The sequence below is a fragment of the Ranitomeya imitator genome, chromosome 1, assembly GCF_032444005.1.
Source record: "Ranitomeya imitator isolate aRanImi1 chromosome 1, aRanImi1.pri, whole genome shotgun sequence".
In the NCBI taxonomy this organism is placed as follows: domain Eukaryota; kingdom Metazoa; phylum Chordata; class Amphibia; order Anura; family Dendrobatidae; genus Ranitomeya; species Ranitomeya imitator.
The window spans coordinates 487,289,887-487,578,244 of NC_091282.1; the positions used below are offsets into that span (position 1 = coordinate 487,289,887).

Here is a 288,358-nt window from a genome sequence, read left to right on the forward strand (position 1 = left end):
ACTTCAAAGAAAAAATTGACCATATTCGACAGGAAATCATCTCCCAATCTCTTCATACCATGCACTGTCCTCCCTCCCCCACTGCATCTAGTTCACTCTCTGACTTTGAACCAGTTACAGAAGAAGAAGTAAGCAGGCTCCTTGCATCTTCTCGCCCGACCACTTGCACCAGTGACCCCATTCCGTCACATTTCCTCCAGTCCCTTTCCCCGGCTGTCACCTCTCACCTAACAAAAATATTCAACCTTTCCCTCACTTCCGGTATTTTTCCCTCCTCATTTAAGCATGCCATCATACATCCATTACTTAAAAAACCATCCCTCGACCAAAACTGTGCCGCTAATTATAGACCTGTCTCTAATCTTCCCTTCATCTCTAAACTCCTCGAACGCCTGGTCCACTCCCGTCTTACCCGCTATCTCTCAGATAACTCTCTTCTCGACCCTCTTCAATCTGGTTTCCGCTCTTTACACTCTACTGAAACTGCCCTCACTAAAGTCTCTAATGACCTACTAACAGCTAAATCTAATGGTCACTACTCCATGCTAATTCTCTTGGATCTCTCTGCAGCATTTGATACTGTGGATCATCAGCTCCTCCTCACTATGCTCCGCTCCATCGGCCTCAAGGACACCGTTCTCTCCTGGTTCTCCTCCTATCTCTCTGACCGATCCTTCACTGTATGTTTCGCTGGTTCCTCCTCCTCTCACCTTCCCCTTACTGTTGGGGTTCCTCAAGGATCAGTCCTAGGCCCCCTCCTCTTCTCTTTGTATACTGCCCCTATTGGACAAACAATCAGTAGATTTGGCTTCCAGTACCATCTCTATGCTGACGACACCCAACTATACACTTCTTCTCCTGATCTCACGCCTGCCTTATTAGAAAACACCAGTGATTGTCTTACCGCTGTCTCTAGCATCATGTCCTCCCTCTATCTGAAACTAAACCTGTCAAAAACTGAACTCCTCGTGTTTTCTCCCTCTACTAACCTACCTTTGCCTGACATTGCCATCTCCGTTTGCGGTTCCACCATTACTCCAAAGCAACATGCCCGCTGCCTTGGGGTCATCCTTGATTCTGACCTTTCATTCACCCCCCACATCCGATCACTGGCTCGCTCTTCTTACCTGCATCTCAAAAACATTTCTAGAATTCGCCCTTTTCTTACTTTCGACTCTGCAAAAACTCTTACTGTCTCACTTATTCATTCTCGTCTGGACTATTGTAACTCTCTACTAATCGGCCTCCCTCTTACCAAACTCTCCCCGCTCCAATCTGTCCTGAATGCTGCTGCCAGGATCATATTCCTCACCAACCGTTACACCGATGCCTCTACCTTGTGCCAGTCATTACACTGGTTACCCATCCACTCAAGAATCCAGTACAAAACTACTACCCTCATCCACAAAGCACTCCATGGCTCAGCACCACCCTACATCTCCTCTCTGGTCTCAGTCTACCACCCTACCCGTGCCCTCCGCTCCGCTGATGACCTCAGGTTAGCATCCTCAATAATCAGAACCTCCCACTCCCGTCTCCAAGACTTTACACGTGCTGCGCCGATTCTTTGGAATGCACTACCTAGGATAATACGATTAATCCCCAATCCCCACAGTTTTAAGCGTGCCCTAAAAACTCATTTGTTCAGACTGGCCTACCGCCTCAATGCATTAACCTAACGATCCCTGTGTGGCCTATATTAAAAAAAAAAAAAAAAAAAATTAATTAACTGGTTCATGCAGCTTTACATGAACACCCGAGCCTTACACTATGGCTGGTCCGAATAACTATAGCAATTGTTACCATCCACCTCTCGTGTCTCCCCTTTTCCTCATAGTTTGTAAGCTTACGAGCAGGGCCCTCACTCCTCTTGGTATCTGTTTTGAACTGTATTTCTGTTATGCTGTAATGTCTATTGTATGTACAAGTCCCCTCTATAATTTGTAAAGCGCTGCGGAATATGTTGGCGCTATATAAATAAAAATTATTATTATTATTATTATTATTAAGATTGGCATTTCTGCTAGAGTGCCATCCCTGTCTGTGTCATCTCTCACTCAGTGGGCCATAGAAAGCCTATTTATTTTTTTGCTTGATTTGGGTTCTAAAATCTACCTGAAAAAATCACTACATCAATCAGTGGGAGAAAAATATTGGCCTCAGGGCTTGTGTGCCACTCCTTACTCCTGTGTGTGCCATCTCTCACTCAGTGGGCCATAGAAAGCCTATTTATTTTTTTGCTTGATTTGGGTTCCAAAATCTACCTGAAAAAATCAATAAATCAATCAGTGGGAGATTAATATTGGCCTTTGGGCTTGTGTGCCAGTCCTAAGCGTGCCATCTCTCTCTCTCAGATAGTGGGCCATAGAAAGCCTATTTATTATTTTTTTTATTGGGTTTATAAATTTTCCCTGGAAAAAAAAAAAAAAAAGTGGGAGATTAATATTGGCCTCTGGGCTTGTGTGCCAGTCCTGAGCGTGCCATCTCTCTCACAAATAGTGGGCCATAGAAAGCCTATTTATTTTTTGGGTTGATTTGGGTTCTAAATTCTACCTGAAAAAATCACTAAATCAATCAGTGGGAGATAAATATTGGCCTCTGGGCTTGTGTGCCACTCCTGACTCCTGTGTGCGTCCTCTCTCACTCAGTGGGCCCTAGAAAGCCTATTTTTTGTTTTATTTGTTTTCTAAATTCTCCCTGAAAAAATCATTTTATTTTATTTGGTTTCTAAATTATTCCTGAAAAAAAACATTTTTTTTGTATTTTTTTTTTTTAAAGTCTCCCTGAAAAAAAAAAAAAAAAACAAATCAGTGGGAGATTAATATTGCCCTTTCTGCTTGTGTGCCAGTCTTGACTCCTGGGTGTGCCATCTCTCTGTCTCCAATTGTGGGCCATAGAAAGCCTATTAATTTTTTTGCTTGATTTGGGTTCCAAAATCTACCTGAAAAAATCACTAAATCAATCAGTGGGAGATAAATATTGGCCTCTGGGCTTGTGTGCCACTCCTGACTCCTGTGTGCGTCCTCTCTCACTCAGTGGGCCCTAGAAAGCCTATTTTTTGTTTTATTTGTTTTCTAAATTCTCCCTGAAAAAATTATTTTATTTTATTTGGTTTCTAAATTATTCCTGAAAAAAATCATTTTTTTTGTATTTTTTTTTTCTAAAGTCTCCCTGAAAAAAAAAAAAAAATCAAATCAGTGGGAGATTAATATTGCCCTTTCTGCTTGTGTGCCAGTCTTGACTCCTGGGTGTGCCATCTCTCTCTCTCCAATTGTGGGCCATAGAAAGCCTATTAATTTTTTTGCTTGATTTGGGTTCCAAAATCTACCTGAAAAAATCACTAAATCAATCAGTGGGAGATAAATATTGGCCTCTGGGCTTGTGTGCCACTCCTGACTCCTGTGTGCGTCCTCTCTCACTCAGTGGGCCCTAGAAAGCCTATTTTTTGTTTTATTTGTTTTCTAAATTCTCCCTGAAAAAATCATTTTATTTTATTTGGTTTCTAAATTATTCCTGAAAAAAAACATTTTTTTTGTATTTTTTTTTTTCTAAAGTCTCCCTGAAAAAAAAAAAAAAAATCAAATCAGTGGGAGATTAATATTGCCCTTTCTGCTTGTGTGCCAGTCTTGACTCCTGGGTGTGCCATCTCTCTCTCTCCAATTGTGGGCCATAGAAAGCCTATTAATTTTTTTGCTTGATTTGGGTTCCAAAATCTACCTGAAAAAATCACTAAATCAATCAGTGGGAGATAAATATTGGCCTCTGGGCTTGTGTGCCACTCCTGACTCCTGTGTGCGTCCTCTCTCACTCACTGGGCCCTAGAAAGGCTATTTTATGTTTTATTTGTTTTCTAAATTCTCCCTGAAAAAATCATTTCATTTTATTTGGTTTATAAATTCTTCCTTAAAAAATCATTTTTTTTTTTTTTTCTAAAGTCTCCTTTTTTAAAAAAAAAACACAAATCAGTGGGAGATTAATATTTACATTTGCGCTTCAGTGACAGTCCTGCGTGTGTGGCATCTCTCTCATTTGTTGCCACCAACAACAGAGTGTGTAACATTGTGCCTGATTTTCGTTGTGGTCTCACCCACCTGTAAAGGGGTAGCTAAATTATACTGAAGTTATAGCTCACCGTGTAAGTTGTGTGACTGCAACAAATACCGTTAGTTTGGTAACGTTTTTAAAACAATGAGGAAGTCTGGTGGAAGAGGTCGTGGCCGGGGGCGTTCATTGTCAGCTGGTAATGAGGGTAGTGGTAGTGGTGGAGCATCAGGTGGTCGTGGGAAAAAAAATATTGCACCTAAGTCTGGAGCTGTGGAGCCAGGTTCGTCGTCTGGCTACACAAGGCCTCGAACGCTCCCTTTTCTGGGAGTAGGAAAACCGCTTTTAAAGCCGGAGCAGCAAGAGCAAGTTTTGGCTTATCTTGCTGACTCAGCCTCTAGCTCTTTTGCCTCCTCTCGTGAAACTGGTAAAAGTAAAAGCAGCGCGTCGTTAGTGGATGTTCACGGTCAGGGACAAGTCGCTTCCTTGTCCTCTTCAGCAAAAACAACAACAGAGAAGAATGCAGCAGGCGACACAACCGGTTACTCCATGGAGCTCTTTACACATACCGTCCCTGGCTTAGAAAGTGAAGCAGTTAACAGTCCATGCCCATTACAAGTTGAATCTGACATGGAGTGCACTGATGCACAGCCACAGCCAGACTACTATGCTGGTCCTTTGACTCAGACCACAACATTGCCCTCGCAGGGTGCTGATCAAGAATCAGACCCTGATGAGACTATGTTGCCCCATCACGAACGCTATACCACCAACCGACAAGGTGACACAGACGAAGTTGCACACGAGCTACAAGAAGAGGTAATAGATGACCCAGTTCTTGACCCCGATTGGCAGCCATTGGGGGAACAGGGTGCAGGCGGCAGCAGTTCTGAAGCGGAGGAGGAGGGGCCGCAGCAGGCATCAACATCGCAACAGGTTCCATCTGCCGGGCCCGTATCTTGCCCAAAACGCGTGGCAAAGTCAAAACCTGTTGGAGGACAGCATGGCCATCCGGTTAAAGCTCAGTCTGCAATGCCTGAAAAGGTATCCGATGCTAGAAAGAGTGCAGTCTGGCATTTTTTTAAACAACATCCAATTGATCAGCGCAAAGTCATCTGTCAAAAATGTTCAACTACCTTAAGCAGAGGGCAGAATCTGAAAAGTCTCAATACAAGTTGCATGCATAGACATTTAACCACCATGCATTTGCAAGCTTGGACTAACTACCAAACGTCCCTTAAGGTTGTAGCACCCTCGGCCAATGAAGCTAGTCATCAACGCAACATCCCTTCCGGCAGTGTAGGGCCACCATTTTCTGCACCACCTGCAGTATCTGTGCAGGTTTCTTTGCCAGGCCAAAGAAGTCAGGGTCAGGGAATCACCAGTTTCGTAGTAGGAAACACTGCATCTAGGGCACCGGCGGCAACAATACCATCTCCCACCGTCTCTCAGTCTGCCATGTCCACCGGCACCCCCGCTAGTTCCACGATCTCCAGCTCTCCAGTCCAGCTCACCCTACATGAGACTATGGTTAGAAAAAGGAAGTACTTAGCCTCGCATCCGCGTACACAGGGTTTGAACGCCCACATAGCTAGACTAATCTCGTTAGAGATGATGCCCTACCGGTTAGTTGAAAGCGAAGCTTTCAAAGCCCTGATGGACTACGCTGTACCACGCTACGAGCTACCCAGTCGACACTTTTTTTCCAGAAAAGCCATCCCAGCCCTCCACCAGCATGTTAAAGAGCGCATCGTCCATGCACTCAGGCAATCTGTGAGCACAAAGGTGCACCTGACAACAGATGCATGGACCAGTAGGCATGGCCAGGGACGTTACGTGTCCATCACGGCACACTGGGTAAATGTGGTGGATGCAGGGTCCACAGGGGACAGCAAGTTTGGGACAGTTCTGCCTAGCCCACGGTCTAGGAAACAGTTGGCTGTAGCCATTCGCACCCCCTCCTCCTCGTCCTCCTGCAGAAGCGAGACCTCGTCCACAGACCGCAGTCGCACAACCACTCCATCCGCAGCTGCCACTGTTGCACACCAGGTCTCCCATTATGGGGCAGCTACTGGCAAACGTCAGCAGGCTGTATTGGCTATGAAGTGTTTGGGCGACAACAGACACACCGCTGAAGTTCTGTCCGAGTTCTTGCAGAAAGAAACGCAGTCGTGGCTGGGCACTGTAGATCTTGAGGCAGGCAAGGTAGTGAGTGATAACGGAAGGAATTTCATGGCTGCCATCTCCATTTCCCAACTGAAACACATTCCTTGCCTGGCTCACACCTTAAACCTGGTGGTGCAGTGCTTCCTGAAAAGTTATCCGGGGTTATCCGACCTGCTCCTCAAAGTGCGTGGACTTTGCTCACATATCCGCCGTTCGCCCGTACACTCCAGCCGTATGCAGACCTATCAGCGTTCTTTGAACCTTCCCCAGCATCGCCTAATCATAGACGTTGCAACAAGGTGGAACTCAACACTGCACATGCTTCAGAGACTGTGTGAACAGAGGCGGGCTGTTATGTTTTTGTGGGAGGATACACATACACGGGCAGGCAGTAGGATGGCAGACATGGAGTTGTCAGGTGTGCAGTGGTCGAAGATTCAAGACATGTGTCAAGTCCTTCAGTGTTTTGAGGAATGCACACGGCTGATTAGTGCAGACAACGCCATAATAAGCATGAGCATCCCCCTAATGCGTCTGCTGATGCAAAGTTTGACGCACATAAAGGATCAGGCGTCTGCAGCTGAGGAAGAGGAAAGCCTTGATGACAGTCAGCCATTGTCTGGCCAGGGCAGTGTACAGGACGAGGTAGCGGGCGAAGAGGAGGAGGAGGACGAGGAGGATGATGGGGATGATTATATTTTTAATGAGGAAGCTTTTCCGGGGCCAGTGGAAATTGTTGGCGCGGCAAGGCCGGGTTCTGGTTTTTGGAGGGACACAAGTGACGTGGATTTGCCTGAAACTGCCCCTCAACCAAGCACAACCGCAGATTTGAGAACTGGAACTTTGGCCCACATGGCGGATTATGCCTTACGTATCCTCAAAAGGGACACACGCATAACAAAAATGATGAACGATGACGATTACTGGTTGGCCTGCCTCCTTGATCCTCGCTATAAAGGCAAATTGCAAAATATAATGCCACATGAGAACTTGGAACTAATATTAGCAACCAAACAATCAACTCTTGTTGACCGTTTGCTTCTGGCATTCCCTGCACACAGCGCCCGTGATCGTTCTAACACGAGCTGCAGGGGCCAGCAGACCAGAGGTGTTAGAGGGGCAGAAATCAGAAGTGGCGTTGGCCAGAGGGGTTTTCTGACCAGGTTGTGGAGTGATTTTGCTATGACCGCAGACAGGACAGGTACTGCAGCATCAATTCAAAGTGACAGGAGACAACATTTGTCCAGTATGGTTACTAACTATTTTTCATCCCTTATCGACGTTCTCCCTCAACCGTCATTCCCATTTGATTACTGGACATCAAAATTAGACACCTGGCCAGAATTGGCAGAATATGCATTGCAGGAGCTTGCTTGCCCGGCAGCTAGTGTCCTATCAGAAAGAGTATTCAGTGCTGCAGGTTCAATACTAACAGAAAAAAGGACTCGTCTGGCTACCCAAAATGTAGATGATCTAACCTTCATTAAAATGAACCACAACTGGATTTCGAAATCTTTTGCCCCACCTTGCCCGGCTGACACCTAGCTTTCCTATGTAAAGGTCTTGCCTGTGGACTATTCTGAACGACTTTTCCAATCTCGTAATTTGCAGCACCTGATTGTCCAGCATCCGACATGTTAACACCTCCCTAAATGGCCAAAGTCCCCACACGGGGCCGTGGTATCGCCACTTGGCGCCAGCACCCGTGAGAGTACTGTTTGTCTGAAGAGGTGGGTGTGCCCGCTTTTGGTCGACGGCACTGCCACTAGGTCCCTCATGGTACAATAAAGTGTCTGGCGGTGGTGGTGCGCACCCAACGTCAGACACAACGTTGTAATATGAGGGGCCCTGGGCCTGTACCGCCGGCCACAAGACAGTCCCCCCCCCCCAGGTCAAACAGTGCTCTACCACTTGCAAAATTTTCTCTCACAGCTCCACCATGTTTAGTCTATGCGCTGACATCCTTCAATGCCTGGCACTGTCAATACCATTGTATTGACATTTTTCTTATGTTAGGCCTTCGAAGCCTGTCTGCGGTCACTCCTTCCACTAGACCTCCACTGACCTGTCTACTGCTGCCCGGGTTCCCCTGGAACCAATTTTAAATTGCCTACAGCCAGGCCAATTTATTATGTTAGGGCTTCGAAGCCTGTCTGCGGTCCCTCCTTCCACCAGGCCTCCACTGACCTGTCTACTGCCGCCCGTGTTCCCCTGGAACCAATTGTAAATTGCCTACAGCCAGGCCAATTTATTATGTTAGGGCTTCGAAGCCTGTCTGCGGTCCCTCCTTCCACTAGGCCTCCACTGACCTGTCTACTGCTGCCCTGGTTCCCCTGGAACCAATTTTAAATTGCCTACAGCCAGCCCAATTTATTATGCTAGGGCTTCGAAGCCTGTCTGCGGTCCCGCCTTCCACTAGGCCTCCACTGACCTGTCTACTGCCGCCCGTGTTCCCCTGGAACCAATTTTAAATTGCCTACAGCCAGGCCAATTTATTATGTTAGGGCTTCGAAGCCTGTCTGCGGTCCCTCCTTCCACTAGGCCTCCACTGACCTGTCTACTGCTGCCCGGGTTCCCCTGGAACCAATTTTAAATTGCCTACAGCCAGCCCAATTTATTATGTTAGGGCTTCGAAGCCTGTCTGCGGTCCCTCCTTCCACTAGGCCTCCACTGACCTGTCTACTGCTGCCCGTGTTCCCCTGGAACCAATTGTAAATTGCCTACAGCCAGGCCAATTTATTATGTTAGGGCTTCGAAGCCTGTCTGCGGTCCCTCCTTCCACTAGGCCTCCACTGACCTGTCTACTGCTGCCCGGGTTCCCCTGGAACCAATTTTAAATTGCCTACAGCCAGCCCAATTTATTATGTTAGGGCTTCGAAGCCTGTCTGCGGTCCCTCCTTCCACTAGGCCTCCACTGACCTGTCTACTGCTGCCCGGGTTCCCCTGGAACCAATTTTAAATTGCCTACAGCCAGCCCAATTTATTATGTTAGGGCTTCGAAGCCTGTCTGCGGTCCCTCCTTCCACTAGGCCTCCACTGACCTGTCTACTGCTGCCCGGGTTCCCCTGGAACCAATTTTAAATTGCCTACAGCCAGCCCAATTTATTATGTTAGGGCTTTGAAGCCTGTCTGCGGTCCCTCCTTCCACTAGGCCTCCACTGACCTGTCTACTGCTGCCCGTGTACCCCTTGAACCAACATCAGAAAATATAAAAATAAGTATTTTGCTTATAAAAAAGAAAATACTGGAGAGATATCAAATGCAGACATTTTAACATTAAAAACAAACACATACAACAAAAATCTGGTACAGTACTAAAAATGGCCACCAGCTACAATAACTTTCTCCTGCAAGTAGTTAACTGAAAGTTTTTTTCCATTTAAAACACAGATATGGCATCCACCGAGTGTTGTCCTGTCGCGTCTTCTTTATATTATTGCCAAGAAGATGCAAAACAATGAAAATAATTAAATCATTATTTACCAAAAAAATAGAGTAAGTCAAAACCACATTGCAAATAAACATTCATTACAAATAAAGAAGCAGGGCGCGTCCGAGGGTGAGTATATACCTAATAAGAATATAATCACCCTCGGACGCGCCCTGCTTCTTTCCGACAGCCTTCCTTCCTAAGAATCAGCCCTTCCGTGGTGTAGAGAGAGGGTGTGTTACACTCCAAGGTGTTCCCCAGGTTGCTTTTCCTGAGCTTCGATCTTCATGCTCTCGTTTAGCAGTTGTCGGAAAGTAGGCTGCATTAGGCCTGCAAAATGGGTATGGGGTGGAGAGAGATGGTGTGTTACACTCCAAGGTGTTCTCCAGGTTTCCTCGCCATTGCTTCGATCTTCCGACTCTCGTTTAGTAGTTGTAGAAAACTACACTGCATTAGGCCTACAAAATGGGTATCGGGTGGAGAGAGATGGTGTGTTACACTCCAAGGTGTTCCCCAGGTTGCCTTGCCATTGCTTCGGTCTTCCGACTCTCGTTTAGTAGTTGTAGAAAACTACACTGCATTAGGCCTACAAAATGGGTATCGGGTGGAGAGAGATGGTGTGTTACACTCCAAGGTGTTCCCCAGGTTGCCTTGCCATTGCTTCGGTCTTCCGACTCTCGTTTAGTAGTTGTAGAAAACTACACAGCATTAGGCCTACAAAATGGGTATGGGGTGGAGAGAGATGGTGTGTTACACTCCAAGGTGTTCTCCAGGTTTCCTCGCCATTGCTTCGATCTTCCGACTCTCGTTTAGTAGTTGTAGAAAACTACACTGCATTAGGCCTACAAAATGGGTATCGGGTGGAGAGAGATGGTGTGTTACACTCCAAGGTGTTCCCCAGGTTGCCTTGCCATTGCTTCAGTCTTCCGACTCTCGTTTAGTAGTTGTAGAAAACTACACTGCATTAGGCCTACAAAATGGGTATCGGGTGGAGAGAGATGGTGTGTTACACTCCAAGGTGTTCCCCAGGTTGCCTTGCCATTTCTTCGGTCTTCCGACTCTCGTTTAGTAGTTGTAGAAAACTACACTGCATTAGGCCTACAAAATGGGTATCGGGTGGAGAGATGGTGTGTTACACTCCAAGGTGTTCCCCAGGTTGCCTTGCCATTGCTTCGGTCTTCCGACTCTCGTTTAGTAGTTGTAGAAAACTACACAGCATTAGGCCTACAAAATGGGTATGGGGTGGAGAGAGATGGTGTGTTACACTCCAAGGTGTTCTCCAGGTTTCCTCGCCATTGCTTCGATCTTCCGACTCTCGTTTAGTAGTTGTAGAAAACTACACTGCATTAGGCCTACAAAATGGGTATCGGGTGGAGAGAGATGGTGTGTTACACTCCAAGGTGTTCCCCAGGTTGCCTTGCCATTGCTTCGGTCTTCCGACTCTCGTTTAGTAGTTGTAGAAAACTACACTGCATTAGGCCTACAAAATGGGTATCGGGTGGAGAGAGATGGTGTGTTACACTCCAAGGTGTTCTCCAGGTTTCCTCGCCATTGCTTCGATCTTCCGACTCTCGCTTAGTAGTTGTAGAAAACTACACTGCATTAGGCCTACAAAATGGGTATCGGGTGGAGAGAGATGGTGTGTTACACTCCAAGGTGTTCCCCAGGTTGCCTTGCCATTGCTTCGGTCTTCCGACTCTCGTTTAGTAGTTGTAGAAAACTACACTGCATTAGGCCTACAAAATGGGTATCGGGTGGAGAGAGATGGTGTGTTACACTCCAAGGTGTTCCCCAGGTTGCCTTGCCATTGCTTCGGTCTTCCGACTCTCGTTTAGTAGTTGTAGAAAACTACACAGCATTAGGCCTACAAAATGGGTATGGGGTGGAGAGAGATGGTGTGTTACACTCCAAGGTGTTCTCCAGGTTTCCTCGCCATTGCTTCGATCTTCCGACTCTCGTTTAGTAGTTGTAGAAAACTACACTGCATTAGGCCTACAAAATGGGTATCGGGTGGAGAGAGATGGTGTGTTACACTCCAAGGTGTTCCCCAGGTTGCCTTGCCATTGCTTCGGTCTTCCGACTCTCGTTTAGTAGTTGTAGAAAACTACACTGCATTAGGCCTAGAAAATGGGTATCGGGTGGAGAGAGATGGTGTGTTACACTCCAAGGTGTTCCCCAGGTTGCCTTGCCATTGCTTCGGTCTTCCGACTCTCGTTTAGTAGTTGTAGAAAACTACACAGCATTAGGCCTACAAAATGGGTATGGGGTGGAGAGAGATGGTGTGTTACACTCCAAGGTGTTCTCCAGGTTTCCTCGCCATTGCTTCGATCTTCCGACTCTCGTTTAGTAGTTGTAGAAAACTACACTGCATTAGGCCTACAAAATGGGTATCGGGTGGAGAGAGATGGTGTGTTACACTCCAAGGTGTTCCCCAGGTTGCCTTGCCATTGCTTCGGTCTTCCGACTCTCGTTTAGTAGTTGTAGAAAACTACACTGCATTAGGCCTACAAAATGGGTATCGGGTGGAGAGAGATGGTGTGTTACACTCCAAGGTGTTCCCCAGGTTGCCTTGCCATTGCTTCGGTCTTCCGACTCTCGTTTAGTAGTTGTAGAAAACTACACAGCATTAGGCCTACAAAATGGGTATGGGGTGGAGAGAGATGGTGTGTTACACTCTAAGGTGTTCTCCAGGTTTCCTCGCCATTGCTTCGATCTTCCGACTCTCGTTTAGTAGTTGTAGAAAACTACACTGCATTAGGCCTACAAAATGGGTATCGGGTGGAGAGAGATGGTGTGTTACACTCCAAGGTGTTCCCCAGGTTGCCTTGCCATTGCTTCGGTCTTCCGACTCTCGTTTAGTAGTTGTAGAAAACTACACTGCATTAGGCCTACAAAATGGGTATCGGGTGGAGAGAGATGGTGTGTTACACTCCAAGGTGTTCCCCAGGTTGCCTTGCCATTGCTTCGGTCTTCCGACTCTCGTTTAGTAGTTGTAGAAAACTACACAGCATTAGGCCTACAAAATGGGTATGGGGTGGAGAGAGATGGTGTGTTACACTCCAAGGTGTTCTCCAGGTTTCCTCGCCATTGCTTCGATCTTCCGACTCTCGTTTAGTAGTTGTAGAAAACTACACTGCATTAGGCCTACAAAATGGGTATCGGGTGGAGAGAGATGGTGTGTTACACTCCAAGGTGTTCCCCAGGTTGCCTTGCCATTGCTTCGGTCTTCCGACTCTCGTTTAGTAGTTGTAGAAAACTACACAGCATTAGGCCTACAAAATGGGTATGGGGTGGAGAGAGATGGTGTGTTCCACTCCAAGGTGTTCTCCAGGTTGCCTTTCCTGAGCTTCTATCTTCAGGCTCTCGTTAAATTGTGGTTAAATGGAACAACTGCATTTGGCGTACTAGTTGGTTTGGGGCCTACTAACAGTGTCTGCCGCTCCTTGCTGTTCTCCTGGTTTCCTGTCCTGAAATTCCGTTTTCAGGCGCTTGTTAAGTAGTTGTTAATGTTAGACTGCATTTGGCCTACTAGTTGGGTTGGGGCCTACCATCGGTGTCTGCCACTCCTTGCTGTTCTCCTCCACTGAACAAAGCTGTGCCGCCTGTTTACTACGGTTGCCAATTTTGAACTGCATTTCGACTACTTACTGATTTGGGCCTACTCTCTGTGTCAGCCTCTCATTCCAGTTGTCCTCCACTGCAATGCCCCCTGGTTATTCCTGTGTTACCAATTTTGAACTGCATTTAGCCCACTTTATTATTTGGGCCTATATCTGTGTTTCCTCCTCATCCTGCCCATTGCCCAGCCAGTGATAGATGAGTCTGCTGGTACATTGACCCATAATGCAACATTCCCCGTGCACGCTACACAACAACATTGTGACCCTGCTGAAAGTCAGGTTGCTCTTCCCGCATACCATACCACCTTACACGGGGACAAAGAGGAAGGTGCAGATGAAAGTGCAGGTTCCTTCATCAGGTGGGGGGAGGAATACTAGTTGGCGACGTCACTGGCACAGGGCCTCTCATAGTACGCAAAAGTGTTGCTGCCGGTGGGAGGCGCCCCCGCCGTGCAAACACACCGCTGTACTTTGAGGGGCCCTGTGCCAGTGCCAATGCCAACGAGTGGGCCCCCCCTGCTTGCTCAGGTTCACAGCACTTGCAAAGTTGAAATACTTACCTCTCCCTGCTCCACTGCCATGACGTGGTCCAGATTTCCTGGGCCCACTAATTACTTGAACCAGCCCTACCCACCACAACTTTAGCCAAATGACCCCCAATTTCAAATGCCTTCCAATTATTATAAGGTAAATTACGCTTGACAAGCTTCATTAAGAAGAATGGATGGTTTTGACATTAAAATGGGCACTCTAGGTGTTTTCCTGGCCCCCACTCACTGCCGACTATGCTGCCCCATTGACTTGCATTGGGTTTCGTGTTTCGGTCGATCCCGACTTTACGTCATAATCGGCCGATTTCACTCGACCCGACTTTTGAGATAGTCGGGTTTCGCGAAACCCGGCTCGACTCTAAAAAGGTCAAGGTCGCTCAACTCTACATATTACTATAGGGACATGTAAGGCTACGTTCACATTAGCGTTGCGCGCCGGTGCAACGGCAACGCAACGCGCGACGCACCAAAAACGCGCGCAAAAACGCTGCGTTTTGCGACGCGTGCGTCGTTTTTTGACGAAAATCGGACGCACGAAAAATGCAACTTGTTGCATTTTCGTGCGTCCGACGCTAGCGTCGAAAACGACACACATGTCGAAAAACGCTAACAAAAAAACGCACGCTAGGGGCGCGTCGCCGCTGCGTCGCCGACGCAACAGCGACGCACATTAGCGTAACGCTAATGTGAACGTAGCCTTAGTTATAAAATCCTTTTTCTCAGCGAGTACAGGGCAGTATTAGGTCAGACTATACAACATTGAAACACAACTATAGTGTGCGAAATGAATAGTAAAAAATGTGAATTTGGGTGGTAAATATTTTGGCACGGGGGGCCCCATTTGAAAGTTCGCATCGGGGCCCCTCACTTTGTAGTTACGCCACTGCATAGCTAGGTACAGGGGTGGGCTCCTCTGCTGAGTAGCAGACAGTGGTAGTTGGCGCAAAGTATTAACTGGTCTAAATGGAGGCCAGGGCCCCTGTATATTTTAACTATCATCTATCATTTCAACAAATTTGTATTGGCAGTGCCATTGAAGGATTTAACAGCACAGACTACACAGTGGTGGAGCAGGGAGAGGTAAGTTTTGCAAGTGGAAGAGCACAGTTCGAGCTGGGGGGGAACACTCTCTCGTGGGCGGCGGTACTGGCACAGGGCCCCTCATATTAAGATGGTGTGTCTGATGTTGGTTGTGCACCACCACCATCAGAGACACTTCATTGTACTATGAGGGACCCTGTGCCAGTGCCGTCGCCCAAAAGTGGGCACACCCACCTGTCCAGGCAAACGGCACTCGCACGGGTGCTTGCGCCAAGTGGTGACCATGGCCCTGTGGGGTGACTCAGCCCATTTAGGGAGGTGTAAAAATGGCCTATGGTGGACATTCAGCAGCTGCAAATGGAGGAATTGGAGCAGTCAGTAAGAGGAGGCCAAAAGCAAGACATTTTTAAGGCAAGCTACGTGTCTGCAGGGGAAGGTGGGGCAAAATAATTTGAAATCCATGATTGGTTCATTTTAATGAAGGTTAGATCATCAACATTTCGGGTAGCCAGACGTGTCCTTTTTTCGGTCAGTATTGAACCAGCAGCACTGAATACTCTTTCTGATAGCACACTAGCAGCTGGGCAAGCGAGCTCCTGTAATGCATATTCTGCCAATTCAGGCCAGGTATCTATTTTAGATGCCCAGTTATCAAAGGAGAATGACCTGTGAGGGAGAACATCAATAAGGGAGGAAAAATAGTTGGTAAACATACTGAACAAATGCTGTCTCCTGTCACTTTGAATTGATGCAGCAGTACCTGTCGTGTCTGCGGTCATTGCGAAATCACTCCACAACCTGGCCATAAAACCCCTCTGTCCAACGCCACTTCGGATTTGTGCACCTCTAACACCTCTGCCATGTTGCCCCCTACAGCTCGTGTGAGAACCATCTCCGCCGCTGTGTGCTGGGAATGCCTGAACCAAACGGTCTACAAGAGTTGCTTGTTTGGTAGCCAATATTTGCTCAAGGTCCTCAAGTGGCATGATATTTTGTAATTTTCCTTTGTATCGTGGATCCAGGAGGCAGGCCAACCAGTAATTGTCATCCGTCATCATTTTGATAATGCGGGGGTCCCTTTTTAGGATACGTAAGGCATACTCTGCCATGTGGGCCAATGTTCCAGGTGTCAATTCACTGCTTGTGCTGGGTTGAGGAGCACTTTCTTGCAAATCAACATCACTTGTGGCCCGCAAAAACCCTGTACCTGACCTTGCAACGCCACCAGTTTCTATTGCCCCCTGAGAAGCATCCTCCTCCAATAAATATTCATCCCCATCATTCTCCTCCTCCTCTTCATCTGCCACCTTCTCCAGGAGACTTCCATGACCAGACAATGGCTGACTGTCATCAAGGCTTCCCTCCTCCTTGGCTGCACATGCCTGCTCCTTTATGTGCGTCAAACTTTGCATCAGCAGACGCATTAGGGGGATGCTCATGCTTATGATGGCGTCGTCTGCACTTACCAGCCGTGTGCATTCCTCAAAACACTGAAGGACTTGACAGAGGTCTTGGAGTTTCGACCACTGCACACCAGACAACTCCATGTCTGCCATCCAACTGCCTGCCCGTGTATGTGTATCCTCCAAATAAATGACAGCACGCCTCTCTTCGCATAGCCTCTGAAGCATGTGCAGTGTGGAGTTCCACCTTGTTGCAACGTCGATTATTAGGCGGTGCTGGGGAAGATTCACCGATCGCTGATGGTTCTGCATATGGCTGGAGTGTACGGGCGACCGGCGGATGTGCGAGCAAAGTCTTCTCACCTTCAGGAGCAGGGCTGGTAACTCCGGATAATTTTTCAGGAAGCACTGCACCACCAGGTTCAAGGTGTGAGCCAAGCAAGGAATGTGTTTCAGTTCTGAAAGGGCTATGGTAGCCATAAAATTCCTTCCGTTATCACTGACTAACTTGCCTGCTTCAAGATGTACACTGCCCAGCCATGTGTTTTCTTGCTGCAAGTACTCGGCTAGTTCTTCCGCGGTGTGTCTGTTGTCGCCCAAACACTTCATTTGTAGCACAGCCTGCTGACACTTACCACTAGCTGTTCCATAATGGGACACCTTGTGTGCAACACTGGCAGCTGCGGATGGAGTGGTCGTGTGACTGCACTCTGTGGACGAGCTTTCACTTCTGGAGGAGGAGGAGGGGTGACGAACGCCTACAGCAAACTGTTACCTAGACCGTGGGCTAGGCAGAAATGTCCCACTATGGCTGTCCCCTGTGGACCCTGCATCCACCACATTAACCCAGTGCGCCGTGATGGACACGTAACGTCCCTGGCCTTGTCTACTGGTCCATGCATCTGTTGTGAGGTGCACCTTTCCACTGACTGATTGCCTCAGTGCATGGACAATCCAGTCTTTGACATGCTGGTGGAGGGCTGGGATGGCTTTTCTCACAAAGAAGGGTCGACTGGGTAGGTCATAGCGTGGTACTGGGTAGGCAATCAGGGCTTTGAAAGCTTCGCTTTCAACCAACCGGTAGGGCATCATTTCTAACAAGATTAGTCTGCAATGTGGGCGTTCAAACCCTGTGTACGCGGATGACAGGATGAGTACTTTCTTTTCCTAACGAGAGTCTCTTGTAGGGTGAGCTGGACTGGAGAGCTGCATATGGTGGAACTAGCGGGGGTGGTGGTGGACATGGCAGATTAAGAGAGGGTTGGTGATGGTATTCTTGATGTTGGCCTACCTACAGTGTTTCCTACCAAGAACCTTGTGATTCCCTGACTGCTTTGGCCTTGCGACGATACCTCCACATTTGCTGCTGGTGGTGTCCTAACCGGTGGGCTTACAGTGAGGGAAGCAATGTAGCTTTGCTGACTAATTCATTCTGAGCATGTGCACCAACGGTACTGGACGTTTGCAACAAAACACAGGCCCTGTGCATTACACTACACAATGTAAGTGGCAGAACATGGCTGGAAGATGTACGACAAACTAACAGAACTGTGACGTAGATCCACTTAGTGCCAATTTAAATCTCCTTTTTTTTGGGGGGGAGACTGCAACAAAACACAGGCCCAGTGTATTACACTACACAATGTAAGTGGCAGAACGTGGCTGGAAGAGATATAAAAAAATACAAGGGCTGTAGTACAATTTCAATCTCCCTACAATGATCTCAGGACAAGTATGGCAGCAATAAAAAGGACTGCTGCACACAAAAATGTGGACAAAGGAACAAGAGAACTGTGCAGAAAGGAGCAACAGGATTTTTGCTTTTAAAAAAGCAGTTGGTTTGCACAGCGGCGTGCAAACAGCAATGCAGCTATCAGGGAGCCTTATAAGGCAGCCTAATAAGCTACAGCGCTGATGCACAAAAATATAAACTCCACTGTCCCTGCAAAGAAAAGGTGGTGTTGGACAGTGGAAATCGCTACAGCACAAGCAGTTTCAGGGTTAATCTTCCCTCCCTAACTATATCCCTTTTTCTGATGAAGCTGCAGCAACCTCTCCCTATGCTAAGATCGGCAGAAGTAAGATGGCGGTCGGCGTGCACGCCCCTTTATAGCCCTGTGACGCCGCAGAAAGCAAGCTAATCACTGTCATGCCTTTCTCTAAGATGGTGGGGACCGAGACCTATGTCATCACGCTGCACACACTCTGCGTCCTCCTTCATTGGCTGAAAAATGGCGCTGAAAGCGTCATACAAAACGCAACTTTGGTGCGAAGATCGCCGACCTCATGGCCAATCCCACACTAGGATCGGGTCGGGTTTCACGAAACCCGACTTTGCCAAAAGTCGGCGATATTTGAATTTGTCCGATCCGTTTCGCTCAACCCTACTCCAAACCTCTTTAAGGAATGTGCTTTGCAGCAAGTTTTCAAAATGAAAATACGCTCCTTCAAACTATATCTGTACATTGTTAACAAATGAAGAAGGAATTCAGCAGGATTGAAATGCAAGCACCACACATAAACTACCGACGTACAGAAAGGTGGTGGGACACCAAGTCGGTGAGACCACTCAGCGCAAGAATGTTTTTCGTCGCTGTCTCTGAAGTTCATTGCACTCTAACTTCTCATGAGCCAAAGTATGTGTAATCCAGCTTTAAGTATGATCAACCATCTCTTTTAGAAATTACAGCAATTTTTCTGGGTAAAGTAGCGTGTGTATCACCCTGTACATTGGTTTGTAGAAAAGATTCAGTAACCAGTGATTGTCAGCTATGTGTGTATGCACAATTGTACAGTGAAGACTGCCAATCACTGATGAGGACCATAGAGTGTGTGACATTTCCAAGCAAGTTCTCTTTAATAATGAGCCTTATATCATTTTTTATAAAATGCTAAATACCGATTTCTCAATGTGAGCTGCATATTTCATTTGTTGTGTAAAAGAGACCTCTAGTGGCTGTAGATTTAATTTGCAATCTCTAGTTGTAATGTTAGAACAATCTTAACTCTGTTTCTGTCAGCATGAAGCAAACTATAAATGTTCAGCTAGAAGTTTCCAATTTGCAAGAAAATACATTTTATCCAGTTAACCACATGTGTATATTATTTCCCAGAAAAATATACTTTGTGTCCTCTCCAAAGGCAAAATACACTATATAGGAAAGGTCATGTGGGCACCTCTCAAGCTTGAATGATAAGAAAGAGGGACAAAAACTGGCCAGAAGCTTTGAGGCTGACACAAATTTTGGTTTTCATAAAGTTTCCTGCTTCAGTATTTTGGATGTTTTTATGGTTACTGAAGTACAATTATAAGTATTTCATATGTGTTTAATCTTTTACTAACAAATACATCAAGTTTATGCAAATATGGTTTCACAAGGCAAAAGTGATAACTAAGTAGCTCGCTGAATAAAGCATTAAAATTTGAGGTCAATGGACTGGAAATAAGAAAAAAGTCAGGTGTACAAAAAAAACCCACAGAAATTGTGATAAAGTCCAAGCATTAATTAGACAAGAATGGGCCAGGGTAAATTGAAGTCTGAATCTGCAAACTTTGTGAGAAACAGGAGCGTTGCTAGGGTCCTAAAAGATCAGAGGCCCAATCCCCAAAGTACAGGGTGGCCCAATTATTTGGATACTAGATTGTGGCCCGATTCTAACGCATCGGGTATTCTAGAATATGCATGTCCCCGTAGTATATGGACAATGATGATTCCAGAATTCGCGGCAGACTGTGCCCGTCGCTGATTGGTCAAGGCAACCTTTATGACATCATCGTCGCCATGGCAACCATTATGACATCTACGTCGATACTGTGCCCGTCGCTGAATCAGAAACGTGAGATGTCTACGTCCTTTATGACATCATCGTCGCTGTGCCCGTTGCTGATTGGTCGAGGCCTGGCGGCCTCGACCAATCAGAGGCGCGGGATTTCTACGTCGATGCTGTGCCGGTCTCTGATTGGTCGAGGCCTGGCGGCCTCGACCAATCAGAGACGCGGGATTTCCAGGACAGACAGACAGACAGAAAGACAGACAGACAGAAAGACAGACAGACGGAAAAACCCTTAGACAATTACATATATAGATACCTAAATAAAATGGGAATGGTTGGTGATATCAACGTCCTGTTTGTGGCACATTAGTATATGGGAGGGGGAAAACTTTTCAAGATGGGTGGTGACCGTGGCGGCCATTTTGAAGTCAGCCATTTTAGATCCAACTTTATTTTTTCCAATGGGAAGAGGGTCATGTGACACATCAAACTTATTGAGAATTTCACAAGAAAATCAACGGTGTGCTTGGTTTAATGTAATTTTATTCTTTCATGAGTTATTTACAAGTTTATGACCACTTATGAAATGTGTTCAAAGTGCTACCCATTGTGCTGGATTGTCAATGCATCCCTCTTCTCCCACTCTTGACACACTGATAGCAATGCTGCAGAAGAAATGCTAGCACAGGCTTCCAGTATCCGTTGTTTCAGATTCTGCACATCTCGTATCTTCACAGCGTAGACAATTGCCTTCAGGAAGTTGATATCACCAACCATTCCCATTTTATTTAGGCGTATCCATATACATGGCCCACCCTATACATGTTTCCCCATAGCTAGGGATAAGCAAACTTGTTCGGAAAACAATCTGAAATTTGGCAATTTGGCACGAACGTAGCTCATTTGGATTTGTGTTCGGATTCCTGAGCATTTATCCTAGAAATCAGCAAAAGTTGGCTAAAGTTCGCTAAATGACCGAGTTCACTAAGGGCTCTTTCAGAACTTATTGCTCGAAACGCGTAGCCTGCTGCTACTCATTCTCCTGTGAACCATGTTTTTGGACTTTGGATTTTATCTTTAATAAATTTTGATATTTTTGGAAGCTGGATTTCTTTTTCTGTTTGCCCTATCGTTCAACGTGATGACTGCACGGTATCCGGGCTTCCCCACAACATATGCCTTATACATGAGCTGGTTTTTCACTATTTTCTTTTTCAGACGTCAGTGTTTCCGGTAGCAGCATGGGCTGCAAAAAGTCCCGCACACTGATGATATACAGATGACATCCCAGTGACATCAGTGTGACATGTACCAGCACCTGGGAATCAGCGGTTCTGATTGCGATGTTCCCCAGTATTGAAGTGTAGACAGTTCATATCATGGTCTCCTAGCAGGGAACAATGTTGAGAGTTGTATTTAAATGTTAACAGCAAGAGCAGGCAGCGGCTGATGGGAGTATTCATCAGCCGCTGGTTGCGCTATAAATAATTCAGTGTTACAACTTTTCCCAAGGCGCTCACGCTCATGTCAGTTAGTTGAACTGAGTTCAGTGGCTGTGAACTCCCAGGACCTTTCTGACGGCAGACCTAGCGCGAGAATTTTCTCACGCTTGCGGTGACATCAGTCAGGTCATAGGAGTTCAACGTGAGTGGTAGCAGACGCTGCTCAGTGTCTCTGCTGGATGGCAGACTGTATGGTCGCATCATGCAGCCTGCCATCTAGATTCAGCAGAGCTAGACCCATTGCAGGACAAATGGATTATTATTTTCTCAGCTGACAGGTAAGGAGTATTGTGGTTTATTATTTTAATTCTATTACAGGAGACCACGGCTTCCGTGGACTAAGCAATTACATAAGTTTGGTTTAATTTAGATTCACTAAAGGAGTCTGTGTCATTTTTTTCAATTAAAGGACTTTATTCTGGGTGGGTTTATTTACAATATAACTATATGATTAGTAATGGATAGATGTCTTATAGATGCTTCTGCATTACTAAGCCGTGGGCTTGTTGTCACTGGACGATTCAACGGTTACATCATCCCCACAAATATGAACCCCACAGGACAAGTGGGAAGAGCCGGGCAAAGCACCAGAATTGGCGTATCAATAGATTTGCCTTTCCTGAGGTGGCTGCGGGCTGCTATTTTTAGGCTGGGGGGGGCAATATCTATGGCTCCATACCAGCCTGGGAATACTAGCCCCCATCTGTCAGCTTTAGCCCGCAGTTCTCAGTTGTGCCTGGCTGGCTAAAAAAAAAAAAACACATCAATTTAAAAAAAAAAAATATTTATATATAGCGCAATTGATGAATCAATTGATGCCAATTTTCCTGGTGTCTTCCCCTAATTTTAGCTGTTTTGGCAGCTTTTTTGCCCCCCCTGAAGGTATTGTCTACTTGGTTTTGCCTCCCACTCAAGTCAATGGGGTTTGGGTTTGTTCGTCAAACCGTTCCACGGACATGTTCGACAAACATTGGGACTTTCGCCAATCCGAACTGAACCTTTAAAGGCTCGCTCATCTCTAACCATAAGACCTCCCTTCCACTTAAAAGATGATCTATACATATATAATTATAATATATAATATAGTAATATAGTGTTACTAACACTAAAACACTCTATATAAAGACCAATAATACTGCCATACACCTACCACTCCATTATGACTGAAATACCTTAAACTGTTACTAAATTAAAAAAAGAAAAAAAAACGCTATTAAAAAGACTCATATTACCACCATACCGTGACCATATAGTAGTGGATAGATACCAGTCCTACCAACCATATTACAGAGATTACAGTACAGGTATATACAATATAGGGACTTGCAAATAATATTCTTTCTGATGGAGTCATTCACTTTTCACGTCTTTTCCATCTGTCTCAGACTTACATAACAACTTCTCCAGCCAAGATTACGCCAAAGACACATTCTACTTCTCACATTTCCTTCACCGTTCCCATCTACTACCTACCTGCAACCTGTACAACCTCCCATGCTGCCTGCTCTTCCAGCGTGAAACAGTAACCCCAATACTTCAAAAATTATGTAATTACTATGATTACCACTCCACAAATTAGTGCTACAAAGACAATGTGCCATATAGAGGTGGTCTATAAAAATAATAGCATCCCATAGTAAAGTCTCACTGTGTTACCTAGCAAGTAAAAATGGTAGATATATGCCTTTGAAGGTTATAATATCCCAAGTGCCCCCTTCAAACAACAAATACCAATGAGTGTCCCCTTTAAGTAAAAATGATCCCCCCCCAAAAAAAAAAAAAGTAATAATGCCCTTGAAAGCCCCAATCAAAACTAATAATGCCCTGGTTTAGAACAAATGATGTCCTGAGTGCCCCAACAAGCTCCCTATATACTGTTTGATATTCTCACAGCTCACTACATATACTATATACTGTATGATGGCACCTATTACTCCATATATAATGTATTATGGTGCCCACAGCCCTACATATACTATATCGTGACACCCATAGCCCCATATATACTGTATTGTGGCCCCCACAGCCCCTTATGTACTTTATTATGGCACCAACAGACCCATTTATACTGTATTATGGCCCCCGCAGCACAGTATATACTGTATTATGCTGTATTACACTGAGGTTCGCAGCTATGAAATTTTCAGGGCCTTCCATAACTCCCTCATGACTTTCAACATAAAAGATGTCAATATTTCCTTGGGTAGACCGGTTTAGGAAAACACATGGAACACATGGAACAACTCAAGACAAATAGTCTTGGGTGATGAGTTTTTAAATGATACTGCCTCCAGGTACCTTTTAGCACAATCCAAGATCACCAAGATGATACCCTCTCTGGGACTTAACCAGGAGTGTCACTAAATCCATTGCTATTCATTAGAATGTGAATTCAATAATAGGCAATGGAAACCAAGGGACTGCGGATGCAGAAAGGAGACCGACAATAGGTTATAAATTCCCTATAACAGTTGTGTCAGAAAAACCTCTTGAGTATCTCCTCTTGGGTCTTGTCTAACCCCAAGTGACCACCCAACACATGTAAAGAGACATATCTAACATCATGTGTCTGTAGGACACAGTAATTGCTCTATTTCTTCGCCCCTCACTTTGATCACACTATACAACAGATCACCATTCATGGAAAAACACAGGAACCGACTAATGGCCCCTGTTTCCTGGGGAACACCACTTAACTTGGTTACATTTTCAAGGGCACCTTTTAATGCTAAATCTCTGACAGGGGAGGTTCCAAAGATTTCCCTGGATACCTCCAAGTCAAAAATTGACTTCAGGGGATGCTTCCTCATTCTAATTACCAGCCATTACAGAAAAATGGAAATTCATCAGCCTCATCATGTGACATAGTTATTTTGGAAGAAGCCTGGTTGTCAACCAAGCTACTAGGCACTTCAACTATTCCTCACAAGTCCCAGAATAACGGAAAGTCACATCCGACAATTATTGCATGCAGCAAGTCATTGACCACTCCCACTCCGTTGGTCATGGTACCACAGTTTGTGAGTGTCAAAGATCACAGCGGGGAAGGGGGGTGGTGGTCACAATGAATCAACCACTATTACCTTTTTGTCACTAACAACCCTCTCATGCCCCCTGTTGTCAGGATAAGTATGCAGTTGAACGACAATTAACGGAGGAGGCCACACTATTTGCACTACTAGGTCGGTTATTGGGGAACTCACAGTGAGCATATTGTATATATACAACAAATTGCAAGTAATGGAATATATACAGTGGCTTGCAAAAGTATTCACCCACTTGACTTTTTACCTATTTTGTTACATTGCAACTGATGGTTTAATATTTTTGTTATCCGATTTGTGTATGATGCATCAGCATTAAATAGTCTAATAGCTGGTGAAATTAAGTAAAAAAAATATAGGCCCCCTAATATTTTAAATCTTTCTATAGGCCAAAGAGACGTTGTAGGCCCACCTAGGCTCCAGGGCCCGGGTGCAACTGCAACCCCTGCACCTGTTGTAGTTAAGCCCCTGGCAGAACCCTAACCCCAACACCCCCCTAACCGTTATCTCAACCCTATCCCTAATCACAACGCTGTTAGCAACCCTGGCCTAATAGCAATCCCAACCCTAACCCTAATCTCAATACCAACCCTAATCACACTCCTACCCCTAACCAAAATACTAATTAAAAAAGTTACATAAAGGTGATGGGCCAAAAATTTGCGTGGCCTCCCGTGCAATTTTAAGTGACAGAGTGGGAAAGCTGACAGGCGGGGGCCAATATTTGTTGCCTGGGAAGGGGCAAAATACCCAATGATATTCCCAGGCTATGAATATTAGGCTACGCAGACAGCTGCGGGCTTTCTGGCTATAAAATATAGAGGAACCCCCCAAAAAAAATGACGTAGGGTCCCCCTATACTTTATGGTCAGAAAGGCTAGGCAGACAGCCAATATTTGTTGCCTGGGAAAGGGTTAAAATACCCATGGATATTCCCATGCTATGAATATTAGCCCGCAGCTGTCTGTGTAGCCTTTCTGGCTATAAAATATAGGGGGACCCAAAAAAAATGATGTAGGGTCCCCCTATATTTTTTGGCCAGAAAGGCTAGGCAGACAGCTGCGGGCCAATATTTGTTGCCTGGGAAGGGGTTAAAATACCTATGGATATTCCCAGGCTATGAATATTAGCCCGCAGCTGTCTGCGTAGCCTTTCTGGCTATAAAATATAAGGGGACCCCCAAAAAAGAATGATGCAGGGTCCCCCTATATTTTTTGGCCAGAAAGGCTACGCAAACAGCTGCAGGCTAATATTCAGAGCCTAGGAAGGGGCCATAGATATTTGCCCCCCGGCTACAAATACCAGCTCACAGCTGCCCCAGAAAAAACGCATCTATAAGATTCACCAATTCTGGCACTTAGCCCCTCTTTTCCCACTCCCAAATAGCGGTGGAATATGGGTAATAAGGGGTTAATGTCACCTTGCTAATGTAAGGTGACATTAAGCCTTGTTAATAATGGAGAGGCGTTAATAAAACGCTCATCCATTATTAATCCTAGTAAGCTGAAAATAAAACACAGACAATTGAAAAAATTATTTTAATGAAAAAATGACAAACTTTTTGACAATTACTTTATTCTACGCTTAATTCACCTGAAGCCCCTCGACCTGCAAAAAAGCAAAAAAACAAAAAACAAATTCATACTCCCTGTCCGCAGATATCCCATAACGAGTGTCACACGACGATCTGCCATGGAGCACAGACACATCAGAAGATGTGTTTGATCTCCACGGCTGCAGCAACACACTGACAGGAGCTACGGCTCCTGCGGTGTGTAACTGCGCATGCGCAAGAGTTTACCGGAGTTCATTGACTCCGATACTCTCGCTTTATGGCACTGCTGAGCGCGAAATTTCTCACGCAACTCTAGTGCCGTAAAATTAGAGACCGGAGCTGCATAACTCTGGTAAACTATACGATACACTGCTAGGAGCTTCGCTCCTGGTAGTGTATCGCCGGAGAGCAACCCAACACTCGTTGGGATATCTGCGGACAGGGAGTTTGGATTTGTTTTATTTTTTTGGGACTTTTTCCTAGGGGACCGAGGGCTTCGCGTACCTGTATGTGCTGTATGGTGAGTATGTATTCTATGTTATATGGTGTATGAACTGTCTGTCATGTATGTTACATATATTGTATGTGTATTGTACAGTATGTGTTATGTGAAAATCAAACAATGCTCCCGTGATTGGAAAGGATCATTCAATAGCAGTTAGTTAGTATATAACCTCCAAACCAATCCCTAGTATGCCCCCGTTCTACGCAAACATAAACAAATTCATATAGAGGCTGAAGCGTATTATGAACATATCAAAAATCTTTATTAGTATAAAAACAAACAAACATATATATAAAAAGGTAATACCCAAGTGAATGAGCCAAACAGAAGATGTAAATGGCACCACTACTGAACTACAAGTAAGGCCTAGTGCGTCATAATAAGACAGACTTCTGCCAGACAAGACAGAGTACCTGCAAACATATTCACTACGACTCACCACAGAAATAGTTCGAGCCACAATGGCATAACAGCATTTGTAAATATAAGAGTCTAATTAGCCGCAGGGAAACGAGACCATATCTGTCTCTGGCATAATCTAAATCAAATCGTAAGGACTTACCCGAGCTCAGGAGATGGTGCCACTGCCCCTACGCGCGTTTCGGCGCTGTTCCTTCGTCAGGGAAAGTGCCTTTTGCACGTTATAAAATCCTTTACTAAGTGCTCTGTAGATCCCAGTTTTAGGGGATTGTCAGTTTTATGGGACAGAAAAAAGCTAGACTCGAATTATATATATTTTTTTGCATTTATTTTGTTATTTCTGGTATTTTTTGTAAATTATACTGTTCTCTGATGCCATAATATCATTGTCTAGATGTGTGCGTATTTTACTTTTTCATGGGTGATATATTCTGTCCTCCAGGGGTTCTTTTGTACCTTAGACCATGGGGTTATCGCTTGTTTAAATTGGTAGTCAAAGTCTGCATATACCTGTTTCGGAGGACTCTGGGGTTGCTGGATACATTTCCACCCCCCCCCCCCATCGATACACCAGTGCAGGGGAGGTCAGAGCGACAGGTGTCCCCTTTTCCCTGCACAAAAGAAAGCGCAAAGCGCTGGGACGCACCGGTAAGGGGGCGGCACGCATGTAATGCTAGCCCACCGGATATGACGTTACGGCATTGTGCGCCGACGTCTTGATATCCGGGAACATAGTTTGCGTTTCTTTGTTCCAGGGTGCACAGTCTTTGGTTACACCGGAAGTGAGGCTCTCGGCGTCCGGAAACATGAGACGGTGAGACGCCGGGTAGCTACATATAAAAAGAGGCGGGAGATGGACTGCCACAGCGTCATGCTCACGCAATACATGTAAAGGTGACACAATCCCCTGATGATTATGATTGATATGAAACGCGTTGGGAGGCACTTTACAAGACGATGGACCCAGAGGGAATGATGCGGTTGCAGGCAGAATAACCGATGTGATGGGCCATTTAAACTCAGCACTGCACCGGGTCTCTAGAGGGTGACCAGCAGAAGGCAGATGAGTATCATTTGTCAACCTACACATGTGACTCTCTATGTAACTTTGCCTGAAATGCTTCTAGATTAAGGGTATTTGGATGGCTACAGGGTCACTGCGGATCGCTGAGCATCAAAACAGAAATACACCGCCTGGTAGGGGTATGTTTATACTGCAATAGCAGTTACCTAGAGGCTTGAAATCTACTAAGGATATAGTCTGCTGGGGTGACATCCTGCCACACCATAACAGTTTTGGCCTAGAGCCGTGAGATCTAGAGGTATATGGATTCACAGTTTCTGGCCTGTTTCTGTTCAAGATACTAGTTTATCTACCCCTATACTAGATATTATCTTGTTGTGCGGTTACACGCTTATGCGTTTTTATATGTGTCTTCATGTTGTACGTATGCACTTTGCACTTTTGTTAGCACTAGATGTTTGCACTTTTTTAATTGGCAAGAAATAAAAGTTATATTTTAGCTATACATAGGAACCTGCTTTTTTCCATTTGAACTTTTGTTTGCCCGAATCATTCAATTTATGCGAGTTTAAAATTGATCTTTTTAGGGGTATTAGAAAATTACATTTACATAAGCATTTCTGTAAAAATAAAGAGAATAGTATATTGCCGGTTACGACTGACTCCCCAGTGACCATTGGAAATCTAAGGTTTATTGCTTACCCAATTACGGATGTAAAGGATCTGGAAATTGTAACACTCTTAGCGAATCTGGGTGAAAGCAGTGAAAATGCAATGACCATTGATACTAGTCCCGATAATATCCAATCAGTAGAACCATTCACTGGAGGGGTGAAGTCCAGTTGGATTCCCCCATTATCACCAGGCAATGTAGTAGATCTCTTTCACGACTTAATTATTAAGGATATTGAGGCGGTGTTATACAAACAACCCCCCAAAAACCTGTCGAGACAGGAAGAAAAAGCCCTGGGTGAAATACAGAAATGGAATGATGTGGTGATTAGAAAAGCTGATAAAGGGGGTAACCTGGTAATTTTGGATAGATCATATTATATAGATGAAGCGCTCTCTCAATTGAATGATTCGGACACATATCTGATGTTGGAAAAAAATCCAACAAATAAATTTAAAGAAAAACTAAGAAGTCTGCTAAGGAAGTATGTGGAAAAAGGGACAATAACTAGAAACAGAGCAGAAAAACTTTTACCGGAATTTCCAAATTTTCCGCACTGGTACAGTATTCCTAAAGTCCACAAAGATGCGGAAAAACCGCCTGGACGCCCGATAATCTAGGGGAAGGAATCGTTAACAGAACCGCTCTCCCAATTCCAAGACTGGTTATTAAAACCGTTGCTTTCAAAAATTCCTTCTTTTGTAAAAGATTCAGGGGACTTTCCATTGGCTCTGAAAGATTTTCAGTGGCAACCGACCTTTGCGCTAGCCTCTATTGATATAGTCAACCTCTACACAAGAATTCCACAGAAAAAGGGACTAGAGGCAATTCATCGGATCTTGGCAAACACGGAAAAAGATCATGATTTCATTTAGTTCGTAATGGACGGATTAGAGTTTGTACTTTCGCATAATGCGTTCAAATTTTTAGACAGATGGTATCTCAAAAAGACCGGTACCGCAATGGGTACTCCGGTGGCATGCGTTTTCGCGAACCTGTTTTTGGCAGCGTTCGAGGAAAAGCATGTCACCGGACCCCAAAACCCGTATCTTAAACATATACGGCTATACTTACGCTTTGCCGACGATATTTTTCTAATATGGGATTGAGGAGAGCAGAATTTCAATGAATTTGTATAGTTTTTAAACGAGAATAACGATGAAAACATGAAATTAATGGCGGTGTTCGGTAAAAATCAATTGGAATTTTTAGACGTGAAGGTTGAAATCAAAGAGGAATTAATTAAAACAAGTGTTCACAGAAAAACAACCGCTACGAATAATATTTTACATTTTCAGAGCGCCCACCCTAATCACACCAAACAAAGTATCCCGTACAGCCAGATGGTGAGGCTGAGAAAAATCAATAATGATGAGGTCAGTTATAAAAAACAAATTAAAGAATTAAAAACATGACTCACTAATAGAGGGTACCCTGATCATATCTTGCAGCAGGCAGAACGTCGCGCACGGAATTTATCCCAGACAAAGCTCTTGGAAAAAGGCAAAAAAGGTAAAAATAAAAATAAAATAATAAAAAATACCTCAGAAAATAGGGCGGATAATCCGAGTAACAATCGGCGTTTTACCTTTACATTTAAACACAGCCCAATGGATAGGGAAATCCATGCGGCCATACGAAGAAATTGGCATGTACTTCAAAGAGATGCAGATCTTAGCAATCTAACCGCATCAGCCCCTTTATTTGCCTATAAACGGTCGAGAAATATAGGTGACTTGGTAGTTAAAAATCGCCTCTCCCGGATTGAGAATAATTGGATTAAAAAAACATCGCCACACGGTAACTTTAAATGCGGTAGTTGCAGCTTCTGCCACTTGCATAAAACTGACAATCCCCTAAAACTGGGATCTACAGAGCACTTAGTAAGGGATTTTATAACGTGCAAAAGTAAGTTTATTGTATACGTCATTTTTTGCCCATGCAACCGATTTTATATCGGAAAAACCATAAGACCTCTAATGGTTCGGTTTCGTGAACACTTTAATTCAGTGTCCACTGGGAAGGGGCAGGTGCGTTTTGTGAAGCACATGCAGGAGGAACACTGCTGTGACCCCAATCTCCTACGGTTTGCTGGGCTTGAGATGGTTAATTTCCTTGAGCAGGGGGGTAATCATGGCAAGTTACTTCTGCAGCGTGAAGCTAAGTGGATTCTAAAAACTAATGCGCAAGGTCCCTTAGGACTAAATGATAAGCTAGACATGGTGATCTTTATCCAACTCGTGTGTAGGAAGCAGTCTGTAATCAGAGTTTGTTGTTTTTAACACTGTATAAAGAAAGAGAAGATAAAAAAGAAAAAAAAAAGAAAAAAAATGTTTTTTTTTTGTGTGATGAGTCTGTTTCTATAAAAGGAAATGACATCACTGTTGCAACACACATGGACACGTAAAAGCGCCTGTGCGCGAAACGCCCGTCGTCCTCCCCGTCACTCCCCCGCTCCCTCGTATACTCCTGCCGATGCCGCATCATGTTTGAGAAGGCTTAAGTGCTAAATAAAGGACATTTTTAGCTGAAGACAGATGGTGAGTGCCGCATTTTTTTCCATAGGTTTACATGGTACTGTAAATCGCATGAGAAACTGCTGAAACTGCTGCAGATCCCCAGTGTCAAAAACGCTGCGGATCCTCGGTAAAACCGCAACATGTGAACATGGCCTAAGGGTCCTTGAAATGCGTAAGGTTTTAAAATTTTCTTCACCAACACTTTTCTTCTAATTTTACTGGATTACTAATAAAATGCAGTCCACAGCCTCTCACCTAGCCAAATCAGTTCTCTTGCTTCCCACTGACGAGGGCCAACAGCCCGAAACACTGTGTCTGCGAACTGAGATACTGATTTGACTATTTATCCTAAGTCATATTGCAAGACTCGTTAAATGGTTGATTGTGACTTGGAGGATCGCTACTTCCAACAGGTGGCACTATAGAGTTTAAGTCCTCTTTTTTTCTCTGAAGAGGCAATTTGCATAATAAAAAGCAATAGTTTTTTACCGATAGATGTTTGTGCTGGTCTTACCTTCTTCTTACCAAGGAGTGAATACACTGACGAGTAAAAAGGTAACAATGTTTTGACATTTTGCATTTCAGACTCCATATCTCACCATCCACTATGGCTTTGAATTTTTACACAAATTTGACTTGCAAATATTTAGCATATGATCAGCTATGCAGATTCTTGTCATGTCATTGCATTGTTACTGTTTTGCTCCTAAAAATCTAAATTTAAATTTTTATTATTTTGTTAGCATTTTGTTAATCCACTCATGGTTTTCAACACTGACTGAATCCTTCTGGGTATGCTCTCGATTAGATTGAAGCATTTCTCGATTGAAATCTGACCCCAGGTCTCTCCTACGTGTTCCCAAAGATGATGCATACTGGTTGACTCACTTCGGTATGTATAAAACTTTTTCTTCAACTATCCCACAAGTGTTCAATTGGTTTGAGGCCTGGGGACTTTGGGAGCCAATCCAGCACCTCTATTTCATTGTCATTTAACCATTTTTCACCAATTTCAATGTATGCTTCGGGTCATTGTCCTACTGGAACACTATGTCGTTCTTTTCATACCCATAGTACTCGAGTATATGAAGTAACTCATACTGTAGGATACTGACATAGAGCTCAGCACCAGGACCACCATTGATCCAGGTCAAGTATTCATCTCTTTTGGCTGTCAAACAACCCCAAATCATGAAGCTTCCTCCACCAAACTTGACAGTTCCTTCAATTTCTTGATATGTGAGCCTCTTTTTCCCTTTTTTCATCCAGACCCACTTGCACCCAGGGCTGCCACTATAAATTTTGGGGCCCCATACTGGCAAAATTTTTGGGGCCCCCTTGAGACTCTGCCCAGGCTCCACCCCAGCCCCGCCTCCACGCTCCACCCCTCGAACTGTCCACAGTCCCACCGCTCTCTCTTGGAAAATTTCCACTTCTCACCTATCACACATTGACAGTTCCCATCACCAGATCACACATATAGCCTGCAGCTTTTGTTTTGGCCAAAAGATTTTTTAAGCCACCAAAATGACAAGGTAGACACTTTTGGCCAGGCCCTACTCTACTGTAACCTATTAAATATTTGTTAAAATATGCAATACAATTTAGGTATATTTTTATTTATTTTTCAATTTTTAAAATGACCTATAATACCACATACAAGGAACAAATACCACAGCACTATGACCAGATGACATATTACCACCACAGTGATCGAATAATATCAACTACAAGGAACAAATACCACAACATCATGACCAGACCACATATTACCACCACATAGTGACTGAATACTACAGTACTGATCAGTAATTAAAAAAACCCCACAATACTATCACCATCAGTGCCATTATACACAGGAGATCTGTACTTAGTATGCAGTGTCTGTGTACAGGTAATACAGTGATCACCAGTGACATTATACACAGGAGCTCTGTATATAGTGTATAGGTAATACAGTAATCACTGGTGACATTATACACAGGACCGCTGTATATAGTATACAGTGTATAGTGTCAGTGTATAGATAGCACTCTGACTCACCAGTGACGTCTCTAGGTGAAGTCCTTCATCTTTCATCCAGCACAGATCGCCATCACTGCAGGCAGCCAGGACTCGTCTCTGCAGGAAATAAAACAGTTATCTCGAGTTCTGCTTGCAGAACACATTACTTAATTTTCCCTACTTCTACATTACACCGCATGAAGAAGGCGACAGTATCACTCTACACAGTAACAGGACCACCCCTCATTTAAAACAGTATACTCAAAAAATAAAATAAATACATCACTGCAGTAATAATATCCTTTAATTAGCCCCTATGGTAATATTCGCCATCCTAGCCCCCGTGTGTCTCATTTCTGGCGTCAGCCATATGTTCTCCCATCCTGCCCTCATGAGTATCCATTCTGCCCCATATGATCTCCCCATCCTGCCCCATCTGTCTCCATCGTATCCATCCTGCCCCATGATCCTGCCCCATCTGTCTTCAATCCTGCCCACAGTGTTTCCAATCATGCCCGTATCTCCATTCTGCTCCATCTCCAATCTGCCCCTGTGTCCAGCTTTCTGCCCCTGTGTCCAGCTTTCTGCCCGTGTCCAGCGTTCTGCCCCTATGTCCAGCATTCTGCCCGTGTCCAGTGTTCTGCCCCTGTGTCCAGCATTCTGCCCCTGTGTCCAGCGTTCTGCCCCTGTGTCCAGCATTCTGCCCGTGTCCAACTTTCTGCCCCTGTGTCCAACTTTCTGCTCCTGTGTCCAGCGTTCTGCCTCTGTGTCCAGCGTTCTGCCTCTGTGTTCAGCGTTCTGCCTCTGTGTCCAGCTTTCTGCCTCTGTGTCCAGCATTCTGCCCTGGGCCCCCCGGATCGCCGCTCACAATAAAAAAAAAGTTCTTCTCACCTGACCGCGCTCCTGCGGCGGGCAAAGCTCTCTCCACGCAGCTGAAGCGCGCACTCGCCGGCGACTGACAATGACGTCAGACGCCGGAGACATGCACGCTGCGGCTGACGTCAGCTGCCAGCATCAGATTGGCTGGCGGCTGTTAACTATTGACATGCGGGCACGGGCCCGCACGTCAATAGCGTTAAACAGCTGCAGCGCCGCTAAGGGCCAAGTTTAGCCTGCGGCTGCCGGTAGTGGCCCGGTGAGCAGATGAAACGGGGCCCGATGCGGGCCCCCTCTGCCCACCGGGCCCCATACGACAGTCACGGCTGTAATGCCCTGATGGCGGCCCTGCTTGCACCCATCAAAGCCTAGTCTATTGACTTTCTTCTCATTGCTCCAAATCACCTGTCTCCAATCTTCTACTGTCCACTTTTCATACTTTTTTGCAAATTCAAGCACATGCCTCTTTTGAGAATATTGCAGTTGAGGCTTCTTCACCTATTTTCGGGCCACCATTCCAGACTTATGTAACATGCTTCACATGGTGCTCGTATGAACATCTGTTTTACTTCGATTGCAGCAGCAAAATGTTAACTGTTGGATTGAGTTGATAACTTGCTGAAAGATTGGTGTGGACAACAATTAAGTAAGCTGGACTGGAAATATCTCTGATTGTAGCTGGAAGCCAGGAGAAGCTGAGGCACTGACAGACACCTGACTGAAGAGGACCAAGTGAAATAGCGACAAAATCCTGACAAACTTAAGGCAACTGAAACAATGCTATGTAGCATCTAGAATCTGCCAGAGCCAATCTTAAGAGACATAATTTAATGATATCATAAGAATTTGCTGGGTTACCTGAGAAAACTGATGTGGACTACTGCAAAGTAAGGCGGCATTAGGCGATGGGAGCCAGACCCTATGATTCTACTGAGACAGGTAGTAGTATGGTAAACAATTGTTCTTCTGATGCTGACTTTTATCCAGATGATTATGGTCTGTGATCAATCAGCTAAAATTATCATGATGCAAGGAAATGGTTATTTGGGTGAAATTTTCCATTTAAAGAAATTTTAGACAAATGGTATGACCAACTATTTTACATGTGTGCTCATGCGATTAGAACATGACTTCCTGTTAACTAAAGAAAATGAAGAGTAAAGAGGGAATTCTTTGTTCACAAGAATGTGCTGACAGGCAGAAACAATAGATTAGTATGAAAGTTCTATGGGTTGAACTGGTTTAAATGCTTCACCCATTAATGTAATGGGAATTGATTTTTGTCATATTTTATGTCTATTTGTGCCAAATACATAACATTTTTTCAAATGCTACTGTTTTCTTCTTTTTTCTACTTACATTATGGTCAGCTTGAAAGAAACTTCCAATCTGTACTGAGATTTCAGATATGAATGAATTCTTACATACAAATCCACAAAATAATTATCATGCTGTGGAATTTTCAATATCCAATTTACATATATTGAATGTACTTTATTGTGTTGAATCCAAGGGGTAATATTTCTCCTTGCGGAGAGTGACATGTCAAGCCTGACATGCCAACTTGAGCCTTTTAACCCGCAATACTCCTCTGGGAAATATACAAATTGTCTCATCAGAGAGGAGGAGGACTAGAACTCTAGTGCCACCTATAGGAAGTAGCAATGCTAAAAGTCAATATCACATAAAAGCATTGTCACATGACTAAGGATAAAAGCCTAAACCAAAATCTCAATTTGCACACATTGTTTTTTGGGGTACTAACTCTCGTCAGGGCAAAGTGTGAGATCTGATTTGGCTGGCTGACATGCCAAGGTGAGAATTTTAAGCCACAGTGCTCCTCTGGGACATATGCAAATTGTCTCTTTAGAGATGTAGAGGACTAGAACTCTCTGGAGAGTCAAAGGCTTCGACAAAAAATCGCTGCGGCGATCGAATAACGTCACTTTTCCTTTGTCTATCAGAGTGCTGTCCCAGAGCATGTAATATTTTAAAGATGGACTAATTAAAGAATTTACAATTTTATTCTCAAGGAGCTGGAAGATCAAAAATTGCTTGCTATTGTTGCTATTCATGTCTCATCAGGACGGAGTTCCGTGCACCTGTTTTTCAAGTATCGGTTAGCTGGCTATTTTTCTTCTTTTGATTTAAATAAAATGAAACCAAGAAGAATAATTTCAGAACAAGAAACTGAAATTGTTTTGGATAGAAAACTAAAAATAAAGTGATTGCATAAATATCTACACCCTTAAACTAATACTTTGCTGAAGCACTCTGTAAGGGTGTGGACTGCCCTGTCTCTTAAGACAGTGAAATGATAAAAAGAGAGTTGTGCGGTTTTACTGCATTTAATTGTGCCAAATGAAATGTGTACTGTGTCATGCGGTTTTTAGTAATGTAACTAAAAGTATAGTGTTGTAAATACTGATGATGCTGTGGGAATACTGTAGAGACAATACCTAGTGTGAGTAATACACACTTCAACTCAGGTGTAAGGAAACTATAGGATATAGCTTAGGCTTCTTTCACACTTCCGTCGGTACGGGGCCGTCGCTACCCGTCGGCACAACGTACCGATGGACGTTGTGAAAATTCGGCACAACGTGGGCTGCGGATGCAGTTTTTCAATGCATCCGTTGCCTACTGTAAAGTCACGGGGAGGAGGGGGCGGAGTTCCTGTAGCGCATGCGCGGCTGTAAACGCAGGATCCGGCATACGAAAAAACGTTCCCTTGAACGTTTTTTCGATACGAAGTCCGCCAAAACACGACGCATCCAGTGCACGACGGACGCGACGTATGGCCATACGTCGCGATCCGTCGGCAATACAAGTCTATGGGGAAAAAAAGCATCCTGCGGGCACATTTGCAGGATGCGTTTTTTCCCAAAATGACGCATTGTGACGGTGGCCACACAACGCAAGTGTGAAAGAGGCCTTAGTGCTTAGGTTAGAGATGGAAAGTGACTATAGTTAAGCAGGTGAAAGGTTAAGTCTACCCAGCAACAGACTGTTGGGACAGACAGAGTAAAGAGACAGTTAATGATTGATCTAGACCACAGTGGAGGATAGAGCCAGTAAATGTTAACAACTTCCTGGCTTAGTAGTCAGTTACTGAATGATTTTGTTGGTGTCAATGACAAGGTCAAAGTCCAGTGGACTGAAGTACGGTGTGGACAAAACATTCTGGTGGTATGAGGTCATAGAAAAATCCCAGCAAATATTTTTGCAATATCCGAAGCTTAAGGCTCAAGTAAGGGGCTATTGGTTTTCCGTAGTGGAAGATGAACATAGAGCCGTGTGTCAGGAATACGTAGCGGATCTCAGGAATACTGTGGTGCTAGATGGGAACTCTCTGGGGATAACAGGACCTGTTAAAGTAGGGGTAGTCAAAGCTGATCATAAGAAATGTACTGTGTGAATGAAGCAAGTGGTGGAGGGTGCTGTGGTCGATGCAGCGTGTTAAAGACTGATGTACTTGAACAGTCCAGTGAAGCTGAATTTGTTCAAACAAACCAGGTGTCCCCTGATGTGTGTGCAGCTGGTCCTGGAATTGAAGATGCAAACAGTGGAGGCCTCTGGCCTACAAGTTAGTAAAATGCAATGTACACAGCACAACACTTATCTACTGGGAAACGATTTTTTTGTAAAGTGCAGCAGCAAGCCCATGGCTACCATCCTGGGCACCTTACAACCCTATGATTTTACCACAGCATTTAGTCTTTTTGAGTAGGAGCCTATCAACATGGCACATCCACAAATGACACTTTTTTTTTTAAACTCGTTTTATTGAAGGATTCCACAATATAAGATAACAAACATATGATATCATAACATAGCATCAAAGTAATCCACATCTCAAAATTAAATTGGCATAAATATGATAGAATGCCTTCAATAATAAAATATATAAGCAAACAAACAAATAAAACATAACATTCAGTATAATACATTTTACCAAGCACTACACTTCCTAATCAACGGGTCTTCAACAAGTTTTTTAAATTCTCATCAAGTCAGGTTATTCTAGACATTTGTTATTAATCCCACATAGATCATCACATTCCCAACCTAGTATAGGTATACACATCAGGGGGGACTATATCGCGAGATTGAAGAGGCCATAGCGCCAGGGGTCAGGTGCGTCAACAGCAAGTCACACCACCTTTCCCAAATCTTCTGAAATTTCTGAGGACTGTTTCTGTATAGTATGTTTTCATAAGGAATTATATAATTCACAAGCTTCTTGATTAATCGAGGGAGATTTCCCTCCCATCCACCTCAATACTATCGCTTTCCTAGCCAAAAATACAGCCTCCCTAAGAAATATTCTATCATGATGGGCCCACATCTCTTCATCCACGGCCCCAAGAATACACAATTCTGGCCCAGATTTGATCGGTATCCCCATTATCCACTCCAATGTATCTACAACCTCACACCAATATCTCCGTATAATCCTACAGTTCCAAATGAGGTGCCAGAAGTCAGCCCCGGATTCCCCACATCTGTGACAGTCATCGGTCGCTCCTCTACCAAATTTATGTAGTCACCTTGGGGTCATGTAGGATTGTTGAAGAATACACAACTGTATTAATTTATTATTCACAGCAGGTGATACCAACGTATGTGCTTCTAAGATATCACTCCATTGATCATCAGTAATAGATGGAATTAAATGTCTCCGTTTACTCTCCACAGCAAGCTGAGTGGATGCGATTTTAGAGTTTAACAAAAATGTATAAAGGGAGGATATTACTCCTGTGGGCCCCTGGGTCGATAGTATTCCTATCAGAGGGTGATATTCTCATTCTAGGATACGGGAACTGGTACATTATGGCAGGTCTTAGTTGCAAATATCTATAAAAATCTTTATGGGGAATTCCGAACCTGACATGGATTTGTTCAAACGATAATAGAATTTCATTGTCAAATAGCTGAGCGAGTGATGGAACTCCATTTTGCTTCCAGAAAACCGAATCCTGTAAATCCAGAAGATGCAGGAATTCGGGATTATCCCATATCTGAACTTCCCCAATTTGATCAGTAAATTTCAGAATAGGTTCAGAGTACTTTCTTGCCAAACCTGTATTGCTAGGTTATGTGCAAATAACAACCCCTGGGGTGGTCTATATGAACCCTCCAAGATTGCCCACGGAGGGTACCCACCCAAGAAATGTACGAGATGGGCTTCTGCATTATTACGTTTACCCTGAGTTACCCAGTACTTTAAATAGCGCAGCTAACCAGCCAGATAATACAAGTATAAGTCAGGGACCGCATATCCACCCTGATTTTTAGGCCTCTGCAGGGATCCAATGCTTAATTTAGGTCTTGACGGGCCCTATATAAACGCTGCCATCATGCTATGTATTTTCCTCGAAGAAACTTTTAGGAATCTTTAATGATGTGTGTTCCAACATATATAAGCATTTAGGAAGAATTATCATTTTAATTAATCCAATTCTGCCCGCAACAGACAAGGGAAGTCGGGACCATATCCCAAACTTAATCTTTATCAGATCCTCCAGAGGGTATATATTATCCCCAAGATCTCTAATTGGATTTTGATTGCTAACAATGCCCAAATATTTAATTTTTTGTACCACCTTCAAACCTCATAACACGGGTTCAGTTATGTTATCTATTAATGGCATAATCACAGACTTACCCCAATTAATTTTAAGGCAAGATAGTTCCCCAAAATAATTAATAAGTTTGATTGCCCTTGGAAGAGACCGCTCCACTTTCTCCAGAAATAATACTAGATCATCAGCATATAGTCCCACCTTATCCACTCTAGAATTTATATTTATTCCTTCCACCCTAGGGTCCTGTCTAATTGCAAGCGCAGCTGGCTCAATTGCAAGGGCAAATAACATTGGGGACAGTGGGCAGCCCTGTCTGGTTCCCCTACCCAAGTCAAAATAATCCGACAGCAATCCATTATCCAGAATATTAGCTCTAGGCTTATAATAGTCATTCAATCCACTTAGAAAATTTGTCTGAGAAACCAAATTTCAGAACACGTTACAGAAACTTCCACTCCATTGAATCAAAAGCCTTTGCGGTGTCGAGGGAGGCTATCGCCCATGGCTTCTCATATTTATGTCCTATCTGAGTTAATACCTGCACTCTTCTAATATTAGAGGTGGATCTCCTCGGCATGAAACCAGATTGATCGTCATGTATTATAGTTAGTATTACTGCTTTAAGTCTATTGGCTATCAGTTTAGTCAGTATTTTATAGTCTGTGTTGAGAAGAGATATGGGGCGGTAAGAGCCACACTCCTCAGCAGGTTTATCTGGCTTTGGTATTACCACTATGGTGGCATCATAAAAGGATTGGGGGGAGTGAATTTCTCACAAGCGCCTCAGACAGGGTTTGCATCAGAACTGGCCCTATCTAATCAAGATATCTTTTATATAGTTCTATGGGTATGCCATCAGCGCCCGGGGTTTTCCCATTACAGAGGGACATGGCTGCTTCCCGAATTTCCTCCAATGTAATATCTCTATCTAAAAAGGTCTGATCCTCATGAGAAAGTCTAGGGAATTCTATAAGATTCAAATATTCGTCTATCTCTTCCGTGGTATGATTTAGTTGGGAACTGTATAATTCTCTAAAGTATTCCTCAAATCTGTTTGCAATTTGGTCAGATTTAAGCATTAGAGATCCATTCACCGCACTGATGTCAAGAATGGATGGGGACATTTGATTTTGTTGGACCATATATGCTAAAAATTTACTCGATTGATTTCCTAATTCAAAATATGTCTGTTTAGAGTAAAAGAGTTTTCGCTGAGCCTTCTCTTGTAAAAGTGTCAGGTATTCCCTTCCCTTACTCAGCCATCGACACCGTGAATTATCAGATGGTTATTGATATATTCATCTTCCAACAGTCTACATTCATCTGCCAGTCTCTGTTCCCTAATACAGGACTCTCTTTTAATATATGAGATTGTGGATCTGACACATCCCCTCAAATATACTTTAAGAGTATCCCATACCATCAATTTATCAGGGAAGTCAGCATGATCTGTAATAAATATCTCTAATTGGTCAACTATTCTGTCTTGCTCACCTATAAGGGATAGCCAAAATGGGTGTATGCAGAATCTCTTGGGTTTATTGGGGCCGTCCAGATGAAGGCTCATCACCAATGGAGCATGATCCGATACTGCCCTAGGAAGGTACTCAATCTCACGCAGGTCAGACAATACTGCATTGTTACCAAATGCATGGTCAAATTTGGACAGACAACGAACAGCTGGTGTATAACAGGAGAATCCCTTCTCAAGAGGATGTTGCTGTCTCCACAAATCAATCCAGCCCATTTCCTTTATAAAAGCCTCAAGTATAGTAGTATCTTGGTTATTAGGCCTCAGGTTTTCCATACTCATTCTATCCAAATAGATGTTAAGTACCATATTGTACCCATGCATATCATTTTAGCATCAAGATATTGCGATACAAAGATTGCAGCCTGATGAAGGACCTCCAACCTAGCCGGCGGTGGATTATAAATATTGAGCAATACATAAGGTCTCATATCTATAAATGCATAAGTAAAAATAATTCTACCCCCTGGGTCCCTTTTGACCATTTGAACCGACCATCGCAAAGACTTATGTACCATAATGGCTACCCCCCTAGAATAGGATGTATGTGTAGCGTGCCTCTGCCATTGTATCCAGGGTTTATTCATTCTAGATTTAGTGTCTGGTGTTAGATGAGTCTCCTGAAGACATATTATCTGCTCCTGTGTTTTACGTATTGGAGAGAATACCATATTCCTTTTCCTAGCAGTCCCTAATCCCCCGATGTTCCAAGAAAGAAGTTCAAGTGATGCCATGTAGGATTTGCAGATATTTCCTTTCAAAATTAACATTCACTTTAAGAATAATCAGACCCAGTACATACAAATCATTTCCTGACAGTCGAATATAAGTGCAGTGCTGGTTATTAACAAAGTTTCCCAAAGAAATAAAAAAACATTGACCAGTAGCGATCCTAAGAACACAACAAGAGATGCCTATGAACTTCTCTAAACTGATGCCCAGGCATAAATGGAAGTTTCATACTGTTTCAAATCAATCCGAACCACCAATAACAAAATTATCGGCTATATTGCATATCTTAAAGCAGTTTCCTCAACTCAAGGTAAAAACACCCCCCCTCCCCAGACCCCCACTTCTCTTCCTCCATCTCCCTTTCCCACACCTGGAAGAATATTTGCAGAATCAATGGTCCAATCACCTAGTTTTAACTAAACCCATAGGGTAACCAGGCTTTCAGACCAGGAAAAATGGCACCAACGCCCCAGAAATGGGCATCCCAACACTCCCCCTTACCAGAGTCTTATTAATTTGCCGGGGACAGGAGCCCAGATGGTTATATATACAGGATACTACCACAATTCTCATGGAAATCCCGTCAGTGGGGGGTAATATGAAAACATCAATTAAAACAGTAAACATTTTTTAAAACAGGGAGAACATTACAATGACCGAGCCCGGGTATGAATACAAATATTGACATAAATCAAAAGGAACTGTATATCAGGCTTAAGTCAATATTCATTATAAGAAGCATCAAAATGGAAAACGCATGGAAAAGGAGAAAAGCAGACTTTTATAACTGTAACAGTAATTATTATTACTAATTTTGACGTCTTTCTCTCCTGGAGATCCATTCCTCTGTCTCCGTCGGGTTCTGAAAAAAAAACACCCTCTCACCATCTACCACTCTGAGCCTGGCAGGATATGCCATTGAATAAATCACATTGGAATTCTTCAGGCGTCTCTTGATTGAAGTAAACAAGGCTCTTCTTTTCTGTAAATCCGCTGAAAAATCTGGAAACAACATCACAGTAACACCTTCATGTATAACAACCTGGGCCTTACATGCCATTTGCAGGATATGGTCTCTGTCTTTCCAGTTTAGAAATCTGGCCAGCAGGGGTCTAGGAGGAGCTCCCGGAGGATTCGGTTTTCCAGGTACACGATGTGCCCTCTCCACCGCAAAAGCAGCAGAAAAGGTGGCATCCGGAAAAAGCTTGCAGATCAATCTTTCCACAAAATCACTAGGGCTACTCCCCTCTGCCCTTTCGGGCAGTCCAATTATACGGATATTGTTTCTCCTCAGTCTGTTCTCCAGTCTTTTGGACGCACAGCTCCAGTTTTTGTTCTATCACTCTGATACGCTCAGGTAAAGGTGCTGTTTGGTCCTCCAGACTCGAGATTCTCTCCTCTGCATGACAGACTTTCTCGCCCAAATTTGACATATCAATATGGAGAAGACCCAGGTCAGTCTTGACCTCTTCAATTTTACCCGTTAAAGAAGCTGTACTGTCCTGAATAGCAACTAGCAATTGTGCGGAAACCTGTTTCAGAGTTGGTTCTGGAGCCATACCATCTGGTTCTTTGTCCTGAGTTGATTTATTTAAAGATTTATGCACAGATGCAGAGTTACTTCCACCTGACATAAATCTTCAGCTTTTCTGCCTCAGACTGCTGTTTCGCTGGACTCATGGTGTCTTCCCAAAATATGTATGTAGCATAAAGATAAGTCTTGCAACTGGTTATTCAGTATGCATCCACTAGATATTGGTAGCGGTTTGGATACCACTAGTTCAAGGATTACAGTCATTTCTCTATGCAATTTGCTGCATATTTATTTGCAAATAGCACATTTCACAGAAGGGGCACTAGGTGGCAGCAGTGCGCTACAGTCTGCAGGTTCATAGGGATTAACCCCTTGATTTGCATTAGAATTCCACAATGTTTAGAGAGGGGGGAAAGGGAGGGAGAAAGTCACCCCTTTCAATCCACAACTTCAGTGTTCATGCTGCAGCAGTCAGGTCAACCCAGTTAATCCCAGTTACCTCAGGATTGCAAGTCCCCAGCGTTTCAGCCTCAATGCTGCCTCCACGTGTCAGGAGGAATTTCAAGATGGCTGCCGTCTCCTAGCTCCTCTCCCACCAGCAGTCCAGGGTCTTCAGGGAGGAGGAACCGAGCCCAAGCGCGACTCCCGACTGTCCCTCGACCCCCGCACCGCTCTCCACTCACCGGAGGGCACCCACAGGACAAAGTAATGCCTTCATGCGGGAGGGATCTTGCAGCCGCTCAGCGTGCCCAGCACCTTCGCTGCCGTGACTCTACAGCTGCCCCGCTCTCCGGAGCAGACGGAGTCTCCGCTCCTCCCCACGACTCCCGATGTATCCTCCGTCCCCACCGAGGCTGGAAACTGCCGTACAGTAAGGCAGTAGCTCAGTGAGATGGAAAACGTCCGGGAGAACTCAGCGATGCACGTCCACTCTCCTCAGCGTCCTGGCCATGCCCCCCCACAAATGGCACTTTGCCCACTATTGCTTGCAGTAGAACTTTAAATCTGTCAGGTTGCGAGGGCATCTCCTGTGTACAGCTCTTTTCAGGTCATCCCACAGTTTTTTTATGATCCATTCCAAAACTTTGAACTTCTTCTTGTGAAACCATTCTTTTGCTGATTTGGAGGTATGCTTATGGTCATTTTCATGCTGAAAGGTAAATTTCTCTTCATCTTCAGCTTTTTAGCAGAGGATTGAGGGTTTTGATGCAAAATTGACTGGTATTTGGAATAGTTCATAATTAAATTCCCCTTGTCAAAAACCTGGTTTCAGCTACAGAAAAACACCCCAAAAGCATAATACTGCCTCCACAATGCTTCACTGTGTGTATGGTGTTCTTTTGGTCATGCATAAGGTTGGCAGTATGCCAAACAGACCTTTTGGGATCATGGACAAAAAGTTACATTTTGGTCTCATTTGACCATTTTCCCACATGCTTTTGGCAGACTTGATGGAGGTTGTGGCAAAGCATAGCTGGGCTTGGCTATTTTTTCTTTGTAAGAAAAAGCTTCCATCTTGTCACCCTATCCCACAGGTTAGAGTTCTTTTAGGCTTCTTGGCAGCCTCCCAGAATAATTTTCTTCTTGTCTTATCATCAATTTTTGAAAAATGTCCAGTTCTAAGTAATATCAATGTTGTGCTAAATTTAAGCCATTTTTTCATGACTATCTACGTAGTATTCCACGGTATAGCTAATGCCTTTGAATTTTTTTTGTACTACTCTCCTGACTGATACATTTCAATAATGAGATCCCTTTGCTGTGCTGTAAGTAGTTTCTGGGCCATGGCCGAAAGTGTTGGCACCCTTGAAATTATTCCAGAAAATGAAGTATTTATCCAACAAAATTATTGCAATAACATGTTTTGTTATACAGATGTTTATTTCATTTGTGTGTATTGGAACATGACAAGAAAACAGAGAAAAGGGGCAAATTAGACATCATTTCACAATAAAACAAAAAAGGAGGGACAAAATTGTTGGTTAAAATTTAGTTCCACAACATTTGAAATAAATAACTGGAATCAACAAGTTTCTTACACCTCTCAACTGGAATTGTGGACCACTCTTCTGTATTGATTAGCTACAGTGGTGATGCATGCTGTCAAAGTGACATCAGTTCTACAGCTAAAACAGCGAGACCCGAGTAGGGGGGAGTCAGTGCTGGACTAAAGGTGGGTGACCACTTGCACTGTTTGCTATTTTAAAGCCTTGGGGTCCACTTTCCTGAATGTGGAAAACCCCTTTATATGATCTGCTGTTAATGTCTTGCTTTAAGATAGAATATAAAATCTTCAGGGGTATTGTGGAGTCCATGGTTTGATGGGAAATAGCTGTTTTAGTGGCACAAAAAAGATGTATGCAATATTAGGCAAGTGGTTTTAATGTTCTGACTGATCTGCGTATACAAAGTATATGCTATAAATATTGTAGAAACAAAGACAAGAAAGAAAATGACAAATTGTTGAAAAGGATAATGGTCCCATTGTTTAATTAAGAGGTTAGCAAAGCAAACTGCAATGGATTACAATATTTACAGGTTACTTAAAAAATAAAGTAGTGATTAACATACATCACAACTCATTTTTGGTAACTTCTCCATTTGTACAACAGGTACAAGGAGCGTGAAAAAAGGCCAATTAGCATTTACAAGTTTCAGTGTTGAAAGAAAATTTCTCATACAATAACAAGTTGTTTGGAAATTGCTGCTTGAAATCAGAAACCCCTTATGGCACAGTAACATTTCTGAAAGTGCAGCCGGGAACTGGATGAGAAGAAGGAAATAAATGGTGAAACAGTTTTCCCATGAAACTAAGGAAACTTCAAGTCACTTTGCAAAATGTCCAGTTGCGAGATAACCTTTGTTAGATACAAACAGCTTTAATAAGGCCCTGGCTTCCTCAATATAAAGTCATTCAGCCAAGGATCTCCCTTAAAGAAGCACTCCTAAGAAATTATTTATTAGCTTTACCTGCCTAAATTCTTGTATTGTGTGTCGTATAAGTGCAATAAAATAATTGTCAATCTCCGTTTTCACCAGTTTCCAGCGCTGCTCCGTTCCTCTTCTCACTCATGTGACTCAAATTTCGACTCGCCATATACAGTAACACTGGGGTATATGTGTAAGCCGGAAGCTGCTTTTACAATGTGAGCCAATGGAAGGTTACGAGTATAAGCAACTTCTAGCTCACACATAAACCCTAGCGTGATCCGGCAAGATGGAATTTCAGTCATGTGAGTAAGAAGGGGACTGGAGCGGCAATGGAAGCCGAGGAAGACAGCAAGAATTTTCTTGCACTTGCGCCACACAACACATATATTTACACAGGTTTACCTAATAAAAACATTTTCGGGAATGCTTCTTTAGTGAGGTTGTCATGCATTCTGAAAACATGGCTGCTTTCTTCCAAACACAGTGCACATCTATCCACAGGTCATGTTTGGCATTGCCGCTATTCCAACTCATTGTAGAGGAGCAGTGCTGCAATACCAAATGTAACCCATGAACAAATTTGGAACTGTTTAAGGAAGGAACCTTTTTTTTCTCTTTATGCACAACCCCTTTAAGCCACAGTTAAATGAATAGTTTAGAAAGCAAGTGCAAAACAAAACTTTGTGGTCTTTTAAGATTTTCAAAACTGTGCAAGAAAAATTGTAGAATCGGATTGATTGCTGCGAGTAACACCACTTTTCATTCCCGTCGTCAGACATATCTACAACGTTTTCAATTTTCCTACTAAGTACAATGTTGTTGTGGTTCTCAAGTATAAATTGTTTATTTTGAAAGCTAGACAAAAATGATGCACTATATATTCTATATATAATGATTTTATGCTAACTTTCCAAAACATTACATTTGTTTTACAAAGATCCAGCGTGGCAAACATGAAATGCTTACCGTTCACAGAGAAAGGAATGAGGTAGGGGATTATATTACAGCAACTCAAAAATGAGTTCCATGCTAACAGTTGGATGAACATTACTTAAATTGGAAGTATAACAATAATAATAATACATATATATATAAAAAAAACAAAACTTCAAAAATTTCTAAGAAAAAGTGCAACATACTGTATATTACAAGGGAAAGAAATCTACATTTGACATAAAATAGATCTAAAAGAAATTGAACGTATTGATGGGTCGTGTCAGGTAAGTTCAGAAATGTAATTGAACATGTATGTGCTGTATATATCCAGGGTTAGAAGACTTGTGTCACAGCAAATTATTTTTTGGTATCTTATCAGCAAGAACAAAACATTTATTCTTCAATATTTCTGGCTTTATCCCTAGAACATTAAAGGCCTAAAACAAAGGCTTGAAATGTACTAGACCATTTGAAAGAAATGTGTAGTAGCTTAAGTATCTGGGAAGCTTGTGTAAATGGCTAAAAGTTCATAAAAACGCCATGTTACAGCACAAATTTCCATTGGTCATCTCAGAATTGTGCTGTTTTATTTATTAAAGTACTAAAAGGAAATGGCTCAGCAGGTCTGCGAAACAGTCAGCATGAAAACACACTGGAATAACCTACCATTTCCTACAAAAAAGGAGAATTGACAAACAGATTCCTAGTCATTTACTTTTTTTGTTATTTTTTTTCATTTTATAATTTACATATATATATATTAAAAAAGTCACAGTATTTTAAGACAAAGCTCATGAAAAGATTATCAAGAAACACATCTTGACTATTTGCAAGCATTCAGTTATTTTTGTTCTCCATTCCCATTAGCCTCCTGGACATTCATCTGCCTGGAAAAGCAACCTGGGTAAATGCTGAGAATTCCCTTGAAACATTTTTTTCTCTTGAGGTACTAGGAATTTTGGTGACTACTGCAGTAAACTAGGAAAACTGTAACCCCATTGTCTTTAGAACTGTTGCAACAGCATAGAAAACTCGTATTAAAAAGATGTCCCAAAACGGTAAGATTTTCTTTGTCATTTCATATTAGTCATTCCTACAAGAAAGTCCTGTGCCAGAGTCTTGCATCACTTAGTCCTGTGTTAGTAACGTAAAAAAAAAAGTATGAAAAAAACAAGATGGGTAGTGATTTCTCCGAAATGGGTTCCTTCTTTAAATTAAAGAATGTTAACTATTTACAAACACCTGCAATAGTACCAGTGCTTGGCATAAAAACAAAAACAAAAACAGAATTTTCAAGTCCTAAAAGCAGCTTTCTGGGTTCGGTAACAAATTGTTCAGTATGTTTCAGCAAGTCCTAGTGACGTCTCCAGATGTAGTTATTCTTTTTTGGTCACCATAACATTTTGAAAACATGAGGTTCTAGTTTGTTGGGAAGCATCTATTGTTCTTTCATCCACATGTTTCATGTTGCTATAGGTGTCCTCCATATTTTGGGGGGTTGATCTGATGTCCAGGCTTTCCTGGTTTCCACCAGCAGTCCTGTAAGTAAAATCAAATGGCATAATAAGGCAAAAATAACAGATAAAATATGTTCACTGTAAGTCATAAAACAAGATATGGAGCTTTAAACATTCAGATATCATTTGCTGCCAGACAATATGATGTTCCTGAGAATTATTTGTAAATGAGTGAGACGACTAATGTCTTCTAGAAATAAAAGAATTCCTGGAAACATATGCCAGATTACAAATACTGACAATCGCCACCCTCACAGGTACGGTGACCCTTTCTATGAAGCGCTAGTACTTTCTTTGCTCTGATTTTGTCCTTAGCAATCCGTGCGTCTGATGAAGGACCGAGGTTACTGCTCAAAACTTTACTTGTTTCACTCTGGATTGCTTGGAATAAATAAACATCACTATTTTGTGAAAATTGTAGTGCGCAGTTCATTTTTTTTCTGATCTTACTGATTGGGACCCAATTTGAGCACTCAACTACCAGGAGTGCTGTATATAAATATGTATATGTGTATATTACAACATGAATATGTCAGAGAATGGGTACACTGTACACTAGAGGATTTCAGGCAATTACTTCCTAAAGAGATGTGAGGCTTGTTCAGTTTACATTCTGATTGTTTGATTTTGATCATATTTTATGCAATCTTCAGTGTCTGACTGATAGCTCTTAGGCTTTGTTCACATCTTGTTTTTTTGTAACTGTTTTACATATACGCCAGAGAGTGGTATGCTACCAATAAACCACAATGACATCTATTTATTGGACACGTAATGACGTTTAAATAGCTTTCCATGACATTATTGTCTATGCATGATGGATGCCAGCATTTAGGCACTAATTAGAGGCTTCGATCACCATAGGCTATGATAGCAACTGTTTGACGGGTAAGTAATGAAAACCTATTAAAAGTCTCATGACTTCTACATGCAATGCACGCCTGTGACAGAAGCTATATAGAGCCACCCTTTACCAGTAGAATTCCATGTTAAAAAATGTTTACTATGAAGTATACGTTTTTTACAGGATGGAATAGAGTACTACATTTTACTGATGTATACCAACCGGGCACAATCAGGTGAAAACTTTGGCTTTCATCAGACTAATGTACAAAAAATTGATGTGAACAGGACCTCAACGGATAAAGTATAAAACCAGTCAGATGATGACTATGTCAGGACCAGTTTTAAGCTTCGAAATGTAAATAAATAAATGGATTCACAAAAAGCAGAAAAATAACTTGCAAATGGTGAAACACAAAGTGGCTGATTCATTAAAGTATTTAAACCAGAATGCTGGCGGAAACAAACCTTATTAAATCAAAATATTGGGAACACTCAAAATGGTCAAAAATATTGTGACATTTGGTGTTTAAATGCCAGTTTCAACCAGGTTCGCCAATATGGACGTAGTGTGGGTTGCATTGAGCATGGCTACTCCTGCCCATCAAAGTCAAGAAACATTACACCAGTTGTGTCATTTACCTTACTCCAGAAATGTCCTCCAGTCCCTCACTGGTGAACATTTCTGGAGGCAGGGCACACCAATTAACAGAAGTGCCTAATTAATTAGCCAGAATGTATCTTTTAATGAATTAGGCACGAGCCCCTTCATTAAGTATAGCGTGCGCAACTCCAGTCTTAATGAATCGGCCTTAAAGTATATTACAAATATGTAAAACCTTTCGTTATTCAATTATTTTTTAAATAAAGGAAATGGATCAAATTATTGAATGAATATTTGGACATTTTAGAAATGTAGGCAATAGAGTAATTGCAAGCTTACGTTTGAAGAGTTCAATTAATGTGAGTTACAAAGTTGGATCCCGTAGCCAAATTGTATGAACTTATCATTGATCTTTTCTTAAATTAAATATTATTGTAATTGAATTATTGCATCTATTAATAAAAATAATTCGCCATCTGCTCCAAGGCATAATGATAGTGAATTTAGATTGTAAGTCATAATGGGGACAGTGATGACAATGTAAGCGCTATAGCAAGTAGAGGCTCAGTCTCAGCTTCTTCGGTGGTCCTTTGAACCAGAAGAGGGTTCCACCTCCACATGACATAGTGCAATGGCTGCACTATATATGAAGTTGCTCATAGGCATTTGTGAGTGTCAATAGCTGTATAAGAAGTTAGGTGGTGCCACCCACCAGCTTCCATCTTCTAAAGAGCAGGGTGGCTCTCAGCTTTCTCTGCTTTTGTCATTATTAAGTTGCTGTTGTCCCCTTCACTCCTATTTTGCAATTACAACTGAGCTACCAAGCTGTTGTAACTCCATACAAAAGCTTAGAAGTCAGGCCAGGGATTTAGGGGAGGCTACACTGCATAGAAACATAGAGAAGAAGCTGGAGGTTAGGGTTTTACTGCTATCCTGGGTACCTTACACCATGTAAAATCATGTGGACACCATGTATTTTGTATATTTATTCACCTTCATGTTCATAAGTGACATTTCAGCCCCATTATAATGTTGTATGTGTTTGAGATAGGCCAGGTAAAAGGCGATTGAAATACCACATGTGAACATAAAGGTGAATAAATGTTCGTAGTTTGTAGTCAGGGGAATCACAGCATTGCCAGACGCCTCGGACAAGTTTTCTTAATGATCAATCAGAAGGGGTTATGAAGAGCAGTCCCTGATCATTGTGAATAGTAATGACCTGACCGTTCTCACTCTGCCTACCTGGCATTGATCTGCATGATCACTACAGGGGAGCAGGAGAAGCTGAATGTCATGTGAACATAACTTTCAGCTTCACATCACAGAGAGAACTCATAGCCGCAGATTCCTCTCCTAATTCCTGCCTGGCACTGATTTGTATGATTAGTGTAGGGCAGGAATAAAAGCTAAAAGCAATGTGCACTTTGGGTCCTGCTTCCTCTGAGGATAAATGACTAGGCCATGGGGAGGTGAGTAAAACTACTGGATGATATTACAAAAAAAAAAAATCATTGATGCAACATAATAGAAAAGGGGTACACGGCACTCCTGGTTGAGCGACTCTAGTGGCTAAATAGGGTTCCAACCCGCAATCCAATAGTAATAGCAATAAACCTGACTCTCAGGATAGTTTGAACGTATAACAGATTTATTTGGCAATCCACAAATTAACCTTTTCGATCTGTTTAGATATTCATCAGAACTAAAAGGCGCCTTTCTACAGCAATTCGGATCACATTTGTCAGCGCTGCTCTGACAGTTCCCACACGGCAGTCAGTTCTGATGAATGTCTAAACAGACCAAAACGGTTATTTGTGGTTTGCCAAATAAATCGGTTATTGCTATTGATGCAACATGGTAGTCACCACCTACTATGTTATTTTGTTTGTCTAGGATAACATCATAATTTCCACTTTTCTGTCTTGTTATAGTGACAGAAGGAAAGTAAATCACGGCACTGCCTCATCCGACAATGTCATTTTGCTGAATGTAAAAAACTTAGATGTTGCTGGCGCAATGTAGCCTAAAAAGCACCTAAAAGTAATAACCATAGCATATTTTCAGCCAGTCACATTCTGCTCCCATTTAGAATGAGATTTATGGATTTATTAAATATCTGCATAACATAGAAAACAAGCTTAATTTAAGGATATTGGGAGCTGCTTGATGTAGATCAATGATAAATCAAAGCTAAATCTAAATGGGCATACTGAATAGATAGAACGTAGGCCCTCAGAATCACTGTCACTGGTGGGCCCTATGCATCCCAGTCTGACACTGAGTAAGCATAATAAATAAACCTTGAGTAACAGCCTACATTTATGTTGACATGCATAAATAAAATCTGGGGTGATCAGACAATTAAAGCTACAACGCATCATAAATGTGACCTGCAGTAATTCATTGTCCATCATGTGTATGTGTTTATTGTGTAGATGTGTGACAAGTCCTAATATCTGACTTACATGCCGTGTCTTAAAACATGCCGTTCCCATTCAGTGTTAAGCGTAAATGTCCTCCCACAGAATTCACATGGAAAGCGCTTTTCCTGAACAGTAGTCTTGATGTCAGACAATTCTGCAGGAGTGACAGAATAAAAAACATTCATCACATTTTTTAGCTGGTATTTTTGAGCTATAGCCTCAAGCATTATTATATTACTATTATTTATTGATATTGTTATGATAACTAAATGTGATGCTGTGACCCGGTTCTTCTGGCCTGTAATTATAGTTGATCAGTCACATGGGACTCATGGTAATAGACAGGAGGAGTCTATAGTTTTAAATATGGTGAACTGGGACATTACTTTGCCATTATACTTCTTATTACCTCGTATAACGGCCTGTTCAATGTAGTGACCGTTCTGTTTATTTCTCATATAATGCCCTGTCCAATGTCGTCACCCTTCTGTTTATTTCTCATATAATTACATGTCCAATGTAGTCACCTTTCTGTTATTTCTCATATGACGACTAGTCCACTGTAGTCACCATTCTGTTATTTCTCATATGGCGACTAGTCCAATGTAGTCACCATTCTGTTATTTCTCATATAATGCCCTGTCCAATGTCGTCACCCTTCTGTTTATTTCTCATATAATTACATGTCCAATGTAGTCACCTTTCTGTTATTTCTCATATGACGACTAGTCCAATGTAGTCACCATTCTGTTATTTCTCATATAATGACCTGTCCAATGTAGTCACCATTCTGTTATTTCTCATATGGCGACTAGTCCAATGTAGTCACCATTCTGTTATTTCTCATATAATGACCTGTCCAATGTAGTCACCATTCTGTTATTTCTCATATAATGACCTGTCCAATGTAGTCACAATTCTGTTATTTCTCATATAATGACCTGTCCAATGTAGTCACCATTCTGTTTATTTCTCATATAATGACCTGTCCAATGTCGTCACCATTCTGTTTATTTCTCATATAATGACCTGTCCAATGTAGTCACCCTTCTGTTTATTTCTCATATAATTACATGTCCAATGTAGTCACCTTTCTGTTTATTTCTCATATAATGACCTGTCCAATGTAGTCACCATTCTGTTATTTCTCATATAATGACCTGTCCAATGTAGTCACCATTCTGTTATTTCTCATATAATGACCTGTCCAATGTAGTCACCATTCTGTTATTTCTCATATAATGACCTGTCCAATGTAGTCACAATTCTGTTATTTCTCATATAATGACCTGTCCAATGTAGTCACCATTCTGTTATTTCTCATATAATGACCTGTCCAATGTAGTCACCATTCTGTTTATTTCTCATATAATGCCCTGTCCAATGTAGTCACCATTCTGTTTATTTCTCATATAATGCCCTGTCCAATGTAGTCACCATTCTTTTTATTTCTCATATAATGCCCTGTCCAATGTAGTCACCATTCTGTTTATTTCTCATATAATGCCCTGTCCAATGTAGTCACCATTCTTTTTATTTCTCATATAATGCCCTGTCCAATGTAGTCACCATTCTGTTTATTTCTCATATAATGCCCTGTCCAATGTAGTCACCATTCTGTTTATTTCTCATATAATGCCCTGTCCAATGTAGTCACCATTCTGTTTATTTCTCATATAATGCCCTGTCCAATGTAGTCACCATTCTGTTTATTTCTCATATAATGCCCTGTCCAATGTCGTCACCCTTCTGTTTATTTCTCATATAATGCCCTGTCCAATGCAGTCACCGTTCTGTTATTTCTCATATAATGACCTGTCCAATGTCGTCACCCTTCTGTTTATTTCTCATATAATTACATGTCCAATGTAGTCACCGTTCTGTTATTTCTCATATGACGACCGGTCCACTATAGTCACTATTCTGTTTATTTCTCATATAATGACCTGTCCAATGTAGTCACCATTCTGTCTATTTCTCATATAATAACCTGTCCAATGTAATCACCATTCTGTTTATTTCTCATATAATTACCTGTCCAATGTAGTCACCATTGTGTTTATTTCTCATATAATGACCTGTCCACTGTAGTCACCGTTCTGTTTATTTCTCATGACGACCTGTCCAATGTAGTCACCATTCTATTTCTCATATAATGACCTGTCCAATGTAAGAATCCATTCTGTTTATTTCTCATATGACGACCTGTCCAATGTAGTCACTATTCTATTTCTCATATAATGACCTGTCCACTCTAGTCACCGTTCTGTTTATTTCTCATGACGACCTGTCCAATGTAGTCACCATTCTATTTCTCATATAATGACCTGTCCAATGTAAGAAACCATTCTGTTTATTTCTCATATAATGACCTGTCCAAAGTAGTCACCATTCTATTTCTCATATAATGACCTGTCCAATGTAGTCACCATTCTGTTTATACATCTGAGAAACCTATGTTTCTTTTTTCACCATTGATGCCAACATGTCAGAAACATGTCTAGCATACAAGACGAAGGTTAAAATGGGTTCCCTAGTACAGTTACAAAGAATAGAGCTGGTCAAAGAGAGTGCACAATAAAGGTCAGTTGTTCTGACAATTTCACAGCACAGACTAACTCGCTTGTTTTGTACAAGTTTCATGTATGGATAAAGCACACACCGAGCTTCACATGAAGGAATACCGTCCATGTCATATTGTTGAGTGCATTTATTATATTGCCCTACTAAATCTCTGATTCTTCATACTATTTTGCTTGATAATTGTGCCTAAATAGTGAGCTACAGTATGGCTAATATGTACTATTTTATTATATATAATTTTACTAAACTTTAATAGAACCTGTTTTCAAATTATTGCGTTACTGTGGTCGTAGGTAGAGTATATTGAAAGCTCTTATGGGCAGGGATCCATCTTTGTTTTGAATATATGTCATTTTACTTGTTTTCTAACTTTTATTTAGCTACAATAATAGTCCTTAATAAAGAATATTATTATAGTGCTCAAAACCAAATCTGCCCTTGTACAAACATGTAAGGACAGCTGTCAAGCAGCTCGTTTACTTACGAGAAGTAGAACTTGCAGGCTGACTTCTGGCAAGATTTACACTCCAAAATACTGCACCCAATAATGCAAACATACAGTATATCACTGGGCTCTGGCTTTATTCTATGCTGCTCTCAGATGGAGCAGCAGAGATGACCTGACGGATCTACTTTAACCCTTTTCAGTACATGCCATTTTGTTTTTGTGCTTTTGTTTTTTCCACCCTTTCTTCAAAGGGACATAACTGTATTATTTTTCAGTCGTTATTGTTTTTTATGGGTTGAGATGTAGTTAGGAATTACACTATTTGCTGTGCCATATAATGTATGGAGAAATGGGAAATAATTCAAGTTGGAGGAAATGTCGAAAACATGGAATTCTGACATTATTTATTACGTTTCATTTTTATAGCATTTTTACATTCTGCAGGTCAGTACAATTATGACAACACCTAACTTATACAGTTTTGTTATATTTCACTGTTCCCTAAAAAAATTCTGAAATTTGTAAAAATAATTTGGTTTGTGTCACCTTGTGTAATTTCTTGAAACAGATAACTTTTTAATTTTTTATCAATGAAGTTGTATGGGGGCTAGTTTTTGGTGTGACAAACTACACTCTTCATTGGTACTATTTTTGGGAAAATATGTCAATATGTTTTGATTGCTTTTTATTGCTATTTTTTTGGGAGTTGCTGAGTCCAACAAACAGCAATTCTATTTTTGTTTCTTTACGTTCTTTACATTACAGGTTGAACAACTTTGTATTTTGATAGATTGACCTTTGTGGACATTATACCAAATATGCTTTTTAATTTATGTTTGGATTTTTAGATTTTTAAAAGGGATGGTTTTTTCTTTTATTTGTTTTTTTTTTTAAATTTCATTAATATATATTTGTTTAACTACTCTTTATATGTTTCTTTACCCCTACCGCGAGACATGAACTTGAGATCATCTATAGCTTGTACTACATACTGTAATACTTTTTTATTTCATTATGTATGTCAAAACTAATTTCCTTGAAGTGATTAAATAGCAGTGTTCAGAGCTACAGTAGCTCCAATTGCTACTGCTAGAAGAAGGTTATAACACAGTCAACACCTGCCCTGTATGGAGCAGCCTCAGCTCCTGAGATGCACTCCATACACCAGCTCCATGTACTTCAAGAGGAGGATAAATAATAACGTCTGTAGCCAAAATAATTTCAATAACTAGATGAAAACAGGTAGCTACATTTTTAGATCAAACAGCAACCAGGACAAACTACAACGAGCACAAAAGGTAAAAGACCTAATTCATTAAGACTGGCATTGCACATGACAGTCTTAAAGAAAAGGAACGAGGAATAAGAGGAGACTTATCCATTAAGTGGCATTAGTGGTCGAGTAAGATTTCTGGCATAATGTACACCACGTCTCATAATGAATTAGGGAGTAGGGCATTGCAACTCTCCTATCCTTCATAACTGGCATGAAAACGCCAAAACTGTAAACTTTTTGTGCACCTTTGTAATGTGCAAAAATGTTGCAAATTTTCATGGTGTTTTACATTGTAAGCACTTAGATGTATCAACCTGAAGCCCTTATTTAATGCAAGTAGTGTTTCTGCCGAACCAATTATTGCTGATAGGAGGTTAAAGGAGTTGTCTCGTCAGCTGATTTCTTTGGCAGCACTCCACCATGACAACAGCTCTAGCAAGGCTGTCATTTCATTGTGGCTCGTTAGTTGAAGAAATTAAAATACAAGATCAGCTCAAGTTAGAATCAGCCTCTGTATAGACCAGCCCTATATTTGTGGCTCTTAAAGGAAGGTCCAAGCAGGCTTATGAGCAGGAAATGTCATGATGAGACAACCCATTTAACTTGATCTGAAAGCTTCCTAAGAATACAGTTAACACTGCTGCGTGTAGGTAAACAGCCACCAACCTCCATTCTTGTTTGTGCTTTCTTCTTCATCACTGCTTGAAGTCTCAGTTTTATCTTTCATCTGCTCCAGTTGATCCAAATTTACTAATCCAACAAGCTCAAAGTTACGGCACACCTGTAATCCAATGGCCAACATGAGAATATCAAATCATGCGCTACCCAGTCAGGACAGTCATTGTACAATGAAAGGTTTTGCAGATTGCTAACATATTTGGTGATTCAACTTCTTGCCATTCGTAACATCTTTCTATAGGTAAATATATTTTTGCTGAAAGCAATTAGGGCAGGTTTCTAGCCTTTGAGCATAGGTAGGAATGTTTCCATTCACTTAAAGCAAAATGAAATCTTCAAAATCGTGAGACACAAAGTAGAAAGATTGGAATTTTGTGATACTTTTTAATATAACGGATTTACTTTATTTACCCAAAACTAGAAAACTTCTTTCAAGAGATTTTATCATTTTGGCAACATCTATGGAAACTGTCACTAGGAAAGTGTGGACCTGTGGATGTTCAGGTTTGACCGAACTTTAGTCCAATTTCGGGAACCAGAACTCTACCCAAACTTGAACCTGATCCCAATAAAAGTCAAGGGGGTGCTGTAAAATGGTCATAGTAAGGACTAGGGGGCTGCAAAAGGAAGAAGAGTACCTCCACAGAATCCCTCACTCTCTCAGAATCCGAAGTCTGACCTCTAAAACGGACTTCCAGGAGAAGTTTGGAAATCAGCATCGGACAATAGGTGTCCGGTATGAACCCCGAACTTTGCAGTTCGGGTTCACTCATTTATTAGTTATCTATTCTGGTTCACTTTAGCATTGCTGCAAGAGAAATAAAGTATTACATGCCACATATAATAGCAATGTGTCTCTTGGGTTGGGCCCTCCAGAGAGAGAAATAAAGAATAAGAAGAGTTTTCTGAAGTTGGGATTAAGATTGTTACTTTTTACTGATGGTAAACTACAAGTTATTTCAAAAGAGCCCCAACTTTAATCACTCTTCACATTAAATTTTGTGACTCAAATATTATATCTAGAAACGACATTACAAATTCTTTACACAGAACACCAGACAGCTATATACCACCATTTTTTCAGTTTGATATACTATGTTCTATTAATGATCATTTTAGCACTGTGAATAAACATCTTTACACTGACGTTATATAAATTCATAACATCAACTGTAAACTATGCTGAGAATAAAGTATGATCCTTTTAATCTTGTGAATTTACTGAACAGTGATAGTCTCCCCAAGCCGTGTTCCACCCTTACTTAACAAAAGCAATATTTACAAACTGGAATTGGTTTCACAGACCATGTTATATCATGGTTTTACTACCGTGGGCAGTTTCTGACAGTTAAATAAATGAGAGATGGTTAGAGGCCCTTTTTATGGGGCTGGGCCATGTTTCCTGCAGGTCTCTGCAGTGTGTCTAACATGTCTACCTACACTACCGTTCAAAAGTTTAGGGTCACTTAGAAATTTCCTTATTTTTGAAAGAAAAGCACAGTTTTTACAGAAGCACACTCTATATATTGTTAATGTGGTAAATGACTATTCTAGCTGCAGACGTCTGGTTTCTAATGTAATATTCTTCATAGGTGTATAGAGGCCCATTTCCAACAACCATCACTCCAGTGTTCTTATGGTACTTTGTGTTTGCTAACTGTGTAAGAAGGCTAATGGATGGTTAGAATACACTTGAAAATCCTTGTGCAAGTATGTTAGCACAGCTGAAAACAGTTTGGCTGATTAGAGAACCTATAAACCTGACCTTCCTTTGAGCTAGTTGAGAATCTGGAGCATTAGATTTGCTGGTGCCATTAAACTCTCAAAATGGCCAGAAAAAAAGAACTTTCATGTGAAACTCGACAGTCTATTCTTGTTGTTAGAAATGAAGGCTATTCCATGCAATAAACTGCCAAGAAACTAAAGATTTCCAACAACGGTGTGTACTACTCCCTTCAGAGGAGAGCACAAACAGGCTCTAACCAGAGAGGCCCCGCTGCACAACTGAGCAACAATACAAGTACATTAGAGTCTGTAGTTTGAGAAATCAACACCTCACAGGGCCTCAACTGGCTGCTTCATTAAATAGTACACGCAAAATGCCAGTGTCAACGACTACAGTGAGGCGGCGACTCCAGGATGCTGGCCTTCAGGGCAGAGTGGCAAAAAAGCCATATCTGACACTGGTTAATAAAAGGAAAAGATTAATATGGGCAAAAAAACACAGACATTGGACAGAGGAAGATTGGAAAAAAGTGTTATGGACAGACAAATCCAAGTTTGAGGTGTTTGGATCACACAGAAGAACATTTGGGAGACGCAGAACAACTGAAAAGATGCTGGAAGAGTGTCTGACGCCATCTGTCAAGCATGGTGGAGGTAATGTGATGGTTTGGGGTTGATTAGGTGCTGGTAAAGTGGGAAATTTGTACAATGTAAAAGGGATTTTGAATAAGGCAGGCTATCACTCCATTTTGCAACGCCATGCCATACCCTGTGGACAGCGCTTGATTGGAGTCAATTTCATCCTATAACAGGACAATGACCCAGAGCACACCTCCAAATTATGTAAGAACTATTTAGGGAAGAAGCAGGCAGCTGTTATTCTATCTGTAATGGAGTGGCCAGCGCAGTCACCAGTCTAAACCCCATTGAGCTGTTGTGGGAGCAGCTTAACCGCATGGTAAGCAAAAAGTGCCCATCATGCCAAACCAACTTGTGAGAGGGACTTCTGGAAGCATGGGGTGAAATTTCTCCAGGTTACCTCAGCAAATTAACTGCTAGAATGCCAAAGGTCTGCAATGCTGTAATTGCTGCAAAGGGAGCATTCTTTGACGAAAGCAAAGTTTGAAGGAGAAAATTATTATTCCAAATAAAAAACTTTTTTTCGAACCTTGTCAATGCCTGGACTAAATTTTCAAATCATTTGGCAACTAATTTGATTAATAAAAGTATGAGTTTTCATGGAAAACACAAAATTGTCTGCGTGACCTTAAACTTTTGAACGGTAGTGTATGTAACGTTGGCAATGGGTGTAAAGACCATCTCCATAGTTTGCTACTGAGAAGCTTGTTAGAAAAATGATATAGAAGAACTTATACCGACCACAAAATGATAATTGGTATCATGGAAAATATTGTGATTTTGCTTAGAAGAGGTAAAATAATAAAATATTGCAAGTATGTTTGCAATAAGAGCACAGTAAAAACACTAAAACAGGAACAATACATGTAGCACCACATATGATACAATTATATGTATCATTTAGCCCTTAAAGTGGTTTTCTCACTTTCAGTCTCTAGGAGCACATGTCTCTGCTGCCATAAAGGACCTTGATCCTAATAATTGGCAGTTTGGACTACCACCATCAGAACGCTGATGCGCCACATGGCGCACTATCCAGTGCTGCTAGCAAAGGTAATGTTACCTTTGCAACATCGCAGGGGAAACGTAACCTGGATGGATCCAATGATTTGGCTAGCTTCAGAGCAAACATTACAAGTTCTACTGGAAAGAGCTTGTAAGCACTGCACTCTTTGCTTACAAGATTGTAGAGATAGTCTGTAACCTAGGCAAGGAGAAGGAGACTATAAAATTAAAAATAGCTCTGTGCTTGAAAATGGAGAGGATTGCTAATATGAGATAAATTGCCAAGCTGCTTGTTTTCACAAGCACTTTACACTTTTTCCCCTCTTAAAGGGGATATCTTGGACTCTGCGAAAAAACACCTACCTACCTGCCTGTTGGGCCAGATGCCATTCTTCGCGAGCATGGAGCAGTGACCGACCGCTCCTGCTGACGATTTAGCTGCCGCTGCTGAAGTCACGTTGACAGAGGGATGGCTTCTTTTCCGCTCCACTCTGTTGACTGCCGACGTAATTCTGATTGACCTCCGAATCCCCACTGCCTAACTGGGGGAGCCAGCTGTCAATCAGAATGACGTCAGAAGTCCTGCATCATCGACATAGGACAGAAAAGAATCTGCCAGCCTGTCAACGTGACATCAGCTTAATCGCTAGGAGCAGTGATCGGTGACCACTCTGTGTCAGCGAAGAATAGTGCTGGGCACAACAGGCAGGTTAGTAGAAACTATCTGCCTGTTAGTGCTTAGGGACATTTTTTGCTTTTCACAAAGTCTTGGATATCCCTTTTAAGTAGGTGAGACAACCCCTTAAAGTAACACTCAAAGGTGAAAAAACCCTTTAACACTCACAAATATATACCTGTGCTCTGTGAGTCTAGACATATTATTTTGTGGCCCCAGATACAGCCCCATTTTCCTAGTGACAAATTCCCATAAGAAAAATTACTTCTTCCTAGATAATGGGATTTTCTTGGACATGTTTATACAATGGTATTTCTTGTTCTTATTGGAATATGAACATTTTCCTAAGCAGGTTCTTCAGGTAGTCACCTAGAAGGGTTTCCAAGAACTGGTATGCCTTGTTAAGAGTTCATTTATATACTGGTGTTCAGAAATAGTGAGGAAGTGTTGGTACATACAGTACAGACCAAAAGTTTGGACACACCTTCTCATTTAAAGATTTTTCCGCATTTTCATGACTATGAAAATTGTAAATTCACACTGAAGGCATCAAAACTGTGAATTAACACATGTGGAATTATATACTTAAGAAAATAGTGTGAAACAGCTGAAAATATGTCTTATTTTCTAGGTTCTTCAAAGTAGCCACCTTTTGCTTTGATGACTGCTTTGCACACTCTTGGCATTCTCTTGATGAGCTTCAAGAGGTAGTCACCGGAAATGGTTTTCACTTCACAGGTGTGCCCTGTCTGGTTTAATAAGTCGGATTTCTTGCCTTATAAATGGGGTTGAGACCATCAGTTGTGTTGAGCAGAAGTCTGGTGGATACACAGCTGATAGTCCTTCTGAATAGACTGTTAGAATTTGTATTATGGCAAAAAGCAGCTAAGGCTGGTTTCACATTTGCGTTTTTTGCCGCTGCGTTTTAGCGCAAAAAAAGCATGCGTTTTTTTTCTATACTTAACATTAAAAATGCATGCTTTTTTTGCATGTGTTTTGCCGCGTTTTGACGACGCATGCGTCGTTTCTATGCTTGCGTTTTGTTGCAGAAATGCAACCTGTAGTAATTTCTAGCTGCGTTTTTTTTTGCCGCAAAAAAACGTATTGCTGTCTATTATTATTATTATTATTATTATTTATTATTATAGCGCCATTTATTCCATGGCGCTTTACATGTGAGGAGGGGTATGCATAATAAAACAAGTACAATAATCTTTAACAATACAAGTCACAACTGGTACGGGAGGAGAGAGGACCCTGCCCGCGAGGGCTCACAATCTACAAGGGATGGGTGAGGATACAGTAGGTGAGTAGGTGTCTATGTAAACGCATGCGTTTTTAAGCACATGCGTTTGCATGCGTTTTTAAATAGAAAAACACAAGAATACACACTGATAGGCCACCCCCCAACCCTAACCCTAGGGATCCTAACCCTAACCCTAAGGGTTAGGATCCTAACCCTAAGGGTTAGGGTTAGGATCCCTAGGGTTAGGGTTAGGATCCCTAAGGTTAGGGTTAGGATCCCTAGGGTTACTAGGGATCCTAACCCTAACCCTAGGGATCCTAATCCTAACCCTAGTGATCCTAACCCTAACCCTAGGGATCCTAACCCTAACCATTTCTGTTTATAGTGGGTTTTCTAGTTGATTTTGATGATTGGCAGCTGTCACACACTTCTCATCATGCGTTTCAAAAACGCAAACACAGGAAAAAACGCATGTAAACGCGTCAAAACGCCGAATTTTTTTACCACATGCAAAAACGCATGTGTCTAAAAACGCAGCGTTTGCACGCGTTTACATGCGTTTTTTGCACCACCTGCGTTTGCGTTAAAAACGCAAATGTGAAACTAGCCTAAGAAAAACGAGTGGCCATCATTACTTTAAGAAATGAAGGTCAGTTATTTCGAAAAATTGGAAAAACTTTGAAAGTGTCCCCAAGTGCAGTTGCAAAAACCATCAAGCGCTACAAAGAGCCTGGCTCACATGAGGACCGCCCCAGGAAAGGAAGACCAAGAGTCACCTCTGCTTCTGAGAATAAGTTTATCCGAGTCACCAGTCTCAGAAATCGCAGGTTAACAGCAGCTCAGATTAGAGACCAGGTCAATGCCACACAGAGTTCTAGCAGCAGACACATCTCTACAACAACTGTTAAGAGAAGACTTTGTGCAGCAGGCCTTCATGGTAAAATAGCTGCTAGGAAACCACTGCTAAGGACAGGCAACAAGCAGAAGAGACTTGTTTGGGCTAAAGAACACAAGGAATGGACAATAGACCAGTGGAAATCTGTGCTTTGGTCTGATGAGTCCAAATTTGAGATCTTTGGTTCCAACCAGTGTCTTTGTGCGATGCAGAAAAGGTGAATGGATTGACTCTACATGCCTGGTTCCCACCGAGAAGCATGGAGGAGGAGGTGTGATAGTGTGGGGCTTTACTGGTGACACTGTTGGGGATTTATTCGGACAACCAAAAAGAAACGAAATATCCTAAAAAAATACTTTATTAATATCTAAAATTCTCATAGACAATTAAATATACTTAAATGTATGCTACCAACATCAACCACCTGGGTTTGGGTAGGCTAGGAAAAATTCAGGAAGTAGTAACAAATGTATTCCTGACACAGTCCCTGTTAGGTGGCCCTATAGTGGCCTACCTAACAGCGGAGGTTGGCACCCTAAATTTCGATGTGGCGCCCCCGCTCCACATCGACTGTCCCTTCTAGCCCTACTGGGCCCTACCAACTACCCACGCCCAGGTCCCCACAGACATACACACAAATTGACCAAAAGGTCACACTAACCAAAAACGTGAAAAAAGTGTAAAAAAAGTGAAAAAAGTGTAACAAAACATACTAAAAGCAACGCAGCAAAAGATAGTGCTGCGTAAAAGTCCACTAATTGCGTGTACCCCAAAGCTATATCAGCAAAAAATAGTATAGATATTGCTCGATGAATAAATGTTCTTAAAATATGAGTGATGATACACGAGCAATGATCAAAGATCAAAATAATGGGGTACAGTAGAGCTCAGATATATTGTGCTCATAAATACTCAGAGGTCATAGGGAATAGACACCTCTAGTATATGTACCAATGTGTCACTGTTTTTGTTAGTACATTATGACCTACATGTCATAAAGGCAGACCTATACACAGGACCCATACACAAAGCAGATACCTAGATAAGGTGTCTCAAATCCGGAATAGCAGATACATTAGATCACTCAGTAGGTGTTCATATGTTTGGGTGATATATAAGTTTACACCCTGGATGCCATACGGATTCAGTATAAGATGTCAAAGATAAAGAATGAGCAAAATATTCAAAAAAACAAGAAAAAATGATAAAACACAAATGAAAAGATATCTGCTATATCAAGTATCACATATAGTGTCTCTCATTTAAATTGGGCCAATGCACCAGGAAGCCCGATAAAGCTGAGGCCAATCCCTCATTGCTTTCTCATAAATAAATGCAATACCCGATCTTATGCGAGCTCGTTTGTCTGGGTGATATATACTTTTACACCCTATATACCATACCGATTCAGTATCATGTATCAGAAAAGAATAAGCAAAATATTCAACAGAACAAGAAAAAATAAAAAAACACAAATGAAAAAATGTCTGCTATATCTGGTATCGCATATGGTGTCTCTCATTTAGATTGGACCAATACATAAAGGATCCCAACACACCTGAGGCCAATCCCTCGTTCTTTTCATATAGGTCAATGCTATGCTCGGTCCTATGAGAGCTCATTTATAAGGGTGATATATAAGTTTACACCCTGACTACCATGTGAGCTCAGCATCAGATATCAGAAATAAAAAATAAGCAAAATATGAAACGGAACAAGAAAAAATAATAAGAAACAAATGAAAAAATGTTTGCTATAACAGGTATCGCATATAGGGTCTCTCATTTAGATTGGACCAATGCATATAAGAGCCCAAAGCAACTGAGGCCAATCCCTCATTACTTTCTTATAGATGAGTGCTATGCTCGGTCTGCCGTGACAGATAAAAAGAAAAACTTATCTGAGTATGTGAAATAGTTCGTCCCATCTCGCCATCCCTACGCGTTTCGCCCCTTCCCAGTATAGGGGCTCATCAGGGGATAAATTAGGGTGCAGCAGCAATGGCTCAGGAAGTGGATATCAGCGTGCGAAGGTGGCCGCGCTATACTTAATGACTCATAGTACCGTAATGTTTAGAAACAGCTGTCTGTTCTGCATATTAAATAGCGACGTTCCAGAGTGTCGGCGCCGCTCTTAGATACTTAGCGTGCGCTTGTTATGCATCGTGGGGCTAAGTCCCTCCCCACTATCACATGACCATCCCGGAACTCCCGACTAGAATGAAACGCAAACTGCGTGTCACCCATATCGACATGCGCAGTACTCGCGCTACTTCAACGAGCTCATTGTACACATGAGGCTAAAGCCCGCCCCACCATTTGTTTAGTTTCAAGCGTTCCTAAGGGAGTGGGACACAAATGCAAGTCGCCGGTGCGCTGTGCCAGCGCTACTTGAAAGCGCTTATTATGCACGTTGGGGCTAACTCCCGCCCCCTCATCACATGCCTTTCAGCGCTCCCAAAATAGTGGAGCGCAAATGCGTGTCAGCCAGTGCTGACATGCGCACTACTTTAAGCCTAGTCTTATGCCAGCCTATCTATCGGCTAGATGTCATTCCCGGGTATCACGTCATAATAGTAGTTCAATATTTATGGCTCATATTTTTGGCACATGTGTAGTGCGTGCTCATTAGCACCGAGTCCATACTCATATAATATAGTTCTATAATGCACTGCGCTATTTGTGCCATACTCAGTAGTATTCCGTATGGTACGATCTTTACGTGCCTAAAAGGACACCAAATTGTCTCATGTACATTGCAGCCATTCAGTGTGTATACCTCCGCACACACCACTGTATTCTGTGTATCGTATTTTTTGCCAGAGGGCATCAATGCCCACACTCAGAGGCCATCTGGCCTTTATTGATGGAGGTAACACTGCAGGGAAAAAAATAACCTACAGTATCCTTGGACTTCACAATCAGTCAAAAAAAGATGGACCAAAAGGATTATCTACCGAAATTAAAATCCTTCACACGAGCAGTCCTAAACGAAGCAGGTATATGTCAATTGTTCATTGAGTCCACCAGGGCTCATACTCTCCAGCCAGAAGATCCATCTACATTCTCGCTGAAGGATCTTATTGTCCCAATCGCCCTGTCTGATGGAGGGATATACTACCTCAATGATTTTAAACGAGATACAGTCAACATCCCCATTGTGCACAGAGTTGACATGTCTGGCTAGCGGAGAGTCTCGCCTATGTCTTATGTCTCCTAGGTGCTCGCCCATTCTGACCCGCAGCTGTCGCTTAGTTTTTCCTACGTAGTCCATAGGGCAAGAGCACGTACAGACATAGATGACACCCTCCGTTTTACAGTTGCCGAATTGTCTATTTTTATAAATCCTTTTTATAAAATTGAAGGCATACTGAACCAGCATGGCTACCACAGCATCTTGCAGCGGCATGCTATTCATTCAGGTTTGCATTTAGTTAGACCATCATTTATTTTTCAAAAGGACAATGACCCCAAACACACCTCCAAGCTGTGTAAGGGCTATTTGACCAAGAAGGAGAGTGATAGGGTGCTACGCCAGATGACCTCATGGTTTGGGGTGAGCTGGACCACAGAGTGAAGGCGAAAGGGCCAACAAGTGCTAAGCATCTCTGGAAACTCCTTCAAGATTGTTGGAAGACCATTCCCGGTGACCACCTCTTGAAGCTCATCAAGAGAATGCCAAGAGTGTGCAAAGCAGTCATCAAAGCAAAAGGTGGCTACTTTGAAGAACCTAGAATATAAGACATATTTTCAGTTGTTTCACACTTTTTTGTTAAGTATATAATTCCACATGTGTTAATTGATAGTTTTGATGCCTTCAGTGTGAATTTACAATTTTCATAGTCATGAAAATACAGAAAAATCTTTAAATGAGAAGGTGTGTCCAAACTTTTGGTCTGTACTGTACATAAAGTGCTGAGCCCTATTTCACAACTGTAGTCAGCCAGAGTATGGCAAGAACCACTTAAAAGTAACGAGAAATAACAGTCCATCATTACTTTAAGTTCTGAATATCTGTCAATCTGAAAAATTGCTAGAAACTTGAAGGGATCCTCAAGTGGAGTCATGAAAACTATCAATCGCTAAAATGAGACTGGATTCAATGAGAACAATTGCAGTGTGGGAAATCAGGATCCATTTTATGCTCTAAATCTATCACGAAGCACTTTTACACAGAAAATTTCCCCCACACATTCCACGTCCATGAGATTCTAAATCAAACCAGACACTTAGACACAACTATCTCTGAATCCCACAAAACAGTTTCTTGCTTGTTGGCATAAAGCCCTTTCTACCAGGGGTGTATAAAACCCCACCTGCATTTCATTAAAATGGAATTTTATGCTGGAACACTATGTGTGTGCGTGAACTGAATTGATTCTCTGAGCTCGTTCATCACACCTCTAATCCGGATTTGCACATCAACTCTGGTGAGCCCGTTGTGCCCACAACAGGAAGGGAAGACCAAGAATTACATCTGCTGCAAAGGATAAGTTCATCAAGGTTACCAGCCTCAGAAACTAAAATTTATCAGCACCTCAGACAACAGCACTCATAATTGATACACAGACATCAAGTAGCAGACAAATCTCAACATCTACTGTTCAGAGGAGACCGTGAGAAGCAGCCCTTTATATTCAAATAGCTGTAAAGAAGCCACTACGGAGGACTGCAATCAAGAACAAGAGCAAGAGACTTGTTTGGGCCACGTGACACAAAGAGTGAACATTACAGAAGTGGAAATGAGCAGTGTCAAAATGTGAGATTGTTGGTACCAACTGCCATGTCATATGTAAGAAGCTCAAAAGGTAAGTGGATTTTTTTTATGTGTGTGTTTCCTACACATGGAAGATAAGGGTTGATGATTTGGGGGGTGCTATTAACAGTTGATTTATTTTAAATCCAAGGCACACTTACCCAGCACAGATGCCACAGAATTCTGCACTATAAAACACTATGTAAGGGCTATGTAACTAAAGAAGAAAAATGGAGTGTTGTGTCAGAAAACATGGCCTCCACTGTAACTCAAACCAATTGTGAAGGTTTCAAATGAATTGGACAGCAGTGTGAAGCCAGTAAGCGCTCAGCACCTCTGGGAACTCCTTCAAGACTGTTGGAAAGCCATTCCAGATGATTACCTGATAAAACTGTTAAAAGAATGGCTAGGGTGTACAAAGCTGTCAAAGGAGGAACTTTGAGGAATCTAAAATTTTAAGACATATTTTGGTTTATTTCACAAGTGTTCTTTACTCCTTGTCTTCATATGTGTTCCTTCGAGTTTTGTTTCCTTCAATCTAAATTGTGCATATTCCATCCAATAAGAACAAAGAATGCTGTTGCATGAACAGGTGTGTCCAAACTTTGAATGGTACTTGACCCATGTAGATATTTTTCATTTTACACAATAACTTACTTTTTCCATATGAAGTCATTCGTAAATCTATATTTTTAAATTGCAGAATTCTAAACTTCGGTATAGTCTCTAGGAAAGGGAATTTACTAAAAAAGTGAATGCACAATGTAGAAAAGTAGGTTAGCGCCTACCTTATGCTCCTCTCTTAGATGGCTATCTAGTTCTTCATTTAGCTTGGTTTGGTAGTAGCACAGCTGACACTTGTAGGGCTTCAATTCATTATGCTTTTCTATGTGCTGTTGCAGGCTGTCATCACTCGAGCAGGTAAAAGTGCATTTATCACACCGAAACACAACTCCCTGCAGTTGCTTTGATAACTTGGAACGACAAACTTCTATAGGAACGACTCTCTCTTCTGCAATGAAGACATAAAGGAGACACTGAAGCAATGTACAAAACAATGACACATCAATATTCATGCCAGTTCTATTGTTTGTGGACAATGTATCCCATTCCGACAATAACTGTTACAGCGACTAAATATTTTGTGCTGTAGTGTGTATCAATTATGTCATCGTTCGGGTACCCGCAAACAAAAAGGTGGCTAAAACAACAAGAAACCTGAGGCTAGAGTAGATCTGCTGGGAAGGTTCTACTAAAACAACAGCCTTTCTGTTGAGTAGTTTGGTGGCACTGTTTATAGTTAAAAGCTATGCTGCCAATCGAAGTTTATGACCGTCCCCATATGGAGGTATTTTTCTGTTAGTCAGGCTTCTTTTATGAGATTTCATATGTGCAGAGATATTTGCCAACATCAAAGCAATCTGGAGATGCCACTTTTATGCAAAACTGGATTTATGGTAAGGGTATTAAGATTACTTGACTCATCTGACAATGTAATGGCTTATTATGTGGGCTTTCTGCCATGAACAGAGGGGTCAGAGGAACTTAAAAGGGATATTCACATCTCCAAGATCCTATCCCACTACATAGTACTTATAATAATAATATTAGCAAATTCCTCTGTAGTATAGTTCTTCTGATTTGCTATGTCACTTACCCCACGTCCAGGGCATTGCAGTAGCTTAGATATCAGTGGTTACAACAACTCATATAGTCACAGTTAGTTGCTAGTGGTCATAAACATGGATACCTAAGCTACTACAATGCCCTGCACATGGGGTAAGCGACATAGCGAATCAGGAGAACTATTCTACATTCCTAATTGGAGGTATTTGCTAATATTATTATTATTACACCTATTAAATATTGGGATAGGATCTTGGAGATGGGACTACCCCTTACAGACTGCTGTTTTCGTCAGTAAAGAGATTTAGTTAATGAGAGGACAATGCAAAATGTGCAGAAGCTCCCAATGGTTGTATATTACATCCCTAATACCATCATACGTGAAGAGACCTGTGTGAACTTCAGGATCTAGTTGGAATACTACCTATAAAATAACATGGCTTATAGGCTGAATTCACAGTGCATTATACTGTAAGCTGTATGACGGTTGTACTGTAGCACTTACGGCAGGCACATTGTGTATTTAGTGTCAGTTTTGTGTATTTATTGGTGTATAAGCCCACGGACCTCTATTCTCATGCTGGAGGCCAGAAAAGTGCCTCTTTTGCCTGTGATGGACTGGCATACGCCACAATAGTGTATTACTCTACTATGTAGAATAGCCTAATGCTGAACTAATCAATTCAGAGACATCCCGCAAAAACGCATCACATCTGCGAAACATACCTCATGTAAACTGCGTATTTGGTGCAAATTATCATTTATACACTAGCTGGAAAGAGGCAGGTGTATGAACTAGAAGTTAAACTGTCTTTGTCAACTATAACAGCCAATCAGCACACAGTTTAATTTTCCTTAAATAAAATCCACATTGTGATTGGTTGTTAACATTCTTTCGACATTGCAGTTGATTGCTGTTCCCTTTTTTCTCCTTTTGCAGCATTTATGTATGTAACAAGCCATAGCAGAAGGTCAGGCTAGTTCAAATAAGTCTCACCCACTCCCAGAAAAAAATGAAATTAGCTGCGTTATAAATATGAATTCAATGTATATATTTAGATACACACCTAAAAAAGAGGAAGCTACATCTAACAGACATTTCCTCTGAAGACTCTGTACAGACTAGGTCTGCAAGAGCTAGAGCCAGACGTTGTAAGACCTTCCCTATATGACCTTCATCAACTTTAGCTGGTTCTATAGATAGTGTTTGTCTTTTGGAGACAGCCCATTAAACTCATGTACAGTACCATGCTAAAGGACAGGTGTGTAAAAATGATGCAAAGTTTGAATCCTTTCAAAAATAGAAATATTAAGTTTATTTTTAGCAATTAACAAAATGCTAAGTGAAAAAACAAAACAAAAGAAAAATGTAAATCAAATCAACATTTGGTGTGACCATCAATTGCCTTCAAAACAGCATGAAATCATCAATTCTTCTATGTACACTAGCACAGTTTTTGAAGGAACTTGGAATGGAGTTTGTTCCAAACATCTTGGAAAACTAACCATAGATCTTCTGTGGATGGAGGCTTACGCAATTCCTTCTTTCTCTTCATGTTATCCCAGATTCAACGATGTTGAGATCAGGACTCTCTGGGGGCCATATCCTCACTTTCAGGAGCCCTTGATCTAAATTACACTGGAGATACTTCTTACTGATATTGCTGTATGTTTAGGGTTGTTGTATCTGCCTATACTTATCTACAATGAGGACACCATTAATCTTAACCAAATCCCAACTCTGTTTGCTGAAATGCTGCCTCAAAATTTGCAAGAAACCTTCACCATACTCATTGTTGTCTGCAGACTCATTAATGTACTGCTCTCCAACCCTTTGTTTAACAAACTGCCTTCTTTTTGATTGATCAGTCCAGAGCACCTGCTGCCATTTTTCTGGATTCCAGTTTCTATGTAGTTGTGCATAGTTAAGTCGCTTGGCCTTGTTTCCATGATGAAGGTATGACTTTTTTGGCCACAATTCTCACAAGACCAATTCCAGCCAAACTTCTCCGAACAGTGGATGGATATAAATAGGACGCACTATTTTTCTGCCAGGTCTGAGCTGATGGCACTGCTGGACATCTTCCGATATTGATGGGAAGTAAGGAAGATTTATCTTTCATCTGCAGCACTATATTTCTTTGGACGACTGTGTCTGCGGTTCTCAACATTGAAGAGAAGGAATATAAACTAGCTCAGCCGTGATGCATAAGCTGAGTTTCGGGAGCACAGATCCGCTGTGTCCAGGCATGTAGAATCCAAGAGAAGAAAATGTCCAGCTTCACCGAATCCTTGAAAAAAAAGGTTTCTTTATTCATGATTAAGGGAGCTTAGTCTCCAGAAACACGTTGAGATTCTTACCCATATGTTTTGTGCTGAAGTTTGTATCCTCCATGTTTAAGTTTGTGAATAAAGAAAACTTTTTTTCACGGATTTGGTGAAGCTGGACATTTTCTTCTCTTGGGTTCTCAACATAGACCATTTCTTGGTGCTTCTTCAAAAGAGCTTGAACAGAACATGTTGAAACCCCAGTCTGATTTAAAATCTTTGATAAGGGGAGTGTAATGACACTGACAATGTCACTGGCGCAGCCTAGGGAGCACTAACAGAGGGAACGGGAACGAGCACAGGGAGTAGGGGGAACAAGGCACTCAGTGCGCAAGGACTTGAGACTAAGCAGTGAGCTCAGGACCTGGAACAAAGCAGTCACGTGATAACAGGGGGGGAGTCACCTTGCATGCGGTCAGGGAAGGCAGCTGAGGGCACGGAGTACAGGGCTCAGAATGTAAACATAGTCAAAAGAGAGCCGAGGGTCAAAACCAGACAAGAGCGTGGTACCAAGGGATTAGACAGAGAGTAAACCGAGACAAGCCAAGGGGTCATAAAACCAGGAAAGACAGGGCAGTACAAGAGGGTAGGATACAGAGGCAAAAGTCAGAGGACAAACCGGGTCATACACAGCAAAAACTCACATGAACAGAGGCACGATTACAGACGGTTAACCTGGGTCAGCAACCACAAACTGAGAATAGGGAAGTATTACCGACACCAAACCCAAGAACTACCAACATTAAATAGCCACCCAAGAACCAAAGAGAAGCGGACTAGAATTAACCCTGACCTGACCAGAATGGAGGCGGAACCATCCTGTCAGAGTCATGACAGGGAGACCTTGATAATAAAGTATAACTACCTTGAATCTTGTTGCTGTGCTCAGTCCTGCCATTCTGAATGACCTGTGACATGAAATGTTCTACCACAACCTCGCCTTTGTAACAGAGCTTGACTGTTCGTCGCACAGTTTTAAACCTCTCACACATCTGTTTCTGATAAGGACTATGTTTCAACCTTCATGTGCAAATGATGATCATAACCACCCCTTATATAATTGATTACTCATACACATGACTATAATCCTACAAAATCCTTGACTTTGTGCAAGTGTACCTAGAAGAATTAATGCGCTTTTGAAGGCAATAGGAGAATCACAAATATTGATTTGATTTACCGTAGATTTCTCTTTTGTTCATTCACTTTGCCTTTTGTTAGCTGATTAAAATAATCTATTAACATTTCAGTTTTTGAGAGCAATCTTCATTTAAAGCATTTTTGTCCACACCTGCTTGATATTTTTGCACAGTAAGAGATATGGACTGATTTTGTGATAAATGATGTAGAGATTTACAAATATAAATGAAGTTAAAAGAACTTTTGATAGAAGTTTTGAAATATTAGCTTACATCATTCCTAGTAACTATGCTGCAGCTACACGAGTGGTCCAGCCATTTCCCTAAATGCCCTTTGTACTGTCAAATTAAATGATGTCAAATGTGGCATCGATTTACAAGAGAGTTGGATTACCTGTTTTATCTGCCTTGTACTCTTTTCAGATGGATGCAAAACAAGAAGCCACAGCTCTTAATAGGATTGCAGAGAATTAACATTGCAAAGACAGCAGTGGTGCCACAAGTACAGCACATTAGAGGACATTTGACTAAAAGCATAATTTTATAATTCACCGCATTAAACAATCATCTACTTTACATTTTCTGGCTTTTGAATTTACATGTTTGGCAACCACTTGTTTGTGATCCTATAAAAATTGCTACGTTCCTTTACTAGTAGTATTGGTCATTGTCTATATTCATGAGAGCAACTTTACCCTGTGCACATCATACAAATGCCACCTATTCATCTAAACAACTAAAAATGAAACAAAAAATTATAGTATGGTATCTAAGAGAGAATTGCCACTGAAATAAAGGCTGAAAACCTGCAAGGAGGATTTGTAGGGCAGATTCTTAATCTTTCAATTCCAAAAGCATTTTTGTAAAAATACTGTACATTTAGGTCACCAATAGAGGGAACATGGTCGAGACCGCTTTGAGGAGTTTTTAAAGGGCAATAAACAAAAAGGATTGTCTCCAGAAGCCATCACCCTATTCTGCCTGTATTAGATAGGTAAAGAAATTGACAAAAATGCTATGTTTTTTTTTTTTACCGATAATGTTTAGATCCCACCTAGAATACTCAGGTGACCCTAGAACTCTTAACAGACACAGTAGAATTGGCAATTGTTAGTAGATGTTAATTATTATGATGTATATCTGATATATATGCATGGTGGCATGTCCTGTGCCGGTGGTTGTATGATCAAATGATATACTAAGACATTTGTAAATGTTGGCAATAGAGGAGGACCTGACATCTAATTGTTTATACTGTAGAGGACGCTGTAACCCACATTCACTAGCCGAGGAATAGGAGTTGAGGGACAACCATGCCATGTCACCCACTCGCCAATGTAGCGGAGAGCGGTTCTTGCTACACTCACAGTCAGCGCATACATCGAACTCACTCCAACGTGCCGTGCCCTCAGAGAGAGGCTCCCGCTACACTAACTTGCGCGTTTGGCTCAGTTGCTTCTTCACCAACCTGTTGCCGGCCGTTCCTGCTATATTCGCCGCTCAAATTGAAGCAGGGATGTAGAGCGTGATAAGGGCAGTATCAAGGCAGGGTGGAGTGATGCATTTTCTATTACAGTCACTGTTCTGGGACAAGGTATCTACTAGTTTTATATATTTAGGAAAAGCTTGATATATTCATGTATTGTATGTTTTTTTTACTTTTAAAGCTTGAATTTAAATATTGGCACCTTGTGCGTGAAAGGTAGCATGGTGTGGTGGTACACTACAAGGTGTGTACTGAAGTTTGCTTTCTTGTTATACTAGAGTTTCTCAGTGCTGCTTAGAGAAAATACTTCTACTAATGATTTCAATAAAATATCTTCTGCAACGTTATATTTCCAGCCAGGAGAATATTTATTATGTCACGAGTATACTTTAAGTTATTAGTTTACTCAAGTAAAATATATAAGATATGAATTCATGAGAAGCAAATAATTAAGATATGCTTTCCAAAAATATGAGGTGGAATAATTAGTGAATTAACATGATTCAACATGCATCCCGGAATACATCATTTACCTCTGTGAAGGACGATATGATCTATCATGTTATGTTTATATTTGGTATGATATAGACAGAGAGGACATCGAAGATCTTTGGGCCCTTCTTCAGGACAAGTGGAATGGCCAGATTCAACATGCATAGTAAAAGCAGATCTGTGAAAGTAAGAGCAAGATATCTGGGTTACATAGTCACTAAAACTTCTCTAAACCATGTAAAAGAAGTATCCAATGTAAGTGTTACAATAACTCCAAGTTAAATTTAATATTAAGCATGTGTTCAGAGATTAAGAAATAGAGGACATTTGACCTACTATCCGAAGTGGTGAAAGATTCCTGCTCGCATAAATCTGAAATCTGATGCCTGGGCTGTATGTCTATTTCATTACATGTGTACAGAAGTAGAGAAGTGGCAAAGTACAACTTCATCCGACAGGCCAACCTTACTGGCCAGGAAATTCTGCTAACTGTAGCTAGAATCAGCTATCATTCACAACCTAAACCATATCACAAAATATAACTAGATTTCTGCAGTGCCTGTATGGCAATGGCAGTAGCTGAATCTTGACGGTCTGAAATATACACACTTTTGCCCACTTAAGTAGTGGTGGTTACATAAGCCCTAGTATGTGTTTTGCATAGTTTTGGGCAAGTGCAGACTTGCTTCTCATCTGCATATCTCATTAGAACATTGAGAGAAGCAGGAGAAACCGGCTCGTGACTATCAGTATGGAAATGGCAAACTTATGGTCGCGTGATGACAATATAGCGGAATTCTGGCATTGTGCATACTTTACACTGTCAAGATTACGCTACTGCCATTGCAATAGACGCACTGCAGAAATCTAGTTTGAGCCTGAAAGTTCCATATAATAAAAAAGCTGGAATAAAAGAAAATAGTAAAGGTAAATAGTTTGTGGCACAAATTTGCTGTTTATGGCCTTTTGGTGATTTTTTCTATAAACTGTCAGAACCCATGTATGCTTTGCATGTATGTAAACAAGAAACGCTCTGCTTGTTATCTACAAATTTAAATGTCCCTAATTCTAGAAAACATTCTGTTTACACACTATATAAATTTTATCATTTACACTGGTGAACACATTTGTACTTTTTGTTTTGTTTGTCCCCTTCCTTTTTTCTGCTAAGATAAAAGCATTATGGATGGAGAAATGTTTTAGGATGTTCCTACAAGGGACCACTGGCAGTTTTACGCATGTATTATTTACTTATCTGTGCTATAATTACTACAAATACACTACCGTCCAAAAGTTTAGGGTCACTTAGAAATTTCCTTTTTTTTTTTTTAGAAAGAAAAGCACATTTTTTTCCAATGAAGTTAACATTAAATGATTCAGAAATACACTCTATACATTGTTAATGTGGTAAATGGCTATTTTAGCTGCAAACGTCTGGTATGTAATGCAATATCTTCATAGGGGTATAGAGCCCATTTCCAAAAAACATCACTCCAGTGTTCTTATGGTACTTTGTGTTTGCTAACTGTGTAAGAAGGCTAATGGATGGTTAGAATACCCTTGAAAACCCTTGTGCAAGTATATTAGCACAGCTGAAAACAGTTTGGCTGATTAGAGAACCTATAAACCTGACCTTTCTTTGAGCTAGTTGAGAATCTGGAGCATTACATTTGCTGGTGCCATTAAACTCTCAAAATGGCCAGAAAAAAAGAACTTTCACGTAAAACTCGACAGTCAATTCTTGTTCTTACAAGTGAAGGCTATTCCATGCGAGAAATTGCCCAGAAACTGTAGATTTCCTACAACGGTGTGTACTACTCCCTTCAGAGGAGAGCACAAACATACTCTAACCAGAGTAGAAAGAGAAGTGGGAGGCCCGCTGCACAACTGAGCAACAAGACAAGTCCATTTGAGTCTGTAGTTTGAGAAATCGACGCCTCACAGGTCTTCAACTGGTAGCTTCATAAAAGGGAATCTGTCACCCCAAAATTCGCCTATAAGCTAAGGCCACCGGCATCAGGGGCTTATCTACAGCATTCTGTAATGCTGTAGATAAGCCCCCGATGTCACCTGAAAAATAAGAAAGACAGGTTATATTATACTCACCCAGGGGCTGTCCCGTGGTGGTCCGGTCCAATTGGCGTCGCGGTCCGGGTCCAGTGCCTCCCATCTTCATATGATGACATCCTCTTTTTTGCTTCCTGCCGCGGCTCATCATCGTATGAATATCGGAGGCGCTTGACACGGACTGCGACGCCCATCGGACCGGACCGCACTGGGACCGCCCCTTTGTCAGTATAATATAACCTGTCTTTCTTATCTTTCAGATGACATCGGGGGCTTATCTACAGCATTCCAGAATGCTGTAGATAAGCCCCTGATGCCAGTGGCCTTAGCTTATTGGCGAATTTTGGGGTGACAGATTCCCTTTAAATAGTACACACAAAACGCCAGTGTTAGCATCTACAGTGAAGAGGCGACTTCAGGATGCTGGCCTTCAGGGCAGAGTGGCAAAGAAAAAGCCATATCTGAGACTGGCTAATAAAAGGAAAAGATTAATATGGGCAAAAGAACACAGACATTGGGCAGATGAAAATTGGAAAAAGGTGTTATGGACAGATAAATCCAAGTTTGAGGTGTTTGGATCACACAGAAGAACATTTGTGAGACGCAGAACAACTAAAAAGACGCTGGAAGAGTGCCTGACACCATCTGTCAAGCATGGTGGTGGTAATGTGATGGTCTAGGGTTGCTTTGCTGCTGGTAAAGTGGGAGATTTATACAAGGTAAAAGGGATTTTGAATAAGGAAGGCTACCATTCCATTTTCTCATGTACAGCACCATGGAATCAATGGTGCTATATAAATAAATAATAATAATAATAATTTTGCAATGCCATGCCATACCCCGTGGACAGCGCTTGATTGGAGCCAATTTCATCCTACAACAGGACAATGACCCAACGCACACCTCAAAATTATGCAAGAACTATTTAGGGAAGAAATATCAAACAATAGAACCACAACGGAAGCTTAGATGCCAATAAAAAACTAAATTTTATTAATAGTACAATTAAAAATTCTATTAGAGTCCAATTACAGTCAGTGGAGATACATGAGACAGAATTATACTGTCTGCTGAGGAAAATACATACAATACCTAATATAAATCATATGATCCCAAATAAATACATATAAAATCCACAGGAATCAATAAAGCATGAGTGTTACACAGTACATCTATATATAAAGGCCATAAGTGTGCCATAAAAGGAGAAATGCCTAAGGGATATGAGCTGGATTAATATGCCTACAAGAGCAATGGCTGCTGACAAATGTCACAGATACCAAGGGTTAAATCAAATGTATGTTGGCAGACAAAGCTAGCCTAACACATAAGGTGTATGAACCTAAAAAATCCCTGAATAATACTACTGTATCTATTCACATAATAGCCAAAAAGTGCATGTTGTGCAAAAGTGCAAATATATATCCACAGGGGTCAATAAGGCATGAGTGTTACACAGTACATCTATATTATAAGGACCATAAGTGTGCCATAGAAAAAGAAAAAGAAATGCCTAAGGGGATATGGGCTGAATAAATATGCCTAAGAGAGCAATGGCTACTGAAGAGTGTCACAGATACCAAGGGTTAAATAAAGTGTATATTGGCAGACAAAGCTAGCCTAACACATAAGGTATATGAACCTAAAGGATCTCTGAATGATACAGCTATATCTATATAGTCTCCAAACTATCCCCCTGGACGAAGCTTAACCGCGAAACGCGCGTCGGGATCCATCTACTGGTCTGCTGCTATAGGTAAATACATTCCTACCTCCATTTATGCCTTTGCACTTTAGCACAGCATGCATGTTTTGGCTACTATGTGAATAGATATAGCTGTATCATTCAGAGATCCTTTAGGTTCATATACCTTATGTGTTAGGCTAGCTTTGTCTGCCAATATACACTTTATTTAACCCTTGGTATCTGTGACACTCTTCAGTAGCCATTGCTCTCTTAGGCATATTTATTCAGCCCATATCCCCTTAGGCATTTCTTTTTCTTTTTCTATGGCACACTTATGGTCCTTATAATATAGATGTACTGTGTAACACTCATGCCTTATTGACCCCTGTGGATATATATTTGCACTTTTGCACAACATGCACTTTTTGGCTACTATGTGAATAGATACAGTAGTATTATTCAGGGATTTTTTAGGTTCATACACCTTATGTGTTAGGCTAGCTTTGTCTGCCAACATACATTTGATTTAACCCTTGGTATCTGTGACATTTGTCAGCAGCCATTGCTCTTGTAGGCATATTAATCCAGCTCATATCCCTTAGGCATTTCTCCTTTTATGGCACACTTATGGCCTTTATATATAGATGTACTGTGTAACACTCATGCTTTATTGATTCCTGTGGATTTTATATGTATTTATTTGGGATCATATGATTTATATTAGGTATTGTATGTATTTTCCTCAGCAGACAGTATAATTCTGTCTCATGTATCTCCACTGACTGTAATTGGACTCTAATAGAATTTTTAATTGTACTATTAATAAAATTTAGTTTTTTATTGGCATCTAAGCTTCCGTTGTGGTTCTATTGTTTGATATTTCTTCCCTAAATAGTTCTTGCATAATTTTGAGGTGTGCTTTGGGTCATTGTCCTGTTGTAGGATGAAATTGGCTCCAATCAAGCGCTGTCCACGGGGTATGGCATGGCATTGCAAAATTATTATTATTATTATTTATTTATATAGCACCATTGATTCCATGGTGCTGTACATGAGAAAATGGAATGGTAGCCTTCCTTATTCAAAATCCCTTTTACCTTGTATAAATCTCCCACTTTACCAGCACCAAAGCAACCCTAGACCATCACATTACCACCACCATGCTTGACAGATGGTGTCAGGCACTCTTCCAGCGTCTTTTTAGTTGTTCTGCGTCTCACAAATGTTCTTCTGTGTGATCCAAACACCTCAAACTTGGATTTATCTGTCCATAACACCTTTTTCCAATTTTCATCTGCCCAATGTCTGTGTTCTTTTGCCCATATTAATCTTTTCCTTTTATTAGCCAGTCTCAGATATGGCTTTTTCTTTGCCACTCTGCCCTGAAGGCCAGCATTCCGGAGTCGCCTCTTCACTGTAGATGCTAACACTGGCGTTTTGTGTGTACTATTTAAAGGGAATCTGTCACCCCAAAATTCGCCTATAAGCTAAGGCCACTGGCATCAGGGGCTTATCTACAGCATTCTGGAATGCTGTAGATAAGCCCCCGATGTCATCTGAAAGATAAGAAAGACAGGTTATATTATACTGACAAAGGGGCGGTCCCAGTGCGGTCCGGTCCGATGGGCGTCGCAGTCCGTGTCAAGCCCCTCCGATATTCATACGATGATGAGCCGCGGCAGGAAGCAAAAAAGAGGATGTCATCATATGAAGATGGGAGGCACTGGACCCAGACCGCGACGCCAATTGGACCGGACCACCACGGGACAGCCCCTGGGTGAGTATAATATAACCTGTCTTTCTTATTTTTCAGGTGACATCGGGGGCTTATCTACAGCATTACAGAATGCTGTAGATAAGCCCCTGATGCCGGTGGCCTTAGCTTATAGGCGAATTTTGGGGTGACAGATTCCCTTTTATGAAGCTACCAGTTGAAGACCTGTGAGGCGTCGATTTCTCAAACTACGGACTCAAATGTACTTGTCTTGTTGCTCAGTTGTGCAGCGGGCCTCCCACTTCTCTTTCTACTCTGGTTAGAGTATGTTTGTGCTCTCCTCTGAAGGGAGTAGTACACACCGTTGTAGGAAATCTACAGTTTCTGGGCAATTTCTCGCATGGAATAGCCTTCACTTGTAAGAACAAGAATTGACTGTCGAGTTTTATGTGAAAGTTCTTTTTTTCTTGCCATTTTGAGAGTTTAATGGCACCAGCAAATGTAATGCTCCAGATTCTCAACTAGCTCAAAGAATCGGCATCTAAGCTTCCGTTGTGGTTCTATTGTTTGATATTTGTTGAAATTTGGGAGTGCTTTATTTTTAGGCTATTGCTTTGGATAATATTTAGGGAAGAAGCAGGCAGCTGGTATTCTATCTGTAATGAAGTGGCCAGCGGATCACCAGATCTCAACCCCATTGAGCTGTTGTGGGAGCAGCTTGACCGTATGGTACGCAAAAGTGCCCATCAAGCCAAACCACCTTGTGGGAGGGGCTTCTGGAAGCATGGGGTGAAATTTCTCCAGATTACCTCAGCAAATTAACTGCTAGAATGCCAAAGGTCTGCAATGCTGTAATTGCTGCAAAGGGAGAATTCTTTGACAAAGCAAAGTTTGAAGGAGAAAATTATTATTTCAAATAAAAATCTTTTTTTCTAACCTTGTCAATGTCTGGACTAGATTTTAAATTCATTTGGCAACTCATTTGATTAATAAAAGTATGAGTTTTCATGGAAAACACAAAATTGTCTGGGTGACTCTAAACTTTTGAACGGTACTGTAGATCATATGCAGTGGAACCCCTCTAAAAGAACAGCTCATTGATGAGAACATCCCTTTATCCAAACCAGACTTCCTGCGACAGTGACAAATTTAAAATGGACTTTTTGGCATTCCTAACATGTCTATTCTGATAAATACTTGTATTCTCCATAAAATAATAATGCTACAACAACTTTTCCCAACATTCTGGATCATACTGTTACTCCGTTATTTCTACTAAAATATCATGGCAACTTAGTGTTAGGCATTGTGCACACGTTGAAATTTTGCCAATTTTTTGTGCAGATTTGTCACAAACCCTGAAAGGTATTCTGACGCCAGCAAAGTGAATGAGAATCCTGAAATGTCATGCACACATTGCTTATTTGTGACTTGCAGATTTGGTGCAGTTTCAAATCAATTCTTTTTTTTCCACCCACTGACTTCAATGAAATCAATCAAAAATGCTACAAAAACGTAGGTATAAAAATTATTGCTTATTTCTAGTGTTGTTTTGCACGTGTTTTTAGACAGCAATGAATGCTATAGAAATAGATAATAATAACCTATTTGGGCCTCACTGTCAATATGAGAGTCAAATGTCCCCCGTGTGTCCCTGGGGCACATTCATGTGGTAACTATTCTCCTGCATTGTTTTCCATTAAACATATCATGGTTATTTGTTGTAGTTATTTGAGTTTGCACCTTGATCTACTCATTTCTTTGCACTGGCTAAATTCTCCTTTATACTCTCACACCTTGTAGCATTATTTGCACACACCCTATTGACTTTCTTTTGCTTCTATATATACATGGTATATCTATTTACTCTATGCATCACACTACCATTCATTATTTAAATGGTATTTATATTATATGTGTGTAAACATATACGTTTTATATTTGCAACTAATGTGGTGGGTCAGTTATCTGCTTCCTACACATACCCCTATTTTGTATTTTTAAATGGTGTTAATATGTATATCCCTTTGAAATAATGTGTTGTAAAGGATTTTCACATTAATCATTGGAGAAGAGAGACTCCTTTTTTTGTCTGATCAATAGAGATAATAGCGAGACATAGCTAATGAATATTAATAGATAGAGACAAACCTATAGACAGACATATAAAGAGCGTGAGACATAGACATTCGGACATATAGAGTGACAGGCATATAATTGCACAACCCCTCAACATATTATAACATTTCACCCAGTAGAGCTTATTGGACAGTTTTTTTTATTAAATAAACAAATGAAAAAAACGATGTGGGGTCTCCCCTATTTTTGATAACCAGTAAAGGTAAAGTAGACTGCTAAAGACTGATATTATAAGGCTGAGAAGGTCCATGGTTATTGGGCCCTTCCTAACCCAAAAATACCAGCCTCCAGACACCTGAGAAGTTGCCCCATTAGATGCACCCATAAAAACACACACAAAAAACTTTAATTAAAATAAAAAAAACACTCCCCCACACATTCCCTGGTTCACCAATTTATTTAAACAAAAAAGCCATGCAGGATTCCTTAGACTATGATGGACCTGGCTTTAAAAAAAAAAAAACAATTCTGAGCCAGAGAATGTGTTGGGGAGTGGATTTCAAATAAAGTTTTTTGTTGTGTGTTTTTGTATTTTTAATTACTGGGGTTGCAATGGGGGTATCTGATAGACACCTCTCTATTACTAACACCAGTCATTGTTAGCTGTGATTTTGGACAATTCCCATTCACGAAGTACTAGAATTGGCGCATCTCATATGATGCTCTACTCCTGGGGTGGCTGAGAGCTGGTATTTTTAGGCTAGGAAGGACACAATAACAATTGACCTTCCCAGCCTTATATCAGCCCCCAGTGGTGTGCTTTACCTTTGCTGGTTATTGAAAATAGGGGGGAACCCCAAGTTGTTTTCTTTTTTCATTTATTTATTTAATCATAAAAATCTGTCCAATAAGCTCCACAGCGTGCAATTTTTTAATATGTTGGGGGTTGTGCAATTATATGTCTGTCGATATAATATCTATTATCTGACTATTTCTATCTATTATCAGCTGTATATCATCCATTGCTTTCCAAAAAACGCTAGAAAAACACAGGTGAAAAAAGCATGTATAAACACGATAAAACCGCATGTTTTTGCCAATACTTTTTTCCTGTCAAGAGATGCGGAAATGGTGCAGAAAGTTCAGAATCCAAATACTCAATGTGTGCAGATTCCCTTACTGTCCTCCTGTCAAAGTGGTGTGCCAGGTCAATCAGTGTCAGCACTGGTCGGACACTGTCACAGTGTGCAGGGACCCCTCACTTCACCCAACTAGTAACACTCAGTTGTCAATGTATCTATATACTTCTAGTAGGAATATCAGAAGAACTACACCACATCTATAAGGAAAGATGTCGTAGAATTGTTAAAATGAAGATACAACTATTTACTAATAAAGTCATGTCAGGAAAGATGACAGATTTTAGTTCCACCATACAATGTGCATCCTGTCTTTCAGAGGACAAATCCTTTAGAAGGCAATTCTTAATGCTGTTTGCGGTAGTCGTCTCTAAGAAGTTGCAATGTAGCAGAATTAAGAAAACATATACTGTATATTGTGTCTTTACTCTATAAGCATGGGGTTAGGAAGATACTTTATCAACTTTGGACATCGGATCTAAATCATTAGGCTGCACAGATCTAATTAATAGTAGCACAAATATGACAATGCAGTGTTTTTTTTCTTACTTGTAGCATGTATAAAAAGAGCAATCTTTGCACTTAAATAGCTTCTTTCCCCCATGTTTGTCTCGATAATGACGACGAATGCTCTGGATGTAACCAGAAGAAAAGTCACAAAATTCACAGTTAAGGACAGCTTCCTCGTTTAGCTCAGGGACAGCATTGGCCACAGGAAGAGGAGTAGGACTATTGTTGCTGTTATTTCTGGCTTGAGCAGCTGACTGGTAATGATTGAGCTGCTGCTGAACATCTGGTGGCTCAAAATATGATGATTCTGGGAATGACAAAACGAAGAAGGTCAAAGATTAACTTACAAAGCTACCAGCGCAAACGCATTAACAATTACCAAACCACAAAAAAATATGGCAACGCAGTGAAAAGTCGCTTTATGCAAGTCGAATATTACCCAGAGCCTCTATGCAACTCATGAATCTTCAGGACAATAAAGTAAAATGATAGCCAATAAAAATGGCTATTATTTTGTTACATACGGCATTTATCGCTATTAAGGCTAGCAACTGTTCTTATGTGTATGATAATTACTTTGTATGAATGGACCTGGATATAAAAATATACTGCTAATTTACTAATATATGGCCACGGAGGAAGAAAAATACACTTGTGGTAATTATCACAAGATTGATTTGACTGCTCAGACATAGTACAGTTACATCCATATATATTTGGACACAAACAACATTTTTCTAATTTTGGTTATAGACATTACCACAATGAATTTTAAACAATTCAGATGCAGGTGAAGTTCAGACTTTCAGCTTTCATTTGAGGGTATCCACATTAAAATTGGATGAAGGGTTTAGGAGTTTCAGCTCCTTAACATGTGCCACCCTTTAAAAACAGGGTGGCACATGTTAAGGAGCTGAAACCCCTAAACCCTTCATCCAATTTTAATGTGGATACCCTCAAATGAAAGCTGAAAGTCTGAACTTCAACTGCATCTGAATTGTGTTGTTTAAAATTCATTGTGGTAATGTCTATAACCAAAATTAAAAAATGTTGTCTCTGTCCAAATATATATGGACGTAACTGTATATTACCATTAGTAATACCATTCATAAGGGGACGATATTTCATTACACACATGAGGCTCATGCCTAAGAACAGTAATGGAAGAAATAACGCCTGGGTTTCAAGCTATAGTGATCTTCAATCTATACTTATACACAGGAAATACAAGTACTCCAATTATTTTGCACTTATGCAGAAATCATATGATTATGATTAAAAAGGGTTTTCTGCAGCCATCAGGATAAAAAAAATACAAAATCCAATCTTACCACATAAATTTGCCCACCCTGCACCAGCTCTGCCACTCCAATGATCTCCACCGGGCTGGAAGCGATAACTTCATGACTACCTGTGACCTGACCGCTGAAGTCACTGAGGTTTTGCACGATTTCGTGGCTGGTGGTTGGGATGTCATGATTTCCACTTCCCCAGAAATTAATGGTAAGTATCGCAACTTGACTTGATTTCGGTGGTAAATATAGCTTCTTTTTTAATCCGTATGGATTCTCATTGTTTGTTTGTTTTTTAATTACAAACTCCTCCCATCGATGCCCTATCTGTATCAACTCATGCTATAAAGTATGACTCCTAACCCAGACTATATTAACAGATTTTTTTTCATTAAATATTATACATAATGGCCATCTTCTTGCGACTATCCACAAAATGTCAATTTTTTCAATGCAATTTTGATGAATTTTGTGCAATAAATTAACTGATATACCAAAGAAGTTCTTGTCTAAACCTAGGGTGTGGGTTAGTCTACAAGTCTGCATGTAAAAATGATATCTTATTGACTACTCTCTGGAAAATGGCTAAACCAAGAGAATTTCCAGTTCTGAACAATCAGGTTCTTACATGCCAGCAAACATGTATTGGCTCACTATTTCCTTGCCTGAACGTCCTTTATTGCAGTTCTATGCAATCCTGTATTGTAATCATTTAGATCTGACCTTCATAAAAATGCTGTTTGCTTAGGCTGCTTATGGCGATAATAAAATAGCTTTCACCAGCACATTACTAAGCTTTCTATCATTTATTGTTATGCAAGATCTAGAATTACCTGTGAGTAAAGTGCTTCTAACACTAAGATGAGTTAATTCTTCTCCATGCAAATGTCTTATTTATATGGCACAATCTAGACTTCCCACTACATTAAGGACAAATGTACGACTGGTACTTGCTGTCCACAAAGAGCTGCTCTTGGAGTCCGACATAAGTGTACTCAGATAAACATATAAACCCTTTGTAGTTTATATACGCCTAATTTACATACATATTTACCTAGTAAGAATGAGTTACATAAGGCATTATAGTCCAAAGCTGCATTAACAATTCTACGGGCCTTTACACTGAAATCTCCAAGCATCTCCTAGCAGAAATGTAAATGGAGCTGTGCGCCGTAATACAGATGTAATTGGCGATCAGCACAGAATAAATAATTCAATACATTTATTTTACTCACTTATATAGCGCTATATAAGTTACATTATCATATTTATTATACAGACATTATCATTACTGTCCCCATTGGGGCTCACAATCTAGATTCCCTATCAGTATGTCTTTGAAATGTGGGAGGAAACCGGAGTACCCGGAGGAAACCCACACAAACAAGGGAGAACATATGAATTCCTTGCAGATGTTGTCCTTGGTGGGATTAGACCCCAGGACCCCAGCACTGTAAGGCTGCAGTGCTATCCACTGAGCCACCGTGCTGCTTTACACATACAGTACAGACCAAAAATTTGGACACACCTTCTCATTTAAAGATTTTTCTGTATTTTCATGACTATGAAAATTGTAAATTCACACTGAAGGCATCAAAACTATGAATTAACACATGTGGAATTATATACTTAACTAAAAAGTGTGAAACAACTGAAATTATGTCTTACATAGTAACATAGTAACATAGTTAGTAAGGCCGAAAAAAGACATTTGTCCATCCAGTTCAGCCTATATTCCATCATAATAAATACCCAGATCTACGTCCTTCTACAGAACCTAATAATTGTATGATACAATATTGTTCTGCTCCAGGAAGACATCCATGCCTCTCTTGAACCCCTCGACTGAGTTCGCCATCACCACCTCCTCAGGCAAGCAATTCCAGATTCTCACTGCCCTAACAGTAAAGAATCCTCTTCTATGTTGGTGGAAAAACCTTCTCTCCTCCAGACGCAAAGAATGCCCCCTTGTGCCCGTCACCTTCCTTGGTATAAACAGATCCTCAGCGAGATATTTGTATTGTCCCCTTATATACTTATACATGGTTATTAGATCGCCCCTCAGTCGTCTTTTTTCTAGACTAAATAATCCTAATTTCGCTAATCTATCTGGGTATTGTAGTTCTCCCATCCCCTTTATTAATTTTGTTGCTCTCCTTTGTACTCTCTCTAGTTCCATTATATCCTTCCTGAGCACCGGTGCCCAAAACTGGACACAGTACTCCATGTGCGGTCTAACTAGGGATTTGTACAGAGGCAGTATAATGCTCTCATCATGTGTATCCAGACCTCTTTTAATGCACCCCATGATCCTGTTTGCCTTGGCAGCTGCTGCCTGGCACTGGCTGCTCCAGGTAAGTTTATCATTAACTAGGATCCCCAAGTCCTTCTCCCTGTCAGATTTACCCAGTGGTTTCCCGTTCAGTGTGTAATGGTGATATTGATTCCCTCTTCCCATGTGTATAACCTTACATTTATCATTGTTAAACCTCATCTGCCACCTTTCAGCCCAAGTTTCCAACTTATCCAGATCCATCTGTAGCAGAATACTATCTTCTCTTGTATTAACTGCTTTACATAGTTTTGTATCATCTGCAAATATCGATATTTTACTGTGTAAACCTTCTACCAGATCATTAATGAATATGTTGAAGAGAACAGGTCCCAATACTGACCCCTGCGGTACCCCACTGGTCACAGCGACCCAGTTAGAGACTATACCATTTATATACCATCTTATATTCTAGGTTCTTCAAAGTAGCCACCTTTTGCTTTGATGACTGCTTTGCACACTCTTGGCATAGTCTTGAAGGTGTGTCCAAACTTTTGGTCTGCACTGTACATAGGCATTACTTTTTTTATATTTAATATTAGAGATTTGCAGGACATTAGCTAGTAATCTGTGACCACTGGATGGGAGCTCTTGTGAATCTCCTTACTTCACGGTATTCCAGGCTCTTTTTTTGATTATAGCAATAATGCATACTCAAAATACAGAATTATAAGCAAAGCAGTGTGACATCACTTTATGAGAGTCCTTACCAAGTAGTCTAGAGTCCTTTCCAATCCGTGAGCTTTGCTTAGCACGTGGGCCATTAGGAAGCAGACTGCGCACTTTTGGCAACGTAAGTGCTTTTTCATGAACGCTTATTGAATGATCCTTTAACTGGCTGATTGTCATTGTTGTTACTGGGCAAAACGAGCATTTGTAGCCATGTTCACCTAAAATTAATAAGCAAGAATATTAACTGAAACTTATATAAATGGGATTCCCAAGATCTACTGTATCTAGAAAGTCGCATCTCTATTAGGTATTGTTACACTTTTTGTAATTGATTCTTTCATTTTGATGACGTGGGATCTCATTCCCTTGTGATGCTTTTCCTGTGGGACTATTTACCTTTGTGACTCTGCACATAGCAATTTATTGCACAGTGTTATTATGTATCTCTTTTATATTCTCTTGCTACTGCATTACATATTGTCTGTTCATGTGCATTGAACCTTTCTTTTTTACTGTATACTATTTGATATCACTTTAGGGATATTGTCTGTCATAACTAATAATAATAATAATCTTTATTTATATAGCGGTAACATATTCCGCAGCGCTTTACAGCATAACAGTTTCAAACACAACAGTCATAAGTAATAACATTAGCAATACAATAATTAAAGCAAAATAAGGCTACGTTCACATTTGCGTTGTGCGGCGCTGCGTCGGCGACGTAACGCACAACGCAAATATGAACGCATGCACAAACGCTGCGTTTTGCGACGCATGCGTCGCTTTTTGCATGGTTTTGGGCGCAGGAAAAACTGCATCATGCAGCGTTCCCTGCGCCCTGACGCATGCGCTGCAGCGACGCATGCATCGCAAAACGCAAATGCAACGCATGTCCATGCGCCCCCATGTTAAATATAGGGGCGCATGGCGCGTGCGTCGCCGCGGCTGCGCCCGACGCAGCCGGGAGCGGCGCAAATGTGAACGTAGCCTAAGATGACCCTGCTCCTGAGAGCTTACAATCTACAATGAGGTGCGGGAGATGCAAAGTACAGGTGTGTATTTACAATTAAGTATTTACAGTGAATGTCCAGCCATCTTCAGGGGGTGGGGGATAGATTGGGATAGTGAATGGGCTACACACACACAAACATAAAATGACTTTGATTAGGGAACGTGGTAGGCCGCTCTGAACAAATGTGTTTTGAGGGAGCGCCTAAAACTATGTAAATTGTGGATGGTCCTAATACCTTGGGGTAGAGCATTCCAGAGGATTGGCGCAGCGCGGGAGAAGTCTTGGAGTCGGGAGTGTGAGGTACGGATTAGTGCAGAGGTTAGTCAAAAGTCGTTTGCAGAGTGCAGCGGTTGGTTAGGCCGATAGACCGAAATGAGGGAGGAGATGTAAGGGGGTGCCACACTGTGGAGAGCTTTGTGGGTGAGAACAAGTACTTTGAATTGTGTCCTGTAATGAATGGGCAGCCAGTGTAACGACTGGCAAAGAGCGGACGCGTCCAAGTAACGATTAGCTAGATGGACAACCCTGGCTGCTGCATTAAGGATAGACTGGAGAGGTGAAAGTCGAGTAAGGGGAAGGCCAATTAGTAGAGCATTGCAGTAGTCCAGGCGGGAGTGGATCAGGGCGACAGTGAGGGTTTTTGTTGTTTCCATGGTGAGAAAAGGACGTATTCTAGAGATGTTCTTTAGGTGTAAGTGGCATGAGCGGGCAAGAGATTGTATATGGGAGGTGAAGGAGAGATCGGAGTCAAACATAACACCCAGACAGGTTGAGTTTCAGATAGAGAGCGGACATGATGTTGGAGACTGCAGACAGACAGTCAGTGGCGTTCTGTAGTACAGCGGGGGTAAGGTCAGGGGATGACGTGTATAGTTGTGTGTCATCAGCATAAAGATGGTACTGAAGGCCAAATCTGCTGATGGTCTGTCCAATTGGGGCTGTGTAGAGGGAGAAGAGAAGGGGCCAAGGACTGAGCCCTGAGGTACCCCAACAGTGAGAGGAAGAGGAGATGAAGTGGAGCCAGAGAACAGAACACTGAAAGAGCGGTCAGAAAGAGAGGAGGAGAACCAGGAGAGAGCAGTGTCCTTAATGCCTAGTGACTGGAGTCTAGAGAGTAGGAGAGGGAGGTCAAGAGTGTCGAAAGCTGCAGAAAGGTCGAGAAGAATGAGCAGAGAGTGGTCACCATTACATTTTGCTGTCAGAAGGTCATTGATCACTTTGATGAATGCCGTTTCTGTCGAATGTAGGGGCGGAAACTGGACTGTGAAGGGTCTAGGAGGGAATGAGTGGAGAGGTAACGGGTAAGGCGGGAGTAGACGAGGCGCTCCAAGAGTTTAGAGATGAAGGGGAGATTGGAAACTGGTCAGTAGTTGTTTGTGCATGATGGGTCGAGGGCGGGTTTCTTTAGTAATGGAGTATTGATAGTGTTTGAAGGAGGAGGGGAAAATGCTAGAGGAGAGGGAGAGATTAACCCCTTTCTGACATTAGACGTACTATCCCGTCGAGGTGGGGTGGGCCCCTATGACCACCGACGGGATAGCACGTCATATGCGATCGGCAGCGCTCACGGGGGAAGCGCCGCCGATCGCGGCCGGGTGTCAGCTGTTTATCGCACCTGACATTCGGCACTATGTGCCAGGAGCGGTCACGGACCGCCCCGGCACATTAACCCCTGGCACACCGCGATCAAAGATGATCGCGATGTGCCGGCGGTATAGGGAAGCTTCCCGCAGGGAGGGGACTGCCTGCGGGCTTCCCTGAGCCCCCCGCAGCAACGCAATGTGATCGCGTTGCTGCGAGGGTCTTACCTCCCTCCCTGCCTGCTCCAGCCCCGGATCCAAGATGGCCGCGGATCCGGGTCCTGCAGGGAGGGAGGTGGCTTCACAGAGCCTGCTCAGAGCAGGCACTGTGAAGCCTGCAGCACTGTAAGTCAGATCAGTGATCTGACAGAGTGCTATGCAAACTGTCAGATCATTGATCTGTGATGTCCCCCCCTGGGACAAAATAAAAAAGTTAAAAAAAAAATTTCCAAATGTGTAAAAAAAAATAAAAAAAAATATTCCTTAATAATGAAAAAAAAAATATTATTCCCATAAATACAATTCTTCATCTAAATAAAAAAAAACAAAACAATAAAAGTACACATATTTAGTATCGCCGCGTCCGTAACGACCCAACCCATAAAACTGGCCCACTAGTTAACCCCTTCAGTAAACACAGTAAGAAAAAAAAAAAAAAACGAGGCAAAAAACAACGCTTTATTATCATACCGCCGAACAAAAAGTGGAATAACACGCGATCAAAAAGACAGATATAAATAACCATGGTACCGCTGAAAACGTCATCTTGTCCCGCAAAAAACGAGCCACCATACAGCATCATCAGCAAAAAAATAAAAAAGTTATAGTCCTGATAATAAATTGATGCAAAAATAATAATTTTTTCTGTAAAATACCGTAGTTTTTATTGTATAAAAGCGACAAAACATAAAAAAATTATATAAATGAGGTGTCGCTGTAATTGTACTGACCCGAAGAATAAAACTGTTTTATCAATTTTACCAAACGCGGAACGGTATAAACGCCTCCCCAAAAAGAAATTCATGAATAGCTGGTTTTTGGTCATTCTGTCTCACAAAAATCGGAATAAAAAGCGATCAAAAAATGTCACGTGACCGAAAATGTTGCCAATGAAAACATCAATTCGTCCCGCAAAAAACAAGACCTCACATGACTCTGTGGACCAAAATATGGAAAAATTATAGCTCTCAAAATGTGGTAACGCAAAAAATATTTTTTGCAATAAAAAGCGTCTTTCAGTGTGTGACGGCTGCCAATCAAAAAAATCCGCTAAAAAACTCGCTATAAAAGTAAATCAAACCCCCCTTCATCACCCCCTTAGTTAGGGAAAAATTAAAAAAATGTATTTATTTCCATTTTCCCATTAGGGCTAGGGTTAGGGCTAGGGTTTGGGCTAGGGTTAGGGTTAGGGTTGGGGCTACAGTTATGGTTGGGGCTAAAGTTAGGGTTAGGGTTTAGATTACATTTACAGTTGGGAATAGGGTTGGGATTGGGGTTAGGGGTGTGTCAGGGTTAGAGGTGTGGTTAGGGTTACTGTTGGAATTAGGGTTAGGGGTGTGTTTGGATTAGGGTTTCAGTTATAATTGGGGGGTTTCCACTGTTTAGGCACATCAGGGGCTCTCCAAACACGACATGGCGTCCGATCTCAATTCCAGCCAATTCTGCGTTGAAAAAGTAAAACAGTGCTCCTTCCCTTCCGAGCTCTCCCGTGTGCCCAAACAGGGGTTTACCCCAACATATGGGGTATCAGCGTACTCAGGACAAATAGGACAACAACTTTTGGGGTCCAATTTCTCCTGTTACCTTTGGGAAAATACAAAACTGGGGGCTAAAAAATAATTTTTGTGGGAAAAAATTTTTGTTTTATTTTTACGGCTCTGCATTATAAACTTCTGTGAAGCCCTTGGTGGGTCAAAGCGCTCACCACACATCTAGATAAGTTCCTTAGGGGGTCTACTTTCCAAAATGGTGTCACTTGTGGGGGGTTTCTACTGTTTAGGTACATTAGGGGCTCTGCAAATGCAATGTGACACCTGCAGACCATTCCAGCTAAGTCTGCATTCCAAATGGAGCTCCTTCCCTTCCGAGCCCTCCCATGCACCCAAACAGTGGTTCCCCCACATATTGTGTATAATCGCACTCAGGACAAATTGGACAACAAATTTTGGGGTCCAATTTCTCCTGTTATCCTCGGGAAAATACAAAACTGGGGGCTAAAAAAATAATTGTGGGAAAAATTTTTTGTTTTATTTTTACGGCTCTGCATTATAAACTTCTGTGAAGCCCTTGGTGGGTCAAAGCGCTCACCACACATCTAGATAAGTTCCTTAGGGGGTCTACTTTCCAAAATGGTGTCACTTGTGGGGGGTTTCAATGTTTAGGCACATCAGTGGCTCTCTAAACGCAACATGGCGTCCCATCTCAATTCCTGTCAATTTTGCATTGAAAAGTCAAACGGCGCTCCTTCCCTTCCGAGCTCTCCCATGTGCCCAAACAGTGGTTTACCCCCACATATGGGGTATCAGCGTACTCAGGACAAATTGTACAACAACTTTTGCGGTCCAATTTCTTCTCTTACCCTTAGGAAAATAAAACATTGGGGGCAAAAATATAATTTTTGTGAAAAAATATGATTTTTTATTTTTACGGTTCTGCATTATAAACTTCTGTGAAGCACTTGGTGGGTCAAAGTGCTCACCACACCTCTAGATAAGTTCCCTAGGGGGTCTACTTTCCAAAATGGTGTCACTTGTGGGGGGTTTCAATGTTTAGGCACATCAGGGGCTCTCCAAACGCAACATGGTGTCCCATCTCGATTCCAGTCAATTTTGCATTGAAAAGTCAAATGGCGCTCCTTCGCTTCCGAGCTCTGTCATGCGCCCAAACAGTGGTTTACCCCCACATATGGAGTATCGGTGTACTCAGGACAAATTGTACAACAACTTTTGGGGTCCATTTTCTCCTGTTACCCTTGGTAAAATAAAACAAATTGGAGCTGAAGTAAATTTTTTGTGAAAAAAAGTTAAATGTTCATATTTATTTAAACATTCCAAAAATTCCTGTGAAGCACCAGAAGGGTTAATAAACTTCTTGAATATGGTTTTGAGCACCATGAGGGGTGCAGTTTTTAGAATGGTGTCACACTTGGGTATTTTCTATCATATAGACCCCTCAAAATGACTTCAAATGAGATGTGGCCCCCCCAAAAAAATGGTGTTGTAAAAATGAGAAATTGCTGGTCAACTTTTAACCCTTATAACTCCCTAACAAAAAAAAATTTTGGTTCCAAAATTGTGCTTATGTAAAGTAGACATGTGGGAAATATTACTTATTAAGTATTTTGTGTGACATATCTCTGTGATTTAATTGCATAAAAATTCAAAGTTGGAAAATTGCGAAATTTTCATAATTTTCGCCAAATTTCTGTTTTTTTCACAAATAAACGCTGGTACTTTCAAAGAATTTTTACCACTATCATGAAGTACAATATGTCACGAGAAAACAATGTCAGAATCACTGGGATCCGTTGAAGCGTTCCAGAGTTATAACCTCATAAAGGGACAGTGGTCAGAATTGTAAAAATTGGCCCGGTCATTAATGTGCAAACCACCCTTGGGGGTAAAGGGGTCAAAGATTGTAGTTAGGTGAATTGTGACGACTTGAGAGACTGGAGGAGATGTGAGGGAATGGGGTCGGTAATGCATGTAGTCGGACGAGAAGAAGAGAGGAGCCTGGAGACTTCTTCTTCTGTGATGGGATCGAATGTGGAGAGTGAGCCAGGGGAAATGCAGGGAGGGATGGGAGTTGCTGCGCTTGGTATCTGGGAGCGGGTTTCCTGATGGATGTTATCTATTTTCTCTATAAAGTGGGACGCCAGGTCATCAGCACAAATGTCTGTGATAGGGGCTTGTGCTTTTGGCCTGAGGAGGGAGTGAAAGGTGTCAAAAAGTTTCTTGGGGTTGTTAGATAGAGAGGAGATCAGAGTGGTGAAGTAGGTCTATTTGGCGAGGTGAAGGGCAGAGTTATAGGTTTTTAACATAAATTTGAAGTGTATGAAGTCTTCTGGTGTGCGAGTTTTCCTTCATAAGCGTTTAACACTCATAGAGCATCGCTGGAGAAATCGGGTTTGCGATGTGAGCCAGGGCTGTTTTACTCTGTGCTTGGAGGTTCTGAGGGTGAGGGGCGCTACGTGGTCCAGGGTGCTTCTAAGAGTGTCATTGTAGTGATGTACAGCCAGATCAGGACAGGAAAAAGAGATTGGGGACAATGATGAGTGTAGGAAGTCTGAAAGTGTGTGAGGGTTGATAGCGTGTAGATTTCTGAACGTGTGATAGGTAGGAGGCTGCTGGGGTGGACGAGGAATTGTGAGTGTGAAGGAGAGAATGTTGTGGTCCGAGAGGGGAAGCGGTGAGTTATCTAGGTAGGAGATTGAACAGAGCCGGACTAACACCAGGTCAAGGGTGTTACCATCTTTGTGTGTCTCAGAGGTTGAGAGCTGTGAGAGGCCTAGACAAGTGGTTAGTGAAAGAAGCTGGGATGCAGATGTGGAAGTGAGGCTGTTAATGGGGATGTTGAAGTCTTCCAGGATAAGGGTTGGGAGTTCTGAGGACATGAAGTGCGGCAGCCAGGCAGAGAAATGGTCCAGGAAGTGGGTGGGTGAGCATGGGGGCCGGTATATGACCGTTACTCTGAGGGAGAGGGGACGAAAGAGCATGATGGTGTTGACCTCAAAAGAAGGTAATGAGAGTGATGGAGCTGGGGGGATGACCTGGAAAGTGCATATAAAACACATAACTACAGTGGCATGTAAAAGTTTGGACACCTCTGGTAAAAATTACTGTTATTGTGAAAGGATAAGCAAGTTAAAGATTAAATAATCTCTAAAAGGCCTAAAGTTAAAGATGACACATTTCCTTTGTGTTTTAGTAAAAATAAAAAACATTTTTACATGTTAAAAATAACAAAAAGGAAAATGCGCCAATGCAAAAGTCACCCTTGGAGATTTATGTGCTCAGATAAATTTGACCAAGGTTTCAGATCTTAATTAGCTGGTTCGAGTTATGGCTTGTTTACGATCTTGGTTAGGAAAGGTCAGGTTATGCAAATTTCCCAGCTTTATAAAAACCCAGCCTCCTCTAACCTTAAGCCAAAAAAACAGCAGCTGCCTAGTACCCTGAAAATGAAAATGATGGAGGCTCACAGAGCAGGAGAAGACTATAAGAAGATAGAAAAGCATTTTCAAGTTGCCCTTTCCTTAGTTCGAAATTTAATTAAGAAATGTCAGCAGGAACAGAGGAGGTCAAGAAAAGGTCTGGAAGACCAAGCAAAATTTCAGTAAGAGCTGTTCGTAGGATTGCTAGTGAGGCAAATCAGAACCTCTGAGTGACTAAAAAATACCTTCAAAAAGATTTAGCGGCCTCTGGAGTTGTGAAACGTGGTTCTACTGTTCAGGCTTTCATACAAGCATCATCAGAAGAAAACCTCTCCTGAATCCTCACTATATAATTCAGCATCAGAACTATGCAAAAGAATATCTAAACAAGCATGATGCATTTTGGAAACAAGTCCTGTATACCGATGAGGTTAAAATAGAACTCTTTGGCCACAATGATCAAAGGAGGCTAATTTGCATATTCCAGGTGCCTTCTGGGAGAAGCGAAGTCTCCCTAAGCTAGAAGATCGTTGGGTACAGCCGGGACCAGCTGCTTCGAAAGCATCACCAAACCAGGGATTCAAGCTTCAGGAGGCTAATTTGCATATTCCAGGTGCCTTCTGGGAGAAGCGAAGTCTCCCTAAGCTAGAAGATCGTTGGGTACAGCCGGGACCAGCTGCTTCGAAAGCATCACCAAACCAGGGATTCAAGCTTCAGGAGGCTAATTTGCATATTCCAGGTGCCTTCTGGGAGAAGCGAAGTCTCCCTAAGCTAGAAGATCGTTGGGTACAGCCGGGACCAGCTGCTTCGAAAGCATCACCAAACCAGGGATTCAAGCTTCAGGAGGCTAATTTACATATTCCAGGTGCCTTCTGGGAGAAGCGAAGTCTCCCTAAGCTAGAAGATCGTTGGGTACAGCCGGGACCAGCTGCTTCGAAAGCATCACCAAACCAGGGATTCAAGCTTCAGGAGGCTAATTTGCATATTCCAGGTGCCTTCTGGGAGAAGCGAAGTCTCCCTAAGCTAGAAGATCGTTGGGTACAGCCGGGACCAGCTGCTTCGAAAGCATCACCAAACCAGGGATTCAAGCTTCAGGAGGCTAATTTTTGCCTGTAGGACATTATTGCAAGAGAGCTTGGCTGAGTAGATTACACAAGAAGGAAAACACACAGCAAGTCAGCAGGATCTAGGAGCAACATGGCAGATGTGACAACCTACATGGTGAGCTGCAGCATGTGCTACATGTTCACAGATCGACCAGAAGAAGAATCAAATTTCACCTGTCAGAAGTGTAGACTAGTGGCCCTTTTAGAAGAAAAGGTGCGGGGTCTGGAAGAAAGAATAGCAACTTTGAAACTCATCAAAGAGAATGAAGACTTTCTAGACAGAACAGAAGCATCTCTACTGGTCACAGAAGGTGTAAAAAGTGTCAGAGAACCTCCAAAAGCAGATGAGTGGAAGCATGTGACCAAAAGAAGCAAGAAGACCATGGAGAAATCACCAACCACACAACTGAAGAACCGATATCAAATCTTTGTAGAGGATGAAGATGGCACACCTAAGAATGAAGCAATACCAGCAAGCAAAAAAGAAAAGGGCACACAGCAACAAGTGACAGCAAAAAGTACAGCCAAGAAGCAACGAAGAGTGGTGGTGGTGGGAGACTCACTACTGAGAGGCACCGAAGCAGCCATCTTCAGACCGGACATAACTGCAAGAGAAGTATGCTGCCTTCCAGGTGCGATGATCAAGGATGTGACCGATAGGATACCAAAGCTCTTCAGCTCCAAGGACGTCCACCCATTTCTTCTGATACATGTTGGCACCAATGACACGGCAAGGAAGGACCTACCGACAATCTGCAAGGACTTTGAAGAGTTGGGGAAGAAAGTAAAGGAACTGGATGCACAGGTAGTTTTTTCTTCTATCCTTCCAGTAGACGGGCATGGCACCAGGAGATGGAACAGGATCCTTGATGCAAACAACTGGCTAAGACGATGGTGCAGACAACAAGGATTTGGATTCCTGGACCACGGTGTGAATTACTGGTATGATGGACTCCTCGCCAGAGACGGACTACACCTCAACAAACCTGGGAAACACACATTCGCCAGAAGACTCGCTACACTCATCAGGAGGGCGTTAAACTAGAAGAAGAGGGGACGGGAAGAAAAACATTAGACTCGAACAAAGACGACCCAGGAAAACATACTCAGAAGGGAGGTAAGAACATTTCTAAAACAATCCACAGTGAGGAGATTGGAACAAAACAAAATCCTCTAAACTGCATGCTCGCAAACGCCAGAAGCCTGACAAACAAGATGGAAGAACTAGAAGCAGAAATATCTACAGGTAACTTTGACATAGTGGGAATAACCGAGACATGGTTAGATGAAAGCTATGACTGGGCAGTTAACTTACAGGGTTACAGTCTGTTTAGAAAGGATCGTAAAAATCGGAGAGGAGGAGGGGTTTGTCTCTATGTAAAGTCTTGTCTAAAGTCCACTTTAAGGGAGGATATTAGCGAAGGGAATGAGGATGTCGAGTCCATATGGGTTGAAATTCATGGAGGGAAAAATGGTAACAAAATTCTCATTGGGGTCTGTTACAAACCCCCAAATATAACAGAAAGCATGGAAAGTCTACTTCTAAAGCAGATAGATGAAGCTGCAACCCATAATGAGGTCCTGGTTATGGGGGACTTTAACTACCCGGATATTAACTGGGAAACAGAAACCTGTGAAACCCATAAAGGCAACAGGTTTCTGCTAATAACCAAGAAAAATTATCTTTCACAATTGGTGCAGAATCCAACCAGAGGAGCAGCACTTTTAGACCTAATACTATCTAATAGACCTGACAGAATAACAAATCTGCAGGTGGTTGGGCATTTAGGAAATAGCGACCACAATATTGTGCAGTTTCACCTGTCTTTCACTAGGGGGACTTGTCAGGGAGTCACAAAAACATTGAACTTTAGGAAGGCAAAGTTTGAACAGCTTAGAGATGCCCTTAATCTGGTAGACTGGGACAATATCCTCAGAAATGAGAATACAGATAATAAATGGGAAATGTTTAAGAACATCCTAAATAGGCAGTGTAAGCGGTTTATACCTTGTGGGAATAAAAGGACTAGAAATAGGAAAAACCCAATGTGGCTAAACAAAGAAGTAAGACAGGCAATTAACAGTAAAAAGAAAGCATTTGCACTATTAAAGCAGGATGGCACCATTGAAGCTCTAAAAAACTATAGGGAGAAAAATACTTTATCTAAAAAGCTAATTAAAGCTGCCAAAAAGGAAACAGAGAAGCACATTGCTAAGGAGAGTAAAACTAATCCCAAACTGTTCTTCAACTATATCAATAGTAAAAGAATAAAAACTGAAAATGTAGGCCCCTTAAAAAATAGTGAGGAAAGAATGGTTGTAGATGACGAGGAAAAAGCTAACATATTAAACACCTTCTTCTCCACGGTATTCACGGTGGAAAATGAAATGCTAGGTGAAATCCCAAGAAACAATGAAAACCCTATATTAAGGGTCACCAATCTAACCCAAGAAGAGGTGCGAAACCGGCTAAATAAGATTAAAATAGATAAATCTCCGGGTCCGGATGGCATACACCCACGAGTACTAAGAGAACTAAGTAATGTAATAGATAAACCATTATTTCTTATTTTTAGTGACTCTATAGCGACAGGGTCTGTTCCGCAGGACTGGCGCATAGCAAATGTGGTGTCAATATTCAAAAAGGGCTCTAAAAGTGAACCTGGAAATTATAGGCCAGTAAGTCTAACCTCTATTGTTGGTAAAATATTTGAAGGGTTTCTGAGGGATGTTATTCTGGATTATCTCAATGAGAATAACTGTTTAACTCCATATCAGCATGGGTTTATGAGAAATCGCTCCTGTCAAACCAATCTAATCAGTTTTTATGAAGAGGTAAGCTATAGACTGGACCACGGTGAGTCATTGGACGTGGTATATCTCGATTTTTCCAAAGCGTTTGATACCGTGCCGCACAAGAGGTTGGTACACAAAATGAGAATGCTTGGTCTGGGGGAAAATGTGTGTAAATGGGTTAGTAACTGGCTTAGTGATAGAAAGCAGAGGGTGGTTATAAATGGTATAGTCTCTAACTGGGTCGCTGTGACCAGTGGGGTACCGCAGGGGTCAGTATTGGGACCTGTTCTCTTCAACATATTCATTAATGATCTGGTAGAAGGTTTACACAGTAAAATATCGATATTTGCAGATGATACAAAACTATGTAAAGCAGTTAATACAAGAGAAGATAGTATTCTGCTACAGATGGATCTGGATAAGTTGGAAACTTGGGCTGAAAGGTGGCAGATGAGGTTTAACAATGATAAATGTAAGGTTATACACATGGGAAGAGGGAATCAATATCACCATTACACACTGAACGGGAAACCACTGGGTAAATCTGACAGGGAGAAGGACTTGGGGATCCTAGTTAATGATAAACTTACCTGGAGCAGCCAGTGCCAGGCAGCAGCTGCCAAGGCAAACAGGATCATGGGGTGCATTAAAAGAGGTCTGGATACACATGATGAGAGCATTATACTGCCTCTGTACAAATCCCTAGTTAGACCGCACATGGAGTACTGTGTCCAGTTTTGGGCACCGGTGCTCAGGAAGGATACAATGGAACTAGAGAGAGTACAAAGGAGGGCAACAAAATTAATAAAGGGGATGGGAGAACTACAATACCCAGATAGATTAGCGAAATTAGGATTATTTAGTCTAGAAAAAAGACGACTGAGGGGCGATCTAATAACCATGTATAAGTATATAAAGGGACAATACAAATATCTCGCTGAGGATCTGTTTATACCAAGGAAGGTGACGGGCACAAGGGGGCATTCTTTGCGTCTGGAGGAGAGAAGGTTTTTCCACCAACATAGAAGAGGATTCTTTACTGTTAGGGCAGTGAGAATCTGGAATTGCTTGCCTGAGGAGGTGGTGATGGCGAACTCAGTCGAGGGGTTCAAGAGAGGCCTGGATGTCTTCCTGGAGCAGAACAATATTGTATCATACAATTATTAGGTTCTGTAGAAGGACGCAGATCTGGGTATTTATTATGATGGAATATAGGCTGAACTGGATGGACAAATGTCTTTTTTCGGCCTTACTAACTATGTTACTATGTTACTATGTTACTATGTATGTGTGGAGAAAAAATGGCACAGAGTTTCAGGAAAAAAACATCTTGCAAACCATTAACCCCTTTCTGACATCGGACGTACTATCCCGTCGAGGTGGGGTGGGCCCCCATGACCACGGACGGGATAGTACGTCCAGCGCGATCGGCGGCGCTCACGGGGGGAGCGCGGCCGATCGCGGCCGGGTGTCAGCTGCCTATCGCAGCTGACATCCGGCAATATGTGCCAGGAGCGGTCACGGACCGCCCCCGGCACATTAACACCTGGCACACCGCGATCAAAGATGATCGCGATGTGCCGGCGGTGCAGGGAAGCATCGCGCAGGGAAGGGGCTCACTGCGGGCTACCCTGAGCCCCCCACAGCAACGCGATGTGATCGCGTTGCTGCGAGGGTCTTACCTCCCTCCCTGCCTGCTCCAGACCCGGATCCAAGATGGCCGCGGATCCGGGTCCTGCAGGGAGGGAGGTGGCTTCACAGAGCCTGCTCAGAGCAGGCACTGTGAAGCAGCCTGCACTGCTATCAGATCGGTGATCTGACAGAGTGCTGTGCAAACTGTCAGATCATCGATCTGTGATGTCCCGACCTGGGACAAAATAAAAAAGTAAAAAAATTTTTTTCCAAATGTATAAAAAAAATATAAAAAAAAATATTCCTAAATAATGAAAAAAAAAAAAATATTATTCCCATAAATACATTTCTTTATCTAAATAAATAAACAAAACAATAAAAGTACATATATTTAGTATCGCCGCGTCCGTAACGGCCCGACCTATAAAACTGGCCCACTAGTTAACCCCTTCAGTAAACACCGTAAGAAAAAAAACGAGGCAAAAAATGACGCTTTATTATCATACCGCCGAACAAAAAGTGGAATAACACGCGATCAAAAGGACAGATATAAATAACCATGGTACTGCTGAAAGCGTCATCTTGTCCCGCAAAAAACGAGCCGCCAAACAGCATCATCAGCAAAAAAATAAAAAAGTTATAGTCCTGAGAATAAAGCGATGCCAAAATCATTATTTTTTCTATAAAATAGTTTTTATCGTATAAAAGCGCCAAAACATAAAAAAATGATATAAATGAGGTGTCGCTGTAATCGTACTGACCCGAAGAATAAAACTGCTTTATCAATTTTACCAAACGCGGAACGGTATAAATGCCTCCCCCAAAAGAAATTCATGAATAGCTGGTTTTTGGTCATTCTGTCTCACAAAAATCGGAATAAAAAGCGATCAAAAAATGTCACGTGCCCGAAAATGTTACCAATAAAAACGTCAACTCGTCCCGCAAAAAACAAGACCTCACATGACTCTGTGGACCAAAATATGAAAAAATTATAGCTCTCAAAATGTGGTAACGCAAAAAATATTTTTTGCAATAAAAAGCGTCTTTCAGTGTGTGACGGCTGCCAATCATAAAAATCCGCTAAAAAACCCACTATAAAAGTAAATCAAACCCCCCTTCATCACCCCCTTAGTTAGGGAAAAATTAAAAAAATGTATTTATTTCCATTTTCCCATTAGGGCTAGGGCTAGGGTTAGGGCTAGGGTTAGGGCTAGGGTTAGGGTTAGGGCTAGGGTTAGGGCTAGGGTTAGGGTTAGGGCTAGGGTTAGGGCTAGGGTTAGGGCTAGGGTTAGGGCTAGGGTTAGGGCTACAGTTTGGGTTGGGGCTAAAGTTCCAGTTAGGGTTTAGATTACATTTACAGTTGGGGACAGGGTTTGGATTAGGGTTAGGGGTGTGTCAGGGTTAGAGGTGTGGTTAGGGTTACTGTTGGAATTAGGGTTAGGGGAGTGTTTGGATTAGGGTTTCAGATATAATTGGGGGGTTTCCACTGTTTAGGCACATCAGGGGCTCTCCAAAAGCGACATGGCGTCCGATCTTAATTCCAGCCAATTTTGCGTTGAAAAAGTAAAACAGTGCTTCTTCCCTTCCGAGCTCGCCCGTGTGCCCAAACAGGGGTTTACCCCAACATATGGGGTATCAGCGTACTCAGGACAAATAGGACAACAACTGTTGGGGTCCAATTTCTCCTGTTACCCTTGGGAAAATACAAAACTGGGGGCTAAAAAATAATTTTTGTGGGAAAAAAAGATTTTTTATTTTTATGGCTCTGCGTTATAAACTGTAGTGAAACACTTGGGGGTTCAAAGTTCTCACAACACATCTAGATAAGTTCCCTGGGGGGTCTAGTTTCCAATATGGGGTCACTTGTGGGGGAATTCTACTGTTTAGGTACATTAGGGGTTCTGCAAACGCAATGTGACGCCTGCAGACCATTCCATCTAAGTCTGCATTCCAAACGGCACTCCTTCCCTTCCGAGCCCTCCCATGCGCCCAAACGGTGGTACCCCCAACATATGGGGTATCAGCGTACTCAGGACAAATTGGACAACAACTTTTGGGGTCGAATTTCTCCTCTTACCCTCGGGAAAATACAAAACTGGGGGCTAAAAAATAATTTTGGGGGGAAAGATTTTTTTTTAATTTTCACGGCTCTGCGTTACAAACTGTAGTGAAACACTTGGGGGATCAAAGCTCTCAACACATCTAGATAAGTTCCTTAGGGGGTCTACTTTCCAAAATGGTGTCACTTGTGAGGGGTTTCTACTGTTTAGGTACATTAGGGGCTCTACAAACGCAATGTGACACCTGCAGACCATTCCATCTAAGTCTGCATTCAAATAGCACTCCTTCCCTTCTGAGCCCTCCCATGCGCCCAAACAGTGGTTTCCCCCCACATATGGGGTATCAGCGCACTCAGGACAAATTGGACAACAAGTTTTGGGCTCCAATTTCTCCTGTTACCCTCGGGAAAATACAAAACTGGGGGCTAAAAAATAATTTTTGTGGGAAAAAATTTTTGTTTTATTTTTACGGCTCTCCATTATAAACTTCTGTGAAGCCCTTGGTGGGTCAAAGCGCTCACCACACATCTAGATAAGTTCCTTAGGGGGTCTACTTTCCAAAATGGTGTCACTTGTGAGGGGTTTCTACTATTTAGGTACATTAGGGGCTTTGCAAACGCAACATGGCGTCTCATCTCAATTCCTGTCAATTTTGCATTGAAAAGTCAAACGGCGCTCCTTCCTTTCCGAGCTCTCCCATCCGCCCAAACAGTGGTTCACCCCCACATATGGGGTATCAGCGTACTCAGGACAAATTGTACAACAACTTTTGGGGTCCAATTTCTTCTCTTACCCTTGGAAAAATAAAAAATTGGGGGCGAAAATATAATTTTTGTGAAAAAATATGATTTTTTATTTTTACGGTTCTACATTATAAACTTCTGTGAAGCACTTGGTGGGTCAAAGAGCTCACCACACCTCTAGATAAGTTCCTTAGGGGGTCTACTTTCCAAAATGGTGTCACTTGTGGGGGGTTTCAATGTTTAGGCACATCAGGGGCTCTCCAAACGAAACATGGCGTCCCATCTCAATTCCAGTCAATTTTGCATTGAAAAGTCAAATTGCGCTCCTTCGCTTCCGAGCTGTGCCATGCGCCCAAACAGTGGTTTACCCCCACATGTGGGGTATTGGCGTACTCAGGACAAATTGTACAACAATGTTTGGGGTCCATTTTCTCCTGTTACCCTTGGTAAAATAAAACAAATTGGAGCTGAATTAAATTTTTTGTGAAAAAAAGTTAAATGTTCATTTTTATTTAAACATTCAAAAAAATCCTGTGAAGCACCAGAAGGGTTAATAAACTTCTTGAATGTGGTTTTGAGCACCTTGAGGGGTGTAGTTTTTAGAATGGTGTCACACTTGGGTATTTTCTATCATATAGACCCCTCAAAATGATTTCAAATGAGATGTGGTCCCTAAAAAAAAATGGTGTTGTAGAAATGAGAAATTGCTGGTCAACTTTTCACCCTTATAACTCCCTAACAAAAAAATTTTGGTTCCAAAATTGTGCTGATGTAAAGTAGACATGTGGGAAATATTACTTATTAAGTATTTTGCGTGACATATCTCTGTGATTTAATTGCATAAAAATTCAAAGTTGGAAAATTGCGAAATTTTCATAATTTTCGCCAAATTTCCGTTTTTTTCACAAATAAACGCAGGTACTATCAAAGAATTTTTACCATTGTCATGAAGTACAATATGTCACGAGAAAACAATGTCAGATTCACTGGGATCCGTTGAAGCATTCCAGAGTTATAACCTCATAAAGGGACAGTGGTCAGAATTGTAAAAATTGGCCCGGTCATTAACGTGCAAACCACCCTTGGGGGTAAAGGGGTTAAGCATGGGGGTGGATCAATCATTCCTTAGGGTTATGTTGCAACCAATGGCACGGGGAACATTTCACAGATAGAAAGAATAATGGATTCAATTAAATTTCAACAAATTATTGAAACATAACACCATCTATAAAAAGCTGAAGTTAAAAAGATGATAGCCCTACAAATGGATAATGATCCTAAGGACAGAACAAAATCCACAATAGACTACCTCGAAAGGCGCAAGTTAAAAGTTTTACAATGGCCACTGCAGTCACATGATCTGAACATCATTGAAAATCTGTGACTAGACTTTAAAATAGCAGTGCATGCAGGACGACCCAGGAATCTCACAGAACTGGAAGAATTCTCCAAGAAGATTGAATAACAATCCCTCAAACAAGAACTGAAAGACTTTTAGCTGGCTACAAGTTTTTACAAGCTGTGATACTTTCAAAAAGTGGGTGCTAGTAGGTACTAACCATGTAGGGTGTTCAACCTTTTGCATTAGCCCATTTTCTTTTTTGTAATTTTTAAAATGTAAAAGATGAAACTTTTTTTTTTTTGCCTAAAATACAAAGGAAATGTGTCATCTTTAACTTCAGGCCCTTTGAAGATAATTTCATCTTCAACTTGCTTAACTGTTCACAATAACAGTAATTTTACATGGCTTTATTAGTCATCATGCCTCCTAGTGCCAATTTTTGGCCTAGGAAACATGTTCTGGCATAATATGTGCATTTTTAAATGTTTTTATTTGTCTTGTCTAGGATTTTGTGTTAGTGATATATAATTTATATTGTTTAAATTTAGGAAGTGCAACCAATCTTTTATAGGTCTTTCCTCTTTTTTTTACTGCATGCTTCGCATGTATTTTGGTTAGAACTCTATTAATATACAAGCAACTGCTATATTGTTACTTTTTAGTATTTAATTCTGATAACTTTTTTTCTGCTTATTTTTGGCCATCCTGTCACGCTTTATTAGAGTGCTTTTTCTCACCAATAATAATCTTTCAGTTAATGTTTTTTTTTTATCCAAGTTTGGATCCTAGACGGTAAAATAGTGCACACAATCTAAAGGAGAAACATTAAACTAAAAGCTCACACATTTTCTTATATTTTGTGATCAAATCCAACCAACCCTTGATTAAAAAAATGTTTATTAATTCCCAAAATACATTTCTCCTGAAAAAAAAGCCTTTTCCCACCTTTGAAATGTTTTTTTATTTTCAGGTAACTTAAGCATAAAATCAATGAATAATAAAAAGGTACATTTTTAGAAACTGAGATCTTTACCTAGATTGTATACATTCACATAATCTATCTGTACGACTGAATTCACAAGTATTGAATTACTGTATACGCTAGTAAATTCTCTTAATCTAAACACTGTCATGCCATAGGCTTTAGAGTGCAAAAGTATGTGAAAAGTGTGTCAATTTAGCATATGTGTCAGGAATTAATTAGGATATGCCATCTCTAATTTTTAATAAGCATAGTCATCTGCACTTAATATGTGAGGAATTTTAAACAAAATAGAAAAGGAAAGTGGTTAATAAGATTTTTTTTATTATAACTTGATAACAAGCCGAATTTAAACAAAACCATGAATCTCCTTTAAGATTTTGGACACATATAGACATAATGATAAAATATACCATGTACAAATAAGGGCCTGTTCACACAGCGTTTTATAGTGCCTCCATTTTGGACTTCCATTTGAACTCCTAAATGGATGTGCCCCTGATGAAGCTTTTTAAGTATTGAATGAGTCCAAAGTATGAAACTTGTGATCTGTTTGTGCTCCTTTCTGGCGATGTCCGTCTTGTAAAACGAAAAGGCCCAAGGTCATAGTAGCCTATATTCTTACATGACTTTCCACATTTAAACAAACATGAATATCCAGCCCATAGTACTTGTTTTCTGGTGGTATCTGGAGAAAGCGGGCAACACTTCATGCTCATTAAAGGGACCACTGTCCAGTTGTATCTATTGTAGAAGTGACATTAGCACTGAAGAAGATAAAGGCAACTTCCAGCGAAAAGGACAAACAGATCACATCAAACGTTGCGACCCACGCAAAGGTATTTTTTCAAGGACATCTGTAGCAATTTTCAGCTAGACTTGAAAGTATATGTGCGTGGCGCCGCTCCTAGCACCGCCACTCACATGTACCTACAAGTCTGTTTCTCTCACATTAAAGATGTCCTTGAAAAAGACCTTTGCCTCAGTCAAATCTACTGCATTCATCTTCTTCAGTGCTAAGGCCACTTTAGTAATATACAGTGGGGCAAAAAAGTATTTAGTCAGTCAGCAATAGTGCAAGTTCCACCACTTAAAAAGATGAGAGGCGTCTGTAATTTACATCATAGGTAGACCTCAACTATGGGAGACAAACTGAGAAAAAAAAATCCAGAAAATCACATTGTCTGTTTTTTTAACATTTTATTTGCATATTATGGTGGAAAATAAGTATTTGGTCAGAAACAAAATTTCATCTCAATACTTTGTAATATATCCTTTGTTGGCAATGACAGATGTCAAACGTTTTCTGTAAGTCTTCACAAGGTTGCCACACACTGTTGTTGGTATGTTGGCCCATTCCTCCATGCAGATCTCCTCTAGAGCAGTGATGTTTTTGGCTTTTCGCTTGGCAACACGGACTTTCAACTCCCTCCAAAGGTTTTCTATAGGGTTGAGATCTGGAGACTGGCTAGGCCACTCCAGGACCTTGAAATGCTTCTTACGAAGCCACTCCTTCATTGCCCTGGCGGTGTGCTTTGGATCATTGTCATGTTGAAAGACCCAGCCACGTTTCATCTTCAATGCCCTTGCTGATGGAAGGAGGTTTGCACTCAAAATCTCACGATACATGGCCCCATTCATTCTTTCATGTACCCGGATCAGTCGTCCTGGCCCCTTTGCAGAGAAACAGCCCCAAAGCATGATGTTTCCACCACCATGCTTTACAATAGGTATGGTATTTGATGGATGCAACTCAGTATTCTTTTTCCTCCAAACACGACAAGTTGTGTTTCTACCAAACAGTTGCAGTTTGGTTTCATCAGACCATAGGACATTCTCCCAAAACTCCTCTGGATCATCCAAATGCTCTCTAGCAAACTTCAGACGGGCCCGGACATGTACTGGCTTAAGCAGTGGGACACGTCTGGCACTGCAGGATCTGAGTCCATGATGGCGTAGTGTGTTACTTATGGTAGGCCTTGTTACATTGGTCCCAGCTCTCTGCAGTTCATTCACTAGGTCCCCCGCGTGGTTCTGGGATTTTTGCTCACCGTTCTTGTGATCATTCTGACCCCACGGGGTGGGATTTTGCGTGGAGCCCCAGATCGAAGGAGATTATCAGTGGTCTTGTATGTCTTCCATTTTCTAATTATTGCTCCCACTGTTGATTTCTTCGCTCTAAGCTGGTTGGCTATTGCAGATTCAGTCTTCCCAGCCTGGTGCAGGGCTACAATTTTGTTTCTGGTGTCCTTTGACAGCTCTTTGGTCTTCACCATAGTGGAGTTTGGAGTCAGACTGTTTGAGGGTGTGCACAGGTGTCTTTTTATACTGATAACAAGTTTAAACAGGTGCCATTACTACAGGTAATGAGTGGAGGAAAGAGGAGACTCTTAAAGAAGAAGTTACAGGTCTGTGAGAGCCAGAAATCTTGATTGTTTGTTTCTGACCAAATACTTATTTTCCACCATAATATGCAAAAAAAATGATAAAAAAACAGACAATGTGATTTTCTGGATTTTTTTTCCTCAGTTTGTCTCCCATAGTTGAGGTCTACCTATGATGTAAATTACAGACGCCTCTCATCTTTTTAAGTGGTGGAACTTGCACTATTGCTGACTGACTAAATACTTTTTTGCCCCACTGTATCTCATGTGTAAGGTAGGCTAAGGATGTGTCTTATAACACACGTTCTCATACATGTTCACAGCCATCTTATCTCTTATTAGTCAAGAAATTAAGCAAATACAAAAACAGGGCAGTGCAATTACTCACCACCATGTGCTTTCAAAATGTGCGTTTTCAATCGGCCTTTGTAGGAAGATTTAAAAGGACAATGTTTGCATCTGAATGGTTTGTTATGTCCATGGTGATCTTGGATATGACGATCAAGACTAAATGAAAAAAAAAAAGCGACATTGATATCAAAAGATGAGGCCAATTAACACCATTTCAAATGCACAGTTTTACATGGTGACAATTTCGAATGCAACTTTGGTCGCAAATGCAATAGAACTAACAAATGAAAAGTTTCGAAATGACATTACAAAAAGTCTGAAATAATAATTATGCTATTTACGTTTAACTGGTTAATTTTAATCAACATTAAACTATAAATTCGTTTTGTTCTTTACACTGGAAAAATATGAGTATCACAAAAAACAATAGCGATATTTGAGGAGTGTCAATACCCACCAAGTGCTCTAAGTGGTGTAAACGTGTGTGGGACGACATGTAATAGCAACACCACTATTATCATAACACGTTTCTGGGAAAACATCCTGGTAGATTTTACAGGGAACTGAAACCTTGTTACATGGCAAAGTTGTAGGCGTTAGGTAGTGTTAAACGAACACTGTCTAGTCCCAATAATGTGTGCATGGCAAAAACACAGCAGCCAGCAGATCTAAAGATCAGAATTCTAATGCATTTTGGACCATATGGCCCAAGCAATTTACTTTTCATTTTTCATTAACTACGGTAATTTCAAGAGCCACAAATTTATTTTTCTTCTGATACGGCTGTATGAGCCTTTTTTTTATTACTGGATGAGTTATATTTTGTTGTACATATAACTTACATTTATATTTTATTAACTAGACGGTATACCGTTTCGCTGTGAGTTCTTCTTGCTGTTCACAGTGCGGTAAACATAATAAATTAATCTAATTTGAAGAATAAAGATCAACATAGCCATGAGCTTGATTTTTTATATCTTTTATTGACCTTTTTGAGGGATTTTCATATTCTACTATTTTTTTCACTCACAATAAAAAAGTTTTTCTTGGAGGACTCAATTTTTTTACATTTTGTGATAAAAAATAAGTTATGTTTTTGGTGGGTGGGGCTATTTTACATTTTACAAATGCAATAATAGTCATCCAACACACTTTTCTGCTAAAACGTATAATGTATGTTTCTGGGTAACCTCTATACATATCATGTATACATATACTGTATGTCTCTGAGTAACTGACATAACTGCATATATGTAGACTTACAATATGAAGAAAGTTATGGCATTCGGTGCACACAAAGACTTCTTATTGCCCTCACTTGAATATAAGAGATGGAGTTGGGAAATTGCCATATTAATTATATACCCGATGACCCGCTGCTGGACTGGTCAACCTGGACAGCTATGTTAGCCAGCTGGTCCTCTGTAATATATTGTGGCAGCTAAGGGGTTAAGCAACTGTAGACTGACATTACTGTTCTCTCATCAGTGACTGATGCCATTGTAGGCATTGTGACTTTGTAGCACATAACCCTGCAATCTTGCTAAGTCTGGCTATATAAAAACGAATCAAAGGAAGTTCCCTCTACAGCCGTCATAAAAACACTATATGGTGGTCATAGAGTCTCGGCATGTTATCAGACCTGAAAATTTAAAGTGAATCCTTCGCACTAAAATCTGCATACATTATATATTAAATCTCTCAGACCCTAAGATACTGACACTTTGAATTTGAAAATCCATGTCAGAATGGTTGTGTAATCCTGATATGAGTCCAGTTGCATTCAATGTCCATCCATGCAGCTTGTACTAAGCTAAGCAGACCGGTCTTCTCAGCAGAATGGAGGGACACTGTGGAGTTGTCCATTAGGCTAGGAGGGTGGAGAGTAGTTAAACCTTCATAAAGGATTATACACCATGCTGACATGAACCAAAGTAAATGCAGCATACTTATCAGATTTATGTGATATATATATATATATATATATATATATATATATATATATATATATATATAAAACAAAATTTTTCTCACCATCTCTCCAACCAAATCCCCTGCATAGACGCTTGGCCAAGGGACGCCAGGAGACGACCCCGGGACTAATTTTGTAATGCAATTTCTCAGTGTTAATTTTGCGATTGGCCACTGTTGGGTCACATTCCTTGACCTGGTTATGTTGTGTTATGATAAAACTTTTTCTTAAATAAAGAGTTTAAAAAAAAAAAAAAAAAAACTTTCTTCTCATCCCCCAATGGGGGTGGTCTTTTTTGTCCTTTCTCATTCTCGGGTTGTCTACCAGAGGCCTGTAAGTTTGAGGGTTTTGCGCAGGATCTTAGTTATTCCCAGCATTGCACTTTTCTGGACAGAGAGCTCAGATGTTGCTCCTGGGATCTATTGTAGCCCTTTTCCCAACTTAGGGGTCACTGCTCCGAGTGCTTTTATCACCACTGGAATCACTGTTGCCTTCACCTTCCACATATTCTCCAGTTCTCCTTTGAGGCCCTGGTATTTCTCCAGCTTCTCATATTCCTTCTTTCTGATGTTGCTGTCACTTGGTACTGCCACATCTATTATCATTGCTGTCTTCTGGTCCTTGTTTATTTTTACAATGTCTGGTTGGTTAACCAGCACTTGCTTATCTGTCTGGATCTTCAAGTCCCACAGGATTTTTGCCCTTTCATTCACCACTTTTTCTGGGGTCTCCCACCTGGACTTAGGGGGACTTAGCCCATATGCTGTACAGATGTTCCTGTGTACAATTCCCACTACTTGGTTGTGGCGTTCGGTATACACTTTTCCTGCTTGCATCTTGCCACTATCTGTTTCTGTTTTTTTTTTTCATAGTCTGCACCTTGGGTCATCTGTTTAATCTGCGATGGTGAATTAGATGCTTATCAAGCCTCGAACACCCTCCTTTCTGTTGGTATACAATCTTTGGGTGTTAGACTTAGGGTGGAGACCTCCATGCATTGTGAGGAGCTTTCGTGTCTTCACATCTGCAGCTTCCATCTTTTCCTTTTGCCAGGACACTATGCCACAGGGTATCTGATAACTGGAAGGGAATATGCATTGATGGCACAGATAGCCATAGCCCCATTGAGTTTCTGAGGAAGGTTCTTAATTTCCAGTTGATATTATAGAAAGCCAAGCATTCACAGATCCATGTGTGTAGCACTGAGTCATAGGCTTTCCTGTAGTCAATCCAGGCTGTGCTGAGATTGGTCTGTCTGAATCTTGAGTCTTCAGCAACTGCTCTATCTACTATGAGATGGTGCTTAGAGCCTCTGGAGTCGGTCCCAATGCCTTTCTGAGCTGATTTATATACTGGTTCATATAGTTCCATAGCTTGGTAGGTTATCGGGCGGTAGTTGGATGGAACTGTTCCTTTGTGAGGATCCTTCATGAGCAGCACTGTTCTTCCTTGTGTTAGCCAAGCTGGGTGGTGGCCTGCTTCTAGTAGGTAGTTCATCTGCTTTGCCAAATGTTCATGTAAGGCTGGGTTCACATTGCGTTAGTGAGTGTCCGCTAACGGAAACCGTTACATGGCGCAATTAACGCTATGTAACGGATCCGTTAGCGCACCCATTGACCCAATGTAACTAACGCATCGCTAACATATGCCATTTTTGGCATGCGTTAGTGATGTCCCGTTATTTTCTGATGGACCTCGAACGCTGCTTGCAGCGTTTCAGGTCCGTTTCTCGATAGTGCAGATCGGGCATCTGCGCTAGCGGGATCGATAACGCGATCCCTTTTAAGACATTGCGTTAGCGCATTCCGTTAGCGTATGCGCTAAACAGATTGCACTAACACAATGTGAACCTAGCCTTACGCTGTTAATTTATTTAGCCAGTAGGTGTGGATCATGTCTGGGCCAGATGCAGAACCTGGATCTGATGAAATGCTACTATATATATATATATATATATATATATATATATATATATATATATATATACAGTACAGACCAAAAGTTTGGACGCACCTTCTCACTTAAAAATTTTTCTGTATTTTCATGACTATGAAAATTGTAAATTCACACTGAAGGCATCAAAACTATGAATTAACACATGTGGAATTATAAATTATATACTTCACAAAAAAGTGTGAAACAACTGAAAATATGTCTTATATTCTAGGTTCTTTAAAGTAGCCACCTTTTTCTTTGATGACTGCTTTGCACACTCTTGACATTTTCTTGATGAGTTTCAAGAGGTAGTCAATGGAAATGGTCTTCCAACAATCTTGAAGGAGTTCCCAGAGATGCTTAGCACTTGTTGGCCCTTTTGGTTGCACTCTGCGGTCCAGCTCACCCCAAACCATCTCGATTGGGTTCAGGTCTGGTGACTGTGGAGGCCAGGTCATCTGGTGTAGCACCCCATCACTCTTCTTCTTGGTCAAATAGCCCTTACACAGCCTGGAGGTGTGTTTGGGGTCATTAGTTAAGTAAATAAGGCAGCACACTGCAGCGCTAAAACATGCAAACTTGAAAACACGAAATTTGAACTGCATTACTGCACTAGAAATATGAAAAATGAGAGCTTTTAGCGCATAAAAATGGCCAATTTTATGTGTACCTGGTAGTCTCTTTACGGCATCTCTCTTATACCAGGTCCTACGCTTGCCTTCCTCGCTGAGAATAAACGTCTCCATCTGAATGGGTGCATGTGAAACCTCTTCTTAGACTAAAATTCTCTCTCTCTGTGGAGGGGTATTGGACCTGCTGTAATTAAAACACCTGAAAGCTAGGAGGCGGAGTGCACGATCAGAAGGCTAGAGAATACATTTCAAAAACCTGACCTGCACATCCAAACATAGACACAGTGTGAACAGGTGCTGAACCTAGAGTCGCCAACTCGCATATAGTTAAGTAAATAAGGCAGCACACTGCAGCGCTAAAACATGCAAACTTGAAAACACGAAATTTGAACTGCATTACTGCACTAGAAATATGAAAAATGAGAGCTTTTAGCGCATAAAAATGGCCAATTTTATGTGTACCTGGTAGCCTCTTTACGGCATCTCTCTTATACCAGGTCCTACGCTTGCCTTCCTCGCTGAGAATAAACGTCTCCATCTGAATGGGTGCATGTGAAACCTCTTCTTAGACTAAAATTCTCTCTCTCCGTGGAGGGGTATTGGACCTGCTGTAATTAAAACACCTGAAAGCTAGGAGGCGGAGTGCACGATCAGAAGGCTAGAGAATACATTTCAAAAACCTGACCTGCACATCCAAACATAGACACAGTGTGAACAGGTGCTGAACCTAGAGTCGCCAACTCGCATATAGTTAAGTAAATAAGGCAGCACACTGCAGCGCTAAAACATGCAAACTTGAAAACACGAAATTTGAACTGCATTACTGCACTAGAAATATGAAAAATGAGGGCTTTTAGCGCATAAAAATGGCCAATTTTATGTGTACCTGGTAGCCTCTTTACGGCATCTCCTGTCATTGTCCTGTTGAAAAATAAATGATGGTCCAACTAAACTCAAACCAGATGAAATAGCATGCCGCTGCAAGATACTGTGGTAGCCATGCTGGTTCTGAATGCCTTCAATTTTGAATAAATCCCCAACAGTGTCACCAGCAAAACACCCCCACACCATCACACCTCCTCCTCCATGAGTCACGTGGGGGAAACAGGCATGTAGAGTCCATCCGTTCACCTTTTCTGCGTCACACAAAGACACGGTGGTTGGAACCAAAAATCTCAAATTTGGACTCATCAGACTAAAGCACAGATTTCCACTGGTCTTATGTCCATTCCTTGTGTTCTTTAGCCCAAACAAGTCTCTTCTGCTTGTTGCCTGTCCTTAGCAGTGGTTTCCTAGCAGCTATTTTACCATGAAGACCTGCTGCACAAAGTCTCCTCTTAACAGATGTTGTAGAGATGTGTCTGCTGCAAGAACTGTGTGGCATTGACCTGGTCTCTAATCTGAGCTGCTGTTAACCTGCGATTTCTGAGGCTGGTGACTCGGATAAACTTATCCTCAGAAGCAGATGTGACTCTTGGTCTTCCTTTCCTGGAGCGGTCCTCATGTGAGCCAGTTTCTTTGTAGCGCTTGATGGTTTTTCCAACTGCACTTTGGGACACTTTCAAAGTTTTCCCAATTTTTCAGACTGACAGACCTTCATTTCTTAAAGTAATGATGGCCACTCGTTTTTCTTTACTTAGATGCTTTTTTCTTGCCATAATATAAATTCTAACAGTCTATTCAGTAGGACTATCAGCTGTGTACCCACCAGGCTTCTGCTCAACACAACTGATGGTCCCAACCCCATTTATAAGGCAAGAAATCCCACTTATTAAACCTGACAGGGCACATCTGTGAAGTGAAAACCATTCCCGGTGACTACCTCTTGAAGCTCATCAAGAGAATGCCAAGAGTGTGCAAAGTAGTCATCAATGCAAAATGTGGCTACTTTGAAGAACCTAGAATATAAGACATATTTTCAGTTGTTTCACACTTTTTTGTTAAGTATATAATTCCACATGTGTTAATTCATAGTTATGATGCCCTCAGTGTGAATGTACAATTTTCACAGTCATGAAAATACAGAAAAATCTTTAAATGAGGCGTGTCCAAACTTTTAGTCTGTACTGTATATATATATATATATGTATATATATATATATATATATATATATATATATATTATGAAGTAGGGCTTTGGAAGTCCCCAATTCTACATAGCCGTTAGTAGCTAATGACCAAGGAATGTTTAAAGGTATATAGAACATATTTATGAATGCTGATAGTCACATGTTAATACAAGTCAATCGGTATTTGTCTCTAGTCATGCGCTGAAAACCATTAATATTATTACATATTACGATAAAACAATTGAGATAGGCAACTGATGCCTGACTGTAAGCTTTCATGTTCCTGATGGGCAGCTCGGGACGGCATCTTCATACGTTGCAGCTCTCATCCCCAGAATAATGATTACGCTGTTGGACTCTGTGGCATCTTTCCCAACTCTAAAAGTTGCTATATCTTAGTTTTCTCCAAATGTATTTTGCCAAGTTCAAGGACAGTTCTGTTTTGCAACAATTTTGTTTCTCTTGCTATTTCTAAGCTCACTTTAGCTAAATAAAATATATGGAAAAAATGCTGACCAAAAATATGGTTGTGTAAGTGAGTCATGTACAGTATGTGTATGCATACCTCTTCTTCTGACCCTCTGCTGACTATAATGTGAATAATATTTTATTTTGCCTACCACAGGCTTAAAATAACAGAGAAGCTCTGTCAGATATACTATACAGTATAATTTAGAAGACCTTGATGGTTCTAAAGTATTTGAGTTGTACATCAAGTCTTCATATTGCTATTGTTAAAGAAAATCTGTCTGTAGGATCAACCCTCCTAAGCCGTCTACATGGACATGTGGGTCATAGAAATTAGAATAAAATAATACCTTGATATCTGTGATCTCTGTCTTACTCCAGAAAAAAAAATCATGTTTTTTTTAACCTGTAAATGAGTCATCAAGATCTATGGGCCAGACAATGATCTCCCTAAGGTTATTTTAAATGAAAGGGGAAGTTATCAGTATGAGACATGTAGATCAGGAGAGCAATGTGAGACATGCAGATCAGTAGAGCAGACTGTCAGTCATTACTTGTCTCAAACTGGTAATGCCCTTTTTCATTTATAATAAGTTCTGGAGGCAGATTCTCAGTGAGATCTATGTCTGGCCCAGAGATCTTAACAGCTCTTTTACATTTTAAGAAAAATGTAGATTTCTCTGAAATTATACATTGGACTGCAGGTTTCAATGTATAATTTCATTCGACTTTCTAAGACCTACATGCCCATGTAAACGGCTTATGAGAGTTGATCCTACGGATAGATTCCCTATAAGTAAAAACAAACAATGCTTAAATAAATATAATGGTTTAAAACTATGCATTTTGAATACCATACATAAAGAAATAATATAGGATCTTTACGAACAGTACACTGATATGTCTTAAGCAGTTAGAGAGAAATAAATATGCTAATAAAAATGTAGAGAAAGCATTATTTTACAGATCCTTACTTGGGCCTGAAGGCAGAGACAAAGGAGCAAAACTTGCAGTTGTATTTGCCTTCTCTAGCAAACAGGGCAAGTGCCAAGTGACTTCTCTCATGGGATCGCAGGCCTTGCATGGACATTAAGACTCGGTCACACTGTTTACATGGGTAGCCACCTGGCCTGCAGCGTTTTGGAAGGGAAGCAGGAATGGGGTTTGGTTCTACTTCGGTGCTACATTCTCCTGCCTGTGTACTGGAGTCAGCAGGCTGCCCTTGAAGATCTTTGCCATCATCCTGGGTTATATCCTCCTTATGAAAGAAAAGAGCGTAATTCGTACTTTGCACTATGTCAAACATTTAGTTATTTATCACAGAAAAGCTATTTCTACTTTTAGGTACCAAAAATAAACATATACTTTGAAATGTCAAGCTGTTTGCATGGTAATGAACAGTAGCATTTCATAGGTTTGGAAACACACAGGTCAAATGTTGGATTGGTAAGTATATACTACAGCGATACATTTACATAGTATACTATTAAAATGCATCAAAGAATCCCATATCCTGGAAGAATAATGGAACCACAATTCTGAAATACTTATGCTAACATTAACTAAAAGGGCAATGCTTTCAAGAAACACAGTAACATGTAGACATAACCTGACTTATGTGACAGTGAGTTATGTTTTTAGAAAATTTATACTTCTATACTTGAAGAGCTATAAGGTGTCTGGCAGTTCAGAATGTTAAATACCCAAGAAGCACCATTTAAAACAGTCTTTTATTCAATAAAACGTGTCAAGGCTACAAGAGAAGTAGCTTCAAAATGTTTGAGCCATTAAGATAGAATTTATTATTTGTACCTTTAGTTCAGGAGGAAGTGGGGGAGCATTTCCATATTGGACATGTTTGCGAAGGTGATTATAGATGGCTCGGAGTGTGGGATGGATTTCCACGCAGAACTTACATTTGTAGCCCACTACCTTTTCCTTTAATCTCTTATGCACTGCCTCTTGACCATTTCCTATCTGTAACCATATCCAGAAAAATACAAAATTATGACAGCTACATGGACACTAAAAGGGTCATTGTTCAGCAGGAGAAAACAATATCTCTCTACGCATCTATTTATTTACAGCCAACATGAAAGCTCTAAACTAATTACACATAGTGTAAAATCTTGATAAATTAGCATGAGACAGAGTATCTCTACTGCACAATGAGAAACAATCTAAACCATGAAAAATGTCAAACTGGCTTGTTAAGTGCTTTATCTACTCCCATAGTACTATGAATTAACACATGTGGAAATATAATGCCACATGTGTTAATTCATAGTTTTGATGCCTTCAGTGTGAATGTACAATTTTCATAGTCATGAAAATACAGAAAAATCTTTAAATGAGAAGGTGTGTCCAAACTTTTGGTCTGTACTGTACTTAATCACGGCAGTACTGTTTAAAGCAACCACTGAATGAAGAAAGAAAAATAGAGAAAAATAAAATGCATAGTATTTAAAAATGACGTTGTGAAATAGTTATATTGATCAGATCAGATTATAGGGTGTATTTTGGTCCCACCTAACAATAAACTGATTTCTGTGCAATAATAATTGCTTCTGTTAATGTTTAATGACTAACTAACTTACACTAACCATCATTTTTTTACTTAAATACAATACTATTTACTTACGATTGCCCCCCAATTAATATAGTGCCATGAATGTTTTAGGAGACAGTTAATGTCACTCATAGTCGACCTAACAAATAAGGTCCACAATACCATTACAGGTGCACAGCGAAGCTCCAAAGTGTATTATTACTAATAATGTATGATCTTTTATTAGGCTACCCCATTTTTATAATAATGCAGATGAAGCCCACCTGCTCACCAGAAAGGATGCAGCATCTCACTATCTCTCAACGTATTCTACTTTAGAAATGCAGTTTACGTTTTACACAACAGGAAAAGACAACAAGTTAAAGAAGCTAAAAATTAGGGGATGGCCTGTAATATTGTACCATTATTTAGCATAATTCTTTTTATGAAAAGAAAATATATTATGTACAGTACCTTTTTGGGCGGTGGATTAAGGTTAAAATACCGATAAGAGATCTTAATTTCATTTCCATTTAAGCTCCTATGATCATACACTAGATTTTAGTCATCTAGAAATTGTATTATTTTTGGTTTATCTAGTTTATCTATTACTTATTTAACACAGTCAGCGTATTCACGTTTTAGCTTAACATTTTCCTTCTTCTTAATGTCAACATTTTGACTTGATTGATCATTCCTGTGACAGGCTTTCAATGTGTAGGATGTTATTTTTTCTTTAATTTATTTTTCTTGAATTTGGATATTGACCCTGTTTTTCAATGATACCAACAATATGAGCACATAGCACCATCATCATATGACTTTTCATTTGGTTAGATTTCATATTGTAAAGTAAAATCGCTTATCAGGACTACAAACAAGACAGAGGCAATGCACTCACACCATGGAATGTTTTAAGGTCTATGGAAGTTACGTGGCAAACATGGTGATAATTTTTGGAGCAGATATTCAGCACATTTGGAAAAATGTGATACTGGTGAAATCATATGTTTAATCGGATAGTAAAATTACAAGTGTAATAAGCTCCTATAGAAATTTGTTATGTTTGGCATTAACATAAGGCTTGCATTTACTATTTTTGTGGAGAATATGTAAATGCCATTTTTTAATTAACACTATGGTGATCTCAGCACTTCAAGGAACAGATGTAGCCTAGATCACTGCTGGTCTGACAGGACATTGGCATTTATTCACCATCTGATACAAGAAAATCTAAAAGCATCCAATTCGTACAACGTATCAATCAGGATGACAAAAGTCCTTTGTATAACGGATCAAACATAAATACTGTAGATAGCAAACACTATTCTGTATTTAACTTAAAGGAGCTGTCCACTACTAGGCCGGTGCCACTTGCGGTCCCGAAGCTCTTGTGTGGTTGTTGTGACACATCACGTCAACGCCCAATCAGCGCTGGCTTCACTGTCTCAGCCTTTGTTCAAATCAAACATGTAGAAGAAGTTCGGGCTGTAGCTGATCTCGGACTATCTCTTCCTGCAGAATTTGACAGGAGGAGGGGATAGTGACACCAGATCTGATTGGGCGCCGATGCGATGTGTTACAGCAACTGCACAAGAGCCCTGGGATCGTTAGTGCAGACACTACGGGAATGGCACTGGCACGGGAGGTGAGTATAGGTTTTATTATTTTTATGGGGGCCAAGTGTGAGGTATGAGAAGAAGTTGCCCAAGTAGTGGACAACTTCTTTAATTATCATCAAAATCATTAGAAAGTAACAGCTACTCAGAATTCAATGAAGCCTAGACTATTGATAAAATTTATTTTCTTTTATCCCCACAAAAAAAACAAATATATTGACTAATCCCCAAAAGGGATTGAAAAAAATCAATTAAAATCTATTTGTTGACATACTTTAAAAACGAACTATTGCAACCAAAACATGCACAGTCACCATTACGGTATGGGGACACAAAGCCTTTTTCAGGTGACTTAAATCGGAAAAAGCCTTAAAAAAGTGTAGAAAAACCACCGCCAAAAATAAATATACTGTAAAAATGTGATTTCTGTGCACATGTTCAGTCTTTTGCTATGTCTTTTAACCACTTCAGGGTTCAGAAACCGTGAAACTGTTAAAAGAAGTAGCATGTCAATTCTTCCGGCGGCTTAATTTGGAGCTTAAAAAAAGATAGCAAAACTATCAAGGCTGCTTCAGGAAATAGACCTATGGCTTTTTCCTGAAACAGCTTCACAGAGGAACCCCTCGGCGGCTCTGCCGTTGGAATAAAGTTGTTGTGTGCACATACCCTAAGTAATACCCAGTTTTTCAAGGAGTTCTTGGAGTAGAAACTGAGCACAAACTCCAAATTTTCATGAGTTTTGAGATCTGGAGGAGGATTTTGAGAGTTTTTGCTCAATTTCTACTAAACAATATTCTAAAAAAACTGTGTGTGCAAATAGTCACTGGGCAGAAACTCTCCAAATCCTCCTCAAAAAGTCAAAACTCCTCAAAAACGTGAGAGCTTACACTTAGTTTCTGCTCTAGGATCAAAAAGATTTGGTTTGCCTTACGAGTTTGCACACATGATGCCTTTTAGACTCCAGCATATCTGCACAAGTTTTGTAAATATGCCACAGTTTTTCTTAACACATCTTCTTTGTCGTATTGCCATTTTTGAGGCTGCTTTGCCTCCAGCATCTTTTAAAAAAACTATATGCAAAATAGTGGCCGTATCCAAGCGGAAGCCGCCTGAAGAATTGTCAGGTCATTCTATTACCTGCTTTGCGGCTTTCCAAGCCTGAAGCCGTTAAATAAAATTAGAAACGACAACACAATGTACACACAGCAAGTTATTCTGACATTGCTGTCCATATGTTTATTATTTTTAACATTTGTTGAGCACTTTTTCTGCCAGTTCCAGGTGGAATTTTCAAAAAAAAATGCCATGTGCAGATGCACCTAGGTTATTTGAGTAGTTTTGCTATGTTTTGGAGACGGAAACTGGTTGTGTGCACACATAGTTTTTCGATAAGTTTGGAGCAGAAGCTAAGCAGAAATTGAAAGAAAACTCTCCAAATGATCCTCAAAAACTAAAAAAATTTTCAAAAACTTGACGTTCTTCCTGTTTTCTCTAAAAAAAACTTTGTGTGCTCATAGCCACTGAGCGGAATCTCCAAGTTTTAGAGGAATTCTGAGTTTTTTTTTAGAAGGACTAGAAGAGTTTCCATTCAGTTTCTGCTCCATAAAGTCTACAAGAAAATCAGTGTGAACAATACCAAAAAGGTATGTGCACATGACGTCTTTTTCATGTGGGTGCACTCCAAAACAAGCCTAAAAAAAATTAAAAATATGCTAAAAAGAATGAACATATGCACAGCAATCTCAAAATGGCTTGCTGTACATATGTTCTGTCTTTGTTAGGCTCTTTTAACTGTTTCAGGCTTAAGAAGCCAAAAAGCATTTAAAAACAGTTAAGCCTGCTTGAAAAATAATTAATGAACATAATGCACAGCAATGTCAAAACGTCCTTTGGAGCTTCATTTAAGCGCTATAGGTATCAAAAACCATTAAGCACCTAAAAGAAGACCATTCTTCAGGCAGCTCCCTACTTTCCAGCTTTAGTTTACATTATTAAAGAAAGATACCAGGGTGGAGCCACCACAAAAATGGCTGCAAAGATGCCAGTGAAGACACTTTAGGCTATATGCACAAAAAGTATTTTTGCTAAGGCTTTGGAACAGAAACTTTGCAAAAACTCATCGCTGTTGAGTCTGGAGATTCAGATGAGGATTTGGAGAGTTTTCGCTCACTTACTGCTCCAAAACCTCTTTGAAATTTGGCTATACGCAGACTGAGTTTTTCATTTTCCTGTTTACCAAATGTTGCAACCATTATGGACTCTGTTATCATCTGCTCTGCTGTGCCCTCTACTTCTTAAGCTGGCCATAAATTAGCAGTTAGCTGAACACTCACTTGGCCAGAAGTTCTTCAATCTTTCCATGAACATGCACACTCAGCTGAGCGTTAGTTTAAGGGCAGAGACAGACTGCCGTATTTGTGCGAGAACCCCATCGTAAACCTTGTACTGGCAGTCGGCTTCACAGCTGCACAGAAATACATCATACTGTCTTGCTCAGGTCAGGAGAGGTGCCAGACCTGTCCGTGCAGTGCGATGCAGATTCTCACACGAGAAATATGGCAGTCTGTCTCTGTAAATAGAATACCTACTACCTGACAGAAAATTTGCTGCTTAAACAATAATGATCCTCATTTCATCTGATATTCACTACTAGGAAATAATTAAGGCCCTCTAAAAGGAGACGCAGAAAGCTAGTTGCTAAAATTTGAATTAGAAAAATATGTCATGCCACTTTTTAAAATCATGTCTGCAGAAAAATGAAATAAAAGTAACCACAATGACTCTAACCTTCTGAAAGATTTGCTTCACTCTAATGGAAACCGATATTAAATTGTATATATCTGACCTTTTCTTGTCCATCTGCAGTACCAATGTCACAATTCTTTTGCTTGCTTAAAAGTTGCTTCCGTCTTTCCTGACGTTTTGCACGTTTTTGGAACTCTTCAATGTGAGCTGTCAAATGGCTCGTCAGTTCAGCAATACTGTTCAATTTACTGTTACAATGCTTGCATTGATATGTGGTGGTATAGGAACGGGTGCCAGTTGTGCCCAATATTGAAAAATCTCTCTTTACGTCTTTGCTATGATGATCTGTGTAGTGCATGCACAGGAGGTCAGCTGTGCTGAATGACAGCTTAAAACATTTAATACATCTATATGGAAGTAGCTCAGTTTCATTGCTTTCTGAATCATCAAAAGGAGCTTCTGTTTCAGACTTATCTTCAGGTGCACTTTGGTCTTTATGATTCTCTGAGTACACAGGTGTAAACAAATGGTCAAGCTTACCACCATGTGCCTTTTTAGGGAAGACTCCAGGGTGTCTTTTTACGTAATGTGACACAATTCCTTTCTTGCTATAAGATTGAAATAAACAGAGAGAACATGTTTTACTTTCAATTGCCTTCTTCAGGTCATCGTTCAGCTCAGTTGAGCTTTCTTTCTGTGGCAGAGGAAGAACCATCTTGCTTGGTTTATCACTAACTGTTCTAGATGCTGCTAGGCAGTGAGTATAGTATGCATCTATGTCGTGCCGCTTCTGATAGTGGGCTGCTAGACCCTTGCGAATTGGATTAGTATAAGAACAGAGGGCGCAATTAAACAAATTGTTTTTACCCTCTGGCTGTGCTCGAACATTATTATGCTTGATACGGTAGTGCCTAGCTATCCCTTTTCTTGTTGAGCAAAAATACTTGCATAATTGACATTTAAACACTGTGTGTGATGCCATATTTTTGCGTGGCCTGAAATCTAGAATTTCAGTGACTTCACCTGGTTCTAGAGTTACAACAGTTTCATGTGGCTGATCATCAGCTGGAGTGTCTGGTTCAGTGCTGGAAATTTCGTTTGGAGATGTTTGTGAAACCATGTCTGGTTCTGGCTGATTATGATATTTTTCATAGTGAATCTTTAATTTTTCTAAAGTGCCATGGGTATAAGGGCATATTTTACATCTGTAGGCACCATATCCTTGTTTAAAAATTCGATTATTTTCTTCATTGTCATTTTGACTAGATTCATTGGGTGGTTCCACATCGTGCGCAAAATCTTCAGCAGTTACCTTTATTAACGGGTGTCGTTTTTGGTAGTGAGTAAGAACACCATGAATACGAGTGTTGATATATGGACAATGTCTACATTTATAAACAGCTCCAGGATTAATGTCAACGTCCTGGGCAAAGTCTGCAGCTTTGACTTTCATGCCTGGATGCTTTTTTCCATAATGAGTTAACAGGCCATGTAAATTGTTGTACTCAGATAAACACACAGTGCATTGATAAGGTGATGAAGCAAGAGCAGAGGACAACTGTGCTGCCTTTTCCTGTAACACATTGGTATCCTCTAAATACTCCATGTGAGTTTCAACATGTATGGAGCTTTTCTGAGTAACAAAAGTTTCAATAGATGTTGCTTCTTCGCAATTTACATTTTGTGCAGTATCCTTCTCCTTAATGATGTCAAGCAGAACAGATTCATCCCCTTTCAGAACCCAAGGATGTACAGCTTGATAGTGATTAGTGATATCCCAAATAGAACTGGCTTCAAATATACAATCTCGACATTTATAAGATTTTAATTCAGGAGTTGACTGCACAGGAACAGGATCTGGGCCAGCACATAGCTTTGTTGCCATATAGGTATAATCCACATAGTGCTCTGGATGTCTCCTTTGATAATGTTCAAGAAGACCATTGGGCTCTGGATGCGAATAAATACACCATTCACAGTGATAGCCAGCTTCAATAAAGCCATCTAAAAAAGCCCATTTTAAAATTAAAGTCACTGTAGCTTTTAAACCAGGATGGTCTTTCTTCATGTGCTTTCTTAGAGCATAGACATAAGGGGTTGAAAATGAACACTGCCTACATTTTAGAGTTCGAAGCTTAGTCTTCTCAGGCTCATTATTTGGTGGAATGGTTTGGATGTTTGTGCTGGATTTCTTTTGGCCTTGCTCACATAGACTCCTTATAGAAGCTGTGTGTTGTCTAATAACATCAGCATTTACTTTATAATCTCTGTGTTTCTTCTGATAATGAATAAGAACTCCTTTGACAGTTTGATTACCATAGTCACAATGTTGGCAAAAGAACATTTCATTTTCTTTTGGTTGAATACTACGTTTTTTGATGCTCAACATAGTAGTGGATTGTTTACCAGATATATATTGTTGAGGATCTGCATTTCTCATGGTCTCGGAATTTGGAGCTGCCTGTCTAATGTACTTTGCAGTGACCTTAATTTCAGGATGCCTTTTCTGATAATGCACCAATACACCAACAACTGAACGATTACTGTATGAACAGTGCTTGCAGTAATATAGTTCAACATTTTCTTCTGGTGCAGCAGCTACATTGGTAGAATTTGGAGTTACAGAAGATCCTCCATCAAAAGCAAGCTGCGAAATAGCTGTTCTGCTGTCAACAGTGACAATGCGCATTGTTTTTTGAATCCTGAAGTACGAAGCCTTTTCATCAGGATGCTTTTTTTGATAATGAACCAAGACAGAATGCATGTTTGGACTAGCAAATCCGCACACATCACAATCGTAAACCACAACATTATTAACAGCAGTATCCTTCTGAGTCTCATTCTCTGGAGAAAATGGCTGTGTGGTACTTGCTTGTGGTGTAGGTTTATTAAAGCTTGCAGAGCTGTTGATTCCATGCCCTGATGGCGTACAGGTCACCATGCTTTTAGGGGCAGAATTCAAAATTTCTCTTAATGTTTGTGATTCGGCATTAAGCTCTTCTTGTCGCTCCACAACATAACTTGAAAATATCATTGCGTTATTGATTTTAACTGTAGGGTGCATTCTTTGGTAGTGAGGCATTAAGCTTCGGACATTAGGACTTGTGTAAGAGCAAAAACGACATCTATAAATAAGATCTGACTGGTCAAAGTTAAGAACATTCATTGCTTCTGGATGATGCTCTCCATAATGTTGTTGTAAATCCTCAAAATTATTATAGTCTATGTAGCATTCAAGACAGCGGTATACTGCGCTGTGGTCATTGGGATCAAGGATATACCTAAAACTGAATTTAATATAGGGATGCATGCGCTGATAATGCGTGCTAACACTACGTGCTGACTTATTGCTAAAGTCACAGTGTTTGCAATAGTATTGTCTTCCAGACTCTTCAGTGTACTCCGCATTTTCATTATTCTGTTCACTTTCACTAAACTGATTAGACTGGTTACAACCAACAGATGAATTTTGATCTTGGTCCTTAAAGCCAATGGACTGGAAGTAGTATTCTTCATCGTCATCTGACAGTGTTAATTCAATTTCGGCACCATTGGCTGCTGAGTAACTATGTTGGATGTTTCTAAAACTCATGTTTTTTTGTGCTAAGCCGATATCCCGATTCCATATTTGTTGGATAGAGTACTGATCAGCAGTCTCCAATTGTTCAGTTGTATCTTCCTCCTTTTCCAGTTCTACCTCTATTTCTACTTCATTTTCTTCCTCATCTTCGTCATCCTCCACATTAATGACTGTATCTTCTTGTTGTTTAGTTTGGCTAATTTTGCTCTGTAGATTGCTTGCAATTTCATCAATTCTTGTTCTTTTCTTTACAGGTGACAAATCCAGGGGAAAATCATTTGAGATTTTCCGAGACGTCTTTGCAACAAAATTATTTTTTGAAGATAGCCCCAAAATAGAAGTCTGACTCTTTCGCACAGTAACAGAATTACTAGACTCTTGTTCATTCTCTTGTATTTGCTGTACCACATTACTATTGTTTGGCATATTGTCACAGAATGAATGCTTATGCTGCTGGTGAACACGAAGACCTTTTAAGGTTGTTGTGGAGTAATTGCACATTGTACATTTGTATGGGTTCTGCAGGGAAGTTTCTGGCATGTTTCCAGATTTTCTGCCATTTATATTACTAGTGTCATACACTTCATTTAATTGTGAAGACATACTTTCAGTCAGCGCGCTTATAGGATCCCAGTCAAGAGATGCACCACTGTGACACTGCTTATGTGCCCCAAGCTTTAATGGGCTTTTGCATGAAAAGGGACATTCATCACATTTGTAAACTGCAGTCTTACCAGATAAGTGAATATTTTCAATGTGACGAGAGATACTCCGTCGATGCATGGTAAGAAATGGGCAAAAAGGGCACTGAAATCTGTTCATAAATCTTCTAAAGGGAATTCCCTTTGTCTCCAGCAATTTGTTGTTTTCAGATCCCAACAATGGCTCCCCAGACATATCATGATTGTCCATTAGGTTGTAACCATTTTCCCCATCTATTTCTATATAGTCATCATCAGAACTTGAATCATTTAATAAGCTATTGTCATCCATATCAACCATAGAACTTGACTTTTCTGACATTACATAAGGAGATCTTTCTGATAGATTTAAAATACTGGCATTTGAAGGAAATTTAGGTTTTACTGGAACATATGACATGGACTGATACTTGGAAGTACTGCCTCCTGGAAGATTACTTATAGGGGTCCTGTAACCAGAAATATTTGCACTAGATAAGTCTGGGGTTGTCATGTTTAGTGGCATGTAGCTAGTTCCAGGACTAGACATTTGTGAACCTTTATTTTGCAAATCTGACATGTTTAGTCCATCTTGTCGTAAACTTGACAATATCTTGACCATCCCACGATGTTTTTTCATCATATGGTCACACCAGCGCTCCCTTCGTGGTGTTTGGTAGCTACACCATTCACAGCAAAAGTTTCCTCTAGACTTTGTCAGAGGTTTCACCATGGATTCAAGTATACTCCGCTCTACTACTTCAGCAGGCAATTCTTTACATGTTTCCTGAATTGACATGGAAGTAGGAGTACTCTGAGACACTGAAGGTGATAAACTTTCTTTCAGGCTATTCTTATGGTACATTTTTTGATGCTTGATTATTCTTGCTCTTCTAGGTGACTTATAAGTGCAAAACTGGCATGAGAACACTTTTCCAAACCCATCATGCAGCATAATATTAAAATTTCCAGACGCTCCGGTATTTCCACTAGCATGTCCATGAACTTTCCTGGTATGTTCCACCAGAAGATATTTAGATCGAAAATAGCGAACACAAGATTTGCATTGGAAAAATTTATTGGTTGGTTTGGAACTGGTAGCAGATGACATGTCATAAAAACTAGGAGTGGGACTGTAATATGATCCGGTAGGCGCCTGAGTATTCTGGCCTGAAAAGAAATAAAATATTTCAATTAAATGCTTTCAAATATGTCAAAATACACGGACAAGCAAAAGGGTAACAATATTTTAAACTTTTGACTTTCAGGCTGCAAATTTCACCCTCCACTACTGCTTGGAAAGCATTTTATAGACAATCATCATGGCTATCTCATATATAAATTTGACTGGCAATTATTTTGCATATAATTAGTTATGCAGATTATTGTCATGTCACTGCATTGGTACTGTTTTACTCATAAAAAAGTATATTTTATTTTTTATTATTTTGTAAATCCTCCTAGCTTTCAACACTGAATGAATCCTTCTAGGCATGTTCTCAATCAGACTTAAGCATGTCTCGACCAAAATCTGATCCCAGGTCTCTTCTACACGATCCCACAGTTGGTGCATAATTGTTGACTCACTTGGGTATGTATACAGCTTTTTCTTCAACTCTACCGACAAGAGTTCAATTGGGTTGAGATCTGGGGACTGTGGGGGCAAATCCTGCACCTCTACTTTATTGTTATTGAATCACTTCTTAGCCAATCTTGACATATGTTTCGGGTCTTGTTCTGCTGCAACACCATGTCGTCCTTTTCACACCCATAGCATTCGAGTGTACGAAGTAACTTGTTTTGTAGAATACTCACATATAGCTCATCACCGAGACCACCATCTTAGTCAAGTATCCAAAGCCTTTGGCTGAGAAACAACCCCATATTATCAGGCTTTCTCCACTGAACTTGTCAATTACTTCAAATTCTTAGACCATTTTTTCATTGTTTCTTCAAGACCCATTTGCACCCATCAGAGCCTAGTCTATTGACTTTCATCTCACTGCTCTGAATCACTCGCTTCCAATCTTCTACTGTTCACTTTTTATACTTTTTTGCAAACTGGAGCCTACACTTTTTATGACGATATTGAAATCGAGGTTTCTTCACCTTTTTTAAGCGACCATTCCAGAACTCTATAACGTGCATTACATTGTGCTTGCATGGACATCTGTGATTTCACTATTACAAAGCATATCAGCCACCTCCACTGCCGTGTTTGTCGCTCCAGAACTGATAGACCTTGTAATGAGATGACTTGTTGACTCTGATATTTTGCCTGGACATCCCGTCCACCTCTTGCCTTTTGAATGGATGTATGGACAGACTTCATTTCATATTCTTCCAACTGTCACAGAACTCACATGATACAGTTTGGCAATTTTCTTGGCTGAAAAACTGCCATCATGAGATGGATGCTTTTTCATGGCAAAATCTTCTTCATGGCTTCTTCTCGATTCAAACCAGTGACCTTTCGCTTGGGAGTCAACCTAATAACAAACTCAGCTAATAGGGAATGTGCGAAGAGATTGTAATTTTTGGTATACAGGAACAAAAGATTTTCCACCACCTGGAGCAAAACCATGACAATGAAGTAACATGATAAGAATCTGCATAATTAATCATATGTTAAATAGTTGAAAGTTAAATTTGTTTATGATATAGCCAAGATGATTTTCTATAAAATGATGATAGTCTTACATTCGAAGCAGTAGTCGATGGTGAGATATGGAGCCAGAAAATCAAAAGTTGAAAACATTGTAACCATTTTGCTTCTTAGTGTATGCTCTATTAATGAACTTCTAATTGGAAAATGGACATTTTGCTTGGTCATCTTCACGGTTTAGCTAAAATATGGACATTTGACGTTTAGGGTGCCTAACATTTTGTTTAGGGGGCCCACATATAAAATTTCAACAAAGTGGACGTTAACAGAGATTCTTCTCTGGGAATGTTAACTTTTTTCACTCTATTACGCTGCCCATTCATAAGAAGGCAGCATTATAGAGGGAAAAAAAAGCAAAAGTCCATAGAAAATGTCAAAACAGACTTTCAGCATCATCTAGTGAGACTTGACATGTCTCACTTGATGAGGTTAAAAACTCCGTCCTCACTCACATCTCCTTCTGTCTTTCCAGTGGCAGGAAAGGAGATTTTCAGAGTGTGAGTACCTGTGCAGTAAAGATTACTGTGAGAGCAGAGTTTGTCACATACAGCACAGCACTCTGAACCCACTACAGGTATCGGAGCAGACTGTTAAATCTCGTTATTCTTCGATACCTGTGGTAGGTCCAAAGCTTTGTGAAAAATGCTGCTCCAGCAATTGTTTCACACTCCCACGCTGATGTTCTCCTCCTCTCCCAATGCTATAAAGACAGGAGGTGATAGAAGTGAAGAGTTCTCTGCAAGTTTAAGTGAGACATATCAATTCTAGCCATTTTTCGTGTGGAAAATGTCTATTTTACATTCTGTGAACTTCTCCCCGGACTCTAAGATGCTACTTTCTTATGATTGGGCGACACCCTCTCCTAGTGTATCCTCACCCATCCCCTGTAGACTGTGAGCCCTCGCAGGCAGGATCCTCTCTCCTCCTGTACTTGTGTGTGCCTTGTTTTGCTCATGCTTATTGTACTTGTCTATATCTGCCCCTTTCACATGTAAAGCACCATGGAATAAATGGTGCTATAAAAATGTATAATAATAATAATTGGGGAAAACACCCCTAGAGAAAAATCACTGTTAACATCCACTTGGCTGAATTAGAAATTTGCATATTGGGCGCCCTCTGTTTCAAAGCTTATAACTCAGTATTGGAGTAGAGGAAATTATATAAAAAAAAATGTAAATAGCTCCTTTTTAATGATAAATACAGTTTAAAATAACAAAAATTGTAACTGAAATGTAACTGAAAAAGCTACCTGTAGTTATAGGAAACAATGGAAAATATTAAGAACCTACCATGAGTTTCTTCTGTAGGCACAAATTCATTTTTCAATGAAGAAAACACAGCTTCTGACTGGTTAGTGGAATTCGTACCAACAGTTCTAGCTTGACTAGAACTTTCCTCTGTTACATCTGTGGGCTGCAGAAACGCAGTATGAACATCTTGTATGTGAGTTTTTAGCTCTTCATAAGATTGGGCTCTGAAGTCACAACCATCACATTGTAGAACTTCCATGGTCTCTGTTTTTACATTAGAAAATTCTGAAAAATAGAAAGAAAATCTAGTTGTATTGTATTGCATAACTGAATAATATGTATGACAAATTATACGTAATTATTTTTAAAATTATCTAAATTGAAAAGTGTCAACTGTAACATGAGGTGTTTTTTTCATATTTACCAGGCACTGAAAACTGTTCAAAACATAGTAAATGGCAGACTTTAGATTACCATTTTTTTATTTACTATTCCAAACCAATTATATAGAAAGTAATTCTTGTCAGTTTGGTCACTGTATAAACTTATTTTATGTCCCCAGTCAGAAAATAAACCCATTTAACCATTGAACTTTGGTCAATATGTACTTAAGGTTAATGTTTATGAAAGAAAAAGCTATACACAATAATAAAAACATGAATACAAAACAGGGTACATACTTTGGCACTGATGTCAAGCAGTGTAGCCATTTGAGAAGGCGAGAACAAAAAGTTTTATAGATTAAGAAATAAGGGGAGAAAGTGAAATCTATCACAAAATCACTGTAAAATATTTTATCACATAAAAAAAAAACATTTTTGACAAATATATTAATTTTAATTTTTTTTTTAATTTTGATTGCAAAGCCAAGTGGACATTCGAAAACTATTAGTTGTCATATTGGAAACTTAAAGAAATTGGTCATTTCAAGACCATACAGAATAGTATGATATGCTCAAACAAATTATGTACCTAATAAACTACACAAACATTTTTCAAATTAAATCAAATGCAATTTGTGCAGTTTAAAATAATGTATAACCTAGAATAAAGTAGGCAAAAAAGAATGTAACAAACAATAATGTCAAGTATGCAGCAGAATTTAAAACTACAGCAAGTGAAGTAAATCATAAACATAAAATAAAAATAGCATTTCTTATCAATTAGAATCTGATTAGGACACGAAAAGTATAAAGTACTGGTAAATAAATATGACTTAACAGTCATAAATCAAAGAGAAAGAAGAAAAAGATACTGAGATTGAAAAAAAAAATCCCACCTTGTGTAAGAAGCTTCTAGTACGACACACTGAATGTACTATCTAAAATGCAGTCTGTGTTCTGTCATCAATAAAAGCCTTTGTGCTGGATGGTTTTAAAAACAAGAGGGAATCTAGCTCTTATTTCAGCTCATAAGCTTGGATTGTGGTTATCCACTGTTGTCAAATTACAGCAGCAAATTATACCCCACCCCAAGTTCCTTCAACACAATCCATTACATCTCAAAACATTTGTCCATGGTGCATACTGAGCACTTCACAGATGCAGATCATCCAGCTTTCTTCTCCTTTCCCATCCCCCAAAGTGAGACCTTTCTGCTAAAGGAGGAAGAGCTTTGCTGAATATTTCTGGCACATGTTCCAGAGACAGGAGACATTGCTTCATAGACTCGCTCTGCAGTTAAGTCCTCAGAGCTTTAGAAGCAGCCATTTTAACTCTGCAAATGCAATCACAAAGAGAAGCTTCAGCATAATGTTGCCTTGAACAATCAGGCAACCAGAAACAGCCAGTGTTTCATTTCATGGGAAATCGTAACAATCCAAACAAATTAATTTCAAAGCTGGAACATCTATCCATTGAATACAAGGAAGTATTTTACAGTGTAACCAAAGGAAGAAATAGAATGTGCAAAGCTAACTATCCAGGTTCATACCCTTGTGCTCACATGGCAGTTGCCATCTCTCACCAGAAGAACATATGCCTTCTGGATTACAAAGTCCAAATGATGTCAGATAATCACAGACTGACTGCATTGCTATTCTTGCCACATCAAACACACTCTACAAAACACCACTCTCAACAAGGTTCTGGGAAACGTTACACAACTCTGAAGAACAACTACACTGCTTCAGTACAACATGATTCATGAACAAAGACCAGGAAATAATAATAATAATAGTGTCCCCCAAATATGAATGGTGAAAACCTATGCATTATATACACTTAAAAGCAAAAGGGTAACAATATTTTGAACTTTTGACTTTCATGCTCCATATGTCCACCACAGCTTCGAATGTGAGACTACCATCATTTAATAGACAATCATCTTGGATATCTCATGCATAAATTTGACTTGCAACTATTTTGCATATGATTAGTCATACAGATTCTTGTTATGCTACTGCATTGTTACTGTTATGCTTCTAAAAATATATATTTTCAATTTTTATTATTAAATCCACCTTTGGCTTTCAACACTGCCTGAATCTTTCACTTGATCAGATTCAAGCATGTCTCTACCAAAATCTGATCCCAGGTCTCTTCGACACGATGCCAAAGTTGGTGAATAGTGGTGGTCACACTTGGGTATGTACAGTGTTTTCTTCAAATCTACCCACATGTGTTCGATTGGGTTGAGGTCTGGGGATGGTGAGGGTCTAACCAGCACCTCTACTTCATTGTCTTTGAATCATTTCTTCACCAATCTCGACGTATGCTTAGGGTCGTTGTCCTACTGGAACACCATGTCATCCTTTTCATATCCATAGTACTGGAGTGTACAAAGTAACTTGCATTTGTAGGACATTCACATATAGATTAGCACTGGGACCACCACCAATCCTGGTCAAGTATCCAACGCCTTTGACTGTGAAACAACCTCATATCAATTTCTTAGCCCCTCTAGCCCCTTTTCCCCTTGTTTCTTCTAGACTCATTTGCAACCATCAGAGCCTAGTCTATTGACTTTCATCTCCTCACTCCAAATCAAACGATTCCAATCTTCTACTGTCCATTTTTCGTACTTTATTGCAAACTCGAGCCGACACTTTTTATGATAATATTTAAGTCGAGGCTTCTTCATCTTTTTTTGAGCCCTCATTCCAGACTTGTGTAATGTGTGTCGCTTAATGCTTATATGGACGTCTCTGATCTGACTATTATGAAGCATACGAGCCACCTCCATTGCTGTTTATCGAGCCAGAACTGATAGACTTTGTGATGAGCTGATTTGGTGACTCTGATATTTTGCTTGGACGTCCACCTCTTGGCTTTTGAATGGATTGGATGGACGGACTTCATATCATATTCTTCCAACTATCTTGGAACTCACATGATGCAGTTTGGCAATTTTCTTGGCCTAGAGACTGCTATCGATGACCTGGATGATGCTGTTTCTCTTTTCTTGGGAAATGTTTTTCATGGCTGCTCCTCGATTTGAACCAATGAACTTTTGCTTGGTAATCAAGCTAATAACCAGTTTGTAATTTGTGGCATACAGAAAGAAAAATATTTTGTCACCACCCGAAGCAAAACAGTAACAATACAGTGACATGACAAGAATCTGCATAACTAATAACATGCTAAATAGTTGAAAGTCAAATTTATGTATGAGATAGCCAAGATGATTGTCTATAAAATGATGGTAGTCTCATATTTGAAGCAGTAGTGTTTTGTGAGTTATGGAGCCTGAAAGTCAAAAGTTGAAAACATTCTTACCCTTTTGATCATCACTGAAGAATTCATAGCTATCACACAATCAAATAAATGAAGCAAAATAAGAGGTTATAATCTTGCACATGGAAAAAGTATAATCTCACAACTTTTGCAAAACTGGCATATTCCTTTGTCTCTAAGTATATTCTAATGATTTAATTGACTGATAAACATGGCATACTGAGGTCACCACAAGGAGATCATAGCTGATACAATAATATATAAAACATTTCCCAGTTATTACTACCTAGAGAATAATGCATGCACAAAACTTTACATGAGCTATCTGGTGAACCGTCCTTTAATACAGAGAACTATTTCATATAATGAAGATGCATATTACTGTAAATATAATTTATAATATAGAACAGGTATACGTAGAAATGTGAGAAATAATATTTTTGGTTGCTAACATTATCCCATAAATACAGTTCAAGTCATTTGTAGTTCACCCTTTTAATGACTGTTAAGTCAAGACAGGAAATAATCAAATTAGTCAAACTAGTCAGAAGTAACAGAATGCTACATTCTCATATTACCTTCTCATCCTGTCCTCTCTCATGCTCTCATAGTGTACCTCAAGGCGCTATCTCAGGACCTCTAATTTTCTTTATCTACAGTTTTGACCTCGGACTACTCAATAAGTCATGGCTTCCTGTACCACAATATGTTGATGATGCTCAAATCTACCAATCTAATCAAGATTACAAGTGTCTATCAATTATATTCTCCTTCTTCTCATCCCAGTGTCTGAAGCTCAACATGAACAACCCTGAATATAACATCTTTTCCTCATCTCAAACTTTTTACCAAATCTATCTATCACATTATATGACTCCACACTTTCCCCTCTCTTACTATTCTACTGATCAGTTGTAACTTTTAACACTGCTCTATCATTTATACCACTCATCTAAGCCATTACCATCTCCATTGCAAAGATATTTTCTGAACCTGCCTTTCTTCCACATTGAGTCAACAATATTATTACAAGCCCTCATAATTTCCCATTTAGAATACATCTTCTTTTTTAGCATCCCATGTAACTCGCTTTTACCACCGAAATCTATTATTAAATCTGATGTCAAATCAATCCACCTCTCCTCTCACTACTACTCTGCCTCTCACCTCTGTCAATCTCTTCTATCTACATTAAGAACTGTAGTTTAAAATACTACCAATTATATGCATGCCCAACCATAATCTGTCCACTCCATACATACAGGTGCATCTCACAAAATTAGAATATCATCAAAAAGTTAATTTATTTCAGTTCTTCAATACAAAAAGTGAATCTCATATATTATATAGAGTCATTACAAGCAGAGTGATCTATTTCAAGTGTTCATTTCTGTTAATGTTGATGTTTATGGCTTACAGCCAATGAAAACCCAAAAGTCATTAGTTCAGTAAATTAGAATACTTTAGAACACCAGCTTGAAAAAATGACTTTAACAGCCAAAATGTTGGCCTACCGAAATGTATGTTCAGTAAATGCACTCAATACTTGGTCGGGGCTCTTTTTGCATCAATTACTGCATCAATGCGGTGTGGCAAGGAAGTGATCAGCCTGTGGAACTGCTGAGGTGTGGTGGAAGCTTGCTTAGATAGCAGCCTTTAGCTTGTCTGCATTGCTGGGTCCGGTGTCTCTCATCTTCCTCTTGACAATACACCATAGATTCTCTATGGGGTTAAGGTCAGGTGAGTTTGCTGGCCGATCAAGCACAGTGATAATGTTGTTTAACCCCTTAGTGACGGAGCCAAATTTTTGAAATCTGACCAGTGTCAATTTATGTGGTAATAACTCTGCAACGCTTCAACAAATCCCAGTTATTTTGAGTTTGTTTTTTCGTGACACATTATACTTTATGATAATGGTAAATGTAGGTCAATATGTTTTGTGTTTATTTATAAAAAATATCAAAAATTTGAGAAAAATGTTAAAAAATTAGCAATTTTCAAAGTTTGAATGATTATCTCTTTAATCCAGATGGTTATACCACAGCAAACCATTAATAAATAATAATTCTCTCATGTCGGCATTACATCAGCACCATTTGTAAAATGTTCTTTTATTTTGTTAGCATTTTAGGAGGTTTAAAAATGTAGCAGCAATTTTTCATTTTTTCAAGGAAATTTACAACATTTATTTTTTTAGGGAACTATCCATGTTTGAATTGACTTTAGGGGTCTCATATATTGGGAAACCCCCAAACATGATACCATTTTAAAAACAGCACCCCCTGACATATTGAAAACTGCTGTCAGGTAGTTTATTAACCCTTCAGATGCTTTACAGGAATTAATGCAAAGTGGTATGACAGAAATGAAAATCTGTATTTTTACCACCTAAATTTCAGTAACTTCTGAACGGGTTACAACAGCCGACAGACTCTAAGGCCACTATTTGGTTGTGAATTGCCATTGCAAACATCAGGACCACACAATCATGATCTGAGGGCACCATTTGGCATAAAGGGGAAGCCCTCACACTCTGTTAACCATTTATAATGATGTAGTCACTATTGACCGCAGCATCTAAGGGGTTAAACAGATATGGATGGTGCCAACACTGATCGTCGCTGATACAGCAAGTTGTCAGCTATAGTGTCCAGCCAACAGCTACAGGATTGTCACCTGTATGGGGAGGCTATTCTCTTATATCTCATGTCAGTTAAAAGACGTATTGGCTGTCATTAAGGGGTTAAATACCAGTTATTGGTACTTTTGGCAGTCTGGACAGGTGCCAAGTCCTGCTGGAGAATTAAATTTCCATCTCCAAAAAGCTTGTCGGCACAGGGAATCATGAAGTGCTCTAAAATTTTCTGGTAGATGGCTGCACTGTCTTTGGTCTTGATAAAACACAGTGGACCTACACCAGCAGATGACATGGCTCCCCAGACCATCACTGATTGTGGATACTTCACACTAGACCTTGGAAATCAAGGTTGCAGAGTCTGGAGGAAGAGTGGAGAGACAGACAATCTAAGCTGCTTGAGGTCTAGTGTGAAGTTTCCACAATCAGTGATGGTTTGGGGAGCCATGTCATCTGCTGGTGTAGGTACACTGTGTTTTATCAAAACCAAAGTCAGTGCAGCCGTCTACCAGGAAATTTTAGAAAACTTCATGCTTCCCTCTGTCGACAATCTTCTTGGAGATGGAAATATCATTCTCCAGCAGGACTTGGCACCTGTCCACACTGCCAAAAGTACCAATACCTGGTTTTAAAACAACAGTATCAATGTGCTTGATTGGCAAAGAAACACGCCTGACCTTAACCCCATAGAGAATCTATGGGGTGTTGTCAAGAGAAAGATGAAAGACACCAGACCCAACAATGCAGACAAGCTGAAGGCTGCTATAAAAACAACCTGGGTTTCCATAACAACTCAGCAATGCCAGTCTCATCGCCTCCATGCCATGCCACATTGATGCGGTAATTGATGCAAAAGGAGCCCTGACCAATTATTGAGTGCATTTACTGAACATACATTTCAGTAGGCCAACATTTCGGATGTTAAAGTCATTTTTTCAAGCTGGTGTTATAACGTATTCTCATTGACTGAAATAATGATTTTGGGGTTTTCAATGGCTGTAAGCTATAATCATCAACATTAACAGAAATAAACACTTGAAATGCATCACTCTATTTGTAATGACTCTATGATATAGGAGTTTCACTTTTTATATTGAAGAACTGAAATTAATTTTTTGATGATATTCTAATTTTGTGAGATGCACCTGTATTCCCCCTGTTACCTCCCAACACATGATCTCTGGTTTTCACTGGATCTCCTTCTTTACTCCTCCCTTGTTTGTTCCTCACACAACTGTCTCCAAGATTTCAAAGCTGTTCCAATCTCTGTTTTCCTCCACAATACCATGTAGATTGAAAGTCTACAAGGGCAGAGTCCACTCCCCCTCTGTACTTGTTTTGTCACTGTTAGTTTATTGCACTTGTATTTTATATATGCAGTATACAGTACAGACCAAAAGTTTGGACACACCTTCTCATTTAAAGATTTTTCTGTATTTTCATGACTATGAAAATTGTACATTCACACTGAAGGCATCAAAACTATGAATTAACACATGTGGAATTATATACGTAACAAAAAAGTGTGAAACAACTGAAAATATGTCTCATATTCTAGGTTCTTCAATGTAGCCACCTTTTGCTTTGATGACTGCTTTGCACTCTTGGCATTCTCTTGATGAGCTTTAAGAAGTAGTCACCGCAAATGGTCTTCCAACAATCTTGAAAGCGTTCCCAGAGATGCTTAGCACTTGTTGGCCATTTTGCCTTCACTCTGTGGTCCAGCTCACCTCAAACCATCTCAATTGGGTTCAGATCTGGTGACAATAGAGGCCAGGTCATCTGGCGTAGCACCCCATCACTCTTCTTGGTCAAATGGCCCTTACACAGCCTGGAGGTTGTGTTTGGGGTCATTGTCTTGTTGAAAAATAAATGATGATCCAACTAAACGCAAACCGGATGGAATAGCATGCCGCTGCAAGATGCTGTGGTAGCCATGCTGGTTCAGCATACCTTCAATTTTGAATAAATCCCCAAGAGAGCCACCAGGAAAGCACCCCCACACCATCACACCTCCTCCTCCATTCTTCACGGTAGGAACCTGGCATGTAGAGTCCATCCGTTCACCTTTTCTGCGTCGCACAAAGACACGGTGGTTGGAACCAAAAATCTCAAATGGGAATCTTCAGACCAAAGGACAGATTTCCACTAGTTTAATATCCATTCCTTGTGTTCTTTGGTCCAAACAAGTCTCTTCTGCTTGTTGCCTGTCCTTAGCAGTGGTTTCCTAGCAGCTATTTTACCATAAAGGCCTGCTGCACAAAGTCTCCTCTCAAAAGTTGTTGTAGAGATGTGTCTGCTGCTAGAACTCTGTGTGGCATTGACCTGGTCTCTAATCTGAGCTGCTGTTAACCTGCAATTTCTGTGGCTGGTGACTTGGATAAACTTATCCTCAGAAGCAGAGGTGACTCTTGGTCTTCTTTTCCTGGGGCGGTCCTCATGTAAGCCAGTTTCTTTGTAGCGCTTGATGGTTTTTGCAACTGCACTTGGGGACACTTTAAAGTTTTCTCAGTTTTTCGGCCTGACTAACCTTCATTTCTTAAAGTAATGATGGCCACTCGTTTTTCTTTACTTAGCTGCTTTTTTCTTGCCATAATACAAATTCTAATAGTCTATTCAGCTGTGTATCCACCAGACTCCTGCACAACAAAACTGATGGTCCCAACCGCATTTATAAGGCAAGAAATCCCACTTATTAAACCTGACAGGGTACACCTGTGAAGTGAAAACCATTTCCGGTGACTACCTCTTGAAGCTCATCAAGAGAATGCCAAGAGTGTGCAAAGCAGTCATCAAAGCAAAAGGTGGCTACTTTGAAGAACCTAGAATATAAGACATATTTTCAGTTGTTTCACACTTTTTTGCTATTATATAATTCAACATGTGTTAATTCATAGTTTTGATGCCTTCAGTGTGAATGTACAATTTTCATAGTCATGAAAATACAGAAAAATCTTTAAATGAGGTGTGTCCAAACTTTTTGTCTGCACTGTATGTATGTAAACCATCCTAGCATGTGCGGCACCCTAGAATTAATGGTGCTCTAATTGCCCAATTACAAGAAATTAAAAGGAGGGTTTGGTTCTTCAGGTATCTTGTCTGTTACATCAAACTGGGAGATCCCTTGTTGCAAATCTTTAATAATGTTATATATTACTTTGAAAATATACCATACATCTCCATGTTCGGCTTTTAAGTCACATGGTAGAAGAGATATTACAGAGAGCTTGAAAAAAAAATCAAGGATAGATGCTAGCTTTCTCTAGGTTCCCACTGCCTCCTCAGCACGGCTCAAGGTAAACAGCTATATCCGTTGAGGCCCTTCACCTCCCCATACTCACGTACATTTGGCATTCTGATGAGTTTGTCTGTTTCCAATGATGGCAATAGGGGAAGGAGAATAAACTGCTTAAAACCCTGAGGGTTTGAATCCAACCTGCCCAATCCTTATCTCCTCCAACATTCTCTGTTAGAGATAGGGGGCCTCCAAACACATTGGATGGTTGGAAAGTCCCCCCAAAATTGTCATGTTTGGTGGACTTAGGTAGACTGCAATTGACAATGAATAGTAATACAAGTAGGCAGCAATCATAATTTTTGTTAACACTAACACTGGATTACTTGCATACAAAACATAAAATTACTAAATTTGAGCCTCCTGTAAAAAGCAGAATTATAATCTCTATCATATATTATATATTAATTTCTGTAGTTTAGGTCACTGGCAACAGTGCTGAATATTTAGGCATAAAATAATAGTAGAGCAGAAAAACCTTTAAGAAACCCCATCACAACTTATACTGGCAAGTTTGGCCATCTCTCCACGTTTTACCTATTTTGTAGAGTAGGATAAAATTTGCATGCAACATAGTTTGAGCAACTGTGCTGTAATCCTATCGTGGTGCGGTATGAGCTCCTGAAATCATTAAACCACCTACAGAACAGAAGAAGCAAAGTTTTCCAGCAAGGATACATGCACAAGGTCATCTGTTTTAATCTCTTTTGCTTCTTGCCAAGTCAATAAAGGAAAACATATACCAAAATACTCAATTTCTATGCAAATGCACTGTTACAGGACACACATAAGCTTTATGACTGAACAAGACAGATCATCTTCTATTTCCTCCTGGCCTTTTAATAGCAAATGTGCATTACACCTGCCTTTCTTCTAAGAGGAAATTAAACAGAAACGAAGACAGACAAAAAGCAACCAGTATAAACCTGAAAGCAAACTATTCTGTTAATGTAAGATCAAAAATAACAGAGATGTGCGTCCATTACAATGGAAAATAGCACATAACAACATTCCACGATTCCTGGATAATCACCATGTTCCATTTTAGTTTACCTATAAATCAAGCCGCCTTAAAATCAGATCAGACAAATCTAAGATCACCTTTCAGAGCATTTGTCTTCACAACCATACCATCTAGTTTCTTTTTCGATCTTCGCTCTAGGGCTTAAAGTGGTTTCAACCAAAATAAAGAAGCTTTATTGCTTTTTTTTCCATCACTACCCCTACATTGCCATGAAGACTGTAGTACTCATCAACCAATTTTGCTGCTTAACCCCCTACATTTGCTAGGTTTCAGGGTAGCAAAATGGAGTCCTGACGTTTGATAAGTATTCCCGATGTCAGCCCCTACAATCCTGATATTATGGCATACACTATAATTATACCATAAATATTTGTCACTCAAACACCCTTTTTATTACCATTGCACACTACAGTTATAGATCCTTACTAAGGTAGTCATTTACCACAATGTAATAACAGAACTTTTCAACAACGTACCAACAAAGCCTGTAATTTAAAATGTCCACTCATTTAATCTCTACTCAGAAACATGAAATAAAAAAGCAACAAAATTGTAAAAAAAAAATATACACAATAGGAACTGAGCCACTATTTTCCACAAAAAATGAATTATCCAAGTATCTGTGTTGGTTGCTTTGGGTACTCAAGTTTCTTCCCATTTCCAAGTATCTGTGTTGGTTGCTTTGAGTACTCAAGTTTCAGCCTATCTCCAAACACTGTATCTGTGCTAGTTTCTTCAGGTACTCTAGTTTCTTGCCAAAAAATCAAAGGCATGCTCCACAATATGTGCGTACTCATTCAAGACAAATAAATAAGAATGGGAACCTACTGGCAATCCACATCCATAAGAGTGGATCCAAAACAAAGCAGGGGTGCAAATATTTCAGTTAGTTTTTCTCTAAGTATGCTCATTGGTTGGTGCAAAAGGCTAAGCAAAAGATAGCCATACAAAAGTAACTTATGACTGTGATAATTTATAAGTGCAATATTTCACTAGAAAAACCAATCCAGATTACAAAAACTTCCAAGTAAATCAATAAATATTAATTTTACAGTTTACAAAAATCTAAACTCCAACAACCTACAGTGAATAAGACAATACAGTAATAATGTAAACCTAATGCTCATCCAATAAATATTAGTAGGTCTCACTCTAAGAAAAAAACATGAGAAAACACCAGAGGCAATTTGTGGATGGATTTCAAAACACACTTATCCCTTAGAAGTCAGGGTATAAACTCTGTCCAAGAGCTGCAAGGAAGCCAATGGAATTTTCCACTCTTGAACACGATCTGTTGCTTCAAACCATATCTGCTACAGAGTTGGCTCCTAAGTATAGAAGTATCAGTGACAGAACTGGTCTCACAAAAGTGAAAAAGAAATCCAGTTTTTGCTTCTACTATTTCACCAGGATTTCTGGTAAGAACCATTTTTAAGAATAATAAGTTGCATAACTTTACTGTGAAAAAACACTGTTGTTAATCATTGTTTCTTAATCATTAAAGACAGGGATGTTGTTCCTATAGTAAAACAGTAAAATGCCCTGGAGAATAATTCTACATGTTAAAATAGTTAAAGTGAATGTGTCATCAGTCAATGTATTTAAAAAAAAAATGGCAATTTTTTCAAACCACAATCATCGTTGAAAACAAAAATTAGAAATCTTTCAAATTTCACGCTGGCCACTGAAGTTTATTTAGGCTTTAATTTCCTCTTTCAGGAAACAACACATGTTCACAGCAATAATGAATAGACCCAGAACCTATTGTTTGTATGGAAACATCTATTGAGCATGTGCGAAGGTTATTGTGAAGGGAGGAGGAGCAGGATCACTTGTCATCGCTTATTATGATTGGTGGATCCTGTGTTATCAGCACTGTAAAGAGATGTCATCAGTCATTGTTAACCTGCCTCTGATAAGGAAACTGCTGTAAACTCTTTCTGAAAGGAAACCACAGTGGCCAGTGTTAAAACTATAAGATTTCTAATTAAGTTTCTCAATATGACATGAACGTCATAAAACAACATGACATAAAGGATATTTCAAAACTTAAAAAAGGACCCCAAAAATCGGGTTACAATAGATTATATTCTGACAATAGATTTTCTTTAAAGATACACCAACTTGTAATCTGGTGGCACTCAGCCGGCTGTCTCAAACAAAACTCCTGCAGCCCTTACATGGTACTGTTTCTTCTCGATGAGAAAAAGAAGGATAATTTACACTGCTCGGAGATTTACAACATATCGCGAATAGCCTTTAGAGAACGATGAGTGATTCTGTCTGTCAAAATCTATCATTGCTACCCTGACCACCTACCCAGCCTACAAATTGGGCCAAGTGTAGTCAGCTTTATTTATCATAAAACTGATTCTAGCATCTGACTGCTGGCATCCCCAATTCCACCATTTATATGCACTTCTGGCCGGTAGGAGTGTTATTTCAATCACTCTGGACAGGTAAAGATCTAATTGATCCTGTATTCTCCATAAAACTGACTTTATGGATCATAGATTTTAGGTCTGCCATCAACAACTATGTTCCAAATATCCCATACTACAGTATAATACTAGCTGTCATGAACTCTGGAGGGACATTCTTAAAAAGAAGCACTCGCCATTAAAGCAGTAAAGTACAGTATAACATGTTAAGTGGAATATATGTACATTGCTATCACTATTACAGAAATAGAATAATAAACAATATATTTAGATGCATCATAGAACAAGACAGACCCTTGATTAATGATTTTTCCCCCAAAGTAATATTAATTTCACCATTTCCTTTACCTCCTTGTGTCTATACTTAACAATGTCTCTTAGGGGAAATTTGGAAAGACATTTACTAGATATCTAAATATATCTAACATAAAATGCTCTCCGTAAAACTTTATTCCACGAGTACCCCACTTTAAACTTCTATATAGTTGCGCCGCATTGATAAAATGTTAATACAAGCCAAAGAGAATTAGAGAAAGCAACATGTAGCTATACATTTATTTTTGTAGTTTTGTATTTTGAATTTACCCTCAAACAAAAAAGCTTTATTGCATATAGCTATCAAAATTGAAGTTAATGTTACAAAGTAGAGACCGATTTGGCAAGAGAACATTTCTAGAAATGGCACATGTCAAAGTTCTTATGAGTGGACAACAAATTGGAATAAAAATGTACATAATTCATGAACTCAAAAATAAAAGAGGACTATACCAAGGTCAATTTATGATAAACCCTCAAAATTATAATGAATGACACAAAGATAGCCAAAAACACAAAATGACGTAGAATTAACACTACTCGTAATATTACAGATGCATAATAACCCATAAATATATTTTAATATATTTTAAAGAGTAACTTGGAAAATCAGTATATTAGGAGATTTGTCTTCATTAGGGTTGAGCGAAACGGATCGGACAAATTCAAAAATCGCCGACTTTCGGCAGTGTGGGATCGGCCATGAGGTCGGCGATCTGCGCGCCAAAGTCGCGTTTCGTATGACGCTTTCAGCGCCATTTCTCATCCAATGAAGGAGGACGCAGAGTGTGGGCAGCGTGATGACATAGGTCTCGGTCCCCACCATCTTAGAGAAGGGCATGGCAGTGATTGGCTTGCTTTCTGCGGCGTCACAGGGGCTATAAAGGGGCGTGCACGCCGACCGCCATCTTACTTCTGCTGATCTTATCATAGGGAGAGGTTGCTGCAGCTTCATCAGAAGAACGGATATAGTTAGGAAGGGAAGATTAACCCCCAAACTGCTTGTGCTGTAGCGATTTCCACTGTTCAACACCACTTTTTGTTTGCAGGGACAGTGGAGGCTATATTTTTGTGCATCATCTCTGTAGCTTATTAGGCTGCTTTATAAAGCTCCCTGATCGCTGCATTGCTGTTTTCATGCTGCTGTGCACACCAACTGCTTTTTTAAAAGCAAAAATCCTGTTGCTCCTTTCTGCGGAGTCATTTTGTTTATTTGTCCACACTTTTGTGTGCAGCAGTCCTTTTTATTGCTGCAATACTTTTCCTGAGATCATTGTAGGGAGATTGAAATTGTACTACAGTCCTTGCATTTTTTCATATATCTGTCAGCCACGTTCTGCCACTTACATTGTGTTGTTTTATACACTGGGCCTGAGTTTTGGTTCAGTCTCCCAAAAAAAGGGAGATTTAAATTCTCAACAAGTTTATATACACCTTCTATTTTGTTTTACAGTACCATATAACGGTTGTTATTTTGGTTAGATTTTCCAAAAAATGAGGAAGTCTGGTGGAAGAGCCCGTGGGCGGTGGTTGCTAGCTGGTACTGATGGTGGTGGTGGTGCATCTGGTGGTAGTGGCAAAAGCACAATGGCACCTAAGGCTGGAGGTGTTGAGCCAGCGTCATCATCTGGCTACACAAGGCCTCGAAAGCGCCCTTATCTGGGAGTAGGAAAACAGCTTTTAAAGCAGGATGATCTAACCTTCATTAAAATGAACCAATCGTGGATTTCAAATTATTTTGCCCCACCTTCCCCTGACACGTAGCTTGCCTGAAAAATGTCTTGCTTTTGTCCTTCTTTTACTGACTTCTCCAATTCCTTCATTTGCAGCTGCTGAATGTCCACCATAGGCCAGTTTTATACCTCCCTAAATGGGCTGACTCCCCCCACAGGGCCGTGGTCACCACCTGGCGCAAGCACCCGTGCGAGTGCCGTTTGCCTGGACAGGTGGGTGGACCCACTCTTGAGCGACGGCACTGGCACAGGGTCCCTCATAGTACAATGAAGTGTCTCTGACGGTGGTGGTGCACAACCAACGTCAGACACACCGTTGTAATATGATGGGCCCTGTGCCAGTACCGCCGCCCACGAGAGTGTTCCCCCCAGCTCGAACAGTGCTCTACCACTTGCAATACTTACCTCTCCCTGCTCCACCACTGTGTAGTCTGTGCTGTTAAATCCTTCAATGGCACTGCCAATACAAATTTGTTGAAATGATAGATGATAGTTAAAATATACAGGGGCCCTGGCCTCCATTTAGACCAGTTAATACTTTGTGCCTACTACCACTGTCTGCTACTCAGCAGAGGAGCCCACCCCTGTACCTAGCTATGCCACCTGTTTAGTCCTGTTACCAATTTTGAACTGCATTTAGCCTACTTTATTATTTGGGCCTACTAACTGTGTCTGCCACTCATTACAGTTGTCCTCCACTGAACAAAGCAATGCCGCCTATTTAGTCCTGTTACCAATTTTGAACTGCATTTAGCCTACTTACTTATTTGGGCCTACTAACTGTGTCTGCCACTCATTACAGTTGTCCTCCACTGAACAAAGCAATGCCGCCTGCTTAGTCCTGTTACCAATTTTGAACTGCATTTAGCCAACTTTATTATTTGGGCCTACTAACTGTGTCTGCCACTCATTACACTTGTCCTCCACTGAACAAAGCAATGCCGCCTGTTTAGTCCTGTTACCAATTTTAAACTGCATTTAGCCTACTTTATTATTTGGGCCTACTAACCGTGTCTGCCACTCATTACAGTTGTCCTCCACTGAACAAAGCAATGCTGCCTGTTTAGTCCTGTTACCAATTTTGAACTGCATTTAGCCTACGTTATTACTTGGGCCTATATCTGTGTTTCCTCCTCATCCTGCCCATTGCCCAGTCACTGCTAGATGAGTCTGCTGGTACATTGACCCAGACCACTACATTCCCCTTGCACTCTACACAGCCAGAATCTGACCCTGCTGAAAGTCAGGTTCTCCTTCCCGCATACTATACCACCTTACACGGGGACAAAGAGGAAGGTGCAGATGAAAGTGCAGGTTCCTTCATCAGGTAGGGGGCATACTCGTTGGTGATGTCACTGGCACAGGGCCCCTCATAGTACGCAAAAGTGTCTCTGCCAGTGGGAGGCGCCACCCGCCGTCAAACACACCGCCGTACTATGAGGGGCCCTGTGCCAGTGCCAACGAGTGGCCCCCCCTGCTTGCTCAGGATCACAGCACTTGCAAAGTTGAAATACTTACCTCTCCCTGCTCCACCACCGTGACGTATTCCGCGTTTCCTGGGCCTACGAAAATCTTGAGCCAGCCCTACCCCCCACAACTTTAGCCAAATGACCCCCAGTTTTCAATGCCTATTATTATAAAGTAAATTAAGATTGACAAGCTTAAGTAATAAGAATTGATGTTTTTGGCACTAAAATGGGCACTGTAGGTGTTTTCCTGTCCTCCACTCACTGCCGACTTTGAATCCCCATTGACTTGCATTGGGTTTCGTGTTTCAGTCGGCCCCCGACTTTTCGCAATAATCGGCCAATTTCACCCAGCCCGACTTTTGACAAAGTCGGGTTTCGCAAAACCCGACTCGATCCGAAAAAAAGTAAAAGTCGCTCAACTCTAGTCTTCATTCCTGTGTAAAAACAAATAATTGCATATAAATAAAGTGGCTTCCATACCTCTGCTTTTCCCCAGTCTTTTTGACGTGCCTTCCGATGCACTGACCTCAGAATAAACTCATTTTGAGTACAGATAATGGCAATTATAGAGTCAGCTCAGCACCCCATAACTCACACTACTCTGGGGATTGTGCTGAAAAACACAACATGAGTTTGTTCTGTTAATAATGCAGCTAGAGACAGGTAACTAGACTGGGAGAAACAGGGGGCCACATACATGAATTTTTTTTATGGGAATGCAGACCAATCTCCAACTAAAAGTGATTTGCAAAGTTTCATACCTTTCTATACTGGACAACATTGTTAAAGGGACTCTGTCACCTGAATTTGGAGGTAACAATTTTCAGCCATAGAGGCGGGGTTTTCGGGTGTTTGATTCACCCTTTCCTTACCCGCTGGCTGCATGCTGGCTGCAATATTGGATTGAAGTTCATTCTCTGTCCTCCATAGTACACGCCTGCGCAAGGCAAGATTGGTGGCGGCCGGCAGAGGAGGAGGAGGCCGTGAGGTTGCCGTGGCAACGGAGCAAGAGAAGATCACGGCGGAGGAGCATGTCAGGGCTTACCTGTTCAGATGCAGCATGAGCAGCGGGCTTAGAGAGAATTGCGATGATCTCTCCACAGGCTGTCAGCGGGAGAAGAAGAGGCCATGGGATCGCCATGACAACGTTGCAGAAGAGTGCGAAACAGCTGCGCAATACAGATACAGGGAGTCATTCTGCTTCGAGGGAAGGGAACATCCTCAAAGCATTATCCTCTCAGTGGAGCACTGGAGAAGGGTCTCCTAAAGAGATATCACGTGCAGAGGAGGGGAGACTGGGAACATGGTGTTAATCCTCAGTCATCAGAGTTGGTAAGTAATTTACCACTGCAACAAAAAGCAGTATTTACTGACAATGGTGCCACCCCTAAAACTTTTCAAAAGAGCCCACAAACTTCAACCAATATGCAGGAGAACCTGGTTTACAAGGGTCAAACAGGCACATATTTAACACAGGGGATGAGTTGCCACAGCCAATATATACAACGGTCTGTTTAGATAAGAAAAATGACAGTTGGCAGTCTCATTCTCTATCAGGAGCTAATGCCACCCATAAAGCCTCAAATATAAACCCCTCAGCAGATACTGTATCTCTGATGACAGGTAACAGTTGAATAAATCTGCATGTATTGCTACAAAAAACCTTGTAGGACTGCATTCATGCTCTACAAATGTGACACCTCTAATTCTTTGAACCCTCCCCAAAAATCTTTAGATGGCAATTTTAAGTTCTCTTCTTTCCAAAAAAAATATGGACTATAAACTTGAACAGTTGTTGGCTAATCAAAGGTCCTGGGTAAACGCTATGACGGGAAAGACTATGCTTATTTTGTCAAACAATGTGAGATTACCCCTTAAAATACCTACAAACTATACCTCTAATGGAGAATCAGATGACTACAAAAATAACAGTGATTCCGATGATCATTTGAGCCCGACAGATTCAAATCACGGTTCACACTTTGGTACAGACATCTCTTCTGGTTCACATGAGGAGTCAAAAGACTTTACTGACATGGAAGATTCTTCCCCTAATGATATAGACCATGATGATTATCTATCTTCACATTCTCACTCAGAAAGTCCATTCAGTTCTGAGAACTCTGATTGCTCAAAGAGCAACTAATTAAAGAAAATATTAGGAGCAAATTTCTACGGAAACTGGGGACTATCCCCTTAAAGGGAACCTGTCACCAGTTTTTTTGCCTATCAACTAAAAATATCATCTAATAGAGAGTGAGCTATACATTCCCCAACTACTTGTGAAACCCCCCGACTCCCCATGAATCCCCATAAGAACCTTTTATATTGCTCCCGCGCTGTATGGAAATATCCTCGGTCCTGTCCAATGGGCGTTGGTTCTGGCCCCTCTCTCCACCCCAAATCGGCGTGCTGTGCGCATTCTGTTCTGTGAATAGCCTTGTTTGCGTACAGGTCCAGCGTGTGTGCCTTCAAATTGTCTCCTGCGCATGCGCAGTATGCTTTGCCCCACCAACACTACCTCAAACACTACTAGGGTATGTGCACACATTGCGGATTTTGCTGCAGATCCACAGTGGTTTTGACGCTGCGGATCTGCAGCAGTTTTCCATGCGTTGTACAGTGCCATGTAAACCTATGGAAAACAAAACCCGCAGTGCACATGCTGAGGAAAAAACACGCGGAAACGTAGCGTTATTTATTCCACAGCATGTCAATTCTGTGTGCGGATTCCGCAGCGGTTTACACCTGCTCCTCCATAGGAATCCGCAGGTGTAAAACCGCAGGTGGAATCCACACAAAATCCGCAAAGAAAACGCGGTAAATCTGCAGTAATTCCGCAGGTAATCCGTAGTGCGGTTTGTTAGGGCTAGCGGAACGCACCGCGTAAATAGAGATGTTTATTGATATTGGTGCGTTCGCAGCCCGGGGTCCACCGTGCAGGAGTACCTGCTGCTAGCAAACGGCGGAGCTATATGGCGGTATAGACTAACTCAGTTAATTCACTGAGTAGCCGTGAAAGGAAAGCACTGTGCCCTGTTAGACTCCACAGAGGCACAGGCTAACTGCCCAAACAGAGAGCAGTCAGTGGTCACACAAACACACAAAACTCCTCGCCGGAGGAGCCAGCATTCTAGGGGCTTATTTCAGCCGGGTCCCTGAATACACTCAGACTCAATCTCCTCGCCGGAGGAGCCAGCATTCTAGGGGCTTATTTCAGCCGGGTCCCTGAACACACATACATGTGACCACACTGGCGCAAAGCACATAACATAAGACAATACTAGCGCATGGCCGTGCGGTCATGCGCAGTTTATATAGTTGCAGCACAGGAAGCTGCTACTGAAGTTTTTGCCCTTTCAGGACCTTCCAGAAGGACCAATGGAAAGTGCTGCAGTACCTGAGCATGTTTTGCCCTTTCAGGACCTTCCAGAAGGACCAATGGAATGTACTGCAGCACCTGAGCATGTGACCGAACATGTGGCCCTCGACCTCCAATGGGAGACCCTGCCCTGGGCATGCTCAGTGTGAGTAAACAAGGACTTAGTCCCAGAGAGGCTCGCTCGCCGCAGATCAGTGCAGGGTACCATAGGAAAGCCAGAAAAGGCAGTAGTGACCCTATGCACCGAATCAGCCCCAGCGTGACGCTGGGAGCGACGTCTCTGCTGAGCAGAGCCCACTGCAGCCGATACCGAATGGGAGACCGCAGCAGACACGGATCGAGATTCCACCTGTGCAGCAGAGGAAACTCGTCTTCTAACATTATCCCCCTCCTAGGGCCCCCCCCCTCCTTGAGCCTCACTACGCTCAAAAGCTGCGATAAGCAGCGGAGCCCGAATGTGCTCCACAGGCTCCCAGGTTCTATCCTCTGGGCCATGACCCTTCCAGTCCACCAGATAAAATTTCTTGCCACATACCACCTTGCACCCCACAATAGCATTCACCTCAAACTCATCCGTGGATGAACCCGATGTCCCAGCAGATGACTCGGAAAACCGGGACAAATGAACGGGCTTTAAGAGGGAAACGTGGAAAGTATCGGTGATACCAAGGCGTGGAGGAATAGCCAAACGGTAGACCACAGGGTTGACCTGTTCCAGAACCTTAAACGGGCCAATGTAGCGAGGAGCAAACTTAGTGGACTCAACTCGCAGCCTGATGTTGCGGGCGGAGAGCCACACTAAGTCGCCAGGAGCAAAGACCGGAGCGGGGCGCCGGTGTGTATCAGCCAAAACCCTCATTCTCTCCTTGGAGGCCCGGATGGCATCCTGTGTGCGGTCTCAGATGTCACGTGCCTCCACCGCCCAGTCTGCCACCCTAGAATCGGTGGATGACACGGGCATGGGCACAGGGACACGCGGATGCTGGCCGTAATTAAGGAGAAAAGGAGTTTGACCAGTGGAATCGGCTACGGCGTTGTTCAGGGCAAATTCCGCCCAAGGTAGCAAAGATGCCCAGTCATCCTGCCTAGCAGAGACGAAATTTCGCAAATATGTCACCAGAGTCTGGATGGTTCTCTCCACCAACCCATTCGTCTCGGGATGGTATGCAGAGGAGAGGTTTAACTCTATGCTGAGTAAACGGCAGAGCTCTCTCCAAAACTGAGATGCGAACTGGGGACCCCGATCGCTGACAATGTTATCAGGCATACCATGCAAACGGAAAACGTGTTTAATGAACAACACCGCCAAGGCCCGTGCTGAGGGTAACCGAGGACGCGGCACCAAATGCACCATCTTGGAGAAATGGTCGGTGACAACCCAAATAATGGAGCAGCCACGCGACTTGGGTAGACCCACCACAAAGTCCATCCCGAACATCTCCCAGGGCCTGTCTGCCACCGGTAGAGGGTAAAGCAACCCAGCAGGCCGTTGCCGAGGAGACCGATTCTGGGCGCAAGAAACGCATGCCTGAATATAGTCCTTGACATCTTGGGCCATATGCGGCCACCAGTATGTTCTCGCCAGAAGCTCAGATGTCCTCTTGGTCCCAAAATGCCCACCCACTCTGGAGGAGTGAGCCCAAGAGAGAAACTCTGGTCGCAAGTTAGCTGGTACGAAAGTCTTGCCCAGGGGCACAGACTCTAGCGAATCCGGAGCTACAGTTCTCAGGCTCTCAGAAGGGACAATAAGCCGAGGCTCCTCCTCCTCCGATGACACCACGGAGCGGGAGAGAGTGTCAGCACGAACGTTCTTCTCCCCGGAGAGGAAATGGAGAGTAAAATGGAACCGGGAGAAGAACAGTGACCATCTAGCCTGGCGAGAATTCAGCCGCTGGGCTGTTTGCAGATACACCAAGTTCTTGTGCTCAGTGAAGACTTGGAAGGGAAAGCGAGCTCCCTCCAAGAGATGTCTCCACTCCGAAAAAGCCAACTTCATGGCCAGCAACTCCCTGTCCCCGATGGAATAATTCCTCTCCGCTGGTGTGAAGGTCTTGGAGAAGAAGAAGCAAGGATGCTTCCGACCTTGAGCATCCTTTTGGAAAAGGACTGCTCCAGCACCAACGGATGAGGCATCCACCTCCAAGATAAATGGCTTATCAACATCGGGGCGATGTAGGATGGGAGCACTAGCGAAGTGTGACTTGATTGAGAGAAAGGCTTTGGAGACCTCCTCTGACCACAACTTGGGATTTGCTCCCTTCTTGGTGAGGGCAACCAAGGGAGCTACCAAAGTTGAGAAGTGTGGAATGAACTGGCGATAGTAATTAATGAACCCCATACAGCGCTGCACCGCTTTAAGAGAATGGGGTTCCTGCCAGTCCATTACAGCCTGTAGCTTGGCAGGATCCATAGCCAAACCCTGGGCAGAGATGATATAACCAAGGAAAGGCAAGGACTCCTGCTCAAACACACACTTCTCCAACTTGGCGTAGAGGGAGTTTGCCCGTAAGAGGTCGAAGACTTTGCGAACATCTCTCCGATGGGAGTCAATATCTGGAGAGATGAGAATATCATCCAGATAGACTACGACCGAGGTGGTGAGCATATCCCGGAAGATGTCGTTCACAAAGTCTTGGAAAACGGCTGGGGCATTACAGAGCCCGAAGGGCATCACCAGATATTCATAGTGCCCATCCCTGGTGTTAAAAGCCGTCTTCCATTCATCCCCCTCACGGATGCGAATCAGGTTGTAAGCACCCCGCAGATCTAACTTTGTAAATACCCTCGCTCCCCGTAGCCTACCAAACAGCTCAGATATCAGGGGTAGTGGGTACTTGTTCTTAACGGTGATGGCGTTAAGACCCCTGTAGTCTATGCATGGACGTAAATCTCCAGTCTTCTTCTGTACGAAGAAGAACCCTGCCCCTGCCAGTGACACTGACTTCCTAATGAATCCTCTTGCCAGATTCTCCTGGATGTACTGGAACATTGCCTCCGTCTCCGGGAGATATAACGGATAGACTCGACCCCGGGGAGGCTCAGCACCAGGCAAGAGGTCAATAGGACAGTCATAGGGGCGGAGAGGCGGAAGGGTCTCCGCAGCTCTTTTGGAGAACACGTCTGCATAGGGCCAATAGAGCTTGGGGAGAGAGGAAAGATCTGCGGGTACCTGTGTAGTAGCAACCTGAACGCACTCCCTCAGACATCTACCCTCGCAAGATTTACTCCATCCCAAAATTCTCCCAGAGGACCACTCAATATGAGGAGAATGGTAGCGAAGCCATGGTATCCCCAACAGGACCTCATCAATTCCCTCAGGAATGACTAATAGGGAGATTATCTCCTGATGTGATGGAGACACAGATAGCGTGAAAGGAATGGTTTGGTGGGTAATCTGTGAAGGTAGTGTTGACCCATTTACCACTCGAACGTTTACCGGCTTGGCGAGCATCACCAAGGGTATTGCGTGACGCTGGGCAAAAGCGGAAGACATAAAGTTACCCTCTGCCCCAGAATCCACGCATAGCTCGACCATAAGAGTGGATGGGCCTATGGTAATTGTCCCCTTGAAGGACAACTTTGAGGCAAACGTCGCCGTGTCTAGTGTACCTCCTCCAACTGCCACTAGACGCTGACGTTTCCCCGACCGCTGAGGACCCTTGGAGGCAAGGTGTCCTGACTGCTGGCAAACATGACGGACCTTATGTGCACGGGCAGACTGAGACTTGGATCCCGCTCGTGTCACCTCTAAGGCCTCATGTGACTCGTATGCCTGGACTGGAGATTCCAAAGGTTTGGCGAAGGTGGGAGCCAGCCGAAACCTCTGCCTACACTGGGCTCGCTCCAACCTCCGCTCGTTAAAACGGAGGTCGATACGAGTAGAGACAGTTATTAACTCCTCCAGTGTGGCAGGAATCTCCCTAGTGGCCAGAGCGTCCTTAATGTGGTCAGCCAGGCCCCTCCAAAATATGGGGATAAGGGCTTTATCCAACCACTCCAGCTCGGAAGCTAAAGTACGGAAGCAGACGGAAAATTGGCTGACCAAGGACTCACCCTGAGTTAATGCCAGTAGTTGGAGCGCTGTGTCATGGGTGACTTGAGGTCCTAAAAAGACCTTTTTCAGAGTGCTCAGGAACAACGGAGCACTCTGCACCACATGATCACCACGCTCCCACAGCGGCGTAGCCCACTCCAACGCCCTGTCCGACAAAAGAGACACAATAAATCCCACCTTAGCCCGCTCTGTAGGAAAACGTGCAGCCAGGAGCTCGAGGTGAATAGAGCACTGACTCACGAATCCCCTACAAGTTTTGCTATTTCCAGAAAATTTTTCTGGCAGCGGGAGGCGAGATAACGTCGGAACAGGGGTGGCAGTGGACAAGGTTGCTGCAGCCACGCTAGCAGCCTGTACAGCAACTGCGGTAACATCCACAGCTGAGGTTGAGCTCTCGAGAGCCGCCAACCTACCCTCCAGCTGCTGGATATACCGCAAAGATTGCTGAATGTCCGCCATTTACTAGCCAGACCCTGGCGCTAGTATTCTGTTAGGGCTAGCGGAACGCACCGAGTAAATAGAGATGTTTATTGATATTGGTGCGTTCGCAGCCCGGGGTCCACCGTGCAGGAGTACCTGCTGCTAGCAAACGGCGGAGCTATATGGCGGTATAGACTAGCTCAGTTAATTCACTGAGTAGCCGTGAAAGGAAAGCACTGTGCCCTGTTAGACTCCACAGAGGCACAGGCTAACTGCCCAAACAGAGAGCAGTCAGTGGTCACACAAACACACAAAACTCCTCGCCAGAGGAGCCAGCATTCTAGGGGCTTATTTCAGCCGGGTCCCAGAGAGGCTCGCTCGCCGCAGATCAGTGCAGGGTACCATAGGAAAGCCAGAAAAGGCAGTAGTGACCCTATGCACCGAATCAGCCCCAGCGAGACGCTGGGAGCGACGTCTCCGCTGAGCAGAGCCCACTGCGGCCGATACCGAATGGGAGACCGCAGCAGACACGGATCGAGATTCCCCCTGTGCAGCAGAGGAAACTCGACTCCTAACACGGTTTACCTGTGGATTTACATAAACAGGTGCGGTAAAATCCACAGAGATCCAATCTACGTGTGCACATACCCTTAAGGTTCTGGAGAACGCTCTTCATTTTCCCAAAATAACGGATAAGGCACACAAAAATCATGAGTCTCTGCCTTTTGGTGACGTTCAAAGCCTTCGTACATTTTCAGATTCTTTGGTAAAGATTCAAAAAGACATTGTTTCCTTTAGAGATTGCTTGGCTAATTACAAAGATTTTAAAAAGAAAAACAACTTAAAAATCAGAGGAGTTCCGGAATCAATCCAGCCCCCTCAATTAAAAGACTATATTTCTACAATGATATCTCATTTATTACCTAAAACTAAAGGGGAAAAAATGTGATCGAGAAGGCTTTCAGACTCTACAGGCCACTCTCTCTTCCAATGGACATAGCGAGAGATGTTATTGTGTCCTTCAACCCTAGTTGGGTAAGAAATGATCTTCTGGTCCTAACAAGGGATTCAAAAAAACTCCCATCTCCGTACAATAAAATAACTTTTTTTAAGGACCTTTCTAGGGCCACTCTGAAAAAACGGAAGTCATGTTAACAAACTACACGTGAGCTTCTGCGCTTCGGCATATCTTATCACTGGACCCAAAATTCCACCTTACAAGTGAAATTTGCATCAAAACTAATCGCTATCTCTTCTCCAGAGGAAGGAATGGTCTTCTTAAAAAGATCAGAAATAAGATCTTCCGCGGTTCCTCGTGGTCTCTCCTCATCTCCACCGGACCTTGGTCCCACTTGAAGATGCAGGATTGCAACACTTGCTACGTTTATTGGGGTAGGGTACCTTACATTCCTGGAGTACATCTACTATCGTACCCAAAAAAAACGGACTTTAATATTTAGCTTAAATAATTTAAATATCCAAGAGGTTTCCTGGTCCACTTGATATTGTTTTCATTGAACCAAACTTTCCCCCCAACTAGTCTTAGGCCCCTTTCATACATCAGTTTTTTGCTATCAGTCGCAATCTTGTCGAATTTTGAAAAAAACAGATCCGACGACTGATGCCGCCGGATCCATTTTTTTTTCATAGACTTGTATTAGCGACAGATGGCCTCACATTTCATCCGTCGTTCGCCAGATCAGTCTAAAATTTTTGTCTTGCGGCCGGACACAACGGAATAAGTAACGCTTTTTGTGTACGTCGGATCCGTCGCCGTCCGTCGTTTGCTCGACTGGAAGCCTATGGATAGATTCCATTATTTTAAACTGAGCATGCGCTAGTTTTTTTAGGATCCAATTAGCCAGATTCACTAGTCAGATCCGGCGAAAGAACGGATCCATCGCATCAGTTTTTCACAATCTGCAACAGATCCGTCTATCCAAGGGATTATGACTGATGGCAAAAAACTGATGTGTGAAAGGGGCACCTACAGGTGTTCTCAGATGTGACAAGCTCTCATATATTTCAAATACTAATGTATATTTTATAGTAGGTTTTGCATTTTTGTATACTATACAATTTTGTAGGCTTTGTATTATTATTAATGATTTTATTTCTAGGTGCTGAAATACTAAGCAAGACTTAATTATGTGTATCTTACAGAAGTGTATGTACGCTTGTCTCTCCCCTATATTTATAAGGGTTTCTTTTTATTTCTTGTCCCTTTTCCTTCTTGCCCTAGTTTACTTGTCCCTTTCCTTCCCATTATTTTATCTTCCTTTCCCACTGCCCCTTGTCTTATATCCTATTTCCCTATCCTTTAAAATGTTATAAAACCAATAAAATTGTTTGAAATAGAGATTAAGTAGCGGTCCGAAAAGAAAAACTAAAACATCCAAAATAACTCAAAATAAAAAGCGTAATATAGTTCTTAATGGGAACCTGTTATCTTATGATATAAGCTGTTTCCATCCTTTTGATAACCTAAATAGTTTTCTAAAGGTGCCCCATTACGCCACTGCAGTCTAAATGTTACTTTATACACTTCCTGAACTTCTGAAAACCCTAAGGCCTCTTTCACACATCAGTTTTTTGCTATCAGTCGCAATCCGTCGAATTTAGAAAAAAATGGATCTGGCGGCTAATGCCACCGGATCCGTTTTTTCTCATAGACTTGTATTCGCGATGGATGGCCTCACGTTCGCCGGATCCATCAAAAATTGTTTGCCGGTGGCTGAAGATGACGGACAAAGTAACGGTATTTGTCTCCGTCGAAAAAACGGACAGCGATGGATCCGACGTAATCCTTAGTTTGCTAGACTGGAAGCCTATGGGCGCCAGATCCGTCAAATGATGGAATCCGGCGACAGATTCCGTTTTTTTTTAACTGAGCATGCTCCAATTTTTTTAGGATCCTTTAGCCATCCCCCCTAGTCGGATCCGTCAAAAAACCGGATCCGTCACATCAGTTTTTCACAATCTGTGACGGATCCGTCGATCCAACTGATGTGTGAAAGGGGACTAACTGAGCAGTTCGCTGGCCAGATCCAGACTGTCCTCGGTGCCATTGATAATCTAGTCCCTTTGCCTGTAACTGATGTTGTTGACGTTCCTTACACCGTTCACATTGAGCTCTAGACCTTGCACTATCGATGTTCATCTGGAGGACAGAGTGCTCATAGTTGACCCTGTTTTACTGAAACCTGAATGCACCTGACTTTAGGTGAACACATTTTCATTTGTGGGCCTGTCAGCTAAGAGGGACTCTTATTATACAGTGTGTGGCAATTTGGGAGACTGATCCACATGTTCTGATCTATGTTTCCTAGAGCATTTAATAGATGTGATGTGATAAAAAAAAACTGCTCATAATGCTAAAAGATTCTCTTTCCAATAACTTCTTAAACCAGTTCAGGGAAATGTTTCTAAAACTCCTAGGGAAAATTATGCTCATAGTTATATTTCTAAAAGTCACATTTGCTTTGGAAAATGCACCAGATAAATTGTCATGCATCTTACACTGAAACCATAAGGTCATACCTAAAAACCAACATAGTTCTTTATTGTCATATCTAAATTGGATTCCTATAAATCCCATTCCCTTTAAAGGGCCGCAGCAAAAAATAAGCTAAAAACATCACAAGACCTGAACATATCTATCATAAGATTTCAAAATAGGAACAGCATACATTAAATAGATTCCTCAGACCTGAAAAAGCTGGTATACTTGCTTTGGAAATGAATTTTATAATTGTTCTTTTCTACCTTAACCATTTTATAAGTTTATCTGGAGATTATAAGCAGACCGACCTCATCAGATCTAAGACATGTTTAATAATGAATGTAGTTATTATGGTGAAATCCGGTGACAAATCCTCCTTAGGTAATAATCTAAAGGGAAACTGTCACTGAGTTACACTCACCTCATAGATGAGGGATGCATTTTATATTTTCAGTTATTTCATCATCACCAGTCTTTTTTTCCTAAGCACAGGAGTTTCCACATAACAGATATCCCTTGTAAGAACAATATATTTCTTCGTTAAATATAGTAATAATCTTTATTTTTATATAGCGCTAACATATTCCGCAGCGCTTTACAATTTTGCACACATTATCATCACTGTCCCCGATGTGGCTCACAATCTAGAATCCCTATCAGTATGTCTTTGGAATCTGGGAGGAAACCGGAGTGCCCGGAGGAAACCCACGCAAACACGGAGAGAACATACAAACTCTTTGCAGATGTTGTCCTGGGTGGGATTTGAACCCAGGTCTCCAATGCTGCAAGGCTACTGTGCTATCCACTGAGCCACCGTGCTGCCCCTAACTCTTAATCAATGCACACAAAAAAGTTGCACAAAGCTTGTTTAGAGCTTTCCTATGGACATGTTTCTATATAGGAGAAAAGAAAATGTCAGACAGGCAAATAAATAGACAATATAAAGTACAGTGTTGGTGGGTTTGTTAGACGTCTACTTGGGCTGTAGGCTGTTTATAAAATCAGGCTTTGCTTCTTGTTGTCCAACATGGTGACATCCATCCCCGTTTTTGGCAATAATTAGGTACCATGGGCAGGAACAGTTGAATGAGACCTAGCAGTGGAGCAAGTCAACATTTTAGAAATGTTCCTGCTTTAAAACCTTCTGGTTTCCATTTTCTGCTGAAGATAGACTTATGTGACTCAGCTAGAGCACACTGCAGCTAGAAGTGTAGCCACTTCCTCTAAAATATAATTAAACTGCACTGAAAGCCACTGTAATCTTTCATCTTTAATGTTTCTCTCAAAGCATATCATTCATCTGATTTTATAATGTTAAATATAGGTTACAAAACAGCGTAAACAGTCTTTACATCGACTTCAAGAAGATTAAAGATTTGGGCACAAAATAAAGTATGGTATTGTAAAGGCACTAACATGAAAAAAATGGAAATAAAAGTCTAAGGATAAAAGACAAATCAATGAACTTAGAACATTATTTTAGATACTCAAAGGTGACCCAAGTCTCAAGCCTTTCTTCTTAAATTCAGTTTTTCAGAAACCATGATGGAGTTGGGCTAATTTGACAGGTTAGCTAAAGTTCATCTTATTGACCATACAATTGTACAGACAGAAAATACATTTTGTTCTCTATGACACTCTCAGTGACACTTTTTCAAAATCTGATGTATGTCCAAATTATCTGGAGTTTATTAACCAAGCGCCTAAAAATTTGCTACTATCTACACTTTTGGACATGCATTGTTTATTCAATATCAACAAAGGACTGGTGCAAAAAGACCACAAAATGAGTTTAATCCCAAAAAATAGTATCCTTATTATTCATAAAATAGATACAATGAAAACAAAAACTGCTGGACACCAAGTCATAGAGACTGGGTGCACCTACACATAATAACAGCCTTGAATATATAAAAAAGACACATACACCACAAAAACCAAACCACTAACCGCAAAAAATGGCTAGGTTGGATACATTTTCAATAAGAAAAGAATATGGGTGGAAAATTCACAGAAAAGCGGTAATCAGAACTGACATACAGTACAAAGAGTAAAGTGCTAGTGCCTATCATGAACTCAAAATTAGAACCGCTACACCACATAAGAACATTTTAGAAGAAGTGTAACATGTCTTACCAATAAAACAGGCTGGTGGAGGTGCCTCCTGAGGAAGTCTTGACGAAACGTGCATTGGGGCGGCGGGGACGGGGTTCCACTCGGGACACCAGCCTGTTTTATTGGTAAGACATGCACTAGCACTTTACTCTTTGTACTGTATGTCAGTTCTGATTACCGCTTTTCTGTGATTTTTCCACCCATATTCTATGGTTATTGAAAATGTATCCAACCTAGCCATTTTTTGCGGTTAGTGGTTTGGTTTTTGTGGGGTATGTGTCTTTTTTATATATTCAAGGCTGTTATTATGTGTGGGTGCACCCGGTCTCTATGACTTGGTGTCCAGCAGTTTTTGTTTTCATTGTATCTATTTATGAATAATAAAGATACAATTTATTTGGATTATACTCATTTTGTGGTCTTTTTGCACCAGTCCTTTGTTGATATTGAATAGGTTTTGAGTTGTCCTGCATTAATTTTGGGATAAATCTCCGAGCGTTAATATGTATTGTTTATTAAATATTTTACCGTGCCACATAAAGAGTTAATAAGGCTCAAGAGTTGTCCCACTGGCTTATATGTCATAAAGGATTGTTCATTCTTGGATTGGTAGAATGCATTGATAGGACACAAAAGTTAACTATGTGATTAATGTTTGTTTACCCATCCTGGAAACTGTAGTATTAAATGTTCAACCATTGCGGATCAAAATCTGGAGGATCTTGAAAGTAAAGATATCGTAGCCAAGCTTTATTTGGTCTGATAAGTGTTAAATCTAACCCAGCCTGCATGCAGTTTAAGACAATCTTTCCACTGATTCTACAGCCAAGTTTAGCATGAAGATGTCTGGTTAGAAACAAATGGGATTCTCTGTGACATATCTAGTAAGCTAAAATGATACTTTGCCTTCCAGTGTATTTGAGCTTTTTCAAAAAGCCCCAACCATGATATAACAATCCTGTACAGCAGAGAGCAGGTCTGCATTTGGTGGAATAGGTTTCTACCTGTTGTAGATCAGATTACACTTGCAAATTTTATAGCAACCCCATTTCTCCTCAGCACAATCCACAGCTCATTTTTATTTTCCAAGGAGCAGATGATTCCTGCTTTGTAAGCACTTCACAGGAAAGCAGATCATCCAGTTATTTTCCCCTCTACCCATCCCCCAAGGTTAGACCTTTCTTCTCAGCTAAAGGATGCAGTGCTCTGCTGAATATTCCTGGCACATGTTCCAGAGAGAGGAGACTCTGCTTCACAGAAGCTATGCTCACAGCTTCAGAAATAGCCATTTTCATGTAATGCTTGCAGACACAAAAGGCTTATAGTCTGAGCACAACATGGCTTCAGACCATTCCAGTCTCATCTGGACCCAACACCATACTCATAAACAACCTTCCTACACATCTGAAATCTATGTTGTAAGATATTGTGCATTTGTGAAGTGCATAGAAATTGTGAAAACAGAAAAAGGCATTTCCCCAAGACAAAATAAAAACACTGGTCGAGTTTGTGAAAAAAAATAGGTCACAATCTCTCACCTTAGATGGGGGGTTATCCTGTTGTGCTGAGGGAGGACATCATCTGTTTGCAGGAGTCTAAATGACCTTTGTTAACCATCAGCCAGTCTGTCTGCAACTGCAAACCTTGCCAAAAGGCACACCCTTCACAGAAAGGCTTCAATGAAAAGGTTCCCTGAAAGCTTCATTGTCCAGGAGAACAAAATGTCTTCAGCCAACCAGCATTTCAGACATCACCACGTATAACAATTAGGTAAAATTCAATATAAGTTATGGAAACCCGAGCTACAGCATTGAACATTGGCTTGTTTTGCAGCATAAATTCAACCCAACCATTGTTTGCAGTCTCCTACATTTTCATGGGTATGACCATATAGCATAGCCTCTTCAAAAACGACTTAAAAAGAAATTGACTCCACTGTAAATAGTTCATTTCATTAAATATTATCTAAGCTGGTTACATATACTGTATATATGTCCATAGCTACATGTATGATGGTAAATTGTCATGTGACAGCCAGTGAATGGTTCTATTTCCAAAATGTGGGTTAACTACAACCTACTTGTTTTTACTAAAAGGATTAATCAAAAATTCGATGAACATAGACTACATTCAGATGAATTTTAGCCCAGTTGATCATTCATCAAAATTGATCCAAAAAAAGAGAAAAATACTAAATTATTTCTTCCTAAAGGGTTATCTACTTCCTGTACTGCGTTACCAAGCAAACAGTAGTCTAATTCTGCCACAAATATTGAGCTACTACTGCATGGGTCTATGTATTTTCTAGACCATTTCCAGGCGTTTTGTTCAGGAATTAACAACAGCCAACTGAATGTTCTTTATATGCATTGCTCATCTACTATTCTACAACTGTAAATATTTTAATCCATCTAATGACAGATACTAACACAATTTTAAAGGGGTTGGCCATTTTCTCTTGGTAGTGTAGCTTTCCTCACAAACTGACAAGCACTTCTGTCTAGAACTGAACATATGACCAGACTTGTCCATCAGCCTTCACCCACAGAATAGCAGCTTTTCCATGTGAGGTGTTTTACAATTGGAAGAGTTTGATGGGCAGGTCTAGTCACGTGCTCCTCCATTAGAAGCCATTTTATGGACAGAAGTGTTGGCCAGTTTCTGAGGAAAGCTGCATAAACAAAAGAAAATGGCCAACCGCTTTAAGATTGCATATAAAATCTAGTGCCAAGAATGACCAAATTTGTACTTGACTACTTGGCTTCCCCTCCCTAATATTTCCTGCAGCTAGTAACTAAGTATCACATGCTTCCTCCTACAGTTTATGTATGATGAGTGTGGCGATTGACAACAGAGGAAAAGGAAGGAAGAACTTTGGAGAACATCTAAAATTATTCTTTCTTAGGAAAAGCATTCAAAAGAACAAAAAAAAGTCAATTCAGTTAAGACAAACCAATCTACACGTAGACTTGGTGCTTTTATACTACCAGGCATAGAATCATCCATGGAGTTTGGGAGGGTCAATCATAACCCAGATTCATTACTTAAATAATAATGCCCACCTACATTTGTCTTCTTTAATTTTGTAACATGGGATTATGCCTGATGACTATAAGGGTATATAAAAAAGTGACAAGATCTTAAAATGTGCATTTACATCTGTCATTACCAACACAGTTGGGTTCTTCTGAAGTTATTCAACATTATATTGAAACTAAACCTTAAATGAAAAAAGTGGTTTGTCATTACAATACCTAATACATCATGATAAATTTATATTAAAACCAAATACACACATCAGGTATCAAAGCTAATGAAATTTAGGTTTAAATGTTAAAGAGGTTTTTCAGGCACACCATATTGGTGACCCATACAAATAATTGATCATCAATTTCTGATAGGTATGGGTCAGATACTCAACATTTCTACTGATCAGCTGTTATTTTCTCTATTGGCAAACATTTTGAAAAGAGCTGTAAAACGCATCTCTATTCGATGTAGAGTGGTCGCCGCCAGGTACTGCACAACAGCTTCTTTCAAATGAATAGTGTCGAACCCCCCACTAATCTTATATTGATGATTTATAGGTCATCAAAATAGTGAGTACTTTTTTATAGTTCTTTGATCTCTCAGTCATCTCAAATAGGGTAGTCTAAAATAAGTTCATGAGCAAAAAAATCCAGTTCTGAAAAAAATAAATTGTATCTGTCAACTTCAATGTCTTCAAAATATTAAGAGATGGATGCTGTATCCAATTAGTTGCCTCAGCTACAATGTTTGCTTGTGAGGCACGTGACCAATGAGGCCAGTAAATGATTGCAGAAGGAAAAAAAATCACAAAATAACTAAACTAATAGTATCGTCAGAGGTGGTAGAACATCGCCTTAATGGTAGAACATTCTCTTTCATTAGCAAAGTTTGGTAAAAACCAGGAAGAAAACTAATCCTATGAAAGAAAGCTGTCAGAACACACAGTCAATGGCACATACAGTGCCTTGCGAAAGTATTCGGCCCCCTGGAACTTGTCAACCTTTTCCCACATATCATGCTTCAAACATAAAGATACCAAATGTAAATTTTTGGTGAAGAATCAACAACAAATGGAACACAATTGTGAAGTTGAACGAAATTTATTGGTTATTTTAAATTTTTGTGGAAATTCAAAACCTGAAAAGTGGGACACGCAATATTATTCGGCCCCTTTAACTTAATACTTTGTTGCGCCACCTTTGGCTGCGATTACAGCTAAAAGTCGCTTGGGGTATGTCTCTATCAGTTTTGTACATCGAGAGACTGAAATTCTTGCCCATTCTTCCTTGGTAAACAACTCGAGCTCAGTGAGGTTTGATGGAGATCGTTTGTGAACAGCAGTTTTCAGCTCTTTCCACAGATTCTCGATTGGAGTGAGGTCTAGACTTTGACTTGGCCATTCTAACACCTGGATATGTTTATTTGTGAACCATTCCATTGTAGATTTTCCTTTATGTTTGGGATCATTGTCTTGTTGGAAGACAAATCTCCGTCCCAGTCTCAGGTCTTTTGCAGACTCCAACAGGTTTTCTTCAAGAATGGTCCTGTATTTGGCTCCATCCATCTTCCCATCAATTTTAACCATCTTCCCTGTACCTGCTGAAGAAAAGTAGGCCCAAACCATGATGCTGCCACCACCATGTTTGACAGTGGGGATGGTGTCCTCAGGGTGATGAGCTGTGTTGCCTTTACCCCAAACATATCGTTTGGCATTGTTGCCAAAAAGTTCGATTTCGGTTTCACCTGACCAGAGCACCTTCTTCCACATGTTTGGTGTGTCTCCCAGGTGGCTTGTTGCTAACTTTAAATGACACTTTTTATGGATATCTTTGAGAAATGGTGTTCTTCTTGCCACTCTTCCATAAAGGCCAGATTTGTGCAGTGTATGACTGATTGTTGTCCTATGGCTGCATCTCTGATCAGTCTTCTCCTTGTTTGAGATGAAAGTTTAGGGGAATGGCTGGGTCTTGGTACATTTGTAGTGGTATGATATTCCTTTCATTTCAATATGATCGCTTGCACAGTGCTCCTTGGGGTGTTTAAAATTTTGGAAATCATTTTGTATCCAAATCCGCTTTAAACCTCTCCACAACAGTATCACGGACCTGCCTGTTGTGTTCCTTGGTCTTCATGATGCTCTCTTGGCTTCAAACAGAACCCTGAGACTATCACATGACAGGTGCATTTATACGGAGACTTGATTACACACAGGTGGATTATATTTATCATCATTAGGCATTTAGGACAACATTGGATCAATCAGAGATTGTTAGGAGTCGAGTTTCCTCTGCTGCACAGGGGGAATCTCGATCCGTCTCCGCTGCGGTCTCCCATTCTCCTCCAGCCGCAGTGGAGCCTGCTCAGCTGGGACGTCGATCCCAGCGTCTTGCTCAGTCTGACTCTGTGAGAAGAGTTACTGCTGCTTCTCCAGCTTCTGCCTGTAAAGCCTATACTGGTCAGCAGCGAGTGGACTTCTCTGGGACTAAGTCCTTGTCTGCGCACACTGAGCATGCCCAGGGCAAGATCTCCCGTTGGAGATCGAGGGTCATGTGCTCAGACTCTGCAGCGCATTCTATTGGTCCTCTTGGCAGGTCTTGGAAGGGCAAAGTTTCTCTGGCCGCTTCCTGTCCTGCAACTATATAAACTGCGCATGACCGCACGGCCATGCGCTAGTGTACAATTTAATATGTGTGTTTGTTGTGAGTGCAAGTCGTTCTTTAAATACCCCTACCCTATTGTATGATTGTTCGCGTATGGAGTATGGCTGCTATCTAGCGCCCGACTTATCACTCAACGTGTCACACACGTGTCAGCGTCTACTGCTGTGACCGCCAGTGCGGTGCCACGCGCCAGTGTGCGCTTCCTGACCCACGTCTGGGTGCTTAGTGGTGCCTGCCAGCACGGCACAGTTCGCACTTCGGTGCCTTAATTATATATTCCTTTCACACCCAGTTGCGGTGTAGTGCCAGCAAGGGTCTAATCGGACTACAATCCCTGTTGGGGTTTAGTTCGCTGACCACTTGCTCGCGCTCTATGTGCGGTACCGCGGTCCTGTGACGCAACAGGATCGCTTTCTTCACGCTGGGTGAGGTTTAACCCACGCGTGTATACTTTTGAATACCGCCATATTGTCTGTCATTTCCTAGCAGCAGGTTTCACCTGCACGGTGGACCCCGGACTGCGAACGCATCTATATCATCTCTCTTGGTGCGTTCCGCCAGTCCTAACATTACACTAGCGCCAGGGTCTGGCTAGTGATGACAGACAAACAGCAATCTCTGCGGCATATCCAGCAGCTGGAGGGTAGGTTGGCGGCTCTCGAGAGCGCGACCTCAGCTGTGGATGTTACTGCAGTAGCTGTACAGGCTGCCAGCGTGGCTGCAGCTACTATGTCCATTGCCACCCCTGTTCCGACATTATCTCGCCTCCCGCTGCCAGAAAAATTTTCTGGTGATAGCAAGTTTTGTAGGGGATTTGTGAGTCAGTGCTCTATTCACCTCGAGCTCCTGGCTACACGTTTTCCCACAGAGAGGGCTAAGGTGGGATTTATTCTGTCTCTATTGTCGGACAGGGCGTTGGAATGGGCTACGCCGCTGTGGGAGCGTGGCGATCATGTGGTGCAGAGTGCTCCGCTGTTTCTGAGCGCTCTGAAACAGGTCTTTTTAGGACCTCAAGTCACCCATGATACTGCGCTCCAATTGCTGGCATTAACTCAGGGTGAGTCCTTGGTCAGTCATTTTGCCATCCAATTCCACACCTTAGCATCTGAGCTGGATTGGTCGGATAAAGCTCTTATCCCCATATTTTGGAGGGGCTTGGCTGACCACGTAAAGGACGCTCTGGCCACTAGGGAGATTCCTGCCACACTGGAGGAGTTAATAACTGTCTCCACTCGAATTGACCTCCGTTTTAACGAGCGGAGGTTAGAGCGAGCCCAGTGTAGGCAGAGGTTTCGGCTGGCTCCTACTTTCGCCAAACCTCTGGAATTTCCGGTCCTGGTTCCTGAGTCACATGAGGCCAGGGAAGTGTCACAAGCAGGATCTAAGTCCCGGACCACTTGTGCACTCAGGGTCTGTCATGTTTGCCAGCAGTCAGGACATCTAGCCTCCAGATGTCCCCAGCGGTCGAGGAAATGTCAGCGTCTAGTGGTAGTAGGTGGAGGTACACTAGACACGGCGACGTTTGCCTCTAAGTTGTCCTTTAAGGGGACAATTACTATTGACTCATTCTCCCACTCGGTAGAGCTCTGCGTGGATTCTGGGGCGGAGGGCAATTTTATGTCTTCTGCCTTTGCCCAACGTCACGCAATACCCCTGGTTATGCTTGCTCAACCAGTAACGGTGCGAGTGGTGAATGGGTCGACATTGCCCTCACAGATAACACACCAGACCATCCCTTTTACTCTGTCCATGTCGCCATCTCATCAGGAGATAATTTCTCTGCTCGTCATTCCGGAAGGAATTGATGAGGTCCTGTTGGGAATACCTTGGCTACGGTACCACTCTCCTCATATCGAGTGGTCCTCAGGCAGAATTCTGGGTTGGGGTGAATCTTGTGGGGGTAGGTGTCAGAGGGAGTGCGTTCAGGTTGCTACTACTGAGGTACCCGCAGATCTATCCTCTCTCCCCAAGCAGTATTGGTCTTATGCAGACGTGTTCTCCAAAAAGGCGGCGGAGGTCCTTCCGCCTCATCGCCCCTATGACTGTCCTATTGATCTCTTGCCTGGTGCTGAGCCTCCTCGGGGTCGAGTTTATCCGCTATCTCTCCCGGAGACGGAGGCAATGTCACAGTACATCCAGGAAAATCTGGCAAGAGGATTCATTAGGAAGTCAGTGTCACCTGCTGGGGCAGGGTTCTTCTTCGTGCAGAAGAAGAATGGGGAATTGCGCCCATGCATAGACTACAGGGGTCTTAACGCCATCACCGTTAAGAATAAGTATCCTTTGCCCTTGATATCTGAGTTATTCGATAGACTTCGGGGAGCAAGGGTATTTACTAAATTAGATTTGCGGGGTGCTTACAACCTGATTCGCATCCGTGAGGGGGACGAATGGAAGACGGCCTTTAACACCAGGGATGGGCACTATGAATATCTGGTGATGCCCTTCGGGCTCTGTAATGCCCCAGCCGTTTTCCAAGACTTTGTGAACGATATCTTCCGGGATATGCTTTCCACCTCGGTCGTAGTCTATCTGGATGATATTCTTATCTACTCTCCAGATATTGACTCCCACCGGAGAGATGTTTGCAAAGTCTTCGACCTCCTACGGGCAAACTCCCTCTATGCCAAATTGGAGAAGTGTATGTTTGAGCAGGAGTCTTTACCTTTCCTGGGCTACATCATCTCGGCCCAGGGATTGGCTATGGATCCTGCCAAACTACAGGCAGTGATGGACTGGCAGGAACCCCATTCTCTGAAAGCGGTGCAGCGCTATATGGGGTTCATAAATTACTATCGTCAGTTCATCCCCCACTTCTCAACCCTGGTAGCTCCCTTGGTATCCCTCACCAAGAAGGGAGCGAATCCTAAATCGTGGTCCGAAGAGGTCTCCAAGGCCTTCACTTCTATTAAGTCCCACTTTGCTAGCGCTCCCATCTTACATCGTCCCGAGGTGGATAAGCCATTCCTAATGGAGGTGGATGCCTCTTCCGTTGGTGCAGGAGCAGTCCTCTATCAAAAGGATGCTCAAGGTCGGAAGCATCCATGCTTCTTCTTCTCAAAAACCTTCTCACCAGCGGAGAGAAATTACTCCATCGGGGATAGGGAGTTGCTGGCAATGAAGTTGGCCTTTTCGGAATGGAGACATCTCTTGGAGGGTGCTCGGTTCCCATTCCAAGTCTACACGGACCACAAGAATTTGGTCTATTTACAGACAGCCCAGCGGCTGAATTCTCGTCAGGCCAGATGGTCCTTGTTTTTCTCCCGGTTCCACTTCACTCTACATTATCTCGCTGGGGAGAAGAACATTCGTGCTGACGCTCTCTCTCGCTCCCTGGTGTCTACTGTGGAGGAGGACGAGCCTCGGCTCATTGTCCCTTCAGAGAGTCTGAGAACCGTAGCTCCGGTTTCGCTTGAGTCTGTGCCTCCGGGCAAGACTTTTGTCCCCATCAGTTTGCGTCCGGAGGTTCTCTCGTGGGCTCATTCGTCCAGAGTGGGTGGACACTTTGGGGCAAAGAGGACATCTGAGTTGTTGGCGAGAATGTATTGGTGGCCACATATGGTTCGTGACGTTGGAGACTACGTTCGGGCATGTGTCTCTTGTGCCAAAAATAAGTCTCTCCGTCAACGGCCAGCTGGGTTGTTATACCCTCTGCCGGTGGCAGACAGGCCCTGGGAGATGGTCGGGATGGACTTTGTGGTGGGTTTGCCCAAGTCACGTGGCTGTACTGTCATTTGGGTTATCACCGACCATTTTTCTAAAATGGTGCATTTGGTGCCGCTTCCCCGGCTACCTTCTGCACGGGCCTTGGCAGCATTGTTTGTTAAACACATCTTCCGTCTTCACGGTATGCCAGACAAAATTGTCAGTGACCGGGGTCCCCAGTTTGCGTCTCGGTTCTGGAGAGAGCTTTGTCGCCTTCTCAGTATCGAGTTGAATCTCTCTTCGGCATATCATCCCGAGACAAATGGGTTGGTGGAGAGAGCCAACCAGACCTTGGTCACATATCTGCGACATTTTGTCTCTGCTAAACAAGATGACTGGGCATCTTTGCTACTGTGGGCGGAGTTTGCTCTCAACAATGCTGTAGCTGACTCCACTGGACAGACCCCATTCCTCCTTAACTATGGTCAGCATCCGCGGGTACCTGTGCCCATGCCCGTGTCTTCCGCCGATTCCAGGGTGGCAGACTGGGCTGTGGAGGCACGGGACATTTGGGATCGCACTCAGGATGCCATTCAGGCTTCCAAGGAGAGAATGAGGTCCTCCGCCCCGCTCCGACCTTTGCTCCTGGTGACTTGGTGTGGCTCTCCGCCCGTAACATCAGGCTGCGAGTTGAGTCCACTAAGTTTGCGCCTCGCTACTTGGGTCCCTTCAAGGTTCTCGAACAGGTTAATCCTGTGGTCTACCGCCTGGCTCTTCCTCCACGCTTGGGTATCACCGACACCTTTCATGTGTCCCTCTTGAAACCCGTATACATGTCCCGGTTTTCCGAGTCATCTGCCGGGACATCGGGTTCGTCTACGGACGATTACGAGGTGAACGCTATTTTGGGGTGTAAGGTGGTACGCGGCAAAAAGTTCTATCTGGTGGATTGGAAGGGTTATGGTCCAGAGAACAGGTCGTGGGAGCCTGCTGAAAACATTCGGGCCCCACAGCTCATTGCTGCCTTCGAACGTAGCGAGGCCCAAGGAGGGGGGGCCCTAGGAGGGGGGGTAATGTTAGGAGTCGAGTTTCCTCTGCTGCACAGGGGGAATCTCGATCCGTCTCCGCTGCGGTCTCCCATTCTCCTCCAGCCGCAGTGGAGCCTGCTCAGCAGGGACGTCGATCCCAGCGTCTTGCTCAGTCTGACTCTGTGAGAAGAGTTACTGCTGCTTCTCCAGCTTCTGCCTGTAAAGCCTATACTGGTCAGCAGCGAGTGGACTTCTCTGGGACTAAGTCCTTGTCTGCGCACACTGAGCATGCCCAGGGCAAGATCTCCCGTTGGAGATCGAGGGTCATGTGCTCAGACTCTGCAGCGCATTCTATTGGTCCTCTTGGCAGGTCTTGGAAGGGCAAAGTTTCTCTGGCCGCTTCCTGTCCTGCAACTATATAAACTGCGCATGACCGCACGGCCATGCGCTAGTGTACAATTTAATACGTGTGTTTGTTGTGAGTGCAAGTCGTTCTTTAAATACCCCTACCCTATTGTATGATTGTTCACGTATGGAGTATGGCTGCTATCTAGCGCCCGACTTATCACTCAACGTGTCACACACGTGTCAGCGTCTACTGCTGTGACCGCCAGTGCGGTGCCACGCACCAGTGTGCGCTTCCTGACCCATGTCTGGGTGCTTAGTGGTGCCTGCCAGCACGGCACAGTTCGCACTTCGGTGCCTTAATTATATATTCCTTTCACACCCAGTTGCGGTGTAGTGCCAGCAAGGGTCTAATCGGACTACAATCCCTGTTGGGGTTTAGTTCGCTGACCACTTGCTCGCGCTCTATGTGCGGTACCGCGGTCCTGTGACGCAACAGGATCGCTTTCTTCACGCTGGGTGAGGTTTAACCCACGCGTGTATACTTTTGAATACCGCCATATTGTCTGTCATTTCCTAGCAGCAGGTTTCACCTGCACGGTGGACCCCGGACTGCGAACGCATCTATATCATCTCTCTTGGTGCGTTCCGCCAGTCCTAACAGAGATGCACAATGAACTTCTGGAGTGAGTTTGCTGCACTGAAAGTAAAGGGGTCGAATAATATTGCACGCCCCACTTTTCAGTTTTTGAATTTCCACAAAAATGTAAAATAACCAATAAATTTCGTTCAACTTCACAATTGTGTTCCACTTGTTGTTGATTCTTCACCAAAAATTTACATTTGGTATGTTTGTGTTTGAAGCATGATATGTGGAAAAAGGTTGAAAAGTTCCAGGGGGCCAAATACTTTTGCAAGGCACTGTATATCTGTTATTGCAGACTCGTCAGAATGACCCTTGTCACTGGCAAAAATAGGTACATGCTTATGAGAATTAGACTATAAAGATATGTGAGAAGGTAGCATAATCAAAAGAATCATGTTTTTGGTTTTCATCTCATGTGGGTAACTTTGTACACGTGAACCCCTTACCTTGATGCACCAAGATGCACCATGGGAAGAAGGAAAGCTGGAGCAAGCAGTGTTATGCTCTGGGGGATGTCTTGTTGGGAAACCTTGGGTTCAGACATTTCTGTGTATGTAGCTTTAACACATACCACCTATCTTAACATTGTTTCAGGCCAAATACATCCCCTTCGTGTCAGTAAATTTTTTAGGATAAGTTTCAAAAGCACAACAAAGGTGAATGTATAGTTCTACCCTCTAAATTGCCTGCATCTCAATTGGATCAAACATTTGTTTTGAGTGATGAGAGCAGCATATTGGTTCAGTAGGTAGCACTGTTGATAGGAAGCTCTTGAGATCTGGGTTTAAATCCCACCCAGGTCAACATTTGCAAGTTTGTATGTTCTTCCTGTGTTTACATTGATTTCCTCCGAGTTCTCCGGTTTCCTCCCACAATTAAAAAGACATACTGATAGGGAATTTAGATAGTGAGCTCCATGGGGGACAGTGATGATACTGTCAGTCAGTAAAGCACTGTCAAATATTACAGCACTATATAAATGAGTGAAATAATGAAAGATGACCGTATATAACTCTGATGCAATCAACGTTAAAAAACATTTTTAACCCATAAGCAGCATCGCGTGACAGTATTTTGCCGCCTAGCCATTCAGTTGTTGTGCAGTCATGAACTGTCATTCAAGATAGAAATTATGGTTAATATTCATTAAATCAGTCTTGATACCATGTGTTTTAGCAAAAGTGGTTGTGAAACCATACTTGTTGATCGAGAATTTGACTGAGACATATGATTCATCCCTATGGAAATACCAAATAAAGTTTATGCCTACAAAACTCTAGCTCATTGATAATCTACCATTTTCATAGCTAAGGACCAATAATTAGGGTATGTCAAGATGGTGTGGCTGACTACATGTGGCCAAAACAAGGCTAGTGGCCAACTGCCGCACAATTTCGTTTCACAATTCTAAGGCCATTAGGGTTGGTGGAACTTTAGCAGCGCAGCCGACTCCCTATTTGGCCATACCATTAAGTTCTGTAGATGCAACAACTGAGATTACAGAAATTCACATGATGTGTATTGGAAGACTATGAAGCCATTTACTCTGGCTGAATCCAATTTAGCTTAATCACACTAAATCTATTCATCTAGTAAAGCATGCAAATGAGACACAAATGCTCCTCTTTCCTACAGACTCTAAATAAATAAAATGAAAAAATAAGTGTGTTTAAAAGTCACCTGGAAATTGCATTTAACCACTGTTATCACGCGAAACACGCTTTGTTCCTAGTATAGTGGAATGAGTCTGTTGTGTCAAAAAGTATCAAAGCACAACCTGATCAGATTTGCTAAAAAATGAAAGATGCATTTTCGCATCCAGAGTGATTGCTAAAAAGAAAGAACATTGTCCTGAATTATTTTTTTCCTTTGCTGGTAAAGACCTTCTTTCTTCCTTTTTTATGCTACGGCTTCTCTTTTCCCCCATCAATGAGTGGATTTGCAATAGACATAATTTGAGACAAGCTATTATAATTAAGATGTTTCAAGGTTTTACCGCAGAGCACAAGACTGAGCCGTGTGGAAGAGGTTTCTATCTGCTGTAGATCAAATTACAGCAGCACATGAAGCCCCACCCTGTGTCTCTTCAGCACAGTCTAATACATCTCAGAATGTTTTTCTCCATAGTAGATGAGTCCTGAATTCTAACCACCTCACAGAAAGCAGATCATCCAGTTTTCTTCCCCATCCCCCAAGCTTAGACCTTTCTTCTCAGCTAAATGAAACACTGCTCTGCTGAATGCTTCTGGCACATGTTCCAGAGGCAGTAGACACAGCTTCACAGAGCTGTATTAGAATCAGCCATTTTAAAAGCAGATCTTCAACACAACATGGCTTCAGACCATCCAGCCTTATCTGGACACGGCACACTGCTCATGCAGAAATGCCTGGTACAAGTGAACTCATTGTGGAGTAAAGAACAAAGAGAAACAGTTTAACCAGCTCTAGGAAAACAATGTTTTAAACTCAAGATAGCTAGGTTCCTCTACATTTTCCTTTAGAAGCATAGAAAAAGATCTCACAAAACCAGATCTAAATTAAGGAAACATAAGGGCTAACCTGAAAAGAAAACAAGTCATGTCCATATTCCTCAGCTCACATGGGAATTATTATCTTTTTCCAGAGTCCTCTGGCTGCTGGATTCCAAAGTCTAAATGACCTTTGTTAATCACTAAGCAGCCTGTCTGCATTAGCAAACAGTGCCAAAAGACACACCCTTCAACAGAAAGCCTTCAAGTGTCCTTTTAAAAAGTAGGCTCTCAGAAAAGCTTAAAGTGCAAGCTAAGGAGAATAATTGCCTTCAGAAGAATTTCAAAATAACTCTTCATATCCAACTTACAATGTTAGGATACACTTATGAAGAACAACTTAATTTCAATATTAGGAATACGTTGCAATAAAACTGTAAATAAAGTGTACACAATAACCCTGGTCTAGCTAAGGAAGATATTGTCTATAAACTCAATAACACAACCCTGGTTTAGCTAAGGAAGATATTGTCTAAACTTTGGCTAAGCACCTTACTCCATAAATATTCTACAAGATAACACATATTGTAAAAAAAGTCTTCTTTTGGTCCACATAGCATACTACAACATCTCCAGAAATAAGTCCATATAGGTTCAACTCTTAGAGACCTAGTGTATACTGACATAATGTCAATGACATCGAACAAACAGAATTCCATAGACTTGGTGCCATATGATATTGATTAGTTCTTCTGTATGGTTCTTTAAAATAGTAATGAGCTTGCCAGACTGTAAGATCAGTAAGAAAACATTCCAACCTTGTGTTCTAAATCAATGATTCTAGAGGAAAAGTTCCAACTTTGTGTTCTACATCAATGTTTCTCAAGGAAACGTTTCAACCTTAAGTTGTAGATCAGTGTTCCTCAATATTTCTAACCCCAACCTCAACTGAAAGAAAGTAGATCATATTACCCCAATAGTTATATACATACAATGGCATCCATTAAAGGCACAGCCTAATGACAGTGAATGATCCCCAACCAAAGACATGGCGAGTATTCCATACGGAGCATAGTCACCAGGTTCTAAATTATTTCCATATTTACTTATTCAAGTCTTTACATCTTCAATTCATTGGTTATATTTTTTACAAGAAAGTTAAGGTAAATACTGGATCAAAAAACATTTTGAGACACTGTTTTTTTACAAAGTGGCACTATAATCATAAAATATAACCATGTCATTCCCTTGTTTTATTGCCATTTTGTGACATGCAGTTTTTTCTTTCTTTTATCTTTATGATGCAATAACTGCTTCTGTCCACTAGTAGACCACATATTTCAGTACTGACTCTACATCTGTTTCTTTGAACTATATATAAATAATTTTCACTTGGATGTGTTCAAAAAGGGTCACCTTGGTTCATAAAGAGGCGTTTAACACCATTATTACCTAGGACAACGAGCCGCATCCATTCACTATTTGAGAACCTTAAATACTCATTGAGAGTTTTACGATGCTGTCCAGGTATGATCACATGACAAAGGACTGTAGATTACCTGCATTGGCCTTATGAAATATAATATTTAGCTTCTCTCTAGGACTTTGGACTTCTTGGGTTTTCCTCTTCTATAATTACAATGAATCTCTATTAAGATGATCTCTATGTCAAAGTACTATCTGTGACCCTTCCAAGGAGGTGGAGCTAGAGTGGATTCTCTGGACTGTGGAAAAGACCTACCCCTGGGCGATCTGACCTAGTGAGGCCGACCCCTATACAGGGACCGTCAGGAGCAGGCCCAGAGGTCACCAGACCACAGTAGCTAATACCAAGAGGGATGGCTCAGAAGGAGGGAGGAAGGAAAAGAGACAAAAACCTAGAGGGACCCAGGGACAGAAATACAGGAACCTAGAAGACTGGAACAACAGCTACGGGAAGTACACGCACCACAGTACTGGAGTACGAAGAGGCTGGGACGAAGACGGATCTGCAGAGAGAGTGAGAGGATTAAGGGAAAACGAATGGTAGGAAATGCCACGCTGAGTCAGAAAGGAGCACGGACACAGAATAGCGCAGGACGCAGTGAAAGGCAGGAAGAAGCCATACACTGAGAACAGAGGAGCCAGAGACAAAAGCAGAAGGCTAATGACGATCAGGTGCCTTCATGCAAGGGAGGTGGCCTGATATACCAAATACCTCACTCTGATTGGTTGTAGTTGATCACCGGATCCAGTTATCTGGTAACAGAGGGATTGTAATGCGTGCACCCTGTGGAGAAGCCAGGATGCCTGCGCAGGAGACGGATCCCTCCAGCAGAGCCAGAGACCCGAAGTAGAGCAGGAGCACCTTGGAGACGGACACGCTGAAACACGGAAGCAGAAGGAGCAGGCGTAGCTGCAGGACCATAGAGAACAGCGCGCCGGGACCGTGGGGCAGAGAGGCAGGGACGAGCAAAAGGAGCAGCCGCCGAGGAGGCAGAGCGAGTGTGCCGGGACCCCGAGGTGAAGTGGCGGGGGTGAGTAGGAGCAGCGACGCTAACAGTACCCCCCTCCTTACGACCTCCCCTTCCCAAACTAGAGAGAAATTTGTTTAGAAGATGAGGTGCATTGATATTTTCTAACGTTTCCCATGACCTCTCCTCAGGCCTTAAACCCTGCCAGTCAATCAAGAAAAAATCTCTCCCACGAACCTTTTTCATGGCTAAAATATGCCTCACCTCAAAAATGTTATCGGCATGGATAGATTGAGGAGAGGCACAGGAAGAAGGATGAAAGACACCGTGGTCTTCTGGTATTGCTCTGTCGCGGTAACTCCGTGACAGTATGCCCCCTATGAGGGACCTCCGGAACCTCAGGACTTGGTTTATCTGGGTGGGCCGCATGAAAGGCCCGAACCAGTCTGGTCGCATGAACGTCGGAAGCTGGAACCCACATCCTCTCCTCAGGACCGTACCCCTTCCAATCTACCATGTATTGAAGTGAGCGACGAACCAGATGAGAATCTAAAGCCTTGGCTATCTGGAACTCCAGATTACCATTGACAATGGCAGGAGAAGGTGGCAGAGGTGAAGATCCTGCAGATGCCACGTACTTCTTGAGAAGAGAACGGTGAAACACATTGTGGATTTTAAAAGTAGGTGGCAGAGCAAGGTGGAATGCTACCGGATTGACGACGGCTAGGATCTTATAGGGACCAAGAAACCTGGGACCGAATTTCCAAGATGGAACCTTTAGCTTAATGTTCCTTGAGGACAGCCACACCAAGTCACCAACACTCAGGTCCGGACCCACCAAACGTCTCCGATCAGCCACACTCTTATATTTGGAGCCCATCTTTTGCAAATTATTAATCACCCCCTGCCAAATCGTAGAAATAGAAGAAGAGAAACGTTCCTCCTCTGGTAAACCAGAAGGGCAATCACCATTGAAGGAACTAAACTGCGGATGAAACCCATATGCCCCCAAAAATGGGGACTTACCAGTTGATTCTTGACAGCGATTATTAACTGCAAATTCGGCCATTTTTATGTAGGTCACCCAGTCCTCCTGATTCTCAGATACAAAACATCTAAGATATGTCTCCAAATTCTGATTAACCTGTTCAGTCTGCCTGTTAGACTGTGGGTGAAATGCCGAAGAAAAAGACAAATGGATCCCCAGACGGGTGCAAAACGCCCTCCAAAATTTGGAGATAAACTGCACCCCCCGATCAGAAACAATATCCGTAGGAATCCCATGCAGTCTTATTATTTCCCTGACGAAGATTTGCGCCAGAGTTTTGGCATTAGGCAAAGCTGGCAAAGCAATAAAATGAGACATTTTACTGAACCTGTCCACTACCACCAGAATTACAGTGTTCCCTGCAGACACAGGTAGATCCGTAATAAAATCGACCGATAAATGAGTCCAAGGTCTGCTGGGAATCTCCAAAGGTAGGAGAGCCCCTGACGGACGAGTATGTGAAGTCTTAGAACGCGCATAAATATTGCAGGCGGCGACATATTCCTGAACATCCTTAAACGCACCTGGCCACCAAAAACGCCGAGTAAGTAGATCCGTGGTAGCCTTAATCCCTGGATGTCCAGCCAGCACCGTATCATGATGTTTACTGAGGATTCTAAGACGGAGATTGACTGGTACAAATAGTTTACCAAGAGGACAGGTAGCATGGGGCGTCCCCCTGAGCGTCCACAACCTCTCTTTCAAGATTGGTGCATAAGGACGCCATTACTACCCCTTTTTGTAGAATAGGTACCGGTTTGCACTTATCGCCTCACCCAGGAAAGCAACGGGACAAAGCATCTGCCTTAAAATTTTTGCTTCCCGGCCTAAAAGTAACAAAAAAGTTAAATCTGGTAAAGAACAAAGCCCATCTTGCCTGACGATGTGTAAGACGTTTTGCCGACTCCAAGTAAACCAAATTCTTATGGTCAGTGATCACCGTCACAGGGTGAACCGCTCCTTCCAAAAAATGACGCCACTCCTCAAATGCCCATTTGATAGCTAAGAGTTCCCTATTACCAATATCATAGTTTCTCTCAGCTGGCGACAGTTTTTTAGAGAAGAAAGCGCATGGTTGCCATTTACCAGGAGACGCACCTTGCGATAATACAGCCCCCACTCCCACCTCGGATGCATCCACCTCCACAATGAATGGCTGAGTGACATCAGGCTGAATAAGAATCGGCGCAGAAGCAAATCACCCCTTCAAAGTGTCAAATGCCTCCCTGGCGGGACTGGACCACTTGGAGAAGTCCGTCCCTTTTTTAGTCATATCAGTGAGTGGTTTAGCTACTACTGAAAAGTTCTTTATGAATTTACGGTAGTAATTGGCAAAACCCAAAAACCTTTGTAAGGCCTTCAAATCCTCAGGACGATCCCATTCCAATACCGCCCGGACTTTCGCCAGATCCATGCGAAAATCGGTGGCAGATATTACATATCCAAGGAAAGGGATCTCCTCCACCGAGAACATGCACTTTTCAGGTTTGACATACAATTTATTGTCACGAAGTATCTGTAGGACTTGTCTGACATGTTGCTGGTGTGACTCAAGGTCAGGTGAGTACACAAGAATGTCATCCAGGTAGATAACAACAAACCTGCCTACAAGGTGACTAAAGATGTCATTAATAAAGTGCTGGAAGACGGCAGGCGCGTTCGTCAACCCAAAAGGCATCACTAGATTCTCGTAGTGTCCTTCTGGCGTATTGAACGTAGTCTTCCACTCATCACCCTCCTTAATGCGGATGAGATTGTACGCCCCCCTGAGGTCCATTTTAGAGAACCATTTTGCCCCAACAATTTGATTAAAAAGGTCAGGTATAAGAGGTAGTGGACACTAGGGTTGAGCGAGCTTGACCTTTTTAGAGTCGAGCCGTGTTTCGCGAAACCCGACTATCTTAGAAGTCGAGTCGAGTGGAATCGGCCGATTATCGCGAAAAGTCGGGTATCGCCCGAAACACGAAACCCAATGCAAGTCAATGGGGGAGCATAGTCGGCAGTGAGTGGAGGCCAGGAAAACACCTACACTGCCCATTTTAATGGCAAAAACATCCATTCTTGTTAAAGAAGCTTGTCAATCGTAATTTACCTTATAATAATTGGAAGGCATTTGAAATTGGGGGTCATTTGGCTAAAGTTGTGGGGGGTAGGGCTGGTTCAAGTAATTAGTGGGCCCAGTAAATCTGGACCACGTCACGGCAGTGGAGCAGGGAGAGGTAAGTATTTAAACTTTGCAAGTGCTGTGATCCTGAGCAAGCAGGGGGGGCCCACTCGTTGGCATTGGCACTGGCACAGGGCCCCTCAAAGTACAGCAGTGTGTTTGCACGGCGGGGGCGCCTCCCACCGGCAGCAACACTTTTGCGTACTATGAGAGGCCCTGTGCCAGTGACGTCGCCAACTAGTATTCCTTCCCCCACCTGATGAAGGAACCTGCACTTTCATCTGCACCTTCCTCTTTGTCCCCGTGTAAGGTGGTATGGTATGCGGGAAGAGGAACCTGACTTTCAGCAGGGTCACAATCTTGCAGTGTAGCGTGCATGGGGAATTTTGCGTTATGGGTCAATGTACCAGCAGACTCATCTATCACTGGCTGGGCAATGGGCAGGATGAGGAGGAAACACAGATATAGGCCCAAAGAATAAAGTGGGCTAAATGCAGTTCAAAATTGGTAACACAGGACTAACAAGGGGGCATTGCAGTGGAGGACAACTGGAATGAGAGGCTGACACAGAGAGTAGGCCCAAATCAGTAAGTAGTCGAAATGCAGTTCAAAATTGGCAACCGTAGTAAACAGGCGGCACAGCTTTGTTCAGTGGAGGAGAACAGCAAGGAGTGGCAGACACCGATAGTAGGCCCCAACCCAACTAGTAGGCCAAATGCAGTCTAACATTAACAACTACTTAACGAGAGCCTGAAAATGGAATGTCAGGACAGGAAACCAGGAGAACAGCAAGGAGTGGCAGACACCGATAGTAGGCCCCAAACCAACTAGTACGCCAAATGCAGTTGTTCCGTTTAACCACAATTTAATGAGAGCCTGAAGATAGAAGTTCAGGAAAGGCAACCTGGAGAACACCTTGGAGTGTAACACACCATCTCTCTACACCCCATACCCAATTTGTAGGCCTAATGCAGCGTAGTTTCCAACAACTACTAAACGAGAGCCGGAAGATCGAAGCTCAGGAAAGGCAACCTGGAGAACACCTTGGAGTGGAACACACCATCTCTCTACACCCCATACCCAATTTGTAGGCCTAATGCAGTGTAGTTTCCAACAACTACTAAACGAGAGCATGAAGATCGAAGCATTGGCGAGGAAACCTGGGGAACACCTTGGAGTGGAACACACCATCTCTCTACACCCCATACCCAATTTGTAGGCCTAATGCAGCGTAGTTTCCAACAACTACTAAACGAGAGCCTGAAGATCGAAGCTCAGGAAAGGCAACCTGGAGAACACCTTGGAGTGGAACACACCATCTCTCTACACCCCATACCCAATTTGTAGGCCTAATGCAGTGTAGTTTCCAAGAACTACTAAACGAGAGCCGGAAGATCGAAGCTCAGGAAAGGCAACCTGGAGAACACCTTGGAGTGGAACACACCATCTCTCTACACCCCATACCCAATTTGTAGGCCTAATGCAGTGTAGTTTCCAACAACTACTAAACGAGAGCATGAAGATCGAAGCTCAGGAAAGGCAACCTGGAGAACACCTTGGAGTGGAACACACCATCTCTCTACACCCCATACCCAATTTGTAGGCCTAATGCAGTGTAGTTTCCAACAACTACTAAACGAGAGCCGGAAGATTGGAGCTCAGGAAAGGTAACCTGGAGAACACCTTGGAGTGGAACACACCATCTCTCTACACCCCATACCCAATTTGTAGGCCTAATGCAGCATAGTTTCCAACAACTACTAAACGAGAGCCGGAAGATCGAAGCTCAGGAAAGGAAACCTGGAGAACACCTTGGAGTGGAACACACCATCTCTCTACACCCCATACCCAATTTGTAGGCCTAATGCAGTGTAGTTTCCAAGAACTACTAAACGAGAGCCGGAAGATCGAAGCTCAGGAAAGGCAACCAGGAGAACACCTTGGAGTGGAACACACCATCTCTCTACACCCCATACCCAATTTGTAGGCCTAATGCAGTGTAGTTTCCAACAACTACTAAACGAGAGCATGAAGATCGAAGCTCAGGAAAGGCAACCTGGAGAACACCTTGGAGTGGAACACACCATCTCTCTACACCCCATACCCAATTTGTAGGCCTAATGCAGTGTAGTTTCCAAGAACTACTAAACGAGAGCCGGAAGATCGAAGCTCAGGAAAGGCAACCTGGAGAACACCTTGGAGTGGAACACACCATCTCTCTACACCCCATACCCAATTTGTAGGCCTAATGCAGTGTAGTTTCCAACAACTACTAAACGAGAGCCGGAAGATCGGAGCTCAGGAAAGGTAACCTGGAGAACACCTTGGAGTGGAACACACCATCTCTCTACACCCCATACCCAATTTGTAGGCCTAATGCAGTGTAGTTTCCAACAACTACTAAACGAGAGCATTAAGATCGAAGCAATGGCGAGGAAACCTGGGGCACACCTTGGGGAGGCAGACACCGTTAGTAGGCCCTACCAAAGTTGTACCCCCAATGCAGTTTTAAAATTCCTAGAGGCTGAAAACAAGACTATTGACGCTCAGCTTTTTTCAAAGGAACACAGCTGAATTGAGTGGCGCAGACAGACACAGGTAGTAGGACTTAACCCAAAAATGTGGCTCACTGCAGCTTAAAAAAGTTACAGGGGTACACAAGCAGCAGTGCTCTGGGCAGTGGAGGACAATTTCAATAGTGGACCGCAGACAGACTTTGTACGCCTACTATTAAAAAAAGGATGCTCTATGCAATTAAAAATAGGTTCCAGGGGTCCACGGGCAGCAGTGGTGTGGTCAGTGGACGAGTATTGGAAGGAGTGACCGCAGACAGGCGTAGTAGGCCTAACATAACAAAATTAGGCTGTAGACACTGTAAAATTGGTTTCAGGGGTACACGGGCAGCAGTGGTGTGGTCAGCGGAGGAAAATTGGAATTAGGGACTGCAGACAGACTTTGTAGGCTGTCCCCTGTGGACCATGCATCCAACACATTAACCCAGTGCGCCGTAATGGACACGTAACTTTTTGTGGACATGCCTACTGGTCCATGCGTCTCTTGTCAGGTGCACCTTTCTACTGTTTGATTGCCTGAGTGCTATGACAATGCAGACTTTTTCATGCCGGTGGAGGGCTGGGATGGCTTTTCTCGCAAAAGAAATGTCGACTGGGTAGCTTGAACCGTTGCACAGCGTAGTTCATCTGGGCTTTCTAAATATAAAACAAAGAAAAAAAGGAGGCTACATGCACTTTCAGCTGGGTTCCAGGGGTACACGGCCAGCATTGGTCTGGTCAGTGGAGAACTATTGGAAGGAGGGACCGCAGACAGGCTTTGAAGGCCTAACATAATAACACATTGCTGTTGGCAATTTTAAATTGGTTCCAGGGGAACACGGGCAGCAGTGGCCTGGTCAGTGTAGTAGTAGTAGAAAGAACGGACCGCAGACAGGCATCGAAGGCCTAAAATAAAAAAATTGGGCTGGCTGTAGGCAATTTTAAATTGGTTCCAGGGGTACACGGGCAGCAGTGGTGTGGTCAGTGGAGGCCTAGTGGAAGGAGTGACCGCAGACAGGCATCGAAGGCCTAAAATAATAACACATGGCTGTAGGCAATTTTAAATTGGTTCCAAAGGTACACGGGCAGCAGTGGCCTGGTCAGTGTAGTAGTAGTAGAAAGAACAGACCGCAGACAGGCATCGAAGGCCTAAAATAAAAAAATTGGGCTGGCTGTAGGCAATTTTAAATTGGTTCCAGGGGTACACGGGCAGCAGTGGTGTGGTCAGTGGAGGCATATTGTAAGGAGTTACCGCAGACAGGCATCGAAGGCCTAAAATAATAACACATGGCTGTAGGCAATTTTAAATTGGTTCCAGGGGTACACGGGCAGCAGTGGTGTGGTCAGTGGAGGCCTAGTGGAAGGAGTGACCGCAGACAGGCATCGAAGGCCTAAAATAATAACACATGGCTGTAGGCAATTTTAAATTGGTTCCAGGGGTACACGGGCAGCAGTGGTGTGGTCAGTGGAGGCATATTGTAAGGAGTGACCGCAGACAGGCATCGAAGGCCTAAAATAATAACACATGGCTGTAGGCAATTTTAAATTGGTTCCAGGGGTACACGGGCAGCAGTGGTGTGGTCAGTGGAGGCCTAGTGGAAGGAGTGACCGCAGACAGGCATCGAAGGCCTAAAATAAAAAAATTGGGCTGGCTGTAGGCAATTTTAAATTGGTTCCAGGGGTACACGGGCAGCAGTGGTGTGGTCAGTGGAGGCCTAGTGGAAGGAGTGACCGCAGACAGGCATCGAAGGCCTAAAATAATAACACATGGCTGTAGGCAATTTTAAATTGGTTCCAGGGGTACACGGGCAGCAGTGGTGTGGTCAGTGGAGGCCTAGTGGAAGGAGTGACCGCAGACAGGCATCGAAGGCCTAAAATAAAAAAATTGGGCTGGCTGTAGGCAATTTTAAATTGGTTCCAGGGGTACACGGGCAGCAGTGGTGTGGTCAGTGGAGGCCTAGTGGAAGGAGTGACCGCAGACAGGCATCGAAGGCCTAACAATAATAACACATTGCTGTTGGCAATTTTAAATTGGTTCCAGGGGAACACGGGCAGCAGTGGCCTGGTCAGTGTAGTAGTAGTAGAAAGAACGGACCGCAGACAGGCATCGAAGGCCTAAAATAAAAAAATTGGGCTGGCTGTAGGCAATTTTAAATTGGTTCCAGGGGTACACGGGCAGCAGTGGTGTGGTCAGTGGAGGCATATTGTAAGGAGTGACCGCAGACAGGCATCGAAGGCCTAAAATAATAACACATGGCTGTAGGCAATTTTAAATTGGTTCCAGGGGTACACAGGCAGCAGTGGCCTGGTCAGTGTAGTAGTAGTAGAAAGAACGGACCGCAGACAGGCATCGAAGGCCTAAAATAAAAAAATTGGGCTGGCTGTAGGCAATTTTAAATTGGCTCCAGGGGTACACGGGCAGCAGTGGTGTGGTCAGTGGAGGCCTAGTGGAAGGAGTGACCGCAGACAGGCATCGAAGGCCTAAAATAATAACACATGGCTGTAGGCAATTTTAAATTGGTTCCAGGGGTACATGGGCAGCAGTGGCCTGGTCAGTGTAGTAGTAGTAGAAAGAACGGACCGCAGACAGGCATCGAAGGCCTAAAATAAAAAAATTGGGCTGGCTGTAGGCAATTTTAAATTGGTTCCAGGGGTACACGGGCAGCAGTGGTGTGGTCAGTGGAGGCATATTGTAAGGAGTGACCGCAGACAGGCATCGAAGGCCTAAAATAATAACACATGGCTGTAGGCAATTTTAAATTGGTTCCAGGGGTACACGGGCAGCAGTGGCCTGGTCAGTGTAGTAGTAGTAGAAAGAACGGACCGCAGACAGGCATCGAAGGCCTAAAATAAAAAAATTGGGCTGGCTGTAGGCAATTTTAAATTGGTTCCAGGGGTACACGGGCAGCAGTGGTGTGGTCAGTGGAGGCATATTGTAAGGAGTGACCGCAGACAGGCATCGAAGGCCTAAAATAATAACACATGGCTGTAGGCAATTTTAAATTGGTTCCAGGGGGACACGGGCAGCAGTGGTGTGGTCAGTGGAGGCCTAGTGGAAGGAGTGACCGCAGACAGGCATCGAAGGCCTAAAATAAAAAAATTGGGCTGGCTGTAGGCAATTTTAAATTGGTTCCAGGGGTACACGGGCAGCAGTGGTGTGGTCAGTGGAGGCCTAGTGGAAGGAGTGACCGCAGACAGGCATCGAAGGCCTAAAATAATAACATATGGCTGTAGGCAATTTTAAATTGGTTCCAGGGGTACACGGGCAGCAGTGGTGTGGTCAGTGGAGGCCTAGTGGAAGGAGTGACCGCAGACAGGCATCGAAGGCTTAAAATAATAACACATGGCTGTAGGCAATTTTAAATTGGTTCCAGGGGTACACGGGCAGCAGTGGTGTGGTCAGTGGAGGCCTAGTGGAAGGAGTGACCGCAGACAGGCATCGAAGGCCTAAAATAAAAAAATTGGGCTGGCTGTAGGCAATTTTAAATTGGTTCCAGGGGTACACGGGCAGCAGTGGTGTGGTCAGTGGAGGCATAGTGGAAGGAGTGACCGCAGACAGGCTTCGAAGGCCTAACATAACAAAAATGTCAATACAATGGTATTGTCAGTGGCAGGCATTGAAGGATGTCAGCGCATAGACTAAACATTGGTGGAGCTGTGAGATAATTTTGCAAGTGGTAGAGCACTGTTTGAGCTGGGGGGGGGAACTGTCTTGTGGCCGGCGGTACAGGCCCAGGGCCCCTCATATTACAACGGTGTGTCTGATGTTGGGTGCGCACCACCACCGCCAGAGACACTTTATTGTACTAGGAGGGACCCACTGGCAGTGCCGTCGACCAAAAGCGGGCACACCCACCTCTTCAGACAAACAGCACTCTCACGGGTGCTGGCGCCAAGTGTCGATACCACGGCCCCGTGTGGGGAGTTTGGCCATTTAGTGAGGTGTAAACATGTCGTATGCTGGACAATCAGGTGCAGAAAATTACGAGATTGGAAAAGGCATTCAGAATAGTCCACAGGCAAGACCTTTTCATAGGAAAGCTAGGTGTCAGCCGGGCAAGGTGGGGCAAAAGATTTCGAAATCCAGTTGTGGTTCATTTTAATGAAGGTTAGATCATCTACATTTTGGGTAGCCAGACGAGTCCTTTTTTCTGTTAGTATTGAACCTGCAGCACTGAATACTCTTTCTGATAGGACACTAGCTGCCGGGCAAGCAAGCTCCTGCAATGCATATTCTGCCAATTCTGGCCAGGTGTCTAATTTTGATGCCCAGTAATCAAATGGGAATGACGGTTGAGGGAGAACATCGATAAGGGATGAAAAATAGTTTGTAACCATACTGGACAAATGTTGTCTCCTGTCACTTTGAATTGATGCTGCAGTACCTGTCCTGTCTGCGGTCATAGCAAAATCACTCCACAACCTGGTCAGAAAACCCCTCTGGCCAACGCCACTTCTGATTTCTGCCCCTCTAACTCCTCTGGTCTGCTGGCCCCTGCAGCTCGTGTGAGAACGATCACGGGCGCTGTGTGCAGGGAATGCCAGAAGCAAACGGTCAACAAGAGTTGATTGTTTGGTTGCTAATATTAGTTCCAAGTTCTCATGTGGCATTATATTTTGCAATTTGCCTTTATAGCGAGGATCAAGAAGGCAGGCCAACCAGTAATCGTCATCGTTCATCATTTTAGTTATGCGTGTGTCCCTTTTGAGGATACATAAGGCATAATCCGCCATGTGGGCCAAAGTTCCAGTTCTCAAATCTGCGGTTGTGCTTGGTTGAGGGGCAGTTTCAGGCAAATCCACGTCACTTGTGTCCCTCCAAAAACCAGAACCCGGCCTTGCCGCGCCACCAATTTCCAGTGGCCCCGGAAAAGCTTCCTCATTAAAAATATAATCATCCCCATCATCCTCCTCGTCCTCCTCCTCCTCTTCGCCCGCTAACTCGTCCTGTACACTGCCCTGGCCAGACAATGGCTGACTGTCATCAAGGCTTTCCTCTTCTTTAGCTGCAGACGCCTGATCCTTTATGTGCGTCAAACTTTGCATTAGCAGACGCATTAGGGGGATGCTCATGCTTATTATGGCGTTGTCTGCACTAACCAGCCGTGTGCATTCCTCAAAACACTGAAGGACTTGACACATGTCTTGAATCTTCGACCACTGCACACCTGACAACTCCATGTCTGCCATCCTACTGCCTGCCCGTGTATGTGTATCCTCCCACAAAAACATAACAGCCCGCCTCTGTTCGCACAGTCTCTGAAGCATGTGCAGTGTTGAGTTCCACCTTGTTGCAACGTCTATGATTAGGCGATGCTGGGGAAGGTTCAAAGAACGCTGATAGGTCTGCATACGGCTGGAGTGTACGGGCGAACGGCGGATATGTGAGCAAAGTCCACGCACTTTGAGGAGCAGGTCGGATAACCCCGGATAACTTTTCAGGAAGCACTGCACCACCAGGTTTAAGGTGTGAGCCAGGCAAGGAATGTGTTTCAGTTGGGAAAGGGAGATGGCAGCCATGAAATTCCTTCCGTTATCACTCACTACCTTGCCTGCCTCAAGATCTACAGTGCCCAGCCACGACTGCGTTTCTTTCTGCAAGAACTCGGACAGAACTTCCGCGGTGTGTCTGTTGTCGCCCAAACACTTCATAGCCAATACAGCCTGCTGACGTTTGCCAGTAGCTGCCCCATAATGGGAGACCTGGTGTGCAACAGTGGCAGCTGCGGATGGAGTGGTTGTGCGACTGCGGTCTGTGGACGAGCTCTCGCTTCTGCAGGAGGACGAAGAGGAGGAGGAGGGGGTGCGAACGGCTACAGCCAAATGTTTCCTAGACCGTGGGCTAGGCAGAACTGTCCCAAACTTGCTGTCCCCTGTGGACCCTGCATCCACAACATTCACCCAGTGTGCCGTGATGGACACGTAACGTCCCTGGCCATGCCTACTGGTCCATGCATCTGTTGTCAGGTGCACCTTTGTGCTCACAGATTGCCTGAGTGCATGGACGATGCGCTCTTTAACATGCTGGTGGAGGGCTGGGATGGCTTTTCTGGAAAAAAAGTGTCGACTGGGTAGCTCGTAGCGTGGTACAGCGTAGTCCATCAGGGCTTTGAAAGCTCTGCTTTCAACTAACCGGTAGGGCATCATCTCTAACGAGATTAGTCTAGCTATGTGGGCGTTCAAACCCTGTGTACGCGGATGCGAGGCTAAGTACTTCCTTTTTCTAACCATAGTCTCATGTAGGGTGAGCTGGACTGGAGAGCTGGAGATCGTGGAACTAGCGGGGGTGCCGGTGGACATGGCAGACTGAGAGACGGTGGGAGATGGTATTGTTGCCGCCGGTGCCCTAGATGCAGTGTTTCCTACTACGAAACTTGTGATTCCCTGACCCTGACTGCTTTGGCCTGGCAAAGAAACCTGCACAGATACTGCAGGTGGTGCGGAAAATGGTGGCCCTACACTGCCGGAAGGGATGTTGCGTTGCTGACTAGCTTCATTGGCCGAGGGTGCTACAACCTTAAGGGACGTTTGGTAGTTAGTCCAGGCTTGCAAATGCATGGTGGTTAAATGTCTATGCATGCAACTTGTATTGAGACTTTTCAGATTCTGTCCTCTGCTTAAGGTAGTTGAACATTTTTGACAGATGACTTTGCGCTGATCAATTGGATGTTGTTTAAAAAAATGCCAGACTGCACTCTTTCTAGCATCGGATACCTTTTCAGGCATTGCAGACTGAGCTTTAACCGGATGGCCACGCTGTCCTCCAACAGGTTTTGGCTTTGCCACGCGTTTTGGGCAAGATACGGGCCCGGCAGATGGAACCTGTTGCGATGTTGATGCCTGCTGCGGCCCCTCCTCCTCCGCTTCAGAACTGCTGCCGCCTGCACCCTGTTCCCCCAATGGCTGCCAATCGGGGTCAAGAACTGGGTCATCTATTACCTCTTCTTGTAGCTCGTGTGCAACTTCGTCTGTGTCACCGTGTCGGTCGGTGGTATAGCGTTCGTGATGGGGCAACATAGTCTCATCAGGGTCTGATTCTTGATCATTACCCTGCGAGGGCAATGTTGTGGTCTGAGTCAAAGGACCAGCATAGTAGTCTGGCTGTGGCTGTGCATCAGTGCACTCCATGTCAGATTCAACTTGTAATGGGCATGGACTGTTAACTGCTTCACTTTCTAAGCCAGGGACGGTATGTGTAAAGAGCTCCATGGAGTAACCCGTTGTGTCGCCTGCTGCATTCTTCTCTGTTGTTGTTTTTGCTGAAGAGGACAAGGAAGCGACTTGTCCCTGACCGTGAACATCCACTAACGACGCGCTGCTTTGACATTTACCAGTTTCACGAGAGGAAGCAAAAGAGCTAGAGGCTGAGTCAGCAAGATAAGCCAAAACTTGCTCTTGCTGCTCCGGCTTTAAAAGCGGTTTTCCTACTCCCAGAAAAGGGAGCGTTCGAGGCCTTGTGTAGCCAGACGACGAACCTGGCTCCACAGCTCCAGACTTAGGTGCAATATTTTTTTTCCCACGACCAGCTGATGCTCCACCACTACCACTACCCTCATTACCAGCTGACAATGAACGCCCCCGGCCACGACCTCTTCCACCAGACTTCCTCATTGTTTTAAAAACGTAAACAAACTAACGGTATTTGTTGCTGTCACACAACTTACACGGTGAGCTATAACTTCAGTATGATTTAGCTACCCCTTTACAGGTGAGTGAGACCACAACGAAAATCAGGCACAATGTTACACACTCTGTTGTTGGTGGCAACAAATGAGAGAGATGCCACAAACGCAGGACTGTCACTGAAGCACAAATGTAAATATTAATCTCCCACTGATTTGATTTTTTTTTTTTTTCAGGGAGACTTTAGGAAAAAAAAATAATAGAATAAAATGATTTTTTCAGGAAGAATTTAGAAACCAAATAAAATAAAATGATTTTTTCAGGGAGAATTTAGAAAACAAATAAAACAAAAAAAAGCTTTCTATGGCCCACTGAGTGAGAGATGATGCACACAGGAGTCAGGAGTGGCACACAAGCCCAGAGGCCAATATTTATCTCCCACTGATTGATGTAGTGATTTTTTCAGGTAGATTTTGGAACCCAAATCAAGCTAAAAAAATAATAGGCTTTCTATGGCCCACAATTGGAGAGAGAGAGAGAGATGGCACACCCAGGAGTCAAGACTGGCACACAAGCAGAAAGGGCAATATTAATCTCCCACTGATTTTTTTTTTTTTTTTTTCAGGGAGACTTTAGGAAAAAAAAATAATAGAATAAAATGATTTTTTCAGGAAGAATTTAGAAACCAAATAAAATAAAATGATTTTTTCAGGGAGAATTTAGAAAACAAATAAAACAAAAAAAGGCTTTCTATGGCCCACTGAGTGAGAGATGACGCACACAGGAGTCAGGAGTGGCACACAAGCCCAGAGGCCAATATTTATCTCCCACTGATTGATGTAGTGATTTTTTCAGGTAGATTTTGGAACCCAAATCAAGCTAAAAAAATAATAGGCTTTCTATGGCCCACAATTGGAGAGAGAGAGAGAGATGGCACACCCAGGAGTCAAGACTGGCACACAAGCAGAAAGGGCAATATTAATCTCCCACTGATTTGTTTTTTTTTTTTTTTTCAGGGAGACTTTAGGAAAAAAAAATAATAGAATAAAATGATTTTTTCAGGAAGAATTTAGAAACCAAATAAAATAAAATGATTTTTTCAGGGAGAATTTAGAAAACAAATAAAACAAAAAAAGGCTTTCTATGGCCCACTGAGTGAGAGATGACGCACACAGGAGTCAGGAGTGGCACACAAGCCCAGAGGCCAATATTTATCTCCCACTGATTGATTTATTGATTTTTTCAGGTAGAATTTAGAACCCGAATCAACCAAAAACATAAATAGGCTTTCTATGGCCCACTATTTGTGAGAGAGATAGCACGCTCAGGACTGGCACACAAGCCCAGAGGCCAATAATAATCTCCCTTTTTTTTTTCAGGGAAAATTTATAAACCCAATAAAAAAATAAATAAATAGGCTTTCTATGGCCCACTATCTGAGAGAGAGAGATGGCACGCTTAGGACTGGCACACAAGCCCAAAGGCCAATATTAATCTCCCTTTTTTTTTTCAGGGAGAATTTATAAAACCAAAAAAAAATAAATAAATAGGCTTTCTATGGCCCACTATTTGTGAGAGAGATGGCACGCTCAGGACTGGCACACAAGCCCAGAGGCCAATATTAATCTCCCACTTTTTTTTTTTTGTTCCAGGGAAAATTTATAAACCCAATAAAAAAAATAATAAATAGGCTTTCTATGGCCCACTATCTGAGAGAGATGGCACGCTTAGGACTGGCACACAAGCCCAAAGGCCAATATTAATCTCCCTTTTTTTTTTCAGGGAGAATTTATAAAACCAAAAAAATAAAAATAAATAGGCTTTCTATGGCCCACTATTTGTGAGAGAGATGGCACGCTCAGGACTGGCACACAAGCCCAGAGGCCAATATTAATCTCCCACTTTTTTTTTTTTGTTCCAGGGAAAATTTATAAACCCAATAAAAAAAATAATAAATAGGCTTTCTATGGCCCACTATCTGAGAGAGAGAGATGGCACGCTTAGGACTGGCACACAAGCCCAAAGGCCAATATTAATCTCCCACTGATTGATTTATTGATTTTTTCTGGTAGAATTTAGAACCCAAATAAAGCAAAAAAAAAAAAAAAAATGAGCTTTCTATGGCCCACTGAGTGAGTGATGATGCACACAGGAGTCAGGAGTGGCACACAAGCCCTGAGGCCAATATTTTTCTCCCACTGATTGATGTAGTGATTTTTTCAGGTAGATTTTAGAACCCAAATCAAGCAAAAAAATAAATAGGCTTTCTATGGCCCACTATTTGTGAGAGAGATGGCACGCTCAGGACTGGCACACAAGCCCAGAGGCCAATATTAATCTCCCACTTTTTTTTTTTTTGTTCCAGGAAAAATTTATAAACCCAATAAAAAAAATAATAAATAGGCTTTCTATGGCCCACTATCTGAGAGAGAGAGATGGCACGCTTAGGACTGGCACACAAGCCCAAAGGCCAATATTAATCTCCCACTGATTGATTTATTGATTTTTTCAGGTAGAATTTAAAACCCAAATAAAGCAAAAAAAAAAAAAAATGGGCTTTCTATGGCCCACTGAGTGAGTGATGATGCACACAGGAGTCAGGAGTGGCACACAAGCCCTGAGGCCAGTATTTTTCTCCCACTGATTGATGTAGTGATTTTTTTCAGGTAGATTTTAGAACCCAAATCAAGCAAAAAAAGAAATAGGCTTTCTATGGCCCACTGACTGAGAGATGGCACACACAGGAGTCAAGAGTGGCACACAAGCCCTGAGGCCAATATTTTTCTCCCACTGATTGATGTAGTGATTTTTTCAGGTAGATTTTAGAACCCAAATCAAGCAAAAAAATAAATAGGCTTTCTATGGCCCACTGAGTGAGAGATGGCACACACAGGGATGGCACTCTAGCAGAAATGTCAATCTTAATCTCCCACAAAAAAAAAAAAAACAGGGAGTGTCCAACAATTACTATCTCCCTGCAGTAATCTCAGCCAGGTATGGCAGGCAGCAATAAGGAGTGGACTGATGCACAAATTAAATAAAAAGTGTGGACAAACAAAAAAGATAGCTGTGCAGAAAGGAAGGAACAAGAGGATTTGTGCTTTGAAAAAAGCAGTTGGTTTGCACAGCGGCGTACACACAGCAATGCAGCTATCAGGGAGCCTTCTAGGGCAGCCCAGTGAGCTACAGCGCTGAGGGGAAAAAAAAAAAAAATGTAGCTTCCACTGTCCCTGCACACCGAAGGTGGTGTTGGGCAGTGGAAATCGCTACAGCACAAGCGGTTTGGTGGTTAATGGACCCTGCCTAACGCTATCCCTGCTTCTGACGAAGCGGCAGCAACCTCTCCCTAAGCTCAGATCAGCAGCAGTAACATGGCGGTCGGCGGGAACGCCCCTTTATAGCCCCTGTGACGCCGCAGACAGCAAGCCAATCACTGCAATGCCCTTCTCTAAGATGGTGGGGACCAGGACCTATGTCATCACGCTGCCCACACTCTGCGTTTACCTTCATTGGCTGAGAAATGGCGCTTTTCGCGTCATTGAAACGCGACTTTGGCGCGAAAGTCGCGTACCGCATGGCCGACCCCGCACAGGGGTCGGATCGGGTTTCATGAAACCCGACTTTGCCAAAAGTCGGCGACTTTTGAAAATGAACGACCCGTTTCGCTCAACCCTAGTGGACACGGATCACAGACCGTGATAGCATTAAGTTCCCGGAAATACAGGCAAGGACATAACCCGCCATCCTTCTTCTTTACGAAAATGAACTCTGCAGCAAGGGGTGAAGAGGAAGGTCGGATATGGCCCTTAGCCAGACTTTCTGTAATATAGTCCTTCATGGCCTGCCTTTCTGGACCTGAGATATTATAGAGTCTGCTCTTGGGCAGCTTGGCACCAGGAACCAGATTGATGGCACAATCATAAGGACGATGTGCGGGAAGCTCTTGGCTCCCCTGCTCAGAAAACACATCCACGAAGTCTCACAGGTAATGGGGCGCAGACTGGGTATCCACCCTTGCCAACCGGGTACCCAAACAGTGTCCTTGACAGTATGTACTCCATTTTACCACTTCCTGTGTTTGCCAATCAATTACTGGATTGTGCAGAGCGAGCCAAGGAAGTCCCAGTACCACAGGTAAGACCAGGCCCTCAAGCACATAACATTTTAACACCTCAGAGTGTATGGCCCCTACCTGTAGTCGTAAGTCATGGACTACCTGCTTAAAGTGCCCCTGTCTTAGAGGACCGGAGTCAATAGCTATTATGGGTATAGGTCTGGACAAGGTTTGTGAGACAAGGCCTTGGTCCCGGACGAACCCTGCGTCGACCAAATTAAACCCCGCCCCACTGTCCAAGAAGGCGGACACATCAACCTTATTTTCACCCACATATAGCATAGCTGGAAGGAAAAAACGAGGCTCTCTAGTTTTCCGGCGGTTGTTTAAACAAGTGACGGGTAGGACATGTGCTCACAAAATGACCTTTCTTGCCAAAACAAAAACACACTCCCCATTACGTCGAATTAATGCAAGTTTGCTAGGTTGAGATGTTGCACCCACTTGCATGGGTTCCACAGTATTATCAGTATTGGTCACGCTCAAACTTGGACCTCCTGCCCCCCAGAAGTGTCTCCCTATGCCTCTGGCGACAACGGCTATCAACCCGGATCGCCAGAGACATGGCCACCTCAAGAGAATCCGGAGTCTCATAGAGAGCTAAAGCATCCTTTACTCTTACGGAGAGACCCTCACAGAACTGACTACGGAGGGCCGGGTCATTCCACCTAGTGACAGTGGCCCACCGCCAGAACTCGGAGCAGTATTCCTCTGCCTGGCGGTTTCCTTGCTGAAGTTGGCGCAGAGACGACTCAGCCAAGGAGACACGATCAGGGTCATCATACACTAAGCCCAAAGCCTGGAAGAAGCCCTCAACTGACTGAAGTGACTGTGAGTCAGATGGAAGAGAGAATGCCCATGCTTGCGGGTCCCCCTGTAGGAGCGAGAGAACAATTCCCACCCGTTGCTCCTCCGTACCAGAGGATACCGGACGCAGCCGGAAATAAAGTTTGCAGGCCTCCCGGAACACAACAAACTTGTCCTGCCCTCCGGAGAACCTGTCTGGCAGCGCGACCTTGGGCTCCACAATGGTTTCTTTGGAAAGTGAGATCCCCACACCAGACGTAACAGAGTGCTGTGAAACCACCGTACGTAAATCTGCCACCTCCAGACTGAGCTGCTGCAACTGCCCTGTCAGCGCTGTGATTGGATCCATTACGGATCAGAAAATGCTTTTGGGTCTGAAATAATGTCACAATTGGACTGGCGAGTAAACTGGGACCAGGGGCACCTTTCCTGGCCCTAGCTCTAGGGGGCGCCCTAACTCGCCCTGTTCCCCGGGATACCTCAGATGGCGAGGATGCCGGGGCCTCCGCCCTCGCCCTGTCTCCTGACTGCTGCCCTGCGTCTGTCCCCCTCCACCACCCGGGGAAGAGAGGCGCTACAGTGTACAACAGTACACCAACCCGACAAACAGGGGAACAAAGACAAGGGTAAAAGAAAACTCTACTCACACAAAATATGCTCTCACAAATAACAAAGGCATCCACCAGGGTGTGTAGGACGGGGAGGGTAAATAAAGCAGGTAAGGATGAGGAATATTCCAAGCGTACAAACCATACAACTGTCGCACAATAAATTCCTCCAGCTCTCCAAACACCAGCTCCTCACTACTCCAGGTCTATCACGTAAGTGCTATTTCAGACAAGGATCTGATCAGAAAGCCTAGCTTTTATAGGAGAAAGGAGTGACTAACTGAGCACAGCTGAAAGCATGAATTTCCACATGGCCTATTAACCCCTGTCCTGCTGAAAGAAAACAAAACACCTTTAGTACACAGGAGAAGTGCTTATTCTCAGCGATGAAGCAGAAGCCGTCAGACACCGTGGTCTTCTGGTATTGCTCTGTCGCGGTAACTCCGTGACATCATCCTTAAAGGAGCCACAGTGACGATGTTGGACAGATCCAAGATATGTGCTGGTTCTTCGTCAATCTCCTCCAGCTGGGAAAGTCTAGAAAGTACATCGGCTTTGATATTCTTGTTGCCTGGCCGGAAATGAAGTTCGAAGTCGAAATGGGCAAAAAACAAGGACCATCAAGCCTGTCATGGATTAAGTCTCTGCGCAGTCTGAAGATAAGCCAAATTTTTATGGTCAGAGAAAATTACAAACGGATGCACGGCTCCTTCCAGAAGATATCTCTATTCTTCTAGTGCCAGCTTTATGGCCAAGAGTTCTCGGTCTTTGATGGTATAATTGCGTTCTGATGCAGAAAATGCTTTCGAAAAGAATCCACAAGGAACCATCCGGCCCGCAGGGGACATTTGGGAGAGAACTGCTCCGGCACCCGTAGAGGAGGCATCAACCTCGAGAACAAACGGCTTGTTAATCTCTGGATGGTGCAATACAGGAGCCAAGGAAAAAGACTGCTTCAGAAGCACAAAGGCATTCTCGGCCTCCGGGGTCCAAATCTTCGGGTTGGAACCCTTGTGAGAGATGAAAGAGGCTGAATCACAGAGGAGAAATGAGATATGAACTGCCTGTAGTAATTAGCGAATCCAAGAAACCGCTGGATGGCTTTTACTCCGTTGGGTCGCGGCCAATTGAGAATGGCATTCACTTTCTCAGGGTCCATCTTAAGTCCAGAATCCGAGATGATGTATCCTAGAAAGGGCAGAGAAGAGACATTTCTCGTACTTAACATAAAGACGATTCTCTCTCAAACATTGCAAAACCAAATGAACACTTCTTCTGTGGGTTGGTAAACCTGCCGAAAAAACTAAGATGTCATCTAGATACACCACAACACATTGACAAATTCCTGGAAGACTGCAGGAGCATTGCAAAGGCCGAACGGCATGACTAAGTATTCATAATGACCGTCCCGGGTGTTGAAGGCAGTCTTCCATTCATCTCCGGCGCGGAAACAGACGAGATTGTAAGCACCCCGTAGATCTAACTTAGTGAAGATTCGTGCCCCTCTAAGTCGATCAAAGAGCTCCGGAATGAGAGGAAGAGGGTACTTATTCTTGACTGTGATGTTGTTCAGACCTCGGTAGTTAATGCAAGGACGAAGCGAACCGTCCTTCTTCTTGACGAAGAAAAATCCCACACCTGCGGATAAAGAAGACCTCCGAATGAATCCTTTAGATAAATTTTCTTGGATGTAATCGGACATAGCCTGAGTCTCTGCAGGAGAAAGCGGGTAAATTCTTCCTCTTGGAGGTGTGGACCCGGGAAGAAGCTCGATCGGGCAATCATAGGAACGATGCGGAGGAAGACTCTCTGCTTGTTTTTGACAAGTGGATCCCCAACGAAGCACGTCTTCCGAACACCAATCAAGAGTAGGTTCATGAGTTAAAGGCCACGGTAAGCCAAGTAACAGAGCATGAGCGAGGTTAGGCAGGACGTAAAAAGTGATCTTTTCACGATGTAGAGCTCCGCAGTTCTACCTCTTCCGTAACCATGGTGATGGCATCTTGCAAAGGTCTCCCATCTACGGAGGCAATCAGACGTAGAGAATCCAAAGTGAGAACTGGAACGCGAAGCCTCCGAACCGCGTCAAGACTGATAAAGTTGCCTGCAGCACCCGAATCCACATACGCAACCTCAGAAAAACGCTTTAAATTGAGAACCAGTAAGACAGACAGAAACAAAAGTTGAGAGGAATCAGGAACACCTAGGGAGGCCTCTCTTACCTGTCCTAGGCGGAGGAGTTTTCCGGTCTCTCAGGGCAAGACCGCAACAAATGAGAAGTGCTACCGCAGTAGAAACAAAGCCCTTGGGAACGTCTCACCTTACGATGGTGTTCCGCCATTTTGACTCGATCTACTTGCATGGGCTCAGGAACGGATGTAGTAGGAGACACCGAAGGCCATGGACTCCCAGACCTGCGGACAGAAAATGTGGAACGAACAGGTCTCCTCTCTCTAGCGGACTCACGAGATCGCTCCTGGAAACGTAAGTCAATGCGTGTAGAAAGGGAAATAAGATCCTCTAGAGAGGTTGGAGTATCCCGTCCTGCAAACTCATCCTTTATTCGACTAGACAGGCCCCGCCAGAAGGCGCCTACCAAAGCCTCATTGTTCCACCCTAGCTCTGCGGCAAGGGTGCGAAAGCAGATGGCATATTGGCCAGCAGTTAAAGAACCTTGTTTGAGGTTGAAGAGAGATTCCGTAGTGGAGGTCAAGAGTCTGGGCTCGTCAAACACCTTGTGAAAGGTGTCCAGAAAAAACGTCAATCGAGTGACTATGGGATCATCCCGCTCCCACAGGGTATTGATCCAAGCCAAAACCTCTCCCTCTAAATGGGACACAATAAAGGCCACTTTAGCTCGGTCGGTGGGGTATTGTTGGGGAAGAAGCTCAAAGTGGAGACGGCACTGATTCAGGACCCCCTACAGAGTTTGGGATCCCCACCAAATCTAGGAGGTTTATCAAGGTGAGGATGCGGATGGGGCAAAGGAGCAGAGCTAGAGTCTTGTGAGACTACCTGAACGGAGGACGCAGAGATGGACTGCAAATTAAATAGGTGGTCGACGATAGAAGCCATATAGGTCAGCATGCGTGCCTGCGTATCACGTTGCTGGGAGAGCTCTTGCTGAAGACCCGCAAGTTGCGCAGCATTTACAGGGTCGGCTGCCTGTAAGGAAGACAGACGAGCCTCCATGGTCTTCAGAAAGGACATAATGCGCTGCTGGTTGTCGCGCAAGTGCGCCAATTCCTTCTAGGCAGAAAACACGGTACCAGCGGGGTCCATGGCCTGATCGTACTGTGACGCTTCCAATGAGGTGGAGCTAGAGTGGACCATTTGGACTGTGGAAAAGACCTACCCCTGGGCGAGCTCACCTAGTCAGGCCGACTCCTATACAGGGACCGTCAGGAGCAGGCCCAGAGGTCACCAGACCACAGTAGCTAATACCGAGAGGGACGGCTCAGAAGGAGGGAAGGAAAAGAGACAAAAACCTAAAGGGACCCAGGGACAGAAAAACAGGAACCTAGAAGACCGGAACAACAGCTACGGGAAGTACACGTACCACAGTACTGGAGTACGGATAGGCTGGGACGAAGACGGATCTGCAGAGATAGAGAGTGAGAGGATTAAGGGAAATAGCGCAGGAAGCAGTGAAAGGCAGGAAGAAGCCAGACACAGAGAACAGAGGAGCCAGAGACAAAAGCAGAAGGCTAATGACGATCAGGCACCCCATGCAAGGGAGGCGGCCTGATATACCAAATATCTCACTCTGATTGGTTGTAGGGGATCACCGGATCCAGGTATCCGGTAACAGAGGGATTGTAACGCGTGCACCCCCTGGAGAAGCCAGGACGCCTGCGCAGGAGACGGATCCCTCCAGCAGAGCCAGAGACCAGAAGTAGAGCAGGAGCACCTTGGACACGGACACGCTGAAACCCGGAAGCAGAAGGAGCAGACGCCGCTGCAGGACCATAGAGAACAACGCGCTGGGACCGTGGGGCAGAGAGGCAGGGACGAGCAAAAGGAGCAGCCGCCGAGGAGGCAGAGCGAGTGTGCCGGGACCCCGAGGTGAAGTGGCGGGGGTGAGTAGGAGCGGCGATGCTAACACTATCTCACCAATAATTTTAAGCCTACAGAATAAGAGAACATATAGGAACTAGAATCAACTAAATTATTATAGGGTCCGTCCAGCAGGTACAACTTTATAATGGAAGGGTTTAGAGTATTTTAAGAAAATCAAAAAGATTTGCTGCTTTCCTGATTTTCCTGTCATAACACTTCTTGGGACTATCTTGACACACGGGGAATGTGTGTAAATAGCAGTTCATCCCATCACTGTTCACATCATGGACCCATCTCAGTCACTATCTGGCTGAGCAGAATGTCCTAGTATTTCGAGTGTGCCGATAAGGGACCAGGAAGTAAAGACCAGCAGGTACCTGCAGTGTCTGAACAGGAGTGTTGGAGAAACAATGAGTTGAGATTCGCTTTTCTTTTACCTTTTAAACCACTTTGAGTGCTTTGCCAAAATGTATACTGTGGAGGACTTTCCCTTTTATTGAGAAAGAGACTATGAATAAAAACACAAGGATAAACTTTTGTGATTCACTTAACAGCACATAATAGATGTTTACACTACTGCTACAGGTTGAAGAAATTTTAAAATATAGAATGAAGGATTAGATACATCACTTCCAAAACTTTAGCTTGGTTTATATTCCAATCATTCCACTTTTAGTGGCTTCCAATTGCATCAGGTCACCATGTTCATAACTACTGAAACAGCCTTTTCCTGGAAATACACTGAAAAGTTACAGATATAGCATTTCTTAACCTAACTCAGATACCACGAAAATATCATGGTGCAGAAAAATGTTATTTGATGCTTGACACATTCAATGGCTTTTGCTGTGTAAAAGATCTAGTTATAGTTTCAGCATCCTGACACCATTCTGTGATGTGGTATAACGTATTGCAATGTGTTATATTAAGAAATATTTTATCTGTATCATTTGCAAAGTTGTAGATGCAGCAGAAAGGAAGCCCCAAAAGAAAATATCAAGCTGGGCTCCAAGGATAGAATTGCACACCCCCTTTCCATGACCTAGATCTTCTTGGCAACAGTCTTACAAAGGTTCTTGCCACCTGATAGCATATGACCAAATGGAGCTACCCACCAAATGCAGAAGAATTCTGCAAGAAAAAAGAAACCTTCTTCTGGTGACATCTTGCTAGAGGACTACCTGGAGGTGTGAGCTAGATAATACAAATATTTACAACCATGGTCTTTCATGGGCCATAGTAACTAAAACCCATTCAACAGACACTGTCACAGACACTGCTGATCTGATGCAGGCATGATTCAGCCAATCAGCGTGGCATTGCACTGGCAACTGTCTAATAGCACCTCTCTAAGCTACAGCAGAGTAATACAAGAGCAGAGCCCTGTTGTTCTTATAGTCTGTGTGAAAATGACTGTAGAAGCTCTTGTTCTCAACATGGAAGGTGAGGTATGATTTCCAACAACTATTTCTAACTTTTATTTGCAAGGGCCCTCTTACTTGTTTATTATTGGGTAAGCAATAGTAACTATCAGCTATTTTTTATCTAATTTTTGCTTAGCTTTTTGTTGTCTTCAGATCCAGTTATTCTTTATTGTAGACTCAATTTACAATGGTTATCCAAGAACCAATTAAAAATATAGCTTGGAAGGATTGGGGGCAATTATTTATTTACACATTGTATTCTGATCCGTAAAAGTGACTCCCACCTTTCATTCATAATTCTATAGCAAACTAATTTTTGCTAATTTGATGGATTTGGTTTAATGCTAAATCATTCAAAATATATTGAAATCCATAACAGTAAAGAAGGTCTTAAACCATGCACATTGGTCACAGCTGAAATTACAGAGATCTAATTTTCTGAACTACTCTTGAACATCCAAGTAAACTCTTCGACCAGCCTTTTTTCCCACTTAATAACAAGTGAAACCATTTAGAGACCGAACAGACAACTTTTAAGTTCATCTAAGGTAAAGTTAGCCACCTCTAATATTTGGTATTGTCTGTGAATACAAAGGGTTATTTGGAAAAATATTTCATAATTCAGTAAAGCACTATATTATACAAAGATGTCAAAAGTCACATAAAGGATTTAAAAAAGGACCAAAAAAGGTTATTTTTCAGTAGTTCATGGAAGAGATGAAAAAACAATGTCAAATGGCGTGGTACAAGAATTGGGGCTGCAGAAACTGTTGAGCATGGCTGTGCTACACTGTTTTTTAATCTCTATAGAAATTAATTCTATTTACTTATATAGGAGTTAGGAAAAAAAGAGTTTACACAGGCCTGCCTACCTGTATCTGACACTTAAACGATGTTATTTCAATCTTACTCATGAACAGTTTACTCCTTGATTACATAAAAAAATGCATTATGGGTGATGTCACTAAAACCCAATCGAGAACATTGCAGCAATATATAAATTATTTGCAAAAGCAGAAAACGAGATGATCTCACCGTTGTAGGTATCCACCATTGCATAGGTTTTGGAGGTCCAGCAAGCCCCTCGGCCCAGGCAAGTAAATCCAATATAAAGACAAAAAGCTGGTGTCTCTGATAAAATCTTGACAGCTTTATTACAATTTCATTAAAATCAGGTCACAAACAAGACAGTATTCTGGTGCTGAAGCATTTCGACTTGAACAGTCTTAATTGTTTAAGTCTGCTCAAGTGAAAACACATCAACACCAAAATACTGTCCTGTTTGTGACCTGATTTTAATCGAAGTGTAATAGGCTGCCAAGATTTTATCAGAGACGCCTGCTTTTTGTGTTTATATTGAATACTCAAAATATACATTGCTCAAAAAAATAAAGGGAACACTTAAACAACAGAACATAACTCCAAGTAAATCAAACTTCTGTGAAATCAAACTGTCCACTTAGGAAGCAACACTGTTTGACAATCAATTTCACATGCTGTTGTGCAAATGGAATAGACAACAGATGGAAATTATTGGCAATTATCAAGGCACGCTCAATAAAAGAGTGGTTCTTCAGACCACATCTCAGTACCAATGCTTTCTGGCTGATGTTTTGGTCACTTTTGAATGTTGGTTGTGCTTTCACACTCATGGTAGCATGACAGACTCTACAACCCACACAAGTGGCTCAGGTAGTGCAGCTCATCCAGGATGGCACATCAATGTGAGCGGTGGCAAGAAGGTTTGCTTTGTCTGTCAGCGTAGTGTCCAGAGGCTGGAGGCGCTACCAGAAGACAGGCCAGTACACTAGGAGATGTGGAGGGGGTCGTAGGAGGGCAACAAACCAGCAGCAGGACTGCTACCTCAGCCTTTGTGCAAGGAAGAACAGGAGGGGCACTGGCAGAGCCCTGCAAAATGACCTCCAGCAGGCCACAAATGTGCATGTGTCTGCACAAACGATTAGAAACCAACTCCATGAGGATGGTCTGAGTGCCTGACATCCACAGATGGGGTTTGTGTTCACAGCCCAACACCATGCAGGATGCTTGGTATTTGCCACAGAACACCAGGATTGGCAAATTCGCCACTGGCGCCCTGTGCACTTCACATATGAAAGCAGGTTCACACTGAGCACATGTGACAGATGTGACAGTCCTAATGCAGGACAATGCCAGACCTCATGTGGCTGGAGTGTGTCAGCAGTTCCTGTAAGGTGAAGGCATTGAAGCTAAGGACTGGCCCGCCCCTTCCCTAGACCTGAATCTGATTGAACACATCGCACAATTCACCAACGTCATTTTTCTCCACAGACTGTCCAGAAGTTGGCGGATGATTTTGTCCAGGTCTGAGAGGAGATCCCAGACCATCTGCCACCTCATCAGGAGCATGCCCACGCATTGTAGGGAGGTCATACAGGCACATGGAGGCCATACACACTACTGAGCATCATTTCCTTGTCTTGAGGCAGTTCCAATGAAGTTGGATCAGCCTGTAACTTCATTTTCCCATTTGATTTTGAGCATCATTCCAACTCCAGACCTCCGTGGGATATCAGTTGTGATTTACATTAATCAATTTTATGTTTTATTGTTCTCAACACATTCCACTATGTAATGAATAAAGATTTGCAACTGAAATATTTCATTCAGTGATAGCTAGGATGTGGTATTTTAGTGTTTCCTTTTTTTTTTTGAGCAGTGTATTTATATACTGCTCACCACTGCTTCACCATACCACTGCCACTCCCACCCATGTCCTTGCTGCTTCTTCAGGAGCTGGAAAGGTAGAGACCAGCAGAAGGCCAAGGAAGGGCATGGACAGATTGTGAGGAATCGGTGAAGGTATTATTTTTAGAAATAATTCATGGAATTCTAATATACAAGTTAAATATAAATGTCAGGTCACATTCAGGAAAATTACTTTTTAGTACGTAAATTATTAGGTTTAATGTGAAATGCCCAATTATGGTGCTAATACTCCTAGGAGTATACTATAATGCCTTTTTGGCAAACAGATAAAACTCATATTTAAAGTGGGATATTGGAACGTGTCTATCCACTACTTCTTCCAAGTGAATTCATCTCCCACTCTCCCACATCTCCTAGTGCACTTCCAGCCAGATTTGCATATAGCTTCTATGGTGTTCTCATGACTGGCACATCAGATTCCTATTAAAATGGTGTAATTTGTATTGGGGGAGAGGTGCCTACACAGCTATATTGCTACTTCCATAAGTAAAAAAATTGTGCCGACCAATTCTTTAGAGTATATTATTGCACTTGACCTTTACATGAACTTAAAGTCAGTTTAGGAACAACAAAATGGGAAATTGATATCTGTAAGAACATACTTTTTATACAAGATTGGAATGTAAAATAATAACAGTTTGTAAACACTGAAAGCACAATCAATAGAATAAATTCACTCAAAATTTCCTCTACACTCTAGACTCGTTTTTGTTTTTCATATAAAGGTCCACTACGGTGAACATGCCTGTAACAAAGGATGTGGGTTTTATATTGCAAATGGCTTGTAATAACAGGTTTCCTGGACCTACGGGATTGAGGGTAAACCTTTTTGGTATGCTGTAAGAGATAAAAAAAAGACTGAAGACTAATATAACACTAAGTATAACCCAGTTGAAGATATTTTGGATTTTTTATTTATCTGACAGACAGAAGTAGATATCATGGACAACCATGTGACATACAGTTAAGGCCAGAAATATTTGGACAGTGACACAAGTTTTGTTATTTTAGCTGTTTACAAAAACATGTCCAGAAATACAATTATATATATAATATGGGCTGAAAGTGCACACTCCCAGCTGCAATATGATAGTTTCCACTGTTATGACCCCAATGGCGAGGGTCTCAGAGGAACGTGGAAGTCTGCAAGATACAAAAATCCAGCTCATAGGGCAGTGGTAACTGGGTTGACCATATATCTACTCCTAACGCCAACACTAGAAGTAGCCGGGGGTCATACCTACGTTGATCCTAGATGACTCGCGCCAGCCGGAGAATCTAAATACCCCTAGTAGAGGAAAACAAAGACCTCTCTTGCCTCCAGAGAAAGGGACCCCAAAGCAGGATAGAAGCCCCCCACAAATAATAACGGTGAGGTAAGAGGAAATGACAAACACAGAAATGAACCAGGTTTAGCACAGAGAGGCCCGCTAACTAATAGCAGAATATAGAAAGGTAACTTATATGGTCAACAAAAAACCCTATCAAAAATCCACACTGGAAATTCAAGAACCCCCGAACCGTCTAACGGTCCGGGGGGAGAACACCAGCGCCCTAGAGCTTCCAGCAAAAAGTCAGGATACAGATTAGGAACAAGCTGGACAAAAATACAAAACCAAAAACAAATAGCAAAAAGCAAAGTAAATGACTTAGCTGAATAACCGGACCAGGATCAGTAGACAAGAGCACAGCAGATTAGCTCTGAAAACTACGTTGCCAGGCATAGAACTGAGTGTCCAGGGAGCTTATAAAGCAACGCCCCTAACTAACGACCCAGGTGCGGATAAAAGGAAAGACAGAAAAACCAGAGTCAAAAAACTAGTAACCACTAGAGGGAGCCAAAAAGCAAATTCACAACAGTACCCCCCCCTTAGTGAGGGGTCACCGAACCCTCACCACGACCACCAGGGCGATCAGGATGAGCGGCATGAAAGGCACGAACTAAATCGGCCGCATGAACATCAGAGGCGACCACCCAGGAATTATCCTCCTGACCATAGCCCTTCCACTTGACCAGGTACTGAAGTCTTCGCCTGGAGAGGCGAGAATCCAAGATCTTCTCCACCACGTACTCCAACTCGCCCTCAACCAACACCGGAGCAGGAGGCTCAGCAGAAGGAACTACAGGCACAACGTACCGCCGCAACAAGGACCTATGAAATACATTGTGAATAGCAAACGACACAGGAAGATCCAGACGAAAAGATACAGGATTAAGGATTTCCAATATCTTGTAAGGACCAATAAAACGAGGTTTAAATTTGGGAGAGGAGACCTTCATAGGAACAAAGCGGGAAGAAAGCCATACCAAATCCCCAACGCGTAGTCGGGGACCCACACCGCGGCGGCGGTTGGCAAAGCGCTGAGCCCTCTCCTGTGACAACTTCAAGTTGTCCACCACATGATTCCAGATCCGCTGCAACCTATCCACCACAGAATCCACCCCAGGACAGTCAGAAGACTCCACATGACCTGAAGAAAAGCGAGGATGGAAACCAGTGTTGCAGAAAAAAGGCGAAACCAAGGTGGCGGAACTAGCCCGATTATTAAGGGCAAACTCAGCCAACGGCAAGAATGTCACCCAATCGTCCTGATCAGCAGAGACAAAACACCTCAAATAAGCCTCCAAAGTCTGATTGGTTCGCTCCGTCTGTCCATTAGTCTGAGGATGGAAAGCAGAGGAAAACGACAAATCAATGCCCATCCTACTACAAAAGGATCGCCAGAACCTGGAAACGAACTGGGATCCTCTATCTGACACAATATTCTCAGGGATGCCGTGCAAACGAACCACGTTCTGGAAAAACACAGGAACCAGATCGGAAGAGGAAGGCAGCTTAGGCAAAGGAACCAAATGGACCATCTTGGAGAAGCGATCACATATCACCCAGATAACAGACATGCCCTGAGATAGCGGAAGATCAGAAATGAAATCCATGGAGATATGTGTCCAAGGTCTCTTCGGGACAGGCAAGGGCAAGAGCAACCCGCTGGCACGAGAACAGCAAGGCTTAGCTCTAGCACAAGTCCCACAGGACTGCACAAATGACCGCACATCCCTTGACAAAGAAGGCCACCAAAAGGACCTGGCCACCAGATCTCTGGTGCCAAAAATTCCCGGGTGACCTGCCAACACCGAGGAATGAACCTCGGAAATGACTCTGCTGGTCCACTTATCCGGAACAAACAGTCTGTCAGGTGGACAAGACTCAGGCCTATCAGCTTGAAATCTCTGCAACACACGTCGCAGATCCGGAGAAATAGCTGATAAGATAACTCCATCCTTAAGAATACCAACAGGATCAGCGACTCCAGGAGCATCAGGCACAAAGCTCCTAGAAAGAGCATCGGCCTTCACATTCTTTGAACCTGGTAAATACGAGACAACAAAATCAAAGCGGGAGAAAAACAATGACCAGCGGGCCTGTCTCGGATTAAGGCGTTTAGCAGACTCGAGATACATCAGATTTTTGTGATCAGTCAAGACCACCACACGATGCTTAGCACCCTCGAGCCAATGACGCCACTCCTCAAATGCCCACTTCATGGCCAACAACTCCCGATTGCCCACATCATAATTTCGCTCGGCAGGCGAAAACTTCCTAGAGAAAAAGGCACAAGGTTTCATAACAGAGCAACCAGGGCCTCTCTGCGACAAAACGGCCCCTGCTCCAATCTCCGAAGCATCCACCTCAACCTGAAAGGGAAGTGAGACATCGGGCTGGCACAAAACAGGCGCCGAAGTAAACCGGCGTTTCAACTCCTGGAAAGCCTCCACGGCAGCAGGAGCCCAGTTAGCTACATCGGAGCCCTTCTTGGTCATATCCGTCAAAGGTTTCACAACGCTAGAAAAATTAGCGATAAAACGACGGTAGAAGTTAGCGAAACCCAAGAACTTCTGAAGACTCTTAACTGACGAGGGCTGAGTCCAATCAAGAATAGCTCGGACCTTGACCGGGTCCATCTCCACAGCAGAAGGGGAAAAAATAAACCCCAAAAAGGGAACCTTCTGTACACCAAAGAGACACTTTGAGCCTTTGACAAACAAAGAATTTTCACGCAAAATTTTAAAGACCAACCTGACCTGCTCCACATGCGAGTCCCAATCATCAGAAAAAACCAAAATATCATCCAGATAAACGATCAAAAATTTATCCAGATACTTCCGGAAAATGTCATGCATAAAGGACTGAAAAACTGAAGGCGCATTGGAGAGCCCAAAAGGCATCACCAAGTACTCAAAATGACCTTCGGGCGTATTGAATGCGGTTTTCCATTCATCACCTTGCTTAATGCGCACAAGGTTGTACGCACCACGAAGGTCTATCTTGGTGAACCACTTGGCACCTTTAATTCGGGCAAACAAGTCAGACAACAGCGGCAGAGGATACTGAAATTTGACAGTGATCTTATTTAAAAGCCGATAATCAATACAAGGCCTCAAAGATCCGTCCTTTTTAGCCACAAAAAAGAATCCTGCACCAAGAGGGGAAGAAGACGGACGAATATGTCCTTTCTCCAAAGACTCCTTGATATACGAACGCATAGCGGTATGTTCAGGTACCGACAGATTAAAGAGTCTTCCCTTAGGAAATTTACTGCCTGGAATCAAATCTATAGCACAGTCACAGTCCCTATGAGGAGGCAATGCACTGGACCTGGACTCGCTAAAGACATCCTGATAATCAGACAAATACTCCGGAACTTCCGAAGGCGTAGAAGAAGCAATAGACACAGGCAGGATATCCCCATGAATACCACGACAGCCCCAACTAGAAACTGACATAGCCTTCCAGTCCAGGACGGGATTATGGGTCTGTAACCATGGCAGCCCTAAAACAACCAAATCATGCATTTTATGTAAAACAAGAAAACGTATCACCTCGCGGTGTTCAGGAGTCATGCACATGGTAACCTGTGTCCAATACTGCGGTTTATTTGCTGCCAATGGCGTAGCATCAATACCCCTAAGAGGAATAGGATTTTCTAATGGTTCAAGAGTAAAACCACAGCGCTTAGCAAATGACAGATCCATAAGACTCAGGGCAGCACCTGAATCTACAAACGCCATGACAGGATAAGACGACAGTGAGCAAATCAAAGTTACAGACAGAATAAATTTAGGTTGCAAATTTCCAGCGGTGACCGGACCAACAACCTTAGCTATACGTTTAGAGCATGCTGAGATAACATGTGTAGAATCACCACAGTAGTAGCACAAGCCATTCCGGCGTCTATGAATTTTCCGCTCATTTCTGGTCAGGATTCTATCACATTGCATTAAATCAGGTGTCTGTTCAGACAACACCATGAGGGAATTTGCGGTTTTTCTATCACATTGCACCGAATTAGGTGTCTGTTCAGACAACACCATGAGGGAATTTGCGGTCTTGCGCTCCCGCAATCGCCGGTCAATTTGAATAGCCAGTGCCATAGCATCATTCAGACCTGTGGGAATGGGAAAACCCACCATAACATCTTTAATGGCATCAGAAAGACCATTTCTAAAATTAGCGGCCAGTGCACAGTCGTTCCAATGTGTCAGCACGGACCATTTCCGAAATTTTTGGCAATACACTTCAGCCTCGTCCTGCCCCTGAGACATAGCCAGCAGGGCCTTTTCTGCCTGAATCTCAAGATTGGGTTCCTCATAAAGTAAACCGAGCGCCAGAAAAAACGCATCAATATCAGCCAATGCCGGATCTCCTGGCGCCAGCGAAAAAGCCCAATCTTGAGGGTCACCCCGTAAGAACGAAATAACAATTTTTACTTGCTGAGCGGAGTCTCCAGATGAACAGGGTCTCAGGGACAAAAACAATTTACAATTATTCTTGAAATTCCTAAACTTAAACCTGTCTCCGGAAAACAGTTCAGGAATCGGTATCTTAGGTTCTGACCCAGGACTTCTGATAACATAATCTTGTATGCCCTGCACACGAGTAGCCAGCTGGTCCACACTTGTAATCAAGGTCTGGACCTTCATGTCTGCAGCAAGCATAAGCCACTCTGAGGTAAAGGGGATGAAGAAAAAAAAAAAAAAAAAAAAAAAAATGAGAGAGGAGAAAAAAAAAAACTCAGAATCTTCTTTCTTATAATCCCTCTTTTGCAATGCATTAAACATTTAATATAGGCCTGGCAAACTGTTATGACCCCAATGGCGAGGGTCTCAGAGGAACGTGGAAGTCTGCAAGATACAAAAATCCAGCTCATAGGGCAGTGGTAACTGGGTTGACCATATATCTACTCCTAACGCCAACACTAGAAGTAGCCGGGGGTCATACCTACGTTGATCCTAGATGACTCGCGCCAGCCGGAGAATCTAAATACCCCTAGTAGAGGAAAACAAAGACCTCTCTTGCCTCCAGAGAAAGGGACCCCAAAGCAGGATAGAAGCCCCCCACAAATAATAACGGTGAGGTAAGAGGAAATGACAAACACAGAAATGAACCAGGTTTAGCACAGAGAGGCCCGCTAACTAATAGCAGAATATAGAAAGGTAACTTATATGGTCAACAAAAAACCCTATCAAAAATCCACACTGGAAATTCAAGAACCCCCGAACCGTCTAACGGTCCGGGGGGAGAACACCAGCGCCCTAGAGCTTCCAGCAAAAAGTCAGGATACAGATTAGGAACAAGCTGGACAAAAATACAAAACCAAAAACAAATAGCAAAAAGCAAAGTAAATGACTTAGCTGAATAACCGGACCAGGATCAGTAGACAAGAGCACAGCAGATTAGCTCTGAAAACTACGTTGCCAGGCATAGAACTGAGTGTCCAGGGAGCTTATAAAGCAACGCCCCTAACTAACGACCCAGGTGCGGATAAAAGGAAAGACAGAAAAACCAGAGTCAAAAAACTAGTAACCACTAGAGGGAGCCAAAAAGCAAATTCACAACATTCCACATCCAAATCGGAGAAAGGGTTTAGGAATCATAGCTCTGTAATGCATAGCGTCCTCTTTTTCAAGGGACCAAAAGTAATTGGACAATGGACTCTAAGGGCTGCAATTAACTCTGAAGGCGTCTCCCTCGTTAACCTGTAATCAATGAAGTAGTTAAAAGGTCAGGGGTGGATTCCAGGTGTGTGGTTTTGCATTTGGAAGCTGTTGCTGTGAGCAGACAACTTGCGGTCAAAGGAACTCTCAATTGAGGTGAAGCAGAACATCCTGAGGCTGAAAAAAAAGAAAAAATCCATCAGAGAGATAGCAGACATGCTTGGAGTAGCAAAATCAACAGTTGGGTACATTCTGAGAAAAAAGGAATTGACTGGTGAGCTTGGGAACTCAAAAAGGCCTGGGCGTCCACGGATGACAACAGTGGTGGATGATCGCCGCATACTTAATTTGGTGAAGAAGAACCCATTCACAGCATCAACTGAAGTCCAGAACACTCTCAGTGAAGTAGGTGTATCTGTCTCTAAGTCAACAGTAAAGAGAAGACTCCATGACAGTAAATACAAAGGGTTCACATCTAGATGCAAACCATTCATCAATACCAAAAATAGACAGGCCAGAGTTAAATTTGCAGAAAAACACCTCAAGAAGCCAGCTCAGTTCTGGAAAAGTATTCTATGGACAGATGAGACAAAGATCAACCTGTACCAGAATGATGGGAAGAAAAAAGTTTGGAGAAGAAAGGGAACGGCACATGATCCAAGGCACACCACATCCTCTGTAAAACATGGTGGAGGCAACGTGATGGCATGGGCATGCATGGCTTTCAATGGCACTGGGTCACTTGTGTTTATTGATGACATAAGAGCAGACAAGAGTAGCCGGATGAATTCTGAAGTGTACCGGGATATACTTTCAGCCCAGATTCAGCCAAATGCTGCAAAGTTGATTGGACAGCGCTTCATAGTACAGATGGACAATGACCCCAAGCATACATCCAAAGCTACCCAGGAGTTCATGAGTGCCAAAAAGTGGAACATTCTGCAATGGCCAAGTCAATCTCCAGATCTAAACCCAATTGAGCATGCATTTCACTTGCTCAAATCCAGACTTAAGACGGAAAGACCCACAAACAAGCAAGACCTGAAGGCTGCGGCTGTAAAGGCCTGGTAAAGCATTAAGAAGGAGGAAACCCAGCGTTTGGTGATGTCCATGGGTTCCAGACTTAAGGCAGTGATTGCCTCCAAAGGATTTGCAACAAAATATTGAAAATAAAAATATTTTGTTTGGGTTATGTTTATTTGTCCAATTACTTTTGACCTCCTAAAATGTGGAGTGTTTGTAAAGAAATGTGTACAATTCCTACATTTTCTATCAGATATTTTTGTTCAACCCTTCAAATTAAACGTTACAATCTGCACTTGAATTCTGTTGTAGAGGTTTCATTTCAAATCCAATGTCGTGGCATGCAGAGCCCAACTCGCGAAAATTGTGTCACTGTCCAAATATTTCTGGCCCTAACTGTATAACAGGCCAAGACTAGGGAAACCAATTTGCCTAGACTGGTGCCGCAGAGAAGTCTAAGATAGCAATTACACTCTTATAGTACATCTAATTTAGTACCTAAATAGAGAGGTTCCTTTGTTTGTAAAAGGGCATCTAAGAGAGCTGTACAGTATTGGTTGTGGAAATTTTGGAGAACCACAACAAAATACCTCACTATGGCCACAATGTGTGAACTCTCCCTTACTGTTTTGAACCCATTTCAGCAACAAGAAATTAAAACTATTTGTCACCATTGAAAGTGAAGAAAACAAGCAACAAGGAATAATAATAAATGTCATTATTGCTGATGAAGTTGAGCATTAATGCATTAGGGCAGCATGGTGGCGCAGTGGTTGTCCTGGGTTCTAATCCCACCCAGGACAACATCTGCAAAGAGTTTGTATGTTCTCTCTGTGTTTGCGTGGGTTTCCTCCGGGTACTTCGGTTTCCTCCCACATTCCAAAGACATACTGATAGGGATTCTAGATTGTGAGCCCCATCGGGGACAGTGATGATAATGTGTGCAAAACTGTAAAGCGCTGCGTAATATGTTAGCGCTATATAAAAATAAAGATTATTATTATTATATCGAATATATTAATGGAAATGTACTGTTCTGTTCTTGAAGTGCAAACAAAAGCTTTAAGATGATCTAACCTATTAAATATACAGTATGTTACTGTATAATTCAGGTAAACAGCTATGAAATATACTTTGCTTCCATTCATCTCTACTTTTAGGATCTCTGCTTGTTATCATCATTCCTCTGCACCTGTAGAAGTCAAAAGCAACCTAAAAAACATTCAATCCTGTTTCCACAACTGATGAGTTTGCTACAAAATATTACCGTAGGTAGGCGCTACCAGTCTAGAGAGACATGATAAAGATGTAAGTCATAATGTCTTTACCTTACAGGAGATGGTCTGCATAAGCACCTTCAATAGCTGTACACTAAACATATTCTTAACCACCCCAAACGCATGTAGCCCCCAGTCTGGCTTCTCTTCCCTTAAAATAAAAGGATTGAACTTCAATATGCCCAATCTTTCTTTACCCAACATCACCTGTGGTGGAGAGTCCTGGGACACCCATAAATACAGTGGGGGAACTAATTATTTGATCCCTTGCTGATTTTCTAAGTTTGCCCACTGACAAAAACATGAACAGTCTATAATTTTAACGGTAGGTTAAATTTAACATTGAGAGATAGAATATCAAAAATAAAATCCAGAAAATCATATTGTAGAAATTATATAAATTTATTTGCATTTTGCAGTGAGAAATAAGTATTTGATTTCCTACCAAACATTAAGAGTTCTGGCTCCTACAGACCAATTAGATGCTCCTAATCAACTTGTTACCTGCATTAAAGACAGCTGTCTTACAAACACATGTGGTCAAAATTGTTGATACCCTTCATTTAATGACGGAAAACCCACAATGGTCACAAAAATAACTTGAATCTGACAAAAGTAATAATAAATAAAAAATCTATGAACATGAACAAATGAAAGTCAGACATTGCTTTTCAACCATGCTGCCACAGAATTCCTGCAACTGTCAATGAGACTTCTGCACCTCTCGACAGGTATTTTGGCCCACTCCTCAAAAGCAAACTGCTCCAGTTGTCTCGTGTTTGAAGGTTGCTTTTTCCAGACAGCATATTTCAGCTCTTTCCAAAGATGCTCAATAGGATTTAGGTCAAGGCTCATAGAAGGCCACTTCAGAATAGTCCAATGTTTTCCTCTTAGCCATTCTTGGGTGTATTTAGCTGTGTGTTTTGGGTCATTATCTTGTTGCAAGACCCATGACTGTGACTGAGAGCAAGCTTTCTGACACTGGGCATATTTCTCTCTAGAGTCCCTTGATAGTCTTGAGATTTCATTGCACCCTGAACATATTCTAGTCACCCTGTGCCAGATGCAGCAAAGCAGCCCCAGAATAACACAGAGCCTCCTCCATGTTTCACAGTAAAGACAGTGTTCTTTTCTTGATATGCTTAATTTTTACATCTGTGAACACTGTGAGCTGATGCACCTTGCCAAAAAGTTAAATTTTTGTCTCATCTGTCAATAGGACATTCTCTCAGAAGCTTTGTGGTTTGTCAACAAGTAGTTTGGAAAATTCCAGTCCGGCTTTTTTTTCCAACAATGGTGTCCTCCTTGGTTGTCTCCCATGAAGTCCACTTTGGCTTGTACAAAGATGGATGTTGCGATCTGACACTGATGTTCCTTGAGTATGAAGTTCACCTTTAATCTGTTTAGAAACTTTTCTGGGCTCTTTTTTTTACCATTCGTATTATCCATCTCTTTGATTTGTCAACAGTTTTCCTCCTGTGGCCACATCAAGGGAGGTTGGCTACAGTCCCATGGATCTTACATTTCTGAATAATATGTGCAACTGTAGTCACAGGAACATCAAGCTGCTTAGAGATGGTCTTATAACTTTTACCTTTAACATGTTTGTCTATAATTTTTTTTTCTAATCTCCTGAGACAACTCTTTCCTTCGCTTCCTCTGATCCATGTTGAGTGTGATACACACGTCACCAAACAGCACAGTGAGTATTTGTAGCCCTATATACAGGCCCACTCACACATTCCAAGATTGTAGACACCTGTGATGATAATTAGTGGACACACCTTGATTTACATGTCCCTTTTGTCACATTATTTTCATGGGTACCATCATTTCTGTCCAGGCCTATTTCATGAGTTTTATATTTTTTTAAAGCATGGCTGAAAAGCAACATCTGACTTACATTTGTTTATTTTCATAGATCTTTTCCTTATTATTACTTTTGTCAGATTCAAGTTATTTCTGTGACCATCGTGAGTTTTTCTGTCATTAAAGGAAGGGTACCAACAAGACCAAAGAGCTTTATAAGGATGTCAGGTACACAATCATAGACCTGCACAAACCTGGAATGGGCTACAAAACCATATATAAGATGCTGGGTGAGAAGGCGACAACTGTTGGTGCAATAGTAAGAAAATGGAAGAAATACAAAATGACTGTCAATTGACATCGATCTGGGTCACCATGCAAAATCTCACCTCAGGGGGTATCCTTGATCATGAGAAAGGTAAGAGACCAGCCTAAAACTACACGGGGGAATGTGTTAATGATCTCAAGGCAGCTGGGACCACAGTCACCAAAATAACCATTAGTAACACATTACGTCATAAAGGTTTAAAATCCTGCAGTGCCCGCAAGGTCTCCCTGCTCAAGAAGGCACATGTGCAGGCCCATCTGAAGTTTGCCAAAGAACACCTGGATGATTCTGTGAGTGACTAGGAGAAGGTGCTGTGGTCAGATAAGACAATAATTGAGGTCTTTGGCATTAACTCAACTCGCCGTGTTTGGAGGAAGAGAAATGCTGCCTATGACCCAAAGAACACCATCCCCACTGTCAAGCATGGAGATGGACACATTATGTTTTGGGGATATTTCTCTGCTAAGGGTACAGGACTACTTCACCGCATCAAGTGGGCAATGGATGGAGCCATGTACCATAAAATCCTGAGTGACAACCTTCTTACCTCCGCTAGGACATTAAAAATGGGTCATGGCTGGGTCTTCCAGCAAGACAATGATCCAAAACATACTGCCAAGGCAACAAAGGACTAGCTCAAAAAGAAGCATATTAAGGTCATGGAGTGGCCTAACCAGTCTCCAGACACTAATCCCATAGAAAAATTATGGAGGGAGTTGAAGCTCCGAGTTGCCAAGCGACAGCCTCAAAATCTTAATTTAGAGATTATCTGCAAAAGAGGATGGGACCAAAATTCCTCCTGACATGTGCGCAAACCTCATCATCAACTACAAACATTTTCTGACTGCTGTGCTTGCCAACAAGGGTTTTGCTAGAGGGATCAAATATTATTTCTCACAAATACATTTATATAATTTATACAATGTAATTTTCTGGATTTTATTTTTTATATTCTATCTCTCAATGTTAAAATTAACCTACAAACTTACAAAATCAGCAAGGGATCAAGTACTTATTTCCCCAACTGTATAACACAGTCAACATAAAAATAGCATTATTGGTTGGTTGATCACCTGTCAGAGATCCCATATCTATCTACACTTCATAAAAAATACACTGCGAAGACCAAGAAAAAACATGCTGGCATGCAGGAAACCTTAAGGTTGGCGATACTTATTAGATGAAAAATAACTAGTTTAACCCAAACAATTGTCCATCGGGAAAAAACTTAACAAGGAGCAATTGTTTTAGCCAACCAATCATAGACCGTCATCTTCTGAAATAAAGTTTGCCATGTTTCCAACTTTTTTTGTGCAAAAAAATGCACTCATCCATAAATGAAATTTCATTGATAAAATATTCCTTAAAAGTTTGTTAATCACCGGGTATAAATTAAAGCACCACTCCTGCGTTTTTGTCTTTTTTTGCAGCACTGGAGTTGCGCTGCTTCTAATGAAACGCCCCTGTACTTAGTCTTATACTTATCAGCCAGTGTTTTCATCTTTTATCGTTGCCGTTGCGGTCAGTATCCAGCAGTTTGTGACCTGCTGGATGGCTCCAGTGTTTGCTGGAGTTAGCTGGAGGTCACTTTTCAATGCAAATCTATGAGAGCGTTGTTCTGACTTTCATTGAGAGCTTGTGACTGTTACGTCTGACTTCTAGGCATACAGAAATTGTGGTTACAAGATGGCAGCACGGGACCGGAGCAGTGGCTGGAAGAGGTACAGATGGTGGTTGGAAAGTATAATATTAGGTGCTAGGATCTTACATTAGTAGCACCACTCCAGCACTACAATAAAAAAACAATGCTGGAGTTGTGCTTTAATATGTATGGCCAAGTTAAATGACTGTAACAGGCAATATAGGCTAAAATGTATGGTATGTTACTGGTATGATTGTTCAACCAGTAACATACCAATGAGTATGATAGCCTTTAAGGTTGCCAAAAACATTTGAAAGAAGGAGGTTGATGGCAGAAGAACCGTCTAATATACAATTGTTTAGTGACTGATCATTTCACCGACGTCGCCATACACATTTTATTCCATATTGCCAGTTACAGTTTAGTTGGTTACGCAGGCCACACATATTCAATGCCAATCTTTCTGGAAAATTATCAGAATGCCCTGAAAACAGGATCTCAGATAGATCAGCGATGATGATCATTTACTGTTATATTTCACCCAATCAACAATCATTTTGATTGAAGTTGTCTCTTTTGTTCACCTTTATACTAATGTGTATGCCTACCTTAAGATGGAAAAATCTTTCCTCTGACTTCTTTCCAACTTATGTGTCCTTGGTCATCTAAAATTATCATTTGTGGTTAAGTTTTAGACAAATATCTGTTATGGCTTAAAGTAACCATTTTCAGTCATTTTAGTTTAATTTGTATAGGTTCCTTAACACAATGTTATTTTATAGTATGTAAAAGTTGAAAAGTTTACTATAGATGTCTAACAAGAAAATGGCACTTTGCTTGTAATATGCACTGTAATATGTCAACTGTATTCATACAGTTGACATGTAATGTAATATTTGGGGTTCAAGAGAGGCCTGGATGTCTTCTTGGAGCAGAACAATATTGTATCATACAATTAGGTTCTGTAGAAGGACGTAGATCTGGGGATTTATTATGATGGAATATAGGCTGAACTGGATGGACAAATGTCTTTTTTCGGCCTTACTAACTATGTTACTATGTTACTATTCCTCATTCATTGAATATTTTACTTCTCATTCACAGATTAAACAGAGATAAGATCCTTCATCACACTCCTACATCATAAGAAAACTTCAATACTAAAGTGAAGAGAAATAAATACTTTTAATTCTAACGGGAAACACAAGACTGGTATAATTTACATTATATATAGCAACTGTATTGGAGTCTAAAACAAATTGAAGATTGGCCATTTTATGAGCTAAGCCAATGCTTTTGAGTAAAGTCAAGAAAACTCTTTGCCATAGCACAATTAGTGATGTCACATATTTTGGGCAGATGTAGTGTATGGATTTAACTGATGTGTGAAAACGTTCATATATTCGTTTATGAACTTCTAGGTTAAAAGAGGATGGTTCTCTCTTGAGCATCCTTATTTCCTGTTTAGTGTGAAGAGAGGTCACAAAGACCATCCCTTATTCTGGAGGACGTGTTCTGTCCTTTAGTAGGCTGCAGACAGACATCAATTTTTCAGGTACAAGTTCTATCGATGTTTTTAATTTGCAGAATTTTTACCTACTATAATCTATGGGGCTGTCTACTTGTCCATGTTTCTTTATGGAACTAGATGTCCTCACAAAAACAAAGAGACAGGTTCGAATTTGATCCGGCTCACAGATCAAACTCGCCAATGACAGTTTATGTTCTTGAAAAAATTAGACAGCACTTGGATGGCATCCATGTTCTGTCAGACTGATAGGAGAAGTTGGAGAAACCTCCATGCATATGACAAAAACTGATACAATTTTGGTCATAATAGCTGACACACTGATCAAACAATGATCAAAATTTGATCTAATTTGATCCATGAAAATTTGATGCATGAAAATTGATTATTTTTTAACAATAACCAAAAGTCTACACTGGCGCTACTAGTATACTATAAAATAGTCAACGTGAAGCAGAAGAGCAATGCTCAATTCACCAAGAGAAAGTTCTAATCTACTGCACATAATTATCTTTTGTATAAACCCAATGGTTCCTGTGCTAGATACAGTACAGACCAAAAGTTTGGAGACACCTTCTCATTTAAAGATTTTTCTGTATTTTCATGACTATGAAAATTGAACATTCACACTGAAGGCATCAAAACTATGAATTAACACATGTGGAATTATATACTTAACAAAAAAGTGTAAAACAACTGAAAATATGTCTTATATTCTAGGTTCTTCAAAGTAGCCACCTTTTGCTTTGATGACTGCTTTGCACACTCTTGGCATTCTCTTGATGAGCTTCAAGAGGTAGTCACCAGGAATGGTTTTCAATTCACAGGTGTGCCGTCAGGTATAATAAGTGGGATTTCTTGCCTTATAAATGGGGTTGGGACCATCAGTTGTGTTGTGCAGAAGTCTAGTGGATACAAAGCTGATAGTCCTACTGAATAGACTGTTAGAATTTGTGTTATGGCAAGAAAAAAGCAGCTAAGTAAAGAAAAACGAGTGGCCATCATTACTTTAAGAAATGATGGTCAGTCAGTCAATAAAATTGGGCAAACTTTGAAAGTGTCCCCAAGTGCAGTGGCAAAAACCATCAATCGCTACAAAGAAACTGGCTCACATGAGGACCGCCCCAGGAAAGGAAGACCAAGAGTCACCAGCTAAGTAAGCAGCTAAGTAAGGAAACACGAGTGACCATCATTACTTTAAGAAATGAAGGTCAGTCAGTCGGAAAAATTGGGCAAATTTTGAAAGTGTTCCCAAGTGCAGTGGCAAAAACCATCAAGCGCTACAAAGAAACTGGCACACATGAGGACCGCCCCAGGAAAGGAAGACCAAGAGTCACCTCTGCTTCTGAAGAAAAGTTTATCCGAGTCACTAGCCTCAGAAATGGCAGGTTAACAGCAGCTCAGATTAGAGACCACGTCAATGCCACACAGAGTTCTAGCAGCAGACACATCTCTACAACAACTGTTAAGAGGACACTTTGTGCAGCAGGCCTCCATTGTAAAATAGCTGCTAGGAAACCACTGCTAAGGACAGGCAACAAGCAGAAGAGACTTTTTGGGCTAAAGAACACAAGGAATGGACATTAGACCAGTGGAAATCTGTGCTTTGGTCTGATGAGTTCAAATTTGAGATCTTTGGTTCCAACCACCATGTCTTTGTGCGACGCAGAAAAGGTGAACGGATGGACTCTACATGCCTGGTTCCCACCATGAAGCATGGAGGAGGAGGTGTGATGGTGCGGGGGTGCTTTGCTGGTGACACTGTTGGGAATTTATTCAAAATTGAAGGCATACTGAACCAGCATGGCTACCACAGCATCTTGCAGCGGCATGCTATTCCATTTGGTTTGCGTTTAGTTGGACCATCATTTATTTTTCAACAGGAAAATGACCCCAAACACACTTCCAGGCTGTGTAAAGGTTATTTTACCAAGAAGGATAGTGATGGGGTGCTACGCCAGATGACCTGGCCTCCACAGTCACCAGACCAAAACCCAATCGAGATGGTTTGGGGTGAGCTGGACAGCAGAGTTAAGGCAAAAGGGCCAACAAGTGCTAACCATATCTGGGAACTCCATCAAGATTGTTGGAAGACCATTCCCGGTGACTACCTCTTGAAGCTCATCAAGAGAATGCCAAGAGTGTGCAAAGCAGTCATCAAAGCAAAAGGTGGCTACTTTGAAGAACCTAGAATATAAGACATAATTTCAGGTGTTTCACACTTTTTTGTTAAGTATATATTTCCATATGTGTTAATTCATAGTTTAATGCCTTCAGTGTGAATGTACAATTTTCAAAGTCATGAAAATACAGAAAAATCTTTAAATGAGAAAGTGTGTCCAAACTTTTGGTTTGTACTGTATATAGGTAAAAACAGCCTCAAAAGTAATGATATCCTCTTATTATACAGTCTCAATAAGTTGATGTCCCCTGTCCAGTATATAGTACCCATATATCTGTATATAACCAAGCATTTTTTCTTAAAACAAAGGATATTTTATGTAAAGGATAGTGTGCATCTCAGTTATGCATTGAATTGTGGAACGCATGTTGACCATGCTTCACAATGTAGAGTTTTTGTGAAGATGAGAGACAGTATGGGAAGTTGCCACTGGCCAGGTCGCTTTCCACAGAATATCCCTTGTTTCAAGAAAACCTGACTATATACATATATACAGTGGGAACGGAAAATATTCAGACTCCTTTAAATTTTTCACTCTTTGTTTCATTGCAGCCATTTGGTAAATTCAAAAAAGTTCATTTTTTTCAAATTAATGTACACTCTGCACCCCACATTGACTGAAAAAAATGTAGACATTTTTGCAAATTTTTAAAAAAAGAAAAACTGAAATATCACATGGCCATAAGTATTCAGACCCTTTGCTCAGACACTCATATTTAAGTCACATGCTGTCCATTTCCTTGTGATCCTCCTTGAGATTGTTCTACTCCTTCATCGGAGCCCAGCTGTGTTTAATTAAACTGATATGACTTGATTTGGAAAGCCACACACCTGTCTATATGAGACCTCACAGCTCACAGTGCATGTCAGACCAAATGAGAATCATGAGGTCAAAGGAACTGGCCAAGGAGCTCAGAGACAGAATTGTGGCAAGGCACAGATCTGGCCAATGTTAAAAAAGAATTTCTGCAGTATTCAAGATCCCTAAGAGCTTAAATCGAAGAAGTTTGGAGCCAACACAAGTCTTCCTAGACTTGGCCGTCTAGCCAAACTGAGCAATCGTGGGAGAAGAGCCTTGATAAGAGAGGTAAAGAGGAAACCCAAGATCACTGTGGCAGAGCTCCAGAGATGCAGTAGGAAGATGGGAGAAAGTTCCACAAAGTCAACTATCACTGCAGCCCTCCACCAGTTGAGCCTTTATGGCAGAGTGGCCAGACTGAATCCTCTCCTCAGTGCAAGACATATGAGAGCCCTCATAGAGTTGGCTAAAAAACACATGAAGGACTCCCAGACTATGAGAAATGAGATTCTCTGGTCTGATGAGACAAAGATAGACCTTTTAGGTGATATGTGTGGAGAAATCCAGGCACTGCTCATCACCTGCCCAATACAATCCCAACAGTGAAACATGGTGGTGGTAGCATCATGCTATTGGGGTGTTTTTCAGCTGCATTGACAGGACGATTGGTTGTCATTGAAGGAAACATGAATGCGGCCAAGTACAGAGATATCGTGGATGAAACCTCTTCCAGAGTGCTCTGGACCTCACCTTCCAACAAGACAATGGCACACAGCTAAAATAATAAATGAGTGGCCTCAGAACAACTCTGTGACCATTCTTAACTGGCCCAGCCAGAGCCCTGACCTAGACCCAGTTGAGAATCTCCGGAGAGACCTGAAAATGTCCACCAACGTTCACCATCCAACCTGACGGAACTGGAGAGGATATTCAAGGAAGAATGGCAGAGTATCCCCAAATCCAGGTGTGAAAAACTTCATGCATCGTTCCCAAGAAGACTCATGGCTGTACTAGCTCAAAAGGGTGCTTCTACTCAATACTGACCAAAGTGTCTGAATACTTATGACCATGTGATATTGCAGGTTTTCTTTTTTAATAAATTTGCAAAAATGTCTACATTTCTGTTTTTTTCAGTCTAGATGGGGTAGAGAGTGAACATTAATGAGAAAAAAATGAACTTCTTTGAATTTACCAAATGGATGCAATGAAACAAAGTGTAAAAATTTAAAGGGGTCTGAATAATTCCCTCTTACCAAACTCTCCCCTCTTCAATCTGTCCTGAATGTTGCAGCCAGGATCATATTCCTCACCAATTGTTATACCAATGCCTCTACCTTGTGCCAGTCATTACACTGGTTACCTATATACTCCAGAATCCAGTACAAAACTATTACCCTCATTCACAAAGCACTCCATGGCTCAGTACCACTCTACATCTCATCTCCTCCCTGGTCTCAGTCTACCACCCTACCCGTGCTCTCCGTCCTGCTAATGACCTGAGGTTAACATCCTCAATAATCAGAACCTCCCACTCCCGTCTCCAAGACTTTTCACGTGCTTCGCCAATTCTTTGGAATGCACTACCCATGTTAATATGATTAATCCCCAATCCCCAGTTTTAAGCGTGCCCTAAAAACGCATTTCTTCAGATTGGCCTACTGCCTCAGCGCATTAACCTAACTATCCCCGTGTGGCCCATTCAAAAACGTATCCATAATCAGGTTCCTCGTATCATGTTGTCATACACTTTATGGAGTTAATAGCCCTCTGTGTCTGTACTGTTACATATTTAGGCTGTTAACTGGTTCATGCAGCATTACATGAACACCTGATCCTTACACTATGGCTGGTCCGAACAACGAAGGCAATTGTTACCATCTACCTCTCGTGTCTCCCCTTTTTCCTCATATTTTATAGCTTGTGAGCAGGGCCCTCAGTCCTCTTGGTATCTGTTTTGAACTGTGATTATTGTTATGCTGTAATGTCTATTGTCTGTACAAATCCACTCTATAATTGTAAAGTGCTGCGGAATATGTTGGCGCTATATAAATAAAATTATTATTAATACTTTCCGTACCCACTGTAAGTATACTATATGCTGGACATTGGAACATAGTAAACTATTGGAATCCATAATCAGGTTGGTGGACTTTTGAGACTCTTAGTTGTTTATACCTATATGGGTATCACTGGAACTATTGGAACTGTTGGGTATATACAAAAGATATTTATATGGTCACTATGTGCAATGGATTTTAAGTTTCTTGATCAATTTTTTACATATGCGATAAATCACCGACGTCTGAATGAGGCCTTATTAGAAAAAAAAAGATTAATTTAAATGGGCAACGTGTAATTCTGAATTTCCTTTATAGTGGCTCTAGAGGGAAACTGAATTGTTGCTGCTAGATTTGCTCACATTGTGCAGCAGATAGCGGATGGTCTCATCTGGAAGTTAAGGCCACGTGCACACACTGAGTATTTGGCGAGTTTTTTACCTCAGTGTTTGTAAGGAAAAACCAAGAGTGGAACAGTCAGAGGAAAAGTATAATAGAAACACATCACGATTTCTGCATTTTTTACCATCTCGTGGTTTTCGCTTACAAATACTGAGGTAAAAAACTCACCAAATACTCAATGTGAGCACGTGGTCTCATTGGGAGCGGAGAGACTTTACAACCCATTTATAGTCAAGGGCACTTGTGACAAGAAGAAATTGTCTAAAGTTGGAGAGTGCCGTTACCAGCATATGGATGACATAATGGTTAAAAATTAGCGCTACAGTGCGTAATTGTAAAAACCCTACTGCCGTTTACCTAATGGTTAAGAGGTAACGAACAACCACTCTTAACTTTGCATCCAACGTGTGGGACCACTGTTTCCACTTTCAGAATAGAAAAACCTGTGGTTAAATGAAATTTGTGGAGCGTTACCGGCCTGATGTGTGAAGTTATAAGTGTGTAATATATTACACCTCATATTTTTCTTCTCTGGTTCATGTATTACATCTCCTCAGTAGTCTTAAGTGAATACTTCAATTCAGAAATATATTCCTATAAATCATTCAAAATCCCTGAAATTCAACTCTGGAGAACATGTTATGCGGTTTTGCTGCCATGTTTTATTTGGTTGCAAGGCTCCAAGTTAGGTTTGCCTGCTTTGAATTCTTCTGTCCTCCATTTTCTGGTAGAACTTCAGCATGACTGAAGTTACCTCATTCAGACCATGACTTCCTATAGCAACTATAAAAATCCACTTCCTCTAAAATAAAAAAAACATTAAAGTGGCCTTTTTAAAATGAACATTGAGAGCAGAAATGCTGAAGGAAACTGCCTCCTGGAAGGTTCTCCTGAAAATACAACATGCCATTTAGCTGAACACTGCATTTCTAGGTCACCTCAGACAGTTGTGAGAAGATGGTGGCCAGAAGGAGGAAGCTCCATAGTGAGCAGCCTTGTGTTATAAAGTCTGAACAGAAACCAGACTGCTAATGGAGGATAGTGAAGGCTAGGTAGATCTTCAGCTTCTCAAGAGACTGACTGAGGAGAGGACTTTAATGGGGGAACAGCAGGTTTAGCTGCTTCCTTTCTCCTTCAGGCAGGTTCTCCAGCTGAACAACAACCTCTTCCTTCCCTCATAGGCAAGATATTTCAAGCCTTCCATGTCAACAGTGCTCATGAGGGAGGGGTGCCAGGAGACCTCTTTATATGCATGAGGAGGGGTTGAGGTACACTGAGTCCAAACCATGCAGCTGAGAAAGAGGTCACTGTCATGTTGGCCACCTAGCCAACCCCCCGCTGGGTCTGTCACCAGCTACCTCCACATAGTCACAAGTGCAAGCAAACATCACCTCACTCCATAAGTTCATTTTAATCTCCACCACATGGGGGTGGTTGGGTACAGGAGGGGGTCAATTAATGAATTCATTAATTAGCCGCCCTTCTTCTCCTCCTCCTTCCACCACCACCACCTCCTTTCTTCTCCAGACAGCACACCACCCCTCTCCAGCCACCCCAAACCGCAGATCCTAAGGAACTGCTCCAGGATTCTCCTGCTAGACATGACAGATATTAGGAGGACACACACAATAGCAATTAGGGAGAAGATGACTTGCATGGCACTTACACAGCTCTCTGGACGGGGCTGCTCCAGCCTCTGGTTGTCCTAGGTGGAGAGATGGTGGCTCTCTCCTCTTCTTGCAGCTTCTCAGCAATGGAGGATTGCCATCTTCCTTGCTTGATTTCTCCTCCTCTCTCCTTCACTGGCTGCTGCTGCTTCTCTGCAGCTGCAGATGACCTGAAAGATCCGTCTCTCTCACTGAGTGTGTATGTGCGTATGTGTCTCTGCCTCTCTCTGAATAATGAGCAACCAGAAGGGAGAGGGAGAGTGAGAGAAGACAATCTCCTACCACACAAAACGCCAGAGCACCAGGGGGTGCACAAAGTCTTTCTACATGTCTCCTATCTCTGCTAGAAATATTCAGCAGAGCAGGGCTGAGATGAAAGGACTAAGCTTGGGGGAAGGGTGGAGGAGAAAAAAAACTTTTCTTTCTGTGAAGTGCTTAGAATGCAGGAGACATCTGCACCATGGAGGAAAAAAAGGAACATTTTGAGATGTAATGGACTGTGCTGAAGAAACATGGGGTGGGACTTCATTCACTGCTGTAATGTGACCTTCCATACAGTCCTGAAATGAGAGCTATCTGGAGCTTTGGCAGCTTGCTTTTATATTGATGAGTGGAAAAGGCTTGATGTATCTGAGGTCAAAGTATGCAGCAATGCTCAGCCTTTCTTCTCGCTGAAGAACACTGTTTTCTGTAACCTTGCAATCCGCACGCATTCTAGTCTATTGAATATGCCACCATTTAGAAGATATGATTATGAGGATGACAATGGTCTTCTGGTAGTTCCAAACCACAGCCAATATCCTTCATTTTTTTTTTAGCTTTCCACTCATCCAGAGTCATTCTATATAATGTAGCATGCAGAAATCTGGAGTGCAATACTCTAGATAATTGTCCACTATCATTATTCAGGAGGAGGAGGATGATGATGATCATGGTCTTTTGTTAGCTAACAGACCTAACCCCACCCAATATCATTAAAATTCTGGTTTCACTGTGGTAAACACCAATGTTTCTTCTCATCCAAAGTATATTGTAGCAGTACAATAACATACTCTTGGAAATTTGCCACCATCCTGCATAATTCTAGGGAAGATATGATTATGAGGATGATAATGGTCTTCTGATATCTTCCAACCCCACACAATATCCTAAAAATTCTAGGTTCACTATAGTAAACTCCAAAATTCAAACTCATCCAAAGTCATATTCTGTATAATGTAGCATGCAGAAATCTGAAGTGCAATAATACAGTCTTGAGAACTTGCTTCCATCTTGCAAAATTCTGGAGAAGATGATGAGGAAGACGATGATGATAATGGTCATTTGGTGGCTAACAGGTCTAAACTCCACCAAATATCTTTAAAATTCTGATTATATTGTAGTGAACCCCAAATTTCCTAAACTATAGGATGTTGAAATCTAAAGTGCCCTTTGCAGTTTTTTTTTGTCAAAGAATCTTCTAAACTTGCAAGGAATAAGTTGGTAATCAGTTTTTGAACACATTTGTTTTAAGAATAGAAATTCAAGATAACCATTTATTAACCGGATTGTCACTTATTCAAGAATAGGAAATGAAGCTATCCAGTGTAAGGGTTCCTCCTATATGGACTCCTGTGAGCTTTCCACTATCTAACATTACGCTGGAGAATATATGAAGATGATGCTCTTATGGCAGATAATGTCACTTTAAGCCAAAACCCATTCCTAAACTTGGAAATGTATTGAGTTTTTACCCCATAACATTTATATTTAATAGAGTGTTGCATGCTGATGGCATCTACCTATTCTCATTCCATATTGCTTCAACAAGACAGTTAAAGTGTGAGGATTGCATCCTGTTTGGCGATCACCATAGTCAAACAGCTACAATGGTACTTAAAAGTTTGTGAACCCTTCAGAATGTTCTGTATATTTGCATAAATTTGACATAAAGCTACATCAAATTTTCACTCAAGTCTTAAAAGTCGATAAAGAGAAAAACTCAAACAAATGACTTAAAAATATTAGACTGTCATTTTTTTAATAAGGGAACTGGTCTAATATTACACATCTATGAGTGGAAAAAAGTATGTGAACCTCTAGGATTATAAGATAATTCAAAGGTGAAATTAGAGTCTGGTGTTTTCAATCATGAGATGAAAATCAGTTGTGAATGGGCAACCAATTTTATTTAAAGAACAGGGATCTTATCAAAGTCTGATCTTCACAGCACATTTTAATGGAAGTGTATGACGGCACAATAATTTCTGAGGAACTCAGAAGACGAGTTGCTGATGCTCATCATTATGGGAAAGGTTTCAAAGTCATGCCTAAAAAGTTTGGACAAAGCCAATCCATAGTCAGAAATTTTGTATAAAAATGGAGGAAATTCTGGAACTTTATTAATCTATCCAAAAGTGTTTGACCACTACAAGAACAAGGCTAATGATAGTCCTCAAGGTGAAGAAGCAACCAAAGTAAACCTCTGAGTAACTAATGGCCTCTATCACTTTAGTTAATGTTTATTAGTCCATGGTCAGGAGTACACTGAGCAACGATGGTGTCCATGGCAGGATTATAATGAGAAAGCCATTGCTCTACAAAAGAACATTACTGCTTGTCTGCAGATAACTTGGATAATCCAGAAGGATCAATCAATGATCAATGTGTTGGGTTTATGGATAAGACCATAATAGAGCTTTTAGTTTAAATGAGAATCTTTATGTTTGAAGAAAGAAAAGCAAAGTATTACAGTATAAAAACCTCATATCATCTGTGAAGCACAGTCTTGGTCAGGGTTGGACTGGCCCACCAGAGAACCAGAGAATCCTCCGGTGGGCCCTGGCTTCTCATTCAGGAGAGTTCATAGTGCAAACTTTGCAGCTGCTATGGGGCTCTTCAGTGGGGGAGAAAGGTGGGCCCTTAAATCAAATCCTCTGGTGGGCCCAGTGTTCTTCAGTCTGACACTGGTCTTGGTAATATCATAGTTTGGGCCTGTTTTTCTCCATCTGGGCTAGGACACCTTGTCATCATTGATGGAATAATGAGGTCTGAATTATATATAGTTGTGCTCAAAAGTTTACATACCCCATCAGAATTGTTTCTTTCTTGTTTTTTTTTCAGGGAATATGAATGATAACACCAAAACTTTTTCTCCACTCATGGTTAGTGGTTGGGTGAAGCCATTTATTGTCAAACTACTGTGTTTTCTCTTTCAAAATCATAATTACAACCCAAAACATCCAAATTACACTGATCAAAACTCACGTACCCCATTTCTTAATACTGTGTATTGCCCCTTCTAACATCAATGACAGCTTGAAGTCTTTTGTGGTAGTTGTGGCTGAGGTTCTTTATTTTCTCAGATGGTAAAGCTACCCACTCTTCTTGGCAAAAATCCTCCAGTTCCTGTAAACTCCTGGGCTGTCTAGCATGAACTGTGTGCTTGGGATCTCCCCAGAGTGGCTCAATGATATTGAGGTCTGGAGACTGAGATGCCAACTCCAGAACCTTCACTTTGCTCTGCTGTAGTCAATTAGAGGTCAACTTGGCCTTGTGTTTTGGATTGTTGACATGTTGGAACATCCAAGTACATCCCATGCTCAGCTTCTGGGCTGATGAGTGCAAATTTGCCTCCAATATTTGCTGATTACTTACTGCATTTATCTTTCCTTCAACTTTGACCAAATTTCCTGTGCCTTAGTAGCTCACACATCCCCAAAGCATCAGCTATCCACCTCCATGCTTTACAGTAGGAATGGTATTCCTTTCATCATTGGCCTTGTTGACCTCTCTCCACATGTAACTTATATGGTTGTGGTCAAAAAGTTCAAGTTGGTCTCATCACTCCAAATTACTTTGTTCCAGAAGCTTTGAGGCTTATCTCTGTGCTGTTTTGTGTATTGTAGGTGAGATACTTTGTGGCATTTGCGCAGTAATGGCTTTCTTCTGGTGACTTGACCATGCAGCCCATTTTTCTTCAAGTGAATCCTTATTGTACATCTTGAAACAGCCACATCGCAAGTTTTCAGAGAGTCCTGTATTTCAGCTGATGTTATTTGTTGGTCTTTCTTTGCATCCCAAACAATTTTCCTGGCAGTTGTGGACGACATCTTTGTTTGTCTAACTCACAATGGTTTTGTTTTTACAGAGCCCCTGATTTTCCATTTGTTAATCACAGTTTGAACGCTGCTGACTGGCATTATCAATTCCTTGGATATCTTTTTGTATCCCTTTCCCGTTTAAAACAGTTTAACTACCTTTTCCCGTAGATCCATTGACAATTCCTTTGCTTTCCTCATGACTCTCAATCCAGAAATGTCAGTGGCTGGATATTCAAGAGTCTGTCTGGATCCAAGAAACTCACTCAGCTCTTATGCACACACACTGATTACAAGCAAACAGGTCACAGGTGAGGTTGTTACCTTTAGTAGTTATTCAGTCCCATTTGTGTCAGCTTCTGTGCATGTTATCAGGCCCAAATCACCAGGGTACATGAACTTTTGATCAGGGTCATTTGGATGTTTTAGGTTGTCATTATGATTTAAAAAGAGAAAACACAGTAGTTTGACAATAAATGGCTTCACCCAACCACTAATCATGAGTGTAGAAAAAGTTTTGGTTTTATCATTCATATTCTCTGAAAAAAGGCCAAGAAGGCAAAAATTCTGCCGGGGTATGTAAACTTTTGAGCACAACTGTAAGTAAATTCTAAAGGGAAATGTCAGGGCATCTGTCTATGAACTGAATCTCAATAGAAAATGGATCATGCAGCAAGACACTGACCCAAAGCACTCAAGTCGCTTTACAAAAAAAAATGTTAACATTTTAAATGGCCAAGTCAAGGTCCCCACTTTTGCAAAGGGAAAAGTACAATATTTTAACTATGGAAATCATAGATGCAATAGACATGTTAATGATATACAAAGTTGGGAACAACATTTTCAAATCATTTTGATATATTTTGTAGTGAGCATATACAGAAATACATGCACTTACTGTACATGTCAAGGCATGCTATCAATGGGGATTTTAATGGTTACCAGAAGAATGTTCTTCCGCACTGAAGTCTATTCAGAATCAAAGTAAAGGAATATTCTTGGCCCTACAGGCTTGCATTTTTAGGCTCCCCCTGACCTTAAACAGCACAGTAGCTTGAGTAAGCAAATCATCAAGCTCTGCTGCTGGCAGTTCCCTTTGTAATTTTTATCCAATGATGTCCCATAAGTGCTCGATTGGAGGCAATATATTGGTAGCATATTTAGGTCATGCAGGCTGCTCAAAGTAGTATGAGCAACATGCGCCTTAACTTTGTTCTGTTGAAAAATGGCTCTTGGGACACTTGGAGATATGGCCGTACCACTAGTTTCTCAACTGATCCATGCTATACTTCAAGTGAAATTGGAGGTCATATATTAAGTGCCAGACATAAAACAGTATCTACACAAACCATCAAAAGGCATTTTCATTGCATTCGGCTACAAGCCAGATGTTCACATACAGATATCCCATTGACCTCATGCCATTGCTTTCAAAGGCTACCATGGTGAGAAGCAAGATAGCAATAGAGACAGTAATGGATGTCAGTCCGGTGTCAGTCAGTGATTAGTTCCATTTCTGTCTTTGATGTAGTGAAATCCAGAGACTTGTCTGGAGACCACATGGGCAACACCATGAAGAGGTCTTCATGAGGGAACATCACAATGGTTCTACTCCTGGTATTACGGTATGGAGTGCCATAATGTACAGTAGCAAGACCCCTCTAGTCTTTGTTCCAGGTACATCAATAGCTTGACATTAGATTTTGTCATGGAACTAGTGGTATGGCCATTTAAAAAAGTGTCCCTGGAAAAATTTTGCAAAATGCCAATGACTGGAAGCTGGTTGCTCGTGATACTCTGAGCAGACTATGTTGCCTAAACACGCTACCAAGGCCTGCAGCATCTCCGAACTTTTCTCCAGTCAAGCACATCTAAAATGTTACTGGTCAGCAATTGTGAAGGGAGTTGCCAGCAGCGGGTCTTGATGATTTACATTGCAAATGAAATTCAGCATAGCAGAACATTACTCCAACAACTATTAATAACTTTAGTGATAGCATGACAAGGCATGCATGTGTGTGTATTTCTACATGTGGCACTCATTCTCGGTACTAAATAAATCGAGATGTCTCATTTTCATCATTTGCATAACATTAACATGTCTGTCGATCCTTTGATTTCCATATTTCTACAACTTTTCCTTCTAGGTGTTGCAGTGTTGAGGAGTGTATAAGTATTTTAAAAATTCTCATAGTGTACCTGTAATGTTTGGCTTTATCCTCCTTTGCCAGTGGAACTGTCCTCCTGTAGTTTCATGGCATATGTCAATCTTGCTCAGTTTAGGCTGCCTGTCTTCTAAAGTTGCACACTTCCTCATCCTCCTGTGCATATACAGGACAGCTCTCTGTGACTTCTTCAAGGAACTGCCCATGTGCTGTACACTCAACTGATTTCTGAGCTGGCTACAACCTTATCTCAATTGTGCTTTGTTGAGAAAGGAAACCGTGAATATGCTTTTTCACGTTCTGATTTTCTAGCTGGCAGCCAGTACCAACTGTGTTTTGCTTGTAGCCATGAAATCAGTGGAGCTGTACTCCCAATCAGCTCAGAGTGCAGCATAGTATCTTTGGAGCGAGCAATACAAGTGAAATGCTATTTTTTGCTTAGATAGTAATGCTATCCAAGTCTATAAAACTCTAATAAGTCTATTCAAAATCAAAATAGAGGAATATACTTAGCCCACCATGCTTGCATTTCTACACCCCCCCTGATTTTAAACAGGACAGTGGTTTGACATCACCTATCAAGCATAAAATAAAATAATTCAGCATGTTTGTTGGTGAAAAGTATGGATGCTTTTTATTTCACATGTGCAGTAGTGGAAATGCCTTAAAATTATCATGATTCCTCTCCCCAGCATGTCATGGGCACAGTGTGGTGAATGACAGCTCAGTCATCCAATCAGGTGCAGGGGTAAGCTGAGCTGTGTGTTTGTTGATAGACAGCTCCATCATTCAATCTGGTGCAGGGGTGTGCTGAGCTGTCAGTACTTTGATTGACAGCTCAGCTATCCAATCAGAGAGTGGGTGGTGCTGTGCTTCTTACATGCTCTCCCTATTTCTAATAAATTTCTTGCTACTTAGCTCAATTCTCACTTAAGAGCTAAGATCTCTGCCAATCGTAGAATGTGCTTGGTGTTGCTGTTTGCCTGGTTTTCAGTTCTCTGTTCATTTTTCTGCCTGACTTTGGACCAAGTTCTGACTCTCTTCTCGTTCAACCCCTTCGCTTAGATCCACTATTCTCCTGGTATTCTGACTGTGGACTCTGACCTAACTTTGCCTTTATCTTTTTCCTTTTGCTTATTACATCCTGGTATCTGAACATTTGACTATCCTTCCTCACGACTTGAGCATCAACAGTGACTAGCATTACAGTACGATTGGTAGTATACTTTTTTTCCTGCCACCAGTGGATCCAAGTAGTACACTCTCTGATCAGGTGGCAAATATGACCCAGATGCCCCAGTATCTGGCCAGGGAGCACCAGAAGCTAGATTCCTCACAGTCCCAGCTACATGGTCAATTTTCTAGTACCAAGGGTGCTTCTCAAATCTCTCCACTACTAGCTGTAGTTATAACTTTTGTACCCTCTGATGGACAGTTGGTCTCTCCTAAACCAATGGTGGCACTTCCGGATAAATGTTCAGGGGAGAAAGACCAGTTTACAGTTTTTAGGGAGAGTTGAGATTATATAGGGAGATTATATTTTACTTTATGATCCCGGCCTTTAGGGGATAAGAGTTAGTGGGTGGGAATAATTATGTCCCTGCTGCAGGAGGGAGACTTGGGCATTTTCCTTCTGTTGATGCATTTTTTGACACCTTAGGGATGATCTATGTTGAGCCTGAGAGGGTCTAGATTGCAGCGGCAAGGATCATGAACCTGACCCAAGGGGACAGCACTGCTGATGACTATAGTTCCAAGGTCTGGCAATGGTCCTCTGAAGTGCTGTGGAATGATTCAGCACTCCGTTGCCAGTTCCACAAAGGTATTTCTGATACACTTGAGGACACTATGGCATTGCATACTCCACCTTTCTCCTTGGGGGAGGGCATGACCCAGGCCATTCATATGGATCAAAGAATTCGAGAGAGACGTGGAGAGCGAGAGAGGGTTTTGGTCTTTCCTCCTGAGTCCATCCACTTACCTGAAGCACAGGTTGGAGTTGCCAGCCCTTGGGCCATTGAAAGGAGATGTTGACGTGATCTCAAACTTTGGTCATGCTGGACATGGCCTTCAGGACTGTGAAGCACGCCCACAAGCAAGAAAGTCAACCAAGCTGTTGGGAAACATCTAAGTCTTGGTGATTATCAAGGAGATCACCCAGGCTTCTAGGTACCCTTTACTCCTCAGACAAGATACTGTAAAACGTGGGGCTACTTTTTAAAAATCAATGGTTATCTGCATTAGTTTTCATTGACTGTGGGTCTGTGTCACAACGGACGAGGCTTAGCTTACTTAGCTTACACTCCCACGTCACCAGGCCACAACGACGTGGGGCGTGCTTCCCAGGTGGTAAATTAATGTGGACCTACGAGACCACAGGGGACCCAGGCCTTGCAGGAATACCGGATTCCATCTTCAGAAGATGAACACAGGTTTATTTTCAAGACACAGGTTACAGGAAACTCACAGTCACTAGGTACAAGCTTCAAGACACAGAAAGACTTCAGGAATATCACACAGCAGGAATTCCCATTTAAAAGCAAGGACTTTGGTACCAATGCATAGACAGGACGGGTCCAGGGACAAAGACATCAGCTTTCCCAGAACTGGTAGCAGGCAGAACAGGAGCTGAAGACAAGGCAGACAGGAGCAGCATGCTGGACCAAACACACATGGCTAGGTTCTGCAACCTAGTGAGAAGCTCTGGCAACACCCAACAGGGAAAAGGAACTTTAAATAGTAGCTGCCTCTCAGCAATAGTCTGGGGAAAGCAATTCAAGCGCACACACTGCCCCTAATAAAAGCGGGGAAAGTGTTGGCGCGTGCACCCTAGGCAAAGACAAGACACCAGTACAGCATAGCCAGCACAGGAACTGAGGCCTAAGGCACCTGGCAACCACTCAAGCCTGGACACGCGTCATGCACCAGCTGCAGAGAACCTCACAACCCGTGGATAGCTTCCACAGCAGACAGGGACCGCACCAGGGCCGGACTAAGACTAAAATTGAGCCCTGGCATTTGAAGTTACACAGGCCCACTTGTCACATGGTGACTGTATAATATCTTCTTACACTTGTAGGTTACAAGAAGTGAGGGGAGTGTAACACGACTATATAACATATAATTACAACTGTATCCAGCATTACAGCTCAGTCCGATTTACGGCTTTTAGTTGCAGTACCAAGAAAAGCCGCTACTTTACCTACATAACTGGATCTCGTAGATAATGAAGGGGTGAGACAACCAAAGGCTATGGAACCTCATTCTGATGCTCCATAAACTTTGCCTACAGCCACTTTTGGTTCCGCTGCGCAGCACGAGAACCGGTGACTCTGAAGAGCGGTGACGTCAGTAATGTCACCGCTCTTCAGATATTCCGGGTCTTGCGCTGAGCTCAGCGACTGTGAAGAGCAGTACTGTTACTATCATCACCGCTCTTCAGAGTCGCTGGGTCTCGCCAGGTCTGGGCTAGTAGTGGGGGTGTCTGATAGACACCTCTCCATTACTTATACCAGGGATTAATAGCAGCTGATGTTACGCAGCTGACATCAACCCTAAAAATCATTACACATACCAGAATTAAATGCTTTGGCGGCTGGGAGAAGCAGTAGAGTTAGCGCTATTCCCTGGCACCAGGTGCTAACTACAACTGTCATCATCCCTGCCGGGTCTCGCTGCGAAACATTTCTGCTGTATTTACATGAACTGATCTCAGGCTGCTAAATGAGTGTGATCGACAATGCTGAGTCATTCACTTGTTTCCTGGCCTCTTTACACCAACTGAGAAAGAATGATGGAGACAGAACAATCACAATTAGATCAATCTGTCCCCATACAGTATGATGTTATCAGCAGTACATCTACAGTTTACACCGGTGATGTGCTGCTGAGAACAAGGATTTCTGTTCCCACATAAACAACCCAATCACTCGATGAATAGTCAGCATTTTGCTTGTTTAGTATAATATACCCCATAGTCCTCCATATATTATAATGTGCACCTCATTCCTCCATATAGTATAATACACTCCTCAGTTCTCCATATAGTATAATACACTCCTCAGTCCTCCATATAGTATAATACATTCCTCAGTCCTTCATATAGTATAATACACTCCTAAGTCCTCCATATAGTATAACACACTCCTCAGTCCTCCATATAGTATAATACACTCCTCATAGTCCTCCGTATATTAAAATACACTGATCAGTCCTCCATATAGTATAATACACTCATCAGTCCTCCATATAGTATAATGTACTGCCACAGTTTTCCAAATAGTATAATACACTCCTCATAGTGCTCCATATAGTATAATGCTCGCCATTGTCATCCATGTAGTACAATTCACTTCCCATAGTATAATGCACCCCATAGTTCTTCATATAGTATAATGTATTCCCCATAGTCCTCGATACAGTATAATGCAGCCCACATATAGTATAATGATGCCACTCCAGGGTATAATGCAGCCACCCCACAGAATATATTGTAGCCCCCTGAGTATAATGTAACCCCCAGAGAATATAATGCAGCCCCCTCATATAGTATAATGCAGCCCCTGCATATATATGGCAGCCCCCTCATAGAGCATAATGCAGCTCCCCATCGAATATAATGTAGTCCCTCCATAGAATACAATGCAGCCCTCCTCATATAGTATAATGCAGCTCCCCATAGAATATAATGTAGCCCCCTCATAGAGTATGATGCAATCACCCCTCATAGAATATAATACAGCCCCCATAAAATATAATGTAGCCCCCAGAGAATGAAATACAGCCTCCCATAGAATGTAATACAGCCCCCCATAGAATATAATACAGCCCCTATAGAATATAATACAGAACCCCATAGAAAGTAATACAGCTCACCTCCCCACAGAGTATAATACAACCCCCATGGAATATAATGTAGCCCCCATAGAATGCAATACAGCCCCCAATAGAATGTAATACAGCCCCCCATAGAATATTATACAGCCCCCCATAGAATATAATACAGCACCCCATAGAATGTAATACAGCCCACCTCCCCACAGAATATAATACAACCCCCCATGGAATATAATGTAGCCCTCATAGAATGTAATACAGCCCCCCATAGAATGTAATACAGCACAGCCCCAATAGAATGTAATGCAGCTAGCCCCCATAGAATGTAATGCAGCCAGCCCCCATAGAATGTAATACAGCACAGCCCCCTTGGAATGTAATACAGCACAGCCCCCATAGAATGTAATGCAGTCAGCCCCCATAGAATGTAACAAAGCCCACCATAGAATGTAATAAAGCTCTTCCCAATAGAATGTAATACAGCACAGCCCTCATAGAATGTAATACAGCCCTACCATAGAATGTAATACAGCAATGTAATGCAGCCAGCCCCCATAGGATGTAATGCAGCCAGCCCCATAGAATGTAATTCAACCAGCCCTATAGAATGTAATGCAGCCAGCCACCATAGAATGTAATGCAGCCTGCCCCCATAGAATGTAATAAAGCCCCCCATAGAATGTAATACAGCCCTTCCCCATAGAATGTAATACAGCACAGCCGACATAGAATGCAATACAGCCCCCCCATAGAATGTAATGCAGCCAGCCCCCATAGAATGTAATGCAGCCAGCCCCCATAGAATGTAATGCAGCCAGCCCCCATAGAATGTAATAAAGTCCCGACAATAGAATGTAATACAGCAATGTAATGCAGCCAGCCCCATAGAATGTAATAAAGCCAGCCCCATAAAATGTAATGCATCCAGCCCCATAGAATGTAATGCAGCCAGCCGCATAGAATGTAATGCAGCCAGCCCCATAAAATGTAATGCAGCCAGACCCCATAGAATGTGATGCAGCTAGCTCCCATAGAATGTAATAAAGCCCCCCCATAGAATGTAATACAGCAATGTAATGCAGCCAGCCCCCATAGAATGTAATGCAGCCAGCCCCCATAGAATGTAATGCAGCCAGCCCATTAGAATCTAATGCAGCCAGCCTCATAGAATGTAATGCAGCCACCCCCATAGAATGTAATGCAGCCAGTCCCCATAGAATTTAATTCAGGCAGCCCCCATAGAATGTAATGCAGCCAGCACCCATAGAATGTAATAAAGCCCCCCATAGAATGTACTACAGCACAGCCCCCATAGAATGTAATACAGCCCCCCAATAGCCCCACAATCCAGTTATCACTCACTGATATATTAAAAAAAGAAAAAAAACACTCTCCTCACCTCTCCTCGTGCCCCGTGCTGCTCCTGGCTCCGGTCTCAGCAGCTGCAGTCTGCCCGGCCACACAGCAGGTGTGCGATGATATGACATCATCGGGCAATCGTAGTGTAAGCGCGAGGCAGAGCGGGGAATGATGGGAGAGGGAGCAACAGCTGATGCTCTCTCCTCCATCATTGCATTCATAGACGTTGAATGCGGGGCGGGTGATCGGGGGGGTTGTGAGTCGGCGCTGACAGGAGGAGTCGGCCCTGCCGTTGATAGAGGCAGCGGCCCACTTCTGGCACCGGCCCTTCTGGCATTTGCCAGAAGTGCCTGATGGCCAGTCCGGCCCTGGACCGCACATTCGGATGGTCGTGCAGTGGAGCAAAGACTCTACAACACATGTACGGCTAGGCCGGCCGCAGAGCAGGGAACTGAGCAGAATACATACAGGTAACAGTCAACAGTATCCCAGCTGATTGGGGGAAGGGAGCAAAGAGTAAGAGCACATACATACAAAGTAATGCTGGGGAACAAGGTACATACACACTGGCGTTACAGTATCCCCCTTCTCAGGCTCCCTCTTCTGATGACCCAAAAAGAACAAAAATCCCCCAAAAAGTTCACTTGGGTTTGGCAGTACGTCCCACAGTTCACAATATGGCAGCAGAGTCCATTGCTTGAGAAATCTGAACCGCAGACCAAGCGGGGGATTGAGCAATCTAGAACACTTACCAGGTGGGGTCTGAACAGTCAAAACTGCTAACCAAGTGGGGCTTGGGAAAAGTCCTGCAGTCTACACAAGCTCACCGGAGTCCATGGCCAGAGCTTACTGTAATGACGGACGAGGCTTAGCTTAAGCTCCCATGTCGCCAAGCCACGACGACGTGGGATGTGTGTTCCAGCTGGTAAAAGAACATGGACCCACTGGACCACAAGGGGGGACCCGGACTTAACCGGACTAGGGAAGGGCAGCGACCAGGGTCTATGGTAGCTGAGCATGTGGGCAAGGTGGTAACATGCAGGACTAGATGACACCGCACAACTTCAGGTATGAAGAAACAAAGGTTGTTAAACAAAGTCACCATGCAGAAACAAGACATTACAATGCTAGGCTCCCGACTCAGCACTTCAAGCAAGGGTGAACATCACAGGACATCAGATGTTAGAAGAAGGAAAGAGGTCATCTCGGGTTGATGCAGTCCAGGGTCATCTGACACAGGCATATCAGGAGAACCTCTGGAATAGCATCTGGACAGGTCATATGCCTGGGGTATTGGACTGACGTCCTGAATAGCACCTGGACAGGTTATAGACCTGGGGTGTTGGACGAGGTCCTGAATAGTACCTGGACAGGTCATATGCCTGGGGTGTTGGACGAGGTCCTGAATAGCACCTAGACAGGTCACATGTGCGGTTCATGTGTTGGGAGGTCCTGGGACTAGGAATGGATCCCTGAATAGCACACTGAACAACTTGTGTTGGAAGACCTGAGAGAAGGCTTCCTGAAGAGCACAATATGTGTTGGATTTCCTGGGAGTAGGAGTCCTGAAGAGCACATGCTGGTGTGTTGGGAGATCCTGGGACTGGGACCGGATCCCTGAATAGCGCACAGAAAGACTATGATTCTGGATGGTCTATGTGGGGGAAGCTAACGTCCTTCGGTGGGTCTGGACTGACTAAGATATGCTGCCCAGGCAAGTTGGTGATCCCTGTGAGGCAGCTTTCCCGGAGGAGTGGACTGACAAGGAGTCAGCAGGTGGAGCAGGAGCTCCAGTCAGGTACCTATACAGACAGTTGGTGCTTGTAATGTTCTATGATAGAACGTAAAATCACTGCACTCGTACGATGAAGATATTCAATTCATGTGGATAATTTTATTAGACAAATGTTCAGGTGAAGCGATATGTATAAAACGTTTCGGCCAGCCCGTGGCCTTGTTCACTAAATCGCTGAAACAAATAGAACAGAACAGTAGTAAATAACTATGTACAGGGACAAAATTACATATATACATATATACATATATACATATATACAGTTCAGAAAACACGTCAATACTTGTGTTGAGGAAAAGGAGGCTAAATAGGCCCATACCATCAATAATTAACAAGGAACAAAAACAATGGAGCAAGAGAGATGCACAATAGATAATTAGTAACAGAAGAGACGGTAGGGAAAAATAGTCCAGCGTACCCTTAGGTAGTAGATTCTTCCTACAGATGCGTAAATATTGCTGCTGGGGTGTCAGCCAAGAGAAAAAGTAAAATAACCTGTAACGGGTAATAGGAAAAATGAGCTGGGCTGCTGTATAACTGGTGTTAGTATGACCTCAGGTACAACTATAGATAGGCCTAGCTTGGCCGCCATGTATGTATGCACATCACCTTAGTGTTAATGATGCTGTAGTCGCCGTGTTGCAGGGCAGACAGGTGTATACCAATGGCTGTATGGGTAGATATAAATACACTAATAATCCAGTGTGTACGTAACAAGTAGGTGGATGATAAAAAGTAAAGATACATAACTACCTGTGTGCTTTAAGGGACCAGCCAGAGCAACAGTTGAATACCTTGGAAGAATATAACCAGTAATGTGGGAAAATTCGTATGGCTGAAGAGAAGGGGGGAAGGGGGGGAAAGAAGGAGAGCGAGTAAATATCTGCAAAACTACTGGCAACGTCTATGTAACAGAAAGAAGGAGTCACTTCTGTATGTACATCACTTTAGTGGTAATGGTGCCGAGGTCGCCGTGGTGCAGGGAAGACAGGTATGTGTACCAATAGCTGTAAGGGTAGATGTAGATGCATACAGATCTCAGTGTGTGGGTAACCAATAGATGATAATGATGATAGAAACAAATATATCTAGCTACCTGTGCGCTTTAAGAGACCCGCCAGAACAAAAATTGGATACCTTGGAAGAGTACAGCCAGTACTGTGGGAAAGTCCATGTAGCTAGAGAGGGGCAAGAGAAAATAAGTACCTGCAAAGCTACTGGTAATGTGTATGCAGTAGAGAGGAAAGAACACTACCTGCTAGGTTGTGGAGCCAGCCAGGGTCAATGTATACTGAACTAAACCGCCGGAATAAGGGGATCAATGTCACTAGAAAGAAAAGGGGACCATGAGTATGGCACTCGGCACAAAGAAAACTTATCTGTTGGTAGTTGCTCACATCCGTCCTCAGATGTCCGTGGAGACAGGTAGCCAGGACCAGCGTTGGTGGGCAAGTGGGAAGGGCAGACACTCACAGTGTCACTGCGTGGAGTAGCGCTTGTCTGAACGTGCCCAGAAGGCACCTATTTATGGCCCTGGGTGGTGATGTGTCCATAGCGAGTGCAGGGACGCCGGCGCATGCGCAATGGTGATTTCAGCCGCTCGCGCGTGCGCAGTAGCAGCGGAGCACATCAGTCTGCAACAGAAAGCCTGGGCCTGCGCAGTGTACGCAAGCCCAGGTATGCCAAAGACCAAACGGATGCCAAAGCCTGTCTAGTGGGAGCTATAGGAGAGGGGGGGCGCGCAATCAGCGTTACAAATGGAGCGCCCTTGTGAAAAGGGCAGAGGACTTGCAGGCGCTAGTGAGGTGCCATGCATGTAGGAAGGCACTGTTTTGGAAAACGCCGTAGGGGTGTGGGGAATGCGTGGAGAGAGGCTGTGATGTGTAGATGGAGGGAGCGCTGCTATGAGGAATACAGACTGGCAGTACATAATGATCAGTACAATACATGACAAAGACAGTTACATGGTAAAACATACAGTTGCATAGTAGGAGTCCAAACTAAATAAAATGAAATAAAAAGAACCCAATAAACGAAAAAGGAAAGAATGAAAAGAAAAGAATGAAATGAATTGAAATGAAATGAATAAAATGAATGAAATGAATGAACAAAATTAAAAATGAAAAAAAATGAAAAATGAAAAAAATGAAAAAATGAAAAAAAATGAAAAAAATGAAAACAAGAAAAAAAATTAAAGAAATGAAAAAAATGAATGAAAAAAATGAATGAAAAAAATGAAAAGAATAAAGTAAATAAATGAAAAATGATGGAAAATAAAAATGAAATGAAATGAAAATAATAAAATGAAAAACTGATCGAAAGTAATGAGAAAAAGTGGAAAAATAAAAATTAAAAGTAAAAAATGGGTACGGGGAAGCACAGTCTTACCGTCTCCACTGTGCAGAAGGGTGAGGCTACTAGTGCAGTTGATTAAGTCTAGAGAAAAATAAAGTAGATCATGTTAGCCAGTCTATCTCGCGGTTCAAACCCCTGGGGTGAAGGCTATCAAGGGTATAAATCCAGAACGTTTCTCGCTGTTTTAGCAACCGAATGTGGTTCCCTCCCCTTCTCGGGCGAGGGACTCTTTCTATAATCTGAAATCTAAGTTGTGACACATTGTGTCTTGCCTCCTTAAAGTGCAATGGTAATGGTAGCCATGTTTTTTCGCATCTAATTGTGGATTTGTGGCTCGATATTCGATCTTTAATGGCCTGAATCGTCTCTCCTACATATAATAACCCGCATGGGCACTTGATGATATAGACCACGTAGTTTGTGTCACAGGTGTAGTGCTCCTTGATGGGATATGACTTCCCGGTCCGCGGGTGGACCACCTCATTGCCTTTAATGACGTTGGAGCAGCACCGGCAACTCAAACAGGGGAAAGTACCTGTTCTACTTTGGCCCGTCAGAGTTCTATTTGAAGCTGTTTTGTGTGATCCTAGATCTGCCCTTACTATTTTATCACGTATATTCTTGGGTCGTCTGGTGCACATTAAAGGTGGATCTTTAAATATTGGGATGTTAGGATAGGCCTTGTTGAGGAGAGGCCAATGTGCTCGAATCAGGTTATGTATTTTATTCATTGTAGGGTGGTAGTTATGTACAAAGGGCAGACGTGGATTTTTTTGTTCTTGTACACCTGAGTCTAGATTATCAGAGTCTTGAAGTGCTCTAGAGGATTCCGTATTAAAGAGATCCGCCGGGTACTGGCGGACTTTGAACTTGTTAGTCATTTCATGTAGCCTCAATTCTCTAGTGGAAGGATTGGACACGATTCTGGTTACCCTTTTAAATTGTGATCTGGGGAGACTGTTTTTGATAGACCTGGGATGGCAGCTGTTATACAACAGAAGGCTGTTACAGTCAGTCGGTTTTGTAAAGATGTCAGTGCTTAAATTACCGATTGAATCTTTAATAATCTTAGTGTCTAGTAAGGTCACTTCGTCCTTGTGGTGGACCAATGTGAAGGACAGTTCCGGTCTGACCGTATTAATGGTGTCATAGAATTCTAGGAGGCTAGTTTGGTCGCCCCGCCATACGCAAAAAACATCGTCTATGTATCTATACCAGGCAAGAGCATGCTGCTGAAAGCCGGGGTTTGTGTACACGAAGTCCCGTTCAAAACGATCCATATATAGGTTTGCATAGGCTGGGGCCACGTTGGACCCCATTGCCGTGCCGCATGTCTGCAGGAAAAAATCATCCTCAAATATGAAAAAATTCTCCCTAAGCACTAAATTGAGGAGATCAATGCAGAGTTCTTGAGTACCTTTGTCTTGTTCGGCCTCACTGAGGGTTTGAGACACTGCTTCAATGCCCATATCATGGGTAATGGATGTATATAGGCTATTTACATCTAGTGTGCATAGGAGGCTGTCGCTGGGTATCCTTTTCATATTGCGGATTTTACCTAGGAAATCCCCAGTGTCCAATATAAAGGACTTTGTGACTCTGGTGTAGGGTGTAAGGAGTTTTTCGAGGAATATGGATAGTGGATTGAGAATGGAGTCGGTCGATGCCACAATAGGGCGACCGGGGAGATTCTGGAGATTTTTGTGGATTTTGGGCAATATGTATAGGACAGGGGTCACAGGATGGTGGTTAATGAGGTATGTTTTAGTTTTATTATCGATGGTCTTAAGTTGCAGGTGTTTGTCAACTATCCTGGTAATCTTTTGACGTATGGCATGGGTAGGATCATTTTGAATCTTTTTGTACGTTGTCGTGTCAGCGAGCTGTCTCCTTACTTCAGAAACATAGAAGCTTTTATCCATAACCACGATGGCTCCCCCCTTGTCCGCCGGTTTAATAATGATGTTTTTATTGTCACATAGTGAATTCAAAGCTTGTTTTTCAAGCGGATTCAGATTGTGGCGGACAGGGAGGAAACCTAATCGTTGGTCATGCAGAGTTCTCTTAATGTCTCTGTCCAGAAGATTGACAAAAGTCTCTACGGCATGGTTTGATTTGGATGGAATAAAAGTACTTCGATTTCTAAGACCAAGTTGGTCAATTGTAATACTGGGTCCCTCAGTGTGTAATATAGGAATAGGCCTGATGGAATTACTAGAGTCCTCAAAGTGTACCTTCAGTCTGATGTTCCTATAGAAATGCTATAGGTCCCTTTCAAGTTGAAAGGAATCCCACCTAGGAGTCGGGCAGAAGGATAGACCCATGTTAAGCACTTTGAGTTCTAAGGGAGAAAGAGTATAGTTAGAAATATTTACTACCGAGTTTGGACTCCTACCTGAGATCTGAGAGTCATGTGGTGGTCCCCGTCCCTTCTTCCTTGACCTCCGGGTTGGCGTGCGTTTTGTCCTAAAAAACGGAGACCTGATGTTTGTGCCCCGCCAGTTTCGCTGCCGGATCCTGCAGAGGATCCCCCTGCAGGTGAAGAGCCCCTGGAGTGGTAGTTCCCGCCTGGTGTACGGCGATATCTTGGCCTCTGTCGTCTGGGAAATGGGTCCTCCCATTTATAAACGTTGTTGGTGAGATAATCTTCAGTATCTCTTTGGAATTTAGTCCGTTTCCTTTCTTCAAGAGTTCTCTGGTGTGTTGTAAGTATGGAGTCCACCTTACTTTTCAGTGTGGCGAATTCAGTAGTACTCAAGGTAGTGGTCAGTTGGGTCTCGATGCTCTCGATTTTCTCCTCTGTGCTCTTAATAGCTTCCTGGAGGTACTCAATTGTCAACAATATGATGTCAAAAGAACATTTATTTAAAATCTTCTGGAATGTCGTGCAGTACTTTTCATTGTCCGAAAACAAGGTTGGACGAAGATTGCAACGTAGACCTCTGGGTATTTTCCCTTGACGGTGATATTCACCTAAAGTTGCACAGTGCAAATCGTAGCCAATGAGTTTCTTCTTTTCTTTCTCCCAGTCCCTTGATTTAACGTCCTTGCTGGGTAGGTGGAGAAAGTCCGTTTTGGTTTTTATCCTAGATAAGATGGTGGTGCCTGTGGCCTCGTCATAGACATAGGTATCAGTTGACATGGATTCGGTCGGTGCTCAAAGCCCAAGGCCAACAGTATAGAGAGTATAGAAGGCTAGCACTCGACAGTTCTGGAGGTGATGGTGCAAATGAACGGAACCTGTGGTCCTCTCAATCATAGAACGTAAAATCACTGCACTCGTACGATGAAGATATTCAATTCATGTGGATAATTTTATTAGACAAATGTTCAGGTGAAGCGATAAGTATAAAACGTTTCGGCCAGCCCGTGGCCTTGTTCACTAAATCGCTGAAACAAATAGAACAGAACAGTAGTAAATAACTATGTACAGGGAAAAAATTACATATATACATATATACAGTTCAGAAAACACGTCAATACTTGTGTTGAGGAAAAGGAGGCTAAATAGGCCCATACCATCAATAATTAACAAGGAACAAAAACAATGGAGCAAGAGAGATGCACAATAGATAATTAGTAACAGAAGAGACGGTAGGGAAAAATAGTCCAGCGTACCCTTAGGTAGTAGATTCTTCCTACAGATGCGTAAATATTGCTGCTGGGGTGTCAGCCAAGAGAAAAAGGAAAATAACCTGTAACGGGTAATAGGAAAAATGAGCTGGGCTGCTGTATAACTGGTGTTAGTATGACCTCAGGTACAACTATAGATAGGCCTAGCTTGGCCGCCATGTATGTATGCACATCACCTTAGTGTTAATGATGCTGTAGTCGCCGTGTTGCAGGGCAGACAGGTGTATACCAATGGCTGTATGGGTAGATATAAATACACTAAATAATCCAGTGTGTACGTAACAAGTAGGTGGATGATAAAAAGTAAAGATACATAACTACCTGTGTGCTTTAAGGGACCAGCCAGAGCAACAGTTGAATACCTAGGAAGAATATAACCAGTAATGTGGGAAAATTTGTATTTGTGGGAAAGAAGGAGAGCGAGTAAATATCTGCAAAACTACTGGCAACGTCTATGTAACCTTGAGTACTACTGAATTCGCCACACTGAAAAGTAAGGTGGACTCCATACTTACAACACACCAGAGAACTCTTGAAGAAAGGAAACGGACTAAATTCCAAAGAGATACTGAAGATTATCTCACCAACAACTTTTATAAATGGGAGGACCCATTTCCCAGATGACAGAGGCCAAGATATTGCCGTACACCAGGCGGGAACTACCACTCCGGGGGCTCTTCACCTGCAGGGGGATCCTCTGCAGGATCCGGCAGCGAAACTGGCGGGGCACAAACATCAGGTCTCCGTTTTTTAGGACAAAACGCATGCCAACCCGGAGGTCAAGGAAGAAGGGACGGGGACCGCCAAATGACTCTCAGATCTCAGGTAGGAGTCCAAACTCGGTAGTAAATATTTCTAACTATACTCTTTCTCCCTTAGAACTCAAAGTGCTTAACATGGGTCTATCCTTCTGCCCGACTCCTAGGTGGGATTCCTTTCAACTTGAAAGGGACCTACAGCATTTCTATAGGAACATCAGACTGAAGGTACACTTTGAGGACTCTAGTAATTCCATGAGGCCTATTCCTATATTACACACTGAGGGACCCAGTATTACAATTGACCAACTTGGTCTTAGAAATCGAAGTACTTTTATTCCATCCAAATCAAACCATGCCGTAGAGACTTTTGTCAATCTTCTGGACAGAGACATTAAGAGAACTCTGCATGACCAACGATTAGGTTTCCTCCCTGTCCGCCACAATCTGAATCCGCTTGAAAAACAAGCTTTGAATTCACTATGTGACAATAAAAACATCATTATTAAACCGGCGGACAAGGGGGGAGCCATCGTGGTTATGGATAAAAGCTTCTATGTTTCTGAAGTAAGGAGACAGCTCGCTGACACGACAACGTACAAAAAGATTCAAAATGATCCTACCCATGCCATACGTCAAAAGATTACCAGGATAGTTGACAAACACCTGCAACTTAAGACCATCGATGATAAAACTAAAACATACCTCATTAACCACCATCCTGTGACCCCTGTCCTATACATATTGCCCAAAATCCACAAAAATCTCCAGAATCCCCCCGGTCGCCCTATTGTGGCATCGACCGACTCCATTCTCAATCCACTATCCATATTCCTCGAAAAACTCCTTACACCCTACACCAGAGTCACAAAGTCCTTTATATTGGACACTGGGGATTTCCTAGGTAAAATCCGCAATATGAAAAGGATACCCAGCGACAGCCTCCTATGCACACTAGATGTAAATAGCCTATATACATCCATTACCCACGATATGGGCATTGGAGCAGTGTCTCAAACCCTTAGTGAGGCCGAACTAGACAAAGGTACTCAAGAACTCTGCATTGATCTCCTCAATTTAGTGCTTAGGGAGAATTTTTTCATATTTGAGGATGATTTTTTCCTGCAGACATGCGGCACGGCAATGGGGTCCAACGTGGCCCCAGCCTATGCAAACCTATATATGGATCGTTTTGAACGGGACTTTGTGTACACAAACCCCAGCTTTCAGCAGCATGCTCTCGCCTGGTATAGATACATAGACGATGTTTTTTGCGTATGGCGGGGCGACCAAACTAGCCTCCTAGAATTCTACGACACCATTAATACCGTCAGACCGGAGCTGTCCTTCACATTGGTCCACCACAAGGATGAAGTGACCTTCCTAGACACTAAGATTATTAAAGATTCAATCGGTAATTTAAGCACTGACATCTTTACAAAACCGACTGACTGTAACAGCCTTCTGTTGTATAACAGCTGCCATCCCAGGTCTATCAAAAACAGTCTCCCCAGATCACAATTTAAAAGGGTAACCAGAATCGTGTCCAATCCTTCCACTAGAGAATTGAGGCTACATGAAATGACTAACAAGTTCAAAGCCCGCCAGTACCCGGCGGATCTCCTTAATACGGAATCCTCTAGAGCACTTCAAGACTCTGATAATCTAGACTCAGGTGTACAAGAACAAAAAAATCCACGTCTGCCCTTTGTACATAACTACCACCCTACAATGAATAAAATACATAACCTGATTCGAGCACATTGGCCTCTCCTCAACAAGGCCTATCCTAACATCCCCATATTTAAAGATCCACCTTTAATGTGCACCAGACGACCCAAGAATATACATGATAAAATAGTAAGGGCAGATCTAGGATCACACAAAACAGCTTCAAATAGAACTCTGACGGGCCAAAGTAGAACAGGTACTTTCCCCTGTTTGAGTTGCCGGTGCTGCTCCAACGTCATTAAAGGCAATGAGGTGGTCCACCCGCGGACCGGGAAGTCATATCCCATCAAGGAGCACTACACCTGTGACACAAACTAGGTGGTCTATATCATCAAGTGCCCATGCGGGTTATTATATGTAGGAGAGACGACTCAGGCCATTAAAGATCGAATATCGAGCCACAAATCCACAATTAGATGCGAAAAAACATGGCTACCATTACCATTGCACTTTAAGGAGGCAAGACACAATGTGTCACAACTTAGATTTCAAATTATAGAAAGAGTCCTTCACCCGAGAAGGGGAGGGAACCACATTCGGTTGCTAAAACAGCGAGAAACGTTCTGGATTTATACCCTTGATAGCCTTCACCCCAGGGGTTTGAACCGCGAGATAGACTGGCTAACATGATCTACTTTATTTTTCTCTAGACTTAATCAACTGCACTAGTAGCCTCACCCTTCTGCACAGTGGAGACGGTAAGACTGTGCTTCCCCGTACCCATTTTTTACTTTTAATTTTTAGTTTTCCACTTTTTCTCATTACTTTCGATCAGTTTTTCATTTTATTATTTTCATTTCATTTCATTTTTATTTTCCATCATTTTTCATTTATTTACTTTATTCTTTTCATTTTTTTCATTCATTTTTTTCATTCATTTTTTTCATTTCTTTAATTTTTTTTCTTGTTTTCATTTTTTTCATTTTTTTCATTTTTTTTTCATTTTTTCATTTTTTTCATTTTTTTCATTTTTCATTTTTTTTCATTTTTAATTTTGTTCATTCATTTCATTTCTATTCATTTCATCCATTTCATTCATTTCATTTCAATTCATTTCATTCTTTTCTTTTCATTCTTTCCTTTTTCGTTTATTGGGTTCTTTTTATTTCATTTTATTTAGTTTGGACTCCTACCATGCATCTGTATGTTTTACCATGTAACTGTCTTTGTCATGTATTGTACTGATCATTATGTACTGCCAGTCTGTATTCCTCATAGCAGCGCTCCCTCCATCTACACATCACAGCCTCTCTCCACGCATTCCCCACACCCCTACGGCGTTTTCCAAAACAGTGCCTTCCTACATGCATGGCACCTCACTAGCGCCTGCAAGTCCTCTGCCCTTTTCACAAGGGCGCTCCATTTGTAACGCTGATTGCGCGCCCCCCCTCTCCTATAGCTCCCACTAGACAGGCTTTGGCATCCGTTCGGTCATCGGCAGACCTGGGCTTGCGTACACTGCGCAGGCCCAGGCTTTCTGTGGCAGACCGATGTGCTCCGCTGCTACTGCGCACGCGCGAGCGGCTGAAATCGCCATTGCGCATGCGCCGGCGTCCCTGCACTCGCTATGGACACATCACCACCCAGGGCCATAAATAGGTGCCTTCTGGGCACGTTCAGACAAGCGCTACTCCACGCAGTGACACTGTGAGTGTCTGCCCTTCCCACTTGCCCACCAACGCTGGTCCTGGCTACCTGTCTCCACGGACATCTGAGGACGGATGTGAGCAACTACCAACAGATAAGTTTTCTTTGTGCCGAGTGCCATACTCATGGTCCCCTTTTCTTTCTAGTGACATTGATCCCCTTATTCCGGCGGTTTAGTTCAGTATACATTGACCCTGGCTGGCTCCACAACCTAGCAGGTAGTGTTCTTTCCTCTCTACTGCATACACATTACCAGTAGCTTTGCAGGTACTTATTTTCTCTTGCCCCTCTCTAGCTACATGGACTTTCCCACAGTACTGGCTGTACTCTTCCAAGGTATCCAATTTTTTTTCTGGCGGGTCTCTTAAAGCGCACAGGTAGCTAGATATATTTGTTTCTATCATCATTATCATCTATTGGTTACCCACACACTGAGATCTGTATGCATCTACATCTACCCTTACAGCTATTGGTACACATACCTGTCTTCCCTGCACCACGGCGACCTCGGCACCATTACCACTAAGGTGATGTACATACAGAAGTGACTCCTTCTTTCTGTTACATAGACGTTGCCAGTAGTTTTGCAGATATTTACTCGCTCTCCTTCTTTCCCCCCCTTCCCCCCTTCTCTTCAGCCATACGAATTTTCCCACATTACTGGTTATATTCTTCCAAGGTATTCAACTGTTGCTCTGGCTGGTCCCTTAAAGCACACAGGTAGTTATGTATCTTTACTTTTTATCATCCACCTACTTGTTACGTACACACTGGATTATTTAGTGTATTTATATCTACCCATACAGCCATTGGTATACACCTGTCTGCCCTGCAACACGGCGACTACAGCATCATTAACACTAAGGTGATGTGCATACATACATGGCGGCCAAGCTAGGCCTATCTATAGTTGTACCTGAGGTCATACTAACACCAGTTATACAGCAGCCCAGCTCATTTTTCCTATTACCCGTTACAGGTTATTTTCCTTTTTCTCTTGGCTGACACCCCAGCAGCAATATTTACGCATCTGTAGGAAGAATCTACTACCTAAGGGTACGCTGGACTATTTTTCCCTACCGTCTCTTCTGTTACTAATTATCTATTGTGCATCTCTCTTGTTCCATTGTTTTTGTTCCTTGTTAATTATTGATGGTATGGGCCTATTTAGCCTCCTTTTCCTCAACACAAGTATTGACGTGTTTTCTGAACTGTATATATGTATATATGTAATTTTGTCCCTGTACATAGTTATTTACTACTGTTCTGTTCTATTTGTTTCAGCGATTTAGCGAACAAGGCCACGGGCTGGCCGAAACGTTTTATACGTATCGCTTCACCTGAACATTTGTCTAATAAAATTATCCACATGAATTGAATATCTTCATCGTACGAGTGCAGTGATTTTACGTTCTATGATTGAGAGGACCACAGGTTCCGTTCATTTGCACCGTCACCTCCAGAACTGTCGAGTGCTAGCCTTCTATACTCTCTGTAATGTTCTATGAACTGTGTGGTCTCCCACGGTGACTGAACGGAGTGAGGTTCGGCATGTTTAGAGACCGCGACATTGACATTGGTGAACTGTACAGCGTACGGACACCCATGGTAACTGGGCGAAGTGAGAGGTCCAGCATGTTTAGTGTCCATGAGTCAAAGCCGTAAATGAAGTGTTAAGATAAAGCTGCAAGTTAATATCACCAGTTGGTGCCTGTTGTGTTTCTAAGAAATGTATATAATGCACTGTGCATAACCCGGTTTATGACCCTTTAATAAACCGCATGGACTGTGTTTAAGCGAAAAATCGTGCCTGACTACGTTAATCCCGTGCCAAGCGAGTGTCCCCCAATACACTTAGTGAAAGCAATCTTACTATATATATATATATATATGTATATATATATATATATATATATATATATATATATACACAGTACAGACCAAAAGTTTGGACACACCTTCCCATTTAAAGATTTTTCTGTATTTTCATGACTATGAAAATTGTACATTCACACTGAAGGCATCAAAATTATCAATTTACACATGTGGAATTATATACTTAACAAAAAAGTGTGAATCAACTGAAATTTTGTCTTATATTCTAGGTTCTTCAAAGTAGCCACCTTTTGCTTTGATGACTGCTTTGCACACTCTTGGCACTCTTGGGTTTCCTCCGGGCACGCCGGTTTCCTCCCACACTCCAAAGACATACTGATAGGGAATCTAGATTGTGAGCCCCATCGGGGACAGTGATGATAATGTGTGCAACTGTAAAGCGCTGCGGAATATGTTAGCGCTATATAAAAATAAAGATTATTATTATTATTATTATTCTTGATGAGCTTCAAGAGGTAGTCACCGGGAATGGTCTTCCAACAATCTTAAAGGAGTTCCCAGAGATGCTTAGCACTTGTTGGCCCTTTTACCTTCACTCTGCGGTCCAGCTCACCCCAAACCATCTCAATTGGGATCAGGTCTGGTGACTGTGGAGGTCAGGTCATCTGACGTAGCACCCATCACTCTCCTTCTTGGTCAAATAGCCCTTACAAGCCTGGAGGTGTGTTTGGGGTCATTGTCCGGTTGAAAAATAAATGATGGTCCAACTAAACGCAAACCGGATGGAATAGCATGCCACTACAAGATGCTGTGGTAGCCATGCTGGTTCAGTATGCCTTCAATTTTGAATAAATCCCCAACAGTGTCACCAGCAAAGCACCCCCACACCATCACACCTCCTCCTCCGTGCTTCACGGTGGGAACCAGGCATGTAGAGTCCATCCGTTCACCTTTTATGCATCGCATAAAGACACGGTGGTTGGAACCAAACATCTCAAATTTGGACTCATCAGACCAAAGCACAGATTTCCACTGGTCTAATGTCCATTCCTTGTTTTCTTTAGCCCAAACAAGTCTCTTCTGCTTCTGCTTTTGCTTGTTGTTGCCTGTCCGTAGCAGTGGTTTTCTAGCAGCTATTTTACCATGAAGGCCTGCTGCACAAAGTCTCCTCCTAACAGTTGTTGTAGAGATGTGTCTGCTGCTAGAACTCTGTGTGGCATTGACCTGGTCTCTAATCTGAGCTGCTGTTAACCTGCGATTTCTGAGGCTGGTGACTCGGATAAACTTATCCTCAGAAGCAGAGGCGACTCTTGGTCTTCCTTTCCTGGGGCGGTCCCCATGGGAGCCAGTTTCTTTGTAGCGCTTGATGGTTTTTGCCACTGCACTTGGGGACACTTTCAAAGTTTTCCCAATTTTTCAGACTGACTGACCTTCATTTCTTAAAGTAATGATGGCTACTCGTTTTTCTTTACTTAACTGCTTTTTTCTTGCCATAATACAAATTCTAACAGTCTATTCAGTAGGATTATCAGCTGTGTATCCACCAGACTTCTGCATAACATAACTTATGGTGCCAACCCCATTTATAAGGCAAGGAATCCCACTTACTAAACATGATAGGGCACACCTGTGAAGGGAAAACCATTCCCGGTGACTACCTCTTGAAGCTCATCAAGAGAATGCCAAGAGTGTGCAAAGCAGTCATCAAAGCAAAAGGTGGTTACTTTGAAGAACCTAGGATATAAGACATAATTTCAGTTGTTTCACACTTTTTTGTTAAGTATATAATTCCACATGTGTTAATTCATAGTTTTGATGCCTTCAGTGTGAATGTACAATTTTCATGAAAATACAGAAAAATCTTTAAATGAGGTGTGTCCAAACTTTTGGTCTGCACTATATATATATATATATATATATATATTTGTGTTAGTAAGACAGATATATAGATATATACATATTTATATTTAATAGAGAGCTATATATCATAAAAGCCGGTAATTCAATTGCCGGCTTTTCCTATCGCCTTATCAAACCCGACAGGATATGAGACATGGTTTACATAAAGTAAACCATTTCATATCCCTTATTTTTTACATATTCATCACTACTAATGTTAGAAGTGTCTGTGTGCAAAATTTAGGAGCTCTAAGTGTTAAAATAAAGGTTTAAGGCTGGTTTCACATTTGCGTTTTTTGCCGCTGCGTTTTAGCGTTTTTTTTCTATACTTAACATTAAAATGCATGCTTTTTTTGCATGCGTTTTGCTGCGTTTTGACGATGCATGCGTCGTTTCTATGCTTGCGTTTTGTTGCGGAAATGCAACCTGTAGTAATTTCTAGCGGCGTTTTTTGCCGCAAAAAAAGCATGCTTTTTTTGCGGCAAAAAAAGTATTGCTGTCTATGTAAACGCATGCATTTTTAAGCACATGCGTTTGCATGCGTTTTTAAACACATGCGTTTCAATAGAAAAACACAAGAATACACACTGATAAGCCACCCCCCAACCCTAACCCTAACCCTAGGGATCCTAACCCTAACCCTAACCCTAGGGATCCTAACCCTAAACCTAACCCTAAGGGTTAGGATCCTAACCCTAACCCTAAGGGTTAGGGTTAGGATCCCTAGGGTTAGGGTTAGGATCCCTAGGGTTAGGGTTAAGGTTAGGGTTAGGATCCCTAGGGTTAGGGTTAGGATCCCTAGGGTTACTAGGGATCCTAACCCTAACCCTAGGGTGAGGGTTACGGTTAGGATCCCTAGGGTTAGGGTTAGGATCCCTAGGGTTACTAGGGATCCTAACCCTAACCCTAGGGATCCTAACCCTAACCCTAGCTATTTCTGTTTATAGTGGGTTTTCCAGTTGATTTTGATGATTGGCAGCTGTCACACACTTCTCATCATGCGCTTCAAAAACGCAAACGCAGGAAAAAACGCATATAAATGCGTCAAAACGCAGCATTTTTTACCACATGCAAAAATGCATGCGTCTAAAAAATGCAGCGTTTGCACGCGTTTACATGCGTTTTTTGCACCACCTGCATTTGCATTAAAAACGCTGTGTTTTTTAACGCAAATGTGAAACTAGCCTAAATCACGGAAAAAACTGGCGTGGGAAATTTTCTCCGCCAGAGTGGAAAAGCCAGTGACTGAGGGTAGATGTAAGATGCGCCTATTCTGGCACTTTGCCACTGTCTTTCCACTCCCGAGTAGCGGTGGGATATGGGGTAATAAGGGGTTATTGTCACCTTGCTAATGTAAGGTGACATTAAGCCTGGTTAATAATGGAGAGGTGTCAATAAGACACCTATCAATTATTAATCCAATATTAAAATATTCTGATAAATTCCCACGCTAGAGTTCATATGAGGTTCTGCCAGCAGGGGGCACAACACGGCAACTCTAATTAGCTATGTTCTCCTGCATTCCATAGTTTTTACAGCCAGGGGCAGCTGCATTAGTAGGCTCCTGCTTGTAAAATTATTTAACTCCTTCAGATGGATTTACATTGTGGGACATTACTGTACGGTTGACAGGTATAGGATATTGTTGTTTATTTATTTTAACTTTTTTTCAGAAGATCAGGGTCATCATTTGGATTGAGCGTATAATAAAGCTATTACAACACCATGTATATTTATTTCCTTAAAATACTTTTTTCCTAATGTGTGTGTGTTTTTTTAACCCTTTATTAATATTGGATTAATAATGGACAGGTGTCTTATTAACACCTCTCCATTAATAACCAGGCTTAATGTCACCTTACATTAGCAAGGTGACATTAACCCCTTATTACCCCATATTCCACCACTACTTGGGAGTAGGAAGAGAGTGGCTAAGTGCCAGAATAATGAAACAGCTGCAGCTAGAAATACCAAGCTGTTGCACAACTCTTTGGGTAGATAATAGGCAAACAGCCAGAAGAGCATAACCCAGTAATATAAAACGTAACTTTTACTGATGATAGTAAAAAGTGGACAAAACAATACAACATATAAACAAAGTGCTCACGCCGAAAACCGTGCTCAATTAAAAAACTGGTATGGTCTCACCAATTATGGACGAAGGGTACCCAAATCGATGCAAAAGGGTCCCAGGGAGGGTCCAGTAGTTGTGGGATAAGAATGTAGGCACGGGGGACCTCTGCCCTATATCCCCTGTCGTGCCCCAGCAATGACTCCTGTCCTCACAAGGACAGGCCCAAATCAGCCCCACTACGGACACCCCTCCACAATGTAAGATGTAATATAACGCCTCCCTACGCGTTTCCTCTCCAATCCCGGAGATTCATCAGGGGAGTTTCAATGGCCAACAGGCCAAAACGTAGCTCCAAAGTCCATAAGCGAAGTTAGCAGTCCATAGACTGGAGCTATATGCAGTGGCTATATAGCTTCCAGGTACCGGCAGTCCTGTGTGGTGTCTGCCACAAGAAGTGAGTCCATACCAGTTTTTTAATTGAGCACGGTTTTCGGCGTGAGCACTTTGTTTATATGTTGTATTGTTTTGTCCACTTTTTAATATCATCAGTAAAAGTTACGTTTTATATTACTGGGTTATGCTCTTCTGGCTGTTTCCCTAAGTGCCAGAATAGGTGCATCTTATAGATGCGCCTTTTCTGGCGTGGCTGGGGGCAGATGTTTTTAGCCAGGGGTGGGGGCGATAACCATGGTCCCTCTCTAGGCTATTAATATCTGCCCTCAGTCTCTGGCTTTCTCCTGTTACCCTTGGGAAAATAAAACAAATTGGATCGGAAGTAAAATGTTCATTTTTTTAAAACATTCTAAAAATTCCTGTGAAGCACCTGAAGTTGATAAACTTCTTGAATGTGGTTTTGAGTACCTTGAGGGGTGCAGTTTTTAGAATGGTGTCACTTTTTGGCATTTTCTGTCATATAGACCCCTCAAAGTCCCTTTAACTGTGAGGTGGTCCCTAAAAATATGGTTTTGCAAATTTTGTTTTAAAATGAAAAATCACTGGTCAACTTTTAACCTTAAGGCTATGTGCACATGTTGCTGATTTTTCGCGTTTTTTCGCTATAAAAACGTTATAAAACTGCAAAAAACAGCATACATTATGCAACCCATCATTTAGAATGAATTCCGCAATTTTTGTGCACATGATGCATTCTTTTCCACGAAAAAAATGCATTGTAAAAAACGCAGCATGTTCATTAATTTTGCGTTTTTTTTTTTTTGGATTTCCCACTATAAAATGCATTGGTAAATGTCCGTAAAAAAACGCACCAAAAACGCAGGAAAAACGCACCAAAAGTGCACAAAAAACACATGCAGATTTCTTGCAGAAAATTTCAGGTTTTTCTCAGAAAATTTCTGCAATAAATCCTGAACGTGTGCACATAGCCTTATAGCTGTTTCCAAAATTGTGCTGATGTAAAGCAGACAGTGGGAATTGTTATTTATTAACTATTTTGTGTGATATCACTCTCTAATTTAAGGGCATAAAAACTAAAAGTTTGAAAATTGCAAAATTTTCTAAATTTTTGCCAAATTTCCATTTTTTCACAAATAAACGCAAGTCATATTGAACAAATTTTACCGCTATCAATATGTCACAAGAAAACAGTCTCAGAATTACCAGGATCTGTTGAAGGGTTTCAGAGTTATGACCTCATAAAGTGACAGTGGTCAAAATTGAAAAACATAGCCTGGTCAGGAAGTTGAAAACAGGCTTCGGGGTGAAGGGGTTAAAGGTTACCTGAATAAATTATTTAATCAACAAAATCTAATTAAATATAATCAATAAACTTGACAAATAGTAAAATTAATTAATCATGAATGAACCAAGTTCACCCAGCGTTAGTTGGGCGACTATGTCCAAACAGCATGACCAGAAGGGTCATGCCCCCCAAAACACCGCAGCCATTTTTCCAATGCATTCTGAAAACCTAAGTTAAAATTATCAATGCCAACATCTGACAAATTTACTGCATCTGACCTACAGTATATAGCCCTTCCTCAAAACCTTCCAAGTGTTTGTGTCTGTAGCTAAAACCGCCCAACGTTAGTAAAAACTTTTCCATGCACGTATTGACTCTCTTTCTAATTGTTTAAAAAAAATCTAACCTCCCTATTAGCCCAAATTAACCTAGGGAAAATTTCAGAAAAAATTAAACAAGTTTCTGAAAACATACCGTACATCTTATAAAAGAAATATCTTTCTTCATCTCGTAAATTAAATCTAATGTCTTGACCTTGCCTATGTCATTGCCCCCAGCATGCAATATAATCACATCTGGGGTAGGCCAAAATGTTTTCAAGTGATTTAATTCCAAAATGATTTCCTTTGTAACCTCCTTCTGCCCCACAAAAATAGATTTAATTCCTGTGAGTCAAATGGCAAATTCTCTGAATATTTTCTTCTTGTAGCTCTCTTCTGTGCCCTCTATCTCCGGCGCCCGCAGCTCTTCCTGTGTTCAGTGGTCACATCGTACCGCTCATTAAAGTAATGAATATGCGCGCCACGCCTAATGAGCGGTACCAGTGACCGCTAAACACAGGAAGAGCTGCGGGTGTCGGAGACCATCGGCGAAGCAGGCAAGTGCAGAGACCACGCCGGGAGCAGGTGAGTATGATGTGACAGCCGCCACTCCTGTCACTCTCCCTCCGCTGCTGATCCCCCCCGGGACAATGACTCGAGTATATACGGTAACTAGAATAAACACACATCCACTCCTTCCTTGCGGCCAAATAATCGGCCCATGTTCTTGAAGTGACAGAATTCCTAACATTATCAGTAACTAAGTCAAAATTACTTCCCATAAATTCTTGGGTCCAAATCAGTCTGCCAATGGCACCAGATGCAGAAATTTCTCCAACTGGAAATGAGAAAGAGAATCTGCTATTTCTCTCGTGAATTCCTCAACATACCTAGCTTTCAACCATATATTCCACTTAAGGCATAGAAAAACTACCCATCTCAATACTTAAGCCGTTCTCATACATTTGGATAATAATGTATTCAAAGCAAAAACTACATTTTTAGTACTTGAATAAAGCAAAATACTTTTATCCTTCAAATCCCTACCCCAGTGCTGAAAGACACCATGATTGGAAAAATCTCAAACACTACTGGGTTCTTTAAATTTTCCTGTATTAAGCAGTATTCTGGCCACTGCTCAACAGACCATTTTCCATTTAAATACACGCCGTATCCGAAATTTATATCCACGTCTGTGCAAAATTGAATAGAATCAGCTGTCTGAAAAGCCTGCTGAAAGGAATTCTTACCATTAAAATTTGAAAGAAATTCATACCATACCAATATATCTTCTTTCAGAACTCTTGACAGCCTAATGTGGGCTCCAGGTGATTTTAACCCCTTAGTCGCCTAATATAATCTACTGGAAAAAAACTACCCATAGGGATGATCTGTAACACAAAATTTAAAGACCCTAACAGCGTCTTATTATTTATTTGCTGCTCAATCTCCTACCTAGATAAATCACCGCTTCCCCTCTCTGACCACAACTTTCTCTCCTTCACACTCACAATTCCTCCTCACCCCAGCACACTCCTACCTACCACACATTCAGAAATCTACAAGCCATTAACCCTCATACACTTTCAGACTCCTTACGCTCATCAATGTCCCCAATCTCCTCTATTTCCTGTCCTGATCTGGCTATAAATCACTACAATGACACTCTTAGAAGCACCCTTGACCAAGTAGCGCCCCTTACCCTCAGAACCTCCAAACACAGAGTAAAACAGCCCTGGCTCACATCGCAAACTCGGCTTCTTCTGTGATGCTCTAGAAGTGCTGAACGCTTATGGAGGAAAACTTGTACACCAGAAGACTTCAAACGCTTCAAATTTATGCTAAGAACCTATAATTCTGCCCTTCACCTCGCGAAACATACCTACTTCAACACCCTGATCTCCTCACTATCCAAAACCCCAAGAAATTTTTTGACACCTTTCACTCCCTCCTCAGGCCAAAAGCACAAGCCCCTATCACAGACATTTGTGCTGATGACCTGGCCTCCCACTTTATAGAAAAAATAGATAATATCCATCAGGAAATCCACTCCCAGCCACCAAGTGCAGTGACTCCCATCCCTCCCTGCATTTCCCCTGGCTCACTCTCCACATTTGATCCCATCACAGAAGAAGAAGTCTCCAGGCTCCTCTCTTCTTCTCGTCCAACTACATGCACTACCGACCCCATTCGTTCACACCTCCTCCAGTTGCTCTCTCCAGTCATCACAACTCACCTAACTACAATCTTTTATCTCTCCCTCACCTCTGACATTTTCCTCTGCTCCTTCAAACACTCTTTCATTACTCCATTACTAAAGAAACGCTCTCTCGATCCATCCTGCACAAATAACTACAGACCAGTCTCCAACCTCCCCTTCATCTCTAAACTCTTGGAGTGCCTAGTCTACTGCCGCCTTACCCGTTACCTCTCCACTCACTCCCTCCTAGACCCTTCACAGTTCGGCTTTTGCCCCCTACATTCGACAGAAAGTGCACTCATCAAAGTCACCAATGACCTTCTGACAGCAAAGTGTAACGGTGACCACTCTCTGCTCATTCTTCTTGACCTTTCTGCAGCTTTCGTGACTGTTGACCACCATCTCCTACTGTCTAGGCTCCAGTCATTAGGCATTAAGGACACTGCTCTCTCCTGGTTCTCTTCCTATCTTTCTGACCGCTCCTTCAGTGTATCGTTAATTGGCTCCACTTCGTCCCCTCTTCCTCTCACTGTCGGGGTACCTCAGGGCTCAGTCCGTGGCCCCCTTCTCTTCTCCCTCTATATGGCCCCAATTGGACAGACCATCAGCAGATTTGGCTTTCAGTACCATCTTTATGCCGATGACACACAACTATACACGTCATTCCCTGACCTTACCTTCTGTGCTACAGAACACCAGTGACTGTCAAGGCGACAGTGAGGGCTTGTGTTGTTTCCATGGTGAGAAAAGGGAGGATTCTAGAGAGTGTAAGCGGCAAGAGCGGGCAAGAGATTGTATATGGGGTGTGAAGGAGAGATCGAAGTCAAACATAACACCTAGACAGCACGCCTGCTGCCGGGGTGTTATTATGGTGCCACCCACAGAGAGTGAAATGTCAGATTTAGGGAGGTTAGTAGATGGCGGGAGCAGAAGAAGTTCAGTTTTGGAAAGGTTGAGTTTCAGACAGAGAGCGGACACAGTGTTGGAGACAACACAAGACCTCACTGTCGCCTTGATCCACTCCCGCCAGGATTACTGTAACGCTCTATTAATTGGCCTCCCCCTCACTTGACTTTCCCCTCTCCAGTCTATCTTTAATGCAGCAGCCAGGGTCATCTACCTGGTTAATTGGTATTCAGATGCAGCTGCTCTTCGTCAGTCATTACACTGGTTGCCCATTCATTATAGGATCCAATTCAAAGTACTTGTTCTCACCCACAAAGCTCTTCACGGTGCTGCATCCCCTTACCTCTCCTCCCTTATTTCTGTATATCGGCCTGCAAATGACTTTCGACTAACTTCAGCACTAATCCGTACCTCCCACTCCCATCTCCAAGACTTCTCCCGGGCTGCGCCAATCCTCTGCAATGCTCTACTCCAAGAAATTAAGACCATTCACAATTTGCATAGTTTTAGGAGTGCCCATAAAACATATTTGTTCAGAGCGGTCTATCACGTTCCCTAATAAAAGCCATTTTATGTGTAAGGGCGCGTGTGTAGCCCAATTCACTGTCTTTATCTTTTCCCCGACCTCCTGAAGATAGCTGGCCCAGCATTGCAAATACATAATTGTAAATAAGCTCCTGTACTTTGTATCTGCCCCACCTCATTGTAGATTGTAAGCTCTCATGAGCAGGGTCATCTTCTTGTGCTTTAATTATTGTATTGTTAACTCTGCTACTTATGACTTGTGTTTGAAACTGTTAAACTGTAAAGTGCTGCGGAATATGTTGGTGCTGTATAAATAAAGATTATTATTATTATTATTATTAGAAAACCCCATAGGCAAACACATATCAAAATAAAATTTACTTCAAACTGACAACCCAATTAAATAAAATGGATGAACTGGTAATAACCTAAAAGCTGCCTTAACATCGGCTTTGGCTAATAGGGCTTCTTTACCAAATTTGAAACCAATTCCACAGCCTGGTCAAAAGAAGCATATTCCACTAGCTATTGATTTATCAATTTCATCGTTTAATGGAGAACCCGCTGGAAAAGATAGGTGATGAATAGTAATGAGCGAGTGTACTCGTTACTCGCGTTTTCCCGAGCTTGCTGGGGTGGTCTTCGAGTATTTGTTAGTGCTCAGAGATTTCGTTTTCATAGCCACAGCTGCATGATTTGCGACTGCTAGGCAGCCTGAATACATGTGGGGGTTACCTGTTTGAAAGATAATTCCCACATGTATTCAGCCTGTCTAGCAGCTGCAAATCATGCAGCTGCGGCGATGAAGACTAAATCTCCGAGCACGCCAAAATACTCGGAGACCACCCGAGCATGCTCGGGGAAACCCAAATAACAAGTATACTCGCTCATCACTAGTGGTGAATCATCCAAAAACTACCAACTTTCTTTTTTGGTTCTAGCCCCAAAGGAGAAACCCTAAAATCACCAAAAGCCCGGGTATTAAATCATCCAGCAATTCTACCCAGCTCTAATTCCTTAAAAATCTTTTCCCTTACTATATCTTTAAATGCGTTATGATTTAAGGTTATCAGACCAGCAGCGAGCCTGTAAACTGTGGTACTAATGTTAGACTTGTTGCGATTCAAATCCAATATAAAAATGTCTAAATCTATGGCAGAGCCCTAACAATTAAATAAAATGTCTATAAAACTAAAGCATCCAAGGATCTGGGGCTGGTATGTGCGCCATCCATTAGCAAACCCCTCTCCCAATATGCGAGAAAGAGGTTAGAGTTGGAGGCGCACATGCCGCTCCCATTGCTGTAAAAAGAACCGATCCTTGAATATAAAGAAATTGTGTGTGAGTATGAATCATAACAAGTCCAGCACTAGCTCCCTAATATCAGCATCAAAATTACTGGCTTCTAGGTAAAATTGTTAAGCCTCCATGCCACCCTCATGGTGAATACTCATGTAAAGAGATTCAGCATCAGCTACAAGCAAAAACGTATCAGAATCCAGGGACAAGCCATCAAGGTGCTGCAGGATGTCCGTAGTGTCTCTCACATAGGAGGGCAGCGTCTCAACCTGAGGGTGTAGGTAATGTTCTGTAAATTTACATATGGGGTCACAAGTCCCTCCAATGCCAGAGACAATCGGACATCCCGGGGGCAAAGAGGGTCCTTATGGACCTGGGGCAGAAGATAAAAGGTGGGGATAACAGAGCATTTAACCACCAATCCATCCAAAACCTTTTTGGAGATTATACCCCTCTCAAATGCCATCTCCAAAATACATACAAATTCATCCTTAAAGGTTATCAAAGGATTATGTGTCAGCTGAGTGTATGTTTCCCTGTCTCTTAGCTGCCTCAAGGCCTCCCTTCCGTACTTCTCCACTGGCCAATGACCACGTTACCCCCTTATCGGCTGGCTTGATCACAACATCATCAAGTTGTTTTAAATCCTCCAATGCCTTATGTTTTGTGGTTGTGGGATTGTCTCTTTCTCTTCTATTCTTTATGGTTTTAAAATCCTCTGCCACGAATCTAGTGAAAATGTCCACCTGTGGGCATAGTGACAAGCGGGGAAACGTGGTAGATTTGGAAAAGATGGGCGGAGGAGAAGTACCTGCAGAGTCCGGATCAGATTCATGCTCCAACTCCTCCAATGCCTCAATTGCTTCATGTTCTGTGATTCCTCCAACTCCCTGTCCGGCAGTGGATTTAGAGTAGAGTTTATGAAGAACTAGTTTCCAAGAAAACAAGTGAAGGTCCTTCAGCACTAGAAAGAAATTAACTTCATTAAATGGGGAAAATGACAAACCTAATCCTAATTCTTCTTTCTGAGTTTTAGATAACATGTGGGAGGACAAACTAATCACCACTAATGTGTTGGATTTGGCCTTTTTATCAGCAGGTGGTGAAGTAGGTATTTTGCATTTTTTATTTTTCCTTTCTCCCCCTTCAGTCTATTGTCTCTAAAATAATCTCATCTTGACCACAGCGTTTTATAACTGTCCTCAACTTTATATTAATGGGTGGCAATCTCACTACTACCACATAGGTAAAGTTGTTGGAATATCACAAAGTTTTTAAGGTAAGTGACCACTCAATTGAAAGAGCTATGCAGTAGGGGAGCTAGTATTCACATCATTAGCTCTTATCCGTATCCATGTCTGGGGTTGTAGACAGACACGCGCCCCTACGTGCGTTTCGCTTCGGCTTCCTCTGGAGGCCAAGTTGGTATTAGTGTCCCCGATATCCTGCTTTTATTTCCTTCTATTAATCACCTCTAATGGCGCATGTGGCTGATCAAACGGGCGCCACATGCCGCATTATTCCTGGTGCAATGACCCGCACACGTCACTAAAAGGAGCCGAAAGTGATGCCGCCGCCGAAGCCTGTGTTGGAGGCATGCGCACTGATGATATCCTTGGTCTGCTGCTTTGCCGAGCATTCTCAGTGCATGATCGCCATGTTATGCATGGGCAATGATGCCAGTAGTGTCCTCCATAGGTAGTATAACACCACCCATGAATCATTCACCGCCATATGGGAGGGTGATGAGTGCAAGAGACTGTTTTTAACATCCAAGGACCTTTTTGACAATCTTGTCATGCCTTTTGGGTTAACCAATGTTCCAGTGGTATTTCAAAATTTGATGAGCAATATATTTTCTGATATTTTGCATGGTTTAATTGTGGTATACCTTGATGATATTCTAACTTTTTTTTGTTGCCCGATCTGGATTCCCCCATGAACATATCCATTTTGTTTTACGAAAGCTTAGAGAGAATTCTTTGTTTGCCAAATTAGAAAAATGTACTTTTTCTGTCCAGGAAACAGGTACGGACTGGGGCTGAAATTCAGTCCTGGCATTTGAAATCACACAGGCCCATGTTGTCCCAATCCCTAAGCACTAGATGAGATATATTACTATTACCCTGGATAGAGGAAAGCAAGATTTACTACAAGACCAATATTTTCTAATGATACTGGTGGCCTGCTGTGGTAAGTGACTGAATAAAGCGACTTTGTGCTCCGTCACAACTCTTAACAGTATGGATGTCTTGAGAATGCGGATTCTGTTAACAATGTTGCAGACAAGGTGGTGCATGACCAGACAGGCCCTTCTGGCATTTAACAGAATTGCCAGATGGCCAGTCCAGCCCTGCCAGGAAATATCATTCCAGGGGTTTATTGTTTCAGCTGAAGGTATTAAGATGGATTATGGAAAGGTGCAGGCCATAATTTATTGGGTTCAACATCGTAACTTTAAAGAGTTGCAACATTTTATGGATTGCCAATTACTGCAGAAAATTTCTTAGGGTTTTTTCACAGATTGTTAAACCACTAACTGATCTCACACCCAAGGGGGCAGATCTAAAGTGTTGGTCTCCGGGTGTTAATGGTACACTTGCTAAATTGGAAGAGTGTTTTATGTCCGCTACAGTTTTAATCCAACACGATACCCAGGGACCATTCATTGTGGTGGTGGATGCTTCGGAGATTGGTGTAAGGGCTGTATTATTTCAGAGAGTTCAAAAATATCACCAACTTGTGACTATTTGTGTCAAGGGGTTACCGTGACAGAGAGGAGCCAGAAGACCGCAGCATCTGATATGTCCTACTCCTGCACTGAATAGAAGCACTTCACTTTCTTTTTAAATGGTGTACATTTGCTTTGGCAATACATTGATTAATCGGTGTTGATAGCGCTGGGAGCTAAACCCTCAGCTGAACATTGTTAGCCAATCCCATCCCCTATGTAATCTGGGTCCTGACTGACACACATCGTCAGAACTAGCTTATGCTGCATGGCTTTTAGGATAGTAGTTGGTGGTTATAAAAGAGTAGTTGGTTGGTGGATTTATCTGTGACAGTTGCTTAGTTTTTTGGGAGTGTGATAATTTGCATTATTCTCCTACAATGGCTTAACCCCATCCCACTCCACAGTGCGTTCCTCTGTTATATGTAAGTGTATATTTGTATGCCTGGTATGTTTCATTTTCCTTGTTCATGTTACCTTGTTCTTCAGGTTGATGTATTTCGGTGCACTGCTACACCAATTTTCCCAGGGAGGGGAAAGGTACAAACAGAGGGTGGATTCAGGAGATAAGGCAAGGAATGTTGCCCTGGCATCTTCACCTTCAGAAGTAATCAGGGGAACAGGGTGAGCTAGGGTGCCCCCCTAGCGTTAGGGACAGGGAAGGAGGTCACCAGACAACAGAGTCCTGACATTAGCTCTGATCGAAACCATTTTTTGATCCATTATGGATCCTATTATTGCTCTGACAGGGCAACTGCAGCAGCTCAGCATAGAGGTGGCAGATTTATGCACTATTGTTTTGCAGCACCCTAACACATCAGGTTTAGGAACCATGACTCCCAGGCAACCCTTAGTGGAGCCCAAGATCGCTTTGCCTGACAGGTTCTCTGACAAGTACATTGTTTTCAGTGAGGCCTGGAAACTGTACTTTAAGTTACATCCTTTTTCCTCAGGAACCGAGGAGCAACGTTTGGGTATAATAATCTCGCTCCTTCTGGGGGACCTATAAGCATGGGCATTTTCACTTTCTCCATTCTGACTCCCAGTCGTTTCAGACGATGGAGTAATTTTTTCTGGCGCTAGGCTATATTTATGACAACCCCGATCGCGTTTCCTTGGCTGAGTCCACACTGCATCAGCTTCAGCAGTAGTGTCTGTGGTATCCTCAGAGTTAGATTTGGAGGTCCTCAAAGTCTGGCCATTGTCCCCTTCCACTACTCAAAGTTCCATATTATTTGTGCCATTTTATCTATGATTACTTCTATTGCAGGAGTTTTATGATTCCGTCTTCACTTGTCATGCTAGAATGGCCATCCATGTATGATGATATTAAGAATTTTGTATTTGCTTGTGAAACTTGCACATGGACTAAAAACTGTCATAACCATCCAGCTGGGGAATTGGTTCCACTACCAATTCCAGAAAGACCGTGAACTCATTTGTAGAGATGAGCGAACTTGTTCAGAAAATGTTCGCCAATCTCAAATTCAGTACGAACTTGCTAGATTCTGATTCGTGAGTGTATCTAGCTCAGAAAAACTGCAGATGGTTATTTTTTTTCTCAATAACTTAATGTGTGTACATTTCGGCAGTCAATCAGGATGCAGAAAACATCCACAGTGTCAAGACACAAGGTCTTCTGTTATTGGCGGTCAAAGTCACATATCCCTGGCCATATGAAAAGCGGACATCTTGTTTTGCTGGTGCCATTTTCTCATTGTCAGTGCAGAAAAGCTGCTTCTGCTAGTGCTGCAAGTGAACTTGTCAGTTAGCTAGATAGGATCCAGTTTTGTGTGAAGTTGATCTTACAACATCTATCTAGACTGCGCAAAAATGTGGTTCAGTCTCAGAAGGCCCCATTTGCTAATCCAAATCATTAGTGATAAAACTGTGTTTCATTGAAAAATCCAAAGGCAAGACTTCCTCTTAAACATTGTTAGGCCTAATATTGGGGTGCAGCCATGAGGCCCAGTTTGCTAATCTACTGTATTTGGGATAAAACTGTGTTTCAGTGACAAATCAGAAGGACATATTTCTACTTAAAAATTGTTAGGCCTAATATTGGGGTGCAGCCAGGAGGCTCAATTTGCTAATCCAAATTGTTTGTGATAAAACTTTCAGTGAAAAATCAAAAGGCCACATTTCCTCTTAAAAATGGTTAGGCCTAATATTGGGGTGCAGCCAGGAGGCCCAATTTGCTGATCCAAATCATTTGGGATAAAACTGTGTTGCAGTGAGGAATCAGGAGGCCACATTTGCTCATCAAAATCGTTAAGCATCAGAGTGTTGTTTAGGTACACTATAAATAAATAGTGATTGTTCATTTAGTGATAGTTGACTGACAGGCGTGGGTCTAAGGTTGTGAAACAGCAGGTTAAAAGAGAGGAAGGGTACATGCAACATAAGTGAGGAGAAGCGAGGTCGGGGTTGAAGGGGGAATAGGATTGGTGTTCAACATGTACATGGGTTAATTGTTAATGAAAGCTCAACTGAACAAACACTGTCTAGTTCTATCCAAAGACTACTGACAATATCTGCTACTTGACGGGCTACTCGACTCCCTTTCTTTGGCAGCCACACAGTGGTACGCCTTGTAGATCAGCCTCAGAAAGAGCATGTGCTCCAGTGGATGACAAGTGCTGCATCAGGTGGCCTCTCCTCCTCTTCCTTACCTTAAAAAGAACCTGTTAGCAGGATTATTCAGAGTAACCTATAGACATTGTCAGGTCGGCGCCGTTATACTGATTAAAATGATACTTTGGTTGATGAAATCTGTCTTGTGGTTGTTGTTTAATTTTTATTTTAAGTTTTGAGTTAATGATATGCTCATGATTCAGTGCGACTTGTGGGCGGGGTCTTCATGTGGTGCTCTGATTGGCTATTCATACTGAAGATTACTGACAAGCCACTGATCCCTCAGTGATCTGCTCCCTAGTTTACATATTGAATTTATTCACATACTGAAAAAAAAACCCTTCTACAGGCTGGTAATGCGATAGCTGCTAATGCACAGGCAGCGCCATCTTGCTAGAGACGAAAAAAAAAATTTGAAGCACGAGAATATCATTAACTCAAAACTGAAAATAAAGATTAAGAAACAACCACAATGAAGGTATAATTTTAATCAGTATAATGGTGCCGACATGACACTGTTTGTAGATTACTGTGCACAATAATGCTGACAGGTTCCCTTTAACATCACACACATTGCAATCCTCAGAGGTGATCACAATCACCCTTGTTTCCCCTGCGTCACAAATTTCCAAACACCTAACTGACTGTGGGGAACCACAGATTGGTCATTCTGCAGAGCTTTTCACGTATTCTATCCCATGGGCATCAGAGGTCTGCTCCAAAGAATCACAGAATCCAGGGGAGTAAAACATTTGCACCAATGCCTCAAATCTTTTCATGTTGGATCCAGGGCCTAACGGAGTAGGGTTCGAGCAGAATCCAGACCCTCGTCACCAGACATTAACCACAGGGTGGTGATCCTGATGAGACTCAGATAACAGAGGCCCAAACGTACTGTACTGTAGTGTCAGGGCCGGAAGAGAAGGAGGTTGACTCTCATTGTGAGGAGAATGAGAAGAGTGAGAATGACAATGAGGTTGTAGATCCCACTTGGTGTGAACCCAGAGTTATGCACTTGAGTAGCTCAGCAGAGGTGGTGGAGGAGGAGGAAGATGAGGAAGTTTCTTTGTGACTTCCCACAAAGACACAAAGTGATGCAACCATGACAAACACTGCATCCTCAGGCCCAACTCTGGCTGTTGTCAGCACTGGTTGCAAAGACCGCAAAGGATGATTCAACTCACATTATCTTCCAAATTTGCAAAAAAAACTCAGTTGAGGCAATAATTGCAATAATTTGACAACTACTTGCATGAACCGGCCCATGCACAATCAACATGTCTTAGTGTGGGAATCTCACTATGCTAGAATGCAGACTAGCGGGCCTCGTCAACTATCGGCTGTCCCGAGAACCACATCTGCTGTATATTCCTCCTCCATCACCATGCCAAGTCTTCTCACACAGGTCTCCGACCACAGAAACGCCACTTGTTTTCCCCCTACAGTTGTTATGGGTGAAAGTCCGTCAGCTGTTGCAGAAGTGGACATGCCTACTGTTTTTGTGTCACCTAGCACAACACATCTTTCTCAATCCATCATAACATATCCGTCTGCACTTCACTCACAGTCCAGCAGTTTGTCCTGTTCTCTGTACGCCACCCTCTCTCAGCACAGCAGCCAGACCTCGGTCCCGCAGTTGTGGTCATGTAAAAGAAGTTTTTTTCGTACACATGTCAAAGCTAAAAGCTTGAATGGCAGCATCTCCAATCTGTTGGCCATGGAAATGCTGCCTTTCCGGCTGGTGGATACAGACAATTTCAGAAAGTTGATGACCGTCGCAGTCCGACAGTCGCCATTACTTTTCGAAGAAAGCTGTACCTGCACTACATCAGCATGTCGCAGGCAACATCATTCATTCCCTGAAAAAATCTATCAGCCAGGGTGCATTTCACCACTGACACCTGGATGATTAAACATGGTGAGATTTGTTACATCTCGCTGACTGGCCACTGGGTAACTCTGGTGCCTGTGGGGCAGGTGATCAAGGGGCTGCTCCACAAGTCTTGAATTCACAAAGCTTGTGGGACAAACCTCTGTATCTAACACTTCCTTCACTGCTTGTGGCTCCTTCAGTTCCTCTAGGGCCTCCATCTGTGCCCTCAACCTCTCCCTTAATGATACACATGTCCCAACAGTGCAGATAGAATCTCCCCCACCGCTGTACTGCACAGCCATTGCTCACCGCAATTAAATGCTGTTAAAATTAATATGCTTTGAAATCGCAGTCACAGAGCTCAAGAGCTGTGGATAGTTATCCAGACCAAGTTAGAGCAATGGCTGTCTCCACAGAACCAGGAGCCAGGGAAGGCCATGTGCGACAATGGTGTAAACCTGATGGCGGTGCTACGCCGAGGCAACCTGACACACGTACCTTGCATGGCTCACATCCTCAACCTGTTGGTACAGCAATTTCTCTGCCACTATCCCTGCCTGGATGAGCTGCTGCAGAAAGCACAGTCGCTGTGTGCATACTTAAGATGATCACACCCCACAGGTCATTGACTTGAATCGCTACACATGTCTTTCGGCCTAACAGTTAACCGTTTGATTTACAATGGTCAGACATGATGGAATTCCACTCTGCACATGTTGCAGTGACTGCGGCAGCAGCGACGAGCCCTGGGCAGTGTGTCTTTTTGCAAAGCCTGGGACAATGCAGTACAGACGTGGTGCAAATCATGCTTGTAGTTTGGGCACAGATGAAGGACCTCTGCACCCTTCTGAATAGTTTGAAATGGCTACTAAGATGGTCAGCACTGATAATGCTGTCATCAGCGTCATTATTTCGGTCATCTATTTGCTGAAGCACGCTTTGAATAGTCTGGGTGAGGAGGTGGTAGTCCAAGAGGAAGAGGTGGAAGCAGAGGAGGATGCGGAAGGAATAACAATATCTCAAATTTCCAGACTGTCGTCGCACAGATGGGTGTCATGGGAGGGTGGCTTACAGTGATTAAGGGGGGCTCATGATACCAGACAAACTGTTAGTGAAGGTGCAGGAGCCGGTAAACAAATGGAGGAGGATGAGGAGGAAAAGATGATGGACACTCAAAAGTCAGGAGATGAAGAGAGCAATGATCCCCTCTCTGTTGTTCGTGTTTAGCTGGAGGGGACAGAGGAAGCAACCTTGAGTGTTACCCCACGACCAACTCACCATGGACTTGGACCTCATGGAAGCGCCCGACACATGAGCGCCTTCTTGCTGCAACATAATACCCCTATTCTTAGGGTTAGAAATAGTGCTAATTACTGGGTTGCCACTCTGCTAGATCCATAGTACAAGAGTAAATATAACTAGATGCTGCCCCCCTGGAAAAGGACACGCTCATGCTGGCGTATCAAAACACCTTTGTAGACAAACTTAAGAGTGGTTTTACCCAAGACAGCAGTGAGGTACACAGTGCTTCGCAGTTCTAGTCATCAAACCCCAGGCGTCATCGCACAAATAGTAGCAGCAGTAGCAGTGTAAGTGGCATAACCAATTTCTGTGAGGCTTTTCACACATTTTTTAGATCAGCCCGTGCACCAGCACCAGTACAAGTCTGACATGTGAACGACTGGAGAGGATGGTGCAGGAGTATCTGGAGCTCAATATCAATGCCATCAAGGGAGGTTTGTACCCTTTTGCGTTTTGGTCTTCAAAAATGGAAGATTGGCCTGAGCTCGCTTGTCATGCCTTGGAAGTTTTGTCATGCCCGGCAGCCAGCGTTCTCTCAGAACATGTCTTCTGTGCTGCTGGTGGCTGTCACCTGAAATTGTAGACCATCTAACTTTCATTAAAATGAAGAAGTCATGGATCTCCAATTACTTAAGCATCCCAGTCGCAGACTGTGCTAAGTTGTCAGTACTTTGATTGACAGCTCAACCATCTAATCAGAAACAGGGAGGTGTTGGACTTCATGCAGGTGCTCCCTTTTTAATTCATTCTTTGCTACTTAGCACATTTCTCTGCTCTGATCTCTGTCATTCGTAGCAATCACTCAGTGATTTGCTTGGTTTTCTGTGGTCTGTTCGTTAATCTATTGCTGCCTGACTTTAGACCTAGTTCTGACTATCCACTTGCTCAACCCCTTTGCGCTGTTCCACAATTCTCCTGGAATTGTGATTTCGGACAGTGATCTGATTTTGCCTTTATCTTTTCCCTTTTGCCTTTTACGTGTTTTCTTGGTATCTGACTATCCTGCCTCACTGCTTGTCTATGAATGGTGATTAGTTTTGTAAAAAACTTTTGCTTATTAATGGTCAAATGGTACAGCAAAGATATATATCTTGGTACCGTGTTAGCCAGTAGATAGAAAAATATTTAGAATTGAGAGTCCTCAGTGGTTGATACCTTTTAATGGCTAACTGAAAAGATGGTAACAAATTGCAAACTTTCGACACTACACAGGTCTCTTCATCAGGCAAAGACTAAAACAAATTCTGAAGAATCACATATTTATGCACAACATAGCACAGAGAAAAAAAAGGGGGAAAAAAACATGGATAAGACATGTGACATGAAGCAGAATTACCATGAGTGATAAACAGTTATGTTCATAAATATTGGGCCAGTTCTTAGATGAGGAATGTTTTATTGTCCTCTGATTAGGGTCTCTGTTGTGATGACCCCTCATAGTCTGAGGGGCAAGTTACTTAGTTGATGTAAAAAGACATAAATCCATGTGAAACATTCATTCCTGCATTAAGAGTGTCAAAGGTTGTCATCAGTTTATATTCCCAGACTCTTCTGTCTCTCTGAGATTTGAAGCTACCTTTTAACACAAGTAATTTCATGTCCATAATGTTATGATTTGGGAGACAAAAATGTATTACCACAGGTAGATCCATTCTTTTTTCTCTTATTGTATGGCGGTGAGAATTCATTCTTGTTCTAAGCTTTTGCCCTGTCTCCCCCACATACAGACCCCCAGTTGGACATTTAGTACAAATAATTAAGTACACCACTGTTATGACCTGGTGGTTAGGACAATAATGGACCTGGTGGTTAAGAGCACACGGAATGACCTGATAGTTACTAATGATACAGGACAAGCTCTGGGACGTGGGAACTCTGCTGACCGCAATCCCTAATCCTATCACACACACTAGAAATAGCCGTGGATTGCTCCTAACGCTCCCTATGCAACTCATCACAGCCTAAGGAACTAGCTAGCCCTGAAGATAGAAAAATAAAGCCTACCTTGCCTCAGAGAAATTCCCCAAAGGAAAAGGCAGCCCCCCACATATAATGACTGTGAGTTAAGATGAAAATCACAAACACAGAGATGAAATAGATTTAGCAAAGAGAGGCCCGACTTACTGAACAGACAGAGGATAGGAAAGGTAACTTTGCGGTCAGCACAAAAACCTACAAAAAGACCATGCAGAGGGTGCAAAAAGCCCCTCTGCGTCCCAGAGCTTCCAGCAAGCAAGACAAAAATCAAAATAGCAAGCTGGACAGAAAAATAGCAAACAAGAGAAAAACAAGCGGAACTTAGCTTCTGTTGGGAAGACAGGTCACAAGAACGATCCAGGAGCGAACTAGACCAATACTGGAACATTGACAGGTGGCCTGGAGCAAAGATCTAAATGGAGTTAAATAGAGCAGCCAGCTAACGAATTAACCTCGTCACCTGTGGAAGGAAACTCAGAAGCCGCAGCCCCACTCACAACCACCAGAGGAAGCCGATGGACAGAAACAGCCGAAGTACCATTCATGACCACAGGAGGGAGATTGACAACAGAATTCACAACAGTACCCCCCCCTTGAGGAGGGGTCACCGAACCCTCACCAGAGCCCCCAGGCCGACCAGGACGAGCCAAATGAAAGGCACGAACCAGATCGGCAGCATGAACATCAGAGGCAAAGACCCAGGAATTATCTTCCTGACCATAACCCTTCCACTTGACCAGGTACTGGAGTTTCCGTCTCGAAATACGAGAATCCAAAATCTTCTCCACCACATACTCCAACTCCCCCTTAACCAACACCGGGGCAGGAGGATCAACGGATGGAACCACAGGCGCCACGTATCTCCGCAACAACGACCTATGGAATACATTATGGATGGCAAAAGAAGCTGGAAGGGTCAAACGAAATGACACAGGATTGAGAACCTCAGAAATCTTATACGGACCAATGAAACGAGGCTTAAACTTAGGAGAGGAAACCTTCATAGGAACATAATGAGACGATAACCAAACCAAATCCCCAACACGAAGTCGGGGACCCACACAGTGCCGGCGGTTAGCGAAACATTGAGCCTTCTCCTGGGACAATGTCAAATTGTCCACCACATGAGTCCAAATCTGCTGCAACCTATCCACCACAGTATCCACACCAGGACAGTCCGAAGACTCAACCTGCCCTGAAGAGAAACGAGGATGGAAACCAGAATTGCAGAAAAACGGCGAAACCAAAGTAGCTGAGCTGGCCCGATTATTAAGGGCGAACTCAGCCAAAGGCAAAAAGGACACCCAATCATCCTGATCAGCAGAAACAAAGCATCTCAGATATGTTTCCAAAGTCTGATTAGTTCGTTCGGTTTGGCCATTTGTCTGAGGATGGAAAGCCGAGGAAAAAGACAAGTCAATGCCCATCCTAGCACAAAAGGATCGCCAAAACTTCGAAACAAACTGGGAACCTCTGTCCGAAACGATGTTCTCCGGAATGCCATGTAAACGAACCACATGCTGGAAAAACAATGGCACCAAATCAGAGGAGGAAGGCAATTTAGACAAGGGTACCAAATGGACCATCTTAGAGAAGCGATCACAAACCACCCAAATGACCGACATCTTTTGAGAGACAGGGAGATCCAAAATAAAATCCATAGAAATATGCGTCCAGGGCCTCTTCGGGACCGGCAAGGGCAAAAGCAACCCACTGGCACGAGAACAGCAGGGCTTAGCCCGAGCACAAGTCCCACAGGATTGCACAAAAGAACGCACATCCCGTGACAAAGACGGCCACCAAAAGGATCTAGCCACCAAATCTCTGGTACCAAAGATTCCAAGATGACCAGCCAACACCGAACAATGAACCTCAGAGATAACTCTACTAGTCCATTTATCAGGGACAAACAGTTTCTCTGCTGGGCAACGGTCAGGTCTATCAGCCTGAAATTTTTGTAGCACCCGCCGCAAATCAGGGGAAATGGCAGACAAAATTACCCCCTCTTTGAGAATACCCGCCGGCTCAGGAACACCCGGAGAGTCAGGCACAAAACTCCTTGACAGGGCATCAGCCTTCACATTCTTAGATCCCGGAAGGTATGAAACCACAAAATCAAAACGGGAGAAAAAGAGCGACCATCGAGCCTGTCTAGGATTCAACCGTTTGGCAGACTCGAGTTAAATTCTTGTGATCCGTCAAGACTAGGGTTGAGCGAAACGGGTCGTTCATTTTCAAAAGTCGCCGACTTTTGGCAAAGTCGGGTTTCATGAAACCCGATCCGACCCCTGTGCGGGGTCGGCCATGCGGTACGCGACTTTCGCGCCAAAGTCGCGTTTCAATGACGCGAAAAGCGCCATTTCTCAGCCAATGAAGGTAAACGCAGAGTGTGGGCAGCGTGATGACATAGGTCCTGGTCCCCACCATCTTAGAGAAGGGCATTGCAGTGATTGGCTTGCTGTCTGCGGCGTCACAGGGGCTATAAAGGGGCGTTCCCGCCGACCGCCATGTTACTGCTGCTGATCTGAGCTTAGGGAGAGGTTGCTGCCGCTTCGTCAGAAGCAGGGATAGCGTTAGGCAGGGTCCATTAACCACCAAACCGCTTGTGCTGTAGCGATTTCCACAGCCCAACACCACCTTCGGTGTGCAGGGACAGTGGAAGCTACATTTTTTTTTTTTCCTCAGCGCTGTAGCTCACTGGGCTGCTCTAGAAGGCTCCCTGATAGCTGCATTGCTGTGTGTACGCCGCTGTGCAAACCAACTGCTTTTTTCAAAGCACAAATCCTCTTGTTCCTTCCTTTCTGCACAGCTATCTTGTTTGTTTGTCCACACTCTTTATTTAATTTGTGCATCAGTCCACTCCTTATTGCTGCCTGCCATACCTGGCTGAGATTACTGCAGGGAGATAGTAATTGAAGGACAGTTCCTTTTTTTTTTTTGTGTGGGAGATTAAGATTGGCATTTCTGCTAGAGTGCCATCCCTGTCTGTGTCATCTCTCACTCAGTGGGCCATAGAAAGCCTATTTATTTTTTTGCTTGATTTGGGTTCCAAAATCTACCTGAAAAAATCACTACATCAATCAGTGGGAGAAAAATATTGGCCTCAGGGCTTGTGTGCCACTCCTGACTCCTGTGTGTGCCATCTCTCACTCAGTGGGCCATAGAAAGCCTATTAATTTTTTTGCTTGATTTGGGTTCTAAATTCTACCTGAAAAAATCAATAAATCAATCAGTGGGAGATTAATATTGGCCTTTGGGCTTGTGTGCCAGTCCTAAGCGTACCATCTCTCTCTCTCAGATTGTGGGCCATAGAAAGCCTATTTATTATTTTTTTTATTGGGTTTATAAATTTTCCCTGGAAAAAAAAAAAAAAGTGGGAGATTAATATTGGCCTCTGGGCTTGTGTGCCAGTCCTGAGCGTGCCATCTCTCTCACAAATAGTGGGCCATAGAAAGCCTATTTATTTTTTTGGTTGATTTGGGTTCTAAATTCTACCTGAAAAAATCAATAAATCAATCAGTGGGAGATTAATATTGGCCTTTGGGCTTGTGTGCCAGTCCTAAGCGTGCCATCTCTCTCTCTCAGATAGTGGGCCATAGAAAGCCTATTTATTATTTTTTTTATTGGGTTTATAAATTTTCCCTGGAAAAAAAAAAAAAAAGTGGGAGATTAATATTGGCCTCTGGGCTTGTGTGCCAGTCCTGAGCGTGCCATCTCTCTCACAAATAGTGGGCAATAGAAAGCCTATTTATTTTTTTGGTTGATTTGGGTTCTAAATTCTACCTGAAAAAATCAATAAATCAATCAGTGGGAGATAAATATTGGCCTCTGGGCTTGTGTGCCACTCCTGACTCCTGTGTGCGTCCTCTCTCACTCAGTGGGCCCTACAAAGCCTATTTTTTTTTTATTTGTTTTCTAAATTCTCCCTGAAACAATCATTTTATTTTATTTTGTTTCTAAATTCTTCCTGAAAAATTCATTTTTTTGTATTTTTTTTTTCTAAAGTCTCCCTGAAAAAAAAAAAAAATCAAATCAGTGGGAGATTAATATTGCCCTTTCTGCTTGTGTGCCAGTCTTGACTCCTGGGTGTGCCATCTCTCTCTCTCTCTCTCCAATTGTGGGCCATAGAAAGCCTATTTTTTTTTTTGCTTGATTTGGGTTCCAAAATCTACCTGAAAAAATCACTAAATCAATCAGTGGGAGATAAATATTGGCCTCTGGGCTTGTGTGCCACTCCTGACTCCTGTGTGCGTCCTCTCTCACTCAGTGGGCCCTAGAAAGCCTATTTTTTGTTTTATTTGTTTTCTAAATTCTCCCTGAAAAAATCATTTTATTTTATTTGGTTTCTAAATTATTCCTGAAAAAATCATTTTTTTTGTATTTTTTTTTTCTAAAGTCTCCCTGAAAAAAAAGAAAAAAAATCAAATCAGTGGGAGATTAATATTGCCCTTTCTGCTTGTGTGCCAGTCTTGACTCCTGGGTGTGCCATCTCTCTCTCTCCAATTGTGGGCCATAGAAAGCCTATTAATTTTTTTGCTTGATTTGGGTTCCAAAATCTACCTGAAAAAATCACTAAATCAATCAGTGGGAGATAAATATTGGCCTCTGGGCTTGTGTGCCACTCCTGACTCCTGTGTGCGTCCTCTCTCACTCAGTGGCCATAGAAAGCCTATTATTTTTTTTTTATTTGTTTTCTAAATTCTCCCTGAAACAATCATTTCATTTTATTTGGTTTCTAAATTCTTCCTGAAAAATTCATTTTTTTGTATTTTTTTTTCTAAAGTCTCCCTAAAAAAAAAAAAAAAATCAAATCAGTGGGAGATTAATATTGCCCTTTCTGCTTGTGTGCCAGTCTTGACTCCTGGGTGTGCCATCTCTCTCTCTCTCTCCAATTGTGGGCCATAGAAAGCCTATTTATTTTTTTGCTTGATTTGGGTTCCAAAATCTACCTGAAAAAATCACTAAATCAATCAGTGGGAGATAAATATTGGCCTCTGGGCTTGTGTGCCACTCCTGACTCCTGTGTGCGTCATCTCTCACTCAGTGGGCCCTAGAAAGCCTATTTTTTGTTTTATTTGTTTTCTAAATTCTCCCTGAAAAAATCATTTTATTTTATTTGGTTTCTAAATTATTCCTGAAAAAATCATTTTTTTTGTATTTTTTTTTTCTAAAGTCTCCCTGAAAAAAAAAAAAAAATCAAATCAGTGGGAGATTAATATTGCCCTTTCTGCTTGTGTGCCAGTCTTGACTCCTGGGTGTGCCATCTCTCTCTCTCTCTCCAATTGTGGGCCATAGAAAGCCTATTTATTTTTTTGCTTGATTTGGGTTCCAAAATCTACCTGAAAAAATCACTAAATCAATCAGTGGGAGATAAATATTGGCCTCTGGGCTTGTGTGCCACTCCTGACTCCTGTGTGCGTCCTCTCTCACTCAGTGGGCCATAGAAAGCCTATTTTTTTTTAATTTGTTTTCTAAATTCTCCCTGAAACAATCATTTCATTTTATTTGGTTTATAAATTCTTCCTTAAAAAATCATTTTTTTTTTAATTATTTTTTTTTTCTAAAGTCTCCCTTTTAAAAAAACAAAAACAAATCAGTGGGAGATTAATATTTACATTTGCGCTTCAGTGACAGTCCTGCGTGTGTGGCATCTCTCTCATTTGTTGCCACCAACAACAGAGTGTGTAACATTGTGCCTGATTTTCGTTGTGGTCTCACTCACCTGTAAAGGGGTAGCTAAATCATACTGAAGTTATAGCTCACCGTGTAAGTTGTGTGACAGCAACAAATACCGTTAGTTTGGTAACGTTTTTAAAACAATGAGGAAGTCTGGTGGAAGAGGTCGTGGCCGGGGGCGTTCATTGTCAGCTGGTAATGAGGGTAGTGGTAGTGGTGGAGCATCAGGTGGTCTTGGGAAAATAAATATTGCACCTAAGTCTGGAGCTGTGGAGCCAGGTTCGTCGTCTGGCTACACAAGGCCTCGAACGCTCCCTTTTCTGGGAGTAGGAAAACCGCTTTTAAAGCCGGAGCAGCAAGAGCAAGTTTTGGCTTATCTTGCTGACTCAGCCTCTAGCTCTTTTGCCTCCTCTCGTGAAACTGGTAAAAGTAAAAGCAGCGCGTCGTTAGTGGATGTTCACGGTCAGGGACAAGTCGCTTCCTTGTCCTCTTCAGCAAAAACAACAACAGAGAAGAATGCAGCAGGCGACACAACGGGTTACTCCATGGAGCTCTTTACACATACCGTCCCTGGCTTAGAAAGTGAAGCAGTTAACAGTCCATGCCCATTACAAGTTGAATCTGACATGGAGTGCACTGATGCACAGCCACAGCCAGACTACTATGCTGGTCCTTTGACTCAGACCACAACATTGCCCTCGCAGGGTGCTGATCAAGAATCAGACCCTGATGAGACTATGTTGCCCCATCACGAACGCTATACCACCGACCGACACGGTGACACAGACGAAGTTGCACACGAGCTACAAGAAGAGGTAATAGATGACCCAGTTCTTGACCCCGATTGGCAGCCATTGGGGGAACAGGGTGCAGGCGGCAGCAGTTCTGAAGCGGAGGAGGAGGGGCCGCAGCAGGCATCAACATCGCAACAGGTTCCATCTGCCGGGCCCGTATCTTGCCCAAAACGCGTGGCAAAGTCAAAACCTGTTGGAGGACAGCGTGGCCATCCGGTTAAAGCTCAGTCTGCAATGCCTGAAAAGGTATCCGATGCTAGAAAGAGTGCAGTCTGGCATTTTTTTAAACAACATCCAATTGATCAGCGCAAAGTCATCTGTCAAAAATGTTCAACTACCTTAAGCAGAGGGCAGAATCTGAAAAGTCTCAATACAAGTTGCATGCATAGACATTTAACCACCATGCATTTGCAAGCTTGGACTAACTACCAAACGTCCCTTAAGGTTGTAGCACCCTCGGCCAATGAAGCTAGTCATCAATGCAACATCCCTTCCGGCAGTGTAGGGCCACCATTTTCCTCACCACCTGCAGTATCTGTGCAGGTTTCTTTGCCAGGCCAAAGCAGTCAGGGTCAGGGAATCACCAGTTTCGTAGTAGGAAACACTGCATCTAGGGCACCGGCGGCAACAATACCATCTCCCACCGTCTCTCAGTCTGCCATGTCCACCGGCACCCCCGCTAGTTCCACGATCTCCAGCTCTCCAGTCCAGCTCACCCTACATGAGACTATGGTTAGAAAAAGGAAGTACTTAGCCTCGCATCCGCGTACACAGGGTTTGAACGCACACATAGCTAGACTAATCTCGTTAGAGATGATGCCCTACCGGTTAGTTGAAAGCGAAGCTTTCAAAGCCCTGATGGACTACGCTGTACCATGCTACGAGCTACCCAGTCGACACTTTTTTTCCAGAAAAGCCATCCCAGCCCTCCACCAGCATGTTAAAGAGCGCATCGTCCATGCACTCAGGCAATCTGTGAGCACAAAGGTGCACCTGACAACAGATGCATGGACCAGTAGGCATGGCCAGGGACGTTACGTGTCCATCACGGCACACTGGGTAAATGTGGTGGATGCAGGGTCCACAGGGGACAGCAAGTTTGGGACAGTTCTGCCTAGCCCATGGACTAGGAAACAGTTGGCTGTAGCCGTTCGCACCCCCTCCTCCTCGTCGTCGTCCTCCTGCAGAAGCGAGACCTCGTCCACAGACCGCAGTCGCACAACCACTCCATCCGCAGCTGCCACTGTTGCACACCAGGTCTCCCATTATGGGGCAGCTACTGGCAAACGTCAGCAGGCTGTATTGGCTATGAAGTGTTTGGGCGACAACAGACACACCGCTGAAGTTCTGTCCGAGTTCTTGCAGAAAGAAACGCAGTCGTGGCTGGGCACTGTAGATCTTGAGGCAGGCAAGGTAGTGAGTGATAACGGAAGGAATTTCATGGCTGCCATCTCCCTTTCCCAACTGAAACACATTCCTTGCCTGGCTCACACCTTAAACCTGGTGGTGCAGTGCTTCCTGAAAAGTTATCCGGGGTTATCCGACCTGCTCCTCAAAGTGCGTGGACTTTGCTCACATATCCGCCGTTCGCCCGTACACTCCAGCCGTATGCAGACCTATCAGCGTTCTTTGAACCTTCCCCAGCATCGCCTAATCATAGACGTTGCAACAAGGTGGAACTCAACACTGCACATGCTTCAGAGATTGTGTGAACAGAGGCGGGCTGTTATGTTTTTGTGGGAGGATACACATACACGGGCAGGCAGTAGGATGGCAGACATGGAGTTGTCAGGTGTGCAGTGGTCGAAGATTCAAGACATGTGTCAAGTCCTTCAGTGTTTTGAGGAATGCACACGGCTGGTTAGTGCAGACAACGCCATAATAAGCATGAGCATCCCCCTAATGCGTCTGCTGATGCAAAGTTTGACGCACATAAAGGATCAGGCGTCTGCAGCTGAGGAAGAGGAAAGCATTGATGACAGTCAGCCATTGTCTGGCCAGGGCAGTGTACAGGACGAGGTAGCGGGCGAACAGGAGGAGGAGGACGAGGAGGATGATGGGGATGATTATATTTTTAATGAGGAAGCTTTTCCGGGGCCAGTGGAAATTGTTGGCGCGGCAAGGCCGGGTTCTGGTTTTTGGAGGGACACAAGTGACGTGGATTTGCCTGAAACTGCCCCTCAACCAAGCACAACCACAGATTTGAGAACTGGAACTTTGGGCCACATGGCGGATTATGCCTTACGTATCCTCAAAAGGGACACACGCATTACTAAAATGATGAACGATGACGATTACTGGTTGGCCTGCCTCCTTGATCCTCGCTATAAAGGCAAATTGCAAAATATAATGCCACATGAGAACTTGGAACTAATATTAGCAACCAAACAATCAACTCTTGTTGACCGTTTGCTTCTGGCATTCCCTGCACACAGCGCCCGTGATCGTTCTAACACGAGCTGCAGGGGCCAGCAGACCAGAGGTGTTAGAGGGGCAGAAATCAGAAGTGGCGTTGGCCAGAGGGGTTTTCTGACCAGGTTGTGGAGTGATTTTGCTATGACCGCAGACAGGACAGGTACTGCAGCATCAATTCAAAGTGACAGGAGACAACATTTGTCCAGTATGGTTACTAACTATTTTTCATCCCTTATCGACGTTCTCCCTCAACCGTCATTCCCATTTGATTACTGGGCATCAAAATTAGACACCTGGCCAGAATTGGCAGAATATGCATTGCAGGAGCTTGCTTGCCCGGCAGCTAGTGTCCTATCAGAAAGAGTATTCAGTGCTGCAGGTTCAATACTAACAGAAAAAAGGACTCGTCTGGCTACCCAAAATGTAGATGATCTAACCTTCATTAAAATGAACCACAACTGGATTTCGAAATCTTTTGCCCCACCTTGCCCGGCTGACACCTAGCTTTCCTATGAAAAGGTCTTGCCTGTGGACTATTCTGAATGACTTTTCCAATCTCGTAATTTGCAGCACCTGATTGTCCAGCATCCGACATGTTAACACCTCCCTAAATGGCCAAAGTCCCCACACGGGGCCGTGGTATCGCCACTTGGCGCCAGCACCCGTGAGAGTACTGTTTGTCTGAGGAGGTGGGTGTGCCCGCTTTTGGTCGACGGCACTGCCACTAGGTCCCTCATAGTACAATAAAGTGTCTGGCGGTGGTGGTGCGCACCCAATGTCAGACACACCGTTGTAATATGAGGGGCCCTGGGCCTGTACCGCCGGCCACAAGACAGTCCCCCCCCCAGCTCAAACAGTGCTCTACCACTTGCAAAATTTTCTCTCACAGCTCCACCAATGTTTAGTCTATGCGCTGACATCCTTCAATGCCTGGCACTGTCAATACCATTGTATTGACATTTTTCTTATGTTAGGCCTTCGAAGCCTGTCTGCGGTCACTCCTTCCACTAGGCCTCCACTGACCTGTCTACTGCTGCCCGTGTTCCCCTGGAACCAATTTTAAATTGCCTACAGCCCAATTTTTGTTATGTTAGGCCTTCGAAGCCTGTCTGCGGCCCGTTCTTTCCACTACTACTACACTGACCTGGCTACTGCCGCCCGTGTTCCCCTGGAACCAATTTAAAATTGCCGACAGCAAGCCCAATTTATTATGTTAGGGCTTCGAAGCCTGTCTGCGGTCCCTCCTTCCACTAGGCCTCCACTGACCTGTCTACTGCTGCCCGTGTTCCCCTGGAACCAATTTTAAATTGCCTACAGCCCAATTTTTGTTATGTTAGGCCTTCGAAGCCTGTCTGCGGCCCGTTCTTTCCACTACTACTACACTGACCTGGCTACTGCCGCCCGTGTTCCCCTGGAACCAATTTAAAATTGCCGACAGCAAGCCCAATTTATTATGTTAGGCCTTCGAAGCCTGTCTGCGGTCCCTCCTTCCACTAGGCCTCCACTGACCTGTCTACTGCTGTCCGTGTTCCCCTGGAACCAATTGTAAATTGCCTACATCCCAATTTTTGTTATGTTAGGCCTTCGAAGCCTGTCTGCGGCCCGTTCTTTCCACTACTACTACACAGACCAGGCCACTGCTGCCCGTGTTCCCCTGGAACAAATTTTAAATTGCCTACAGCCAGCCCAATTTATTATGTTAGGCCTTCGAAGCCTGTCTGCGGTCCCTCCTTCCACTAGGCCTCCACTGACCTGTCTACTGCTGGCCGTGTACCCCTTGAACCAACATCAGAAAATATAAAAATAAGTATTTTGCTTATAAAAAAGAAAATACTGGAGAGATATCAAATGCAGACATTTTAACATTAAAAACAAACACATACAACAAAAATCTGGTACAGTACTAAAAATGGCCACCAGCTACAATAACTTTCTCCTGCAAGTAGTTAACTGAAAGTTTTTTTCAATTTAAAACACAGATATGGCATCCACCGAGTGTTGTCCTGTCGCGTCTTCTTTATATTATTGCCAAGAAGATGCAAAACAATGAAAATAATAAAATCATTATTTACCAAAAAAATAGAGTAAGTCAAAACCACATTGCAAATAAACATTCATTACAAATAAAGAAGCAGGGCGCGTCCGAGGGTGAGTATATACCTAATAAGAATATAATCACCCTCGGACGCGCCCTGCTTCTTTCCGACAGCCTTCCTTCCTAAGAATCAGCCCTTCCGTGGTGTAGAGAGAGGGTGTGTTACACTCCAAGGTGTTCCCCAGGTTGCCTTTCCTGAGCTTCGATCTTCATGCTCTCGTTTAGTAGTTGTCGGAAAGTAGGCTGCATTAGGCCTACAAATTGGGTATGGGGTGGAGAGAGATGGTGTGTTACACTCCAAGGTGTTCCCCAGGTTTCCTTGCCATTGCTTCGGTCTTCCGACTCTCGTTCAGTAGTTGTAGAAAACTACACTGCATTAGGCCTACAAAATGGGTATCGGGTGGAGAGAGATGGTGTGTTACACTCCAAGGTGTTCTCCAGGTTGCCTTTCCAGAGCTTCGATCTTAATGCTCTCGTTTAGTAGTTGTTGGAAACTACACTGCATTAGGCCTCCAAATTGGCTATGGGGTGGAGAGAGATGGTGTGTTACACTCCATGGTGTTCCCCAGGTTTCCTTGCCATTGCTTCGGTCTTCCGACTCTCGTTTAGTAGTTGTACAAAACTACACTGCATTAGGCCTACAAAATGGGTATCGGGTGGAGAGAGATGGTGTGTTACACTCCAAGGTGTTCCCCAGGTTTCCTTGCCATTGCTTCGGTCTTCCGACTCTCGTTTAGTAGTTGTAGAAAACTACACTGCATTAGGCCTACAAAATGGGTATCGGGTGGAGAGAGATGGTGTGTTACACTCCAAGGTGTTCCCCAGGTTTCCTTGCCATTGCTTGGGTCTTCAGACTCTTGTTTAGTAGTTGTAGAAAACTACACTGCATTAGGCCTACAAAATGGGTATCGGGTGGAGAGAGATGGTGTGTTACACTCCAAGGTGTTCTCCAGGTTGCCTTTCCAGAGCTTCGATCTTAATGCTCTCGTTTAGTAGTTGTTGGAAACTACACTGCATTAGGCCTCCAAATTGGCTATGGGGTGGAGAGAGATGGTGTGTTACACTCCAAGGTGTTCTCCAGGTTTCCTCGCCATTGCTTCGATCTTCCGACTCTCGTTTAGTAGTTGTAGAAAACTACACTGCATTAGGCCTACAAAATGGGTATCGGGTGGAGAGAGATGGTGTGTTACACTCCAAGGTGTTCCCCAGGTTTCCTTGCCATTGCTTCGGTCTTCCGACTCTCGTTTAGTAGTTGTAGAAAACTACACTGCATTAGGCCTACAAAATGGGTATGGGGTGGAGAGAGATGGTGTGTTCCACTCCAAGGTGTTCTCCAGGTTGCCTTTCCTGAGCTTCTATCTTCAGGCTCTCGTTAAATTGTGGTTAAATGGAACAACTGCATTTGGCGTACTAGTTGGTTTGGGGCCTACTAACAGTGTCTGCCGCTCCTTGCTGTTCTCCTGGTTTCCTGTCCTGAAATTCCGTTTTCAGGCGCTCGTTAAGTAGTTGTTAATGTTAGACTGCATTTGGCCTACTAGTTGGGTTGGGGCCTACTATCGGTGTCTGCCACTCCTTGCTGTTCTCCTCCACTGAACAAAGCTGTGCTGCCTGTTTACTACGGTTGCCAATTTTGAACTGCATTTCGACTACTTACTGATTTAGGCCTACTCTCTGTGTCAGCCTCTCATTCCAGTTGTCCTCCACTGCAATGCCCCCTAGTTATTCCTGTGTTACCAATTTTGAACTGCATTTAGCCAACTTTATTCTTTGGGCCTATATCTGTGTTTCCTCCTCATCCTGCCCATTGCCCAGCCAGTGATAGATGAGTCTGCTGGTACATTGACCCATAACGCAACATTCCTCGTGCACGCTACACAACAACATTGTGACCCTGCTGAAAGTCAGGTTGCTCTTCCCGCATACCATACCACCTTACAAGGGGACAAAGAGGAAGGTGCAGATGAA

At 42.4% G+C, this 288,358-nt stretch overlaps 1 protein-coding gene across 3 annotated transcripts; it reads right to left on the minus strand.

Annotated features, from left to right (window-relative positions):
• Window positions 1-45,991: 45,991 nt before the first annotated feature.
• On the minus strand, window positions 45,992-228,104 carry ZNF462 (zinc finger protein 462). 3 transcript variants are annotated; one of them, XM_069765764.1, is made up of 13 exons: window positions 227,780-228,104; window positions 132,628-132,873; window positions 124,511-129,840; window positions 119,311-119,475; window positions 118,473-118,756; window positions 110,460-110,578; window positions 89,318-89,497; window positions 85,023-85,290; window positions 75,829-75,965; window positions 69,505-69,728; window positions 57,764-57,878; window positions 52,833-52,944; window positions 45,992-48,939 (listed from the first exon to the last, which is right to left on the minus strand). In XM_069765764.1, exons 2-13 carry the CDS (start codon window positions 132,845-132,847, stop codon window positions 48,777-48,779), a joined length of 7,317 nt encoding a protein of 2,438 aa, XP_069621865.1. In that variant the 5' UTR covers window positions 132,848-132,873; window positions 227,780-228,104; the 3' UTR covers window positions 45,992-48,776. The 3 variants fall into 3 exon arrangements, with proteins under 3 accessions (XP_069621865.1, XP_069621875.1, XP_069621882.1); XM_069765774.1 differs by lacking the exon at window positions 227,780-228,104 and adding an exon at window positions 133,868-133,996; XM_069765781.1 differs by lacking the exon at window positions 52,833-52,944 and having other exon boundaries at window positions 48,728-48,939.
• Between the last annotated feature and the right edge of the window lie 60,254 nt (window positions 228,105-288,358).

Excerpts from the sequence above, each read along its gene's own strand:
- ZNF462 (XM_069765764.1), bottom strand. The coding sequence starts at position 132,847 with ATGGAAGTTCTACAATGTGATGGTTGTGACTTCAGAGCCCAATCTTAT. Across the intron at positions 118,757-119,310 it reads CACTTCCTCCTGAACTAAAG|GAGGATATAACCCAGGATGA; the intron begins GTACAAATAATA and ends TTCTTTCATAAG. Across the intron at positions 75,966-85,022 it reads TCTTTTTATACATGCTACAA|ATCTGCTTTTACTATGCATG; the intron begins GTAAGAAAAAAA and ends TTACTTTCACAG.